Below are 252425 nucleotides of genomic sequence, written 5' to 3'. Positions count from 1 at the left end.
TGAGAACAGGAGGGGCTGTCCTCGGGGCTCGTGCGGCTGTTGTATATACAAATAGTCAAACCCCTAAGGAAATAGAATATATACAATCCTCTGAAATTTAAATTTTATGTTTTTAAAAAAAGTTTACAAAAAATTCCCCCCCTCCCCGTTTCTTCATTTTGGAGTCACAGGAGCCTCAAAATTGCTGAATGAGAGAATGAATATCCAGCGGACTCATATATATTGATTGGTTCGGACTAAAAGAGAACCCTTCAGATTTGGCCATGAAAAAGTTGCCAGAATTGCACCTACTTAAAAGTCTATTAAAGGAGTATTCCCATTTTAGACATTTATGGCATATCTGGGACCCGCACATATCTCCCGAGCGGGGGTCCCCAACTTTATGATAATCTGGTGAGTTGCAGATATAGCTGAGTTGGCTGTGCTCCGCTCTTTCCATAACTCCCATTCACTTCTATGGGAATTACGGGAATAGCGCAGAACAGCTCCACCTCTACACTGACCAGGCGGGATGAGGTCCGGGTATCCACGTTCAGGGGATAGGCGCGGGTCCCTGAGGTAATACCTGCAGCTGTCAGACATATATGGTGTATCCTGTGGATATGCCATAAATGTCTAAGATGTAAATAACCCTTTAAGTGCCAACCAAGTGAAGTGTGCCCTACCCCTTCCCCCACTCCTAGGAAACAGGATTTATTAGATTATCCTTCCAATGTCGTCTACACCAGATAAAACCTTTAATGTGTTGCAAGGCTTCCATATTATCTTGTGTTTAGGATTCGACCTCCCGAATAGTTCAAAGGTATTTTTAAAAACGTGGACAATATGTAGAGAAATGCGGAAGCAAAACCCAAATTGGTTGGCATGTAATGGGTAGGTAGTTACTTAAAGGAACACTCTGGTCTAAATTGATACACGGTGTTATGCCTAGTGCATGGCCGAAGAGGGTGGTACATAGCACAGGGATTCTCTCTTTGGTGGTCTTTACATCCCTGTGTCATGCTCCGCCTCCTCAGGCCCTGCACTAGACATAAGACGGTGTATGCTTCCCTGGAATGTTCCTTTAACACACATTAAGGCCCCAGGGAATCCGTAATTACGGATGAAATTGTAGACCCATTCATTTATATTGGCCACGGACACCGTTCCGTATATTTACGGATGTGTGTCCGGGCCGTAGAAATGATCCACAAAATATAGAACATGTCCTATTCCTGTCCGCAATCGCGGTACGTACTCGCTCATAGAAGTCTATGGACGCGAGCAAATTTGCGGACGGCTGTGAAGGCGCATCCATAGCCATCTGTAATTGCGGCAGCGTCGCTATGCCACGTCAGGGGATTCCCCAACAAAATGGCACCTGAGCGATCATGTGACCTTTTCAAGAGGTTGGGACATGTTGGTGACATCATTTGTAGAATTTTTTTTTGTGGATCCGTAAATGCAGATGCACTACGGACCGTATTTGTGGAGAGCATCCCAGAGATGCGGATGACTTGCGGATAACTACAGATCCAAATTTGCGGATAGTAAAAGACCTTACGGTTGTGTGCACGAGGCCTTAACAGGTTGTCCCATCAAGACAACCCCTTTTCATCTGCCCTATTAGGTGTGTATATAAGAAGCGGCCGGAGTGGGGTGCGGTATCAGTAGGGGTTTCCTCCAAAATGATTCCACGCCACCACAGGTGGCTGATAAATGAACTTTACCCTGGGCTGAAGAATCTCTCTACAGGAGGGCACAGCATACGAAAACTTTTCTGAACGGCCCGACAGCCACAAGGGTTAACGTTTATATACACAGTCCAGCTTTTAAGGCATTCCTTCTCCAGTCGGAGAGGCACAAAACGTAGGAGTTGCAAATGGTTCCCTTGGCAAAGGAGGCTTCCCTTTTATCCGTATCAACTTATTGTCACTGACACCTCCCTGTTTCAGGGGCACGGATTTGCAAATTGTCCGGTCTAGGCCTCTACCCAGGTCCTCTTTCTATTACCTCAGTCCAGGTTACTCCGTGCATCCAGTGGAGGCTTTGACCTACATCCCGCCATGCGACCTCCCGTCCATTCAACCCACCCAGGCCCGTCCTTACAACGCGGCTCCTTGTACACACCCGGCTCACTCAGGGGCATCCTCCCATATTGGACCTATGCCCCACACCTCTTGGTATAATGGTGGAGGTCTCAATGGTACATGGCTGGTCTGAAGAAGGGCATTCCTGGTGCCACCGTACAGAGAGAAGGCCATTTATTTTAACAGATTCTACATAATTCTTAATGATAACTTGCTGTCCGCTTCCCCCTGCAATATTGGCTGGTCCCAGAAGCCGGACCCCCATGATCATCTTATCATCAGGGGACCCATTTTTACAAAACGCAATTGGCCAATCCAGATAACCCTTTAAGTGCCAGTTGGCAGAGCCTGGCTACAAGAGTACAGTATGACTACGAAGTTAATGGTGACAGTATTATAAGGATTCGTTTTTAATCACATAGATGTCTGGGCGGACTGACAGGGTAAGGTTATTTGTAAATCAGATAGATAAGATCTAGGCACGTTGCTTTCTTTTTTTTCTGGCATATCCTTTTAAATGACATAAGATGACACCCTGGGGTGTAGCGTAAAGGCCCATTAATGTGAGCTAATAAATCGGGAAAGGCACGTGTGTGCATTATATGGACAGCCCTTTCATTTCAATAGGATCTGTGTAATGCTTCATTTCCCCTGTGGTGGCGCTGCAGGGGAATGAAATATTTACTGAAGGGTAGTCCCACAATCCCAGCAGCAGGATGCCCTGCAATCAGCGCTTATAGTCGTGGTGCCGCTTTAACAAAAAAGGGTGGTCCGCTTTCAACAGTCCTTTTTTGTTAGCGCCCCCTACACAATTCGCTACTATACAAAACTTTGTGTCTCATCTATTCTTCTCCTCCTCAAGGCTAGACGCTAACATGTGGCCCTTACTAAATAGAAGGTGGACTAAGCAAGGACTGTCCTGATTATGTCTCTCATACACTGTAACGAGCCATACATCTGTGTTAGTGGGACATGAATAGCTTCTGGATGTAAAAATAAAATGATTCTATTCACTGACAGCAAGCAGAAATCTTGAAAATGTTGAGGAAAACATACAAAAAGTATTACGACACCGATTAATCTTTAGCCACGTTACGATACCAACTTGAAATAGGTCGATTGACAAACTCAGCTCTGCTACATCTGTATATATGTCATAAAGAAACAGATAAATAAATAAATACAGATAATGAAAAGTTAATAGGATGCTCATAAAACTAGACCAGGGCACAGCATGTGACTTTTATTTGCTGCTGAATGAATTATATGAGATCCTATGGCAACAGGTTGAGCGCAACGTAGCCGAGACACAAGTGTGCCGCCTATGTGTTTGTCTATGGCATGGGGTGGTGGTGGAAGCTGCAGTCGTTTCACACGTGTGGACTGATCCTGAGCCATTGAGCCTGATGTTTTCTCACGCTTCTGAAGTGCTTATTCAGACTTATTACAAATCCTTCACCTGCCTGTGGCCTCGCCTGGGAAACGCCAAGTGAAACTGCTTACTCAGTGGGAGTGGGCCCAGGGCCTGCTCACTTCTACATATACAAGTTCGGGCAACTCGCCTGCAGTGCGTAAGAAATGGCTGAGACATAATGATCACCGTCCCTCCCAGGCGTGTGTCTGGAGTTCAGCGCCGGCTGATGAGATGTGATCCGGTACACACAGGGTAAAAAGTTATCACCTGTTGATGCAACGCCGGGCAGCGCAGACGATTGTACAGAATCCTCGACAACCTGGAATTGCGGTTGTATCCGTGACCTGCCATCGCACGTTGCGTAAATACTACAGATTTTCCGCGACGGATTTCGTTGCGGAAGATCCGCAGCATAATACAGTAGCGGCAGAGTGGATGAGATAGAACAAATCTCATCCGCGCGCTGCAGAAATGCTGAGCGGAAAAAAACGGACAGAAATTGACCTGCGGTGCGTTCTTTTAATCCGCAGCATGTCTATTGTATTTGCGTAAACGCTGCTTTTGCGTTGCGGGTTTTCCCCATTGAATCCAATGGGGAGGTAAAACCCGCAACAAATAGCAGATGTTGCGGTTTTTTTTTTTTTGCGGCACAATCGCAGCGAGTCTGCCGCAAAAATGCAACTCCCATAAAAAAAATCTTATATATACCCAGGACTCAGAGTTTCTTCCTCCCGGCCGACCTGCTGGTGTGATGTTTCATCCCATGTGACCGCTGCAGCCAATCAAAGGCTGCAGCCGTCACATGGAATGAAACGTCATCTCAGGTGTCCAGCCTGAAGAACGGCGGAGGGATGAGTCGCCATGGATACATAAGTATTACGTTTTCCGCAGCGGACATTCCGGTTGAAAATCCGCACCACAGTTTGGTGCGGTTTTTCGGACGGAATTCCCTGTGGCGCACAGGGCGGATACGCGGCGTGCTTTTACGCCGCATATCCACCCTGTGTGAACGAATCCTTCCTGTTCCAGCAAATACTAATTTCTCAAGTAATGCAATTAAAATTGTCAAAGTTGCAGCTGAGCTCTGCAGAAGTCACTGTGTGGTCGGGGTCTACAGCGCTGCAGAATATGTCGGCGCTATGTAATAAATCAATAATTAATAAATCAGTCTACGAGGGATGTATCAGGTCTACGGATGTCTGGGGCATCTACTGTTTAATGTTGCGTTGCATCACACTGGCCATAGTCACAGACTTCCGAAACAGCTGATCTATTGGTGTTGCAATGATCGATAACTGATAAATGACCCCCTAAAATTACGATCCGTCATGTTGGTTTTTTTTCCAGTTGCCCATAACCTACGTCAGCTCCCCTAAATGTATGTTTTTCATTCTTCCTTTTTTTAAAAAATATTTGTATTACCCATGAAATAACAATTCTGGAGTATCTTTTCTTGGAATTCTATGTTGTGCTGTTCCTCTGTTATTCCTCCTGGAAATGTATAAATAAATGAACAACTGGGTGTTACCCTTCCCCTTGTTATTAGGGCATGACCCTACACACTCAGATACTGTCCAACCAGTGCTGACGGTGCCAGATTTGCTTCTATTTCAGATTTGAGAAGCGGAATGGTAACACCCAGTTGTCAATTTATTTATACATTTCCAGGAGGAATAACAGGAGGACAACAGAACACAAAGTTCTAAGAAACGATGATTAGAAACTGTTATTTCATGGGAAATAGAAGCATTTACTAAAACAGAAATGTCAGGTGAGCTTGACTGCAGTGAAGGGGATATTAAATGGAGCAGTGGTCAAACAAGCGCGCTGCCGCTCTATTCAATGTTTATGGGAATGATTGAAACAGCTGAGTACAGTGTAAGTGCTGTTTTTGTGGGGCTACAGCGAGGAGGATCTGGGGATTCGGAAGCCCCATTCCCATGATCAGTGGGGGTCCTAGTGGTTGATGGGTTTTCTCAAAATCATAAATTATCACCTTTTTAATATTTTGGTGCGAGCAACGGCCAGTCAGACATGATAAATTATATTATCCTTAAGGAAACCCGGACGACCAATCAGTTGTAATTCTGTCACCTGGTTAAAATCTCATATCTAGGGCTGACTTAAAGTGATCGGCACCTTTTATTATCATCTTGTTTTTAGGTCCAAAATTCTGCGCTGGTTAATTTGAAATTTTTTGGATATATTCACTTTAAGGGTAACGTTTATACCATTGTTGCGTACATTGACCCTCTATCGCGGCACATGGAGTCCATACAGAGTCCATGTTACTTACCTGTAGGCCTTTTATGTGCCTTCATGGTACCCAAGTGCAAAACTTAGGGCAAAGCCCCACGTGGCGGAATTGCTCTGGAATTCCGCTGCGGACACTCTGCAGCGTTAATCCGCAGAGGACCCGTTTCTCCATTGCCTTCCATTGCTTTTTAGCAGTGTTCGTTAAGACGATGCGGAAAATTCCGCTGCGGAGCATAGGCTGCAGTACAGAATTTGGTGTCCGCAGCATACAATGGTTGTTGCGGACGTGTGGCGGACTGGTTGCGGACTCATTGCGGAAGTTCTCCATTGACTTCAATGGAGATTCTAAATTCTGCAATGAAGTCCGCAGCTGTCATGCACATGTTATGTGTGCTGCGGAGCGTATTGTTTTTTTCATATGACATTTCTTCATTCTGGCTGGACCTATGTATTTCTAGGTCTACAGCCAGACTGAGGAAGTCATTGGGGCTCCCATAATTACGATTGACTATGTGTGTGCACCCGTAATTACGGGAGCGTTGCTAGGTGACGTCAGTAAATAGTCACTGTCCAGGGTGCTGAAAGAGTTAAGCGATCGGCAGTAACTGTTTCTGCACCCTGGACAGTGAATTCCGATCACAAGATACATCAACCTGTAAAAAAAATTGAAGTTCATACTTACCGAGAACTCCCTGCTTCTGTCTCCAGTCCGGCTTCCCAGGATGACGTTTCAGTCTAAGTGACGGCTGCAGCCAATCACAGGCTGCAGCGGTCACATGGACTGCCGCGTCATCCAGGGAGGTCGGGCTGGATGCCGAAAGAGGGACGCGTCACCAAGACAACGGCCGGTAAGTATTAAATTCTTTTACTTTCACTAGGGAAAGTGCTGTCCCTTCTCTCTATCCTGCACTGATAGAGAGAAGGGAAGCACTTTCACCTCAATACGCAGCGGCTAGTCTGCATCAATTTACTGCACATTTTGGGCAGATCCGCCACAGAATCTGCAACGCAGATTCTGTGCGGCATTGATGCGGACAGTAGCGGAAGAAATACGCCACGTGGGGCCATGCCTTTATAGTGGAGGATTCCTCTGAGATACGGCATCCAATGACTTATTACATGGCACAACTTTTTTCTTATGTTATAACATGGCGCCTATTTAAAGGAATTGGTTACCTTGTAATATACGGTGGCGCTGAATCCTCCAGTAAGCCCTCTTTGCAGCAGCTCCACTCTCCATAAGGACCGGGGTTATCCTACGTTTTTGGGTAGAAAAAAAGATGCAACAACTGCAGTAAAACTGTGCACAAGACTAAAGGTCCTCAGACATTCCACATGGCAAATACCTCCTGTAAACACTCCTGGCATCAACCTCAGGCTTACTTTCACACCACAGTGACAGACTGCAAGATATAAAGCTCTTATGTCTTCTAATAAACAAGTAAGTGCCCCCGCCTATATTTTGATTTCCTTCAATCGGTGCATCATATGGACAATCCATGTGCAATCCAGTCACATACAGGACACACCGGGGCATTACTAAATAGAGGCCATTGTGTCTTTGTTGTCTCCCTCCCTCATTATCCAGGTTCTAGGATTGTGGGGTCATTGAATTTTCTTACAGTCGGGAGGTGACTGATTCATGGTAATAATAGCGCGTCGTAAAGTGTGAGCAGCTCCCAAACAAGACGAGACACGAGCGGAGACCAAACAATAGACGTGAAGCGAGTACATGGGAGAAAACTCTTGTTTGACACCTTGAAGGTGTCTTAAAGTGTCGCTGTGATTTGGAGATTATATTAGGGAATTGTGAGCAATTCAATAATCTATCATTATTATAGGAATCAGGGTTGGTGAAGGCCCCTGGGAAAAAGAAAAGATTTTTGGGGACTATCTCCCCAGTAACATAATCATATAATACATGACTAATTTAAAGGGGTTGTACAGGATTAGAAGAACATGACTATTTTCTTTCAGAAACAGCGCCACACTTGTCCATAGGTTGTGTCTGGTATTGCAGCTCAGTTCCATAGAAGTAAATAGGGCTGAGCTGCAATACCACATACCACCTGTGGATAGGTGCAGCGCTGTTTCTGAAAGAAAGCAGCCATGTTCTTCCAATCCTATAAAATTCCTGTATCTGAAGTGTTTGAGTGAACTGGGAGGTGCAGGCCCTTAAGTGGTGGAGACCGCCGGGTGATTGCCCCTTTTGCCCTCCCTCTTATTTGGCCTGGGATAAACAGCACTGAATAAATTCTTACCCGCATTAGACAGACCTCCATTATACAGATTAGAAAAAGGATCACATGATCTCAGGAGGTTTCTCCATAATTCCTGGTAGGCAGCTGTCCCAAAATGCACTGCGGTAATCCCTCGCTCTACCCATATATGATGCTGTCACTTTGACATTACTAATGCTGTCTTGGCGTTTAAGGGCTTGAAAGGAGTTGTATACAGTTCTAGAAGACATCGGAGAGTCAGACACCAGTTTTCAGGCACTTTAGATTCGCGACGCATGTATTTGGACCAGACCCGAAATTAATTTGCCCCCTGAATGCCCCCTGATCACCCGATGGTGGAAAAACCTGACTGCCCGCTACACAAGATGGGGTTAATGAGAAGGACATCCTGTTCCTGACGGTCCTCTGCGAACTCGGGGGGGCTCCTCAGTGTGTTCTGTTCTCCTTTATCCAAGCCCAGTATTTCTAATAATTGCCCTAAGCTAAAGTTTATGTAATGATGTAATATATAATGTTTAATGAGAAATATTTGTAGGGCAGTGGTCTCCAATCTGTGGATCTCCAGCTGTTGTCAAACTACAACTCCCTGTATCTATCTATCTATCTATCTATCTATCTATCTATCTATCTATCTATCTATCTATCTATCTATCTATCTATCTATCTATCTATCTATCATCTATCTATCTATCTATCTATCTATCTATCTATCTATCTATCTATCTATCTATCTATCTACCTATAACATCCTTATATATTTTATATAATCTCTAATTAATTTAAAGCCATTGTGATGCTTACAATGAATACCCCCCCCCCCCCCCCCCATGACTCTGGACAGGTCCGCTCTTTGTGGGGGCAGGTGTCACCTCCTGTCTGATGGTGGGAGACAACTACAGCCCCCAGCTATGAAATGGTTGTAGTTGCATTACATTGGGGCCCGCGGACGGGTGTGTGTATGTCATTACTGATACTGTAGTTATAATAGCCCCTTAATTATAGTAATGTGATGCTTCTTTGTTTCTATGAATCAGGCTCCTAAATCTGGTAATTGAATTCATCATTGTTAGGGTATGTTCACACGGCCTATTTACGGACGTAATTCGTGCGTTTTTGCCCCGAATTACGTCTGAAAATAGCGCCTCAATAGCGTTGACAAACATCTGCCCATTGAAAGCAATGGGCAGACGTTTGTCTGTTCACACGAGGCGTAATTTACGCGCTGCTGTCAAATGACGGCGCGTAAATAGACGCCCGCGTCAAAGAAGTGACCTGTCACTTCTTTGGCCGTAATTGGAGCCGCTATTCATTGACTCCAATGAATAGCAGCGCCAATTACGTCCGTAATGGATGCAGCGTTCAAGCGCCTGCACATGCCGTTACGGCTGAAATTACGGGGATGTTTTCAGGCTGAAACATCCCCGTTATTTCAGCCGTTACGGACGCTGTCGTGTGAACATACCCTTAGTGAAGAGATTGTACATAGTAGCAAGCAAAGTGGGCACAAAATGACTGCCTATCAGGGTTGCCATCCCAACTTTTTCTTTGATGAGATGATAGATGGATAGATAGATAGATAGATAGATAGATAGATAGATAGATAGATAGATAGATAGATAGATAGATAGATAGATAGATATGTGATAGATAGATAGATAGATAGATAGATAGATAGATAGATAGATAGATAGATAGATAGATAGATAGATAGATAGATAGATAGATAGATAGATAGATAGATAGATATGTGATAGATATGTGATAGATAGATATGTGATAGATAGATATGTGATAGATAGATAGATAGATAGATAGATAGATAGATAGATAGATAGATAGATAGATAGATAGATAGATAGATAGATAGATATGAGATAGATATGAGATAGATAGATAGATAGATGATAGTGTCTGCCTGTGGAATAAATGTGCTAATAATTGTCTCTTCTCTATACTGATGATGCAGAGTTGAATTTGTCACTTTGATGCACACGGCCATGCCCTTAATCACGGGCACGGCCGGACGTTGACAGCCGCGGGCCGCAGCACGCATTTTCGGGCCGTTATCCCATACAAAGAATGGGAGCACGGCCTGTAAAATACGAAAAATAGGACATGCTCCATAATTCCCAGCACGGACACCTATCCATAGCGATACGGATAGTTGTCCGCGGCCAATAGAACAGAATGGGTCCGTAATTACAGAGATTTTTTACGGTCGTGTGCATGTAAAAATCTGTAAACATTGAAGGGTGACAGTCATTAAAAAGTTGCCCCAAAAGTGACTTTAATGAAATGTCCCAGTTAGACTGGAAACCCCACCAGTCCTGAAAACTGATCTATGTCGACCGTCAATAGGAAGCGGCCATGCTTGAGTACCCCCCCCCCCCCTCTTATTGGAATGAGTGGGAGTTGCTGGTTTATGTGACTCCCATACATTACCCCAGTACAGCCGGTGCGGTTTTGCTTGGCCTCTTGGTCTTGTTGTAAACCTCTATCTCCGTTTAAAGAAGTGTCTCTCTTTCTGTTGCAAAACTACAACTCCCAGCATGTTAAGCTGACAACCAGAGGCTATTACTGTTTAATTAACAGTAATTCTCTGTGGTCTTTCCCAATTAAAGGAACATTCCAAAGCCAATACATTGTGTTATATGCCTAGTGCAGAGACTGAAGGGGTGGGGCATGACACAGGGTTTTTTTTATGTGGTATTCTTTGAATCCCTGTGTCATGCTCCGCCCCCTCAGGCTCTGCACTAGGCATATAACACAGTGTGTCAGTGGTGCTTAGAGTGTCTCTTTAAAAGTCAATGCTCCTATTTTTTCTAAGGGCAAAAACCACCAAAAAAAACTACTGTTGTGATTCTGAATAATTTTAAAGGGCATTTCCCTTTCATTAAATCAACCTTTTTTTTTAAATTGATGGTCGCCCTTTTAGGAGATAAGCCTTTTTTAAAATGATGGTCACCTGGTGGTCACCTGGTGGGTCCGAATTTAGAGACCCCCAGCAATCAGCGGTTATCAGTGCGGAATGTTGTAGCTAGACATTTTCCCTGCAGAGGCCTCTACAGGGGAAATGTATTATTACAGTCAAATGAATGGCTGACCACAAGGATGAGTTTGAAAGCGTTTGCCACCCATTGTGAGCAGTCTGCTGCGGCTCATAGAGGGGGGTCCTGATAGGGTGACCCCCTCTATGATGTCCATATGCCTTAATATGCAAATCATGACACAACCTCTTTAAAACAAAGAAATCTAGTTTTTCCTCTCCTCTCCATTCCTTTGTTATATCAATTCCAGGGAAAGCTGGGTGACAATATGTCTCTGTTTACAGCTCCTATTCAAAGAATCACCACCTGCTCCTAGAAACTAAGTAGATTTCCCCTTCAGGACCCCTGGAAAGCTGAGTGACAACATGAATAAATAAACACCAGATCACCATCTTATTCTTTTTTTTTTTTTTCATTTTAATTTTAAACAAAAATATATAAAAGTGTATCATAAAATAGTTTGTAAACAGAAAATGTGCAAATCATACATATATACAAAGCCTCGTTGCACGTTGCCCTACCAAGTTTTAACCCTTTAGCCACCAGAGAGCCTAGCAAAGCTTTGTCCTCCAGCAACTAAGTGGTTAAAATAAATAATGCAAATCGCATACTCGTTTTTAAACCCTTTGGGTTCACCAGGGTTCTTCTTGTGACCCCTATATATATTCAATCCCCTTCAAGGACTAAATGACCCCACAGTGTATTGCTTAGAATAATTTTCCATGCAAGAAGTGGTTGTGTAGTTAGGAACATATTAACAAAGGAAATGATGGGTGCGTAGTACATTGTAATGGAAGTATTGCATTTGAGTCATAAGTCCATACTTGGTCTGCACCAGATTTCAGCAGCTGAGCTTTAATGTGGTGGGACAAGTCCCTGCTTGGTCTTCACCAAGGTCTCCAGATGGAACTGGCAGGCTGAGGTGGGCTTGGGGCTTGTGGTCTTGGCACTGGCTGGTTGGGAGAAGAACAGAGCATCTCTGATCTCCTGGGGCTGAGCTGAAGGACAATTCTTGGGGTGCTGTTGACTTTAGCACAGGGGGATTTGGTACAGTCTTGACAACAAAGCTCTGGGTTCCTCTGCAGATGATCTAGAAGACGAGTGCAGGTCTCTCCGGCTATGGCATTGCTCTTACTGAGGAGACCACTGAGACGTTCTAGACAAGCTCTGTAGCCCTCTCTGTATTTTTCTGTAGAATCTACAAGAAAAAAAAAGAACACAAATTTGGTTACAACTCAACCCAAGAACCATGTCTATTGTTCAGCAGCTATGAATTTACAACACCCATATTGGGAATTCTGATTCCACAAAGACTAGGGAACCACCATAGGGTTTAATTATTATTATCTTTTTTATTATTATTATTATTTTTTTTTTTTTATCAATACCCAACAATCTATCAACTCCCCTGGTAAAGTGCCAAGATAGAACTGAGACAAAACTTGTAAGGATAGAACATGGACTTACTTTGTGTCTGCACAGGAGGGATGTCCTTGAGGAAACGAACTGTCATCTCCAGAATATCAGCTTTTTCTAGTTTGGAGTATCTGGAATTCTATGGGAGAAAGAAGAAAAGAAAAGGTTACAACCTAGAATTCAACATGTGGCTGATGTACAGGATTATGTATGAAATGTATCAATTATGTATCAAGTTTAAGAATTGCACTTACATCTTTTCCAATCAGGGGCAGGATGAGTGTCTTGAGCTGGTTGAGGCTCTCATTGATCCTTGCTCTCCTCCTTTTCTCCATCAGAGGTTTTAGAGTCTGCAGAATAAAGTGAATCATTTGGTTAATATCTAGTTACATCTCTCATCAGGAGACTCATCGTGAGAACAAGTCAGTACAGATACAATGAAGGATCCAGGCTCTCACCTTTCTCAGCTCACTGGATTCTTTGCTCTTCTTCTCAGGCTTAGACTGGTAGCTGGGAGCAGATTCAGAGATGATCATGCTGGGTGCCATGACTCCGTGACAGGCAGTGTTATCACGCTGTGCTGCTGGTAAGAGGTAGTGTCTGGACTGGGATGCTGCTGTGCTATTTATGGGAGCTCCTGGCTGAAACTCCACCCATTCTGGGGGACACGCCCACTTATTTTCCCTCCTCGATATGTAATTATTCCAAGAGCCATCTGTTCCAGACAGGTAACCGACTCCACACTTGTATGCAAACATAGAATAATAAAAATAATCATAACCCTAAACAGAAAAGATATCAATGTATTAAAATGGTTTAAGGAAACCAACCAGTAATGCAACATCCACAAAGCAAAATATCCATCACTTCTATCTATCTATCTATCTATCTATCTATCTATCTATCTATCTATCTATCTATCTATCTATCTATCTATCTATCTATCTATCTATCTATCTATCCCATATCTATCTATCTATCTATCTATCTATCTATCTATCTATCTATCTATCTATCTATCTATCTATCTATCTATCTATCTATCTATCTATCTATCTATCCCATATCTATCTATCTATCTATCTATCTATCTATCTATCTATCTATCTATCTATCTATCTATCTTATATAATATATCTTATCTCCTTATTTAGTCTTAGATTGTAACAGATGCTCAATGTATACACAATTAAATTCGGTTTTCCCCAACTATGATGAATAAAGAAAGGATCCAACGTGACAAAGGTGCACATCTTCAGTTTCCACAATTGCTATTATTATTATAATAGTCTTTGTTGCCTGCATTGTCCTAACACTGTATGTATAATGTAATAATAAGGAAAGTGCAATGTGTAATATACCATGTATTGCAACAAACACCCTGGAAAAGTTTCGAGGGAACAATTCGTATGCAAAACCCGACATCAAGGCTTAATTTGACTATAGTTAACATCTGCAAACACACGAGGCTTATGTGTATTGCAAGATGTGTAGAAAATCTAACACAAGCTATTGTGGTATACAAGTTATATATATACAAAGATGATAGATAGATAGATAGATAGATAGATAGATAGATAGATAGATAGATAGATAGATAGATAGATAGATAGATAGATAGATAGATGATAGATAGATAGATGCTAGATATTCTTATAATATTCTATACTCCGCTTTATCTATCATCTATCTATCTATCTATCTATCTATCTATCTATCTATCTATCTATCTATCTATCTATCTATCTATCTATCTATCTATCTATCTATCTATCTATCTATATCTATCATCTATAGTTATAAGAAGTATTTTAACTTGGGACATGTAATGTATATAATAAATTTGCAACCAAAAAACAGCTTGGAAAACATAAATCCCCTAGACAGGTAATTGCACATGGGACTTACACCCCCAAGCCAAGCTACTGTATTATGTGAGCATATGGGGGATACATTAAACAGCTCATGTGATTGGCTGAGGGACTGCTGTACACAGAATTGATGATTGCATCCTTAATGAGTTTCATACAAAGTATTCTCAGTATTTTATATTGTCTGCATTTATGTCCCCTAAAATCCAGGAGAGTGGGGGATGGGTTTGGGTTAATGTGACATATGAAGGCTTCAGCCCAACAGTAGGTTTAACAACAAGAGCAGATGTGACATCTATGTATGTACATGATTGTGGCATTCATAACCTGGATAGAGACCACCAACTGCACCTGGCTTAACTCTCCTCCACTAGTTCCTGTTGCTGTTCCCAGGCCTCTGATTGGCTGTTTGGGATGCTATGTTATCCCTGTCCTCATCAGGACCACCTCTATATCCTCACCCCACCCCCTCCCCTGTCTCTTGTTATGTTTGAATTTTCAGTTGGGATTTGACTATTGAAATAAATATTGGCTTGGGTTCCCCATCTGGGGGGTCAATGTTTAAACACCCCCCTTCCAATTTGGGTAACAAAGTAGCAAGCAGCTGGCAGGGTGTCATAGCTGGATTGGTGCTACTTACAAGGCAGCCTTTGTCCTTCATAAAAAGTATGAGATGTAGTGCAAAGTTTGGCTTGGTTTGGGATTATATACAACCCATAACAGCTAAACAGCATCCCAAGCTGTAATTATCCTGTATTCCCACAATCCACACAAGCAAATGACTACATACTCATTCTATGTCTCTATAAAATCAGGATGGGGTGATAAAATCTCCACTGTACTATAGGATTTGGGTTGAGGCATCGAGAATCACATCTGTATATGGATTATAAAGTATTAGGGTGGTAAACAGAATTATAATGTACTCATATTCAACATTTACTACTATATAGATGGTCAGAAATATTATATATAAGCAATACAAGAAGGGGAACAGAGCTGCAGCAGTAGAAAATGTGCTACAATAGTATTATAATATCCTAAACGAACTTTATAATGTCCTATAATGGTATTTTATGTTATATTGTCCTGTAGTAGCATTATAATATCCTACACGAATATTAAATTCGGCATTATAAAATACTACATGTTGTACAAGATCATTAATTATATGTTATATTTGAACACTAAAACGCAATATAGGTCATGCACTATCATTATACTATGTACTATAGAATTATATGTATTGATTACATCGTCCTATAACAACATTATAGCGTCTTCTAACTGTATTATATGTTATATTGTGGCATTACATGTTATATTGGCATTATGTGTTATGTTGGTACATTATATGTTACATTGGGACAGTATACCTCACTACAGGGCATGTATTATAGCATATACTGTAGTATTATATGTCTCTATTTGTTGCACAGTAGCATTATATGTTGTATTGGGACATTATACTTCGCTACAGGTCGTGTATTATAGCATATATTGCAGTATTATATGTTACTACATGTTGCACAGTAGTATAATATGCTATATTGGGGCAATATGTGCACAGTGTTACTATTTGTTGCACAATATAATTATATGTTATATTGTGGCATAATACCTCACTGCAGATCATGTATGATACGATGTACTATAGAATTGTATGTTGTTCTTATTTCTTGTTACATTGTTGCATTACATGTTGCTACTTGTAATCTGTGTTTATGGTTGATACATTAGTAGAAGTAGTCATATTTCCATGCTTAGCACAGAGGGGATATTCCCTTACCAAACAATATATAGTTTTATTACAAATCGTATTTTTTTAAATTTTATTATACTAAAATGAGTTTTCTTTACACAATACATGAGGTTTGTTGTATCTGGGTCACCTCAGCCTCTGGTCATATACATTGTATTCCAGATTACATTGGGAGACTGGGAAGCTGCACGCGTCTGACACACTTCAAATTCCCCGCCACCCCCTCCCGTCGGCCCACTGAGACCCCCTCCCTGCCCATCCTCCCGCTTACACGCTTCACAATCCAAACTTTTTTCCATAGCAGCTTTTTTGTTCTCTGTTTAAATAAACACATTTTGGCTTGGCTGCTCCATCTGTTGTAGACGAGACAAAGGAGATCTGTTGTATATATTTATGATTATTTTAAGGGGGGGGGGGTATAGATGGTCTGAGGGGGGAGGGGTGGATCAGATCAATTGGACAAGAGAATTTTCTATACCTTGCAAAGTCTATTCTCTACAATGTCCTAGTTGCCTGGAGGGCGAAGCTGAGTATTTCATGGGTGATGAGTGTTCTTAAGCTTTGTGCAGATATTTCCCTGTGAATTGCTCCTATTATTATTTATGTTTTAGTATTTTCTCTTCCAGGCTTTGAAAATCCAAGCATCACATATAGTAGGGACATCTCTTCTGGATGGTCCTCAGTCTGACCAGATGGAGAGAGCCAGGAACCTTCTAGCACCAGGTACTAATGCTATTTGTTGATTTATGTTATAACATAACTATGTTTTAGATGATGTATTATTGTATGGTGTGCACATTGTATTAATAGCTACATAAAATATCTACCTGGCTTGGGTACAAGAATGCAGCACTGGATGCGGGGTCTGGGTGCTCAGCCTAGTGTGTCGTGATAGAGAGGATGCAGCAAGTTGAGTGACTTAATTTCTATATATTATTATTATTATTATTATCATTATTATAAATATTATTATTTGCTCCTGTATTGTTGGATTTAAGATGATTTATTATAATATATACTATTGTTTGTATTGTCCTGCAGCGCTCTGACTGCACTGGATCTGCACGCGCTGCCAGTGAGGCACGAGCCACTCCAGCCTCAGCAGCACGCGTCGGGAATGAGAAGCTGCCACTAATTATCTGCACAGACGGAGCCTCCACCCTGCGTACACCCTGTACTCTCCTGCGTACACCCTGCATCATACGCTTCAGCTTCGACCATGTATCTTTATCTCCAGCCTTCATCATGTATTCTTCTCTGCAACCTCCACTATATATCTTCATCTCCAGCCTCTACTATGTATCCTCATCTCCAGCCTCCGCTATGTATTCTCTTCTTCAGCCTCTATTATGTATCTTAAACTCCAGCCTCCTCTCTGTATTCTCTTCTTCAGCCTCCACTATGCATCTGACTTCAATTACTGCCTCCACCATGCATCTTAGTCTGTTGTCTCTATCATGTATTCTTCTCCGCAACCTTCACTATGTATCTTCATCTCCAGCCTCCACTATGTATCTTCATCTCCAGCCTCTACTATGTATCTTCATCTCCAGCCTCTACTATGTATCTTCATCTTCAGCCTCTATTATGTATCTTAAACTCCAGCCTCCTCTCTGTACTCTCTTCTTCAGTCTCCACTATGTATCTGACTTCAACTACTGCCTCCACCATGCATCTTAGTCTATTGTCTCTATCACGTATTCTTCTCTACAACCTCCGCTATGTATCTTCATCTCCAGCCTCTACTATGTATCTTCATCTCCAGCCTCTACTATGTATCTTAAACTCCAGCCTCCGCTATGTATTCTCTTCTTCAGCCTCCACTATGTATCTGACTTCAACTACTGCCTCCACCATGCATCTTAGTCTATTGTCTCTATCATGTATTCTCCTCTACAACCTCCGCTGTGTATTTTTATCTCCAGCCTCTACTATGTATTTTTATCTCCAACCTCTACTATGTATCCTCATCTCCAACCTCTACTATGTATCCTCATCTCCAGCCTCTACTATGTATCCTCATCTCCAGCCTCTACTATGTATCCTCATCCCCAGCCTCTACTATGTATCCTCATCTCCAGCCTCTACTATGTATCCTCATCTCCAGCCTCTACTATGTATGTTCATCTCCAGCCTCCGCTATGTATTCTCTTCTCCAGGCTCCACTATGTATCTTCAACTACTGCCTCCACCACGCATCTTAGTATATTGTATCTATCATGTATTCTCCTCTGCAACCTCCGCTATCTTCATCTCCAGCCTCTACTATGTATTCTCTTCTTCAGCCTCCCCCATTCATCTGTCTCTATCATGTATTCTTCTCTGCAACCTCCACTATGTATCTTCATCTCCAGCCTCTACTATGTATCCTCATCTCCAACCTCTACGATGTATCTTCATCTCCAGCCTCTACTATGTATCTTCATCTCCAGCCTCTACTATGTATCTTCATCTCTAGCCTCTACTATGTATCTTCATCTCTAGCCTCTACTATGTATCTTCATCTCCAGCCTCTACTATGTATCTTCATCTCTAGCCTCTACTATGTATCTTCATCTCTAGCCTCTACTATGTATCTTCATCAACCAGCCTCTACTATGTATTCTCTTCTCCAGGCTCCACTATGTATCTCCAACTACTGCCTCCACCATGCATCTTAGTCTATTTTCTCTATCATGTATTCTCCTCTGCAACCTCCGCTATGTATCTTCAACACCAGCCTCTACTATGTATGCTTTTCTCCAGCCTCCACCATGCATCCTAGTCTCTTGTCTCTATCATGTATATTCCTCTGCAACTTCCACTATGTATCTTTATATCCAGCCTCTACCATGTATCTTCAGCTCCAGCCTCCACTATGTATACTTTTCTCTAGCCTCCACCATGCATCCTAGTCTCTTGCCTCTATCATGTAATTTACTCTGCAACTTTCCCTATGTATTTTCATCTCCAGACTCTACTATGTATCTTTATCTGCAGCCTCCACTATGTTTACTCTTGTCCAGCCACCAACATGCATCCAGTCTGTTGTATCTATCATGTATTCTCCTCTGCAACCTCCACTATGTATCTTTATCTTCAGCCTCTACTATGTATCTTCATCTCCAACTTTTAGTATGTATCTTCATCTCCAACCTCCACTATGTATCTTAATCTCCAACCTCCACTATGTATCTTCATCTCCAGCCTCCACTATGTATTTTCATATCCAGCCTCCACTGTTTTCTCTACTTCAGCCTTCACTATGTATCTTCATCTCCAGCCTCCACTACGTATACTCTTCTTCAGCCTCCATTATGTATTCTCATCTTCAGCATTCACTATGTATTTTCATCTCCAGTCTCCACCATGTATCCTAGTCTCTTGCCTCTATCATGTATTCTCCTCTTCAACCTCCACTTGTATCCTCATCTCCATCCTCCGTCCTCTTCACCAAATTCCACCTTGAGTCCTCCTTTGTTCTACCAAAATCTTGCCCTGTATCCTAGATTCCGCACCTTCCCTATATCCCACACTATCTTTTCTCTTCTCTATCCTGTATAATGCACCCTGGCTATAAACAGTAATGTCCCCAATGCGCTACTACAGCCTGTACTCTGCACTTTATCGTCTATCTTTTTTTTTTGTCTTTTTGAAAAAAAATCAGCACCTCCTGAAATGTCTCCCCTGCATCTATCCATCCTGTATTCTGCACACTGTCTATATCCTGCTCAGTGTCATCTCTCCCTTTCTTGTCTATATTCTGCACTCCCCTACATCTTGCACAATTTCCACTGTGTTCTGCATTATTCCATCTCCTCCTGTATTCTAGATAATCTCCTCTCCAGCCTACAGTATATCTTGTATTGTCTCCCTCCACCTTTCACCATGTAACCATCACTATCTTCTCTCCACCTCTCTACAATGTATCCTTCACTGTATCTTCTCCCCACTATATCCTGTTCTTTCTCTGCTGCCTATATCCTGGACTTTCTCCATTCTTCTCCATCCTATATAGTATTACTATACTACTCTTCTTTGACCTCTTCTCTGTACTTTCCCTACATTACTTTTTTCAGTCCCTGGTGCACTATATCCTCACATAATCTTTGTAACCCCCAATCTGTCTATAATCCTTCCTCATTTATGATACCCTAAATCTGCACTGCATGTTCTCCTCCTGTATACTCTCCTGTATACTCTTCAATCTGCACACTTTCTTTTTTGTAAACTGTATTATGGTTTCCTCATCTTTTATATGATTATTGTATATATCTCAACCTATATCAGTTTGCCTGCATGGTATAGATTGTGAACTCACCTCTCCTACACATAGACTAGATATGTTTTGTTCCATCTACTATTTACCTTGATGTGTTTAGTACTGTATGTGTATATATATATATATATATATATATATATATATATATATATATATATATATATATATATATATGTTCCTGACTAGCTCATCATATCAGGTTCTCATTGTTTCTCATGTATTCTTAGCCTGCAGCCCATGTTTTTTTTGTGCTCTTCAATATGGATTCTTGTGTTTCACCAGTTTTTTTTTCTTCTCCTGGTGTGTTCTCTTGCACCTCAATATTCTTCTCAATATGCTTCTCAGGCCTCCTATGGAACTGGTTCATCGACTTATTCTTCTCAAAGCACCTCAGGCAGTTACTAGAACCTCATACATTTCTCCACCTACCTGTCCTGTATTGTAGGTACTCCCCAATGTGACCTCATATAGTCTATCCTTTGTTCCTCAAATGTTCTTCTGGATTGGTATCTCATATATTCTTCTAAAACAGCACCTCAGCCATTCTCAACCATAATGTTGTCTTGTTTGCGGCTAAAATGTTCTTTCCAGACTTCACCTGGTGTCATGTTCTACTCAAATGTTTTAGGTTCTCCTCAATATGCTCCTCACACATTCAACTCATCCATGAATTCTTATGATCTAAGTTACTCTCAATCTGTATGCTAAATTCCTCTTCATCCTCACTGTCAACAAATGTATTTCACCTTGAACCTGATACAGTATATTCCTTCCAGTCACCTCATATATTGTTTTTGTTCTCCTTCACTTTTTTTTTCACATGAATCCATATTTATTATATATAACTTTTTACCTTGTTAACTTCTGTCGCTTCTGTCACTTTTCTTCTGCATGTGTTTGTCCTTCTGTTGTGAAATTGTTTCTTGTTTTTTTTTTAGATCCTATTACTACACCATAATGAGGTGCCACCTTGTTGTCTTTATATAATTGTCCTACACCCTCCTGTCATTCTTCCACCCTCCTCACACCTATTCTTAATTAATATCAATCCACACCTGACACCTCACACTGGCACACAACCCTGACATCCTTACCTGTATGGGCACATTCACACGTGGCAGAATTGCTGTGGACAGTCCGCAGTGGATTTCTGCAGCAGCCGTTTTTTACATTTGTTTCTATACATTTTTAGGAAAGTTAGTTCAGACGTTGCAGAAAATAACTGTGCAAAAATTAGGCTGCGGTGCAGAATTTCCCCTCCGCAGCATGCTCATGACGTTGCGGAGAAGCAGAATTTCACTGCGTATTTCAGCCTTTGCAATGCAAAAACTGAAATCTACAGCAAGTCCGCTGTGATTTCTGCAACGTCTGAATTACCTGTCAAATATGCAAATGTCTGTGCAGATTCGTTGCATAATTGCCCCAAATCTGCACCAACATTTGCAGCGGAAAAATTCCGCCACGTCTGCAAGTGCCCTATCTTGTCTTACTTCTTTACAAGCATTGAGATGTTTTCATAAATTAAATGAAAGCCTTAATTTACAACATGGAAGCTTTGATGATATATTCGAGGTTTCTGGTTGTCTATGGTTTAAATTCAATGTTTCAGATCCATCTTTGGCTAAACGTCTGCCATATGGTGGAGAGGTCCCCATACACATTAGATCATCAGCTGATCCCCCCAAATGTGTTTTAAGGATTTCAATGGGTTCATTCACAGAGGTAGGTTGTAGGTATTTTTGTTTATTTATTTTTCTAAATGTATCCAATGTTAGCATATATTCTCACTATGTACCCCAAAAATGTTATATCAGAGGCACCCCAAGCTGCATGAGAGCATTTGTTCTATTACTTCAGGCAAACCCACCACATGAGGTCAAGAATGTCTTTACTAAGGACATGGCCAGACGTAGCGGAATTGCTCTGGAATTCCGCTGCGGACACTCCGCAGCGGAAATCCGCAGCGGACCCGTTTCTCCATTGCCTTCCACAGCTTTGTGGTTGGGTTCGTTTGCACGTTGCGGACAATTCCGCTGCGGAGCATAGGCTGCGGTGCGGAATTTGGTGTCCGCAGCATACAATGGTTGTTGCGGAGGTGTGGCGGACTGTTTGTGGACTCATTGCGGAATTTCTCCATTGACTTCAATGGAGATTCTAAGTTCCGCAATGAAGTCTGCAGATGTAATGTAGATGTTATGTGTGCTGCGGAGCGTATTGGTTTTTTAACATGACATTTCTTCATTCTGGCTGGACCTATGTATTTCTAGGTCTACAGCCGGACTGAGGAAGTCAATGGGGCTCCCGTAATTACGGGTGACTACGTGTGTGCACCCATAATTACGGGAGCGTTGCTAGGCGACGTCAGTAAATAGTCACTGTCCAGGGTGCTGAATGAGTTAAGTGTTCGGCAGTAACTATTTCAGCACCCTGGACAGTGACTATCGATCACAATATACATCAACCTGTAAAAAAAAAAGAAGTTCCTACTTAGGCTGGGTTCACACGTGGCGGAATTTCACTAAAATTCCGCTGCGGACACTCCGCAGCGTTAATCCGCAGCGGAGCCGTTTGTCCATTGACTTACACTTTAATTTAGCAGTGTTCGTTTAGACGAGGCGTAAAATTCCGCTGCGGAGCATAGGCTGCGGAGCGGAATTTGGTGTCCGCAGCATGCTCTGTCTGTTGCGGAGCAGTGGCGGACTCATGGCGGAATTTCTCCATTGACTTCAATGGAGATTCTAATTTCCGCAATGAAGTCCGCAGCTGTCATGCACATGTCATGTGTGCTGCGGATGTGTCTTGCTTTTTTGACATGACATTTCTTCATTCTGGCTGGACCTATGTATTTCTAGGTCTACAGCTAGACTGAGGAAGTCAATGGGGCTCCCGTAATGACGGGAGCGTTGCTAGGAGACGTCAGTAAATAATCACTGTCCAGGGTGCTGAAAGAGTTAAGCGATCGGCAGTAACTGTTTCTGCACCCTGGACAGTGACTACCGATCACAATATACAGCAACCTGTAAAAAAATAGAAGTTCATACTTACCGAGAACTCCCTGCTTCTGTCTCCAGTCCGGCTTCCCAGGATGACGTTTCAGTCTAAGTGACGGCTGCAGCCAATCACAGGCCAATAACAGGCTGCAGCGGTCACATGGACTGCCGCGTCATCCAGGGAGGTCGGGCTGGATGCCGAAAGAGGGACGCGTCACCAAGACAACGGCCGGTAAGTATGAAATTTGTTTACTTTCACTAGGGAAAGTGCTGTCCCTTCTCTCTATCCTGCACTGATAGGGAGAAGGGAAGCACTTTTCCCGCAGTCCGCAGCAGCTAGTCCGCATCAATTTACTGCACATTTTGTGCAGATCCGCAGCAGAATCTGCAACGCAGATTCTGTGCGGCATTGATGCGGACAGTTGCGGAGGAAATCCGCCACGTGTGGTCATGCCCTTACCGAGAACTCCCTGCTTCTGTCTCCAGTCCGGTTTCCCAGGATGACGTTTCAGTCTAAGTGACGACTGCAGCCAATCACAGGCTGCAGCGGTCACATGGACTGCCGCGTCATCCAGGGAGGTCGGGCTGGATGCCGAAAGAGGGACGCGTCACCAAGACAACGGCCGGTTAGTATGAAATTTGTTTACTTTCACTAGGGAAAGTGCTGTCCCTTCTCTCTATCCTGCACTGATAGAGAGAAGGGAAGCACTTCACATAGGTCCAGCCAGAATGAAGAAATGTCAAGTTTAAAAACCAACACGCTCTGCAGCACACATAACATCTACATTACATCTGTGGACTTCATTGCGGAACTTAGAATCTCCATTGAAGTCAATGGAGAAATTCCGCAATGAGTCCGCAAACAGTCCGCCACACGTCCGCAACAACCATTGTATGCTGCGGACACCAAATTCCGCACCGCAGCCTATGCTCCGCAGTGGAATTGTCCGCAACGTGCAAACGAACCCAACCACAAAGCTGTGGAAGGCAATGGAGAAACGGGTCCGCTGCGGATTTCCACTGCGGAGTGTCCACAGCGGAATTACAGAGCAATTCCGCTACGTGTGGCCATGCCCTAAGGGTCTGCTCTTGACACTCAAAAATGTGTTTGTTTTTGCAGGTTACCCCCAAATAGTGGCATGGTAATCAATAAAAGCATCTTATGTTGATTCATACCATGCCAATCATTAGGAATGTAAACTTGTGTATTCATTTTATGCCATCTTAAAATATAATTAAAAGGCTCCTGAATCCCTTCAATCTTAGAAACCCTTGGGGTGTACCAGGCTAGGGGATGGGTTTCCTGTAATTACAGGTTCACACAGGTATCATTTGCATATCAGGTCAATTTATTGCATACTGTGGTTTAGAATATGGGTACAAAAGGAAAGTAACAAACCGATACACAATTTATAACATATACAATATGATCCACATCTCAACACAGCAGTCGGTCTGAACATTTGTTTAAAGTCCAAAAACAACTGTTCTGGGATGATCGAGAACTTCAGTGCTGGAAATTGTCATCTTGGTCAGAATAAGGACAGACTATTACTCGGTGCAGAGATTTGTGAGTGACCCTTTCAGACCTCTCCCCTCCCCCATGCCCTGTGAACCTCTATGTTTCCCCTTTACATCCAGGGCTGCTCACTCCAGCATGATTTCACCTACACTTTCTAGTGTCATTTAAGAAAAAAGTAAAACTCCAGCGATCCCCTCTCCCTCCAAACTTAAAACACGCAACGCAGCTGTGAGCCTATCTATCTGTCTGTCTGTCTGTCTATCTATCTATCTATCTATCTATCTATCTATCTATCTATCTATCTATCTATCTATCTATCTATCTATCTATCTATCTATCTATCTATCTATCTATCTATCTATCTATCTATCATCTATCATCTATATATCTCATGTCTATCTATCTTTGATTTTATGATTTTACATAGGACTGCAGGTGTACCTTTTTTATTATTATTATTATTATTATTATTATTATTATTATTATTATTATTATTACTACCTAATAGCTCGAAAACAAGCTCAGCTTTACTATCTATCTATCTATCTATCTATCTATCTATCTATCTATCTATCTATCTATCTATCTATCTATCTATCTATCTATCTATCTATCTATCTATCTCTCATATCTATCTATCTATCTATCTATCTATCTATCTATCTATCTATCTATCTATCTATCTATCTATCTATCTATCTATCTATCTATCTATCTATCTATCTATCTATCTATCTATCTATCTATCTATCTATCTCTTTCAATAACATACATTACACCCCATATTTCTGTATGACCCTTTCTGCCCCCTAAACTCTGGCACACTTGCATTTTGTCCACAGAACCCTTTGTGTTTCTAGAATGCACAATTGTGGAATGTAACTCCCATCAGACAAGCAGTTACTGCACAGCAGCTGTAGACTCAAATGCTCCATCAATATCATTTCATGGCTGTTTTAATTAAGATTTAAACTTTACTACATGAGGAGAGCTTAGGTAACGGCTGAATCCCCCGTGTAATCTCCAGTAATGAGGGTATTGTGTGCAGATAAGATTCCCACCCCTGGTCCTGGTCAATGGCATGATGAGACACGAGAGCCACACGCGTCAAGACAGAACAGATGGAGGGGAATAGGGTGCACAGTTCCAACCCCACCCCACAACACTCATGCCCCATCCCACAGCCCTCATGCCTGAGACCTCATAGCTCATCCTTCAACCATCATCACTGAGTCTAGATTGTTTTTTAGCTCGTGTCCTTCAAGACTGTTTACTGCTCATAGACGTCACATAAGGTAAGATATTATAAGTGATACTTTACTGTAAGTTTTGTGAAACATAATAATAATAATAATAATAATAATAATAATAATAATAATAATAATAATAATAGTAATATGATGATGATGATGATGATGATGATGAAGATGGTTGATGCCAAGATGCTGAGATGTAGTGAGAAGAGATCATTGAATGCATTGGGGCAAATTAAATTAGGCAAAAAAAGAACTATAGTGATCTTGTCACATAATGGGGGAGAACTTATTGGGGCTCAGATCTGATGAAAACTGATAGGATCTATATGCATTCACCTGAATGTGAAGCCTTCTGTGTATTCAAGTGTCACCTCTATGCTCATGTACAAAGGTTACCATTGAAGAGATGCACATTATTTGGGCTTTATCAAAACTCTTCAAGTTTCCTATTAATTGTAGTTTTCACATTTTGTTAGCCCCCACCAAGAGTAGTGTAAGGATTTCTAGGTGAAGCCCCTCAATCTTATATTTATTCTCCTTGATTTAAAGGCTATGTATACTTTTGCTGACATATTTATTCCTACTATGCATCTTAAAAACGTACAAATAATCTCCGTTACAAAATCTCCTACCTTTTTGTGTGTACAGCTCCCATGCAGACCTACGAGACTCAATACTATACTACAGACTACACGATTCCTGGGTGTAGTCTGTCTCTGCATAGTCATAGTAACTTCCACCAGTCCCCTTATTCTTTCGAACGACAAGAAGTAAGGGGCAGAAGGGAGTTTGAATGTTTGGTCAGACTACACAGTTTGTTTGTAGTCTGTTACCAAGGAGACATATAGATCTTCATAGCATCTGTGCACACAAAAGTGTTGGAGGTTTTTAATCAAAAATATTTGCAAAGTTGCTTCATTTTTTAAATCAATTACACTGGAGCAATAATAATAATAATAATAATAATAATAATAATTAATAATAAAAATGGTGGCCTCCTCAAACTGTATAACTGCTGTTACATGGAGAGAACTGTCATTTTCTTTCCCTAACTAACACAATTTCAGTATCCGAGTCAAATAAAGAAAATCACAGTGACCTCAGTGCTTCCCCCATGTCACACCATGGACAGGAATACCTAAATAAGATGTATAGTGTGAAGACTTCACCAAACAGCACCCCTTATCTCTGCTTCCTGGACCCTTTTAATGTGATAAGAGTGGAGTGGGATATTTGGGGGCATTTTCAGGTTTTGAGTAGGGTTAGTCTTCATGATCTGTTCTGATTCACTATAACATCTTGAAATTGATCTTTGTATAGACAATAGCTTCCTATAGGTAATATCAGGTAGGCACCAATCCGTTCAACTACTCCCTACTGTTACATTTGTCCAATCTCTTCTATTGATACTAGAACGACGTCTTATCCTCTCTACATATGCAGAAATCGAAGTAACTACTATCCCTACTACTACTACTACTACCACCATTTATCTATGTATTAACTGCAAACTTATATTTATATGTATTATTTATATCCCCCATAGTATCACTATTACGTTCAATATGGGTAAGTGTAAACGCTCAATAGACTTTTTTTGTATTAATTTTTCCCAGCTCTATTACACAGGTTTGCTTATTGTTACAGGTTGAATATCTTTCATTTTCCCAGGTAAGTGCTTGCCGTTATACAGCAATATAAATGGTCAAATATGCCCACTACTATAATCTCACTACAAGAAACTACTAGAAATGTGGTGCTTACATATAAACATAAACTACATAGATAACATATACACTATATTTAATAGAGGGAACATTGTAGTTAAGGCTAGGATCACACACAGTTTAGATGCAGTTTTTGGCTCAATTTTTTGAGCCAAAGTCAGAAGTGGATAGAAAAGGAAGGAAAGGTATAAAGACTGATGCATCTCCTTTCTTTTGTGTCCACTTTTGTGTTTGGCTTAAAAGACGGAGCACGAAACTGCCACAAAAACTGCATCAAAACTGTGCGTGTGTGATCCTGCCCTTAAGTGGAGAATATCTTTCCGTGTAAAAGGGCCCTGATTATGTTATAGAGGGATCCAAATCTAGTTCAGCAATATCCTCATCCTGATCATCATTATCATATTATATATTTTAGCATTCAGATATATAGCGAGCGTGCTGCAAGTGGTATAAGTCACGATCCATTTCCTGATCTTGTAAAGTAAAAACGAGTATATTACTTCTTATAAACTGCTATTATTCTTCATCTTCCTAGGTAAAATATTACGATTTCTTGTCATTTGGTTATAGAGGGATCCATAGCAAATCTAGTTCAGCAGCTGTTCTCATCATTACCTTTATATTTTACAAATCAAATATGTAGTGAGCGTGCTGAATAAAGTATCAAACCATACATTGACGGATTAAAGTCCATTGACGGATTTTGTCAAATAAAAGTGAGTCCTAACCAATATGTATTTATCCACATGGTATGCCAAGGCTTGGATATGGGTACATTTGATTACCTTCTATATATTGAGATAAAGATGGGGCACCAGTGTTTTAATATGGTTAGAGACGATACAATGGATGAGGATGTTTTTATCACCAGTTGCTGCATTTTCCCATCAAACATATCTTGTTTTTTTTTTTTTTTATTGTGGAGCGCTAAATATCACCAGCGTTATTATTAAATAGAAAATGTAATCCAGGTTCTTGATGTTATGTGATATTCTGTGGCTTCAGAGACGATTCCATATGCAGTGGCCATTTCATATATCATTATAAATTTACTATGCATGCATGTACCAAGACAACTGTATGGCTGATCCCCTATATAAAGCCTTGTAGGTAGAAAGCGAGTGGGAGACAGATACTGCTTTATGGTGTGGTGAGCATGTCCATATCAGATAGATAGATAGATAGATAGATAGATAGATAGATAGATAGATAGATAGATAGATAGATGGATGGATGGATGGATGGATGGATGGATGGATGGATGGATGGATGGATGGATGGATGGATGGATGGATAGATAGATAGATAGATAGATAGATAGATAGATAGATAGATAGATAGATAGATAGATAGATAGATAGATAGATATGAGACGTACACACAGTGCACGCGTCAGGCTGAGGCTCTGGTTACATTGATCCACCACTAATTGAATGGAGAGTGATCTGGATGAATGAGGATGAGGCATGAGGTTTGCACGCGTCTCCTACATCAACAGATGGTTCTGAAACGATCTTACTGCTCATTAGATGTCACTGAAATCTTGAGAGAGAAGAACAAGAGACAGGCAGAGATAAACAGAGACAAAGAGTCAGAGATAGAGAGACAGAAGCAAAGAGAGGGGGAATTAGACTCAGAAAAGAGTCGGAGACGAGAGAGAGAGAGAGAGAGAGAGAGAGAGATCGATGGAGACTGAGGGAGACAAAGTGAGAAAAGACAGAGAGAGGTAGACTGAAAGAGAAAGAGAGAGGGAGAAAGACAGACAGACAGACAGACAGACAGAGGCAGACAAAGAATGAGAGAATGCGATACAGACAAGGAGAGAAGACAAGACAAATACAAAAAGAAAATGAGAGAGACATACATAGCATTACTACATACAAGCTACAGGTGTAGCAGTGAGGACTATATATAGCAAGCATTTATAGCTGTGATGTGTACTAGATATATGTAAAGATCTATCACGAAATGGATTATGAACAATCTTCGATAGGACTTTGCAACTGGGTCCTCTGCAGCAGGCTAATAAGGAATGATAGGGAGTAATATGGAGCCATACATTATATTGCATCCCCGTATACCTATATAATGACAGTGTATTCAGTCTTTGTGGTCTGTAACGCAGTATAGAACAAGCTGCCCATTCTTACTATGTTCAGGGGGGTGAACAGATTTGAACATAGGGGGTAAATAATCACGTGACCCGGGCATTGAGGCAGATGGGTCATATAGCGTCCTTTTTCCAAGTAGTGACTCCACCTCTCTAAGTCCCGCCCACTTCCCTACTTATTCTGTAGACATTATTTCTGACAGCTTGGGGGTAATACTCATATCCCACCTGTTATCTCCATCATTTGTCTTATTGTAAGGAGAACAAGGTGACTGAACACCATCTGCCTGTAAAAGTATAAGAAATACATCTACTGGATAATGATGGAGGAAGAGTATAAGGGAGGCGGAGGGGGTACAATGGGGAAGGGGCTTGGCTACACTCAGGAATCGGGCTGAGATAATACTCAGTACCAGGTCAGGCTACAATCGATTATACATTGTGATCGCTGTTCACTGCTTTAGTGGTACTGAAAGATTGCGATTTCGGTATTTCTCATACATTCACTGCATAACTTCTGGCTGCAGAGTTACTGTCATGTATTAGGCTTTACTGTCAGTTTAGTAAATTATTCAGTGGTCTATGGGAAGAAATGTTTTGTTATCTATAGGTTACCTGCTGTGATGATGTATTGTATATGGGGTGTGCTCCGTCAGTGGTGTTCATACTATACCATTACCTCATTCATACACCCCTAATTTTTGCCGTATATTCCTCTTCATTGTGTTTTCTGTCTTGTGCCTACCACTTGCATAGTTCTCATCATCATGTCACCTTCTCTCCTCTGCTATGTCTCCTCGACCTTCTCCTCTCTATGTAGGTCCCAATTCCCATCATGTTCTTCTTTTTATTATTGCATTATCCCTTCCACCTTTTTCTTTTATTGTCCCCTCCACTATCTCATGTAAAGGTGACTTGTTGACCTTCTCTGTATTTTCTCTATCTTCTCCTCTCTATATAATCCCCATCATCGTCTCTTCTCTGTATTTTCTCTATCTTCTCCTCTCTATATAATCCCCATCATCGTCTCTTCTCTGTATTTTCTCTATCTTCTCCTCTCTATATAATCCCCATCATCGTCTCTTCTCTGTATTGTCCATATCTTCTCCTCTCTATATAATCCCCATCATCGTCTCTTCCCTGTATTGTCCATATCTTTTCCTCTCTATATAATCCCCATCATCGACTCTTCTCTGTATTGTCCCTATCTTCTCCTCTCTATATAATCCCCATCATCGTCTCTTCTCTGTATTGTCCATATCTTCTCCTCTCTATATAATCCCCATCATCGTCTCTTCTCTGTATTGTCCATATCTTCTCCTCTCTATATAATCCCCATCATCGACTCTTCTCTGTATTGTCCCTATCTTCTCCTCTCTATATAATCCCCATCATCGTCTCTTCTCTGTATTGTCCATATCTTATCCTCTCTATATAATCCCCATCATCGACTCTTCTCTGTATTGTCCCTATCTTCTCCTCTCTATATAATCCCCATCATCGTCTCTTCTCGTTATTGTCTCTATCTACTCCTATCTATATAATCCCCATCATCGTCTCTTCTCGTTATTGTCTCTATCTTCTCCTCTCTATATAATCCCGATCATCGTCTCTTCTCTGTATTGTCCCTATCTTCTCCTCTCTATATAATCCCCATCATCGTCTCTTCTCTGTATTGTCCATATCTTCTTCTCTCTATATAATCCCCATCATCGTCTCTTCTCTGTACTGTCTCTATCTACTCCTATCTATATAATCCCCATCATCGTCTCTTCTGTATTGTCCATATCTTCTCCTCTCTATATAATCCCCATCATCGACTCTTCTCTGTATTGTCCCTATCTTCTCCTCTCTATATAATCCCCATCATCGTCTCTTCTCTGTATTGTCTCTATCTACTCCTCTCTATATAATCCCCATTATCGACTCTTCTCTGTATTGTCCATATCTTCTTCTCTCTATATAATCCCCATCATCGTCTCTTCTCTGTACTGTCTCTATCTACTCCTATCTATATAATCCCCATCATCGACTCTTCTCTGTATTGTCCCTATCTTCTCCTCTCTATATAATCCCCATCATCGTCTCTTCTCTGTATTTTCTCTATCTTCTCCTCTCTATATAATCCCCATCATCGTCTCTTCTCTGTATTTTCTCTATCTTCTCCTCTCTATATAATCCCCATCATCGTCTCTTCTCTGTATTGTCCATATCTTCTCCTCTCTATATAATCCCCATCATCGTCTCTTCCCTGTATTGTCCATATCTTTTCCTCTCTATATAATCCCCATCATCGACTCTTCTCTGTATTGTCCCTATCTTCTCCTCTCTATATAATCCCCATCATCGTCTCTTCTCTGTATTGTCCATATCTTCTCCTCTCTATATAATCCCCATCATCGTCTCTTCTCTGTATTGTCCATATCTTCTCCTCTCTATATAATCCCCATCATCGACTCTTCTCTGTATTGTCCCTATCTTCTCCTCTCTATATAATCCCCATCATCGTCTCTTCTCTGTATTGTCCATATCTTATCCTCTCTATATAATCCCCATCATCGACTCTTCTCTGTATTGTCCCTATCTTCTCCTCTCTATATAATCCCCATCATCGTCTCTTCTCGTTATTGTCTCTATCTACTCCTATCTATATAATCCCCATCATCGTCTCTTCTCGTTATTGTCTCTATCTTCTCCTCTCTATATAATCCCGATCATCGTCTCTTCTCTGTATTGTCCCTATCTTCTCCTCTCTATATAATCCCCATCATCGTCTCTTCTCTGTATTGTCCATATCTTCTTCTCTCTATATAATCCCCATCATCGTCTCTTCTCTGTACTGTCTCTATCTACTCCTATCTATATAATCCCCATCATCGTCTCTTCTGTATTGTCCATATCTTCTCCTCTCTATATAATCCCCATCATCGACTCTTCTCTGTATTGTCCCTATCTTCTCCTCTCTATATAATCCCCATCATCGTCTCTTCTCTGTATTGTCTCTATCTACTCCTCTCTATATAATCCCCATTATCGACTCTTCTCTGTATTGTCCATATCTTCTTCTCTCTATATAATCCCCATCATCGTCTCTTCTCTGTACTGTCTCTATCTACTCCTATCTATATAATCCCCATCATCGACTCTTCTCTGTATTGTCCATATCTTCTTCTCTCTATATAATCCCCATCATCGTCTCTTCTCTGTACTGTCTCTATCTACTCCTATCTATATAATCCCCATCATCGTCTCTTCTCTGTATTGTCCCTATCTTCTCCTCTCTATATAATCCCCATCATCGTCTCTTCTCTGTATTGTCCATATCTTCTCCTCTCTATATAATCCCCATCATCGACTCTTCTCTGTATTGTCCCTATCTTCTCCTCTCTATATAATCCCCATCATCGTCTCTTCTCTGTATTGTCTCTATCTACTCCTATCTATATAATCCCCATCATCGTCTCTTCTCGTTATTGTCTCTATCTTCTCCTCTCTATATAATCCCGATCATCGTCTCTTCTCTGTATTGTCCATATCTTCTCCTCTCTATATAATCCCCATCATCGACTCTTCTCTGTATTGTCCCTATCTTCTCCTCTCTATATAATCCCCATCACCATCTCTTCTCGTTATTGTCTCTATCTTCTCCTCTCTATATAATCCCCATCATCATCTCTTCTCGTTATTGTCTCTATCTTCTCCTCTCTATATAATCCCCATCATCGTCTCTTCTCTGTATTGTCTATATCTTCTCCTCTCTCTATAATCCCCATCATCGTCTCTTCTCGTGAAATTGCCCTCAGACTCCCCATCATTTTCTCCTCTCTATAGCCTGTCCACCACTTGCATAGTGCTAATCACCTTCTCCTCCCACCTCCATACAGTACCAGCCAACCTCACCACCCTAAACAGTATTAACCAACCTCTTCTCTCTATATGGTACCAACCAACCTCTCCTTCCTGTACAGTACTAACGAACATTACCACCCTATACAGTCCTATCCTTACCTCCCTATACAACACCAACCAACCTCACCACCCTATACAGTATCAACCAACCAAACCTCCCTATACAGCACCAACCAAATTTCCCTTTACAGTACCAACCAATCTCATCTCCTATACAGTTGCGACCTCACCTCCCTATACTGCACCAACCAACCAACAAACCAACCAACCAACCAACCACTCCTCCCTATACAGTACCAACCAACCTCACCTCCCTATACAGTACCAATCAACCTCTCATTCCTATGCAGTACCAAGCAACCTCATCTGCTATATAGTCTCAACCTCACTTCCTTATACAGTACCAACCAACCTCACCTCCCTATACAATACCAATCAACCTCACCTTCCTTATACAGTAAAAAACAACCTCATCTCCTATACAGTCTCAACCTCACCTCCATGTATAGTCCCAATCAACTTCATCTCCCTATACAGCCCCAACCATCAATCTCCTCCTCCTTGGTAATATTTCTTTGATGTTTATTGTGTTATTATATAATTATAATAGTCATAATATTATTGTCTACCTACTTAGCTATGATTGACCCCCCCCCCCCTCACTTGCCTCCAATGTCTACACGCCCCTGTCAACTGTAGTCTCAGCAAGAAGCCCAGTGTAGCAGATCCTCCGAGGCTGAGGTGCTGGCTGACACTTTATATCGCTCCTGAATTGTTACATTGCATCCAAGACAAGTATGTTACATTATAAAGGAGGAGAGAAGTCAATACAAGGATCGAGGAGATGGTGAGTAATTCTGGAATCAGCTATGAATTATTATATTCATCATCGTTACAGGGAAAAGGAGATCAGACCTCTATATGGTGCATATTGTAAATGGTGATAACAGAGAATGTAACGCTGGAACTAACTTGTCTGAATAAATATTATATAACTGTGTATGAACATGGAACTACTGGAAAACAAAAGTGATGGATGGATAGATAGATAGATAGATAGATAGATAGTTAGATAGATAGATAGATAGATAGATGATAGATAGATAGATAGATAGATAGATAGATAGATAGATAGATAGATAGATAGATAGATAGATAGATAGATAGATAGATAGATAGATAGATAGATGAATATATTTTAGATAGATAGATAGATAGATAGATAGATAGATAGATAGATAGATAGATAGATAGATAGATAGATAGATAGATAGATAATATCCTGTACTTCATTGTTGTGTGAGGACATCGGGTGATTCCACGTACATAATAATGAGAAGTTTGAGGCTCGCGTTGTGCACGCGTCTTCTCTATAGACAGATGTCTCCAGTGACCTCTGTTCTGCTCCTTATTACATTCCCGCAGTCCATGTTATTATCACCAGTTCTCCGTGCAACACATAAATACAGCCCAAAACTCATCAGATCACAATGTTTTATCCAGTTAGGTTTAGTTTATCTGTTTTTAACCACAAGTACCAGTAATGTTATCATTATGTTATAATATATAACTGTTGTATCTATCTCATACCTATCTATCTATCTATCTATCTATCTATCTATCTATCTATCTATCTATCTATCTATCTATCTATCTATCTATCTATCTATCTATCTATCTATCTATCTATCTATCTATCTATCTATCTATCTATCTATCTATCTATCTATCTCCTATCTATCTATCTCCTATCTATCTATCTATCTCCTATCTATCTATCTATCTATCTATCTATCTATCTATCTATCTATCTATCTATCTATCTATCTATCTATCTATCTATCTATCTATCTATCTATCTATCTATCCCATATCTATCTATCTATCTATCTATCTATCTATCTATCTATCTATCTATCTATCTATCTATCTATCTATCTATCTATCTATCTATCTATCTATCTATCTATCTATCTATCTATCTATCTATCTATCTCCTATCTATCTATCTCCTATCTATCTATCTCCTATCTATCTATCTATCTATCTATCTATCTATCTATCTATCTATCTATCTATCTATCTATCTATCTATCTATCTATCTATCTATCTATCTATCTATCTATCTATCTATCTATCTATCTCATATCTATCTATCTATCTATCTATCTATCTATCTATCTATCTATCTATCTATCTATCTATCTATCTATCTATCTATCTATCTATCTATCTATCTATCTATCTATCTATTCTATCTATCTATTCTATCTATCTATCTATCTATCTATCTATCTATCTATCTATCTATCTATCTATCTATCTATCTATCTATCTATCTATCTATCTATCTATCTATCTATCTATCATCTATCTATCTTATTGCATACTGAGTTTATAATTCATGAATTTGTTTAATTTATCTAATTTTATATTCCAGGTTTTACATTTTCTTCTTTTTCTATATACCTTGTTGTATCTTTGTAATATATATTGTTTTCTTAGGACATCCTTTATTGCACAATGATATATTTCCCACCATTGCACAGATAGCTGTCAGTTTACCGCTTTTATTTTTTCCCAGACTGAATGCAAATTGAAAAATTCTGCACGCGCCCCCTCCCCCAAACTGACAATATCCAGTATTAATCCCCATGATCCCCCTTCACTTCATCCCCTGGGACCCCTCCTCCACCCCTGCCTCACTTCCCACCATCCTTACACATGAGTCTATTGCAAAAGCTCAGACTTGTTAAGTGCAGAGATGTTTCATGTTGTATTAACATTATAACGTTTTCTCTTTTGTTGTCCTATAAAAAGATCTTGGCGTCTGATCACCATCTGTGCACAGCCCACAGTGGACCCCATTGTATGAGGAGAGATGGAGAACATTTTCCCAGGGTGTCAGTGTCAGGGGAGGGGGTAAGAGAGTGCTGAATCCAAGGATCAGGGGCTGGCGGCATCTGTGGTGACATTTCCCTCACACTGTGTCGCCATAGACCACAAACCCTACAAGTGTGAATGAGGAACCTATAGACAACCTTAGGCCTTAGGGTATGTTCACACGACAGCGTCCGTAACGGCTGAAATTACGGGGATGTTTCCACCTGAAAACATCCCCGTAATTTCAGCCGTAACGGCATGTGCAGGCGCTTGAACGCCGCGTCCATTATGGACGTAATTGGCGCTGCTATTCATTGGAGTCAATGAGTAACGGCTCCAATTACGGCCAAAGAAGTGACAGGTCACTTCTTTGACGCGGGCGTCTATTTACGCGCCGTCATTTGACAGCGGTGCGTAAATATACGCCTCGTGTGAACAGACAAACGTCTGCCCATTGCTTTCAATGGGCAGATGTTTGTCAACGCTATTGAGGCGCTATTTTCGGACGTAATTCTGGGCAAAAACGCCCGAATTACGTCCGTAATTAGTGCGTGTGAACATACCCTTATTCACACAAGCGTATTTCACGTCTGTGTTATGCGCATTAAAACAACGGACGTCACACGGACCTATGTAATTCAATGGGGCCATTCAGATATTCAGTTTTTTTCATGCAGCGTGTATCCGCTGCGTGAAACTCACTGCATGTCCTATTCTTGTGTGTTTTTTTGCGCATCACGCACCCATAATAAATGCAGACGCGCACCGTACACGGATGCTACACAGAACTGCAATGCAGGAAAAACGCTGCATTTTTTACGCACGCAAAATGGACACGCTCGTGTGAATTAGGCCTATTACAATGTCTGGATCAAGTGTGGGCACAACGTGTGACTTCTGTGTTAATCCAGTCATGCAACTTTCTTTTCCCATAGCCGTAATGCAGTGGATTCCCACCTGTGGCTTCCAGTTGTCGCAAAACTACAACTCCCAACATTCTTATATTGGAAGTTGTAGTTTTGCGATAGCTGGAGAGCAACAAGTTGGAGACCACTACAATAATGCAGGTTCAATATTTTATAGATTACACCAGAAAACTGGAATTAATAACTTTCTCCCACTGTGCTGGACCATAGGTGGCAACATTGCCTGTCCATAGCCATAAATATACCCGCCAAAGGAAAATCCAGCATGGGTGACAGTGGGAGAAATTCTTACTATTACTATTACTTCATTTCTTATTTTGTAGATCAGCCTGTGGCAATGCTTTCTATGCAGGGCTGGTGGCAAGCGCATTTAGATTGGATCATACTCCAACTCCTGAGACTTGTAACCAACAGACAAAACACATTGCTCTGAACACAGAATAATATATTAAAGGAACAGTCCAAGATTACCTTTCTGTGCCATTCTGTGTCTGGTTTGCAGCTTATCCCCATTTAAGTAATTAAAGCTGGGCTGCAATATTAGACACAACCCATATATACAAGAGAGGCGCTGTTTCTGTAAAAAAAAGATGTGGACTCTCTGGATGTAAAAGAGAATAGTTCCATTTACTGACAGCATGCAGAGATCTTAAAAATGGTGAGGATGGTCATTAAAATCTAAATTACTTTAACAGTAGATACATCCCTGCTATGGAACTGCATATAAAGAAATTCCATAATATGTCGATATAAGTTAAATCACTCCCATTATAAGGAACGTGAGTGTATGTACAACGCTGCGGACTATGTTTGCACCATATAAATAACAATAAATGAAGAGTTATCAGGCTGAAGTAGCCAGTAACAGAGGATCATCGCCTTTTTAGTTCCTTAGCACTTGAAGCTCCCATAGGATTCCTTAATTCCCCATGCAAACAGTCTATGACCCTTCCAGTGGCCTCACATCCAAGAGACGTCCAGATACAAGCACAAGACTTGCACGCGCCAAGAAGACCAGCAGATGGGTCCAACTCCAAGCTCTTTGTCACCTGTTGTCTAATTTATCTCCTAATAATCCTTTTGTCTCCGTGTGTGTTAATGGGGGGGGGGGGGGGGGGCAGGGGCTTGAGTGTGTTTGACCGCCAATGCAATTGACATATTCACAGTTTGCTGGTGAAAATAATGGACTAACAATCCCTGACAGATTGTGTTATGCCAGCATTGAGCTGGGTGAACGCTGTGACTCAGTGTGTAGAAATCTGTCTGACGTTCTACAAAAATTTTTACATAAAAAAAAAAGACCAACACAGCCAATAAAAGTCAAAAGGTTTAATTCCTGTTTAATAATAATAATAATAACAACAACAACAATAACAACATCAACGTCAACGTATGTTGAACCAAGGGTTTTTCCTAATAATGAATAAAAAAGGCAAGAACAAAAATAGACAAAAACACTCAAACATGTTAATGGAGTTGCCACAGGGTTTCCTACTTTTTTGTGTATCAAAAAATGGGAAGTTGAATTAAAAGTTTTTGATGACAATAAAATAAAGCTACAACAACTAAAAAAAAATAATGGAAAAAGCCACAATAACTGAAAAATGTTGTGGAGTGGCCATGGGGTTTCCTAATTCCTGTGAAAAAAAGTGTGAAGTTGAACCAATGTTTTTTTATTATAATTAAAAAAGAAACAGAAACAAAAACAAGATACAGTTTAATTGAATAGTCAGAGGGGTTCCTAATTTTTGTATTGCAAAAAAATCATGACATTGAACCTAAGGTTTATGATTTTAATGAAAGAACAATGACAAACAAATAGACAAAGACACATAATTCTCTTGCATAGTGGCCCTATGCTGTCCATGTCTGCCTCTGACCCAAACGGTGCAATAAAGAGGCCAAGGGGCTTCCTGATTCCTGTGTAACAAAAAAAGTGTAAGGTTGAACAAAGGTTTTTCTTTTATTATAATAAAAAACAAAAAACAAATCAACAAAGAAAAAGAAACAAGAATAACAAAGACACCTAAACTGGAGTGGCCAAGATTTTTCCTTTCGTAATTCCTGTGTAACAAAGAAACGTGTAAAGGTGAGCCAAAGGTATTTGGTAATGAAAAAAGGAAGAAATTATACACAAGAACACCCAAAATGGTTTAATGGAGTGACCAAAAGACTTCCAGTGTAACAAAACAAAGTGTAACATTCAGCCAACAATAACAAAAAAGAAGAACAACAATAAACAAAATAGGAACAAAAAAAGGAAAGGATCTGTGATCTGTGTACTGACATTATTTAAAAAAAATAGTGAAGTTGAACCAAGGGTTTTTCATTTTAATTAAAAAAAAAAAACAAAAAAAAAAAACAAAACAAGAAAAATAGACAAAAGACCAATGGCCCACGGGTTTTCTATAAGTTTGATATAACAAAAAAAAAAATAGTGAAGTTAAAATCAAAGGTTTTTCATTTTAATGAAAAACAAATAAAAATTAGCAAAAACACATACTTTTCTTGCAAAGCGGCCCTATACTGTCCATGTCTACCCCTGACCCAAATGGTTCAGTGAAGTGGCCAAGGGGCTTCTCTAGTTCCTGTGTAACAAAAAAGTGTGAAGTCGTACCAGAGGTTTTTCATATAGATTTTATTTATTTTTAAAGAAATAGACAAAAACACCTAAATAATTTAATGGTGTAGCCAAGGGACTTCCTAATTTCAGTGTAGCAAAAAAATTAATAAAATTTAAAAGTGATATTGAACCAAAAGTAAGTTGAAAAAAACTCCCAAAAACTAATTTTGGAATGAGAGCATAATGGGATATTGACTTAGTACATTATAGTATTCTGCGCCCTCTATTTGTTGTAGATAAGATACATTGCAGAGCACATGAATGATGACTTCAGGGGTAACAATCTCATTTACATTTTATTTTTATTTACTCCATTGTTGCTACCCTTCCTGTTTATGAATGGGCTAATCCTGAGATTGGACAAAACTTCCAGTACTTAGAAGAAGGATATACCTTGATATACATGGGCACACCTGACACAGTCTCTGTACATGGATGTTTATATTGAATTGGATCGTATGAATAAAACCATGGTTGAACCTAATAATTGAAGAAAGCTCTGCAATAACCCTCAATGCAACCACCCTCACAGCAACAACCATCACTGCAATCACCCTCACTGCAATCACCCTCACTGCAATTCACGTCACTGCAATCACCCTCACTGGAAACAGCATCACTACAATCAGCATCACTGCAATCAGAATCACTACAATCAGCATCACTGCAATCACCCTCACTGCAACTACCATCACTGCAATCACCCTCACAGCAACTACCATCACTGCAATCACCATCACTGCAATCACCCTCACTGCAATCACCCTCACTGCAACTACCATCACTGCAATCACCCTCACTGCAACTACCATCACTGCAATCACCATCACTGCAATTACCCTCACTGCAATCACCCTCACTACAATCCCCATCACTGCAATCAGCATCACGGCAATCAGCATCACGGCAATCAGCATCACTGCAATAAGCCTCGCTGCAATCACCCTCACTGCAATCACCATCACTGCAATCACCCTCACTGCAATCAGCATCGCTGCAATCAGCATCACTGCAATCACCCTCTCTGCAACTATCATCCCTGCAATCACCCTCACTGCAATTACCATCACTGCAATCACCCTCACTATAATCAGTGCCACTGCAATAAGCATCGCCGCAAACACCCTCTCTGCAACTACCATCACTGCAATCACCCTCACTGAAATCACCCTCACTGCAATCAGCATCACTGCAATCACTCTCTCTGCAACTACCATCACTACAATCACCCTCACTGCAATCACCATCACTGCAATCACCCTCACTACAATCAGTGTCACTGTAATTACCCTCACTGCAATCAGCATCGCTGCAATCACCCTCTCTGCAACTACCATCTCCGCAATCACCCTCACTGCAACTACCATCACACCCTCACTGCAATCCGTGTCACTGCAATCACCCTCACTGCAATTAGCATCACTACAATCAGCATCACTGCAATCACCCTCACTGCAATCAGCATCACTACAATCAGCATCACTACAATCACCCTCACTGCAATCAGCGTCACTGCAATCAGTGTCACTGCAATATACACTACAATCAGCATCACTACAATTACCCTCATTGCAATCTGCGTCACTGCAATCACCCTCACTGCAATCACCCTCACTGCAATCTGCGTCACTGCAATCACTCTCTCTGCAATCAGCATCATTACAATCACCCTCACTGCATTCAGCGTCACTGCAATCACCCTCACTGCAATCAGCATCACTGCTATCACCCTCTCTGCAACTACCATCGCTGCAATCACCCTCACTGCAATCCACGTTACTACAATCAGCATGCCTGAAATCAGGGTCACTACAATCACTCTCACTGAAATCAGCGTCACTGCAATCAGCGTCACTGCAATCAGCGTCACTGCAATCACCCTCACTGCAATCACCCTCACTGCAATAACAATCACAGCAACCACCCTCACTGCAATCACCACCAATATAACAACCCTCACTGCAATTACCCTCACTGCAATAAACCTAACTGCAATCGCCCTCACTGCAATCAGTGTCACTGCAATAATAATCACTGCAACCACCCTCACGGCAACCACCCTCACTGCAACCACCCTCACTGCAATCACTCTCACTGCAACCACCATCACGGCAATTAGTGTCACTGCAATCACCCTCTCTGCAACTACCATCACTGCAATCACCATTACTGCAATCACCCTCACTGCAATCAGCATCACTGCAATCAGCATCACTGCAATCACCCTCTCTGCAACTACCATCACTGCAATCACCCTCTCTGCAACTACCATCACTGAAATCACCCTCACTGCAATCACCATCACTGCAATCACCCTCACTACAATCAGTGTCACAGCAATTACCCTCACTGCAATCAGCATCTCTGCAATCACCCTCTCTGCAACTACCATCTCTGCAATCACCCTCACTGCATTTACCATCACTGCAATCATCATCACTGCAATCACCCTCACTGCAATCACCCTCACAGCAATTAGCATCACTACAATCAGCATCACTGCAATCACCCTCACTGCAATCACCCTCACTGCAATCAGCATCAGTGCAATCACCCTCACTGCAATCAGCATCACTGCGATCAGTGTCACTGCAATCTACACTACAATCAGCATCACTACAATTACCCTCATTGCAATCTGCATCACTGCAATCACCCTCACTGCAATCTGCGTCACTGCAATCACTCTCACTGCAATCAGCATAATTACAATCACCCTCACTGCATTCAGCGTCACTGCAATCACCCTCACTGCAATCAGTATCACTGCTATCACCCTCTCTGCAACTACCATCGCGGCAATCACCCTCACTGCAATCCACGTCACTAAAATCAACATCACTGAAATCAGGGTCACTAGAATCACTCTCACTGCAATCAGCGTCACTGCAATCACCCTCACTGCAATCAGCATCACAGCAATCACCCTCACTGCAATCAGCGTCACTGCAATAACAATCACAGCAACCACCCTCACTGCAATCACCACCAATATAACCACCCTCACTGCAATCACCCTGGCAATCAGCGGTACTGCAATTACCCTCGCAGCAATTACCCTCACTGCAATCAGTGTCACTGCAATAATAATCACTGCAACCACCCTCACTGCAAACACCCTCACTGCAATCACCCTCACTGCAACCACCATCACTGCAACCAACCCCACTGCAATCACCATCAATACAATCACATTCTTATAACAGTAGATAAAATCTATGTGGCATCCACCATTAAATCCCCCTCTTTCTGGATCTGGACCACCTCTCCACCAATTTCCAGCCTAGATGTGGGGCCAGGGGCCATCTCACCAGGTTCGGGCCTCAGAGCTGGGACCTGCATCTATCATACATTTTTGGCATATCCTGTGGAAATGCCATAAATGTTTGAGATGGAAAACATTCTAGCTGCCTTCAGTCACCAGAAGAGGGAGCTAAGGAGCTTACTGCATACTGTATTATTATTGAGTACGATGTATAAACAGTATACAGTAGGCTCCAAAGCTCCCTATAACTGTTCCTTAATGCACTGCATTTTTACAACGCCATGCAAAGCAGTTGTGCCCGCAAGTTTCCTCATAACGGGAAGGGAGGCTGTGATTGACAGCAATGGCCCCATAGCAACAACTGAGATTGGAGGAAACGCTGCTATGGACCATTCAATTCCATAGATGCAGCGATCAATAGTGATTGCAGCACTGACAAAGAAAAGGGACTCCAATTTGTGACCTGTCAGCCCTGGGATTGCAAATCACCAAAAATGATTTTTAAAGTTTTATGGTAACAGACAAAAATTAGAAAATGGCCCCCTCAATATGGCGCAGCGTTTTGCCACCCGAGATAGAGAGACCTGGTGTTTGTTTCCACCCCCCTTTCAATGGCCCCTGGGCCAATTCCTCACACCCTTCCTTGCTAATAATGCAGTTCCTCTGGAGAGGGGAGCCTGACAGCTTCTCGCCACCCAGTAGCAAAGGGGATGGGACAACCAGAACTGGGCTCCCTCTCTCCAAGGGCCCCATAGCAGTCGTAGGGTCTGCTTCCAGTATGCACACCATTGGGTACACCCAAACATTAACATAGGTATTTCAATACATTTTAATAAAAAGTAAAACTAAAAGTTTAATAACGTTTTTTAAAAGCTACAAAAGTACAAAAAAAAATAAACCTGATCAATTATTATTATTATCTTTTTATATTTGGTATGCCAATATTTTATGTACTATACTAAATGTAACGTGTGATTTGGTTAAGGTCAGATGTATATGACGGGAGCTGTGATGTCTATGGGCAGATCAGCGCAGGGTGCAGGGACAGATGCCAGTGGTGGTGGTTTCAATGATGGCATCTGCTGTAATGAATGACATGAGGGTATTCACCAGAGATTAATGCGCCTTTGTGAGCTTCCGCCAATACAAAAGAGAAGCAATATGTTTTACATGTGCCGACAAGACTCTACAAGGCTAATAGAATTGATAAGACTCTTCAGCAGGACGGGGGAGGGGATTACAAGGGATTGAAGTCTTCCCATTGAGAAAAAAGTAGTGTCAATGAAAAATCTATTTTTCATAATTATTTCCATTTGTATCTAATATTTCAGATTTTTCAAGACTTTTCAGGCATAAAATTAATATTTAGGATTCTCCTTATTTAGGCTCATTGGCCTCCGCAACTACCTGATAATCTTATTTTTCTCGCTGCTGGTTTGGTGGTTTGTAGTTTATAATTATTTTACCCTTGCTGTCAAAAAAAGCAGCTTTACATGCACTGACTTCCTGCTGAGACTGTGATTGGTTTGCACTTTTACATACACCGCCTAATGTGAACAAGAAGAGCTGCAGTGTAAAGCATGGTGGGCAAAACAACAGTTTGAGCCTCTAAAAGGGTAGGGTGTGGATTTTTGACAATTTTAGTGAATGCAGTTACGTTAGAGTCACTGATCTTAGCTGTACCCTAGTGGGAAAAAAAAATAGGAAATGAATAGCAGGTAATCTTTACCCAAAGAAATGGTCGTTTTGTAACTATAGATTGATTTATTACCCAGTATTAATGTTTAATATCAATCTACTGAATTATCTTTGCATCTATGGGATGTTTATAGAGAATATTCTCCTAAAGCAGTGATCTCCAACTTGTGGCTCTCCAGCCGTTGAGAAACTACAACTCCCAGCATACGAGGGGGTTGTAGTTTTGCAACAGTTGGGGAGCCATAGGTTGGAGACCACTGCTCTAAATCCGTCCTTCTCTGTCAAGTTTTCAGCTATAGACCTGAATAAATCACAGAGCTGATCCTTGTAATGTCAGGAGGCTGCTAACAAGGACGCATCCACCGTTACGTGCCGTTTTGGGAAAGCGGAGTGATAACCAATATGGCCACCATTACAGCTCTTGGAAGGGATAGTCACCCAGATTTCCTAGAGTCCAGAATGGCAAATCTTCTTAGTCATAAGTGGGATATCTATCACCACACAACCAGGCAAATAAGCCATTCAGCGGTCTTGGAAAGCAGGGTGGCATATGGTAGCTGTGATGTGTGGTAGCCACCCAGCTTTCCCTAAACAGGCATAACTAATAAATGGCAGAACAGAAACCCCAATAGGATGATAGGACGGCTCAAGGATTTATATTTATTGGGGATTTTATTTTATTTTAGGGGTCAATGCTCCCCCGTCCACATCGCCGCTTCGAGTACATTCCTTAAGAAGCTGCAGCCAGCCGGATGCTCATACACAGCGGCGCTACATTCATGGGACCTCTGAATAAATCTCAGCGCTAATCCTTGTATTGTCAGGGGGCCGTTAATAAGGAGGCATTCACCGCTGATTATCTCCTCCATGTGGTGGCAGTTCACTATCCAGTCTCTGGGGTGTTGGACGCAGCAGATCCCATATGTCCCCATCAAGAACAACAAAAGCCTCGACTGCTGACCTCATAAGCTGATGAATGGCAATTCCCTGCTGCAAGAGCATGCGATGGAGACAAGTCTGAGTATGGAAATGTCTCCCAGGCGTCACGCACACCCCTGTATAGTGGCACACGGGTACCTCTTTCTCCATACTACAGAGCAGTAGGTACTTAGGGGTTGAAGTTGTGGCATGGTCACAGTAATCCTGCGTTAGACAGTGACTCTGGGGCAATGTTATGTCACCGTGGCGCCCTAGTTTTATTAATTTCAAGCAATAGCATTTATATCAAAATAAACTATATGTATATATAAGTATATGGACACCTCCTAATTATTTAGTGCATGTGTTTCAGCCACACACATTGCAACCAAGTGCATAAAATCAAGCACACAGCCATGTAATCTCCACAGACAAACATGGTAGTCGTACTGAAGTGCTAAATGACTTTATACGTGGCACTATCACCTTTGACACAAGTCAGTTTGGGAAATTTCTAATCTGCCAGATCTTTCTTGTCACCTAAAATTTCAATTATCTGCTAGATCTGCCCCATCACCTGTAAGTGTTATTATCTGCTAGATCTGCTCCAGTCACCTGTAAGTGTTATTATTATCTGCTAGATCTGCCCCAGTCACCTGTAAGTGTTATTATTATCTGCTAGATCTGCCCTGTCACCTGTAAGTGCTATTATTATCTGCTAGATCTGCCCCAGTCACCTGTAAGTGTTATTATTATCTGCTAGATCTGCTCCGTTCACCTGTAAGTGCGATTATTATCTGCTAGATCTGCCCCATCACCTGTAAGTGCTATTATTATCTGCTAGATCTGCCCCAGTCACCTCTAAGTGCTATTATTATCTGCTAGATCTGCCCAGTCACCTGTAATTCTTATTATGATCTGCTAGATCTGGCCCGGTCACCTGTAAGTGCTACTATTATCTGCTAGATCTGCCCCAGTCACCTGTAAGTGCTATTATGATCTGCTAGATCTGCCCTGGTCACCTGTAAGTGTTATTATTATCTGCTAGATCTGCCCGGTCACCTGTAAGTGTTATTATGATCTGCTAGATCTGCCCGGTCACCTGTAAGTGTTATTAATATCTGCTAGATCTGCCCTGGTCACCTGTAAGTGCTATTATTATCTGCTAGATCTGCCCCGGTCACCTGTAAGTGCTATTATGATCTGCTAGATCTGCCCTGGTCACCTGTACGTGCTATTGTTATCTGCTAGATCTGCCCTGGTCACCTGTAAGTGTTATTATGATCTGCTAGATCTGCCCCGGTCACCTGTAAGTGTTATTATGATCTACTAGATCTACCCTGGTCACCTGTAAGTGTTATTATCTGCTAGAGCTGCCCTGGTCACCTGTAAGTGTTATTATGATCTGCTAGCTCTGCCCTGGTCCCCTGTAAGTGTTATTATGATCTGCTAGATGTGCTCTGGTCACCTGTAAGTGTTATTATTATCTGCTAAATCTGCCCCGGTCAACTGTAAGTGTTGTTATTATTATCTGCTACATCTGCCCCGTCACCTGTAAGTGCTATTATTGTGAAGTGGAAGCGTCTAGGAGTAACATTAGCTCAGCCACAAACCAGTAGACGAGGCTAACTCACAGAGCAGGGCTGCCGAGTGTTGACGAGTATGGCAGGCTTCAACTACCCAAGTGGCAACTGCAGTGATGTAAAGCACGGCTCCCGTTAACTCTGGGGGTGTGTGTTCTCTGGAGTGCTGAATTATGACTCACTATCTGGCAGTCTGATGAAGAAATCTGGGTTTGGAGGATGCCAGGAGAACACTACCTACCAGAATGCATAGTGCCTATTCTAACATTTGGTGGTTTAGAAGGGGTAATGGTCTGGGGCTGTTTTTCAGGGTTTGGCCTTTTATTTCAAGTAAATGTTTATATTTATTCTATAGCATACAAAGACATGTTACATAATTGTAGCTTCCAACTTTGTAGGAACAGTTAGAGGTTTGGTCCTTTTTTTTCCAGCAGGACTTTGCCCCAGTGCACACAGTAAGTTCCATAAAGACATGGTTGGGAGTTTGCTGTGGAGAAACTCAAGTTATTGCACAGAGCCCTGACCTCATGAATTGAGGAATTAGAACGAAGTTTGCGAGCTACACCTTCTTCCCAACATCAGTGTTTGACCTCACAAATGCTCTTTTGATGGAATGGGCACAAATTCCCACAGACACTCCGAAATCTTGTGTTAAGCCTTCCCAAAAGAGTGGAGGCTGTTATAGCCGCAAAAGGGGTCCAATGTCATATTAATTCCCATGGTTTTGAAATGGGATGCCATCAAGCTCACATAGGAGTGATGATCAGGTTTCCAGATCATTTTGGCAAAAGTGTAAGTCATGAGCTCCCTCTAGTGGAAAAATTACTGTATAACAAGCAAGAGACACTAGTTACAGTTGCACTATGAATGACATGTACCACTAGTGTGTCCTGAGTTTTTTCCTTCAAATTCTCTGCCCTATCTATTCTCTCTGTGCACCTCATATATGTTTTGCACAATACATTGTACTGGGAATATAGGTTTAACCAGAGTAATGCATTGTAACCACTACGCAAGGGTCGTGATGTTAAGTGCTGCGGATAATGGGACAATCTGAAATAATGGTTGCTTGTATAGCACAATCCAGCTTGTAATAATGTCCAAGGTACAAACAACTCAGGTTATTGGATGACAGCCGGTTAAATGGTTAATTTTTCCATTGTCACCACCTAGTGGAAGAATAGATTATTACAAGGGCAATATTTTTTTTCCGTTTACTCCTTGCAATATGAAAAGTCCTGCAACTTTCTAATATAGTTTGTGTTCTACATTTCTCGTTGTGTAAAAGACCTCTGATAAATTTAAGAATACTCAAGCTGTGTGAGCAATACCTCATCAGGGCAGGTTTTTAGCCTCTGAATGTAAATGAGACTGTTTGCATTCACTGACAGCAAGCATAGGAATTGGAATAAAGAAAAGTGGCATTCTGCATTGCAAGATGATTAAGCTTTATGAATGGACAATTGGAAACACTCGCAAGAAAAAACCCTTTCCCACCATTTTTCGGATTTCACTTTAGTTTTTTCCGCCCCACTTTCCAAAAGCCATAACTTTTTTATTTTTCCATCAATGTGGACGTATGGGGGCTTGTTTTTTGCGGGACGAGTTGTAGATTTTCACGTTATACCATATAATGTAGTGGGAAACTGGAAAAAAACATATTTGCAGTGTGAATTAGGAAAAAAACAGCGATTCCTTAATCTTTTAGGGGAATTTGTTTTTACGGCGTTCATCGTGCGGCATGTTAACGTTATTCTGCGGGTCAATACGATTACAGTGAGACAAAATTTATATAGTTTTTTATGTTTTACTACTTTTATAAGGAAAAAACGATTATTAAAAATAAAATTTGAGCTTTGTCGCCATATTCTGAGAACTATAACTTTTTTTTATTTTTCCGTCGATTGAGTGGCATGAGGGCTTATTTGTTGCAGGGCGAGCTGTAGTTTCTATTGTTACCATTTTGGGGTACATGAGACTTTTTGATCACTTTTTATTAATTTTTTTGTGGGAGATGAAGTGACCAAAAAACAGCGATTCTGACGGTTTAAATTTTTTACGGCGTTCACCGTGCAGACTAAATAATGATCTATTGGAATAGTTCAGACTTTTATGGAAGCGTCGATACCACTTATGTTAAGTTTTTTCTTTTTTTACATTGTGCTTGAAGGAAAATGGGAAAAGAAATGTTTTTTGAAGTTTTCTTTAATTATTTATTTATTAAAAAAACATTATTTTACTTGTCCCCCTAGGGGACTTGAACCAGCAATCACTTGCACGATATACTGCAATACTAATGTATTGCAGTATATCGTGGTACTGACAGCCTCCTATGAAGCGCTGCCTGAGGCAGGGTTTCATAAGAGTACAAAGATGGCAGACCTGGGGGCCGTCACCAGGCCCCCAGGCTGCCATGCCAACCAACCACACCCCCCAATCACGTGGTGGGGGGGCCGTTGGAAGGTTACAGGGGTCTGCCCCCCTGTTTTTAGTCATTTAAATGCCCCGATCACATTTATATTTCTTGTAAGAAGTCGTCCACCTGTGTGGGTAGGACACGATTCTAACAGGTTTTCAGCCTCTCTCTGTAGCTGACAATGTTCTCATTCACTGACAGCAAGCAGACATCTTATAAATGGTGAATAATTGACGCGCAAAGTATTTTAGAAAGTTCCAGAAACTTTAATTCTACAATGATTAAGCTTTATTTATATAAAATCGGTAACACAGTAGTATATAAAGCTAGAACAATAAAGTAGGCGACCTCTACCATGTATCAAGATATTGTTATCCTATAGGTGATTTTGTCCCTTATTCGTCACCTCCTCCTGGTAGTATTGCGTGAACCTGACATATAAGCTCTTGGGATTTTCGCTGAGTTTTGTTGCTAAGAGATTAATCAACCAGTTTTGAAAAGATTGGTTATGCTTGACCTCTTAAAGGGGATAATCCGAGATACTGACAGAACGGCAAAAAACTTTGTTTGATTTTACTGTTAATCATTGCAATCAGTTACACAAAAAAAAAAATAATATATATTTTCTGGAAATCGCATAAATGACACAACACACAGACATCACATCATATGGATAACATGGCTGCTGCTGATTTATTTCCGCCATAGGTTGAATCTTTTTTGTTAAATGTCCCTTTAAATAGTCGAAATGCCAAGTGACTGCTCTCCGAGACGCCTGGTATGATGTATTGCTCTGACTGTGGATTGTAGCATGCAGAGAGTCCAACTAGAAACACTTATGTGATGGCCAACGAGTTAAACCTCATTCTGATCATCTGTGGATCGTTCACCATGGCGAGCACGATAGCCGCACTGATGACAGACTGCTGGCAGGTAAATATTGGTGGAAATAATGTTAATTGCTCCAATAGGTTTCTATGTGCTTTCTTTTAGTACATTAGGCGGCAATATATGAGCAGGTGTTGTTCCCTATAAAATTGCATAAACAGTACACAGCATATTACTTTACTATATTTAATGTATGTTCATTAACCAATACATTTAAGATCAAGTAAGTGCTGCAGTGTCACACCGTCACCCAAAGAAGACATATACAGGGTGTGTCGACCTTTGGAAAACATTTTACAGTTTACATCTAAACTGAATCTACATAAAATGTTGCACATACATTACATTACTTATCCTGTACTGATCCTGAGTTACATCCTGTATTATACTCCAGAGCTGCACTCCCTATTCTGCTGGTGGAGTCACTGTGTACATGCATTACATTACTTATCCTGTACTGATCCTGAGTTATATCCTGTATTATACTCCAGAGCAGCACTCACTATTCTGCTAATGGAGTCACTGTATACATACATTACAATAATTATCCTGTACTGATCCTAAGTTATATCCTGTATTATACTACAGAGCTGCACTCACTATTCTGCTGGTGGAGTCACTGTGTACATACATTACATTACATATCCTGTACTGATCCTGAGTTACAGCCTGTATTATACTCCAGAGCTGCACTCATTATTCTGCTGTTGGAGTCACTGTATACATACCTTACATTACTTATCCTGTACTGATCCTGAGTTACAGCCTGTATTATACTTCAGAGCTGGACTCAATATTCTGCTGGTGGAGTCACTGTGTACATATATTACATTACCTATCCTGTACTGATCCTGAATTACATCCTGTATTATACTCCAGAGCTCCACTTACTATTCTGCTGGTGGAGGCACTGTGTACATACATTACATTACCTATCCTGTACTGATCCTGAGTTACATCCTGTATTAGGGCATGACCACACATGGCGGAATTCCTCCGCAACTGTCCGCATCAATGCCGCACAGAATCTGCGTTGCAGATTCTGCAGCGGATCTGCACAAAATGTGCAGAAAATTGATGCGGACTGGCCGCTGCGGACTGCAGGAAAAGTGCTTCTCTTCTCCCTATTCAGTGCAGGATAGAGAGAAGGGACAGCACTTTCCCTAGTGAAAGTCAAAGAAATTCATACTTACCGCCCGTTGTCTTGGTGACGCGTCCCTCTTTCGGCATCCGGCCCGACCTCCCTGGATGACGCTCCAGTCCATGTGACCGCTGCAGCCTGTGCTTGGCCTGTGATTGGCTGCAGCCGTCACTTACACTGAAACGTCATCCTGGGAGGCCGGACTGGAGACAGACGCAGGGAGTTCTCGGTAAGTATGAACTTATATTTTTTTTTACAGATACATGTATATTGAGATCGGTAGTCACTGTCCAGGGTGCAGAAACAGTTACTGCCGATCGCTTAACTCTTTCAGCACCCTGGACAGTGACTATTTACAGACGTCTCCTAGCAACGCTCCCGTCATTACGGGAGCCCCATTGACTTCCTCAGTCTGGCTGTAGACCTAGAAATACATAGGTCCAGCCAGAATGAAGAAATGTCATGGTAGTAAAAACAATACGCTCCGCAGCACACATAAGATCTGCGGACTTCATTGCGGAATTTTGACTCTCCATTGAAGTCAATGGAGAAATTCCGCCATGAGTCCGCAACCAGTCCGCCACTGCTCCGCAACAGACAGAGCATGCTGCGGACACCAAATTCCGCTCCGCAGCCTATGCTCCGCAGCGGAATTGTACGCATCGTGTAAACGAACACTGCTAAATTAAAGTGAAAGTCAATGGAGAAACGGCTCCGCTGCGGATTAACGCTGCGGAGTGTCCGCAGCGGAATTTAAGTGAAATTCCGCTATGTGTGAACCCGCCCTTATACTCCAGAGCTGCACTCCATATTCTGCTGGTGGAGTAGCTGTGTACATACATTACATTACTTATCCTGTACTGATCCTGAGTTACATCCTGTATTATACTCCAGAGCTCCACTTACTATTCTGCTGGTAGAGTCACTGTGTACATACATTACATTACTTATCCTGTACTGATCCTGAGTTACAGCCTGTATTATACTCCAGAGCTGCAGTCACTATTCTGCTGGTAGAGTCACTGTGTATATACACATTACATTACTTATCCTGTACTGATCCTGAGTTACATCCTGTATTATACTCCAGAGCTGCACTCACTATTCTGCTGGTGGAGTAGCTGTGTACATACATTACATTACTTATCTTGTACTGATCCTGAGTTACAGCCTGTATTATACTTCAGAGCTGCACTCACTATTCTGCTGGTTGAGTCACTGTGTACATACATTACATTACTTATCCTGTACTGATTCTGAGTTACATCCTGTATTATACTCCAGAGCTGCATTCACAATTCTGCTGGTGGAGTCACTGTGTACATACATTACATTACTTATTCTGTACTGATCCTGAGTTACATCCTGTATTATACTCCAGAGCTGCACTCACTATTCTGCTGGTGGAGTCACTGTATACATACATTAAATTACTTATCCTATACTGATCCTGAGATACATCCTGTATTATACTCCAGATCTGCATTTACAATTTTGCAGCCTTCAAAGCTAAGATACCACCAAAAACACTTTTTTTTTTAACAACCTAAAAAAAACCTCTTTTAATTTGCTCTCAGATTAATAGCAAAGGATCTGTAATGTTAAGCACTCGCTGCAGAGGTCTCTGGAGAGAATGTGTCTGGGACCGCTTTGTAAAAATCTGGACTTGTGATGCTTTCAGTTCTTATTTAAACCCACATCCAGGTAAGCAGAACCTTTAATTATAAATTAGAACCTGCTGTACATATCAACTAATAGATTATTATTCAAACACATTCAGAGGCAATTGGTTTCTCTGGTTTGGCTGATATATAATGTAAAAGCTGTTATTACTATTTATCTTAATGTCTAAAAAAATCTACTTTGTAACTGTTTACATTGATCCTTATACATTTTTATTCCTTGGGACCGTTTTGTTTTAATGGTCTAAAATAGGATGCATTACAATAGAAAATAGGCACAACTGGACTGACCGGAAATGGTTTGTTCCTAATTTGCCTCAGGAAGGGATAACGCCCATGAGATGCTAAGAAGAGAGAGGAAAAGATATGGCTGCTAAAAGCAGATTTTTGCCTCAGAAAACGGTTGCTACTTTTCATGCTCATTAAGCTATACGAACAAATCATTACTAAATTAAAACAACTATAATATTGTCCCCTATGTACAAGAATATAACTACTATAATACTGCCCCTATATACAAAAATATAACTCCTATAATACTGCCCATATATACAAGAATATAACTATTATAATACTGCTCCTATATACAAGAATATAACTACTATAATACTGCTCCTATATACAAGAATATAACTACTATAATACTGCCCCTATATACAAGAATATAACTATTATAATACTGCTCCTATATACAAGAATATAACTACTATAATACTGCTCCTATATACAAGAATATAACTACTATAATACTGCCTCCTATATACAAGAATATAACTACTATAATACTGCCCCCTATATACAAGAATATAACTACTATAATACTGCTCCTATATACAAGAATATAACTACTATAATACTGCCCCCTATATACAAGAATATAACTACTATAATACTGCCCCTATATACAAGAATATAATTACTATAATACTGTCCCCTATATACAGGAATAAAACTACTATAATACTGCCCCCTATATACAAGAATATAACTACTATAATACTGCTCCTATATACAAGAATATAACTACTATAATACTGCTCCTATATACAAGAATATAACTACTATAATACAGCCCCCTATATACAAGAATATAACTACTATAATACTGCCCCCTATATACAAGAATATAACTACTATAATACTACTCCCTATATACAAGAATATAACTACTATAATACTGCCCCTATATACAAGAATATAACTACTATAATACTGCCCCCTATATACAAGAATATAACTACTATAATACTACTCCTATATACAAGAATATAACTACTATAATACTGCCCCCTATATACAAGAATATAACTACTATAATACTGCCTCCTATATACAAGAATATAACTACTATAATACTGCCCCCTATATACAAGAATATAACTACTATAATACTGCCCCCTATATACAAGAATATAACTACTATAATACTGCCTCTTATATACAAGAACATAACTACAATAATACTGCTCCTATATACCAGAATATAACTACTATAATACTACTCCCTATATACAAGAATATAACTACTATAATACTGCCCATATATACAATAATATAACTACTATAATACTGCCTCCTATATACAAGAATATAACTACTATAATACTGCCCCTATATACAATAATATAACTACTATAAGGGCATGACCACACGTGGCGGATTTCCTCCGCAACTGTCCGCATCAATGCCGCACAGAATCTGCGTTGCAGATTCTGCTGCGGATCTGCACAAAATGTGCAGTCAATTGATGCGGACTAGCTGCTGCGGACTGCGGTAAAAGTACTTCCCTTCTCCCTATCAGTGCAGGATAGAGAGAAGGGACAGCACTTTCCCTTGTGAAAGTCAAAGAAATTCATACTTACCGCCCGTTGTCTTGGTGACGCGTCCCTCCTTCGGCATCCAGCCCGACCTCCCTGGATGACGCGGCAGTCCATGTGACCGCTGCAGCCTGTTATTAGCCTGTGATTGGCTGCAGCCGTCACTTAGACTGAAACGTCATCCTGGGAGGCCGGACTGGAGACAGAAGCAGGGAGTTCTCGGTAAGTATGAACTTCTTTTTTTTTTTACAGATAGATGTATATTGGGATCGGTAGTCACTGTCCCGGGTGCAGAAACAGTTACTGCCAATCGCTTAACTCTTTCAGCACCCTGGACAGTGACTATTTACTGACGTCTCCTAGCAACGCTCCCGTCATTACGGGAGCCCCATTGACTTCCTCAGTCTGGCTGTAGACCTAGAAATACATAGGTCCAGCCAGAATGAAGAAATGTCAAGTTAAAAAAGCAAGACGGATCCGCACCACACATAACATGTGCATGACAGCTGCGGACTTCATTGCGGAAATTAGAATCTCCATTGAAGTCAATGGAGAAATTCCGCCATGAGTCCGCCACTGCTCCGCAACAGACAGAGCATGCTGCGGACACCAAATTCCGCTCCGCAGCCTATGCTCCGCAGCGGAATTTTACGCCTCGTCTAAACGAACACTGCTAAATTAAAGTGTAAGTCAATGGACAAACGGCTCCGCTGCGGATTAACGCTGCGGAGTGTCCGCAGCGGAATTTAAGTGAAATTCCGCCACGTGTGAACCCAGCCTAATACTGCCCCTATATACAAGAATATAACTACTATAATACTGCCTCCTATATACAAGAATATAACTACTATAATACTGCCCCTATATACAATAATATAACTACAATAATACTGCCCCCTATATACAAGAATATAACTACTATAATACTGCCCCTATATACAAGAATATAACTACTATATTACTGCCCCCTATATACAAAAATATAACTACTATAATACTGCTCCTATATACAAGAATATAACTACTATAATACTGCCCCTATATACAAGAATATAACTACTATAAGGGCAAAGCCCCACGTGGCGGAACTGCTCTGGAATTTCGCTGCGGACACTCCGCAGCGTTAATCCGCAGCGGACCCGTTTCTCCATTGCCTTCCACTTCTTTTTAGTAGGCTTCGTTTAGACGAGGCGGAAAATTCCGCTGCGGAGCATAGGCTGCGGTGCGGAATTTGGTGTCCGCAGCATACAATGGATGTTGCGGACCTGTGGCGGACTGGTTGCGGACTCATTGCGGAAGTTCTCCATTGACTTCAATGGAGATTCTAAATTCTGCAATGAAGTCCGCAGATGTCATGCACATGTTATGTGTGCTGCGGAGCGTATTGGTTTTTTAACATGACATTTCTTCATTCTGGCTGGACCTATGTGTATTTCTAGGTCTACAGCCAGACTGAGGAAGTCAATCGGGCTCCCGTAATTACGGGTGACTATGTGTGTGCACCCATAATTACGGGTGACTACGTGTGTGCACCCGTAATTACGGGAGCGTTGCTAGGCGACGTCAGTAAATAGTCACTGTCCTGGGTGCTTAAAGAGTTAAGCGATCGGCAGTAACTGTTTCAGCACCCTGGACAGTGACTACCGATCACAATATACAGCAACCTGTAAAAAAAATAGAAGTTCATACTTACCGAGAACTCCCTGCTTCTTCCTCCAGTCCAGCTTCCCAGGATGACGTTTCAGTCTAAGTGACGGCGGCAGCCAATCACAGGCCAATCACAGGCTGCAGCGGTCACATGGACTGCCGCGTCATCCAGGGAGGTCGGGCTGGATGCCGAAAGAGGGACGCGTCACCAAGACAACGGCCGGTAAGTATGAAATTCTTTTACTTTCACTAGGGAAAGTGCTGTCCCTTCTCTCTATCCTGCACTGATAGAGAGAAGGGAAGTACTTTCAGCGCAATACGCAGCAGCCAGTCCGCATCAATTTACTGCACATTTTGGGCAGATCCGCCACAGAATCTGCAACGCAGATTCTGGGCGGCATTGATGCGGACAGTTGCAGAAGAAAACCGCCACGTGGGGCCATGCCCTAATACTGCTCCTATGTCCAAGAATATAACTACTATAATACTGCCTCCTATATACAAGAATATAACTACTATAATACTGCCCCGTATGTACAAGAATAGAACTACTATAATACTGCCCCTATATACAAGAATATAACTACTATAATACTGCCCCCTATATACAAGAATATAACTTACTATAATACTGCACCCTATATACAAGAATATAACTACTATAATACTGCCCCCTATATACAAGAATATAACTACTATATACTGCTCCTATATACAAGAATATAACTACTATAATACTGCGCCCTATATACAAGAATATAACTACTATAATACTGCCACCTATGTACAAGAATATAACTACTATAATACTGCGCCCTATATACAAGAATATAACTACTATAATACTGCCTCCTATATACAAGAATATAACTACTATAATACTGCTCCTATATACAATAATATAACTACTATAATACTGCCCCCTATATACAAGAATATAACTACTATAATACTGCCCCCTATATACAAGAATATAACTTACTATAATACTGCACCCTATATACAAGAATATAACTACTATAATACTGCCTCCTATATACAAGAATATAACTACTATAATACTGCTCCTATATACAAGAATATAACTACTATAATACTGCCCCCTATATACAAGAATATAACCACTATAATACTGCTCCTATATACAAGAATATAACCACTATAATACTGCTCCTATATACAAGAATATAACTACTATAATACTGCCCGCTATATACAAGAATATAACTACTATAATACTGCCCCGTATGTACAAGAATATAACTACTATAATACTGCCCCTATATACAAGAATATAACTACTATAATACTGCTCCTATATACAAGAATATAACTACTATAATACTGCCCCCTATATACAAGAATATAACTTACTATAATACTGCCCCCTATATACAAGAATATAACCACTATATAACTTTCATATCTCGCTTCAGTTGCTCTTTACATCTATTTTCCTGGTTATTTGCACTCTATGTATAATTGTCTCGGTTCATTTTCAGCTACGATCGTCCTCACCAGAGCATTAATAATCATCTCCAGTATAATGAGCATTTTTGCCTTTTGCTTCCTGATTCTTGGATTCAAAAACTTTAGCTGTTGCCCTAATACATCCACCAAACTGCAGTGCCTGCGGCTCACCTCGGGCCTCTACTTTCTAGTCGGTATGTATTCCTTTGTAAAACATTGTTAGTCATTTACCACAGATGACGACAAAGTATAATGGATGGGTCAAATGCAGACTCCCGCATCCATGTACTGTGTAGCAGGTTTTTATGGACTACAACCACGGGAACAAAGGGTTAATAAAGTTTTATTACTAGACCCCATTCTCAGCAAAGAAACAGCTAAAGGTGTAGCTTGAAGCTTTGCGGCCCTGGGGCAAATATTTTCTTAAGCCCAGCACCTGACAGGTAACAGCTTTATATCTTGTGATTACATCATGCAGAACAGGATATATACAATATATACAATATAAGGATCAGGTATTTATTATATAGTGATGTAGCTATGTACAGCATTATTTATAGAGTTGATGCATCTTGATAACCCCTTTTTGAAATAAAGCCGAAGGGTTTCAGTACTCTGACCCTCAGCTAATCGCCAGGTTGGCTTAAATTCAAAAAGGGGTTGTCAAGATGCATCCACCCCATTAATATTGCTATACATAGCTACAACACTATATAATAAAAATCTTATCTTTGTAATGTAAATATGGATGCATCTCGAAAAGCCCTTTTTGAAATTATGCCGACCTGGCGATCAGCTATGGGTCAGACTACTAAAACCTTTGACAATCAGTTGTGGGTCAGACTACTGAAATCCCTGGTGATCACTTGTCGGTCAGACTACTGAAACCCCTGGTGATCACTTGTGGGTCAGACTACTGAAACCCCTTGTGATCACTTGTGGGTCAGACTACTGAAACCCCTGGTGATCAGCTGTGGGTCAGACTACTGAAACACCTGGTGATCACTTGTGGGTCAGACTACTGAAACCCCTGGTGATCACCTGTGGGTCAGACTACTGAAACTCCTGGTGATCACTTGTGGGTCAGACTACTGAAACCCCTGGTGATCAGCTTTGGGTCAGACTACTGAAACCCTTGGTGATCAGCTGTGGGTCAGACTACTGAAACACCTGGTGATCACTTGTGGGTCAGACTACTGAAACCCCTGGCGATCAGCTGTCATAGCCGGGGAAGGTGATGGCAGCCATACAAATTTTGTATTACGGATATACATGTATTCTGCCTAGCACAGATCTTTTTGTAATGCTCCATGTTCTGCACTGTGAGAAAGTAGAGTTTGGAGTAGTAGTCGTCTTTCCTCAGGTACCGGAATCGAGGACATGGGTGTAACTAGTAGCCATAACAGCTGCTTAGGGGGCCACACTCTGAGAGGCCCAGTGCCCTCTCATGTATTGTGCCTTTTTTTTTTTGCTGTCTTGCTCTGTTACGTGCGTTATCTTTAAAGCAGAATATCTGGCATAAAATATTCCTATCTTCCCTTAATTGCTGCTAAATCCAAAGTTTGCATTACTGGAGTACCAGGTGGGGGCTCTATTCTTGGCTTTTCTATGGGCAGAGGTGTAGCTATAGGAGTACAAAGATAGTAGGTGGACTTGGGGCCCTGGTGCCTAAGAGGGCCCTAAGGTCACAGAAGAAGATACTGGGGACCCTGTTACAGATTTTGCATTGGGCCCAGGAGCTTCAGGTTATGCATCTGACAATGGGGCCATTTCCTAGGGCTAAAAAGTGGTCAATGCCTAAGGCCTCATGCACACGACCGTAGCCGTGTGCACGGCCGTGATTTTCGGGTCGGCCGGCTGCGGACTGTCAGCGGACTGTCAGCCGCAGGCCGCCCGCAAATCGCGGGACATGCACATGGCCGCGGCCATTGTTTTCAATGAGCCCGGACCGCAGAACCGGGCCGTAATAAGACATGCCCGTTCTTTATGCGGTCCGGGCTCCCGGGCCGTGCACGGACCGCAAAAACTACGGTCGTGTGCACGGCCCCATAGAAAAGAATGGGGCCGCAATTCTCCCGTGCATTTTCGGGGGAATTGCGGCCGCAAAAACACAGTCGTGTGCATGAGGCCTAAGAATTAAAAGCCAACCTGGCCTGGGTTTTACCCCCAACAAAATCAATGTCCCTGATCTAGACTTGACCTGCCACCTTCGAAAATTCAGCGGTGTAACAACAGGGGGTGCAGGTGTCGTAATCACACCCTGGCTCTGCTCTCTTAGGGTGGCCCAAAGACCCTTCACCATCTAAGGCTTTGTTTACATCTGCGTCAGGGTTCCGTTCATGGGTTCTGTCGGAACTTTTCATCAGGGGAACACAAGAACGGAATCCAAAATAAAACAGATTCCGTTTGCATCACCATTGATTTCAAAGATGACGGGTCCAGTGCAAATGGTTTCCGTTTGTCACCGTTGTGTAAGGGTTCTGTCATTTTTACGTAATGAATAGCGCAAGCGACTACGGTATTAATTCCATCAAATGACGAAATCCTTACACAACGGTGACAAACGGAAACCATTTGCACCGGATCCGTCACCTTTGTCATCAATGGTGGTGCAAACGGAAACCTATTGTTTCAGTTTGGATTCCGTTCATTGTTTCCCCTGATGGAAAGTTCAGACGGAACCCATGAACGGAGTCCCGATGCGGATGTGAACGAAGCCTAAGCAATAACATGTGATGGTTGGGCAGGGTGGGGGGTCCTGGTATATATTTTGCATCAGCTTCAAAGCTCCACCACCTCAGACAATGATCCGACAATTTTTTTACCCCTTAAGTTTTGTTTTATTTTCATGAGACTATTGTACATCATACAAACAATTGGGACAATGGAATAATTAAGTTGTAATGGAAAACACCTACATCTTCCAGACAAGAATAACAGTCCTGGAATAATCTACACGCCATATGGCGGCTGAGGGTATAAATTCTCCAGTGTAGGAAGCCTACTGGACACCATTGTAATGCAAATCAGATGCTTTCAGACCCTTCTTTGTGGCAGAGCAGAGACATGACACGATGATGCCTGCCCATGAAAGATAAGGTCATATCCACCATTCTTCTACCAGGCTGTCAGCTGTCATAATAAAGCAGTCATCTTATCTAACCGCGTGTCCGTCTCCTATAGAAGAAGCTGCCAAGCCGGGATATATGAGTAAGAAGTCTCCATTCTCTTTCAGGAATGTCCTCCTCGGCTGCCATCATAAGATACTGCATCTATGTATATCATGTTCACCAGTACGAGGTATGGCACCGTCTTCAAATATATGGAATTTAGGCTTCTTTATATCGGAGAGAAAAAAAATTCTAATCTATGGACATCAATGCATGAAGAATTATCCCAAAAAATTAAAGAGCATTTTCCCCTAAAACCCACAAAAACCCAATAAATATTAATCCTTGCGTCATCCTCATCTGTCAGGTTGTTAAAAAGTTGATCCAGCCGTTTCTTAGTTATATCTTTTTCTGGGAGAGTTGGGTGGCAGTCACTATGGCTGACATTCATCCTAGCTCAGGGGTCCTCAGCCAGCTTTTCCAGATGAATTTTTCCTGCATTGCGAAGCGGAATTGCCACTTCTGGGAAAGCATGTTAACCATCCCTATAATATTTTCTAGGCCCAGCTATAACTTAAAACAATTGGATAGAATTTAATACTTTTACAGAAGAGCACAACATAACATAAGAAATTCAAATTTTTAAGATCGTTAGAAAAAATAGAGTCTGTTCTGCCACTAGCCTACGACTATTGCCTCCTTCATTGCAACCAATGCTCCTCCCGTGCTGCGCCTCCATGCCGGAATGCACTGCCATGGACCCAGGGTCATGATTAGAACTTTTGGGCCCACTGACAACATAAAATTTCACCCTCTATTTTCTGCAGTCAGAATAATAAAGACATTTTACCTGGCAGTTCAGACCAGGCGTTATACAGGGGACAGAAGAAGTCAAGCAAAACAAATTTTCCCCAGGATACATTGACGACACCACAAAATTTATTTATCTTTGGGGTTAATACTTCCAATTACTGGGGAGTTACTGAGGGTGTTTTTTTCCGGTTTGACGCTCATTCTTCCTGGTGGTTTAGGGTGGTTTACTGTATAATACATATTATCCCCCATGGTTTAGGGTGATGTAGGGGTTACATTTTATTTTTTCATTGGCCTCGTTCCACTTCCCTTACCTGTTCTGCACTGATCATAGAGTCTTATATCCAGGGGCGGACATACTATATGTGCACCTTATGCAGCTGTACATGGGCCCAGTAGGTGAGGGGCCCCACTGCCACCATAAAAGCAGCTTCTTACTATCTACTAGATTAGATGTAAGCTACTGAGATAATGACCTTGACTTATAGTTATTGGTGGATTTTTAATGTGACATAAGGTGGTGCACTACCAAGAGCTACTGGGGAGCAAGGGGTCCATATAGTCTTTTTGCATGGGGCCCCTCTGTAGTCTGCGTCCGCTCCTGCATTTAACAGCCGCAGTTTTTTCTGTGATCCGACTGAGCTCTTTATCAGTGCTGTGCCCAATGTGGTTTCACAAGGGCAGTCCCGCTCATCTTCGTTGACCCACAGCGCCCTAATGCAAGTCTGCTCCATTCCTCCCATATGGACGACCCATACCCATACCATGTTCCCTGAAATCCTACAGCCCATCATCCTATAGCTTTTCACTCAACTCTCTGATTCATTCCACCTTGCTCCACAACTTGAGGAACTGTACATGCTCCATCGGGGACACCAGCACTCAGTACTTTTTGAGTCCCCTCATCACCTGTAGATTGTCAGCTCTTATGGACAGGTCCTATATGCTTTGTATTCACTGCCATATGTCTATGTTCTCTTTCTATAGGTATCTCGGAAAATCCCAGGATTCCCTAGTTTTGAATATGGCTACTCTCTTTGGATGGCGGTGGGTGGCAATTTAGGGGCGATTACCACAGCTGTAATAACCTGCTATCTGGGTCTCCACAAAAAGAAAACAACAATAAAAGAGGGAAAAACTGAGAACCGACAATCCGAAGGTCCAGATGTACTGAAGACTTATGTTTAACATCAACTGCAGAGACAGCCCAAAAAAACCTCCATATTTAGTTTACGTTTCTCTCGGTCATTAGGATGTAATTTTTTATTTTTACACTGAGAAGTATAGAAAAAAATTGCTTGTTCTTATGTGGAAACCATCAACAAGCTGTTGTTGATGGATCTGATACTGCTCTGCTTAGTACTTAATGAATGGACTTTGCATCTGATTGGCCTACCTGTTGAACTATTGATTGTGTATCTAAAGTGGTTTTCCAGCTTGGACACCCTGCCTCTCTGATAGGTCCCCGACGATCTTGTGGGAAGATGATAGGACTCCCTGAAAGAAGTGGCCAACAAGTCTTGCTGAAGGATGAATAAAATATTATAAGGGCACCACTGAAATCAATTAGCTGCCTGCGAAAAACACACAGATGAGATGCGTCCTCCAGAGAGAGAACTGCTCTCTGCAGTAGTTCCCTACTCAGGGTCATAGTGAAGGGTTCCCATTATAGTGGTGCACCCCATTATATTATATCCATATGCTCTAATAAGGCTGAACTGCAATGTGTATTCACACAAGTCAGACTGAAAATAAAATAATACCAAGATCCACCAATAGCAGCTAGCCTGCTTGATGACAGTTTCCAGGTCAAACACATTTTTCTCTGCACTGCATATAATAGAAAACAGATAAACAGACAAAGAGTTTATTCACATTAATGTATTTAATGTTGTCAGTTTTATAGCTAAAGTATTAAATATTCCAAATAAATTAAAAAAGTGGAAAATAGAGAATCTTGAGAGTTTGCACTCACTGTTGGGAACCCTTCACTTCACTGTTGTTGACTGGCTTTCCTGTGGTTGAAATGTTTGTTACGTTTTTCAAAATCCCCCCCCGTTTTTTAAGTCTATGGTAGTTATGGCAAGTTAAGCTGTTCCCATAACTCCCTTGGACCTAAATTGAGGGGGCTACATACGTGTGGTAAACTCACTTAGTGGTTTGGGGTTAAAGAAAACCCTGTTCTTCAAATAGGAGTGGGTCCCAGAGGTAGGTCCCCCACCTATCATATCCTAAAGAGAAAACCCTTTGACAACCAGCATCCTGAAAAAAACAATAGGAACACTGGTCAGACCAGAGCCAACTTGACCAGTTTATGTACAGCTCTAAAAAGGTACGTCTACTTTGAACACTATTTTACAGTTTATATACAGTATATTCTACATAATAAGTTGTCACTTTGTAAATACATTACAATACTTATCTTGTACTGATTCTGAGTTACAGCCTGTATTATACTCCAGAGCTGCACTCACTATTCTGCTGGTGGAGTCGCTGTGTACATACATTACATTACTTATCCTGTACTGATCCTGAGTTAAGTCCTGTATTATACTCCAGAGCTGCATTCACTATTCAGCTGGAGGAGTCACTGTGTACATACATTACATTACTTATCCTGTACTGATCCTGAGTTACATCCTGTATTATACGCCAGAGCTGCACTCACTATTCTGCTGGTGGAGTCACTGTGTACATATATTACATTACCTATCCTGTACTGATCCTGAATTACATCCTGTATTATACTCCAGAGCTCCACTTACTATTCTGCTGGTGGAGTCACTGTGTACATACATTACATTACTTATCCTGTACTGATCCTGAGTTAAGTCCTGTATTATACTCCAGAGCTGCACTCACTATTCGGCTGGTGGAGTCACTGTGTACATACATTACATTACTTATCCTGTACTGATCCTGAGTTACAGCCTGTATTATACTCCAGAGCTGCATTCACAATTCTTCTATGTCTCATTGGAAACCGTCAACAAGCTTGTCTTCAAAAACATTCCTAACTGCTTGGCTGAGCTCCTGTAATGCAGAGAAACAATTTGTTTTTCCTACAACAGATTACTCTACAGTGCCTGTAAAAACAACACTTCCCAGAATGCAAATCACTAGAGTAAAAGCTGTATAGACCCTGAAACAGTAATGAATGCTGAGAGATTTCAGGTTTGAAGCCTGCAGAATAATGAAGGCAGTTCTGAAATATACTACAAGCGATAACTCAGGATCAGTACAAGATGAGTAATGTATGTACACAGTGACTCCACCAGCAGAATAGTGAGTGCAGCTCTTGCGTTTAATACAGGCTGTAACTCAGGATCAGTACAAGATAAGTAATGTAATGTATGTACACAGTGACTCCACCAGGAGAATAGTGAGTGCAGCTTTGGAGTATAATACAGGATGTAACTCGGGATCAGTACAGGATAAGTAATGTAATGTATGTACACAGTGACTCCACCAGCAGAATAGTGAGTGCAGCTCTGGAGTATAATACAGGATGTAACTCAGGATCAGTACAGAATAAGTAATGTAATGTATGTACACAGTGACTCCACCAGGAGAATAGTGAGTGCAGCTTTGGAGTATAATACAGGATGTAACTCGGGATCAGTACAGGATAAGTAATGTAATGTATGTACACAGTGACTCCACCAGCAGAATAGTGAGTGCAGCTCTGGAGTATAATACAGGATGTAACTCAGGATCAGTACAGGATAAGTAATGTAATGTATGTACACAGTGACTCCACCAGGAGAATAGTGAGTGCAGCTCTGGAGAATAGTACGGGATGTAACTCAGGATCAGTACAGGATAAGTAATGTAAGTACACAGTGACTCCACCAGGAGAATAGTGAGTGCAGCTCTGGAGTATAATACAGGATGTAACTCGGGATCAGTACAGGATAAGTAATGTAATGTATGTACACAGTGACTCCACCAGCAGAATAGTGAGTGCAGCTCTGGAGTATAATACAGGATGTAACTCAGGATCAGTACAGGATAAGTAATGTAATGTATGTACACAGTGACTCCACCAGGAGAATAGTGAGTGCAGCTCTGGAGTATAATACAGGATGTAACTCGGGATCAGTACAGGATAAGTAATGTAATGTATGTACACAGTGACTCCACCAGCAGAATAGTGAGTGCAGCTCTGGAGTATAATACAGGATGTAACTCAGGATCAGTACAGGATAAGTAATGTAATGTATGTACACAGTGACTCCACCAGGAGAATAGTGAGTGCAGCTTTGGAGTATAATACAGTCTGTAACTCAGGATCAGTACAGAATAAGTAATTAATGGATAAGAAATTTCACTAGGGTTCATTTTTTTATATTGTATATCACAATGAGGCCCAATCAGATTTAATTTTTAAATGTAAACCCAAAATTTGAGTGGTCCCAGGAGAGTGTCTTTTAATTATTTCCAAACTAAAGACATTTTTAGAAGGGCAGAGGGATTTGGCTCAAAAGAGGAGATGTGCTCAGGGTCCTTACATAAGCGGTGTTTGAGATTGGTCCCTGTTGTTCAGCATGATAGTTGTCAGATGGACAATCATTCGCCCCTATTATTAATTTATTTGTAATTATTTTATTCATTTATCTAGTGCCAGCAACACTGTACAGAGATTGTAATCACTCACATTAATACCTGCCACCATTGGGGGATCACAATCTAAATTCCAAATCTGTATGTTTTGGAGTGTGGGAGGAAACTTGAGAACCCGGAGGAAACCCACCGAACACAAGAACATACAAACTCCATGCAGATGCCGACCTGGGTTGGATTCGAACGCACGACCCCAGCGCTGAAAGACAAAAGTGTTAACCGCTGAGACCCCATAAAGTTATTATTTGCAATTTTGTAGAACTAAAACACTTGTGTGTGGGTTGTAGCAGCATTCCTGGTGCCATCTTTCCTTTTAGCTGTAAGTGAACAGCAGGTGGATGAAGAATGCTGAAGGATGAAGGGACGGATTACAATGGCTAAACTCATTTAGTCAGTCTGCTGCTGTGTAGACAGGGAAAGGAAGGAGGAGGAGGAGGAGGAGTTGTCACAGGAGAGGCAGCTGAGAGGCACCGAGGTCCAGCTCCAGCAGCAGAAGAAGAGGTCACAGTACAATCCCACCCTATACAGGTTCACTGGGGGGCCATGTGCCAAAAGCAGCAATCACCACCCAGCAACTTCCTCCTGAGAAGCCATCTCTGATCTCCTCAGCTCCATGTATATGAGAACTTGGGAAAGACTTCTTCAGGCTGTAACTCTCCATAGCTTGCTGCAAATGTGCAGCCTACAAGGTGGTGGATTTGGGGAAGACCCCGGCAGTCAATACTGAGGATACAATTCGGATTTCTTCAAGACAAAGACCATTGAAGAAGTAGATTTCCCTACTAGATCATCCCAGGTTGGTGTAGACCACCCAATGTGGCTCCTTCTCCTACCCCCTTGGATGGTGCCCATGGGTAAGTGATTCATAGCGGGGCACATGGCCTATCCTAAGTACTGATGGGATCCATAAGTGACCAGTTGAACACAATGACTCTGGAGAGGACCCTGCAAGCTGCTAGGCAGGGGGATCTGGAGACTTTGAGGATTCTCCATGCAGAAGGCAAGTTGCAGTCGGATTTCAAGGATCCCATGGGGGCTTCTATTGTTCACCATGCTGCTCGTGGAGGGAAAGTCGGATGTTTGCGCTATTTAGTGGATGAGGCGCAATTGGAAGGTAACTGTAGAGCAAGGAATGGCGCTACTCCAGCGCATGATGCAGCAGCTACAGGCAACTTGACCTGCCTTCAATGGTTGCTCACACAGGGTGGATGTGACTTTGAGGTAAGGTAATATTCCATCCAGCAGAACTGAACTTGTAACTTATTATTATGTGTTTATTATATTTGTTACATTATTATGTTTGTTACATTATTATTTATTTGTTATTGTTTATAAACTTCCCATCAGTTGAAGATTGTTTGTTTGTATAAATATTTACCAGTGGTCTGCAACCTGTGGCTCTTCAGCTGGTGTGGAACCACAACCCCCAGCATGCCCTGATAGCCCCAGGCTGCAGACCAATATAATACCTTAGGTCCTTTAAAGCATTCTTTTCTGTCAAGTTGTCAAAAACTATAGTCAGAGTTTTCTTGTAATATGTTTCTGTGAAAGAGACCCCTATTATATCTCCCACAGGGGTGATCAATCAGCTTTTCTAGGCTCCTGAACTGCAAAACTGCCTTCTAGTGCAGCAATAGGGGGGCATATTGCTGTACAACTATAGGGATTGATATTTAGAATTCTGCTATCTATCTATCTATCTATCTATCTATCTATCTATCTATCTATCTATCTATCTATCTATCTATCTATCGTGACACTTTGATATAATAGTCCATGTTCACTGTTTTCCTGGCCTGGATCTGTTTACTTTGTGGAACAATAGTTACAGAAAGTCTTGGCAGGCGCAGGGTTAAGCTCCTCAATAATACATTGGATTGTCTCATCGGCTGCCAGCAGTGTGAGCGTGACACACCTGGGGTAGGTAGAGGGAGAACTATATATAGACTGCGAGGGACAACTTTATCCTCTGTGCAGATTTAGCTCCAAGTCAGACGAGCCCTGACAGCTCCTCAGATCCCGGCTACCTGGAAGGACTGAGTAGATTTTGTTGGTGGTGGTAAATGTCCTGAAATAGTCCTTAGTAAGGGTGCATGTACTTTTGCAACTAAGGGTATGTTCACACGCACAAGTAAAAACGGCTAAAAATTACGGAGCTGTTTTAAGAGAAAAGAGCCTCTGATTTTTAGCTGTTTTTGAAGCTCAAAACAGTTTTTTGTTTTTTTTAGGTGTTTTTTTTCTAGACTTTTTGGAGCTGTTTTTCTATTGACACTATGAAAAACCGCTCCAAAAACGGTTTAAGAAGTGACATGCTCCTTATTTTTACGCAGTGTTTTTTTTAAACGCAGGACACAAATTTTAAATTGATTTTAAAATTCGCACCGCAGGTCAATTTACGTGCAGAAAAATACTGCGGCGTGTACATGATATTTCCTGGAACTTCATTCACTATGCTGGTACTATATTACGCTGTGGAAAACCGCACGTAATACGCATCTTGTGCATTGACCCTAAGGCTGAGTTCCCACAGTGCAGATTTTGCATGTGGTTTTTAAGCCAAAACTAGGAACGGAACCTGAACAGAAGAAATATATAAAGAAAGGCGGTATAGGTCTGCTCTCCTGGATCCGATTCTGGTTTTGGCTTAAAAACATACATGCAAATCTGCACTGTGGGAACCCAGCCTAAGAGCTTGAGAAAATTTTTTACACATTTTCAAGTACACAAGAAGTGCAGCATTAAACACGATGCAACCCTGATGTGTGAGTAGACCCTAATATTGGTGCTATTCAGAGGGGTTTTGGGCGCCCACAATCACCAGACTTAACTGCAAGCACGAAACCCTCTATAGCTACGCGACCTCTTGACTGTGTGTGTGTGTGTGTGTGTGTGTGTGTATATATATATCATGCTGTCCCATGCAAACTTATTTAAGGGTTCCCATGATTTGTTACGCCCCATATGTCACATTAATCAGCTGATCACCCGGGTCCCACACCAAGAACCCCCAGAAAACAGATGATTTTGCTGGGGGAAGATGCAGGGAAAATGTTGTATTAGGCCGGGTTCCCACGTAAATGCTGTGGAATTTCCGCAATGGAATTCTGTTCGGAAATTCCGCAGCATATACAGTAGCAGCAAAGTGGATGAGATTCAGAAAATATCATTCCCACACTGAAGGGAAAAAAACGCAGCGTAAACGGTAAAAAAGTCACCTGTGGTGCAGAATTTAATTCCGCAGCATGTCAATTTATGCTGCGTTTTTGTTTCGTGTTGCGGGTTTTCCCCATTGAATTAAATGGGGATGCAAAACCCGCAACAGAAAGCCAAGTGTTGGGACTATTGTGGCGTATTCGCAGCAATTACGCCGCAAAAATCTCAACTACGGAAAATAAAAAATAATCATACTTACCCAGAACGCCGTCCTCATTCCTGCAGTCCGGCCTCCTGGGATGATGTTGCACCCCATGTGACGGCTGCAGCGGTCACATGGGCTGCAGTTTCATCCGGGGAGGCTGGACTGCGATGGAAGGACACGTCACCATAACAACGACCTCCGTAAGTATGAGCATTTTTTTCTGCTGCAGAAATTCCGTCTGAAGAAAAGCAGCACGGAATGTACTGCGGACGGAATGTACTGCGGGTTCCAGGTCGGATACGCTGTGTGGTTTTTACACAGCGTATCCATCCCGTGGAAACCTGGCCTTAGGCCTTATTAACACGAACGTGTTAAACGACCGTGTGACGGCCGTTGAAGCAACACGGACCTATATAATTCAATGTGGCCGTTCACACGGCTGTTGTTTCAACGGACCGTGTAAAGTGTCCGTGAAAAAATAGGACATGTCCTATTTTTTTTCACACTTCACGCATCCCTCCATAGACTCTAGTCTATGGAGGATGCGTGATATCGCATCCCGCAGCGCCGAGCACGGATACACCTCAGACGTGAATCCGGCCTTATTCACACGAGCGTATTTCACGTCCGTGTTACGCGCGTTAAAATAACGGATGGCACATTTTTTCACGCAGCGTGTGTCTGTTGCGTGAAAGTCACTGCATGTCCTATTCTTCTGAATGAAGTCAATGGGTGCGTGAAAATCACGGACAACACACGGAGGTCATCCGTGTGCTGTCTGTGATTCACGCAACAGTTGCTAAAGAAATGATGAGAGAGAAAAACACCTCCTTCAGTTGTTTTTTTTTGCTGACGGAAAAAACGCGTGACGTATGCATACACGGATGCGTTGTTTACGTGCGCAAAACTGACACGCTCGTGTGAATAAGCCCTTTGGCCACTCACTAATTTCACTAATATTATCTTCTCACATCTATCTGTGACATATCCGAAGATTATTCTGCCTAGATTTCTCCTTGAACGTTTAATTTCGTGTCTGGCACTTGGTTACATGATAAACATTATTTGATATTTTGGCCAAAATACGCAAGCTCGCAACCCGCGTCAAGAGTCCTCATCGTCTTGCCAGTCCCTACCCTCATGTGACAAACAAATCACTGAAATAAGGCATACATAGAGGTCCGAGGGCAGGTTCACACACCAGTTCCCCGCAGAGTTAGGCCTCATGCGCACGAACGTATTTTTTTCCTCCCGTAAATACTGGCATAAATACGGGTCCTTGGTCACACATATTGCACCAGTATTTACGGACCGTGCCCGTAAATACTGGTCCGGTGTCACCCATATTTACTGGCACGTTTTCGCTGCAAAATAGTACTGCACTAATCGGCAGCCCCTTCTCTCTGTCAGTGCAGGATAGAGAGAAGGGACAGCCCTTTCCGTAGTAAAAGAAATTCATACTTACCCGGCCGTTGTCTTGGTGACGCGTCCCTCTTTCGGCATCCAGCCCGACCTCCCTGGATGACGCGGCAGTCCATGTGACCGCTGCAGAATATGATTGGCCTGTGATTGGCTGCAGTGGTCACATGGGCTGTAACGTCATCCCGGGAGGCCGGACTGGAGGAAGAAGCAGGGAGTTCTGGGTACGTATGAACTTCTATTTATTTGTACACGTTGATGTATCTTGTATCGGAAGTCACTGTCCAGGGTGCTGAAAGAGTTACTGCCTATCGTTTAACTCTTTCAGCACCCTGGACAGTGACTATTTACTGACGTCGCCTAGCAACGCTCCCGTAATTACGGGTGCACACACGTAGTCACCCATAATTACGGGAGCCCTATAGACTTCTATGGGCCTAGCCGTGCCGTAATTATGACCTGAAATAGGTTCTATATTTTTCAACGGCCGGGCACCTTCCCGTAAGCATACGGGGAGGTACCCGTGGCCAATAGAAGTCTATGGGCGTGATTACGGGCGTTTTTACGTTCGTGTGCATGGGGCCTAACACGCATTTGTCGATCAGTCCTGGACTGCACAAAGACATTATGTGAAATACAAGGATTTCCTATAATAAACATGTCAGGAGAGGTGAGAGATTCTCTATAAATCCAGTGACTCACAAGAAACGACTTCTCAGATTCCATCCTGTAGGTGGGGGCGCACACAACGCCAGAAGATTGTGCCACACAGCCCTTCCCCTCTTGTATATAGTGCCACACAGCGCCCCTCCCTTTTATATAGTGCCACACAGCGCCCCTCCCTTTTATATAGTGCCACACAGCGCCCCTCCCTTGTATATAGCGCCACACAGCGCCCTTCCCTTGTATATAGCGCCACACAGCGCCCCTCCCTTGGATATAGCGCCACACAGCCCCCTTCCTTTGGTATAGCGCCACACAGCCCCCCTCCCTTGGGTATAGCTCCACACAGCCCCCTTTGGGCCCCGGGTGGCCACCCGAACCGCCCTAATGATCATCGGCCACTGCATCCGTGTTACGGATGGAAACGCACATTGGAGATTATGAAGATACAGATGTATCCATATTTGGTCCGTATTGCATCTGTTTTTCAAAGGGGCTGTCTTATGTCATTCAGTTATCTCCGTAGAAGACAGCCCGTCAGTAGTACGGATCTGTAACCCTGATGCAATACTGAGGACATACTGATGTGATGTCATCCATGATATGTCCGCATTACGGATCCGTATTACTGATGTTTACCATTACGCTCGTGTGAAAGAGACCTTACTCCACAACAAGAACTTTTAAATCGTGTTTGCTCCAATTGCCTGATACATGCTTGAAAGCGACCTAAAGGCATTGTCCGGTTTCAGCAAATTAATGTTCATTATAATTATAAAAAAATAACATTAATTTGCTAAAACCAGACAACCCCTAAAATAACAAAATGATATGACAAAATTTATATGTATGAATAAAGATACTTTGTTGGTTATAAATTATAAGAGGATACATTGTGTCCAACTTAAACTTAAATGGACACTAAGGCTTCGTGCACACGACCGTGCCCGTAATTACAACTCGTAATTATGGGCACGGCCAACCGCGGACAGACGGTCGTGCTCCCATTATAAAGTATAGGAGCACGGTCAGTAAAATAAAAAAATTGGACATGTCCTATTTTTTTCGGCCGGTTTCGACGGCGCGGACACCCTCCCGTAGACATACGAGAAGGTGACGGTCGGCCATAGAAATGAATGGGCCCATAATTACGGGCGATTTTTATGGTCGTGTGCATGGGCTTCACTTTTCAAACAACTTATGCAGATCTAATAGTATATCTGATATAAAATAAATTTGTCATTTACTTCACTGCCTGTCCATAAAAGTCTATGGAGAGGGGAGGAGGGAGCAGAGAGAGTGTGACTGAGCAACACATGCTGCATGCAAGTCTATGGATGGGGAAGGGTGAGCAGAGGGACAAAGATGCAGGAGCAGAGAGAAACACAATGATGTGAGATTTCTGTTCCCGCAGTGCTGGATTCTCAGCTACACTGCTCTGTACTGCTGTATAATCTCCTCCATGTTCCTGCTTCTATATATAAAGTAGATACAGATAGGAGAGCAGGATTCTCCTCTTCTATCTGTGCTGTGTATAGAATACATGATAGCAGTTAGACAACACCCATTAGTTTTGACAAAAATGGGAATTAGAGATCGAGGCTGCAGAGGAGAAAACTGCAAAATAATGCTACACACAAGTCATATAATGGCCAAAAATAGTGTTATTCCTCATGTACACGCATGTGACAGGTAGCAGTTATACCCGGGCTCTGGTGCTTGAAGGGGCCTGTCTGCCACATAACAAAACACCAGTATAACACATGGTAGGTGGAGTACCTTGTTACATATTTTTGCATTGGGGCCAAGGGGGCTTCAGATTACGCCTCTGCTTATAACATATTTTATACACATGCTGTAAGTATCACCTGGGTATGTGGGTCCTTTGGTGAGTGAGTTATAATGGGCTGTCTATCCCACCAGAGCATGTTTACCCAGATACCCTTGGACGCCCAAGGCCCATTGGACCCTGGCATCTACCCAAGCTTGCCTGGTGGTGGCTCTGGCAATAAGAGTCCGATTGGGCAAAGCCGTTTTAAATAACTTTAAACAAACACTGGACACATCCTCATAGTTTGGCGACTATAAAATCATGAGAATTGCAGAATGAGAGGTATTGTAGTGAATATTAGGTCAGAAGACCCCTCTAGAGACGACACAATAACTGAAGAATCTGAAGCCGCCCTTGTGATTTATAGACGTCTAACAGCCAATAGGGATATCTATCATGACTAGTACTCACTCGGCGACCAGAAGGAAGGGTGGCGTGAGCGTCAAGAAGTTTGGAACATTCTTCAGTGCTTCCTAAGGCCTTATTCACACGAACGTATTTTACGTCTGTGATATGTGCGTGAAAATCACGCGTGTCGCACGGACCTATTTTAGGCAATGGGGACGTTCAGACTGTCCGTGATTTTCACTCAGCGTAAAACTCACGACATGCCCTATACTTGGCCGTTTTTTGCGCATCACGCACCCATTGAAGTCAATGGGTGCGTGAAAATTGTGCACGGCACACGGAAGCCCTTCCGTGTGCCACGAGTGAGTCGCGCTACAATTGTAAAATAAATGAATAAAACATAAAAACAGTGTCATAACAATGCCATATGCGTGAAAATCACGCAGCACATACTAATGACACATGGAACTGCTACGCGCGCAAAATGCATTGTTTTTTTTCGCACGCAATACGCACACGCTCCTGTAAATAAGGCCTTATACACACGACCGTTGTGTGCCGGCCGGCTCCAGTCAGTGATCCGTGGAAAGATAGGACATGTCCTATCTTTCCACCGATTGGAGAATCGGGTCAGTTTTCATGGTCCCGATTCATCCGCTAAGGCCTTATTTACACGAACGTGTTTCACGTCCGTGCCTAATGTAAGGCAATGGGGCCATTCAGACATTCCGTGTTTTTCACGCAACAATAGGTCAAGAAATGAAGGGGAAAATAAGACCACCTCCATTTCTTTTTCTAAACCTCAAAACCGCGTGTCGTTAGGATGGCATATGCGTGAAAATCACGCAGCCACGCACCAAACACTTATGACACACGGAACGGCAATGCGCAAAAAACGCCGAGTTTTTTGCGTGCGCAAAACGCACACGTTCGTGTGAATTTCGGCTAAAGTGAATGGCTCTGTGAAAACTATCAGGTGCCGCTCGGATGCCCTGAAAAACAGCCCGAGAGGTACCTGGTCGCGTGCAACTGCACGAAACCATGCACTTTTTTTTTATAGAAATAATTAAGATGTCTTACAAATTGCGCAATACAATAATAAATATAAGAAATAGGGCGCATTGTGACATCGTTGCATAATTTTCTTTTGTGGCATGTTAAGATAGATGTTTTTCCCTATACTGTGTGTCTCATCTCATTTAAGTTATGACCAGTGGTGCTCATATTTAGGCCAAGTTCATACTGTAGGCAGCCACTAGCGCATCCAAAAAATTCACAGCAAAATAATTGTTAATAAAGGGGTTGTACGGGAAAAAAAACCATACTTGCTGGAATGCAATACCAGAAACAACCCATGGACAGGTGTGGCGCTGTTTCTGTAAGAAAGCCATCTTTAAAAAAAAAAAAAGAAAAGCAGTTATAAAAGAAAGGGTCCTAGAGAGGCCTCTGTGGGAAACGGTAATACCAATATCACATGTAAATCTACAATTGCATGCGATTTTTCACCAATATTTGTTAAAAAAAACCCAAGAAAAAGCAGTATGACCGGAGCAAGACCACAGTGTGAATGTAACACTTAAAAATCCTAATCATTGTCATATAATATGTGTATCATCTAGACAAATACACGTGGCTTGTCAGGCCAACCTAGAGATAGAGATGTCTTTAATTTCACATTAGGCTTTTGGCTATTAATAACGTTCTCCGTGTTCCTCTAGGTCACTTTGCCTTCAGGTTTTTTTTCTCCAGCTTTTCTTGACATAGATCAGGGGTGTAGATACAGGGGGTGCAGAGTTAGTAGCTTCCCCCCTGGTGGCTGAGGGTGTAGAAAGGACCCTCTGCCATATTTGAAGACACCAGTATTATCAATGGCACATGGTTGGTGGGGGCCTGTTACAGAATTTGCATTGGGGCCCAGGAGCTTCATGTTACCCCGTGGCATAAACATAAGATTGGGCAATCACAACAGAATTAAAAAAAAAAAAAAGCGGGCATGGGTAATAAGACAGGAGCTACGGTCAGTAGCTGAGATGAGGCTACATCTAAGCTGTGGCATCTCTAGGACTTCATTATAGAAAAAGCTGTGTTCCCAGCCAGGTCCCATAGAAAATCCGGTTAATGCTACCACCCACATTGGCAGTGACAGAAGGGCCCGAGCTCTTGTTGGCCTCCTCATTCCAGTCCCTGGTGGCCGAGTGTGGCAACATTCGGGGGCTTCTCCTCCCTTGCTTGCTAATGTTGTGGGATCTCTAGAGAGGGAGAGTTCTGCAAATGAGGAAGGCGGGTGGGGGGGGGGGGGTCAACCTGAATTACTGCCCCCTCCCTCCACAAGACCAATGGAAGCTGCATAGGCCTATTTTTGTGGGTCTACGTGTAGATTCCCAACACGAACTGGGCTGCTCCACTACGGGATTGTTGCGTTGGCCGGCGTGATCCTGTAGCCTAGTACAGAGTTTCCCAACTTTTTCAGACTCGAGGCACCACTGAAAAAACGAAACTTCCTCAGGGCACCCCTACCAAAAATTGTTTAAAAAAAACACAGAAAACACCTAAAAACAAGCACTACACTCTTAGGGTATGTTCACACGCACTAATTACGGACGTAATTCGGGCGTTTTTGCCCCGAATTACGTCCGAAAATAGCGCCTCAATAGCGTTGACAAACACGCTGTCAAATGACGGCGCGTAAATAGACGCCCGCGTCAAAGAAGTGACCTGTCACTTCTTTGGCCGTAATTGGAGCCGTTATTCATTGACTCCAATGAATAGCAGCGCCAATTACGTCCGTAATGGGCGCGGCGTTCAAGCGCCTGCACATGCCGTTACGGCTGAAATTACGGGGATGTTTCCTCCTGAAAACATCCCCGTAATTTCAGCCGTTACGGACGCTGTTGTGTGAACATACCCTTAGGGTATGTTCACACTGCGTTTTTTGTAAGGCAAAAAAAAAATCTGCCTCAAAATCCCTTCAGGAATTTTGAAGCAGAGTTTGAATTGACAGCATTGTTTTGACTTTTTTTTTTTTTTTTTTTTAACCCGTTGAAGCGAATGCAAAAGACGCAGGAAAAAAAGCTCCAAACGAGCGCCTCCTATTAATTTAAATTGGAGGTCAGAGGGGGAAACCACTTGAACACTCACAGTAAAATGACAATCAGCCCCCCACTCACAGTAAAATGACAATCAGCCCCCCACTCACAGTAAAATGACAATCAGCCCCTCCACTCACAGTAAAATGACAATCAGCCCCCCACTCACAGTAAAATGACAATCAGCCCCCCACTCACAGTAAAATGACAATCAGCCCCCCACTCACAGTAAAATGACAATCAGCCCGCCACTCACAGTAAAGTGACCATCAGCCCGCCACTCACAGTAAAGTGACCATCAGCCCGCCACTCACAGTACAGTGACCATCAGCCCGCCACTCACAGTACAGTGACCATCAGCCCGCCACTCACAGTACAGTGACCATCAGCCCGCCACTCACAGTACAGTGACCATCAGCCCGCCACTCACAGTACAGTGACCATCAGCCCGCCACTCACAGTAAAATGACCATCAGCCCGCCACTCAGATTCCCCCTGGTAGGTAGTGCCACAGAAGCCCCCTGGTAGGTAGTGCCACAGAAGCCCCCTGGTAGGTAGTGACACAGAGGCCCACTTGTAGATAGTGCCACACAGCCTACAGCACCCTTGTAGATAGCACCCCCGTCCTTCCTGTAGATAACGCCACTGAAGCTCCCGGAAGAAGCAGAATCCCCCTGTGGCCGGGGATTCTGCTCCTGGAGTGCTCCGCCGGATGTTTCTGTCCATATATGGACAGTGACATAAAGTGCAACTCCTGAAGCGGAATCCCCATCCACAGCGTTGCCGATGCTGTGACTGGGGATTCCACTCCAGGGGAAGCCCCTGTCGTCTGTGTCCATTTATAGACCGTGACATCATTGGCTTCTCCTAGAGTGGAATCCCCAATCACAGAGTCGGCAATGCTGTGGCTGGGGATTCCGCTTCAGGAGTTGCCCCTTATGTCACTGTCCATATATGGACAGACATATCAAGAGCTCCGTCTAGGAGCGGCATCCCAAGCCACCGGGGGGATTCCGCTCCTTCAGGGAGCTACAGTGACACTAGTAGATAGCAGAGCAGGGAGATACCTCCGCCGGCCATCCTGGGGGCCCATCCCGACGGGCGGCACTGTCGCCGCTAGCACGGTGACGCCGCTATGGCTGCTACACCGGGAGCAACGCTAAGTGAAGAAGCTTCTGAAACAGGGGAAGGGAGCCAGCACAGCGCCCCCTTCCACCTGCTGGAGTGATGCGCCCTGTGCAATGGCACAGGTCGCACACCCCTAAGGCCGGCCCTGCCAGCAACCATAGATCTTTGTGCAAACTAAGTGCTTTACTTTTTAAAGGGAGAGTCAGGGGCGGACATACCGCATGTGCAGCCGGTGCAGCTGCACAAGGGCCCCGCGTGGGAAGGGGGCCCGTTCCTCTGCTGGCCGACTCAGTTCTCAGCTGCGCGATGCTGAGGACTGAGACAGAGGCCCGTGGACAGTAGCTGCGAGCCAGTGGCGTAACTACCACAGTAGCAGCAGTAGCAGCTGCTACGGGGCCCGGGGCATGGGGGGGCCCGTGTCGCCCTGACAGTCAGGCACATTACATTATATGCCACTGCCAGGCCTGGAGGCACGGGCCCCCTCATGCCTAGTAGTAGCATCACGAGTCACGAACATCACGAGTCACTAACATTACACTAGGCATCCGGGGGGGGGGCCCGGTGACAGCCACGGGGGGGGGGGGGGTGTCCGGGGGCACGGTGATATTCACTGCACACTGTGCACTCCACTGATAGTCCTCCCACACACAGTGGAAGAGGACATGGTAGGAGGAGCGCTCAGGCAGGGGAGAGGACAGGGGGCGGAGCTAAACGACCGACGCGAGACTTAGGGCGGAGGACAGTACAGTCAGGAGCCAAGGACTGCCGGAGTAAAGTCAGGACTGCCGGAGTACTAGCATCCCATAGGACGGGCGGAGGACGTGCAGACTGCAGAGGACAGGTACATGATGTACATCAAATAAAAAAGTTCATTTGAGAAGGGAAAAGTTTTTAGGTAGAAAAATCTGCCTCATAATTCCTTCCGGAATTTTGAGGCATATTTTGAACACTTCCCGCGTTTTTGTTGCGTTTTTTGGTGACGTTTTTCGGCCTTCGGGCCGTGGGCAGAAAAACGCAGCAAAAAATGCATTTTCTGCCTGCCATTGTTGTCAATGGGAAGTTGGAGACAGAAACGTCCGAAGAAAGGGCATTAGGCTATGTTTACACTGAGTATTTTGACGAGTTTTTTGATGCGGAAACCGCGTCGCAAAACTCGTCAAAAACTGACAGAAAATGCCTCCCATTGATTTCAATGGGAGGCGTCGGCGTCTTTTTCCCGCGAGCAGTAAAACTGCCTCGCGGGAAAAAGAAGTGACATGCCCTATCTTCGGGTGTTTACACCTCTGACCTCCCATTGACTTCAATGGGAGGCAGAGAAAGCGTATTTCGCGGTGTTTTATGCCCGCAGCGGTCAATGGCCGCGGGCCAAAAACGCCGCAAGAATCGGCGTGCAGGCAGAGGAAAATCTGCCTCAAACTTCCAAACGGAACTTTGAGGCAGATATTCCTCCTGCAAAATACTCTGTGTGAACATAGCCTAACGCTTCTTTTTCCCGCAGGCGTTTTTTATGGTTTTCAATAGGAGGCACTTTCTGACGTTTTTTGCCATGGTTTTCGCGTAAAAAAACTCAGTGTGAACTCCCCCTAACATAGTGGCGTAACTACCGCTATAGCAGCCGTAGCGGCTGCTACGGGGCCCGCGGCATGAGGGGGCCCGTGTCGCCCGCCGGCACGGGCCCCCACCATGGCCGGAGGCTCCGCTAGCTGCCGCTATGGCTGCTACAGCGCAACACCACTGAACACTACGGCAGAGCAGGGAGGTATCTCCCCGCTCTGCCATTAAACATAAGACATGTATCCCCTCTCCACAGGATCTCCACAGGACATGTATCCCCTCTCCACAGGATATACACAGGACAGGGGATACATGTGTGATCGCTGGCATTGATAGGGAGAACGGGGGACTGAAAGTCCCCTGAAGTTCTCCATCACAAACCTCGGACTTCCGGGGTCTGTGTCGGCAGCTCCGTAGAAATTAATGGAGCGCCGGTCGCGCTTGTGCGCATGCGTGACCAGCGCTCCTTTCATTTTTCTTGAGCTGCCGACACAGACGCCGGAAGTCAGAGGTTAGTCATGGAGAACTTCAGGGGACTTTCAGTCCCCCGTTCTCCCTATCGCTGCCAGCGATCACACATGTATCCCCTGTCCTGTGTATATCCTGAGGAGAGGGGATACATGTCTTTTGTCTTTTCACACTGTAGGTCGCATTTTTTGGGGGGGTTGGGGCTGTATGGCGTTCCCTACAGGGGGGGCTGTATAGCGTTCCCTACAGGGGGGCTGTATGGTGGTCCCTACAGGGGGGGCTGTATGGCGTTCCCTACAGGGGGGACTGTATGGCGTTCCCTACAGGGGGGCTGTATGGCGGTCCCTACAGGGGGGGGCTGTATGGAGTTCCCTACAGGGGCGGCTGTATGGCATTCCCTACAGACCCCCCTGTAGGGAACGCCATACAGACACCCTGTAGATAACGCCATACAGACCCCCCTGTAGGGAAAGCCATACAGACATCTACAGGGGGGACTGTATTGCGCTATCTACAGGGGGGACTGTATGGCGCTATCTACAGGGGGGACTGTATGGCGCTATCTACAGGGGGGACTGTATGGCGCTATCTACAGGGGGGACTGTATGGCGCTATCTACAGGGGGGACTGTATGGCGCTATCTACAGGGGGCTGTATGGCGTTATCTACAGGGGGGGCTGTATGGCGTTCCCTACAGGGGGGCTGTATGGCGGTCCCTACAGGGGGGGGGGCTGTATGGAGTTCCCTACAGGGGGGCTGTATGGCGTTCCCTACAGACCCCCCCTGTAGGGAACCCCATACAGACCCCCTGTAGATAACGCCATACAGACCCCCCTGTAGGGAAAGCTATACAGACCCCCCCCCCCTGTAGATAACACCGTACAGTCCCCCCTGTAGATAACGCCATACAGCCCCCCTGTAGATAACGTCATACAGCCCCCCTGTAGATAACGCCATACAGCCCCCCTGTAGATAACGCCATACAACCCCCCCTGTAGATAACGCCATACAGTCCCCCCTGTAGATAACGCCATACAGTCCCCCCTGTAGATAACGCCATACAGTCCCCCCTGTAGATAACGCCATACAGACCCCCCTGTAGATAACGCCATACAGTCCCCCCTGTAGATAACGCCATACAGTCCCCCCTGTAGATAACGCCATACAGTCCCCCCTGTAGATAACGCCATACAGTCCCCCCTGTAGATAACGCCATACAGTCCCCCCTGTAGATAACGCCATACAGTCCCCCCCTGTGGATAACATCATACAGCCCCCCTGTAGATAACGCCATACAGCCCTCCCCCTGTAGATAACGCCATACAGTCCCCCCTGTAGATAACGCCATACAGTCCCCCCTGTAGATAGCGCCATACAGCCTCCCCTGTAGATAGCGCCATACAGCCCCCCCTGTAGATAGCGCCATACAGTCCCCCCTGTAGATAACGCCATACAGCCCCCTTTGTAGATAGCGCCATACAGCCCCCTCTGTAGATATCCTCATTGGTGTGCTGCTGAGGACAGTAGTTCCACAGCAAATCGCTGTTGAGGGCATTGATTGGCTGCAGCGGTCATGTGCCATCGACCGCGCGTCACCACAGCAGCTTTGTAAACACAGAAAGGGATAGGGGCTGTGGAGGGGGAACGGAGGCGCCGGAGGAGGTGAGTATAGGTTTTTCATTTTCTTTGCCCACATTTAGGGACTTAGTTTAGATAAGAATTTAACCCGGAAAAAAATGTGTTACTTGTGTTCTAAACTGGTAATAAAATGTACAATATAAATCTTCCTTCATAATTTTTATTAGTAAGGTTTATTTTTATATGCATATATATGTTTAGGTAACTTTGTCGGTATTGGGGGGGGGGGGGGGCGGGGGGGCCCTGGCACATTATCTGCACAGGGGCCTTTTGCAGTCTGTGTCCGCCACTGGGGAGAGTAGGGTTCAATAAAGGTTAGTTGTAACCGGGCCTAGAAGAGATGGATGTGGTAACTCCTATACATGACCCCTACATGTACGCTGCCGGCTTGTTATAGTAACCCATCTGAATGGTAGTGATATTAACCCTGCGTTGCTGGCGTCATGTTACTGCACCTGGTCAGAGGCTGCTGTCATTCTAGCAGAGAGTGTGATGTACGTTACTGAGGTTAAAGATGTCTGTAATACCCAAATACCGGATGTGTCCCCTCACCATTCATTATATAACCCGACTTCTATTACTCCTCCATATGATGAACCTGCGACCTTGTGCTTCTGATCTCTTTCACAATTATTGCTCCAATATTTGGGTCATGTTGGGGGTTGTAGTGTTCTATGTAAAGAGTATAATAGAATTGTATTATGTCATGTCATGTTGGGGGTTGTAGTGTTCTATGTGTAGGGTATAATAGAATTGTATTACAGTCATGGCCAGTGGTCGGTCATGTTGGGGGTTGCAGTGTTCTATGTATAATAGAATTGTATTATGGATGTAGCCAAGTTTATCTAGACTAATAACGTGCTGCGGCGTGATATCGCACAACAAAAGCCATTAAAAAAAAAAGTCAAGTTTCAAGTTTTGTCACGGTGTACTTAATGCGTTAAAAGTCAAGATGAAGATGGCTACATCTGTATGTCATGTCCAGTGGTCGGGTCATGTTGGGGGTAGTAGTGTTCTATGTGTAGGGTATAATAGAACACTAAAACTCCCAACATGACCACTGGACATAACTATAGCACAATTCTATGTATGGAGTATAATAGAATTGTATTATGATCATATCCAGTGGTCAGGTCATGTTGGGGGTTGTAGTGTTCGGTGTATAGAGTATAATATAACTGTATGCAGTTCAGGAGTAAGAACCTCTGTGGCAGCCATATTGGTTTTCACACAGCTTATCCAGAAACAGAATTGTTAAACTTGACAGAAGAGAATACCTCAAGAATCTTCACTGACTGAACCATTATAAGTGTCGATCAGCAGGTATAAATAATAACATCATCACTGGAGCGAATATAAGTTTCTATTACTAAAGTGTGGGAAAGTCCAGTCACCAGCGATAGACAATTTAACCCTTCAGCCCCATGTTGAATAATAGGATGAGTATTGCCCTGTAGTGGAGCCGCGCGCTGGAGGAAGTGTACCGGATTGTGAGACACCACGCAATGAATGTAAATGAGCAGTTAATCGGCTTTCGCAATGTCGGATGGATGGTGAAATCATGTGATGTGCTTATAGCTTAAAAGCATTACAGGTAATTTGTGTAAAAAAAAACGATGGTGTGCGAGAGAGACAGAGGATTAGCCGGCAGGACAGCTCGGCGGAAAAAGATGCGGTGGCAAATTAAAAGGTTCTCCACCGCGTCGCTCTATAGGAAGATCTTTATGGGATGAAAAGTTTTATAACATTTATTTACTCAATGGACCTCATGTATGAAAACCTGCGCAACCAAGAACTGGTAGCATTGCCATAGCAACCAATCCGATCACTGCTTTCATTTTCACACCTGCTGGGAAAAAAATAAATGCTGAATTCTGATTGGTTGCTATGGGCAACAGCTACAGTTCTTGTTTGCTCTGGTATTCATACATGAAGCCCATTAGGAGGCTAACCAGGTGTAATATCGTGGGTGTCCATGATGTTCAGCAATGTCCAGCAAGCCGAAACACAAAATAAGGGGCTCAGTTTGTGAAAATTTGCACTAAAACGGGTGTCAGATAAATTTTTGTGGAGTTCCCAGGCAGAAATGGAGGAGAGCTGCATTTGCAGTTAGTGCAAGGGGGAGAGGTAGCTGTTTAGACTACAGCATCCATATCCTCTCACAATTTGATCACACTGCTCTCTTCACAAATCACAAAGAAGAGAGCGGCTGTCACATGAGAGCTGCTCTATTCTTCTTTTTTTTTCTTCCTGCACTGAGTTTAGGAACAGGGCAGCTATATTTGCTGTCTTCGTGATTGGGCTGTGTTATTTACACCAGTGCTATTCAGTACGTGAATACTAAGGGCTACACGCCACAGGGCCTTGGAGTACGCAACCATTAGGCACTCACTGTTAAGTCAGGCTGTCTCCGCACATCATGGTTTTATCGCAGATTATGACGTGCATCTCCACTTCCACCTTTTCCCATGCAATGCAAGATTATATATTTCCCACACCCATACATGTACAAATCTAAACTTTTTGCCGCAGCCACTAGGGGGCCGATCTGTATACAAATGTGTACAGCTCCTATTATCCTATATAAGAGCCACATACAGTGCCCCCTAGTGGTAGAAACAGACTAGTAGTAACAAACTAAGATTTCTATGTAGGGGGAACAGAGCAAGTATGCGCTGTACTAAAGAAACAAAGCTCCGTAGCTGTATGAAGTACATTAGGAAAATGCTTCAAATCAATTAAAGGGGTATCTTACTTATTATACTTTTCTTTTTAGAAACTGCTGCAAATGTCCCAAAAGAAAAAGAGGCCGTGCTCGCCTATTCCCCCCCCCCCCCCCCCGGCGATGCAGCGCTGATGCTCCGACAGTCTTCCCGATGTTGGTTTGCATGCGGCCATCACATGAATGCTGCAGCAAATCAGAGGCCTCAGTGATCATGTGTCATAGTCCTGACATTATGGCGCACACTACTGAGTGTTTATGCCAGGTATAAGGCACGTGACCACAGAAGCCTCTGATTGGCTGCAGTAGTCACATGATGGCTGCATGTAAACAAACACCGGGAGGACCGCCGGCGCGTCAGTGCTGGATCGCTCGGGTTTTAGGAATAGGTGAGTACTGATTGTTTTTTTGTTAAGGTCATTTGCAGCTGTTTCTAAAAAAATAAGCAAGAAGTCGGATAACCCCCTTTTTAAGCTTCAGTTTTTTTGGTAACGCATAAGTCTTTGTGAATACACGTATAAATATATACTGGACCTGGTGTGTATTCAATAATAATTATTATTTTTTTTTCTATCTTCCAGGACAAAGATAATTCTGGTGCCACTATTCTACACTTAGCAGCCAGGTTTGGACACCATGAAATAATTGGTTGGTTATTACGATTTGGAACTAATGATGCGATGGTAACGACAGACACCGGAGCACTCCCTGTACACTACGCAGCGGCCAAAGGAGATCTCCCTACATTGCAGCATCTCATAGAGTACTGTCCAAAGTAAGAGACTGATATCTGAATTTAAAGGGACTGTCTAAAATATTTTAGTTTCATTAATTAGTTTTCAGTCTATAGAAGACAACTAATGTGTTTGTACTTTAAAAAAAAAAAAAAAAATGTTGTAGCTATTTTATTTTTAAAAACTTCCCTGGGTACAGCCATATTGGAGACACACCCGTCGTGTGTGTGTGAGGTCAATTGAAAGACAAATGACATAGACTATTACACTCTTTAGAAATGGATAGAACACAGCCCCCAGAGGCCAGGGAGTTACAGGGGAGCTGTATACAGAGTCTAATCTGTATGTATAGTGCTACTATACTTTCTTATCTAAGCCTCCAGCAGTACAATAGATCTAGTATTAACTGGTAATGAGATGCCTCTGCTCATCCTGTCCCCATCTATACAGTAAAGCTTACCAGTGATCTGTAGAAAACAGAAGGTGTCCGCCTATTGTGACTGTTGTAGTGGCCAGTGTGAAAATTTATAATATATCAAGCTGATTTTTTTTCTTGTGTGAATAGCAAAAAAAAAAAAAAGCATTGATTTTTAGGAAAATAAGTTTATAATTTAAATAATGTCAGTCTCTGCTGATACGTCCCTTTATAATTGTCCTCCATACTATTATAAATTTGGATTTTCTACTGTTTTTTTTAATATATCTTCTCACACCAGGGATCGGGGTGGTGGAAAGTTAGGGTTGTTGACTGGGGATCGTTTTAAATGGTGGATCGAAGTTGATCCACCAGAGATCCAGAAGATCCTCAGGTAGGCCATGATACAGGAGCTTGGCCATAGTAGTGCCCAAGAGGTGCAACAGCGAATAGCCTCATGTGAACAGACATCTGATTTATTCATTTTTGGGTTATTTTACAAATAATCTATTATTTCTTATTATAGACATACATTGGCATATTTTTTTTATTTTGGGGGGGGGGGGGGGGGGATAAAACATGCAGGACATTGCCGGTCACTTGTCCGCTGCTCTTTTCTGGCCATTGAGTGGCGTATGTTTGTGTTTGCTTCTTGTTGACTATATTTGTGTTACCTTTTTGCATTTTCTGTTTTTCTTCTGCTTTTGCACTAGTCACCTGGCGTTTTAGTTTAGATGCCACATAAATTATTCATCTCGGGTAAGAGCTTTCTCTTCACAATGCTTCCTGCGGATGATGATAGTTTCTTTTACAAACTCTTGAAATTCCATCTTCAGCACAATTAAGGGCTCAATAGGCCGATGTATCAATTGATTTTATGTTGAAGTGCCTGTGAGGAGGATTGTGTGATCGAGGCACAAATTAACACTAATTATATCTGCGGATTTTTCCATGTCTTTGTTTTCTTGCTCCCCTCCAGTTTGGTTCGCTCGTTCTACATACCTTGGGTTGTCCATTAGGGATATTATTACCATTAAATACATTGGTTACTTAAAGAGAACAACTCCGATCTCATGTCACGTCTGTTATAGTAAATTCTTATATTCCCTATATAATAACAATTCCGGTGCAAGTTTTCTTAGAACTTTGTATTGTGCTTTCCCTCTGTTATTAGTCCTGGAAATACATTCTTAAATTTAAAAATTGAGCGTTACAATTTCCACAACGGAATTCTGAGTGGAAATTCCGCAGCATTTACAGTAGCAGCAAAGCGGATGAGCTTTTAACGTATCTCATGCCCACGATGCAGAAAAAAATCTGCAAATTGAAATTTTATTCTGCGGAATAGCTTTTTTTTTTTGTTACTTGTTTGGTGCATTTTTTTCCAGCAGTTTTGCCTGCGGGTTCTAGGTCAGATACATTGCGTACTTTTAGCTGCTCACTGACAGGGCTCTCCTCCTTTAAAGGGGTTGTCCTGTTTCGAAAAACCATCTTCATACACCCTATTGGGGTATTCTGGGGTTATTGAAGTAGGTCCCCTGTTCAGGATCGTCATCTCTTGGTCAGAATGATTAGTGGATACAAAGAGAGTCTCTCTCTCTCTCTGGAGAATCTGTCCTGTCCTATCCTGTCCTGTATTAGGGTATGTGCACACGTAAACTGTATTTGCGTCTGAAATTACGGAGCTGTTTTCAGGAGAAACCAGCTCCGTAATTTCATACGTAATTGCTCGTCCTCGCATTTTGCGAGGCGTCATTGACGTCCGTAATTTAGAGCTGTTCTTCATTGAATTCAATGAAAAACGGCTCAAATTACGTCCAAAGAAGTGTCCTGCACTTTTTTGACGAGGCCGTCATTTTACGCGTCGTCGTTTGACAGCTGACAGGTCGTCGGCACAGTACGTCGGCAAACCCATTCAAATGGATGGGCAGATGTTTGCCGACGTATTGGAGCCGTATTTTCAAGCGTAAATCGAGGCATAATACACCTCGTTTACGCCTGAAAATAGTTTGTGTGAACCCAGCCTGACACAGACAATCCATTGATATGAATGGAGACTGTGTAATGCTTCATTTCCCCTGTGGTGGTGCTGCAGAGAAATGTAACACTTACTGCCAGGTTTCCCCACCGTTTACAGGTGATTGCTGAAGGTCCCAGAAGTGGGACACTTTGTGATCAGCTTATTGTCAAGGAACCTTCTAACAAGTAGGGATTGTCAAAATCAGAGAACCCCTTCAAGCGCTGCCACATTCTTTTAATAGGGCTAAGGAAGAGCCTAACAGCAGGTGCTCTACCCAGTATTTATTATGGGAGCACTGTCACTGTCTTTATTATGGGAGCGCTGTGACTGTCTTTATTACGGGAGCGCTGTGACTGTCTTTATTATGGGAGCGCTGTGACTGTCTTTATTATGGGAGCGCTGTGACTGTCTTTATTATGGGAGCGCTGTGACTGTCTTTATTATGGGAGCGCTGTGACTGTCTTTATTATGGGAGCGCTGTGACTGTCTTTATTATGGGAGCGCTGTGACTGTCTTTATTATGGGAGCGCTGTGATTGTCTTTATTACGGGAGCGCTCTCCTTGGCAAAATGGCTTCAGAGGAAGGAATATATTATCGGCTTTTCGTGAGATAAAAAAATCACAAATTTCCACGCACACATTTTTGTGCTAAAATCTGAAAATATTCTCGCATGGGCGTGGTTAGAATAAGGGGGCGGGGCCAAATGACAGGCATATTTATTAAGTACACCAGAAAAATGTTGTCAATTATATTTCAAATCTATGGCTGCTCGTAGATTTAAATTTCAGGTGTTTAGGACGGTCCAAGATGTGCCAAAGGAATAAAGAGTTGTGCGCCCTTTAATAAATTTGGCGCATTTAACACCTATGTAGTTTAAATCGTATAAAATGCCAGTATTAATAAATTCCTTCCACGGTCTTTCTGTAATCGGAGCATTGTGGGGACACTCATAAAGGGGCCTATACGAAGAATCGGCTGTTACGTTGTGGAGGGAGGGGGATGGTCCGTATTTATTACAGTATGTTGGAGGGTGCGGAATTGATTAATCCTTATGTAGTTTTAGCTAATTGTCACGACTGTTGCTCTGAGCACATAATGGCCCTCCGGTTCCGTGCACATGGTCGTATATAGATCCAGTTAAGAGATCGGATCCCATCCTATAAGATCCGCAAAGCCTTTTTGAAAGCTTTTTTATTGAGAGAGGTTTTCCTTATCTCACAGGACCGGATCCAATCCCTTCCCTGGATCTTTTATATGAATGTCATAGATGGAGCCGTAATATGGTCATATATAGGGTTGCACGATGCATCGAAATATCGATACTATTTTGGTGCCTTACACCCTTAAACGGTTCAATACCGTTAATTCATGTATTTCGATACTATTCATATTGTAGCACATGAATGTAGTGAGAGCGGGGCTGCAGCTGTGTAATACACGTGTAATACAGCCATTGCCCCGATCCTGACAAGTGCGAGCGCGGTCAGCATGAGGTGATACGGCCGGCGCTGCACTAATGAGCGCCGGCACTGAAGACAGAACATGGTGGGCGCACTACAAAACATCCACATGTTCTGTTTTCAGTGCCTGTGCCGCCGCCCATTAGTGCAGCGCCTGCCGAATCCCCTCATGCTGAACGCGTGCGCACACTTGTCAGGAGTGCCGCAGCCCCGCTCTAATGGCAGAGATCAGAGAAACCTCTCGTCTCCACCGCTTTTCCCTTGAATGCTGTGATCAAAGCTGACCGCAGCATTAAGGGGAAGATGAGAAGGGGGGATGCGCTTTGGATTGCAAGGAATCCGTTAGGTGATCGAGAGACATACCATATATGGGCAGACAGCCCAGGGTCCATTGAAGGACCCCAGGGCTGTCTGACCATATTTCCTGTTGTTAGGTCATACTTGGGTATGTCCTAACAACTGCCCATGTACTATCCATGTATAGATATATGCCAATAAAAGTCTCAATACATAAAATATACACATTCGGTATCGGCGCGACCGTAATAACAAATTTATAGTGTCATTTATAATGTTTGTGCAGTTATAAAAAATTTAAAAAAAAAGCTTTCTTTCCCTTTTATTAATGTGAGGCATGAGGTATTATGAAATTTGAACCTCCATGTGCCTCACATTAAGGGCTTATTCAGATGAACGTGATATACGTCCGTGCAATGCGCGTTATTGTCACGCGCCTCCCACGGACCTCTGTTAGTCTATGGGGCCGTTCAGACAGTCGGTGAGTTTCATGCAGCGTGTGTCCGTGTGTCCGCTGCGTAAAACTCACGACATGTCCGTTATTTGTGCATTTCTCGCGCATCACGCACCCATTGAAGTCAATGGGTGCGTGAAAATCACGCGCAGCACACGGAAGCACTTCCGTGTGCAGCGCGTGATTCGCGCAACAGCAGTAAAAACTATGAATGAAAACAGAAAAGCACCACGTGCTACAAACATACAGAGTGTCATAATGATGGCGGCTGCGCGAAAATCATGCAGCCGTGCATCATACGCTGCTGACACACGGAGCTGTTATGTATCTTTTGCGCGGGCAAAACGCACACACTCATGTGAATCTGGCCTTATACTAATTAACCCCATCATGTACCTCACACATTAACCCAATGTTGTCCATTATGACTGAGGAACATGATGGGGTTAATTACTATTCATATGAGGCACGTGGAGGTTCAAAATTCATCTCACCTCGTGCCTCACATCAGAAAGTCCAAATTCTGGTATCGTAACAATCCTAGTCATATAAAGTAAAAAAATTAAATAGAATAAGTCACAATGGCTCCAAATTTAGAAATTGCCACCTTCTGACAACTAATGACCTATCCACCGGATAGGTCATCAGTATATCATCGGTGCGGGTCCGACACCCGGACCACGCACTGTTAAGCCGATCCGTTGGCCTGCGGGGACCGGGTGTTATGGCACATAATGCTATGTACGGAGCCGGAAGCAGTTAGCTCCGTGCATAGCATAGCGGCCGTGCTGTAGAACTGCAGGTCCGCTCCTATTCACTTGAATACTGCAGTACTGCAGCTCGGCCACTATTCTGTGGCCGGAGCTAAGTGCTTCCGGCATGTACGTCCGGTGCACCGGACCATCTGATCTGTGCAGTGTCCGGGTGTCGGACTCCCACAGATCATGTACTGATGACCTATCGTGTGTTAGAAGGTGGAAAACCCCTTTAAGGAAAAGTAATATAGAGTCATTTTATCCGTTTTTTTTTTTTGTTTTTTTTCGGGGTTCGTTTTTTATATTGCACATAAACAAATTTTCTGTAAAAAAATTTGCTGTAGTTGTCCGTAAAGCGTCTGGCATGTTCTCTCCGAGACGTCGATTATTACAAGCGAAAAGTTATCCACATTTTGTCTTCGTCTTGTCGCCATATGGCGGTAGGTGAATCGATGCTTTAAGTTCAGTCTGCCGGGTCTGCAGCGTTTTCTTGTTAATTCTTAATCAGCTTAGGTAGGGACAGTCAATGATAACAAGCGCTTGCTTTCCAGACTGTATTGTTTGTAGCCGTCATGGCAACGCCGAGGCTGATCTGTAGTAAATTAATAAGATGTAACCAATACATATACGTGGAGTTCCGACATCCCAGCTTCCTGTCCGTGTAGAAACAGATGACCCCATCAAAATCTTATTTCCCAAGCAAAGTAAACAATAATAATGCAGAAAATTTGCATTGACGTTTCACAATATGTTAGAAAATCGCTTGGCTAACAATTCCTTACAAGAGTGATCTGGGCAGAGAAGTGGCACCCCCCTAATACCCAGAACTTGGGGCACACGCCTCACCAAACTCGAGTTACATGACGCAGCTTTCCTGTCATTCAGACTTACCTTTTCTCCCTGTAGAAGTCAATGAAAATGTTCTGCAACAGTGTCAATTTCCATTGACGTCTAAGGGAGTTGTCACATGAAAGTGTCAGATCTCACAAGTTGTAGTAATGCAAGTTTAAAGAAAAAGAAATTAGCTCGCAGAGCAAAATCCGGCGCCATTTTCATGTGGACCAGAAGCTGCTGCCGGACAGTAAGATGACGACTTCCGGCCGCGGCTTCCGGCCATATGTTCAAGGAATAGGAGCGGAGGCAGCAGCGGCGGCAGGAGCAGGTAATTTATGTTTGTGTATGTGATGTGTGTATTATGTTCGTGTGATACTGTCTGCTGAGCACTGTATCTAATCCTCCTACACCGTGCAGTCGCTCAGAAAATGGCAGCACACCGTGTAGGAGGTTTGAAGATTCAAACCCCCTCCTTCTCCTGGCATTAGCCATAAGAAGGGAGGGGGGATTGTGTGAGGACACTAGAGAGAGTGTGTCCAACCCAAATTTGCAGCATAAATCAATGAGGTTGCTTTACCACATTAACCATGCTGCAATTTTGGGAACTGCTCCCTCTAGTGGCCAGCAGATGGAAATGTTATAAATTAGAATCTAATTTATAATATTTCCTGACTTGTGAAAAAATTAAAACAATGTTTAATCACTTAAATAATTGTTTAACTGAAAAAATAAAAAAAAGTTCTAGCGACACATTCCCTTTTAAACGTGTGTGCACAAGCCTCAGGACCTCAGCCTTCAGTCTCACATTTATATATCAAAAAAGAATAGGTAGCACTCCACAAAATTCCAAAAGTGAAATAAGTTTTATTCATCCAGAGGCGTAGCTAGGTTCTCCAGCACTAGGGGCAAAGTTTCAGTTTGGTGCCCCACCTCCCTCACACGTTTTTTTTAATGTAACTCGATCATAAAACCATTTGTACATTTTACATATATACATCACCAGAACCAAGCTCATTACATATATACATAACAAAGCTCAGTACATATATACAGCATCAGAACCAAAATCAGTACTTCTATACAACACCAGAACAAAGCTTAATACATAACTACAACACCAGAACCAAGCTCAGTACATATATACAGGACCATAATCAAGCTCAGTACATAAATACAGCATCAGAATCAAGCTCAGTACATAAATACAGCATCAGAATCAAGCTCGGTACATAAATACAGTACCAGAACCAAGCTCCGTACATAAATACAGTACCAGAACCAAGCTCCGTACATATATACAGTACCAGAACCAAGCTCAGTACGTATTACAGCACCAGAACAAAGCTCAGTACATATATACAGTGCCAGAACAAAGCTCATTACTTATATACAGTACCAGAACAATGCTCAGTACATAAATACAGCACCAGAACAAAGCCCAGTACATATATACATTACCGTTCAAAAGTTTAGGGTCACTTAGAAATGTCCTTATTTTTGAAAGAAAAGCACCGTTTTTTTCAATGAAGATAACATTAAATTAATCAGAAATACATTCTATACATTGTTAATGTGCTAAATGACTATTGTAGCTGCAAACGTCTGCTTTTTAATGCAATATCTGCATAGGTGTATAGAGGCCCATTTCCAGCAACCATCACTCCAGTGTTCTAATGGTACATTGTGTTTGCTAACTGTGTTAGAAGGCTAATGGATGATTAGAAAACACTTGAAAACCCTTGTGCAATTATGTTAGCACCACTGTAAACAGTTTTGCTGTTTAGAGGAGCTATAAAACTGACCTTCCTTTGAGCTAGTTGAGAATCTGGAGCATTACATTTGTGGGTTCGATTAAACTCTCAAAATGGCTAGAAAAAGAGAGCTTTCATGTGAAACTCGACAGTCTATTCTTGTTCTTAGAAATGAAGGCTATTCCATGCGAGAAATTGCCAAGAAACTGAAGATTTCCTACAACGGTGTGTACTACTCCCTTCAGAGGACAGCACACACAGGCTCTAACCAGAGTACAAAGAGAAGTGGGAGGCCTCGCTGCACAACTGAGCAACAAGACAAGTACATTAGAGTCTCTAGTTTGAGAAATAGATGCCTCACAGGTCCTCAAGTGGCAGCTTCATTAAATAGTACCCGCAAAATGCCAGTGTCAACGTCTACAGTGAAGAGGCGACTCCGGGATGCTGGCCTTCAGGACAGAGTGGCAAAGAAAAAGTCATATCTGAGACTGGCTCAGGGGCGGACATACCGCATGTGCAGCCGGTGCAGCTGCACAAGGGCCCCGCGTGGGAAGGGGGCCCGTTCCTCTGCTGGCCGACTCAGTTCTCAGCTGCGCGATGCTGAGGACTGAGACAGAGGCCCGTGGACCACTGGCGTAGCTATAGGGGTCGCAGCGGTCGCAATTGCGACCGGGCCCCGAAGCCAGGGGGGCCCACGGCCCCCCGCACCACATCAATAAAAAGTTACTATAGTAACTCGGGCCGCGGGCCCCTGTTACTATAGTAACATACTTTACTTACCTTCCTGGTTCCGGATCGCAGCGGAGGTCCTGACGTCAGGCGCTGTGCGCAGCGCATGACGTCACAGCGCTATGCCGCCGCGCACAGCATCGAGACTACAGAACTCCCGCCGCGGCCGAAGAGGAAGGTAAGATAGCCCTGACTGGCGGGGTCCGACTCCTGGGACCCGCCAATCAGCTGTTTTGAAGGGGCCGCAGCACTCGTACGAGAGCTGCTCCCCTTCATTCCTGTCACTTCATTCCGGTCACACTGTGAATCGGTTTCGGCGATTCACAGTGTGGGCGAGTAGTGAAATGAAGGGGAAGCAGCTCTCGTACGAGTGCTGCGGCCCCTTCAAAACAGCTGATTTGCGGGTCCCGGGCGACACATCAGCTATTGATGGCCTATCCTGAGGATAGGCCATCAATGTTTAGGGACTGCACAACCCCTAAGCCTACGATGTAGCAGGCTTAGGGGGCCCATGAGACAGGATCACAGATTGTGTGATGCTGTCTGCTGGGCCCTGTATCTAAGCCAATCACATGGTAGGCTTAGATACATGGCCCATGCGTGATCCTGTCTGCTGGGCCCTGTATCTAAGCCTACCACACTGTAGGTTTAGATACAGGGCCCCAGCACACAGTAATCTTATACTGTATAAGATTACTGTCTGCTGGACCCTGTATCTAAGCCTACCTTGTGGTAGGCTTAGATACAGGGTCCCACAGACAGTATCACACATGGGCCCTGTATCTAAGCCTTAGGGTATGTGCACAGACACTAATTACGTCCGTAAGTGACGGATGTATTTCGGCCGCAAGTACCGGACCGAACACACTGCAGGGAGCCGGGCTCCTAGCGTCGTACTTATGTACGACGCTAGGAGTCCCTGCCTCGCTGTGGGACAACTGTCCTGTACTGTAATCATGTTTTCAGTACCGGACAGTTGTCCGGCAGCGAGGCAGGGACTCCTAGCGTCGTACATAAGTATGATGCTAGGAGCCCGGCTCCCTGCAGTGTGTTCGGTCCGGTACTTGCGGCCGAAATACGTCCGTCAATTCCGGACGTAATTAGTGTGTGTGCACATACCCTAACACATGTGTTACTAATCATTTTTTGTGTGTTTTCTTACAGGTTCGGTCGTTGGACTACGGCGGATTCCAGGACTACTTCGATGACAGCTTTTTTTTTTATTAATAAAATGGTTAATGAGGGTTGTGTTTTTTTTTTTTATTTCAATAAAATATTTTTTCTATGTCTTTGTGGTTTTTTTTAAACTATATTACTACCGCCTTAGTAATGGCCGCCGGCTGATTGACAGCATCCATTGCTAAGGCAGGGCTTAGTGTTAGCCGGTGCAGAGGCTAACACTAACCCCCTTTATTACCCCGGTACCCACCGCCACCAGGGGTGCTGGGAAGAGCCGGGTACGATCCAGTACCTGACCATCTGTAGTGATGGTCGGCCACTGGGGTGGCCGCAGGCTGGTATTATCAGGAGGGGAAAGGCCAGATACAGTGGCCCTTCCTACCCTGGTGATGCTAGGCTGCTGCTGCTTTATTGTATCTGGCTGGTTATGAAAATGGGGGGGACGCCACGTCATTTAAAAAATAATTGGAAAGAACGATGTCGGGTCCCCCCCAATTTTCATAACCAGCCAGATACAACACAGCAGCAGCAGGCAGCATTACAAGGGTGGGAAGGGCCACTGTTTTTGGCCTTCCCCAGCCTAATACTACCAGCCTGCGGCCACCCCGGTGCCTGCCCGTCACTACAGCTGGTCGGGTACTGGTTTGTACCCGGCTCTTCCCAGTACCCCTGGTGGCGGTGGGTACCGGGGTAATAATGGGGGTTAGTGTAGACTCTGCACCGGCTAACATTAAGCCTCGCCTTAGTAATGGAGGTTGTCAATCAGCCAGCGGCCATTACTAAGGCGGTGATAATAAAGTTTAAAAAGATACAAGCACATAGAAATTTTTTTTATTGAAATAAAAACACAACCCTCATTAACCATTTTATTGAGAATAAAAAAAACGCCGTCATTGAAGTCCTCGTATCCGAAGTCCAACAACCGAACCTGTAAAAAAAACACAAACACACAAAAATAATCAGTAACACATAAAGAAGCAAAATTATTATTCTTACCTTTCCTGGGTCCAGCGCTGGAGCCGCAATGTCAGCGAGCTGGGCCCTGTATCTAATCCTATCATGTGTGATACAGTCTGCTGAGCTGTGTATCTAATCCAATCATGTATGATACTGTGCTGGGCCCTATATCTAATCCGATCATGTGTGATACTGTCTGCTGAGCCACTGTATCTAATCCTATCATGTGTGATACTGTCTGCTGAGCCACTGTATCTAATCCTATAATGTGTGGTACTGTCTGCTGAGCCACTGTATCTAATCCTATCATGTGTGATACTGTCTGCTGAGCCACTGTATCTAATCCTATCATGTGTGGTACTGTCTGCTGAGCCACTGTATCTAATCCTATCATGTGTGGTACTGTCTGCTGAGCCACTGTATCTAATCCTATCATGTGTGATACTGTCTGCTGGGCCACTGTATCTAATCCTATCATGTGTGATACTGTCTGCTGAGCTGTGTATCTAATCCTATCATGTGTGATACTGCCTTCTGAGCCACTGTATCTAATCCTATCATGTGTGATACTGTCTGCTCAGCCACTGTATCTAATCCTATCCATAGTTTATAGGGTCGTAGTGCTATAGATATGCTATGCTGTCTCCTATACACACACTTTTTTTTGGGGCGGACACATATGTATTGGGGCTATTTCCCGGACATTTTAAGCCCTGAGGGTATGTTCACACGGCAGCGTCTGTTACGGCTGAAATTACTGTGCTGTTTTCAGGAGAAAACAGCACCGTAATTTCAGCCGTAATGGCATGTGCAGGCGTCTTTTGCTGCGTCCACTACGGAAGTAATTGAAGCTGGTTTTCCATGGAGTCCATGGAAAACGGCTCCATTTACATCTGAAGAAGTGACAGGCAGTTTTTTACGCGCCGCCTTTCGACAGCGGCGCGTAAAAAAAAATGACCATCGGCACAGAACATCGTAAGACCCATTCAAATGAATGGGCAGATGTTTTCCGACGCTTTTGAGCCGCATTTTCGGATGTAATTCAATGCTAAAACGCCCAAATTACGTCCGTAAATAGTGTGTGTGTGAACCCAGCCTTAGTGACGCCCCGGCTGCTAGTGCTGCATTGTTGGGTCACTTAGGAGACCCAGCGATGCAGCTGAAAGCGGACCGTCGGCCATGAGAAGTTTGCGGGGTGGGGGGGGGGGGCCCTGGCACATTATCTGCACAGGGGCCTTTTGCAGTCTGTGTCCGCCACTGGACTGGCTAATAAAAGGAAAAGATTAATATGGGCAAAAGCACACAGACATTGGACAGAGGAAGATTGGAAAAAAGTGTTATGGACAGACGAATCGAAGTTTGAGGTGTTTGGATCACACAGAAGAACATTTGTGAGACGCAAAACAACTGAAAAGATGCTGGAAGAGTGCCTGATGCCATCTGTCAAGCATGGTGGAGGTAATGTGATGGTCTGGGGTTGCTTTGGTGCTGGAAAAGTGGGAGATTTGTACAAGGTTAAAGGGATTTTGAATAAGGAAGGCTATCACTCCATTTTGCAACGCCATGCCATACCCTGTGGACAGCGCTTGATTGGCGCCAATTTCATCCTACAACAGGACAATGACCCAAAGCACACCTCCAAATTATGCAAGAACTATTTAGGGAAGAAGCAGGCAGCTGGTATTCTATCTGTAATGGAGTGGCCAGCGCAGTCACCAGATCTCAACCCCATAGAGCTGTTGTGGGAGCAGCTTGACCGTATGGTACGCAAGAAGTGCCCATCAAGCCAATCCAACTTGTGGGAGGGGCTTCTGGAAGCATGGGGTGAAATTTCTCCCGATTACCTCAGCAAATTAACAGCTAGAATGCCAAAGGTCTGCAATGCTGTAATTGCTGCAAATGGGGCATTCCAAGACGAAAGCAAAGTTTGAAGGAGAAAATTATTATTTCAAATAAAAATCATTATTTCTAACCTTGTCAATGTCTTGACTATATTTTCTAGTCATTTTGCAAGTCATTTGATAAATATAAGTGTGAGTTTTCATGGAAAACACAAAATTGTCTGGGTGACCCCAAACTTTTGAACGGTAGTGTATATAACTCCAGAACAAATACAGCTCAATTTAGTGACCCGTATAGGTTTGTACTAAATTGTATACAGCTCCCTGCTTGCCCAAACTAAGGTAAGTATATGCTGGGAAATGCGGTTTCACAAATAAAAATCATACCACCCATCATCTCGCTGCAGATCATACAGTGACTACAGTGCTGATTAGAGGCAGAATAAACATTTACTTTAAGTGACTCACCGGTGATGTCTCAAATTCTAGTTCTTTTTCTCTTTTCTTCTCCATCCGGTCCAGACCTCTATAATGACTTCTCCCGGCCAAGCCCATTTCTGCAGTTTGCCGCTCAGATGTCTTCAGCTTCTCACCTTTCAAACATTTCTGCACCTATAAACGAAGATAAAGTTCTCATGATGCCAGACACTACGCCCAAATATAAATATAATAGCGTCATACACTGCACCTCTAATTATAATCGCACCATACACTGTCCCTGATTATAATAGCACCATACACTGTATCCCTGATTAGAATAGCGCCATACACTGTGTTCCGCACACACCATAGTGACCCCCCATAGAGCCCCTGTAGATAGTGTCCCACATATAGCCAGCCCTGTAGATAGTGACATATAGCCACCCCTGTAGTTAGTGCCCCACAAATAGCCCCCTCTGAAAATTGTGCCCCACATGTAGCCCTCCCTGTATATAGCGCTCCACATATGGCCCAGCCCTATATATAGCGCCTCACATATAGTTCCTCCTATAGTGCTCCATATATAGCCCACCCCTGCATATAGTGTCCAACATATAGCCCACCCCTTTAGATAGTGCCCTGCATATATCTCCTTCTATAAATATTGCTCCACTTATAGCCCACTCCTGTATATAGCCCCCACTGCAGATATAGCCCACCCTTGTAGACAGTGCCCTGCATATATCTCCCCCTATAAATAGTGCTCCACATATAGCCCACCCCTGTATATAGTGCCTTACATATAGCTCCCCCTATAGTGCTCCACATATAGCCCACCCCTGTATATAGCCCCTGCTGTAGATAGAGCCTCCCCCTGTAGATAATGTCACTCCCATTTTTATTAGGATAAAAAAACAAAAAGCCTTTACATACTCGCCTTATTCCCGTTCCCGCACCGTCCGGTGTCAATACAGACCTGTTCTCTTCTGAGAAGGTCTGCTGGGGTTGGACGACTCGAACGGTGTGGTGACATCATCACACTGCTTGCGTCGTTGAAAGGCGCTGATGTCAATCAGCGCCTTTCAATGAGGCAAGCAGCGCAAATAAGTAATCGCGCCGCTTGAGTCATTGAAAGGCGCTAAATGGCCGGGCACAGAACGTACCCGGCCATTCATCGGCTATAGTGCAGGAGGGGGTGGTGGCGGCTGGTTTCAGTGTTGCTGCCGTCCACTCAGAGAGGCAGCAGGCCTGGCGCTCCCCTTAATTGGGGGCCACATTGCCTGCCCCCCTAGCTATGCCCCTGTATTCACCCTTACGTGAATGCAATGTTTCAGCCCCCATGGGCCTTTCCCTTGCTTGAGAAAGGCCCATGGTGGCTGAAACGTTGCATTCACGTATGGGTGAATAAAACTTATTTCACTTTTGATATTTTGTGGAGTTTCAAGTGAAAAATTGCATTTTGTGTGAATGAAATGCAATTGTTCACTTGAAACTACTTGCTGTGGAGCGCTGCCTTCCTTTGTTTTTCTATATATGTGGAACTGGAGATCGGGGTCCAAAGGCTTGCACCCTATGAATTATAAGTAAGGCTATGAGCCTGTAAGTGCTGCTCTCATTGCATTTTCTAGATAGATAGATATGAGATAGATATAGATAGATAGATAGATATGAGAGACAGATAGACAGATAGATAGATATGAGGATAGATAGATAGATAGGTGATCAGAGGCGTAGCTAGGTTCTCCAGCACACGGGGCAAAGATTCAGTTTGGCGCCCCCCCCCCCAACCTCTCCTTCCCCCTCGCCATGTTTGTTTTCTCTACCAATCGACGTGTCATTTCTTTTTATGTAACGCGAACATAAAATTATTTGTACATTTCACAAGCAATATGGTTCTATACACAACACCAGAACCAAGCTCGATACATATATACAGCCCCAGAACAAATACAGCTGTGCAACCCCTGCCGTATAGGTATGTACAGCGTAAAACTACAGCTCCCAGCATGGCCCGAACAATGATAAGGATATGCTGGGAGTCGCTGTTTCACAAAAAATAAATCCTATCATAATCATCTCGCTGCAGATCATACAGTGACTACATTACTGATTAGAGGCAGAATGAACATTTACATAAAGTGACTCACCGGTGACGTCTCAGATTCTAGTTCTTTTTCTCCATCCGGTCCAGACCTCTATGATGACTTCTCCCGGTCACAGACCATTTCTGCAGTTTGCCGCTCACATGTCTTCAGCTTCTCACTTTTCCAACATTTCTGCACCTATAAATAAATATAAAGTTATCATTATACCACACACTACGCCCCTAAATATAATAGCGCCATACATTGCACCTCTAATTATAATAGCACCATACACCATGTCCCACACACACACACACACACTGTGCCCCCTGTAGATAGTGCCTGCCATAGAGCCCCCTGTAGATAGTGCCTGCCATAGAGCCCCCTGTAGATAGTGCCCCCATATAGACCACCCCTGTATATAGTGTCCCACAAATAACTCCCCCTATAGTGCTCTACAGATAGCCCACACCTGTATATAGCCCCCTTTAGATATAGCCCACCCCTGTATATAGAGCTCTACAGATAGCCCAACCATGTATGTAGCCCCCCTGTAGATATAGCCCACCTCTGTATATAGTGCTCCACATATAGTCCACCCCTGTATATAGTGTTTCACAGATAGCCCACCCTGTATATAGCCCCCCCTTGTACATATAGTCCACCCCTGTATATAATGCTCCACTAGATAGTCCACCCCTGTATATAGTGCTCCACAGATAGCCCACCCCTGTATATACTATACACAAGGGTGGGCTATCTGTGGAGCACTATATACAGGGGTGGACTATATGTACAAGGGGGCTATATACAGGGGTGGGCTTTCTGTGGAGCACTATAGGGGGAGCTATTTGTGGGATACTATATACAGGGGTGGGCTATACACAGGGCTGGGATATACACAGGGGGGCTATATACAGGGGTGGGCTATACCTACAGAGGGGGGCTATATACAGGGGTGGGCTATACACAGGGGGGCTATATCTACAGTGATGGGCTATACATAGGGGGGCTATATACAGGGGGAATATATCTACAGGGCTGGGCTATATACAGGGCAACTATATCTACAGGGGGGCTATAGACTGGGGTGGGCTATCTATGGAGCACCATATACAGGGGTGGGCTATATCTACAGGGGGCTATATACTATATAGCCCACCCCTGTATATGGTGCTCTATAGACAGCCCACTCCAGTATATAGCTCCCCTGTAGATATAGTCCCCCTGTATATAGCTCCCCTGTATATAGCTCCCCTGTAGATATAGCCCCCCTGTATATAGCCCAGCAGATATAGTCCCCCTGTATATAGCCCAGCCCTGTAGATAGACACCCCCCGTAGGTAGACCCCACCCCCCCCCCCCCCGCAGATACAGCCACACACTTCTATTACAATTTAAAAAAAAATAAAAAAAAAATTTCAAACTCACCTTATTCCCGCTCCCACGCCGTCCGGCAGCCATGGAGACCTGCTCTCTTCTGCGCAGGTCTCCAGGGGGTTGAACGCGGCGTCTATGAAAGGCGCTAATTGGCTGGGCAGAATGACTTTCCCTGCCAGTCAGTCAGCGCCTTTCATCGACGGAAGCGTCACTGGTACAAAAGGTACCAGTCGCTTAATTCGTGGAGAGGCGCTGAATGGCCGGGCACGGAACGTGCCCGGTCATTCATTGCTTCTAATTGTACCTGTGTCCTTGCGACACAGGTACAATTATAGTGCAGGAGGAGGGGGCGCTGGCGCCCCCCTCTGAACTGCGCCCGGGGCAAGTTCCCCGCCTGCCCCCCCCTAGCTACGCCCCTGTAGGTGATAGATAGATAGATAGATAGATAGATATGAGGATAGATAGATATGAGATAGATATGAGATAGATAGATAGATATGAGATAGATATGAGATAGATATGAGATAGATATGAGATAGATATGAGATAGATATGAGATAGATATGAGATAGATATGAGATAGATATGAGATAGATAGATAGATGATAGATAGATAGATAGATAGATAGATAGATAGATAGATAGATAGATAGATAGATAGATAGATAGATAGATAGATAGATATGAGATAGATAGATATGAGATAGATAGATATGAGATAGATATGAGATAGATAGATAGATAGATAGATAGATAGATAGATAGATAGATATGAGATAGATAGATATGAGATAGATAGATATGAGATAGATAGACAGACAGACAGACAGACAGACAGATAGATAGATAGATAGATAGATAGATAGATAGATAGACATAGATATTAGATGGAAAGATAGATAGATAGATAGATAGATAGATAGATAGATGATGATAGATAGATAGATAGACATAGATATTAGATGGAAAGATAGATAGATAGATAGATAGACATAGATATTAGATGGAAAGATAGATGTTAGTTAGTAATATAGATAGATATTAGATCGATATGAGATAGATAGTTTGACATATAGAGATACTGTACATAGAAAGAAATTAGATCGAATGCAGTGCCTCACGGAGGAACCATACGGTGGCACAGAGTGGCTACAGATTCGTAATACAGAACCATGGGGATTTCTGGTGCCACCACACGTGCCGGAATACTTGGCAGCTTTGCCTTGTACATGGCGCCCTCCTGACTCTGTGTATCGGTCCGCAGTCTTATGAGTCTCCTCATGAATTGCAGAAACAATTTCATTAATTTCTGGGGAGAACAAGGCCTCTACTTCTCACCATTGTAGCTGCACAATAGCGGTGGCTCGTCCTTCTATCCGACCATACAGGTGATATTTATAGGTTTGCCAATAGAATATGATATATATATATATATATATATTACCTCTATCGTCCGTATACATAACCTTACCAGAGCTGCCTGCTTACGCTGATATCCATGAACAGCTGGCAGTAAATCGGAGGCTCCTATTATCTGTGTGCGGGGGGAGCTGAAGATTGGGTTTATCTGGATTTCTCAGCCGGTGCCTTGTTATAGTAAATTAGACCTGTACATATAAATATAGTGTAAAGAGCAGGATGTGGCCCTATAATGAGATCTGGCACAATGCGGCTGTGTAGGGCAATGTCACGACACATAACGCTGTAAATGTACAGCACAGGGATGGCCCAGGCTCAGGAGCTGAACCTGCGTTATCATGAGCGGGTGTTAGCTGTGCCATATAAAATAATCATGATGTTCATCCCGCACAGTGGACGCAGTGGATGGAACGAAAATGGAATAAAAAATGATCAAAAACTTGTATGTACCCCAAAATGGTACCAATTACAACTACAAGTTGTCCCACAAAAACCAAGCCCTTATAGAGCCACGTCTATGGAAAAATATAAATCTTATGGGTCCTAGAATGAGGCAACGCAAAAAAAAAAAAAATACAACTTATCCTGCAAAAAACAAGCCCACTATGTGGACAGAGAAATAAAAAAAGTTATGGCTCTCGGATTGCAGAGATAAAAACTAAAAATAATTCTATAAACCCGTGAAAGCTTATATATATATATATATATATATATATAAAATCATTTTTTTTATTATTTTTTTATTAGTCAAAGTTTCCGTACCAACTTTGGGAAACTTGCCATATTGTTATCTTATTAGACAGGACACATGTTGCTATGGGGATATTTCACTTTATGTAGAATCCATTTCGAAATTCTAGAAGATATATGTTCTAATGTTTGTGTGCACGGTACGCCACTTACCTGCCAAGCCTGCCATGTAGAGATTTCTATACAGTACATCCTTCCCTGTTAGTCTTGTAATTCCCAGTCATTTAAAGGGAGATTGGTAAATGCCATGTGACTGAACTAATCCATTCAAACATGTGTATAATTGGTTTAGTACAGGCACTAATGCATTGTGACAGTGTAGTGTAATGCAGCACCATCTAGTGGAAAGTCTTAGAATTGCGCCATGGTACAAGAAAAGCAGATTGTATTAATACTTCTTGATAAGATGATTATACAGAAGAGTTAGGTCAAGTTTATTTTAAATAAGAATTACATTTTTTAATTTTATGAATTTTCCTTATGGTTGTACCTAAATAAATTCAGGACTCCTTTACCCAGCAGTATCTGTGGTCCGTTGGATCAATTTTCCTTTTGGCTAAAATAAAATAAAATACAGAAAGGAACACAAATACAGCCCTTATTTGAAAGGTGATGTTTAATGTAATTGGTAATGGCCAATTTCACCCTGTCTGGTTTCACCATTCCATAAACCGGTCGTAAGACGTTATCCAATTAGAAAAACTTCTGTTTATTAGGGCTTATCATAGAGCGGGGTCTTATACTCAGGACTCCCCTGTAGTAGCTAGAGTGGAGGACTCAGTATGACCATGGATTACATAGTCACCCATTCATTTGTATGGGGACTATGTAATACCACATTTCTCCTGCAGCGGCCACTGCAGTAGAAATATGTCACTGTCCACATCCTCCCCTGGTGGTAACAGATGATTCCCGGGGTTCCCAGCTGTGGTACACGCCTTAATCAGCCATACCTCCCAACATTTGAATTCTCATTTGCATTTTAAGCCCCACCCATTTCATCCGGGAACGCCCATAAAATTTCCAGAATCTCCCAATTTGGGGCACATTTGCCCCGAGTCATGTAACCTCTTAGTCCAAAGCCACAATTAACATCTTTGAATGTTTCTATATTGTATTTATTGTATCAATTCTAACTATTATGTTGTTTTCTAGCGCTATAAATTCCCAGACAAGGAATGGTGCCACACCCCTCTACTTAGCCTGTCAGGAAGGACATTTGGAGGTCATTCAATATTTGGTCAAAGACTGTGGGGCTGACCCTCACATAAGGGCCTTGGATGGAATGACCTCATTACACGCAGCTGCACAGATGGGTCACAGTACGGTTATTGTTTGGTTGGTAAGTGTAATGTGTTTCGATTTCTTATCAGCTGAAATGTGTCAGGTCCTATTTTTTTATCATTTGGTTCAGGTTTTACATCCCTGTGTCATACACCACCAGATCAGGCCCTACATAAGGCATTACATAGTGTGTGTTTTTCCCAGTTTGTTCCCTAAATTATAACGTTGTAACCATGACAAGGGGGCATCCGCTACGTCTAGAGGAAAGAAGGTTTCACCATAATCCGAGACGGGATTCTTTACTGTAAGAGCAGTGACACTATGGAAGTCTCTGCCACAAAATGTTGTGATGGTCGATTCAATGAACAAGTTCAAGACGGGCTTTGATGCTTTTCTTAAATATAATACAAGTTATAGGTACAAGATTCTGAAGATAGGACGTTGATCCAGGGATTTGATCTGATTGCCTTATTTAGAGTTGGGAAGGCGTTTTTCCCCTAATATGAGACAGTTGGCATCCACCTTGGGCTTCGTTCATATCTGCGTCAGGGTCCCCGTCTGACTTTCTGTCGGAGCTTCCCGTCCAAACGGGACCCTGACTGAAACAAACGGAAACCATAGGTCATTGGTTTTGACGGAATGAATAGCGCAGTCGACTACAGTATTCATTCCATCAAAATGACGGAAACCTTGCACAACTGAGACAAACGGAACATTTGCACCGGATCCGTCACCATTGAAATCAATGGTGATGCAAATGAAAACCTATGGTTTCAATTTGTTTCAGTCAGTGTTTCATTCTGACGGAAAGCTCAGACGGAACGCTAGGGATTAACCCTGACGCAGATAATCGGCTGATGCAGCGAGTGCCGATCAACGAGACATCATTGATCGGCGCTGGTTTGCTTCTTCACACGGAGCTATGGATGGGGACGAACGCTCGTTACTCCGATCACTCGTCCCCATCCGTTATTATCATATCGGCAGCGCATCTCTGTTTAAACACCAAGATGTGCTGCCGACAACGATATTTCACTTTTTTAAAACGATACGACCAGCAGATGATTGAGCGTTTGCTCGTTCATCTGCTGATCGCTGCCGTTTACACAGGGAAATTCTTGGCAACGAGTGTTATATGAACGCTGGGCTGCCCGATAATCGTCCAGTGTAAAACCCCCTTAACTCTTATTTACCTTGGTGTAGTTTGGCAAAGAACTGCTACATTTTTAGTGATTCCACCAGCAATTTCAGACTCTCCGATCAATATACAGTATCTTTTATTGGTAACCCCCATATAGTGCCCAGATAATACAATCATGCAGTGCCCAAAGAACATTAATGTAAGATGTCCAAATACTACCCACTCCAAAAAACGGAAAGGATACAGCTGCCTTTCCATTGGCTTGGGCACCAAGTATTCGATTGGTTGTGAAAGCTCCAAGTGCCTAGGCTTCCCCTTTAATAGTGACAGGTGACGTGCCCTGTGCGACCGGACAGATTGTGCAGCCCCACCGCCAAAAAGAACCCTCAACTGTTCAACTATGAATAGGTTAGTAGTCATATGGAGGTGGAAGTTATGCCTATGCCATTAGTGGCAGCCCAAGGACGGGTACCCTGAGCCATTGCCTTAAGTGGTGTCCATTTGGCCTTTAGTAGACCTAGAGGTGGTAAAGAGTTAGTCACAGTGAAAACTAGTGGTTTGTCCCTGTTCGAAGATGTTCTTTATCCATATTTTTCTTACAGATGAGTTGTACAGATATAAGTCTTTCTGAGCGCGATGCAGATGGAGCGACTGCCATGCACTTTGCTGCCAGTAGAGGTCATGCCAAGGTCTTAAGCTGGCTTCTTCTCCATGGAGGGGACATGAGCACTGATAACTTTGGAGGGTCACCTCTACACGATGCTGCAGAGAATGGGGAACTTGAGGTTTATTTATTTTTATTTCTCGTTGCTTAGTTCTTATTTCATAAACATATATTGAAAAAGTGTCACGTGCTGAAAAGATTTTATCAGTCACTAAGACGTTCTATGAATACATAATACCACAAGTCTGCAGGCGAGTGCACTGCTACAGTCCATAAAATCTAATACGCCATTTAATAGATAGATAATTTTCACTTATTCCATTTTAACTGCACATTCTTCACTTCCTGATCTCAAATATTGAGTTCTGAGTATAACAACTATAATACTGCCCCCTATATACAAGAATATAACTACTATAACACTGCCCCCTATATACAAGAATATAACTACTATAATACTGCCCCTATATACAAGAATATAACTACTATAACACTGCCCCCTATATACAAGAATATAACTACTATAATACTGCTCCTATATACAAGAATATAACTACTATAATACTGCCCCCTATATACAGGAATATAACTACTATAATACTGCTCCTATATACAAGTATATAACTACTGTAATACTGCACCTATATACAAGAATATAACTACTATAATACTGCCCCTATATACAAGAATATAACTACTATAATACTGCCCCTATATACAAGAATATAACTACTATAATAACTGCCCCCTATATACAAGAATATAACTACTATAATACTGCCCCTATATACAAGAATATAACTACTATAATACTGCCCCTATATACAAGAATATAACTACTATAATACTGCCCCCTATGTACCAGAATATAACTACTATAATACTGCCCCCTATATACAAGAATATAACTACTATAATACTGCTCCTATATACAAGAATATAACTACTATAATACTGCTCCTATATACAAGAATATAACTACTATAATACTGCCCCTATATACAAGAATATAACTACTATAATACTGCCCCTATATACAAGAATATAACTACTATAATACTGCTCCTATATACAAGAATATAACTACTATAATACTGCCCCTATATACAAGAATATAACTACTATAATACTGCCCCTATATACAAGAATATAACTACTATAATACTGCCCCTATATACAAGAATATAACTATAATACTGCCCCCTATATACAAGAATATAACTACTATAATACTGCCCCTATATACAAGAATATAACTACTATAATACTGCCCCCTATATACAAGAATATAACTACTATAATACTGCCCCCTATATACAAGAATATAACTATAATACTGCCCCCTATATACAAGAATATAACTACTATAATACTGCCCCCTATATACAAGAATATAACTACTATAATACTGACCCCTATATACAAGAATATAACTATTATAATACTGCCCCTATATACAAGAATATAACTACTATAATACTGCCCTCTATATACAAGAATATAACTACTATAATACTGCCTCTATATACAAGAATATAACTACTATAATACTGCTCCTGTATACAAGAATATAACTACTATAATACTGCCCCCTATGTACAAGAATATAACTACTATAACACTGCCCCTACAGTGAAGGAAATAAGTATTTGATCCCTTGCTGATTTTGTACGTTTGCCCACTGTCAAAGTCATGAACAGTCTAGAATTTTTAGGCTAGGTTAATTTTACCAGTGAGAGATAGATTATATAAAAAAAATAAAGTAAATCACATTGTCAAAATGATATATATTTATTTGCATTGTGCACAGAGAAATAAGTATTTGCTCCCCTACCAACCATTAAGAGTTCAGCCTCCTCCAGACCAGTTACACGCTCCAAATCAACTTGGCGCCTGCATTATAGACAGCTCTTACATGGTCACCTGTATAAAAGACTCCTGTCCACAGACTCAATTAATCAGTCTGACTCTAACCTCTACAACATGGGCAAGACCAAAGAGCTTTCTAAGGATGTCAGGGACAAGATCATAGACCTGCACATGTCTGGAATGGGCTACAAAACCATAAGTAAGACGCTGGGTGAGAAGGAGACAACTGTTGGTGCAATAGTAAGAAAATGGAAGACATACAAAATGACCGTCAATCGACATCGATCTGGGGCTCCATGCAAAATCTCACCTCGTGGGGTATCCTTGATCCAGAGGAAGGTGAGAGCTCAGGCGAAAACTACACGGGGGGAACTTGTTAATGATCTCAAGGCAGCTGGGACCACAGTCACCAAGAAAACCATTGGTAACACATTACGCCGTAATGGATTAAAATCCTGCAGTGCCCGCAAGGTCCCCCTGCTCAAGAAGGCACATGTACAGGCCCGTCTGAAGTTTGCAAATGAACATCTGGATGATTCTGGGAGTGATTGGGAGAAGGTGCTGTGGTCAGATGAGACTAAAATTGAGCTCTTTGGCATTAACTTAACTCGCCGTGTTTGGAGGAAGAGAAATGCTGCCTATGACCCAAAGAACACCGTCCCCACTGTCAAGCATGGAGGTGGAAACATTATGTTTTGGGGGTGTTTCTCTGCTAAGGGCACAGGACTACTTCACCGCATCAATGGGAGAATGGATGGAGCCAGGTACCGTCAAATCCTGAGTGACAACCTCCTTCCCTCCACCAGGACATTAAAAATGGATCGTGGCTGGGTCTTCCAGCACGACAATGACCCGAAACATACAGCCAAGACAACAAAGGAGTGGCTCAAAAAGAAGCACATTAAGGTCATGGAGTGGCCTAGCCAGTCTCCAGACCTTAATCCCATCGAAAACTTATGGAGGGAGCTGAAGATCCGAGTTGCCAAGCGACAGCCTCGAAATCTTAATGATTTACAGATGATCTGCAAAGAGGAGTGGGCCAAAATTCCATCTAACATGTGTGCAAACCTCATCATCAACTACAAAAACCGTCTGACTGCTGTGCTTGCCAACAAGGGTTTTGCCACCAAGTATTAAGTCTTGTTTGCCAAAGGGATCAAATACTTATTTCTCTGTGCACAATGCAAATAAATATATATAATTTTGACAATGTGATATGTGATTTTCTTTTTTTTTTTTTTTTTTTTTTATATAATCTATCTCTCACTGGTAAAATTAACCTAGCCTAAAAATTCTAGACTGTTCATGTCTTTGACAGTGGGCAAACTTACAAAATCAGCAAGGGATCAAATACTTATTTCCTTCACTGTATATACAAGAATATAACTACTATAATACCTCCCCCTATATACAAGAATATAACTACTATAATACTGCCCCCCATATACAAGAATATAACTACTATAATACTGCCCCTATATACAAGAATATAACTACTATAATACTGCCCCTATATACAAGAATATAACTACTATAATACTGCTCCTATATACAAGAATATAACTACTATAATACTGCCCCCTACATACAAGACTATAACTACTATAATACTGCCCCCTATATACAAGAATATAACTATTATAATACTGCCCCTATATACAAGAATATAACTACTATAATACTGCCCCCTTTGTACAAGAATATAACTACTATAATACTGCCCCTATATACAAGAATATAACTACTATAATACTGCCCCCCATATACAAGAATATAACTACTATAATACTGCCCCCCATATACAAGAATATAACTACTATAATACTGCCCCCTTTGTACAAGAATATAACTACTATAATACTGCTTCTATATACAAGAATATAACTACTATAATACTGCCCCCCATATACAAGAATATAACTACTATAATACTGCCCCTATATACAAGAATATAACTACTATAATACTGCCCCTATATACAAGAATATAACTACTATAATACTGCCCCTATATACAAGAATATAACTACTATAATACTGCTCCTATATACAAGAATATAACTACTATAATACTGCCCCCTACATACAAGACTATAACTACTATAATACTGCCCCCTATATACAAGAATATAACTATTATAATACTGCCCCTATATACAAGAATATAACTACTATAATACTGCCCCCTTTGTACAAGAATATAACTACTATAATACTGCCCCTATATACAAGAATATAACTACTATAATACTACCCCCCATATACAAGAATATAACTACTATAATACTGCTCCTCTATACAAGAATATAACTACTATAATACTGCCCACTATATACAAGAATATAACTACTATAATACTGCCTCCTATGTGCAAGAATATAACTACTATAATACTGCCCCCTATATACAAGAATATAACTACTATAATACTGCCCCCTATATACAAGAATATAACTATTATAATACTGCCCCTATGTACAAAAATCTAACTATTGAAAGGAGATAGACTAGGGCAGATGGAAGTCACCCATCTGATACATCACCACCACCCCACCTCCAAGTCTGGCAAATTAAAAAAGCTATGACATAGTGTATCAGGTAGGACTTCCCGTAAACGTGTCAGCGTTTTTTTTACATTTTTGTTTTGTTTTATTTTTACCTATGCTTTTATTATATCCCTGTCAGTAACTCATGCTTTCTTCATATCAGGCGGCACGATCTTAGTGACCAGTTCCCTTTTAAATTAAAATGTAGATATAAATAAATATCAAAAGATCCACAATCCATTGTTGAGTCTCGGCCTTAATATTTCTCCCCCTGGTGGCCAGGGCGGGAAGTGCTAATGTTGTGTATGAAATTCACTGATCGTAATAACCAGTAATTGATAATAACATATGTTTTGTTTCCGTTCTGAATTTCAGTGCTGCCAGATTCTCGTCGTAAATGGTGTTAAACTTGGGATCAGAGACCACGATGGGTACACGGCTGCCGACTTGGCGGAATATAATGGACACATGCATTGTGCTAAATATCTAAGGACGGTGGAAAACATGGTAAAGCTTTATACTGATTGTTCTCCAGTCCATTGTCAAATAGCTTGTACATATAGAGACTGGTACCTTGTTTAACCCCTTCTCAGCTGTAGCTTAGTCATTCATCCGCACAATAAGTAGTGGATTACAGATCCGGAACCTGTAGGTAGAATATCTCCGGTAAGAACCAGATCGGCCAGTATAGATGTGTATCCTCCGCAGAAGTATATCACATGTTATAAGTATTGAATAGAGGATCGGGCCCTACACCAAGGGCCAGGGGATTTTTCTAGCAGGGTGGTCCATAGGCATCGGCGTCTTGTACCTAATAGATATCCAGCCCTGATTATGTCGCTAATGTTTTTTTGTCAACGTTTTTGTTTTGAAGGGTTTTTGCTTATATAAATACGGTATATAGTAAAAATAATAATAAAAAAAAGTTATGCAACTTTCTATTATGCTTTTGTATTTCAAATCTTAACCAATTTTGAGATTTCTGCTTGTTGTCAGTGAATGGAAATATTATTGGTTACATCCAGTGGCTGCAAACCTGTATATATTTAATACTTCTCACATCTACAATGTATAGATCATCTTCTTTTTGGCTTACAGGGGGCTAACAGGCCAACATTGTTAATATCTTTATGTTGGTTTGTGGCTTCATTTTCTATTACCAGAAATATCCGATAAAAAAAAAAAAGTAAGAAATCCGTCGCAACCCCTTTAGGTCTCATGCCCACTTCTGTTTTTCAGGGTGCTCTCCGTTTTTGTCACTGATAGTACCCTGACCCATTCATTTCAATGGGCCCATGCACGCTTCCGTTATTTTGACGGATCCGTTGTTCCGTTCCGTCAAAAGTAGAGCATGTCCTACTTTTGTCAGTGATTCCGTGACCATGGGGTCCATAGAAGTCAATGGGTCCGTCAAAAAAACGGACGGTGCACGGAAAGCTTCTGTGTGCCATTCGTTTTTGACGGATCCGTTGCCCTAGCAACGGCAGGGTGTGCCAAAGTTCACAGACTGGGACACGTGACAAGTTCAAATGAAGTTCAATACCTTCCGTTTTTTTAACGGAAACACGGAAGCACAACGGTGGTTTTAAATTGAAACACAGAACGGACACAGAGTACACACGGATACCAAAACAGACACGCGGATCCGTGAAAAACTGCCGTAAAAGCGGTAATGGAAGTGTGCATGAGGCCTTAATCATCACAATATCTCTCTGGTTTGCTACAATGTATTAGTGCAGGTAAAATGTATCCGTTTGCTTTCCAGTCTGTTTAGCTCTTTAGAGGATTGCCCAGACTGGATACGTTGTACACAACCCTCAGCTGTGGGAAGTATTAGGCTCTGTTTACTCCGTTTTTTTTTCTTCAGATTTTGACCTGCCTGCACTTTCTTGCCACAGTTTCGGCTGCTTTTTTTGTGGCCCTTTTTCACCTGCGGCCATTGAGCGCCATGGGCAAAAAACGCCACAAAAAGTGCTTTATCTGCATCTCATTGATTTCAATGAAAGGTCAGAGGTGGAACCACGGCAAGAAAGAGCATGCCGATTTTTTTTATTATTTTTTTTTTTACCGCGAGTGACTAAAAGCTGCCACGGGAAAAAAACGCCTCCCTTTGAAATAATTTTCTGAAGTTTTTGGCACGGATTCTGACACTGTTTCTGCATCAAAATCAGCGTTAAAAAAAACTGTGTGAACTGGGACTTGGGTCTGTATGGGTTTTAAGCCACCTGGGTGTAAAGAAGAATATTCCCATTTACTGACAGCAAGCAGAGATCTTGAAGCAATATATGAGGTACTTTCTACACTATATTAGAAAGTTACAGAACTTAGATTTGTACAGTGGTTAAAGGGGATTTCCCATAATCATTATTTTTCACCTATCCACTGGATAGGAGATAAATATCTGATAGGTGGTGGTCTGACCACTGGGACCCCCAACCATTACGAGAACCAGCTTACAATGCCATTCCTGGAGCACTAGTATGTATGCTCGACCACCGCTCCATTAATCTCTTTGGCGCTATCTGCGGCATCCCCCTAGAAATGAATGAAGCGGCGGCTGATCACGTGCACTACCGCTCCTTTCCTATGGGAAGTTCAGGAATGGCAAGGTAAGCCCATTCTCGTGATCAGTGGGGATCCCAGTGGTCGGACCCCAATCGATCAGATGTTTATCACCTATCCTGTGGATAGGTGATAAATAATGGTTATGGGAAAACCTCGACTGCGCTATTGGTTCCGTCAAAAAAACAGAACCCTTTCACACTGGTGACAAACGGCAACCATTAGCAAAGTATCCGTCACCATTGAGATCAATGGTAATGCAAACGGAAGCTATGGTTTCCGTTTGCCTTTCCATTGAGGGGTTTCCCGACTGAACACACCCTAATACCATGTTCGCAATCACAGCAAAACCGCAGAAAATATCACATGCTAATTACCCCATTATTATTTTTAAAATGTGCCCCACCGCGGGGGGAGGGTTGTAAAAATTGTGGGTGATTTATCAGCCAATCCAACTTATTATGACTTCTCCGATGGGGCAGTGTAAAGGAGCAATTACTATTTGGAGGGATCTGCTTATATGGGAATTTCACTTTTATAAAATTTTCCGTTTAATCTGTAAAATAATCAGAAACTTTTTATGTCATGTTCTCCATCTATACGCAGGGCTGCTTTCAAAACTCTGATGGTTGCCCTTGGAAACAGTCAGCAGTTCAGCTCCACCCCCACTGTCGAACATGTGACCTAACAACTTAAGTGTAGACCAACATGTTAGCAAATCATACCATCAGAAATACTAAAGTTTTTTTATAAAAAAATATTTAAGCAATTTGTAGTGATTCTGGATCAGGGCGTAAATCATTCACAATTTAGCTTTAGACATGAATGGAGAAGAAAACATCATAGAACTTGTAACCGTGCAAAACAAGTAAAACCAAGTACCTGTATAATTACTCAACTGCTATTTTCCCAGAAACAGCGCCACTCTTGTCTATGGGCTGTTTCTGGTATTGCAGCTCCTACTTATTCATTTGAATGGGGCTGAGTTGCAATACCAGGCTCCACCTATAGATGAAAGCGGCGCTGTTTCTGGGAAAATAGCTGATTATTTTTTTTTTTTTAAATCTCTTAGGACATTTCTCAACGTAACCAATTATTATGAGTGGTGCCATAGGTATATGCATGGGACAGAAGCTGCTCAGACCTGTGAATACATCTGTTCTTAACATAATCAAGCTCGATCTGATTTCCGCAGCGATAGCTCCGTGGGTTATTCAGTTACTATCTCGCACAGGATCCTGCCAGGCATTGGGGAGAGGAAATTAATGATCTGTCCACTGTGTCTTGTGAATAGAATGGAAACTACTTTAGTCCCATGGCAGCAGGCCTGTCATGACTTTCCTGGTACCAGAGACTATTACGTTACATACACATATTACCTGCTGCTGTAAATAATCAGTTTGCACTGTTAAAATGAAGTTTCTCTGCAGCTTTGCAAGAGTAAGCGATTCAGGTAATAGAGGAAAGCAGCAGCCGGGGATCCAAATCCGCTAATCACTCTGTACTGAATACGACCAGTGTGTACCGCCCCTTAAAGGGGATGTCTAGAATTAAAAATAACATGGTTGTCTTCTTCCAAAAACAGCACCACGCCTATCCGCAGCTCAGCCCCATTTACTTTAAGGGTATGTGCACACACACTAATTACGTCCGTAATTGACGGACGTATTTCGGCCGCAAGTACCGGACCGAACACAGTGCAGGGAGCCGGGCTCCTAGCATCATACTTATGTACGATGCTAGGAGTCCCTGCCTCGCTGCAGGACAACTGTCCCGTACTGAAAACATGATTACAGTACGGGACAGTTGTCCTGCAGCGAGGCAGGGACTCCTAGCATCGTACATAAGTATGATGCTAGGAGCCCGGCTCCCTGCACTGTGTTCGGTCCGGTACTTGCGGCTGAAATATGTACGTCAATTACGGACGTAATTAGTGTGTGTGCACATACCCTAGTAAAGCAGTTCTGCAATACCATATACAACCAGTGGACAGGTGTGGCGCTGTTTCTAGAAGAAAGGAGACCTATTTTTCTAATCCTATACAACCCCTTAAATTCTGTGGATGGAAATTGTATAGAGGCCACCAGTGTGATGCTACATTAATCCCCCACAATCATAGAATACAGTGACCATAAAATAAATTGAGCTTCCTATTTTACTCTTTATTCCTTGTATTGAATATAGGCTTAAGGGGTATGAATACTTTTGCAACCATTTTTCTATCTTTATTGCATCTAGAATTAAAAAAATGAAGCAGCTTTGCAAATAGTTTTGATACAAAAAATCCTATCTGTGTGTTTCCATGGTAACAGACTACAAATAAACCCTGTGTAGTCTGATCCTTCAGTCATGGTTTGCTCTATTTTCTCACCTCCACTCTACTGTCTTTAGGTTAATAGTAAGAATGGTCAGAGGGAGACTGGCAGTGGGGGGAAAGGATAAGAATTTCAATGATGAGTATATTAGAAAGTTTTTATTTTTCTATATTTTACAGTTGTATTTTTATTAGTTTGAACTAATAATTTTAGTTCTACAAACGTATTCATTTCTAATACATCTTTATAACAGTCAGATCTCCATTTTTCTGATACACAGCTCCAAATCCCCTGCATAGACATAAATTAAAATAATGGGGGTCCTTAGGAAGGTACTGCATACTGTGTTACTTCATAAACAGGGGAGTTGGATCCAGCGCTGAGAGTGCAATTTCTGTTAAAACGGGAATCTGTCCCCAAGTTTTATTTTGTCTTGGTTAAAATCGTAGCAGAGAAGCTACGAGCAACAGTTAGTGACAGGTGGGTATCGTCCAAAGTACAGAGAAGAAGAAAGATAGGCGGTAGCCTACGCGTTTCAGACCTTCACTAGGTCCTTAGTCATGGCTTAAATAATGGGGGTCCTTAGGAAGGTACTGCATACTGTGTTACTATTGAATTCAATTACTAAACAGTATTCAGTAGGCTCCTAAGCTCCCCCTAGTGGCGGCTGCTGAATTTATCATTTAACTCTGTCTTTGCAGAAGATTTGGAGCTCTGTATCAGAAAAATGGAGATCTGACTGTTCTAAAGATGTATTAGAAATGAATAAGCACCGAATACTGGACCGCTATAAAGATATATTAAGCTAATAATGGGTACAGAATGTTAGACCTAAGGAGGACATGGTATTAAAAGGTGGACATTCCCTTTAAACAGAATCATTAATTATCATCTTTTTAGAGTAGCTGATCGATGGGGGTCATAAGGCTGCCAACCCCACCGATCACGAGAATGGGCTTACCTTGCCATTCCTAGGAGCCCCATAGGAATGGAGCGGTGGTGTGGATGCTCGACCATCGCTCCATTCATTTCTATGGGGCTGCTGAGATCTATCCTGTCTATCCTGTCTATCCTGTCTATCTGTCTATCTGTCTATCATTTCATACAACAGTATAACAAGAACATAAATGGACAAGTTTAAAATAAATTGCGACCTCATTCTCCAGTCGCTGTATTTTTCTAGGGCACCGGATCCTGTAAAACTATTGCAATTACTCCCTTCTGTCAGTGACCTGATTTGATTTTAATTTCTTGATCCTTAAAGGAAAAGTCTGGGCAAAACTGATACAATGTATTATACCTAGTGCAAGGCCTGAAGGGGCGGAGCATGACACATGAATCGAAAGAACACCAAAGTGACCAGCCCTGTGTCATTCTCCGTCCCCTCCGGCACTGCACAAGGCATCATACAGTGTATCAGTTTTGCCTGAAGTGTTCCTTTACAATTTACAAAATTGATACAGTGACTGGTGGATAAGGGGTTGTCCGAGACTTTAAGAAATGTAATGGGCTGCAGGATAATGTTATAAAAAAAAAAACAACAACAATACATACATGTTAAATCCCCTGCTGCTCAAGCACCGACGCTACGGTGGTTCTCAGACGGTTCTTGAAAATCCACGTCATCACTGCAAGAAAAAAAACAAAGACCAACCGGGACCACACGGTGAGTATTTTTTATTTTTATTTTTGTATAACACCTAGCAGCCTATTTAATTTCTTTAAGTCTCGGACAACCCTTTTATACCCGATATCGGACTCCACCCAGTCAGTAATGGGTGTTTTATAAACGCAATAGAGGAGTTGGGGTCGTCTGACATAATATTCCTTATATCCGCTCCTTTCGAGAGCCCCATATAACGGAGTCCTCGAAGAGCTTGTTTCATGAAGACAAACCCCTTGTCCATATGCCAATTTAGGGCATTTAGACATCATAGACCGGGATCCCCCACTTGGGAAACCTCTATGATCTAGAACAAGGAGCCATTCTGGTGTCCGTGAGCCATCCATTTATCATGTGGCTGGTTATTCATATGAATGAACCGCCATGTAATACTTTATTTCGTTGGGGGTCCTGGCTCCCAATAGAAGAGGGAATGTCAAACCCATTAAATGAGTCCTAACAGAAGAAACATATACGACTTTCAGTATACATTAAAAATGGGTAAGCCATTCTTTTTCTATCTTACTCCTATGCTGAGATCACTTAGAGGCCCAAAGCCTGAGGCTGCACTACTGAGACAGTTGCAGTGTTGCCATGGAGACCTTGTGTGGATTCCTATATATATATAATATACACACACACACCTACTCATTGGCGATGGGTTCACAGCATCTCTATGTTTCTGGGACCCCGACCCCGGAGGTGAGGATATGTGGTAAACCCATGGCCATGCTACGTATGGAGTCAAGTGCTGGATTATCAAATTACTTCCTACTAATCCCGCAAGGGAATATTTAGCATGACCTGCCTAGGTAGAGTCGTGTGTTAACCTTAGACCATACTATCCCCCCACCCCCATTTAGTAAAGACACATGACACCGAGGTTGGATGTGAAATGGCCACAGCAGCCGTTTATTAATTTCACAGTTTTATAAAAACAATTTAAATCCGAAACATTCGGATAACTAGTTAGGAATCCACCAGAGAATTCCTCCTAATAATTCACATGACCCAACATGGGTCAGAATCATAAATAACAATTAAACGTTAACATTAACCCGAGCAGAGGAAGTCCTTGAAGCCCCTTCAGATGTTCCTTTCAAGAACACACCGAATTAGCCATCTGCAAACCACCAATTACCTCCAGCCGTAAACCAGCTCGGAAGCACCGTTCACCTCTGCAGATGGCTCCAACCACTAGAAGTCCACTTCAAGGGGATAACACCCGATGAAGCCCTCAAGTGATATACCGACCACTAGAAGTCCACTTCAAAGGGATAACACCCGATGAAGCCTTCAAGTGATATACCTTCTACCAGAAGACCACTTCAAAGGGATAACACCCGATGAAGTCTTCAACCATGTACCTTTTTTGGGGGACGCATACCCCCGATGCGACCCCCCCACCATTTTGTACTGACTGGCCTCAAGGACTCCCCCCGCCACCGCGAAACAGGCCTTGACCACCTTAAGCCTGTGAGTTCCTCCACACCACCACCGCCCTTTCTATGCCTTCTGCTATCGCCAAACTCCAAAGATCAATGCCAACCTCGGTCAGATGAACCCCGTCACTTCTCCAGAAATTCCCCACTCCTGACTCCAAATCCCTATGCCTCACGCAAATGCCCCCGTTCTTTGCCACAAAACGAGACACCGCCCGGTTGACTTTTATGCGAGCCTTATTGACTCTCTCCACCGATCTAGCTAACCGCCAATGCTTTCTTGGGACTATGTCCGACCACACTACCACCAACTTGGGATAAGATACCCACAAACACAACATATCATGTTTGATATCCCGCACCAACTCACGAAAAGGGCGGACTCCTAAATCATTCCCACCCACGTGCAACACTAGCACCTCCGGAACCCTATCAAGCCGCACATATGTCTGGAATTCCGCCAACACCCTGTTCCAAGACATACCTCTAAAACCCAGCCAATGCACAACCGCATCCTGTCGCGGAATGCGCAACTGGCGACCATCCGGGCGGACGTCCGCCCTCAAAGCCACCCAGTGCACGTACGAATGACCCATCAACCACACCAGACAAGGAGGCGAATCTGAAACGGAAAACACAGTTAGGCACCACCATATAACATTTTCAAACATAAACAACAAAATTACAACATATGGGGGCGGACATAGGACTTTAACCTTTTAGACTCCCAACGACCAATACGCCTCACCCCCTCGTCGTCCAACCCCCAGCGCCCCGCTTCCGTTGCTGCGCCAATCCGGAAGGAATGAGATGAATATGAGCCTGCCGCAACCCCCACTGCCGTCAAACATTTTTTAAATACAGCTCCAAACTGAAACCTGGACAAAAACGACCCGTCCTCATGACGTAACAAAGGCAAATCTGGAGACCCCCTGTTTCTCGTAAAACCCCGCATGCACTCCACTGGACACATGACCGACCCCGGGAGAGCGAACAAAACTATCAGTTTACCCTTCCCTACTTGGTCAGTTTTAGATCTACGCAACCATACCTCCAGCCGATCTGCAAAAAGGCTCACCTCCCCAGATCTCAGCCCCCCTGCCTGTTTAGTACTTGGCGACACCAACTCACCTATTCTAAATGCTCCGAAGAACGCTAACGAAAAAGCCAACCGGAACAGATCCATTTCATCTGAAGAACGACATACCGATGCTAATGAACCCCCCAACGAGCCAAGCAAAGCAAACGACACCGGCCTTCTACTATCCGCCTCCACCCTACCTCTGCGCAACCCCTTCAAAGCCTGCGATACCAGAAATTCCTTCGATACATCCCGCAAGCCCCGCAACTTAAGCCCAAACGCCACAGCAGATATGAACCGGTTCACCTTCGCTACTGAAAACCCCGCCTCCCAGGCATCCCCTAACCAATACAAAAGTGCCACCAACCTGTCTCTATCCGTATTGACGTCACCCAACTCTCTTACCCACTCCTCCCACTGCCTCCAACAAGCAGCATAAGCACTCCACGTCGTGCGCGCCAAAGACCTTTGTAACAGCTGCTCTACGGGACCGATACCAGATCCCAAAGATGCTCCGGACAAGCCAAACCGAGACGTTCCGCTCCCGGGGCCAATTGCCGAAACCGGTCCCACTGCGAGCGAGAAAGAGCATCAGCAATACAATTCCGTACACCCGGGACATGCACCGCCACCACCCACGCGTTCAACGACAAACACACCAACACTAAATGTCGCAACAATTGAACTACCGGAGGAGAAGACGCCGTGATGTTGTTAATGGCAAGCACCACCCCCATGTTGTCGCAGTAAAAACGGACCTTCTTATCCCTGAGCCTGTCCCCCCAAATGGTAGCCGCCACCACGATGGGAAACAGCTCGAGCAGGGCCAGATTCCGCGTGAGTCCACTGGACACCCAGCTAGCCGGCCATTGACCTGCGCACCACGGACCTCCCCCGTAAGCTCCAAAGCCACCCGCCCCAGCCGCATCCGTGAAAATATTCAAATCACTCGTATCCTGCGCTGGGGCCATCCATAGCGAGCGACCATTGTACTGGCCCAAGAAGTCATCCCAAACCTGAAGATCAGCTCGGTGCTCCTCCTTGAGCCGCACAAAATGATGCGGCGCACGCACTCCCGCCGTTGCCGCCGCCAACCTTCTACCAAACACCCTTCCCATCGGCATAATCCGGCAAGCGAAATTCAACTTCCCCAGCAGCGACTGAAGCTCCCTCAGCGACATTTTCTTCCTTCTACAAGCCCGTCGAACCTCCAGCCTCAAAGCACCCAACTTATCCGCCGGGAGACGACACTCCATTGCCACCGAGTCTATTTCGATTCCCAAAAAACAAATCGTCGCTACCGGGCCCTCCGTTTTTTCCGGCGCCAAAGGAATCCCAAAATCCCTCGCCACCTTCTGTAGAGCATGAAGCAGATTACCGCAAACCGGCGAACCCCCCGGGCCAACGCACAAAAAATCATCCAAGTAATGGATCAACGAGTCGACCCCGGATGCCCCCCTCGTTACCCACTCCACGAAGCTACTAAACGCCTCGAAGTATGCACAAGAAAGGGAACACCCCATCGGAAGGCACCGATCCACGTAAAAAGCCCCATTCCAAAAACAACCCAACAGCCGTTGGCTTTCTGGATGAACCGGCAACAACCTGAACGCCGCCTCGATGTCAGTTTTTGCTAGCAGCGCCCCAGGGCCCGCAGCCCGCACTAACCCCACCGCCTTATCGAATGAGGTATAAACTACGGAACACAACTCGTGATCAATCCCGTCATTTACCGACGAACCTTTGGGATACGATAAATGTTGAATCAAACGAAACTTTCCGGGCTCGCGTTTAGGGACAATACCCAAAGGGGACACAACTAAATCTTTTACCGGCGACTCAACAAATGGCCCCGACATGCGACCCAACGAAACTTCTTTTAACAACTTTTCCGACACGACTTCCGCATGCAAGTAAGCCGATTTTAAATTCCTCCGCGTAACCGGAACCTCATAAGGAGGTGGAGGAATAACAAACCCAACACGAAACCCTTCATAAAGCAACTTAGCTGCCGCCCTATCCGGATACTCATTTAGATAAGGGGCCATCCTTTCCACCCTCACCGGCGACACCCCCTTGACCAGTCCCGTGCTGGTTCCCTGACCTCTTTTTTCGCAGGCATTTTGCCGCCCCGTGTGATGCACCATTACACTCGGAGCACACGTGCTTGAACTTGCACGTGGCCCCGAACTTGCACTGACCTTCATTAAATTGCCAGCAAAACCCCGCCTTTCCCCCGCCGCTTTGTCCACTCTGACTAGACTGGCCTCCCTGGCCACCGCTCCCGGGAAAGGGCTGCCTAACCGGAGCCGTAACCCGTAACCAGAGAGCAATATCCTTCTGGTCCCACCGAATCGCCGGCCGAACCGCCTTCCGCTGACGGAATTGCTCATCATATCGCAGCCACGCCTGACCCCCATACGCCCTATGAGCCTCCCCAATGGCATCAAAATAACAAAACAGCGCCGAACAATTTTCCGGCGCCTTTTCCCCTATCACACTAGCCAATATGGCGAACGCCTGCGACCAATTAACGAACGTCTGCGGGATCAGCCTATACCGCCGCCGTTCCTCCTCGTCCTTTTTACTCTCATCCCGCTTGCTCTTATCCAAATTAAATTTAGCCAGCGGCAAGAGAGAAAAAATTTCAACATATTCGTCTTTCCAGATCCGATCGCGCACCTCCTGCTTTAAATGCGCACCCAACGGACCCTCAAAACAAACATACACCTCCCCCCGAGCACGATCGTCCATACGCACTCGATCGCCGTCCTTCTGTGCCTCGGTCTGTACCGACACCGCGACCGCCTCTCTAACCGCCACCGCAGGACGCGCCTGTAACGATCCCACGTCCCTGGGGCCTTCCCAAACTATCGCAGGAGACACTTCCGTTACTACCGGCGCCGCGGCCCTATCCAGGCGCCCCACCAGCTCCCGTAAGCAACCCACTAAATCTGCCAAACCCGCTCCGTCGCGTCCGCCCGCGCCACTACCAGCCCCCGATGCAATGCTAGCAGCCCCCCCGCCGACACCCGACATAAAAATCGCTGGATAAGACAATGATGGAGTTATACACTCACCGGGCTGCACAGGCGCTGTGTTCCCGTCAGCCGGACCATCCTGACCTCGACGATACACGTCCAGTTCACCTTCCTCCAGTTCTTCTCTCGCCGACGACTGTCCCTCCCAACGACCTCTTCGGAACGGGGATGAGGACGCGCTGACCAATGGGCCGGCAACCTGCCGCCCGACCGCCGGGACCCAGACTTCCGACCGGACCTGTTGCCTCGACGTCGCTGCAGCTCTAGGCGTCCGTCTAGACGATCCTGACGAAGCCTGCCCCCTGGCCGGAACATCACCATGCGGGGCGGCCGTACCTTGTTCTCCACGTCTTCCATCTGATGGGGGAGGGGTGACAGGGAGCCCAGCCTGCGACTCCCTGCTTACCGCCGGACCCCGTCGCGGCCTGGGATTCCTGCCGGGACGCAGGGCCTGGGAAGGGGCGGTCCTCCCAGCTGCCTGGCCTGCAGCGTCCGGGATCGGGCTCCCTCTGCGACGCCGTGTCCGCGGGACTACCTCCGGACTGAGGCGCTCTGGAGGTCGGGACCGCCGAGAGGGACGGGTCGACCCAGCCTGCATCGCCGTCACCCCTGGCACCGCTCTCTGCCTGCCCAGCGCAGGAGCGGTTGTTGCCGACTCCCCCCCCGCCGCCATAGCCATGCTCGTAAGGGGGCCGGGGGAGGGGAGCCTGTCCCTTTCAACAGACCCCGAACGCCGTGCCCGACGTGGCGAAACGGCGTCCGGGATCCTCGTTATTGCAGCCACGGTCTCCTCTAGCCATCCGGGACCGTGGTGCACAGCAGCGGCCCGCAGCCGCTCTAACATAATGGCTTCTGCCATTTCTAAAAACCGGGCAACGGGGAGCTTGCTTATTGTATGTTACTCCTCCCGCTGCTTCCGGCTCAATGCCGAGAAACAGCGGGAAGCGCAGTAACAGCCCCCCCCGTCCCCCTTAACTCCTCCCCGTCCCTCCTTCAGCTCCTTCCAACCCAACTTTCCCTCACCTCATTAACCCTTTCCCTACCAGGACGGTCATGCCGGCTTCCCTTAACCCTGCGGCTGCGTCCAGCCTCTTCTGGATTTCTGGACCATCAGGTGCTGGAATAATGGAATTTTGCTGTATTTACTATTCCCTACTGCCTATTGTTACTTTGTATCTATTCTTTTAATAAAAACCGATTGGCGGCATGTTCCAGTCTGTCTGGCAGATGGTAATGCAATGTTCTAACCTTTAACAGCAAAAATAATTATTGCAAAGGGAACTCCCAGAAGACCTGAGACAGTTTCAGAGCTCCCATGGGGCAGCAGCGGGTTAGGCCGCGTGAGTCTTTATTCCTTCTTCCTTTCTGAAAGAATAAGACATTTGTCTTTCGGTTGTCGGAGGACAAGGAGCGTCCGGAAAACTTTCAGAGAGAACTTCCCCGCCTTGGACGCTGACATGGGGAATGTAAGAATCCTTTATTATAGTTATTCTAGGGGTATTGTGCCAGTGACTGCCAATATGGCGACTCACCTGAGGAGGAAGAGCTGGAACGAGGGGTAATTGGTGTCATTAGTATGTGAGAAGCGAGAGGAACAGCTAACAGATTGTAACGAGTGCCGGGGCAGAGGGATATACAGAGATAATTCTACAGTATCAGATATATTCTGTATCCTTGTACTGTACATTGTGATGGAATATCCGATTTATATTATAGCATCTGTTTCTGCACTACATGGAGAATTGTGTATACTTAGATAGATATTATCTCTCTCTCTCTCATATCTCTCTCTCTCTCTCTCTCTCTCTCATATCTCTCTCTCTCTCTCTCTCTCATATCTCTCTCTCTCTCTCTCTCTCTCTCTCATATCTCTCTCTCTCTCATATCTCTCTCTCTCTCTCGCTCATATCTCTCTCTCTCTCTCTCTCTCTCATATCTCTCTCCCTCTCTCTCTCTCATATCTCTCTCATATCTCTCTCATATCTCTCTCTCTCTCTCATATCTCCCTCTCTCATATCTCTCTCATATCTCTCTCTCTCTCATATCTCTCTCATATCTCGCTCTCTCTCATATCTCTCTCTCTCATATCTCTCTCTCTCTCTCTCTCATATCTATCCCTCTCTCTCATATCTATCTATCTCTCTCATATCTCTCTCTCTCTCTCGCTCTCATATCTCTCTCTCTCTCTCTCTCTCTCTCATATCTATCTCTCTCTTTCTCTCTATCTCTCTCTTTCATATCTCTCTCTTTCTCTCTATCTCTCTCATATCTCTCTCTCTCGCTCATATCTCTCTCATATCTCTCTCTCTGATATCTCTCTCATATCTCTCTCTCTCTCTCGCTCATATCTCTCTCATATCTCTCTCTCTCATATCTCTCTCATATCTCTCTCTCTCTCTCATATCTCTCTCTCATATCTCTCTCTCTCTCTCATATCTCCCTCTCTCATATCTCTCTCATATCTCTCTCTCTCTCATATCTCTCTCATATCTCGCTCTCTCTCATATCTCTCTCTCTCATATCTCTCTCTCTCTCTCTCTCATATCTATCCCTCTCTCTCATATCTATCTATCTCTCTCATATCTCTCTCTCTCTCTCGCTCTCATATCTCTCTCTCTCTCTCTCTCTCTCTCATATCTATCTCTCTCTTTCTCTCTATCTCTCTCTTTCATATCTCTCTTTCTCTCTATCTCTCTCATATCTCTCTCTCTCGCTCATATCTCTCTCATATCTCTCTCTCTGATATCTCTCTCATATCTCTCTCTCTCTCTCGCTCATATCTCTCTCATATCTCTCTCTCTCATATCTCTCTCATATCTCTCTCTCTCTCTCATATCTCTCTCTCATATCTCTCTCTCTCATCTCTCTCTTATCTATCCCTCTCTCTCATATCTATCTATCTATCTCTTTCATATCTCTCTCTCTCTCTCTCTCTCTCTCTCTCATATCTATCTCTCTCTCTCATATCTCTCTCTCTCTCTCGCTCTCATATCTCTCTCTCTCTCTCTCTCTCTCTCATATCTATCTCTCTCTTTCTCTCTATCTCTCTCTTTCATATCTCTCTCTTTCTCTCTATCTCTCTCATATCTCTCTCTCTCGCTCATATCTCTCTCATATCTCTCTCTCTGATATCTCTCTCATATCTCTCTCTCTCTCTCTCGCTCATATCTCTCTCATATCTCTCTCTCTCATATCTCTCTCATATCTCTCTCTCTCTCTCATATCTCTCTCTCATATCTCTCTCTCTCTCTCATATCTCCCTCTCTCATATCTCTCTCATATCTCTCTCTCTCTCATATCTCTCTCATATCTCGCTCTCTCTCATATCTCTCTCTCTCATATCTCTCTCTCTCTCTCTCTCATATCTATCCCTCTCTCTCATATCTATCTATCTCTCTCATATCTCTCTCTCTCTCTCGCTCTCATATCTCTCTCTCTCTCTCTCTCTCTCTCATATCTATCTCTCTCTTTCTCTCTATCTCTCTCTTTCATATCTCTCTTTCTCTCTATCTCTCTCATATCTCTCTCTCTCGCTCATATCTCTCTCATATCTCTCTCTCTGATATCTCTCTCATATCTCTCTCTCTCTCTCGCTCATATCTCTCTCATATCTCTCTCTCTCATATCTCTCTCATATCTCTCTCTCTCTCTCATATCTCTCTCTCATATCTCTCTCTCTCATCTCTCTCTTATCTATCCCTCTCTCTCATATCTATCTATCTATCTCTTTCATATCTCTCTCTCTCTCTCTCTCTCTCTCTCTCATATCTATCTCTCTCTCTCATATCTATCTCACTCTCTCTCTCATATCTCTCTCTCTCATATCTCTCTCTCTCATATCTATCTCTCTCTCTCTCTCTCTCTCTCTCTCTCATATCTATCTCTCTCTCTCTCTCTCTTTCATATCTCTCTCTTTCTCTCTATCTCTCTCTTTCATATCGCTCTCTATCCTTATTGTGAATAATATATGAGGCAGGTTGCAAAAACACATGTCCGATAATTTCACCTGTCTGTTTTTATCTCTAAGGTGACCGGACCTTCCGCTTAATGCTGTAAGTTTCTGAATAATTTAGACTAAAGGCACCCAGAGACCAGCATAATCTTTCTCTATTCATTATTCACTTATGTCACTGGGGTGGGGATGGGGGGGGGGGGATCTTCTCTTACTTGAACCTTGAGGTTCCATACAGTACAAGCAGCAGAGGTGCAAGGCTTTCTACGCAGGTTGGCCATAATAATTAATACTAGGCAGTAGGTAAATAATATTATCAATACACCATGATAATTAACTATATGGTGCAGTATTTGATGTAGGATATTGTACATTATTTGCTAATTTTTCACTGGTTAGTGAATGGAGTTTATGTATATAATCTTCATACAGTATGTTATGTACGTTACTGAAATTTCACTTAAAAGAGAACTACCATAAAATCTATATTACAGCCACTGTTCTGTCAGTGTTATCATAGGGACATAGGGCCTTATGGCAACAAACCAGAATAAAGCTTTTATTTTTCTAGCACAATAAAATAAATGGAGTGGTTTGCACTACTCTTTCCATTCTGTTCTATGGCAGTTACGCAGCCACCTCTCCGTTCATACTATACGCCGACTATCTCGGTGATATCCTGTGGATATGCCATAAATCTCTAGGATGGGAATTACCCCTTAAGCATTGCAGGGTGACTAGTGAAATCCAAATGCTGTCCCTCTAATGCACATACATGCCGGGTCCTCCAGAGCGATGCCCATTGTAGCCATTGTATTGTGCAGCCCATTGTTGAGGTCGGGAATAAGGGGCGCCACTCTAATAACTCAGAATGCTCTAATAGGATATTTGAAAATGTCCCTAAATGCCTTTAACTTGGTTCTGAAATTCTGGACTATGATGCTTTTTGGCTCGGCACGACCTTCAGACTTTTCTCGGACTGGATGGGGCTTCATGAACCAAAATAACTCTGCTTTGACCCATTTTTCCATTCATTTTGTAGAGTGTCGAACACCGTGTCTTGTCAAGGGATCCATCGGCAGACATGGAGCTGAAGCAGCCAGACTCAGGAATGTCCTCTCCAAATACCACAATGTCTACCCAACCGGCCCACTTTGACATTGGTTCACCATCTAGTACTCTGTCCAACTACGACTCCTGTAATTCCAGCCAATCTAGTGTGGGAGATAAGAAATTAAACCAACATACAGGTCCAAGTAAGTAGCGCCCCTTCCACTTCTGTACCAAAGTTTACCTGGTATCTGCACCCAATCAAAACGGCCATTTTTCCAGCAATACTAATGATACTACATAAAAATCTTATACCATGCCATGTTGTGTTTTTTTTTATATAGAGGTGAATTACCCAACAGAGTCCTCAGTTAGACTGGAGGATCACTAAGTGCCCTAAATCATTGGGGGGACCTGCTTCTTCCATTTTATTTGTTTTTTCTGTCTTTGACATCTTGTTGTATTCGTTTAGCTTACCATACACATTTGAATTCACCAGACTGATATAACCCAGGCATCTCCACTAAGGGCACTTTGGAGAATGTTATTTCAATAGGGGATGATAAGCAGCTGCCAGGCACATCTAGCACCGCTTATCTCCAGAGGACTGTCCCTATAGACATTAGATTATCTGGGCATCCTGTGGAAATTGGCCGGATGTATGTCTTTGACCAACTTTAGACCAGAACCGGAACTCAAGATCGCAATCCTGAGTAGCGTTACTTCAGATACCACCTGCCAATTTTTACGTTGGCCATAGACCTAATCAGTGATGGTTCATAGCGAGGACAAATGGAGAAATTGCCTTGGGGCCTCCACCTACTCTTATTAGAAATGGTCCTCAGACAGCAGAGAGAGCATATTCTCGGCTCGGCTACTTTCTGTAAGGGACAGGCTGCTGCCCACAACCACACCACCAATCCGTGATCTCCTATACCACTACGTATGGCATGAGACATAACCGCTAAAAATACTGGACCAACATGATGACATTAAGGGTATGTTCACATGGCCAAATTTCAGACGTATACGAGGCGTATTATGCCTCGTTTTACGTCTGAAAATAGGGCTCCAATACGTCGGCAAACATCTGCCCATTCATTTGAATGGGTTTGCCGACGTACTGTGCAGACGACCTGTTATTTACACATCGGCATTTGACAGCTGTCAAACGACGACTCGTAAAAATACAGCCTCGTCAAAAGAAGTGCAGGACACTTCTTTCAGACGTTTTTGGAGCTGTTTTCTCATACACTCCAATGCAAACAGCTCCAAAAATGGACGTAAAAAACGCCGCGAAAACGGCGCGAAAAACGCCGCGAAAATTGCGAGTTGGTAAAAAAAACGTCTGAAAAGCAGGGTCTGTTTTCTCTTGAAAACAGCTCTGGATTTTCAGACGTTTTGGTTGACTACGTGTGAACATACCCTAACAAGAATTACTAGAGATATATTTAAAAAAATAAAATAAAATAAAAATAAGAGTTGGGTTCCTCACCAGAAATTTTTTTGGCCTGGGACCTCCAATAATGTTGTTATAGCCCTGGACATAATATATGTTGGCACTTGTTTGGCCAACACCGATCTCCTTGGACTCCACGTTAATATGCCCATTCAGATCAGAAGAATTAGAAACAAGATTGTTCCCAATACCAGGTCAGTGAGTGATGCGAGAAGGCTGTGTAAAAAAAATGGGTGGTTAATAATATTGATACGTTCCGGGGAACTTAAAGGGGTTTTCCAGGTGCACAAAATAGGTTTAGACCAGTTAAAAAATGCAAAAATTAAAAACTTTCCCATATACTTAACTTAATGAAAATACACGGCTACCGCCACCCAGGGGTTAGACACATCACGTGATTGTTGTGGCCAATCACGAGCCACCATGGTGGCATGTTATCCATACGAACGGAACATGTTTACCCTATTACAACAATATGTAAAACTCAGGGGACCCGGTCAACGGCGTTTGGTGAATAATTGGAAAGGTAAATATATGGGGAAGTTTTATTACTTTTACATTTTGGGCTGTTTTAAACCTATTCTGTGCAACTAGAAAACCTGTTTTAAGAAGCCCATTTATCTCCAGGACAGATTATCTCTAATCTATAACTAAAAGATCTTGTAAATACCATTGGACGAACACAAAACTAACAAACATAAACTTCATTAGAAGGTAGAAATAAAAGGTTAATGTCCCTTTAAATAATATTCTATATGATAACACTAATAAAACATTATAATTTGCTTAATCTTGTAGAGACAAGTTCACTGCTCCCAGTACAACTTTGTTAAGAGACTTTTTTTTCTCAGAACAGCTTAGTCATTTTTAACCCCTTCCCGACATCCGCCGTATATATACGGCGCTGTTGGGAGGTGCTTCCTGCAAAGCGCCGTACATGTACGGCGCAGTGATGGTGCAGGCTCAGAAGCAGAGCCGGCACCATCACCGCGGGGTGACAGCTGTATTAGAGTAGCGATCGGGGCATCAGGCCCTCATGTCCCCTAGTGGGACAAGTAAAAAAAGTAAAAAAAAGTTAATAAAAATGTGGTAAAACAATAAAAACCCACAAGTTTCAAATAAAAATAAAGCTAAACTGACTTTTTTCCCATAGTAAGTCTTTTATTATGGGAAAAACCGTAAAAATAAAAAAAACTATACATAATTAGTATCGCCGCGTCCGTAACGACCCAAACGACAAAACTATTATGTAATTTATTCCGCACGGTGAACGCCGTAAAAAAAAAACCATGAAAAACAGCGCCAGAATCTTTGTTTTTAGGTCACATCTCCTTCCAAAAAATGCTATAAAAAGTGATCAAAAAGTCACATTTACTCCAAAATAGTACTAATAAAAATGACAATCCGTCCCGCAAAAAATAATCCCTGACAGCGCTTTGTGCACGCAAAAATAAAAAAGTTATGGGTCTTAGAATATGGCGACAGAAAACAAATGATTTTATAAAAAAAGTGATTTTATTGTGCAAAAGCTGCAATACATAAACAAAACTATATAAATTTGGTATCGCCGTAATCGTATCGACCCGCAGAATAAAGCTAACATGTAATTTAGGGCACACTGTGGATGCCGATAAAAAAAACAATAAAAAACTATTACAGAATTGCTTGTTTTTGGTAACTTCCTTTACCAAAAAATGAAATAAAAAGTGATCAAAAAGTCGTATGTGTTCTAAAATGGTACCAATAAAATCTACAGCCCGTCTCGCAAAAAACAAGCCCGCACACCGCTCAATCTACTGAAAAACAAAAAAGTTACGGCACTAGTAATGCGGTGATGAAAAACATCTCAATGCGCAGGCCGGAGGGGAACATTCCTTCAGTTTGAGGGCCCTAGTATTTAGGAACTAGGAAAGGGAAGGGACATAGCACATCCGCTGGAAGCGATGGCGCCCGTATTATACCAGCGCAAAACTTTCCCAGCAATATTTCCCAAACTACAAAGAAGAAAAAGTCCCCAAAAGGTGCAGAGTGTTACAAAAGGGGGATAAGAAAGAAAACCGTTTATCAGTGTGACCCCGGCCTGTGCATAACGGATCGCTTCACAGCGTAACACACATCTATGGATAATTGTATTATTTACCCCATTAGTATACCCTCTTATTATGCCCTGATGTACACCGCACAGATTACATATACCCTGATGTACTCCGCACAGATTACATATACCCCTGATATACTCCACACAGATTACACATACCCTGATGTACTCCGCCCAGCTTACATATACCCTGATGTACTCCGCCCAGCTTACATATACCCTGATGTACTCCGCCCAGCTTACATATACCCTGATGTACTCCGCCCAGCTTACATATACCCTGATGTTCTCCGCACAGATTACATATACCCTGATGTTCTCCGCACAGATTACATATACCCTGATATACTCCGCACAGCTTACATGTGCCCCCACATTATAAACGGAAATACCAGCAAAACCCCAAACAGAACTATTACCAAGCAAAATCCATGCTCAAAATGGCGGTCTTTCCCTTCTTAGCCCTACAGTGTGCCCAAACAGCAATTTATGGCCACAAGTAAGGCATTACCATACCCGGGAGAACCCGCTTAACAATTTATGGTGTAAGATTCTCTAGGGGCACAACATCTTGTGCGGTGAATGGGCAGATCAGTGGAGAAATTGCAATTTTCACTTTGCACAATCCACTGCGTATTCATTTCTGAAAAACACCTGTGGAGTCTAAATTCTCACTACATCCCTTGATAAATGCCTTTAGGGGTGTAGTTTCTAAAACGGGGTCACTTTTGTTTGGTACATCAGTGGTTTTGCAAATGCAACATGGCGTCCGCAAACCATTCCAGCAAAATCTACGCTCCAAAAGATAAATACCGCTCCTTTTCTTCTGAATGCTCCCATATATGTCAACAGCTGATTATAACCACATGGGGTGTTACCGTATTCGGGAGAAATTACTTTACAAATGTTGGGGGGCTTTTTCTTCTCTATTCCTTGTAAAAATGAAAAATGTGTATCTAAAACTACATCTTGTTGGAAAAAAAAATTATTTTTCATTTTCATGGCTTAATTCTAATTAATTCAGCAAAAAACCTTTGGGATAAAAAATTTCACTATACCCCTAGATGATTCCTCAGGGGGTGCAGTTTCCCAAATGGAGTCACTTTTGGGGTTTTTCCACTGTACTAGTACTACAGGGGCTCAGCAAATATGACATGACACCCAGAAACCATTCCAAAATCCAAATGGTGCTCCTTCCATTCTGAGCCCTACCGTGTGTCCAAACAGATGTTTATTACCACATGTGGGGTATTGTTTTACTCGGGAGAAATTTCTTTACAAATTTTATGGTGCTTTTTCTCCTTTAGTCCTTGTGGAAATGAAAAAAAATTAGCTAAACCTACTTTTTATTTGAAAAAATGTAGATTTTCATTTTCACAGCCTACTTGCAAAAATTTCTGCAAAAAACCTGTGGGGTCAAAATGCTCACTATACCCCTAGATAATTTCCTCAAGGGGTATAGTTTCCAAAATTGGGTCACTTGTTGGGGGTTTCCTCTGTTTTGTCACCTCAGGAGCTTTGCAAATGTGACATGGCCTCCACAAACCATTCCTGCTAAATTTGAGCTCCAAGAGCCAAATGGCGCTCTTTCCCTTCTAAGCCCTGCCGTGTGTCCAAACAACCGTTTATTACCACATGTGGGGTATTGTTTTACTCGGGAGAAATTGCTCTACAAATGTTGTGGTGCTTTTTCTACTTTAGTTCTCTTGGAAATGAAAAAAAATTAGCTAAACCTACATTTTATTTGAAAAAATGTAGATTTTCATTTTCATGACCTAGTTCCAAAAATTTTTGCAAAAAAACTGGCCGGTCAAAATGCTTGCTACACCCCTAGATAAATTCCTCGAGGGGTGTAGTTTCCCAAATGGGGTCACTTTTGGGGGGTTTCCACTGTTTTTTAGTTCCACTAGACCTGTTCAAAGCTGACATGGTGCCTAAAATATATTCTAATAAAAAGGAGGCCCAAAATCCACCAGGTGCTCCTTTGCTTCTGAGGCCGGTGCTTCAGTCCAGTAGCACACTAGGGCCATATGTGGGATATTTCCTAAAACTGCAAAACCTGGGCAATAAATATTGAGTGCATTTCTTGGGTAAAACATTCTGTGGTACAAAAAAAATGGATTCAAAATGAATTTCTGGAAAAAAATAATGAACTTTGTAAATTTCACCTCTACTTTGCCTTAATTCCTGCGCAATGTCTAAAGGGTTAAGAAACTCTCTAAATGCTGTTTTGAATACTTTGAGGGGTGCAGTTTTTAAAATGGGGTGACTTATTGGGGGTTTCTAATATCTAAGGACCTCAAAGCCACTTCACAACTGAACTGGCCACTGTAAAAATAGCATTTTTAAATTTTCTTGAAAATGTGAGAAATTGCTGCTAAAGTTCTAAGCCTTGTAACGTCCTAGAAAAATAAAATGATGATCAAAAAACGATGCCAATCTAAAGTAGACATATGGGGGATGTTAGTTAGCAACATTTTTGTGTGGTATTACTGCCTGTCTTACAAGCAGATACATTTAAATTGAGAAAAATGATAATTTTTGCAATTTTTCGCAAAATTTTGGTGTTTTCCACAATTAAATACTGAATGTATCGGGCAAATTTTGCCAGTAACATAAAGTCCAATGTGTCACGAGAAAACAATCTCAGAATCGCTTGGATAGGTAAAAGCATTCCGGAGTTATTACCACATAAAGTGAAACATGTCAGATTTGAAAAATGAGGCTCTGTCAGGAAGGTCAAAAGCGGCCAAAGAGGGAAGGGGTTAAAGAAACACTGCTACATTTCTTCTCCCATTTAAGGAAAGGTACAGGTCTTCACTTTTTGTTTTATTTTGTCAATGGGGCAATAGATGTTCCAAGACTGTACCTATGGCATAGATAAGGGGTCCTAGCACTGTGGAGTCCTGGGTGCACTTGTCATTCTTTAGTTTTAAAGCAATGTTCTGAAAAGTACAGCGATTTTCTACTACTATAATACTGCCTCCTATATACAAGAATATAACTACTATAATACTGCCCCTATATACAAGAATATAACTGCTATAATACTGCTCCTGTGTACAAGAATATAACTACTATAATACTGCTCCTGTGTACAAGAATATAACTACTATAATACTGCCCCTATGTACAAGAATATAACTACTATAATACTGCTCCTATATACAAGAATAAAACTAGTATAATACTGCTCCCTATATACAAGAATATAACTACTATAATACTGCCTCCTATATACAAGAATATAACTACTATAATACTGCCCCTATGTACAAGAATATAACTACTATAATACTACCCCCTATATACAAGAATATAATTACTATAATACTGCCCCCTATATACAAGAATATAATTACTATAATACTGCCCCCTATATACAAGAATATAACTACTATAATACTGCTCCTATATACAAGAATATAACTACTATAATACTACCCCCTATATACAAGAATATAACTACTATAATACTGCCTCCTATATACAAGAATATAACTACTATAATAATGCCCCCTATATACAAGAATATAACTACTATAATACTGCCCCCTATATACAAGAATATAACTACTATAATACTGCCCTATATACAAGAATATAACTACTATAATACTGCCCCTATATACAAGAATATAACTACTATAATACTGCCCCCTATATACAAGAATATAACTACTATAATACTGCCTCCAATATACAAGAATATAACTACTATAATACTGCCTCCTATATACAAGAATATAACTACTATAATACTGCCTCCTATATACAAGAATATAACGACTATAATACTGCCTCCTATATACAAGAATATAACTACTATAATACTGCCTCCTATATACAAGAATATAACTACTATAATATGGCTCCTATGTACAAGAATATACCTACTATAATACTGCCTCCTATATACAAGAATATACCTACTATAATACTGCCTCCTATATACAAGAATATAACTACTATAATACTGCTCCTATATACAAGAATATAACTACTATAATACTGCCTCCTATATACAAGAATATACCTACTATAATACTGCCTCCTATATACAAGAATATAACTACTATAATACTGCCCCCTATGTAGAAGAATATAACTACTATAATACTGCTCCTATATACAAGAATATAACTACTATAATACTGCCCCCTATATACAATAATATAGCTACTATAATACTGCCCCCTATGTAGAAGAATATAACTACTATAATACTTGTCTCTGTGTAGAGAATTTCTATTTCTGGCTGGGATTTGGCACCCTCTGCTCGAATTTCCTTTAGATCTTTTCCTTGAATCTCATTTGTACTCACTAAAAATACAATAAGACATTCTCTAAGAAGTGTTTATTGCCAGACTTTCAATCATGATCCACGTGTCTGTGCTGCACGATGCAGCGTTACGTTCAGGTTTTTTAGACCTTGTAGGAATATATTTATTCTGCTGATAGGACATGGTAGACTGTGCCAAGAAATCCAAGTCTGAATGCAGATGACTATTCTTCTAAACTGAACATTTAAGACCGCAGATATTTTTCTATGCACACTGGGTGAATGTTCAGGAATCTCTTTGTATAGGTCACATTGATAATAGAAGGAAAACCTATAATCCTCTGCTCTAGTAATGGCTGTTGCTCTCGACTATATGGTAGCATTATTTACACACCCAATACAGGGTGAGTATTTTCTGCCAGCATACATAGAGAAGATTGGTCCCCATAGGGTACAGTATTATAGTAGTTATATTCTTGTATATAGGAGCAGTATTATAGTAGTTATATTCTTGTATATAGGAGCAGTATTATAGCAGTTATATTCTTGTATATAAGGGCAGTATTATAGTAGTTATATTCTTGTATATAGGGGACAGTATTATAGTAGTTATGTTCTTGTATATAGAGGCAGTATTATAGTAGTTATATTCTTGTATATAGGAGCAGTATTATAGTAGTTATATTCTTGTACATAGGTGGCAGTATTATAGTAGTTATATTCTTGTATATAGGAGCAGTATTATAGTAGTTATATTCTTGTACATAGGGGGCAGTATTATAGTAGTTATATTCTTGTATATAGGGGGCAGTATTATAGTAGTTATATTCTTGTATAAAGGGGGCAGTATTATTGTAGTTATATTCGTGTGTGTGTGTATGCACTATATGGTAGCATTATTTACACACCCAATACAGGGTGAGTATTTTCTGGCAGCATACATAGAGAAGATTGGTCCCCATAGGGTACAGTATTATAGTAGTTATATTCTTGTATATAGGGGGCAGTATTATAGTAGTTATATTCTTGTATATAGGCAGTATTATAGTAGTTATATTCTTGTACATGGGAGCAGTATTATAGTAGTTATATTCTTGTATATAGGGGCAGTATTATAGTAGTTATATTCTTGTATATGGGAGCAGTATTATAGTAGTTATATTCTTGTATATAGGAGCAGTATTATAGTAGTTATATTCTTGTATATAGGAGCAGTATTATAGTAGTTATATTCTTGTATATAGGAGCAGTATTATAGTAGTTATATTCTTGTATATAGGAGCAGTATTATAGCAGTTATATTCTTGTATATAGGAGCAGTATTATAGTGGTTATATTCTTGTATATATGGGGCAGTATTATAGTAGAAATATTCTTGTATATAGGGGCAGTATTATAGTAGTTATATTCTTGTATATAGGGACAGTATTATAGTAGTTATGTTCTTGTATATAGGAGCAGTATTATAGTAGTTATATTGTATATAGGGGCAGTATTATAGTAGTTATATTCTCGTATATAGGGGACAGTATTATAGTAGTTATGTTCTTGTACATAGGGAGCAGTAGTATAGTAGTTATATTCTTGTATATAGGGGCAGTATTATAGTAGGTATATTCTTGTATATAGGGGGCAGTATTATATTAGTTATATTCTTGTACATAGGGGTAGTATTATAGTAGTTAAATTCTTGTATATAGGGGAAGTATTATAGTAGTTATATTCTTGTATATAGGAGCAGTATTATAGTAGTTATATTCTTGTATATAGGGGAAGTATTATAGTAGTTATATTCTTGTATATAGGAGCAGTATTATAGTAGTTATATTCTTGTATATAGGGGCAGTATTATAGTAGTTATATTCTTGTATATAGGGGGCAGTATTATAGTAATATTCTTGTATATAGGGGCAGTATTATAGTAGTTATATTATTATACATAGGGGACAGCATTATATGTTATATTGTTATAGATAAAAGGCAGTATTATATTCGTTTTATTTTTTCCATTCAGGCCAATATTATAATAGGTATTTACATGTCCACAGGGGGGTAGTATTGTATTCATCATATTCTTGTCCATAAGAGGGCAGTATTACATTAGTTATATTCTTTGGGAAGGGGCAGGTACAATCCAGAACATTGGCGTACACATCCATTTTATTTAATACTTTGTTCAAACATGACATATACGGATGAGAGAGGCAGAAGTCCCACATAAAATGCTGTAAATTGAATAACTTAAAACCAAAGTATGACAAGTGCACCTATCATGTTTTCTATTGAATGCCACTGGCCTTCCCATCCTTTATAGGAGGGATAGACGGCATGATTGGGAGGCCAGTTTCCTTTCGTATGTTTGCAAAGCACTTGTTGTAAGGGTCCACCATTTTTGGAAGAAAGCAGCCATGTTTTTCTAATTCTGGCTAACTCTTTTAATATTAGCTGGAGTCCCAATTTTCATGGTTGCTAAAGCACCCATTTCTTTGGTGCTTACCTCTTGACTCCTACGTCCCGAAAAAATCCATAGTTGTCCCTGAAAGTGTTCACCAGTATCAACCTCCACTGCATAATATAGAGCACTTTGTGTAATACTAGTGATGACATCACTGATTCTAGATTTTTTTAGTCTTTTCTGTTTCATCTCTTTTACATACAACTCTTAAAAACACCAATCTGCCCACACTACACCTCTGCTATCCCCTCGGGTTTCACTTGTATTATATGTAAAACACACCAACCTATTATTTCAACTGCTTTCCAGGATTACCATGTAATCTGTTTTTCCTTTTACCAAAGGTTTATAAAAGGAAATATATACGTAGCCATCAAGGCACGCGTATAATGTGTCACGAGTTTGAGTTCATAGGACTTTGTTCTTCTATACAAGTCTCACGTCATCTTTAGGTCACTTCATTCTTTCCTTCGTAACGTATTTTATTGCATGCACTCCCTTTAAGCAGCCACTGAGATACCCAAACACATTAGAAGAACATCAGACAAACCCGGCGGGACTGGCCGACCATAATGTGTATGGAGGGGTCCTGACTTTCCCCAGATGTTGAAGGAAATATAGGATCGGGCATGTTGGATTTCAACAATACTTTGTTCTTACGGGTGATAAGCCGTTGCTAAAGGTGTCTGGTAGTTATTCCCTTCTCCCCATTGAGTACTCGCACATTCATGTAGGGTCAGGAGGAACAGTTATTGGCCAAACCAGCCTTAGGACGACAGTTATCCAAGCTATATGGTCATCTTTAGACTTGTATACTAGAAAAAAAATATTAGTTTTTTTGTTCAGAAACTGTGCCACCTTTTGTCCCCAGGCTGGATCTGGTATTGCAGCTCAGCCCAATACAAGTGAATAGGACTGAGCTGCAATTCCAGACACAACCCATAGACTTTCCGACCATATTGAGAAGTCAAAAGTATTGGACTTGGATTGCCATAGAACGAGCAGTCTCAGATGATTAATATTTAAAGGACACTTTAAAAAAAAAAAAATGCATAAATAAATAAATAAATATGAATCACCGTAAGGCCCTGTGCACATCTGTGTTGGAGGCTCCGTTAGGGGCTTCCATCACAGATGTGGCAGAGATTACTGAAAGCTGACGGAACCCATTAAAGTCAATGGGATCTGTCAGCCGCCGGCGGTGTCCGTTGTGCAATGGAACTGTTGCTTCCGGTATTCTCTTGTTTTGCTCCTCTGACGGAGCGGAACACACTGACGCAGATGTGATCAGGGCCTAAGTCCATGGGATGTCCACTTCTGGCAATTTGATAGAGAAAAAAAAAATTATATTCTGCCATTTCTTAGATATATTTTTTCCAAGTGACAACCGTTATGGCTGCCATTACAACCCTGCAGGGGCTATCCCGTGTCTCGAATGGCAGCCCAGCCTAACAGGGGTCGGGGATAAGTCCTTGCAGAACTGGACAGATTTCCATTTCATCGTGTCTGGAATATCTGGGTCTGTAAGTCTGTAAGACAGAGAAATGGCTAAAACTCAGAAGTGGCTGAAAATAATTTTTGGAAATTAAATTCATTCCAAAGGCAGCAAGTTTCGATCAATCCATGATCAGCTGTGATAACCCTGCGCCTACACCCGGCATAATTCAGTGGTTTAACGCCTTGGGTATCTTCACATTTAAGTTTCCATATATTTTTTTCCCTTCAGGGCCACCGGAAACTGCCATCACAGATATGCAGACATACATGGACATGTTAAATCCTGAAGTCGATTCTAGTGGCAGTAAGAAAATTAATCCAACCATGAACCCTCCACCACCACCTCCAGCCTTCCCACCACCTCCACCACCTGCTCCTGATGCTTCGCTTCCGCCACCCCCATGCTATCCTGCGCCAAATCCTCCAGAGGGTCAACACACATCGGAGATCTATGTACAGGCAAAGAACAACCTACGACATGTCGAGAGTGAGGTTCTAAACGAAGAGGTAATATCTGTACTGCAATTGCAAGGGTTTTCTCATAAAAAAAAGCCAACGCCCATGGAATTATGCAGAAATCGACAACAAATTTTGGCCAAAATTTTGGGTTGAATTTCATTTGGTCGTGCATTTTGAAATGCACATTTTGGATATGTTCTGCTTTAATGAGAAAGGATTAAAGGGGTATTCCCAGATTATTCGTACCGATCCGCAGTATAGGTGATTCGTTTCTGATCACTGGGGGTCCAACCGCTTGGAATGCCCACGATCATTAGGTGCTCACGTTCTTCATTGCTGCTTGACCACAGTGAGGAGAACTTTGAATGGAGCGAGCATGTCTATGGGACTGACTGAGACAATCGACTACATCGCTTAGCTTTATTCATCAGTCCCATAGACCTTTAATGGAGCAGCGGGCACGTACTTGACCTTCCCTCCTTTCAAGTGCCTCCTCGGTGCAGTGAGGAGGAACAGAGGACTCGGGACCCCCTTCTAGTGATTAGTAGGGATCTTGGCAGTGGGGCTCCCATCGGTCAGACACTTAACACCTATCCTGTGGATAAGTGATAAATGTCTATTCTGAGAATACACATTTATGCCCTATCCTTCTTGTCCCCCACATCTGCCATCAGGGGGGATTCCTATACGCACTTAATAGTTGTCTGCTCCCACCAAAATCGTCGGGTTTGCGCGAATTTCAATGGGTTTGGTCAGCTTTACGTCTAAAATATTATGGCAACCTATTTCCGGTCTAATCCCATTAAAGAGGATGGGAGAAAGGCGCACACTTCCTACTTATGGTTAGGCCTTGAGAAATCGGCAGATGTGAAACTGCCATAGGCCGAACAATATGTGTCTCTTGTGTGAATACCAGCACAGAAGCAATACAATAAAGCATTGCTGCGTATATTAATGGGTGAGTGCCGTGGACTTCTCTCCTCTTTGTTTTGTATCAGTTATTGCTAGAAATCTCTTGGAACTAGAACCGATCACTAGATTTTAGGGCACTAAACCACCAGTGTGACGTTATACTGGTGGGGAATAGCGTCCTAAACCTACTCCTCTCAAAGCTAGCAAAGGGGTTTTGTGTTCAATAGAGCGCTTTTGTTCGGTTAACAGTGGTGGTTCGAGATCCCAGACTTCACCAAATTGATCTTCTCAGATGTACAGTATCTACGACAAATCAGATAATTTCAATTGGATGTCCGCTGGCCCTTTAAGGGAACCTGTCACTAGTTTAGGGCCCTAAACCACCAGCATGGTGTTACTCTGCTGGGGAGACCAGTTCCCTTTAAGGGTCTGCGGACACTTAAAGGGAAAAACTAGTTAAAATTATAATCTGATATGTCATAAATACATGTGGGAAGGTCAATTTGTTGAAGTCTGGGATCTCGAACCACCACTGATTTCCCGAATGAAAGAGCTCTATTGAACACGGAAACCCCTTTGCCACTGCTCCAAGAGTCATGGAATTCTTGCAGAACATCTTAAGCACATTGTCATTGATCTATGTCACGTTTCCAGTAACAGAAATCTCTGAGCAGTGACAAAGGGGTTTGAGCTTCATTGAGACCATTCACTCTGCAAATAGGGTGGTGGTCCAAGGTCATAGACTTCACCAATGGGATCTTCTCACATGTATTTGACAGATCGAAAGATTATTTTGACTGAATTTTCCCATCAAGCTGTACTGTCTAGTGTTAACTGAGAAAAAAACAAACATTATTATTATTATTTTTATCATTATATTTGCATTAAGTATTGAACTAGAATCCTCAGTATTACCATTATTATGTGCAGAGTGCAGCCATGGGGGCGGGTAGAGCAGGAAGTCTGTGAGGTTCCGTTTCAGCCAATAGTTACAGAGCAGGAAATGATGTCAGAGAAGGGGTGTCATTTTGGCAACTTGTCCTGGACAGCCCTGTAACATGCAGCCATTTTTTCCCCTCTGTGGTGTTAAGGACCTATAGTGTACAGAGCCTTAGGAACCAACATTTAAGGGACTAGAATTTAAAAAAACCTGGATTTAGTGGCTCCATTTGACTAATTATGAATATTTGCCCGGAGTCTTACTTTAATGAATGGCTGGCTATGTCATTCCGACAAGACAAAAAAAAATAATCTTGTAATCAATTACATCTGGCACTGTGTTCTGCAGTTTTTTTCTGTCTTTTTATTTATTTTTATTTCTCTTTAAGTCATTGGTCTTGCATAAGATAAAAGACAAAGGGGTTGTTCACTACTGAACAACTGATGACCTAACCACTGGAGATATCATCAATGTATCATAGGGGCAGGACCAACACCCGGACCCTGCACCGTTAAGCCGCTGCGGCTATCTCCGGGCAACGGATGTCATGGCCCATTATGCTATGTTCGGAGCCGGAAGCAGTTGGCTCTGTACATAGCATAGCGGCTGTGCTGTCGAACTGAAGCTCTGCTCAGATTCACTTGAATATTGCAGTATGGCAGGTCGCCGCTATTCAGTGGCCGGAGCCAACTTCTTCCAGCATGTACGTACACCTTTAATGATGTCTCAAGTAGATTTTATATGTACTTTTGGAGCCAGGTTTTTTTTACTGTCTAATGCCTCATCAACAAAAGCATATATTTGGGATCTGTGTTGTATGGATCCAGAATATGCTCCCATAATATTGGGGGGGGGGGGGGGGGTGGGACGGGACCATTCAATTAGTGTTTAAATTCCCTGCACCGCCACCACAGGGGAAAGAAAGTATTACACAGTAGAGATTAAAATCAGTGGGCTGTCAGTATAATTCTCTAACTTGTCGGGTATATTATATTATGTGTTCACATGGTATTAACACTAGTGTATGTAGGAGAGGGGCGTGTGATCAGACATTACAAGCTGGAGAAGGACTGGTTCAAGGAGATGATGGTATAGGAAGTCGGCAAGAGACATTTCTCCACGTAAGGAGGCGCCTTCTACATTGCTTATACACCCCACTGATCTACCATAGACACCGAAATTACAAAAAAAATAATAAAATAATATGGTAAGTGCCACCTTTATTACCATAACAGGTTAAACAGATATTTGGGAGCACGGACCAATCACAAAACCTCATCCTGCATTCCACCAACTGGGTGCCACCTGTGCCAAGCTGATCCCTGGGGCAGTCATTGGCTGGGCAGCCACTATCCATGCTATTCCTGGATATCCAATGAAGGCAAACTCCATGGACATTTTCTCTCCCATTGATGGGCATTGCTATGTAGTAAGAAACCATCGTGGGCCCGCTGATGAGTAAGAGTGGGAGGGGAACTCATCTAATGAACTGCTGACCCCCTCATCTACACTTGCCCCTGCCCCTTTTACACTACTGAACTAATCACTGCTACCCCTTACACAAAAAAACCCTTCTCATACCAACGCCGCCTGCCCCAGCTCCATCTTGCCCTCAACTTAACACACCACTACTGCTATACTTTGCGTACACTAAATTCCACACCTAGACCGCAGTTGGGGTTGCAGTGACCCCTTATGGCTCCTATCCTGCAGTTCCCTCATGTCCATCGCTCTATAATTAGATATTCCATTCTAAAATTTCCGTGTGTGCTGTCTATATTTTCTTGCCATGAATCGCCCATACAACTTGGAAAAATACTCCCCCCTGCTGGATATCACAGAAGCCAGCAGATTTTTCCTGGAGTAACACTTTTAATAACCCTTTAGACAGACAGGATAAGACGTGGAGATGACTCTCAGCTTAAAGTCCATTCATTCTAAACAAAAGCGCTCTATTGATTTCCCATGGTCGGATTGTATTATGTTCCGTGCTCCGTCATAAGCCATGATCAGCTGAGGGCAGGAAGGATCTTTTACAGCATAAGACCACAGGTAATGAAGATTTCTACCCATAATATACATACATGGAGGCAGTTCATATCTATATGTAAATTTTCCTCTAAAGGATACCCCTAATTTCTTTCTTTCATTGTCTCTAAATTTGGGACCATGATCTCTAACCTCGACTATCTTATTGTGGTAACTAATCTTGGCACATCATGGGTTCATGGCGCCAGTTGTTCTGTGCATTGGTTGTCCGATAATGCAGCGTGTATTTCATTATTGGGTGGTGTAACATGTTTCGGAGTCAGGCGGCTCCAGGGTGATGCCATTTTTAGGTAATAATTGTAGTGCTCTATTGTGTACTCATTGTATAACGTGTTATACATGTGTGACATTTAGAGTTGTCACCAGGCCGGTAAACCACTGGCCAAGCCGGTATTTACTCTGGGAGGCTGGAAAAAGTAAAATATTTTTACCGGTAATATTAAGTGTATATTTTTAGATATTAAGGATATCATTTTTACATATTAAGACAATGCGTGCACAGCCAGATTGCTTCCTTTTTGGTTTGAATACTGCAGAGTAAAGAGCGAAGAACGGAGGAGGATCATACTGACTAAGGGCTTATTCACATGAACATGGCGAAACTCGGACGTGAAAAAGGAACTTGAGTCTATGGAGGGATCTGTGAAAACGGAAGAAAATAGGACATGTTCTATTATTCAACAGACCCTTCACACGATCCGTTTAAATAACGGCCATGTGAACGACACCATTGAAATATAAGCGTCTGTGTGATGGTTGTTGTTTTAACGGCCGTCGCACGGACGTATTCAGCGTTCGTGTGAATAAGCCCTTAGTTGCAGTTATGGCTCCCAGACCTAAATGGCAAATCACACTCAGAGCTATTACATGACCCTAATACCAAACCCACTTGTTACCCATTTAAGGGTGTATACACGTTTTATGCGATTTGCAATATGCGATATGCAAAATCGCGGCAAGAAATGCAAGAACACTGGCACATGTAAATACATCCTAAAACTGGCCAGGTTTTTCTTATAGTTGGTTTTCAATTCAGGATGACCATTGCAGTTCTATGTATATAGCTTAAGGGCCCAAACGAGAAGATCCTACGGCTGGGAGGCCATGTTGGAAATGGTGATGTCATGCATCAGACCTTTTCCCTAGAACTTCTTTTGAATAAATGAGCACCCCTGGAGACTCCTGCATTCTGGTGGACCTTGACGAGCTGGTCACTTTATAGAAATGGATTGAGGAATAACACCCTCATCCCCTGATTCTGCTGGTTAGCCAGAAGAGAAGCCAAAGAGAGATTTCTGAATTAAGAGCACAACCCTTGGTCTACATAGCGGAGGATCACCCGTGCTGGCGTGTTCTTGGCTGGACCCCTCATCGGCTGAAACTTTTGCTCAAGACCGGCCCATCAATTAATTGCAATTTTCAGAATCTTTTTTTAAGTGACTGATGATCAGACTCTAATGTGAAAGGGACCATAAAAAAACAGCAGTAGACCCTCCATGGTAGAAGTTCTGCTCCACTGTCAGCCAATAGAGAACAGTCAATAGACCTGGTCTCACCTACTGCTGAAAACTAGGGTGCAGAATCTCATTACCGCTAGAAAGTCATGATGCAGAAGACACTCTAACATGAGCACCAGAAGACAGAGATGGGGAACACACACTGTTTTTGCACAGGGGTCCTCTGCTGTTTTTGTCCGCTCTTGATGTAGGTTGGTGCCAGGCCACCCTTCCAACTGGCCCCTATAGCATTGTCCTCGTCTACCTCTATGATATCAGGGGTGGATCAAGTTTTTTGTGCAGGGGTTTTAGAATGCGCCAGTTCTGCATGATAGCCATTAGCCCTAATTCACCGACTAACTTGCATGTTTGGCTGCGTGTTTAATGGCCTACTGAAGATGTGGACCCACTGGGTCACTAACAGATTTGACTCAGGGCTAAACCACGGAGTTGAGTCTAGGGGATTGTGCGATCTTTACCCTGGCAAGGGGGTATGGACTTTTCCACAGGGAATCCCCAGTTTTCTACCCCCAGAGTAATCTCCATTCGTAACAACTGGCACGAAGGTAGGCAGGAGCCACCAAGTTGCAGTACCACAGGAATCCTAGTCAGACAGGGCACGGGTCGAGGCAGGTAGAGTTCAGCTGTGAGGTGGTAGACAGGCAGAGGTCAGGGCGGGCAGCAGAGAAGAAGACGTGGTCAAGAGCACAAGCCGAGTCGTAATAAAAGAAAACTGAACCAACACACCTTTGCAGAAACAGGAACCAAAAGGAACTTATTGCTCAGGCACAGTGCAATTGGGAAAGGGTTATGAAGAAGCCGGGGTCCATTGGGCATAGGCTCAGTCAGGGGCGATAAGCGTGCACTGGCCCTTTAAGAGACCAGGAGCGGGCCAGAAAAGCGTGATGCCGGAGCAGAGAGGCGGTCTGAAAGAAGAGGTCAAACAGCAGATCATGATCTATATGTATACGGCTATGTTGTACAGCCTTGTGAGGCACTTTACACAGGGTCCAGTTGGCTGTAGAGCAGTGTTCGCTTTTTTTTTTTTTTTTACGTTCATAAATTCAACTTACAATTTACAATTACCCTTAAATGGAGCCCTAGGCCACTGCCCACTCTGCCTTCCCGGATCTAATAGTTAATAATGCAGAGAATTTTAACTAATTTCATGAAGCTGTAGGCGTAAACCCTTCTCATCGGCTGTCTACACACAATTCAGTGTTACCTGCATAGCACCTGCTTCAGGAGGATCCTAGGAAACCTATTTTAAAGGTATATAGAATATGGCTGTGTTGTAAGGGACGGTTTAAAATTCATCCCAGCCCTTTAATTATTTTACCCGTGTTTTGTCTCCGTCAAACAAAGCCTTTTTTGCCAGGATAAATGGTACCCAACGTGTCCTTTCATTTTAAAAGCTAGTGAGTAAACAGCCCAACAATGTAGACAATGGCCCCTTTATGTTTTCTTGGCAGCGGGAACTCAAAGAAACTCTGTGGGCTGAAAACATCATGGCTGGCTATATCATCTGTCTAATTGGGATAGCCCAAGGAATTGACTTTTTTTTTTTTTTTTTTAGTTCAAATTCTTTTGTAAATTCTAAAAGCAAATATTTGCAAAAATGTTCAAAATTTGTTAGATGACCGTATAGGAAATTCTCTAGTTTTATTAGATGAACCCATGTGTCTGCAGTAGGAAACATGAGCCCTGGAAGCTGCGATAAATTATTAAGTGCAGTCCCTTGCTCATTGTACATAGGAATAATGGAGGACGGGCCGGACTCTTGGATAGAATTATAGTTTTGTCTTCCAAGTGCTAATAGCAGTCTGGTCCTATCTGCAGAATATATCAGAACCTTGTTCTGCTCCAAGGCTACATTTGCCTTTTGATGCCCTATTGTTGTACATGTCTTGCCCGCAGCTCGGAGCTGACTGCACAACTCACCGTTGCATCGGTGGCTATAGATAACGCTGTCGAAAATAAATACACAAGTGTCTGGTGTCTCCGTAACGTGAAGCCATGGCTATTTAACCCCAGGGAGAGATGGCCGAAGATACATTTCCAGTTCAACAGTCAAATGAATAATATCACAGAGAAAAATTTAATTGATTTATTATGTATATTATGCTCTTTTACTTGAATACCACCAACCTATTCTATATCGCTGTACAAGTAATGAATTCCCATTAGTCCCTGGTTCTATATTGTGTACAGTCATTGCTAGGGGGGCTGGCGGCGCATGTGCCCTGGGTGCAAGGGGCAGGGGGTGCCAACATGCCAGTCTGCCCTGCCCAGGATATTTTGATTAAAGGCATAGTGCAGAAAATTTAATCTAGGAAAGCCTAGCTACTACTCTGCTCATTATTATCCCTACTACTCTCAGCATGCCATGCCAGCCTCCAGCTTTGGGAAAAGGGGTGGGGCTATGGTAAGTGACTGCTATGTCTGGATTGGAGACCAAGTAAGCGAAGCACCACCCCCTGTTTTGGTCCCTTTAAAGATGGAGGGGACCAGGGGGAGATGGAGTCCTATTTGCTCTGGAAGATTTCTACAACATCATTCTTTCTATGTTCTTTTTTTTTCTTATACATTTCTGGGTTTAGTGTCACTTTAAGTCGGATGATCAGGCTGAGAATTGGACCATGTATGAGGACTATGGGACTGATGTCATAATCATAAGTGATCAGTATTGCACAAGGAAATTTTCCAACGTGCTGAATCGCCTTGCACTTATTCAATCCTTTACTTTTATTATAGTGATGCTTTGGATCAGTCATAGCAAGGTTTTGCGTCACTAAATAGCAGAGTTTTATGTTGCCCCCTCTGGCACCTAGCACCCGGGACACATGCCCCATCAGACCTCATTTGTTAGAGGGGTGGGACATCCACCATTGACCTCAAGTAATGGTGACAAGTTTTACCATGTATGGCTTAAAGGGGAGCTGTCACCTCTCCTGACATGTCTATTTTAGTAAATACTTGTATTCCCCATGAAATTACAATTCTGGAATATATTTTCTCAGAACTTTGCATTGTGCCGTTCCTCTCTTATTGCTCTTAGAAATGTATTATTACACTGATAACTGTTGCAATTCTCCTTGTCAAAGGGGCGTGTCCCTACACACTATTGCTCAGTCAGCACTGATTGGATAGTGTCAGGTGGTGTAGGAACACACCCCCAACTGGTAACACCCAGTTGTCAATTTACTCATACATTTCTAGGAGGAATAACAGAAGAACGGCACAACATATTTCTAGGAAAAGATGCTCCAGAATTGTTATTTCATGGGGAATACAATTATTTACTAAAACAGACGTGTCAGGAGAGGTGACAGGTCTCTTAACATCGATGTTTTTCGAAAGAAAGAGGGGCCAAATGTGGTAGATGACTGGACCTCGATGTTATATACTATTTCGACCACTTCTTAGTGAAGGTTATTTGTAGGTCATCACAGATGCCCCAAAGGGAAATGAAATCTTTCCTTATTATTGTTTTTTTTTTTTTTAATGAACTTTATTATTATTATACAGTGGCCATAAAGAATATTTTCACCAGGTAAGGGAACACACCAGAGCAAAACGAATCCACTGTTATGGCAAGTGCAAAGCCTGAGGGGGTTAAAACAATTGAGACAGAGATGCAAACACCAAGAAGAAAATAAATGTGTCATGCTCCGCCTCCTCAGGCCCCGCTTTAGACATAACACAATGTATCAGTTTTGCCAGGAGTGTCCCTTTTCATTTTATCCTTTTCTGTCAAGTTGTTACAAATTCTGTCTGGTTATGTAGTCCTATATCTCGAGCTCCCATATTGCTGTATTTACCATTCAGGAATCTAGATGACAACCCCTATTGGAGCTGTGATGGCCGCCATTTTTGTTGTCACATTTGGAAAAAAGAACTGGGCGACTTGAATAATTCTACTTACTGGGGATTTTTTATTATTTTAGATGGAAATGCCCTTTAAGACTAAATAGCAGTTCTCCATCTCACATATGACTCAATAGACATGGAGGTTGGCGGTCATTAATGTTCATAAAGGAGATCTATTTTTAGCACTTTAACTTTTATCAAGACGTGAGTTCACTATCTCCTCGCAGTCAACGGGTGGAGACTGAACTTTCCTCAAAACATCTTTTGAATCTTTCTGAATTACTTCCAGGAGGGCGGGTAAATTGTAATGTTTTATGTACGGCAGCGGCCTGAAATAAGAAGGTCGTATCCTCAATTAGACCATATTTCACCTTCAGATATGTTCGGTTTATGAGCCCTGCTAGTTATAATGTGTAATATTTTACTGTCGGGATGCGTATGACTGTCATATTTTGTTTCCGGGGGTATGAACTCACTTCTTTTTACAAGGCGTTTTTTTACGCGGCTGTTTCATCGAGTGAAAAAACGCCCCATGGGAACGACACACTGTTTTCCCATTGAAATCAATGGGCAGATGTTTTGGAGACGTTCAGCCTCCGTATTTTTAGCCTTTTTTCGGGGCGTTTACGGTCCGAAAAACTGCTGAAAATAAGCAGTGTGAGCATAACCTAAATATTTCTGACGGTTCCCCACTCATGAGAAATATATGGGAGCCGGAATTCCTGGACTTCTTGTCAGTCATCTTGTTGAAAAATACTATAGTCGGGCGCTCTCTTGACCAAACTGTCTGATAACAGGGAACAATACATTATGTTCAACTGCATTACAAATAAATTAAAGGATATAACACCTTTTGAGCGCCATTCTTCAATATATATATATATATATATATATATATATATATGTGTGTATATGTAAGAAATAATCCACGTAAAATGTTGAGTCTCTTTGCATTACATATCTAGTCCTAATTTACAGCCTGTATAATACTTCAGAGCTGCATTCACAATTCTTCTGGTCATCATTGGAAACTGTCAACAAGCTTGTTCACAGGCACACCTTAGCTTAGTCCTTCTAAGGCTTCATTCACATCTGCGTCAGGACTTTTGGGTTCCGTCTGAGTTTTCCGTCAGGGGAACCAATGAACGGAATCCAAACTGAAAGAAAAGGAAATCATAGGTTTCCGTTTACATCACCTTTGGTTTCAATGTTGAGGGATCCAGTGCAAATGGTTTCGGTTTGTGTCAGTTGTGTAAGGGTTCCGTCGTTTTGACAGAATGAATAGCGCAGTTGACTACGGTATTGATTCCGTCAAAATGGCGGAACCCTTACACAACGATGACAACCGTAAACTATTTGCACCGCATCCATGACCATTGAAATCAATGGTGATGGAGACGGAAACCTGTGGTTTCAGTTTGGATTCCGTTCATGGGTTCCCCTGACGGAAAGCCCGAAGGAGCCCATGAACGGAGTCCCGACGCAGATGTGAACGAAGTCTAATGCCGTAGGATAGTTTGGGGTACTTTACAGCTTTTGTTGTAAAGATTACCATTCCGAGAATGGAAATAATCAATGCAAACTGGGCCAGTAAAGAATACTGGAGGATTTCAGCTCTGAAGCCTGCAGAATACTGAATGCAGCTCTGGAGGATAATACAGACTGTAACCCAGGATCAGTACAAGATATTTAAATTAATGTATTTACAAAGTGACATAAATTTTATGTCGCTTTATTTCTATATATAAATTTGTACATTTCGGCCGTAGCCTTTAGGGTTTAGCGTGCCTTCAACCTGCACAGCGCATTTCTCATATATAGTATTGCATTGTATTTAGGTTAGTCGTTGACCTTTATGCCGCTCTTACTTCTGTCTGTCCTGCACATTAGCATAGGTGGAGGTTCTGACTATGAGCCTTCTAACTAATATTGCGTCTTACTAGTTTTGCACCGATTTTGCATTTTTGACAACCCTTCCCCCCCCCTTAAAAATGGCCTGGAAACACTGACATAATGACACCATAAGACTCTAGAAAACCTTCCATGTACAAAGTATCTTATTCAAGGGAAGGATAGAGAAAGTGGGCGGCGTTCTCGTCTTGGGTGCGATGACGGTCTGTGCTGAATTACCGTCGTTGTTGTTCTGGTGTTTTACGTGTGTTACGTTCTTATTTTCATTGTTCCGGTCCTCGTAAGTTCAATGTATCATGTTTTAAAACTCATCCCTGGCATAGACACTTAATGGAGGGAGTCCTTGCTCAGATAATGATCCCCATTGCTTGCTGTTCATTAACTATTAAATACCGTTCCTTTCAGGAAGGAGCGATCGGGGAAAATGACACCATTATTGACATGATCAAAGAAGGCATGAAAAACTAATGGGCAAGCGAATGTGTTAATGAGTAGAGCCGGATACAAAACTTAGTGAAAGAGTCCTGAAGAATGAGCGTTGACAGCAAGCATCTACTTAAGACAAGCCGCAGCTATAGACGACCGTACAAAGCGCTGTTCATTGCTGTCATGGCAAACTACACCAGCAATTAGTAGAAAGAAAGATTAGTATTTGCATAATGAAAATTTCGGCCACTTTTTGTGCTTAAATTTCTCGCCATTATTAAGATCTCTGCTGGCTGTCAGTGAATAGCAACACACTCGTTTGCATTCAGAGACTGTACAGAACTAATATTTCTCATAACTAAGGGTTGGTTGCAATTGTATCCAGTCTAGAAAATCCTCTGTGAGCTAAATACACCTGTTGCACACATGGCCGGACTTTGAGATATACGGTCTGTGTGGTTGCACATGACCGGGCAAATCGTCTGTCCCTGCTGTAGGGGGTGCCAGCAATGGCCTGGCTTGTGCCCCGGTCTCGTGACCACCAGGATTCTTTTCAATATTTATTTGTATAGCAGTATTATTTAGACATTGTACAGCATTGTTACTAGATTACTTTATGTATGGAGCTGTTACTTGGTCGCTCTATGTTGGTATTATTTGAGCACTGTTTGGTGGTATTTATTTGTGTGGCACTGCCACTTAGGCACTGGATTGTATATTACTTTTGCAGTGCATGGTGATGGAGGCATTGTATAACATTGTTAGCTAGACAACTACATGGAAGTGTTGTTTGGCTAATCTTTGGTACTGTTATTTTGGGCGTCATCTTGGGCACTCTCGGGTAATTTATACACTGTTTGACAGTACACCATATAGGGAGGGGGTGGCACCAACAGAAGGTAATGTTCGGAGTCCCCATCCAATATAAGGCCAGTCATGGCAGTACAAATCTTTCTCCTATCCTGATACTTTGCTACAATGTATCAGTGCAGGTAAAAATGTATCAGTCTGGAGTCTAAACTATTTAGCTAATTGGATGGTCGAGACTGGATACAATTTGAGCAAGTTTAGGTTTGTTTGGGTTTTCAGCCTGTGGTTGTAAGCAAGGGGTTCCCTTTCAGTGACAGCAATGTGAGGTCTTACAAATTGTTTGGAATTGAATCACAAAGTATAATAGAAAGTTTCAGAATTTTTTTTTTGTTTTGTTCATATAAGCTTCAATTATGTGCAATTGAAATAAAAGCACCCCTAGAGACTGATGCATTGTTTAGTATAATGTCCAGTCAGCCATAATAAAAAGGGGTTCTGTACTTTTAAACATTGAGGGTACATTCATAGGTTACCCCATTGTGTGGTTTGGGGGTGTCCGGTTACTGTGTCCAGTCACATTCAGCCGTTTCTCAGACTCTGTTCCCATTGGTGTTTTTTTTTGCCATTCTATCAGGGTTTATGGTTTGTTTTTCTACGGCAAAATGAGTGTAGTCCACAGCCCTATTCTATTTTTTGTCTGAATGATTCTGAAATGAAAAAAAAAAAGGAAACTCTGCCAATAGTCTTCATTAAAAATTTCCTGTGATTTTGGGTCTACAGCTCCCATACAAGACCTATGCATCACCATGGTAACAGACAACAAACAAGCCCTGTGTAGTCTGATCCTGCAGTCATACTCCCTTCTATCCATCCTCTTCTACCTGGTAACATACATTTATTAGATAAGAAAGAGGTAGAATGCAGATTTTAGGCTATATGACTGCAGGGCCAGACTACACAGGGCTTGTTTGTTGTCTGTTACCATGGTTATGCATCGTTCTGTATAGGAGCTGTAAACACAAAACGATAGAACATTTTTTTTTTATCAAACATATGCACAGTTGATAATTTTCATTTGAGGTGCATTAGGACAAAAAAACAAAGTTGGTTGCAATGGTGGACATACCCTTTAAATCTGCTTTATTTTATTATGCCATTGTTCCTTTACGTCCCTCTTTTCCGATCATTCTCTCTATGCTCTGACAAGCCTTGTGCTGTGTGATGGCTTTTGTCTGCACAAAGTAAATTGCTATGTTAAAATAATAATGCTGACAGCTATTGACACACTATGGGCCGCTATAGAAATGCTGAATATAATAGGGGGATTGTGTTACAGGAGCCACGGCACAATAAAACTAGGATTCCTATTTTAAGGAAACTCATTGTGAAAGTGCAAACTGCTCCTATGTGTAAATGTGTTTCACAACCTCCGTCATTCTGGGGAGCGCTCCAGACATCTATTACATGGGACTGCCTGGTCATCTTTCGCCTATTATATAACATGGTGTCTAAATATTGTGGTGTCCCCTATACATGTATGATCTAATGGAGGTCATGTATCAATATTGTGATCTGCACAGCATATTTTTATATCCGTGACGAGGGCAAGAAACATAAAGCTCGATTTGACACCAATTGTCTGACATATTCGCAAAAATATTTGTTGCATATTTACGATGGCTGCCACTATGGCACATGCTATATTCAATATGTAGTCAAGGTTTGTCCAGTCTTATTCAAATAAAGCTTCATTATATAAATACTAGCCTTGAACTAGTCACACAGCTGAATGGTTGTTACAATGTATCGGTATATGTAACAGCAATCGGTCTAGAGTTCAGGACGTGAGGAGGATTTGTGCTGCTGCTGTGTTTGGTTTATAGGGGATTACACTACATTATGACAAACTGCAGCTATAAACAAGAAGTTGGACAAGGTCCGTCACTGACAGCAAGCAGAGATCTTAAAAATGGTGACGAATTGCAACATAAAGTCTATTAAAAAAGCTGCAGAACTGTTTGTTATACTACGGTTAAAGGATATGTACACTTTTGTAACGCCTTTTCTTTGTTCCAAAGAGGAGACTGCATATGGTCTTGATTTAGATTTTTTTTTTTTACTATTTTGAGTACGCAGCTCCTATGCAGGCCACGTATATTGTAAGAATCCATAATAACATCATTGAAGCCATTCCTGCATGCTTTTTGCATAACATTTGAGTGCGAGAACTATGACGAGCTTGTTGGCATCGCTTTAAGAAATAGATTAAGAAATAGATTGGCAATAGGACGAGTCTTACACAAAATTCTCCGAGATCCAGGACACCATGTGACCAGGGACTATGTTCAGTTTACACTCACCTTCCTGACTCTAATTATTCTACCAGGATCGTCTGCCAAATAAAGGATCTTATTCCATTTAATACAAGGAAGTAAAATTCCTGGAAATTTGCATATTTATAAATATCAAGGATTGAAAAACAGGCCTAACCCCCCCCCCCCCTCCTACCGTTTTGTGTCAACAGCTCCTATGCGTCTCCATGGTTGCAGACTACAAACAAACCCTATGTAGGCTGATCCTGCTGCCATGTGCCGCTTTTTTCCATCAGTCCCTTTTATGATAATCCACAGACAGAAGAAAATGAGTCAGATATAAAAGAGTAACACATGGCTGCAGGATCAGACCACACAGGGTTTGTTTGTAGTCTGTAACCATGGAGACACATTGATCTGCATAGGAGCTGCTGACTCAAAACGTTAGGAGATTTTTAGCCAGAATTAAGTTGCTTAAAGGGAACCTGTCACCAGCATTTCACCTATTGAACTTTACTTCTCCCTCACTAGCTACTGCTATAAAAAGTTAATTGCCGTTATCCCCTCTCCTAAACTCCTCCTCCGACTGTAAATAACGGTCTGCAAACGTTTTGCGCCTTTTATCGTAATAATCCGGTGTCCCTTTGTGCGCACACACCAGAAGAGGACATCAATGCACAAGCGCGGGATGTTGTGTGCTGGGGGAAGGCGAGGAGCTGTCAATCAAAAGTAAGAAGGTGAGGTAAACTCGGAAAGACTGGAGGAATGAAGATTTGACTCTTTTCAAAACGAAGATTTGACTCTTTTCAAATGAAGATCTGACTCTTTTCTGCTCATTAGCATACGGTGCGGGAACACTAAAAAGCTAAATACTAAAGCTACAGAGCTGACTAAGAAGATAATTATAGGTTATATAGAAATGATTTTTCACCCACTACCACCAGGTATAGTCGGTTTAATAGGTGAAATGCTGGTGACAGGTTCCCTTTAACTTTTAATTTTACATTTATTGGAGCAATAAAAGATTATTGCAAAAGTATTCATGCCATTTAAGTTTTGGGGCTTTTTTGCATACGAATGAGGGGGAGATCTTTTTTTTTTTTGTCTGGTTTTCTCCCCCCTGATATTCCTTGCTATGGAAATTTTCCTGGAATTCCACTTCCTGGTAAAAGTGAAATAAAATCCATTAATTATTTTACTAGGATTATCTGCCAAATAGAGTCCGGAAGGGGAATGTAAACTGAACATAGTCCCTCATCACATGGTTGTCTTTAATGATGTTATGATGGATTCTTCTAATACAGGTGATAAAAAATAGTCATAAAGTTCTATAGTTATATTGTGGACAAATCTGCATGTACTTAGATGTAGCAGAGCTGAATTTGTAATTTAACTGCTTTGATTGTGCATTTTTATAACTGACTGATAATAATGTAGGCTAGAAGGACCGATAATAACATGGTGAGACGTTGCATTGACCACTCTGCTCTGCTACATCTGTAGTTACAATATGCCTCTGCTTTTCTAACTTTCACGTTGACTGTATGAACTTTGCATCAGTTTTACATTATGAACCTTCTCCTTAGAACCGTCCTTGTGAAACTATTCCGTATCCTCCTTGATCTTTACTTCCCCAGAAACAAAGGCTTCATTTTCCTCGCACTGCATATTTCATTAATCGGATATTTCTTTCACTTTAACCCTTTGGCATCCATCCATAACACCAGCCAATTCCCTATGTGTTCAGATAAACTCTGCACAGTTATGGGACTGGAAAGCCACAGTTGATCTGATACACTCTGCGTCCTCATGCAACAAAGCTGGGCTTGTCGGATGTAGTTGAGCTGAGTTTGTCATTTGCCTAAACCCATATTACTATGCACGGGAAAACGACTCGATGGGTTATCACAGTGCACAAACCATGTGCCACCAAAGGCTTACGTGACGCATCCAGCTCTGCTACATCTGCATATAGTATATGAATACCTGTTCTGCAGTGTAGTTGCTGAGTCTTATTGCAGGTAGATGATTCAGTCCTGCTTTTGCATGGTAAAATCCCGCTCCCTCTGATTGGCTGGAATGCTAGAAGTGATGTCATGTCAGCGAGATCCGATAGGTTCAGGTTTGTGTAATTCATTAGAGAGTTAATGTAATTTGAGAGGTTGGATTGAGTGAAACAGGTGTGCTGTGCAGAGGTGTCATGTAACTCTTGTCACAGACGGACAGGTATTTTCGTGACTGCAAGCCAAACAAGACACAAAGGTAAGATATATATTTTTAATTATTTTATTATTCGGTTTTAATGTCGAGTTGTGTTGATATTAATCTCGTTGTGCAGGTTTCCAGGTAAAATATTAACATTAACTTATTCTATGAGATACGTCTATACGTTCTGTACAGCTGGTTTGGTAGAAAGGAGGGCTATGACATTTTTCACCGTTTTTTTGTTTGCTTTTTTTGTATTTTTTATAGTAGGTGCGCTTGCTATATTACTTGGATATTAGATTATATATCCTTGCGTTACATTGGACTTGAAGATTATATTGAGGCATTTCATTTAACCCTCAATTAGTTCTGACAAAATACAATGGTTAGATTATCTCTTGTAATTGTAGTCTTTTTTTCAGAAAATTTTACATGTAAAAAAAAATAGTTATAGAAGTAAAATACGACATAATACATCTTGACTGATAATTGAAATCTTTTACGTTTTTATTTTGCTTTATTTTTTTTTTATTTATTGTTTTTCCTAATTACTTAGTTATTTTATTTTACAGTTTAAAAAAAAAATAAAAAAAAAATTTACCCTTAGGCCAAGATCACACATGAACTTTTGATTCAGGTTTTGACAAATATAATGTGAGAATTTATGATATTTTATGATGTTTTTGATAAAATATATATATTTTTAGATTTTAGTAGTTGTATATTTGGTGCCTAATTATGTTTTCAATATAGATTAATCTCTGACTTTCATTGTACTTGTAAGATTTATAGTGTATACAATAGGGCTCTTAGTTTTTGGAAGTATGGCAATATTTTGAGATTACGGTTTAGTATAAAGGACATATCTATATTGTTTTCTAGAACCGCTGGGAACTTGGAGGGTGTTTATTATGCAATAAAATAATTACATTCTAAATACATATAATAATAATTTGAATTTCTGGATAAAGGGTTTCCCATAAATTGGAGAACTATACTTAAATGACTCCGTTTTAAATATGCCGAAAACCACACATTAATAAGTTTGTTTATTTTGCTGCTATCTTTAACTGTATTTCTGATGTATTCCTAAAAGATTTTCTATGAAAAATTCTATCCGTGTCATACATTTTTATTATAAAAGTCAATGGTGAAAAAAACAAAACACATGCTCTAACCAAACCGGAATAACTCAGCCTGTATAGTATCCGTGAAATTTACAAAAATCGAATTCACTCATATGCAACATCTGTTTTTCTGTATGCTGCCAGACTGTATTCAGGATGAAAGTCTGAACGAGGCCGAATATACCAAAATCACCATAATACATCTGTGGTTTACTTTTTTACTTTCTTGTAGTGTTTCTAGATTACAGTTCCCAGAAGGGTTTATCAACTTTAATTATAAATTATCCTTAAATGCTAGCTACTATTCTATAGATATTATATGACATGGGCTTCAGTGATTAGCCTTCAAATTGGAAGTAGTAAAGCTATGTGAGTCGGCTCTGATTGGATGACCCAATGATAATTGGGTGATGCGTGGCATCCCCAGAATGAGGGCTCCCAATGGTCTGAAGTGCTCATAACCGTTTTATCACGTTTCTCCACAGTGATGCAAGGGGCTTGTCAATAGTATTGAGGGTGGTCTGTCCTTGTATGACCAGACCTATCCATCTCATAGACCTTAGGCCTTATTCACACAAGCGCTGAATACGTCCGTGTGATGGCCAGCAAAACAATAGCCGTCACACGGATGCATGTTTTTCAGTGGGGCTATTGTTTCAATGGACCGTGTGTACAGTCCATTGAAAAATAGAACCTGTCCTATTCTCTTCCGTTTTCACGGATCCGTCCATAGGCTCAAGTCTATTGGGATCTGTGAAAATGAGACCCGCACAAGGGCACCACTGATGTGAAAACAAGTTTTTTATGTCCTAGTTTCCCCATGCTCGTGTGAATCTAGCCTTCTACTGAATCATATGTCCTCAAAACCACTTTCGTCTGGAAGACTCTATTCATGGGGTGGGCAGGTATTGATCCCTACACCAGTTTATCTTGGGAGATCCAATAACCATTGGACAAAAATAACCCAACCAACCTTGTTTTTTTCTCCTAGACCAATTGGCAGAATTTGATGCCATTCAAGGACTTGTAGACTGTCAACCAGCCCATACGAAATTAGCCAGATTAACTCTTTAGGGGTGTCCTCAGGGCTGGTCTTGCCCACAAGCTCTCTATTATAATTATAAACTTCAGTCTTGTATCGTTGTTTTCAATATTTTTTTTAATGGTTTTCTATGTTTGTGGGTAATTTGAAAAAGTTGCCCATTCCTCAAGAGGCTTCAGTTTGACCTTGAGATGCAATACCACATACAGCCTATGGACAAGGGTGGCACTGTGTCTGGAAGAAAGAAGCTTTGTTTTTCTAATCTTTTACAAGCGCTAAAGGTCGTTTTTTTTCAAGTTGCTAAAATGCAGCCGTTTCTTAGGGCTGTTTGGGGGAAAACTGTATGACAACCAATACGACAGTCATTACAATTCTTAACAGGGATTTTCTACTGGAACGCAAATCTCCCATTATGAACGAATACATCTGTGCCTCCATATTGCTACATAAGTAAGCAGATTTTTCATTTAGGAAAGCTGGACCGCTATGGAAGTTGTAATGGTGCTTCAAAAACAGATAGAAAAAATAAATAAATATATATATATATATATATATATATATATATATCCAATTCAGATATATCTGTAGACTTATTATAGATTTTAACAAGATGCGTCGAAGTTTTCTGACCTCACCACAACCAATACTGTCGTGATATTAGCTCAAAAAGTCCACGTCCACTGTACTCAGGTGAGTGGTTTACGTTAATCCACATCCTTTTTTTAAATTACGGTGTAGGCTTTGGGCACTAATCCCACAGATATCATCCCCACTGTCACACGCCATTAGCGCTTTTAGCATCCGTATTATTTTCTGAGTTAAGGCCCTATTACATTGGCCGGTGCAGCGAGCAGCGATCAAAGAGACAGCTTGTTGATCGGCACTCATTTGCTCCTGTCACAAGTAGCTATGGATGGGGACGAGCGGTTGTTACTTTGATCGCTCGTCCCCATACGTTATCATGTCGACAGCGCGTCTCCCTGTTTACACATGTGCTGCCGACAACGATAATATTTTACTTTTTTTAAATGATACGATCAGCAGATGAATGAGCGTCTGCTCGTTCATCTGCTGATCGCTGCCCGGTTTACACAGGGAAATTATCGGCAACGAGCGATCTATGAACGATCGTTTTCCTGATAATTGCCCAGTGTAAAACCCCCTTTACCCTACGCCTGCACTAACATATTATTGATTAATTAGTTATGCAATGTGGTGCGCAAATCTAACACGTTGATGAATTTAATGATAATCCTCTTTGTACAATAATCAGTAAAGAAAAGAATCCTGTTCTTCATGTCTAAGCATTGCCGATAAGCCAGCAAAATATGCAAAAAGTGGATTTTACATGATTGCCAGAAAGTCTCATTTACTTAACTCAACAAATACGTTCAGCTTGGTATTTACTTAGAGGAACCTAATTATTTGTAGTTCACACAACTTTCCGAGCTGTTAACTGTCTCAGCACTAAAACTGTAGGAGTTGGACCAGTGCTCAATACAATCTACATGACTACGGCCATCATCATAACATGACCCTTGGTCTCCAAAGAACATTTCCACCTCAAGAAATCTCTAGGACACACCATGGCCATTTGGACACCTCTCTAATTAGTAGGTTCAGCCATGTCAGCGTTACCCATTGCTAACCGGTACGTAAAATCCAACATAGAGCCATTCCAGCTCAATAGACAGACATTTGCGGTAGGGTGGATCATCTTGAAGCACTCTTCCAATGTGGCATTTCATGGGCATAGCTGAGGTCAGAGGTAGCAGTCACACCCAGGCAGTGGTGCACCCTTGCCATATAAGAAGATACTGGTATTCTAAATGGCCAATGGTAGATCGGGAGCCTGGTTACAGATCTTGCATTTTGGCCATGGAGCCACAAGTTATGACTCTGGCCGGTAGTGGGGGGTATGGGCCCTTGATGATCGGTGTCAATCGGGAAGGAGGGGAAAAAAACAACTTGCCTTGGATACAGGATAGCAAATTGAATCATTGCCGCAGGTGAAGGAAAGAATAGTTACGTCTCTGGCATTGTCATAGGATGAAGATTTTCCAGTGAGTTCTCCAAATTTCACCACACGACAAGTCACCAAAAGTGTATAGTGCATAAAAATCCATCTCTTCTCCGTTGTAACACTCCTAACCAAGTTCCTAACTGTCCCTGGAAGCAACGTCCGTACAAAAAACATTCGTACAGAGCTTCATGAATTGGGTTTTCATAAATCGAAGAGATCTTACGAGATGACCATGTACAATTCCAAGCAATGGATGGAGTGGTGTAATGCCACGCTACTGGACTATGGAGCACTGGTTACGGGTTCTCTGTAGGGATGAATCCGATTTTATCATTGGGATGTCTAATGGAAGATTACGAGTTTGGTAGGTTCAAGGAGAACACTAAGTGCTCTAATACATTGTGCCAACTGTACATTTTGGTGGAGGAAGAGTAATGAATGATATTCTAGTGATACATGCAGAAAGGGAGGTCCATCAACAAGTATTTGCCAAGCTTCGTATGGAAGAACTTATTTGGCCTCAACCCCATCGAACATCCTTAGGATGAATAGGAACCATGACTGGGAGCCAGAGGCGTAACTGGGCCTATTGCGAAATCTCTAACTATAATCAATCATTTATAATAGTCATCTCATATGGGACAGAGGGACCTTTTTGGCCCCTCTGCTCCTCCTCCTATTGTTACACCCCTGCTGGGTGACCGATCTTATGACTCAGTCAGTACTAAAACTCATTATTGACCTTTTGGCAGAATGGACATAAATCCCTTTAGCCATGTTCTTAAACCTAGTAGACATGCCCCACGTCCTGAACCCTAGAGAGAGCCTCAGAACAGTGGGGCTGTTGTAGCAGTAAAGCGAAGGCAAACTCCATATTCGCTTCCACGGTTTTGAAATGAGGTCTTCAACAAGTTCATACAGTATAGATAAAATTATTTAAAAAAAAACTACTAGAATGACCATGAAATTTTTTTTTTTTTTTTTACATATCTCAAAGGCTCCACCATAAGTAAGCATGAATAGGATTTCTGTTGCTACATAAGTAGGTATTTCGTCTCTCTTCTTTTGCTATTGTTCTGTAATAGAACAGTAGTCCGTTGAGTCAGTATTTTATCCTACTCGTCACTGATCTCATACAGTAAGATGATACTTCATTGTGCTTATATGAAGCCCTAGTTCTTTACTCGCCTGCACACAGAACTAGTCATATTTAGTGTCCATAGTCATCCATTAGAGGGTCGTATACAACTTCTTTGAGGGTCTATGGGGACTTAATATGGATGTGTCCAATTTTTGGTGGTGCCGCGCAGCCAAAATTCTGCCGATTATCTAGGGGAATGGGGCACCAGAAGTCCCTGTAAGAAAAATGGAGGCTTGGGCCATGATTTAAAATAAAAAGATTCTATTCACATTTGCGCTAATCTCTTTCTGTCAGGGGTTGGGTATTTTTGATGGCAAGAATAGCTCACAGTCTATAGTTTTGAATCGCGTTAGCCTTTCATAACTAATAAGTCGTTTTCCTTTCATCTCTAACTTAAAGGGGGTTTTACACTGGGCGATTATCGGGCAGACAAGGTTTCATATAACGATCGTTGCCGATAATTGCCCTGTGTAAACAGCAGATGAACGAGCAAACGCTTGATCATGTGTTGGTTGTATAGTTCTAAAAAAGTAAAACATTATCTTTGTCGGCAGCACATCTCCCGGTGTATACAAGGAGACGCGCTGCCGACATGATGATAATGTATGGGGACGAGCGATCGGAGTAACGACCGCTCGTCCCCATCCATAGCTCCGTGTGACAGGAGCAAACCAGCGCCGATCAACGATGTCTCATTGATCGCCGCTCGCTGCAACGGCCGATTATCGGTCGGTGTAAAAGGTCGGTGTAAAAGGGCCTTTAGTCCAATTCTCATCATATAAAGACATTATTTGTTTATAGTAACAGATGAAATACGTGACTTTCACTTATCCGTTCCTATGTTACAGGCAATCTTATCAGGAATTATTGATTTGACCAGAGAGATCTCTGGCACAAAGAAAATCATTTATGAATATTTATATGGAAGGAGAAAAAAAATCGATATTGGGTTCATAATCTGCTATTGCTTCTGGGTTCCATAGTGATGACCATGTAGAGTATAACTTTTTATTATGCTGAGGTCTGAAGATGGGAGTTATAATTGTCCATTTTGATGGGAAATATTTTATACTTTGAGGTGCAGAACCTATAAATTTAACTGATTCCAATGTCCCATCGCTTTGGAGTGGTCATGTTTTTCTTATGTTTCTATGATTTTCCTCAGTGACCACTGATTTCCTGTGGTTGCTGGTTTAAAAAAAAAAAACATACAGGCAACTTAAAACCTTCCCATTAAGTTGATCTTGGAGCATAAGGATGTGTATCACAGGTAAACTGGATGAGATATGGAAATCAAATCCAATGGTTGATACGCCAGATTATTTCTGATACCTTTTGGTGGTTTAGAGTTCTTGAATCTTGATGACACCCACTAGTGTCGTTTTACATTCCTAATTGGTTTATTATTGGGCATGAACTATATATCTGGAGATGTTACATAGTCTCACGTGTTGCCAGCTATGCAAACTTGTCAGCTGTGTCTTGTTTTTTATAGTTGACGTCACGTGAAGGCAGTCCAGAAGGGCTTCGAAGGGCTGACTCCTGCAGGAAGTCAAGAAACTTCAATAAAAAGCCCAGCACCGGGGACTACTATAAGTACCTAGGGCAGAACTCTTCAGAAGCACCACCAGACCATAGAAAGATGGCACACAGTGAGGAGGTATGTTGGTGAAGAGAAGGTGCCCATTCAAAGAATTTTTTATTATATACCATAAATTTTTTGGGATTGATGGAAAGCAGTAAAATAAGAAATCTGAACAGATATAGATGGAGATTGTCAAATCGGCTATAGCATCACAACCTTGATAGACCGGGATATTAGCACTTAACCTATGTTTTGTCATGTAAGAAATACCAATTTCAAAAATTTACTTGAAGACCTCTGCCCAGGTCTTCTGCTATACCCCTTCTTTGTGTAGGATTGTCAAGAGCTTCAGAATTCTGCTAATGACCTTATGTATCAAGGTCATTTGTACCAGTCAATGCAGAGCAATTTCAAGTACCTTTTAGATACCTTGAAGGACCAAGTTTAAGGTCCAAGCTATGTCTACATCAGTCTCTGAAAATTAGTTGAGGGCTTTTGCTTATTATATGGCTTGATGATCATGGTTTGTTTTGGGGCCATTCAAAAATTAACTTTCAATTTTGGTTTGGATGCCGTTAAAACCTATTTCTATGTCCTGACTGTCATTGTGATTGACCCTCTCTTTGTTGAAGGGTTCTCTTCTCTCAAACGAAAGTGTGCACAATGGTAACGCCTCTGATAAGAAACCCTTGGGGAATATACCACCACCTCCAATTCCTCCACCTCTTCCAGAACACCTATGTTATCCGCCACCTCCACCTCCACTGCCAACAGAGGCTTCTATCTCAAGATCCATGCAGCGACGCTCTTCCAACTCTACGGGAAGTAAGTTTTTGGATACAACGTTCAATTTTCGAGTCCTTTTGAAAGCATACAGTAGAAATTTCCATAGTTTCCAACTAATATATTGCGTGATTTTTCCTCTCTTCTGTAGTTTTTGTTTGTATAGACCTCAAGTACTTTGTTTCTATTGTCCATTCTAGTCGCCCATTGATTTTAATAACACTTGCACAAAAAAGTTTGGACATTAAATAGTAAAGAGATTTTAAAAAATAGTTTTTGCCGGAAAACCTGTTTATTATTCTGAATGTTCTACCCATCATGCCTCAGGTTAAAGTAGGGATTTTAAATTCTCTTCACCCCAGGAGGAGCTACTTCCTGTGCTCATTGTCGCCCCCTATTGAGTAATGTCATTTGTATGAGCTGCCAAGAGGAATGGGAAGGACCTGACTAACTATTATTACACCGACCCCCAAGTAGAGAATATGGAGAATTGATTGTGAGTTTCCTTTGAGCCACTTTTCCTTCTATCTGCCTGCAGAAATTATGAAAAATATTAAGGCAAAGGATACAAAAAACAAAAAGTTTGGTTAACTTTTTTTTAAAATCTGTTTTCCAAAAATTGGAAACATGGTCTGGAATTAGAAGTATTCATTTCCTGTACTAGCCCTGTCTAAGAGCCTCCATGAAAGAACCATTAGGATAGCCCATCAAAGTGTGATCGATGGTGAAGCAGCTAGGACCCCCAACAATCAGCAGCATGAAGGGGTTAATGTCTTTGTGGGGGTACCGTGGTGCCTTCACTGAAGTACCTGACACATCGCCATGCCTATCCGTGTGGCTGTTTCTGTATCTGCATTCCAGATTCTAGTAAATGGGGCTGATCTGTGGCTAAGCTGCAATTCCAGATACTGCCACATGGACTAGAGTGGCACTTTGCCAGGTAGGACCCTCACTGATCACACACTGATGGTCTGTTTTATGCTATTTTAAAGCCCCAAAAAACCCTTTTTAAATTGATTTTTCTTTACCTAACCAAATTAAAGAACTACTGTTGTGTAAGGGGAAAGTTGCGAGCTACTTGCGATGAGCGCAGTAATTTCAGCCATGTCAACTTTTTCCCCGAATGGGAAAAATTTAGGTCACGCCACTAACCTGTGATTTTTCTGCGATCATCCCGTGATCAAAGTCTCTGTGGCGTCCTAGCCTGAATGTCTATTCACTATTAAAAATTAATGTTTTTTAGCAAAAAAAAATGTACTTGGCTTTTTCTCGCACGAAAGCTACATATTAATTATGTTGGTTTTTCGAACATTTCCCGGAAGTTCTACCAGGGGCAGATGGGATAGTAAAAATCAATAAGTTTTCTTTTGTTCTATGTTATAGTTAATTTCCTTGTTAGGCCATAAAGGGCTTTTTTTTTTTTTTTTAATACTTTTTATTTATTGCGGTCCCGGGTGATGCTCTTTTATAAAGTGGGTTGACAAAAAAGGAATTTACAAGATCATTAGTTAATATAATAAATATAAATGGTTGCCCCTCCCCCATATCACATTTAAGGTCGTTACCCACTACCTGGACAGGTGTTTTGCTACAGGGTTATTCATATCTCTATGAGCAGACTTCAGTGCATCGCAGAGGTAGAGCTGTGGTGGTCCTTCCGAACATACAATAAACAGAAGAAGGAGTCTCTTTAGCAAATGGCAGTTCCAGAGTCTCCTTTCTTTCCAGAAACAGCGCCACTCTGGCTCATTGGCTGTATCTGATATTACAGCTCAGCCCCATTCGCTTTAATGGGGCTAAGCTGCAATACCAAACACAGCCTATAGACATGAATGGCGCTGTTTTATGGGGGGAAAAAAAAGTATCAGGCCCTTTTTCTCTTTTTTTCATACAACCCCTTTAACATTGATGGTGCTGCATACATTAAATGGTAGAGACCTTAAAGTAGTTGTCTCATAAAGACAACCCCTGTCTATATACCCTGTGAAGGAGGTCCGCATACCCTTTACCTCCCTCTATGCATTTTATGAGCTAGGGATAGGATCAATTTAGCAATAGCAGGTCCTGCTCTGGTGGACCAAGTCCAGGAATAGAACACATGTAATACTACATTTCTCCTGCAGGGGCCATTCAACTGATCGTTGGGGTGGTTGCCTATTAAGAAAGGGTTGTCTTTCAGCACGGGCTCATCGTTGCCCCCTGTTGAGTAATATACTATCTATGAGCTTCCCTTTCTCCCATCACTTGATGGACCCAAGTCTTTTTCGACAGTACTAACTCTATAGCTGCTAGCAGGAGTGGGGGAAGAGAAGCGGCAACATTTCTTGCTCAGACGTTCCCGGCAGATTATTATATACTGGATGAAAATTCTTTACATTGTTTATATTGTTTGGTTCATTTATCTCCGTTTGTTTTAACAATTTTTTCTATTTGGTTTTACTTATCACTTGGTGTTAGAAGTAATGGACGAGGGTGATACGGAATAAACAATTAAGTACATAGTTATTATTCTGGAGAGTGTTGGCGCACACAGTGCCAGGCCAGCAGCAACTATAAGGCCTTATTCAGACGAACGTGGGGAAACTCTGACGTGAAAAACAGCAGTAGTTCACACCCGCGTTGCCCCCGTGCGGGTCCCGTTTTCACGGATCCCTCCATAGACTTGAGTCTATGGAGGGATGCGTTAAAACGGAAGAAAATAGGACATGTTCTAATTTTCAACGGACCCTTCACACGATCCGATGAAACAGCTGTGTGAACGGCGCCATTGAAATACATGCGTCCGTGTGATGGCCGTTGTTTTAACGTTCAACGTTAGTCAGAATAAGGCCTTAAGTGCAGTCCAGTGTAAAAAAAAAAATAACAAAAATTTTCTTGTGACCCTTCTTCTAATTTAAGTAGCGGACAACATTTTGCCGTGATTCGTGCACCGCAACCCCCAAAACTTTAACTATAGCAAACCCTCATCTGTGAAAATATTAAATCTGTATGAGCTTTCAGCCTATGGAGGTAACCAAGATTTAACCATTCACTGACAGCAAGCAGAGATTTAACATTTTTTTAATTCCTACTATGGCATATGGACCTAGTGGCTCCAATTTGAATGGACGCATGTAATAACACATTTCCCAGTCAATACCAGCTGATCATTGGGGGTTTCAGCTGTTGGACCTGCGGCATTGAACTAATTGCCAGCGGATCCTCATTCAGAGAATTGGGACAGCCCCTCTACATTTTTAAAGGGATTGTTTTTTGTTAGCAGCTGACTGGAGAAATCTCACTGCTGGCCCCCACAATGAATTATTCTAGATGTTGAACATCGGTGTACGTGCTTATTATACAGGACGCCCATTGAACATATTGGACATGGATTTAATAGGGCATTTTAGAGGGTTCAATCTTAAACCACAAAGTCCTTTAATCTTATGATACAGTTGCAGTATAAAACTGGTTATTAATATTAAGTGAGGTTTGTCATATGGGCAGGGCTGTAGGAGCCGCTCATTTTAAAGAAAAGATGATTGTCGCCATTAAAACTGTGAAAGTGTAGCGATTGCTATAATATAACATGTTTGATTAGAATATAAAGGCACTTTACTCACCTTTTGGGTGTAGTCCTGGTTTAATTAAAGGGTCCGCTCTGTACAAACAATCTTGTAATATTAGAGAGCCATCTTCAGGCTGTAAGAAGGTACTGCACCCTAATAGTGAGGAGGGTCCAAGTCTTTATTATCATAATATAATTTTAAGGCACCGATTATAGGGTAATATACCTAACACACACATCGCGTCCAAGATGAGTCACCTACTAAGAGTCTGGGAAGAGCATGAAAGCTCAATGTCGATCAGTGGTCTTCAACCGATTCAAAACTATAACTCTGAGCATTCCCTGACAGTCTGTGACCTTTGGATTTCAGGAAATGTTGGGAGTTGTAGCTCAAAACCCACAGGTTAGAGATCACGGATGTAGATGGTCTCTTGGCAGAACTCAGATCCAAGTCCCAAGCAAAGTAAATCAGCCTTACCAACCACAATGCCACTGTCAGTACTTGTAAATTGTATGACTATAGGTACAGTCCACAGGACATGGATGTCTCTTTGGCGTAAGAACCACCTAACGTCTCTCCAGGTCCAGAATTCTTTGCTGATTAATTTCTTAATATATATTTAAATGGTTCATTTTTCTGATATTAAGTGTCAAATCCACTGCATATAAAATATACACTTCTGGCTGCCTTCAGCCACCACTAGGGGGAGCTTAGGAGCTTACTGTATACTGTAAATGCATTAAACTCCTAAGCTCCCCCTAGTGGTGGCTGCAGGCAGACAGCGGATTATGATTTATCTCTGTCTATGCAGGGGATTTGGAGCTCTGTATCAGAAATACTAGGCTGCAAATTCTATAAAGAAATTAATCACTGCAGAGTTTTGCACCTAAAATTGTTTTAAAAGGTGGATATTCACTTTATGCATTTTTCTTTCTTAATTCTTCAGACTTCGTCCCTCTAACTGTTATTTTTCACTCTTTTTCTTCTTTTCATTTCCTTACGCTGTTCCATGTGACTGGTCTTGCCCCCTCTTCTTTGTGCCCTCATTTGTTTCTTTTCAAATTGACTCACTCATGCTTCCCTTCATCTCTTCCGTCTGCGCTCATTACTGACTTGCATGCCAATCCTGTCCACTACGGTTCTCCCTGTGTGCGTCCATTGTGCCCTTCCTTTTAGAAGTGAAAGCTCTCAGGCAAAGAAAGAGTAAGTACTGGACTTTCTATCCCCTCTTTACTCATCTGCTCCATAGTATAATACATAGACGTAGATCTATAGATCACTAGCTGTGTGCTGATAGAGTAGCTTTTCTTAGATTGTGAAGGATATAGGGGTAAAGCTTCCCAGCCTCCGACGGCTTCAGGGAGGGTCTGCTGGTAAATCTACCAGACTTTTCTTTTCTGCCAATGATACAAAATCTGACCCTTGTTATCAGGGGCATACTGACCATTAGGGCAGTACGAAGGGCCCATGGCCCCTGCACTGGGGGGGTCCACACCCTTGGTTCTTCCTTATAGGACACATAATCTTGGAAGTGATAAGTTTTCTTCAAATGCATAACCCAAATCAAGTGTATCATTTCTGTTAGGCCACGTTCAGACGTGGCGGAATTGCTGTGGACAGTGCGCGGTGGAATTCTGCAGCAGCCGTTTTTTTCATTTCTTTCTATACATTTTTAGGAAACTTAGTTCAGACATTGCGGAAATTAGGCTACGGTGCAGAATTTCCCCTCCGCAGCAGCTCATTCCATTGCGGGGAAGAAGCGGAATGTCACTGAAATCTGTGGCAAGTCCGCTGTGATTTCTGCAACGTCTGAATTACCTGTCAAATATGCAAATGTTGGTGCGGATTTGTTGCGTAATTGCCCCGAATCTGCACTAACATTTGCAGTGAAAAAATTCTGCCACGTGTGAACATGGCCTAATAGTTGGTAAGAGGCCATGGCCTTTAATGCCCTGGCCCTGGGTGTAAGTTTTGAAGCAATTTCATTTTTTATTTTGCATTTCTAGAGTTACTGTTGGCTGTGAAAATCTGCCAAATATGCAGAGATTACTGTAAAAAATTGTAACATTATATCATTCATGTAACAAAATGAACTTTGTAATCATATGATCATATTACATTACATATCTTGTACTGATAGTTAAAGCTTGTAATATGCTCCAGAGCTGCATTTACAATTCTGTTAACGTCGGAACTGAAATCTCCTAACATTTCCTGCGTAATCTGTGTCTGCACAGAACTTGCTCTGATTATTTCTGTAAGTGTGGTGTTTACACCAGGTACTGTACTGTAATCTGAATATAGGGGCATTTGCCAAGCTGATGACAAATTTGCTGTCTGTTTTCTAGAAAAACTAGTAGATTCTGATCCTTAGTAAGAGGTTGTATTATACTCCTGAGCTGCATTCAGCAAAGGATAAATAATGTAATGTATGTACACAGTGACCCCACCAGCAGAATAGTGAGTGCAGCTCTGGAGTATAATACAGGATGTAACTCAGGATCAGTACAGGATAAGTAATGTAATGTATGTACACAGTGACTCCACCAGCAGAATAGTGAGTGCAGCTCTAGAGTATAATACAGGATGAAACTCAGGGTCAGTACAGGATAAGTAATGTATGTACACAGTGACTCCACCAGCAGAATAGTGAGTGCAGCTCAGTACAGGATAAGTAATGTAATGTATGTACACAGTGACTCCACCAGCAGAATAGTGAGTGCAGCTCTGGAGTATAATACAGGATGTAACTCAGGATCAGTACAGGATAAGTAATGTAATGTATGTACACAGTGACTCTACCAGCAGAATAGTGAGTGCAGCTCTGGAGTATAATACAGGATGTAACTCAGGATCAGTACAGGATAAGTAATGTAATGTATGTACACAGTGACTCTACCAGCAGAATAGTGAGTGCAGCTCGGGAGTATAATACAGGATGTATCTCAGGATTAGTACAGGATAAGTAATGTAATGTATGTACACAGTGACTCCACCAGGAGAATAGTGAGTGCAGCTCTGGAGTATAATACAGGATGTAACTCAGGATCAGTACAGGATAAGTAATGTAATGTATGTACACAGTGACTCCACCAGCAGAATACTGACTGCAGCTCTGGAGTATAATACAGGATGTAACTCAGGATCAGTACAGGATAAGTAATGTAATGTATGTGCACAGTGACTCCACCAGCAGAATAGTGAGTGCAGCTCTGGAGTATAATACAGGATGTAACTCAGGATCAGTACAGGATAAATAATGTAATGTATGTACACAGTGACTCCACCAGCAGAATAGTGAGTGCAGCTCTGGAGTATAATACAGGATGTAACTCAGGATCAGTACAGGATAAGTAATGTAATGTATGTACACAGTGACTCCACCAGCAGAATACTGACTGCAGCTCTGGAGTATAATACAGGATGTAACTCAGGATCAGTACAGGATAAGTAATGTAATGTATGTGCACAGTGACTCCACCAGCAGAATAGTGAGTGCAGCTCTGGAGTATAATACAGGATGTAACTCAGGATCAGTACAGGATAAATAATGTAATGTATGTACACAGTGACTCCACCAGCAGAATAGTGAGTGCAGCTCTGGAGTATAATACATGATGTATCTCAGGATCAGTACAGGATAAGTAATGTATGAAAAAATGTAGTCGCTTTGTAATGTTAAATAATTCCATGTATCTATGCATTGTAGAAAAAAAAAAATCCTGTTTCTGCCTGGAAACCATCAGCAAGCTGCTGTTATTAGATCTATTATTTTGAATGTGTTTTTTTTTTTTTAGTACTTTCACCATATTTCATGCACTGTTTTAAATACACAATGTGCCTAATTGACCAAAAGCAGCCATGCATATGTACACATATATCCAATGCAGTTATTAAGTATTTTATGTTAGTCATAGGCTATATGTGTTAAAGGGTTAATCAAGTAAATGTCTTATACAAACCTAAGATACGAATCTTGGTGCTTCACGGCATGAGTCGGCTTCCTAAGCATTGAGGAACGAGTCACCAGGTCACTTTTGTGTCTTAAAAATGAATAAACCTGAGCTGCAATACCAGACACAACCTGTGGACAGGTGTGGCACTGTTTGGAAGTAAGCAGCCATGTTTTTCTAATCCTGTACAACTTCTTTAATACATCTTCCCTATTATGTTGCAAACCTGTCAGTGTAGGCTTCATGCTGTATTATAGATAGGCAGTGTACGGATCTGTAATACGCCCCTATGGGACCATACCTCCTGATTGAGCATTGCTCCTAAGGGAGAATACATTGCACCATATTGCAGTACAGTGCGTTCCTATGGGTCCGTAATACAGATCCATAGGGTGTCCATGTGCCGCTGTATAGGGTCATGCACATTGCACTGGACCCTTCCATTAAATCCTTGCCTTATAGTGAATTGATCAACTGGATTTCCGTGAAGATCTCTCCAGCCTCCATGTAGCACCTGGCACCATGGTACCTGCACACGACTATATACAGTATGGTGTCCTCCTCCACCGTGCTGAAGATGAAATATTCAAATGTTCCATTATTATTATTAGTTATGGCAGTACAGCTTTTGTTATTCATTTTAAATATTGATTAGAGGCGGCACCCACCTGTCACACCGGATCAGAAATGGCCGGTGGTTATCTGCTGTGTATTATTACGGGTAGCCTGCGGGTGTATAACATGTGGGAACACCTCACCCGCAGCTTGCACGGACAATGAAAGTAACAAAAGCTGCAGAGATCAGTCCTCGTACGCCCACACCTGCTATATGTATCCCAGACAATGGATGTTACATGTTTAGTGCATCCCTGTCCTGACAACGAGGAGTTCTGATGTCCCGTGTAACGAAGTCAGGGCTGTGCGATACCATGCCAAAAGTTCATTGTGGGACAAGAATGTGACCTGAACCAAGCAGAGGGTCACAGGAGCTCCTGACCAGTGTTATGTTGTATAATATATCACGAAAAGTTCTGCAACTTTACAATAGACTTTATTATTCAATTCCTCACCGTTTTTAAGATCTGTTTGCTGTCAATGAATGGGAACATTCTTACTTACAAAGACCAGGACTTCTCATCCTTCTCCATAGGACCACCATCAGAAATATTTCAGCCCCATATGGGCAACTGGTTCGGGCAACTGAACTCCCTATTGTCAACCTCCATCTTGTACATTTGGTGGGCACCTGAGGAAGGCGAAATTAAGGGAGACAATAATCATGCTGTAACTTATACCCACACCGTTTATTTAGTGGGCCATGAGGGAGTGGGAACAGAACACTTTTTGGGAGCTGTGCATGTAAGCTTATGTGAAGAAATGGGCACCACATTGGGAACCACACTGCCTATTAAAGTGGTCCATTTAGTTTTATAAGTGAAGCTACATCACTCCCATGCTGTGACTAGTCGGTGGTGGCAGCACCAGAAAGCACTAATACCTGTACTGCCCTGATCGCACCCTTGCCCCCCAACAGACAAACATTAAGGGACCGCTTCACAAGATAGAAGGAAAACATTTCCTATGGAATTATTAGGGCATTTTTACCTTCTCCCTTCTTTGGGCACCTGTTCCTACTTTTGATTAAAAGGGGTGTACGGTTAGAGCGAAAGGGACATACGGTAAGAGCGGGTCCCCCAAACATGGTGTGGCACTTCTCTAACTATGGTATTTGTGGTGGTAATGCTATTTTGCTGGGTATTACTATGATTGTGTTCTTGATGGTCATGTCATATTATTGTGCACTTTTATTACTAGAAAATCGTACTAGTCCGTAATGCAGCATTGCTGAGAATACTGCCAGACAGCGGCATAACTTCTATAGAGGCAGGGTATGCAACTGCTATGGGGCCAGTGGTGGGAGGAGGCCCGGTATTGAACGGCTTTCCCTGCTTGCTTTGACAATGTCATAGTGGATACCTGCAGCTGCCATTAGGGGGAGCTCATTGCATACAGAGATATACAGCTTCCATTTATTTCTTTTTTGTAAATTCTTTCTTTATTAGAAATTATCAGAAATTTTAAGGAAAAGGTGGTCACAAAGGGGCAGGACATCTGTCTGCCAAGTCGAAAATAACATGTCAAAGTTTCACACTATGAAGACATAAATGCCGAAAACAATAAAATGTATGAAAACAATAATCTCAAAATTCCATACCACCCATCACCCATGGATCATAAAAATAAAAAGGGGTGTAGGAAGAGAGATGAAGGGGTAAAGAATTAGGGGAGAGTGGAAAGGAGGAGGGGAAGTGACCAGTAAATCCCATCATGGCTCCACCCCCATGTCAGAGTGGTAACATCCTGTACAGTCACTCAGGAGAGCCCTGTATTCCGCAGAATTTTGGAAATCTTTCCCATGATGTCAGGTCTTGTAAAATCGATCATGATTATCTGATAGAGAAGACGACAGGTTTTCCATGGTCATCAGGTCATTGACCTTCGATAACCAGAGTGAAATTGAAGATCTCTGCTGTTTCCACAGCAATGGTAACTTCCATTGAATTCGATGCTTGCTGTATACATTCATATGGAGTTAGCTCCTCCTAGTGGTGGCTGCAGGAATCCAGAATTATAATATTTATATGTCAGCAAACCATATAGATATATTGTGTAATTAATCAGCACAGATTTTTTTTTACCTAAAAATGTAATTGTGGACAATGCATTGCCAAAACACGTATATGATTAACAACATAACAATATCTTCCATAGGTACCAAGTCCTTCAACATGATGTCCCCAACAGGAGACAACTCTGAGCTGCTGGCCGAAATTAAAGCTGGAAGAAATCTGAAACCAACTCCACAGAGTAAAGGTTTAACCACCATCTTCTCAGGCAGCGGACAGCAAGGAACAAATGTGCGTGCGACAATAATTTCACATGTTTACTTGTATTATATTACTTGAGTGATTTGATAGAGGACCCATGATTGTGGTCACACACTGGGATACTATTAGGAGATTTAAACCAATGGTAGTATTAAATTATATGTTTACATTTTGAATACCATTTTACAGTTTATGTATAAATAAAATCTACACGTCACTTTGTATATACATTACATTATTTGTTTTACTGATCTGCAGTTACAGCCTGTATTATACTCCAGAGCTGCACTCACTATTCTGCTGGTGGAGTCACTGTGTACATACATTACATTACTTATTCTCTACCGATTCGTTACATCCTGTATTATATTCTAGAGCTGCATTCACAATACTACAGGTTTTGGAGCTGGCTCCACCTGCAGGATAATGAGTGCAGCTCTGGAGTATAATACAGGATGTAATTCAGGATCAGTACAGGATAAGTAGTGAAATGAATGTACACAGCGACTCCACCAGCAGAATAGTGAGTGCAGCTCTGGAGTATAATACAGGCAGTAACTCAGGATTAGTACAGGATATGTAATGTAATGTATGTACACAGTGACTCCACCAGCAGAATAGTGAGTGCAGCTCTGGAGTATAATACAGTATCAGTACAGGATAAGTAATGTAATATATGTACACAGTGACTCCACCAGCAGAATAGTGAGTGCATCTCTGGAGTATAATACAGGATGTAACTCAGGATCAGTACAGGATAAGTAATGTAATGTATGTACACAGTGACTCCACCAGCAGAATAGTGAGTGCAGCTCTGGAGTATAATACAGGATGTAACTCAGGATCAGTACAGGATAAGTAATGTAATGTATGTACACAGTGACTCCACCAGCAGAATAGTGAGTGCAGCTCTGGAGTATAATACAGGATGTAACTCAGGATCAGTACAGGATAAGTAATGTAATGTATGTACACACTGACTCCACCAGCAGAATAGTGAGTGCAGCTCTGGAGTATAATACAGGCAGTAACTCAGGATTAGTACAGGATATGTAATGTAATGTATGTACACAGTGACTCCACCAGCAGAATAGTGAGTGCAGCTCTGAGAAATCCCAACTAAGTCACTTATTGGAAAGGCTTGACTAGTTTCACCTAGTCAGGTCGCAATTTTCTATGCCACTCGGGAGAAGCAAGAGGGCCTTTTTGTCATTGGCTCCTTCACCATAGTGTCAGGAGTCACTTCGTAAGGAAAGTTTACGACAAAACTCATGAATAATGCCCCAATTCATACAGGCATGAAGGGATGGAAGAGGGGAGCAGCTCATAATGTCATTTCTTGAACTTTTGTGGATATTTCTCCTGTGTCAGGAATACTTTAAGAGGTGACTAATATCACATAAGGCAGATCTCCTGTGTATCTATCACTGGTTTCTAGGCAGTTACTTGTGGACAGTACTTGCTTTGTTATTTTCAATGTTCTAGAATCCAAGTTCATCATCTGCAGGATTATTGTGTGGTTGTATTACCCTGATAGGGATCTGACTTCTCTATTAAATAATATATTAAAAGCAAGTCCGTCATTGAGGTGAATTTCCATACAGCTGACATCTCCAGATAACCAGTTCTTTGTTACAATGCGAGCACAATAATTATATTCTTACCTGGCATCTACTTTGTTTTCTTCTGATAAGTCGTATCCATAATGGACACAAATGAGATGGTTCTTGGCAAAGGTTTGAGATTTAGAAGTGTGAGGCCATGTACATTGCAGACTTATAAAACACTGACTTACTGGGCAAATTCACTCAAATCCATGCCATCGAGCTTCTAGAAATCTCCATATCTGTCAGATGCCACATTTGCTTGACCCTGGTTAAGGCTACTAGTTACCTTTCGTTCTTGGGAAGTAGTCCCATCCATCAATGTTAATTCTTCTTAAAGATATTTGTATATTATGGATGTATCTGTCTCTGTCTGTCTATGTATCCATCTATCTGTCCATCCATCCCTCCATCCATCGGAGATAGATAATTTCCCTTGCCCATTTTGAAGACACTTGTGTTTATTGCTTATATTTATTGTTTGTTTTTTTCCTTTGTTCAGTCAGAGGTTCCTTCTCCGACTTCTCCTCCTCCATCTTCTCCTTCTATATTACCTGTGAACACAACAATTCTCCCCAGTAAGGGAGCCGGGAAATCTTCTGAGCCTCTGATGAATGGAAATTCTACTCCTCCAGCCGTGGCCCAGAACAACCAGCTTGATATTGAGTCCTTGATCCCTACACACGACGAGCAGGGACGACCTATTCCAGAATGGAAGCGACAGGTCATGGTGCGAAAACTGCAGCTGAAAATCCAGGAAGAGGAGGAGAGAAAGCGCACGGTAAGACCGCGCTCCGAATAGACTTTGAGGTGCTGTGACTCTGACTTTCGCCTTTGTTTGTTGTGACTCTTTTGACCCATCTCTGTGTGATTTTGCTTCTTCATTATATCTATAATCAATCCTATCCAATCTAGACATTCCTCTGTCAGCTAAACAAACTGGACTTGACATTAATACACTTTACCTGCACTGACACATTGTAGCAAACTATCAGGACAGGAGAGAGATTAATGCTGTATGCAGACAAATAGTCTATTAATATGAAAAACTTTTGTTCTGACTCAATCGGGTCTCCATTCTGGCTCATAGGGTGGGGGTCCCAAGCAAGGGACACCCATCTACGACATCTATATGCCCTATGGACAGGGGTGGTTTTCAGGAGGCAACCCTTTTAGTGCAGTTGCTTACACAATACGATGGCCTTTCATTGTTCCAAATCTATTGGGTCGTTATATAACAGAGTTTGTCGAGTGACGTCCCATGGAGGTGAATGCAAATCACAGCCGTGTAGACAAATAGAGTGAATTTGCCTGACATTACTCTGCAGAATTTCTATACATTGGACACAGCAGGTTTCTATCTTTATCATTGGGGTTTCCGGACGTGCCACGGACGGACACATGATTATTATACGAATTCTACTGATGTCCTACAAGTTCTATTCACACGGACATTGTAACATTTAGTTGCGGTGTTGAGTAAACACTTTTTTTTTTTTATATACAATGTTATAATAGACTTCTAGCCCCTTTATTCTAAACAAGTTGGGGATCCCAGAGGTTGGACCATCATCTTTTATAGTTTTATGACCTTTCTAATTGAAAAGTCAGTTTCTATTCAGAGCATATGGGCCCAGTAAATTTCCTGCTATACAAAGATACAAGCAGAGCTTCAACTTCACTTTAATGTCCGTTCCATTCCAATCAAATATGAACATTCAGGTCTAATACTGCCCCCTATCGATAAGAATATAAAGTAGTGTAGTAAAGATTTCATCTTAATTTAGTCAATGGGGAGCTTGAAAAGTGACAACCACGTTCCTAAGCCGTAAAGTTCCCTTCCTCCACTCTTCTTGACAGCTCATATAATTGACATTAGTCACCAGGGGGCGGTAGTGAGAAAGCACTCATGCAATATTGCATTCATAATTCTCTGTATAAGAATGAATCTTACTGGAACTAGATAGTTGAGATCAGATTTTCATGACCAAGTCTTTCTCAAGTTTCAGAGTTTTGCTGATATTTACATATTCGTACTTTCATGGTTTTTCTTTGAAATAGTAGGACTGACGTTTCATTGAATTCATGAATTGCTACATATATGATTTAAATAAGTATATAGTATTCCAGTTATGTAATGTAGGTGGAGGTATGAAGGGCCGATCATTGTAAACCGTGGATGTCACAAATGTCCATCAATTGGAACTTGTACCATTGTTATTCTGGAGTACAATCTCTACGTGGACGCTATAATTTCCATAGGTGGTCCCAAAACATACTGTTTGGTATAGTCTAGTTGGTGTGCTTGAGGTTAGGACATCAAATGGAAAGCTCCACACATAAGCTGGCCATACACATGAGAGAAAAATAGACCAACCCTGCCTACATCTATGGGATTGACCGATGACCTCATGTATGGGTGTCTTCTGGCTTTCCCCCGACATCTGGCATGGCGGGATCGTGCATGTTGGACATTGACATGCCCGATCCTTTATTCCCTAGGGAGATAAGCCGCTGTCAATGGTGTCTGGCAGAGGATTATTCTCCTCTCCTCAGTGAAATATGTTTGTGGTGGAGTCAGGGGAAAGAGTTGTCAGGCGAACATGTGGTGGGTAGGTGTGAAATGTCAACCCATCCACAGGATATACCATTAATGTCTGATAAGTAGGGGTCCTAGCTCTGGTAACCCCACCTATAGGTAGATCAAGGAGCGCATCTAGAAGAAAAATCAATGGAGAGGTGGCCAGGGTGGAGGGGTGGCTCTTTCCATTGAAGTCTATGGGCATTTGGGAAACAGCCATCCACCGGGGTTTGCAAAACATTGGTTGGAGGACTACCATTCCTATCACATTCCTAGACTTTTATGGTCTGTATGTAGATAAAAGTGGGAAAACCCTTTTTAAAGAGGTTCTATGTTGACGGTCATTCGTCATCACTAGTTCCAGTATGTAACTTGATGGCAAATACAATTTTACAAGGTTAAAGATGGCAATAAAAGGTTTGTTCCTTTGATGGACAATGTGTATATTCATATGAAAACAATGGTATTGACATAATGGCCGGTACACATTCATTGGAAAGTCCAGTTGAGTCTATTACTACTGATATATAATCCATGGTTTGGGTTAATGAAAAGCTCCGTAGACCTTCCCCCTGACCTTTTTTAGTTTCCTCATTTATTGATAAAAGTTCTTGAAGAACAAGTCTCTGAGTTCTTGTCCAAGAAGATATGCAAAAGGGCAGGGGTATAGCTATAGGGTGTGTAGAAGTAGCCCAATGCTGTGGTGTCTGAGGGGGCTCAGGACCCCCTCTGTGACATAAGAAGACACCAGTCTTATAAATGGCACATGGTAGGAGGGGTCCTATTACAGATTTTGCATTGGGGCCCAGGAGATTCAAGTTACGCCTCTGCGGAAGAGCTTATCCTATAACCGTATTTAAGAATGGGGGGGTTGCTAGGGGGAACTTTATAAAGAACTCTTTGGCAGTGATAATACAGAAATTAATATAAAAAAAAAAACCTCCTCTTTAATAATATTTTTGCATGGTGTTGGTGTGAAGTTTGTTTTCCTCTTCTCCTGATACATTTAAACGGCAGTATGTAGTATAGAGAAGTATGACGATTCAATCCTTCAATAACCGGCACAGCAATTTGCACGTAGAGTCCACCTGACCTAATGGCATATATGTAGATATTGATAGACCAGCCACAACGTAGAACCACTCTGTGTATACTCCATACTGCATGTTTAAATGTTTTACATGGACATTTAGTGGTGTAATGAGTGATCTGTCCTGTACCATCTTCATTGCTAGTCATCCTTCCGGTGATGAATATTATCTTATTGCTTATGAAAATACTTAAGAGCATGCTTGATTAACCGGATTGCAAACTGTATGTTCCGTCAATGATCTGTTCATTGCTCCTATTTGCTTGGATTTTTATCCAGTCTTTAATTGAGAACCCCATGCCTTGTTTAGCGCTATCCCGGTACGCCATTACACCACTAAAACATGTAGGTTTTGAAAAGATTGCAACGAACGGACTATTTGGCTTTGTATCCTGAGGGACATGTTCCCTCCTTTTTTATTTTTTTATTTTTGCACTAGTGTGAGGCCGGTAGTTATTACCACCCAGAAGGATGGAGATATTCTCATGCCCACAATGCAATTTTGGGACCCTTCGGGGAACTCATGACCGAAGATGACATCAATCGTATTGAGAAGCAGATTGAGAACCTTCAAGTGATGCATAAGGTCCAGAAGGTGGAAACTGAACTGGAGCAGCTAGAACAGGAACTACAACAACTCCTACCAGTATCGGCCGCCTTGTCACAAGAGCATTTCACTGTTAACCCAAAACAAATGCAAGGCAGAGCCGATGATCTACCAGCATGGTGTTCCAAAATCTCCACCCTCTTAAAAAGTATGGCCATCCTCCTGGCAACTCTTGGAGGTAAAGAAGTCGATCTTCAAGACCTGATGCCCAGGGTCACCACTGAACCTCCTCAAAATATAACAAAGGATGGTGGTGCAAACATTGGGAGATCTCAGTCTTTCAGTTCTACCAGAGAAGAAGTTGAGAAAGAAATTAAGCAGTTTGGTGTGTCTGTCAAAAACTTAAAGGCGAATTATGAACTCTACACACGACCCCAAAGTGATAATGATGCTTCCAAAAGAATCTATAAAAGGAAGCGATCCTTGCCAGTAGGGACGACCGCTTACGGTTACGGAAGGGAACCCATCTTGGAAGAAGACTACATAACCAGCAACGAGCAGTTCAATATCTTGAATGATGGAATGTCAAGACCTCACGAAGAGCCACCTATTATGCTATCACATGCCCAGCTAACCTATCATGATGATGTTGATCCAAGATACATAGACTCTAGTAACCAGAGCAACATGATGGATGCCTTAGGAGAACCGTTGTTTAGTGCAGACCACATGACTAGAAGTCTACCAGTACAAACAGAACTTAGCTGTGTACAAGACTACATAGACATGAGAAAGGAGAGGATTGTGTACCTTTTCCTTGAGCACTGGAAAAAATGGACATTTACGGAGTCCGATAAAAATAGCAATCCTAAAAAGAAGCCAACTGGTGGTTCCACTAGTACAGAGTTAGAGTTGGAGATTGAGAAGAGGAAAACAGACAATGAGGAGAATAACGCCAAAATGGCCAAAGGACAAAGTGACGATGACCGGCTTTTATACTTTATGAAGCAGAGACAAGTTGTTGGAAAGTTGCTTAGTCATTGGAGAAGTATAATTTGTCAGGTTCCCACAAGGCAAATTCGTCGTTTGAGTAGAGCAGACATGCTTTATTGGCCAGAACATTTTTTACCCCATGTGAATGGGTCACCTGTCGAATACTCAAGCCTAAGCTTGGACCTCTTCATGTTAGGTTACTTCCAATTACTAGAAATGACTATGTCGCGAGAAGAGAGAAAATTCCGTCACCTTCTATGCTATGAAATGTTTGACCGGTTGGGTAGTCATAGTTGGGAACTCATTCGTAAATTTCACAAGGTTGTCATGGAAGATATTGAATCTGGGAAGAGGGATTGGACTGATGGATTTGAGGACCTCAAGCAGCAGTTCTTTGGGGACAGTATAGTGGGAGATGTAGATGACATAAAAGTAACTGAGCAGTTAGAGGAGACTGTAAATCAAAATACATCGGGTGGTGAACCCAAGGTCATAATGGACACCAAACCCAAAGAGAGTGTAGTGACTTCTGATGAACTGACGCCACTTCCCAAAAGTAGGAAAGACTCTATTCAGCTGGTGTCGGAACTGGGGGAATTCACGAATGATGACATTTGTCGTTATATCGACCGCAGTTTTTCATTTTGGAAAGAGAAAGAAGCAGAGTTGTTTGACATATGAGGTCAACGCTATCACTTGTTCCAGTACGTAACAGGCTGATGGTAAATAACATTTTACCAGGATAAACATGGCAACAAAAGGCTGCTGCCTATAATGGATAATGCGTAAATCCATATGGAACAACTGAATTGACATAGCAGCAGGTGCACATTTGTTCGTTGTGGAAATGAGGGATCGGCCATTTCATGAGCATAATACGTAAATATATGTATATTTTTTCCAAAATGATTCATCCAATTAAATAAACAATTTTAAATAAATTTATTAATAAGAAATTTCAAACATAAATAAAATACCGCAAACTTAGGCAATGTGGGCAAATGTTAAAGACTATAATTTTCAAAAACAAAAAAATTACAAAATTTATTTAATTCTGGAAATTAGTCTGAAATTAGTATCCCACATATGCAATAATCAGATTATTTGGAAAAATTATTAAGGCCTTTTGTTAGCTCATCGGGTTTCCATTCAAGGAAAAGGTGTCGTTTTTTTTATTGATAATGGATCAATACGATGGATACTTTTTTTTTCTAAATTTATCTTGCTTTTTTAAGGTGTGAGTAAAAAAAATAAAAAATAAAATAAATAAAAAAATAATAATTAAAAAAAAAAAAATATATATATATATATATATATATATATAGTGTGCTCCACATGTTTCCATTCAAAGAAAATGTGGTATTAATCAATATTGGAATAATACAACAAATAGTTTTTTGGTTTTTTTCTAATTTTATTTTGGAATGAATATCTCAAGAGCTATTAGTTGGTTAAAGGGTTATTATCATAACGACAACCCATTTTTTTTTAACCTGCTGCGGCTGCTATAGTAGAAATACAACATTACATAGCGGCGATTTAAATAATGCGCCGTGTCTGCCAGAGCGGAAGCCGCTCATACAGAGTGGCTCTTCATTCCGGCACATGGAGGGGGGGACCTAAGCTGGGAACCCTACGTATGTTGTCAATTTTCCTATGGATAGGAGTTATCGTGAGACAACCTCTTTAAAATGTAGTTTTTCACTAAGTATAGTCTAAGGTAAATGAACCTAATGAGCTCTATTCTCCATGAAATAAGAATGCTAGAACATCTCTTCTTAGAACTCAACACTGTTCCGTTCCTCTGTTATTCCTCCTGGAAATGTATAAATAAATTGATGACTGGGTGTTACCATTCCCCTTGTCAAAGAGGCGTGTCCCCACACAGTCTCACTCTGACAGCACTGATTGGATAGTGACAGACTGTGTAGGGACACACCCCCACCAGTTGTTAATTTGTTTACACATTTCTAGGGGGAATAACAGAGGACCGATACAATGCAAAAAGGATGCTCCAGAATTGTTATATTATGGGAAATATAAGTATTTACTAAAACAGACATTTTAGGAGAGCTGACAGGACCTTTTTAATGTGAATGTCCACTGTGTCATTTTTACGTCAAACTCTGTGCTAATTAATTTCCTAATATATCTTTTTAGCAGTCAGAGCTTCGTTTTTCTGACACACTGCCCCAAATCCCCTACATAAACATGTGATTAAATTATAGCCTACAGTCACCAATAGGGTAGATGAAGACCTTAGTGCATACAGTGTATAGCTTGAACTTGATAATAAAACTGTATGCTGTAAGCTCATAAGCTCCCCCTAGTGGTGGTTTAGGCAGCTAAAAAAACTAAATTCATTGTACTATGTTGATTCCGAAAGCAAACCGAATTTACTGGGTTTTTAATGGGGTTCACATCTTTTCCAGTACTAGTAACTGCATAGATCGATCTTGCATGTGGTTTTAATTTTTTTTATTGGGCCACATGTATCAAAACTGTCTGAGATCGAGTGGACTAGTTGCCCATAAGGACCGCTAGTCCAAAATAAAATAGAAATTATGATTGGTTGATATGAACGACAGGATGAGTGATTTTCTATGGCAGTTCTGAGACATGAGGCTCATTATATTTAATGCTAATGTTTTTCCATTCGAGAGCCAACAAGTTGTAGACATGTTCTTGAGTGTTTTTGGTCTTAAATTTCTGTTGTATTCTTTGTAGTTTAATTTTAGCTAAGATATATTTGGATGTAGTTGTGCTTTCTCTTGAGCTTAATAAAGTTTTCCAGGAATGAAATCAATCTGGACATTGCTTATTTTTGTTTTAGAAATATCTATATATTGTAATACTATAACATTGGCAAATTTTTGTAATTTCAACAAGATAAAAGCAGATTGTGATCATGTTCCCTTGATACAATGGGCCTGCACAGAGAAATGAATAGAAATGGCCACTGCAACAAAAACGATATCTGCTTCCTGCAATCTGATTGGTTGTTATCGGCCGCATCTTCACTTTTTGTCTACTTTAGTTTGCATGCCCATGAGTACATATACATGCTACTGAAATAAGGAGGTCGAAGTCCTGGGCTGAATTGAGCAATAGGAGACCTGTAGATTAGCACATGTATGTTATATTGTTGATGGGTATAAATTTTCTAGCCACGGATTTCTGTGTATCCATGGTTACAGACTACAAACAAACCCTGTGTAGTCTGATTCTGCAGTCATGAGTTACTCTCGTATATCTGCCCCCTCTTCTAATTTCTGTAAATTAGCAAAAATTATAGGCAAAAGGAAGATAGTAATACATGACTGCAGGATGTAACTACACAGGGTTTTTTTGTAGTCTGTAACCATGGAGACACATCAGTTTGCATAAGAGCTGTATGCACAAAACTGTAGGAGATTTCTAATCAAGACTACTTACAATATATATATATATTTTTTTAGATGCATTAAAGCAATAAAAAAGTAGTTACAAAAGTGTACACTTCCTTTAAGAAAAGCTAAAAAAAAATAAAAAAAATATCAATATCTTGAAAGGGGGTTGTTTACCTTCAGTACTGTTGTGCCAAAATGTTCAAATGTAAGCTACCTGGTATCCCAAAGATCCCCAGGATACAACTCTGTATTTGTCTATGAAGTTCCAGAAATACCTGCATAGGATGTATCCTTGGGAGATCAAGTACTAAGGGAGTAACAGCTTTGTGTCCTATCTGCCAAGATCACTGCTTTCTGTATTGAAAGAGAACAATTGACCCCTTCTGATTATATGTTATTTCAGGCATTAGACTGCCCCATAGATCTTCGTTAGTAAGCAAGAATTTTTCATTTTGAGTATTGTTCCCAAAGATGCTGGGGATACCAGGTGGTCAAAATTATTCTTAATACCACCCTTATAACCAAAGTTTAAGCTCCTGTGTTCATGGATTCATAGACTCTATAACTGCACATTGTACATCTTGATAAGTTTTGTAGGTTGTAAAGGGTGGCAAGCGAATGTTACTCCAGAAGGACCAAAAATAGATGCAAAACATTGGGGTATCTTGACAATCACAATGCTGATTTATACACTGTGCAAAAATATGACATGGTCTCACAATTATGGTAATTTTTGCATCCATACTGAAAAAAATTATTTGTTGTAGTCTAGAATGAATTAAAAGCTCCCCTTCCCATCTCCAGGTCCTGTCCAAACCGCCTCTACTCTTGTCTTCTTTCTTCTCCTTTCTTTTCCTTTCCTCTCTTCTCTTTCCTCTTTTTTTTTTTCCCTTCCCTTTCCTCTCTTCTCACCTCTTTTTTTTCCTTTCCTCTATTCTCTCCTTTTTTCCTTTCCTCTCTTCTCTCCTCAATTCTTCTCATCTCTACAAAGTCTACTATCCTGTTCTCTCTTCTATACTCCTATTCTCCATTTTCTTATCTCTTGTCCTCTCTCCTCCTCTTCTTCTCCTCTCATCTCTTCTTCTCCTCTCATCTCTTCTTCTTCTCCTCTCGTCTCTTCTCCTCTCTCCTCCTCTCCTCTCTCCTCCTCTCTCGTCTCTTCTCCTCTCTCCTCCTCTCTCGTCTCTTCTCCTCCTCTCTCTTCTTCTCCTCTCGCCTCCTCTCCATTCTTGTCACTTCCCCACCTCTCTCCTGCTTTTCTTCTATCTTTTTTTCCTCTTCTCTTTTCTCCTCTTCTCTCCTCCTCTCTTCTCCTGTCTTTTCTCCCTCCTCATCTCTTCTCTCCTTTCTTGTATTTTGTTTTTCTCTCTTCTCCTCTCTTCCCTTTCCGGTTTTCATTACCTTCCTTTCCATTGTTACTCCACATCATTCTTTACTCCCCCTCCCATTTCTTTCCCCTTTAAGTTGCTTCATCTATGAGTTTATAGACAGAACAGTGGACAGGTTTGTCAGTACAGGATTATGTATGAGCAGTGATTGAGCTAGGACATCCTACTGCTAGGCGCTACTTACCTCATCCTTCAAAAATTGACCAACCGTAGAATTGCCAGATCACACATTTTAGCCAGATAAGATGTCACTGTACACACACAAGTAGAAGGTGCTGAATGTTGGGTCAATTGTTAGACATGTTTTCCAGGAAGAACCCTGCTGTAGACTACCTGGGTAAGTATTTTAATGATGTCCAGTGACATCCGGCAATTTCATTTTTCTACTGAATGCCCCAAGGACTTTACTACTTCTTTATAGGCTGTGTCTAACAAACAGAATATTAAATTAAAAAGAGAGAGAACAAATATTACATCCATTTCCTTCTATCCTCTGTTTTTTCTGGATCTCCTGCGGAGTGATCTATTATGATGGTGGTTGTCACCTTTGCAAAAAAGTGGAATAGGTGTCACTGTAGGATAATAGGTGTAGATCTCCAGAAAGTCTAACTAAAAACCAAAAAAAGCTGCATAGGTAAACCAGGGACGAGACACAACCAAAGTTGAATCATTATTCATTTGAGGTGGTTCCCCTTTAAGATCTCCTTTAGGATAATAAGTAAGTTAAACCTAAATTGTGGTATAATAATTTTAAAACAAGTCCCTATAGTTGTAATATGTGGATTTATGTATTTATGCAGGGTTTCCCATTTCTCGTACAGGAGCAGGAAGAAACCGCAAGATTATCTACCATGCCAGCATGGCGGCGAGAGATCCTGAGGAAGAAGATGGAGGATGAGAAGTAAGGCCGGCTAAATTACTTTCCATTGAAATTTTTTTATTAGATATTTTATAATTAATGTATCTTTTTCTTCTTCTTTTTTCTTTGCAAACTTTCATGTGACAGAGAGCAGAAAAGGTGAGTCTCTCGCTATACCCGAATCTCTAGATTACAGCCATTTCTGTGTATGGTGCTCATAGAGTATACGCTACTGTCCCACCACCTGATTGTATCGTATCTGATTGCAAATCTTCATGCAACCATGGTGGCCCAAGAACATCCAAATTTCTGGAAGGATCTTTAGGGCAAAATCTAAAGCTGTGTGACAACCCTTGTAATAAGGCCATATTGGCATATGACAGTGGGTGACGCGGTATGGGTGGTACTGTTGCAACGGTACGACACCCGAAACCTCTCCTGCAAAGCTCCTGTTCAAGAGAGGCTTCTGGCGTCATTACGATGACCTCCGCAACTGAACTGCCTGATCTGCCGGCTGCGCCTCCTGCCGCTTGCTTTAATCTTTTAGTGAGAAATTCAGCAGTATTTTTTAGGGTCTTTTCAATTACTTTAAGGGGAAATTCTCTTTAATTACTTGGAAAATGTTCTGTGGAGGTCCAGGTGGTAACCTAGAGGTCACCCCTTTCATTTTACTACAGAGGCTATAGTCTAGTTTATGGCGGTCCACAGCATGCTAATGAGCTGCCAACCGCAACCTTGTAGTATTTCACAAATTTTTGCTCTAGAGTATCTCTTCCTGGTGTAAAATGTGACCAGGAAGTTGAAACCATAGTCGGCCATTTTGAAGGCTAGAGACAGTTATCTTTGGTCACTCAGCCGCCCATCTATATACAAGTATACTCAGACATTTCCCTCTTCTCCCCTTCCTCCTACCGCTCTCCTTTCTGCATGTCGTCAATCTTGTTTGTTACTCCCATAGTCAGCCCCTTTGCCTACGTGGACTAGCACACAAGGGGAAGACCCTCCTACACTAAGGTAAGAACGCCCACATGTCAGTCCACAAGCAATCTTGGGGCTAACTATGGAAAACTCCACCTCCTTAGGGTCTCATTTCATTTGGAATGTAATGAGCAGCCAGCAAGAAGACATATAATTTTGAAGATAAAATTGGGAATATTCTTAGATGGTTTCTGGTTTGTAAGAATCATCACTTTCCTTCTTGTTTTCCAGAAAAGTGCAAGAGAAACTAAAGAAAGAAGAGGAAGAACGAGAAAGAGAGCAGTCGGAAAAGCTGAGAACACTGGGTTACGATGAAAGCAAGTTAGCGCCTTGGCAAAGGCAAATTATCCTAAAGAAAGGGGACATAGCAAAACATTAGGTGTAACAAATTTTCTGTCCTTCATCTTTCAATGTCATGTCAGAGATTTTATTGTCAGCCATTCGGTTTACAGTGGAAACTTTATCAGCAAGTCTACGGTGAAGTCACAGCACATCGGGAGGGGGGGGGGTGGATCGTAATCCTCTATGGACTGAAACAAATTGAATACAAAAATTCTGACTTTTTACCTATCTTCAACGTGGGGCTAATCTAAAATAAAGTAAGACTAGATACAACAGATTTTACATACATATATATTAGGGGCTTTAGCCTCTACGCAGTGAGTAAGGCCATTATGTAGGGTGAGAAACCATATAGTCTTTCAATTTGAAGGGATTTGTCTTATCTTTTTTAGGAACATACTTTTTTGTTGAATTAAAGGTGTTGCATTGCTCGGACCGCAACGATCAGCTGTAATCTTTGGTAATCCAGCAGAAAGTGTTTTCCTGCAGTGCCACCACAGGGGAAATAAGGCATTACATGGTGCCCATTAAACACTGTAGTCCATCAGGAAATGGTTCAGACAGGCTGGGTCCTCCAGTATGAGAGACACTCCTTGTAGCCACGTTCTGCTTGGCTAATAGAGGAGGGTCCTAAACAGGGTCCCCCCACTCTTTTAATTTAGAGTTCCCCAATAGGGTATTTAAAAATGGGCTTTAAAAACCAGAAAACCCCTTTAAAGGCTTGTCTCCTAAGGACAACCTCTGTCCATATGTCCTATTAGGGAATATGGGTGTCAGAGAAGGGTCCACGACTCAGGACCTTCTTTATGGTCAAGAACGTAGAGGAACTCTAAGTCTGTGCATTACATGGATGGACATTCATTGAGGCTTCTTCCCCTGTAATAACAGCTGATCGGTGTGGAGTTACAGAATCTGGATACACTGCAATCAGCTGCTCGTGCCAGGTTCTGTTTAGAAAGTAGTTGTCTTCATGAGACACCCCCTATAATAAATTGCTTTCTTCTTATTCAGCATAATAATTTTGGCGCGCAGCATGTGCCCCAGTTTTTTTGCCACAATTTAAGACCATAATTCTGCCACATTTTGCTTTGCAAGTGCAAGAGATTTACAAACATATAGGGTTGAACTGAACTTTGCACCGACATGGGAATGGCCACATGACAGCCCACGTTCAACCTCAGAGCTAGAAATGCACACTCCCCCTCTATGGCCGGGTTCACAAGTAGTGTAAATACTGCAGGTTTTTTGCCTCGTATTACAGTAGCAGCAGAGCGGATGAGATCTGAACAAATCTCATCCACACGCTGCGTAAAAAAGACCACAGATAAAGCGTTCATAAATTGACCTGCGGTGCGGTCTTTTAAACTGCAGCATGTCAATTTATGTTGCGGAATCGCTGCTTTTCTGTTACGGGTTTTCCCCATTGAATTCAATCGGGAGGTAAACATGCAACAAAAAGCAGATGTTGTGATTTTTCTGGCAGGAAGTCAGCGATTCTGCCGCAAAAAAAAAAGATTATACTTACCCAGAACTTTCTGCTCCTGCGTCCAACCCGGCCTCCAAGGATGATGTTTCATCCCATGCAACTGCTGCAGCCAATCACAGGCTGCAGTGGTCACATGGGATGAAACGTCATCCCAGCAGGATGTTCGTGGGACGGGACGCCATGGCTACGCGCAAGTATAAACCCTTTTTTTTTCTTAAAGTGCTGTTTTCTGCAGCGAACACTCCAGCCGAAAAACTGCACCACAATTTGGTTCGGTTTTTCAACCGGAAATCCCTGTGGCGTCCAGGGCGGATACACTGTGTGCTTTTACACCGCGTATACACCCTGCGTGAACATTGCCTTAAGAGGGTTTTACACGGGGCAATTATCAGGCAGACGAGCGTTCATATAACGCTTGTTGCCGATAATTGCCCTGTGTAAACAGGGGAACGATCAGAAGATGAACGAGCAAACGCTGGATCATCTGCTGATCGTATAGTTTTAAAAACGTGAAATATTATCGTTGTCGGCAGCACATCCTGGTGTGTAAACAGGGAGACGCGCTGCCAACATGATGATAATGTATGGGGACGAGCGATCAGAGTAATGACTGCTCGTCCCCATCCATAGCTCCGCGTGACAGGAGCAAACAAGCGCCGATCAACGAGCTGTCTCATTGATCGGCACTCGCTGCATCGGCCGATTATTGGCCGGTGTAATAGGGGCTTTAGAGTTTCCATTCATTTCAATGGAGGGTACATATTTCCCAGGAATAGTGGGAAAAGCCAATAAAGCTGCCACTAAAGCTCCCATAGTGATCTTCTCACCGCTTTCTAAGAGTCCTGAATGGCCAATCCATCCAGTTTCCAATAATTTACCCCCCCCCCCCTGCAAGAGTCTGGGAATGTTGGTAGATCTAAGTACTGGGGGAGGTATCAACTAGGCGGATTTGCCATTCATTCCCCTATAGGGCCACCCAGCTCTCTCAGGCTCCTGAGAGACAAATCCACCTATTGATACAGGATATAACTGCTGAGTGACATGACATCTATAGGGGCTGTCATGGCAGCCAAATTAGTTCTCACCCAGTTTTACCAGAAACTGATTATTTTTGGCCTTTAATTTAGCCATTTGTTGCGATATCCCGTATACCTTGTATTTCATGAACACCCCCTTTTGCTTTCATGTCCATCCCCCTCAAGTATCGCCAGGATTGTTTGTACAGGAGGGGAGACTTATATAACCCCTATACATTTAAAGACGGCCTCATTCCCTGGAGCTTTGGTTGAGGCTTATGAAAGGTTTTATTTTAGTTTTATTTTATTTCATAGTCCGCTAGATAAAATTGTCTGGGCACCTATCAAAAAAATTTGTTTTTTTGTCATTTTTCATTGTAATATTATTATTTTTTTTCCAGTTATTTTAAGGGGTTTTCCCATTTTATGTCAATGAAGTAAAGCAACTTTTTGATTTGCTATGTGTTTTAAATTCTTATATTTTTTTCTAAATCTCTGCTTTCAGTCAGTGAATTGAAAAAAACCACCCTGAAAACCTATATAGACCTAATCCTGCTCTTACAGGGGCATGACTTACGATCATGTGTGAATGTTTCAGAGATCTCTCTTGTAACAAGCCCTGCAGCTGTGTTAATTGGACTTGATCAGGACAGGTTTTTAGCTGGATGTTCCTCTTCATTGACAGCAAGCAGACCTCTTTCAAATAATGAGGAATTAAAATGCAAAGTTTATTAGAAATCTGCATCGTTTTCTCATTATGCAATGATAACGCTTTATTTATATAAAACAAAGAAGTCCCATTAACAGGGTTGTCCGAGGGTTAAAACTGCAGTTTACTTCCCTGAGCACGGGGAAAGGCTGCACCTTCATAATGCCCAGATTGTTCCACTTCATTTCTTGTGCAGAGATCTTGGGAATTGTGCTGTATTGACAGATCCATACAGTGTGGACCCCAAGACCCATACATCTCAACACAATATGGACCCCAAGATCCATATAGTAGGGAACCCATGATCTATACAGTGTAGAGACCAAAATTTATACAGGTCCATTCAGTGCCCCAAAGATTCATATAGTGTGGATCCCAAATTCCATACAGGTTAGACCACAAGATCAATATAGGTCCATACAGTGTGGACCCCAAGACCCATATACTGTGGGTTCCTTGATCTATGCAGTGTGGACCTCAGGATTCATATAACGTGGACACCGAAATCCATAGAATGTGGACCCAAGATCTATATGGTATGGACCCCAAGATTCAAACATTGTGGATCTATACATTTCCATACAGTATGGACCTTGAAAGTCATAGTCTGGACCCCAAGATCCATTCAATCTGGACCCCAAGATCCATACAGGTCAATACAGTGTGGACCCCAAGAACCATACAAGTCCATACAGTGTCAATTCAAGAACCATATAGTGTAGACCCTCAAGATACATACAGATCCGTCCGATGTCAACGCCAAGATCCAAATAGTGTAGACCCCCTAAGATCCATACAGTTCCATATAGTGTCAACCCCAAGAGCCATACAGTGTGGACCCCCAGATCCCTAGAGGTCCGTGCGGTGTCAAACCCAAGGATCCATACAGTGTAGACCCCCAAGATCCATACGAGTCCATACAGTGTGAACCCCCAAGATCCATACAGTGTAGACCCCCAAGATCCTTACAGTGTTAATGCCAAGACTGAAATGGAAAGGCATTACAAAGTTGCAGCGTTCCCCATGTGGATGTCATTTTGAGCTGCGGACAACACGTCGCCTGTGGATAAAACCCAGGAAGAATTTCCTCCATGAAGCATCATGTTTGTAGGGATTTTTACATATTGTATATACAGGATATATTACATGTTTACTGAATGTTAGATGTTAGAGGATGTCAGACGTGTTGGGTGTACAATATCTTTTTTTTTTTTTTTAAAGAAGAAATAACTATTTTAAGAGAATATATGGTAAATAATATATGAACATATTTGGATTATAAATTATATATATATTACACAGATGCCATACTCATTGCCGTTGCCATGTTAGCAATATGTTCTTCACATTGTCATGTTTTTCCTGCTTCCTCCTAGCAATGTCTGGCATATACATATATATACATATAAAATGAGAGCTCTATATTGTGTAAACTCTAAAGAAAATAAATCTATAGTATGTTTTCAAACATACAACGCATCATACGTGTGTTTGTTGTGGTCACATGGCTGTCGACAATGATGTCATCTTATTTTTGTTCTTTTGCAAATAAATTATTTATTAAACGATTGAATGGCAACGATTTTTTTATAATTACCATTCAGGTTAGATACAGAATGTATCTAACAGTAGACTGTATATTACTTATTACGGGACACCCCAGTTGAGATCCAGCCAGGCTTCGGTGGTTGTGTGAGGATGGGGCGGTCTATTCATCCCCAAAGCCCCATTCCTTATTTTAGAATAGGTGCTTAAAGGAGCACTCTGGCCAAAACTAAACTTTCCCATGTTCTCCATTATGTATTCCATGTGTCAGAAATAACAGGTGAGAGACTATCGCTATATATCAGACTGGAACGGTTGCTTAGCAGCAGTGTGAATCCGGCTCGGTGACTTTCTCTACTTGAGTCTATGGAGATCGATGTGTCACCCATCACAGGCTTCAGAAGTTCCTGTACCACTAGTATTACACTGGGGGGACAGAAACTTCTATCATCAGCCACCACTGATACTTAGACACGTTCCTGTCACACAGATATAATGTAGAAGAATATAGTGCAGCCTCCCTGTCTGTATACTTATGGTTTCTCAGCTTATTTAGGAGAATATAAATAGAATGATGATCACTGTGTCCCCCAGCATGCAGAAATGGTATGGTCTTTAGCTGGTCATGTGATGCTGTGCAGAAGCATCATAGAATTGATAGCAAAGCAGAGAGGAAGAGAAAGCTGAAGAAATCTAAGAAACAAGATGGAGGCTTTTTTTAAGCACAGATGAGGCAGCAGTTCAAAAAGTAAGTACAGTATACATAAAAGAATTGTAGAGAGTGGTATACAGTCAGGGGGGGGGTGCAGACATGGAAAGTTGTGTTTCCACTGGAGATCTTCTTTAATTATTGTACCAGAAATGCACTACTCATGGCGACATATTGTATAACACCCCACAAGTCTCTGCAATCTTGAATGCAGGTGGGGCAAAATGGGTAGAACAAATAGCCAGAGGGACAAGGGGGGCACATAAGTTGCTTGCCAACTGAGGGCCCATAAAAGGGATGATTTGATGGTGCTTCCCTCCCTTCTCACCATAAGTCGTTGATTTTCACTGAAAATAAATGTTTTCCATGGGAATGTATATTGGGACATCACTAGACCTTAACCCCTTCCCGACATTTGCCGTACATGTACGTCATGGAAAGCATTGACTTCCCGCAAAATGCCGTACATGTACGTCAAATGTTTGGCACCGGCTCAGAAACTGAGTCGGTGCCATCATCACCGGATCTCAGCTGTATCTTACAGCTGACATCCGACTGTAACGGCGGGGACCGAAATTACCTTCGATCCCCGCCATTAACCCCTGAAGTGCAGCGCTCAAACGCGATCGCTGCACTTAAGGTGTTTGCAGCTCATCGGAGCCCCAGCAATGAAATTGCCGGGGTTCCGGTGGCTGCAATGGCAACCGGAGGCCTAATACTGGCCTCCCGGTCTGCCTAGCACCGAAGCCGGTCAAGATCCGCCCGGCGGCGGAGCCTGATCGGCTTCCGTAGCTGCCGGCAAGATGGCGCCGGGTCAGGAGCTGATCCGGCATCATCAGCGGTGGATGTCAGCTGTACTGTACAGCTGACATCCACCTGTAACGGCAGGAACCGGAGCTAGCTCCGATCCCTGCCATTAACCCCTTCGATGCAGCAATCGAAAGCGATTGCTGCATCGTAGCGGTTACTAGCAGATCGCCAGCCCTGACAGGCAATCGGGACTGGCGACTGCTGTTATGGCAACAGGAGACACAATGGTCTCCTGCTCTGCCATTACGGAAGCCTATTAGGCCCCGCCGGGAGGCGAAGCCTAATCGGCTTGCTGTCAGTGAATGACTGACAGATCTAATACATTGCACTACATAGGTAGTGCAATGTATTAGAAAAAAAAATATCTGACCGTTGGCCCTTCAAGTCCCCTAGTGGGATTTATCAAGGACCTAAAATTAGGGAACCAGGAAAGGGAGGGCCCAAACATATCTGCTGGAAGCGACGATGCCCGTATTATACCAGGACAACACTTCCCAGCAAAATTCCTCAAACTACAAAGGTGCGGAGTGTGGACCAAAAGGGGGATAAGAAATTACACCATTTATCAGTGCGACACCGGCCTGTGCGGAAAGGATTGCTTCACAGCGTAACACACATCTATGGATTATTCATTTTTTTTCATACCACCTGACTATGCCCCTTGTATACTCCGCCCCGCTTACATGTACCCCCACATTATAAAACACCAGCAATACTCAAACAAATTTAGTACCAAGCAAAATCCGCTCTCCAAAAGCCAAATGGTGCTCCCTCGGCTCTGAACCCTACAGCGTGCCCAAACAGCAGTTTCCTTCAACATATATGGCATCGTCATACCCGGGAGAACCCTTTTAACAATTTTTGGGGTGTGTGTCTCCAGTGTCATAAGCTTGGCATGACATATTTGCCACTGAATGGCATATCTAGGGAAAAATATAAATTTTTAATTTGCACCATCCGCAGTGCATTCATTTATGGAAAAGACCTGTTGGGTGAAAATCCTCACTACACCTCTTAATAAATGCCTTGAGGGGTGCAGTTTCCATAATGGGGTCACTTCTCAGGGGTTTCTTTTTATTATTTCACATCTGAGCCTCTGCAGTTGTGAACCAATACTTTGTAAATCGCCAAATTAGGCCTCCACTCCGCATGGTACTCTTCACTCCTGAGCCCTGTCATATGTCCAGGCAAAAGATTAGGGCCACATGTAGGGTGTTTCTAAAACCGGGAAACACCGCATAATAATTAGAGGGCTGTCTTGTTATGGTGGCACAAGCCGGGCACCACATATTGGCATATCTATGGAAGAAAATCCCATTTTCACTCTGCAACATCGAGTGAACACTAATTTCTACAAAACACCTGCAGGGTTAAAATGCTTACTACACCCCTTGGTAAATGCATTGAGGGGTGTCGTTTCCAAAATGGGGTCACTTCTGGGGGGTTTCCACTGTTTTGGGCCCACAGGCGCCCAGAAACCAATCCAGCAACATCTGCACTCCAAATGGCGGTCCTTTCCTTCTGAGCCCTGCCGTTTGCCCAAACAGCAGTTTATGACCACATATGGGGTATTGCCGTACTCGGGAGAAATTGCTTTACAAATTTTGGGTTCTTTTTTTCCTTTATTTGTTGAGAAAATGAAAAAATTTGCGCTAAAGTAACGTCTTATTGAAGAAAAAGGACTGTTTTTATTTTCACTGCCTAATTCTAATAAATTCTATGAAACGTCTGTGGGGTCAAAATGCTTACTACACCCCTAGATGAATTCCTCAAGAGGTGTAGTTTCCTAAATGGAGTCCCTTTTTGGGCGTTTTCATTGTTTTGTCCCCTCAGGGGCTTTGCAAATGTGACATGGCCTCCGCAAACCATTCCTGCTAAATGTGATCTCAAAAAGCCAAATAGTGCTGTTTCCCTTCTAAGCCCTGCCGTGTGTCCAAACAGCCGTTTATTACCACATGTGGGGTATTGTTTTACTCGGGAGAAATTGCTTTACAAATTTTGTGGTGCTTTTTCTCCTTCAGTCCTTCTGGAAATGAGAAAAAATTAGCTAAACCTAGATTTTTTTTGAAAAAATGTAGATTATTATTTTCAGGGCCTACTTCCAATATTTTCTGCAAAAAAACTGTGGGGTCAAATCGCTCACTATACCCCTAGATAATTTCCTCAATGGGTGTAGTCTCCAAAATGGGGTCACTTGTGGGGGGTTTCCACTGTTTTGTCCCCTCAGGGGCTTCGTAAATGTGACATGGCCTCCGCAAACCATTCCTGCTAAATGTGGACTCCAAAAGCCAAATGGCGCTCTTTCCCTTCTAAGCCCTGCCGTGTGTCCAAACAACCGTTTATTACCACATGTGGGGGATTGTTTTACTCGGGAGAAATTGCTTTACAAATTTTACGGTGCTTTTTCTCCTTCAGTCCTTGTGGAAATGAGAATAAATTAGCTAAACCTACATTTTCTTTGAAAAAATTTAGATTATCATTTTCACAGCCTACTTCCAATAATTTATGCAAAAAACCTGTGGGGTCAAAACGCTCACTATACCCCTAGATAATTTCCTCAATGGGTGTAGTTTCCGAAATGGGGTCACTTGTGGGGGGTTTCCACTGTTTTGTCCCCTCAGGGGCTTTGTAAATGTGACATGGCCTCCGCAAACCATTCCTGCTAAATTTGAGCTCCAAAAGCCAAACGGCGCTCTTTCCCTTCTAAGCCCTGCCGTGTGTCCAAATATCAATTTATTACCACATGTGGGGTAGTGTTTTACTCGGGAGAAATTGCTTTACAAATTTTGCGATGCTTTTTCTCCTTTAGTCCTTGTGGAAATTAGAAAAAAAATCGCTAAACCTACATTTTCTTTGAAGAAATGTTGATTTTAATTTTCACGGCCTACTTCTAATAATTTCTGTAAAAAAGCTGTGCGGTCAAAATGCTCACTACACCCCTAGATAATTTCCTTGAGGTGTCTAGTTTCCCAGATGGGGTCACTTTTGGGGGATTTTCACTGTTTTGGCACCGCAAGAGCCCTTCAAACCTGACATGGTGCCTAAAATATATTCTAACAAAAATAAGGCCCCAAAATCCACTAGGTGCTCCTTTGCTTCTGAGGCCGGTGCTTCAGTCCAGTAGCACGCTACGACCACATGTGGGATATTTCCTAAAACTGCAGAAACTGGGCAACAAATATTGAGTTGCATTTCTCTGGTAAAACCTTCTGTGTTATAAAAAAAATTGTATTAAAAATTTATTTCTGCAAAAAAATATGAAATTTATAAATTTCACCTCTACTTTGCTTTAATTCCTGTGAAATGTGTAAAGGGTTAAGACATTTTCTAAATGCTGTTTTGAATACTTTGAGGGGTGAAGTTTTAAAATGGGGTGACTTTTTGGGGGTTTCTAATATATAAGGCCCTCAAAACCACTTCACAACTGAACTGGCCCCTGTAAAAATAGCCTTTTGAAATTTTCTTGAAAATGTGAGAAATTGCTGCTAAAGTTCTAAGCCTTGTGAGGTCATAGAAAAATAAAAGGATGTTCAAAAAACGATGCCAATCTAAAGTAGACATATGGGTGATGTTAATTAGCAACAATTTTGTGTGGTATTACTGCCTGTCTTACAAGCAGATACATTTAAATTGAGAAAAATGCTAATTTTTGCAATTTTTCACTATATTTTCGTGTTTTTCACAATTAAATACTGAATGTATCGACCAAATTTTACCACTATCTTAAAGTCCAATGTGTCACGAGAAAACAATCTCAGAATCGCCCGGATAGGTGAAAGCATTTCAACGTTATTACCACATAAAGTGAAACATGTCAGATTTGAAAAATGAGGCTCTGTCAGGAAGGTCAAAAGTGGCTAAAGAGGGAAGGGGTTAAAACCACTTGAGGCACTGATTGCCCAGGGGAGGGTGAGGATAGTTTGATTTGCTGGTGGCCATCACTAGCCTGAGGTTATGTGTCCTTGGTGCTGGGTTCTAACGACTACACTGATGTTTATAAATATCTACCTACTCCTTTCTCATGGACACAATTCTTGCCATATAATAAATATTCATTCAGTCCTTAACCCCTTAATGACCGGGCCATTTTGCACGTTAATGACCAAGGATTATTTTTTGTTTTTTCACGGTCGCATTCCAAGAGTCAGAATTTTTTTTTTATTCCGCCGACATAGCCGTATAAGGGCTTGTTTTTTGCGGGACGAGTTGTATTTTGTAATTGTACCATTTTTAGATGCTTATAACATATTGATTAACTTTTATTTACTTTATTTTAGGAGAGAATTGAAAATAAGCAGCTATTCCAGCATTGATTTTCACGTTATAAATTTACGCCGTTTACTATGCAGCGTAAATAACATGTTACCTTTATTCTATGGGTCGGCACGATTACGGGGATACCAAATATGTAGAGGTTTTATATGTTTTTCCTACGTTTGCACAATAAAAAGCCTTTTAGAAAAAAATTACTACTTTTTGCATCGCCGCATTCCAAGAGCCGTAACGTTTTTATTTTTCCGTCAATATGGCCGTATGTGGGCTTGATTTTTGCGGGCCAATGTGTAGTTTTCATTAGTACTATTTTGGGGTACATAGGAATTTTTATTTAATTTTTTATGGGGGGAATGGGAGAAAAGAGCGAATTTTCCCGTTGTTTTTTGTGTTTTTTTTGGACGCCGTTCATCCGGCGGTTTAATTAATGTGTTCATTTTATTGGTCAAGTTGTTACGATCGCGGGGATACCATATCTGTGTATGTGTGATTTGTTTTGACACTTTTACTAAATAAAACCACTTTTCGGGCAAAGAAAGTATTTTTATTTGATTTTCACTGTAATTTTTTTAATTTTTTTTTCACAAACTTTATTTAACATATTTTTTTTTAGTCCCACCAGGAGACTTCACTATGCGATGTGCCGATCGCATATATAATGCTTTGGTATACTTAGTATACCAAAGCATTATTGCCTGTCAGTGTAAAACTGACAGGCAACCTGTTAGGTCATGCCTCTGGCATCGCCTAACAGGCAGTTGCGGAAGACAGACCTGGGGGTCTTTGTTAGACCCCCCGGCTGTCATGGAAACCCGACGGCGACCCGCGATTTGTTTGCGGGGGCGCCGATGGGGTGACAGAGGGAGCTCCCTCCCTCTGTCAAACACATTAAATGCCGCTGTCACTATTGACAGCGGCATTTAATGGGTTAAACTGCCGGAATCGGAGTGCGCTTCGATTCCGGCAGTTGCAGCAGGAGCCAGGCTGTGTATAACAGCCGTGCTCCTGCTGCTGATCGCGTGGGTACAGTCTCAGTACCCGCGCCATCACAGGACGGATATATCCGTCCTTCGGCGTTAAGAGGTTAAAGGGGTTGTACAAGAATAGAAAACAAAAACAATTTTTTTTTTTCCTGAGAAACCGCGCCACTCTTGTTTATAGGCTGTGTCTGGTATTGCAGCTGTTATATTTAATTAAAGGCAGCTGAGCTGCAATACCAGACACAAAACTTCAGTTGCTATCTGGAATCCATCAAGAGGCAGCTGTTGGCTGATCTATTATTCTTATCATGTGTCTTTATTATGCACTTTGAGTGCATTATGTCCTCCCGCTGTGAATGGGCTGTTGGATTGGATGGGTCTATGACAACTTAATACTCTTCTGCAGCTGGCTCATTGACAAAATGCAATTATAAGGTGTGGTTTTCATCAAACTTCTTGGATGTTCATGTTAATCATCTGGCCTGTCTTGGATATTTAAAAACATAATTAGAATTAACATTCTAAGATCCGTCAACAGCAGTTTGCCTATGGCTTCCAATTACGTAAAAACGGCAAACAAAAAACTTGCTGATTATAGACCCAATATTTTCATATATTTCTTCAGGATCATTCATGACATCACGTATGACATTATATTTATTGGTGACCGTAACATGCATGATGTAATCACATAACATTGATAATATAATAACTATATAACATCATAGCTGTGCCTCTGGAATTACTACTTTTAGGAAACAAACCTTGTATGTAATCTGTCGAAAAACAATATTTACAAAAAAGTGAACTACAAAAGCAAAGTTTTTTTTATGTTTGTGATTTAGTCATAGTCTGGGACCCACACCTATCTCTAGAACGGGGCACCCTAAACCCCGTTCTTCCGATCTGTGATGCGGCTAATGCGTGGGATTTTCGACCATGAATAAGAAAACAGCGTAGCCCGCTGAGCTACGCTGGTTCCGTAACTCCCATAGTAGTGAATGGCAGTTACGTAAGCAGCGTAGCATGCGAACTACCAACGCAAGACCATGTGACCTTTTTTATGGTCGGAATTCACCTCATTCAGCCGCAACACAGAGCGGTAGAGCAGAGTTTAGGGGGCCACATTCTAGAGATAGGTGCGGGTCCCAGATGTGGGACCCGCATCTATCTGACATTTATGACATATAATGTGGAGATGTCATAAATGTCCCTGCTGGGAAAACCCCTTTAACCATTTATCGGATCATCAATAACTTCAAGAAGAGATTTTCAATTGCTGTGAATAAAGCTTCAGGGCGCCCAAGTAAGTCCAGCAAGTGCCAGGACCGTCTCCTAAAGAGGATTAAGCTACGGGATCGGTTCTACACCAGTGCAGAGCGTGCTCAGGAATGGCAGCAGGCAGGTGTTGATGCATCTGTACGCACAGTGAGGTGAAGGCTTATGGAGGCCAGCCTGGTGTTAAAAAGGGCAGCAAATAAGCCACTTCTCTCCAAGAAAAACATTGAGGACAGTTCTCTGCAGGAAGTACCGGGATTGGACTGCAGAGGACTGGGGTAAAGTTATTTTCTCTGATGAAGCCCCCTTCAGACTGTTTGGGACATTTGGAAGAATGTTTGTCCAGAGAAGAAAGGGAGGGCGCTACCATGAGTTCTGCGTCATGCCAACAATAAAGCATCCAAAAACATTCATGTGTGAGGTTGCTTTTTCATCCAAGGGAGTGGGCTCAAAACTTTGCCTAAGAACACTACCATGAATAAAGAATGGTATCTAAGCATCCTCCAAGAGCAACTTCTCCCAACCACCCAGGAGCAACTTCTCCAACCACACAGGAGCAACTTCTCCCAACCACTCAGGAGCAACTTCTCCCTACCACCCAAGAGCAACTTCTCCCAACCATCCAGGAGCAACTTCTCCCAACCATCCAGGAGCAACTACTCCCAACCACCCAGGAGCAACTTCTCCCAACCATCCAGGAGCAACTTCTCCCAACCACCCAGGAGCAACTTCTCCCAACCACCCAAGAGCAACTTCTCCCAACCATCCAGGAGCAACTTCTCCCAACCATCCAGGAGCAACTACTCCCAACCACCCAGGAGCAACTTCTCCCAACCACCCAGGAGCAACTTCTCCCAACCATCCAGGAGCTATTTGGTGATGAGCAATGCTATTTCCAGCATGATGGCTCGTCAAAAGAAGTGCAGGTCACTTCTTGGGACATTTTTGGAGTTGTTTTCTCATACACTCTATTGAAAACTTCTCCAAAAACAGCCGTAAAATACGCTGCGAAAGCGCAGCGAAAAACGCGAGTTGCTCAAATAACGTATGAAAATCAGGAGCTGTTTTCCCTTGAAAACAGCTCCGTATTTTCAGACGTTTTTGATTAAGCGTGTGAACATTCCCTTACAGAAGCGCTCCTGTGGAACATGATGTCTCCTTCTGCCATTCTTTAACAAGAAATATACATTTTAAAAACAGCCCGTCAGTCCTGCGAATATCTTTCTCAGCTGCCAGCGATAAAGCGTTTTACTAATAAGGTGCCAGTGGCATGTACTGTTGTGTCTGAACACATAAGCTGCAGGACGACGGCTCCACCACATCACATATTTCACCTCATAAAAAAAAGCGCAGTAATCTGAGTTTCAACAGAAGTCACTTTAACCACATCGTCTCATGAGAGCGCTGTGACTGGGGGGCTAAAGTGCTGAATTCAGGAACACTACCGTGTTAGCCCATGTACCTGGGATCGCTGCATGCAACTTGTGTGGTAGATGGCGGTCTCCTTACTTATACGAGTGAGCTGCTTGTGCTTAAAGGTGACAATGTTTTCCTGACTATTTTGGCAAGTGGCTGACGCTCAACAGGGCAATGCATTTCTCTTTTAAATGAACGCCTCACCTTGCAAACCCGCACCGGTAAAGGGCTTTCTAGGAGGAGATCCTGGGAATTGAACCTGCATGTTCCTGACTCATCTAATTCATCAGTGGAGAACTTTACAAGTGTACTACATCTGTGGCAGACTTTCATGAAGAGAAACTTTAGATCACATTGGGGCATGACCACGCAGTGGCTTGGGGCTTAAGTGCATAGGCCAGGTTTGCTTTGGATTTCGCCCATGTGCCTGGGTTCGAAGCTTGTGTGGTAGGTGATGTTCTCACTTATACGAGCTTGTGCTTAAGGGTATGTTCAAACGCTGAGCCAAAAACGTCTGAAAATACGGAGCTGTTTTCAAGGGAAAACAGCACCTGATTTTCAGACATTTTTTTGATCAACTCGCGTTTTACGCGCCGTTTTTGCGGTTTTTTTTCGCCCGTTTTTGGAGCTGTTTTCAATAGAGTCTATGAGAAAATGGCTCCAAAAACGTCCCTAGAAGTGTCCTGCACTTCTTTTGACGAGGCTGTAATTTTATGCGTCGTCTTTTGACAGCGACGCGTAAAATGACAGGTTGTCGGCACAGTACGTCGGCAAACCCATTGAAAACAATGGGCAGATGTTTGCCGACGTAGTGGAGCCGTTTTTTTCAGACGTAATTCGAGGCGTAAAACGCCTCCATTACGTCTGAAAAGAGGTTGTGTGAACCCAGCCTAAGGGTGACAACAACTTTGGCAAGCGGCTGACAATCAACAGGGCAATGCATTTCTATTTTAAAAGGATGCCTTGCCTTGTGCACCTGCACTGGTGAAAGGCTTTCAAGGAGGAGATCCCGGGGATATAACCCACACGTTCCTCAATCCTAATTTATTAGCAGAGAACTCAACCAGCACACTACTTCTGGTGTCGAGAGCCAGCTGCAAATTCTTCCAAAGATGACGTTGTTATTCCTGCTGGAAGTAATGATTACATTTGGTCTTATGGGAACAATAAGAAAGCTCAGAGATCAGCCTGAGCTGGTGGTGTGGTGATTATGCTGCACCCTAAACAATGAGTGTCTTCTGTGCAGGCCCTGGTTCGTATCCTGATGTGTGGCTTTGTCTAAAAGGAAGCTCTGCTTAGTGGTGTGGAGGCAGCGCAGTGAGATTGTTGCTGTGTAGGAAAGTTACTTATATGAAGTAAGTTACTTAAGCAGCGCTCTCATTTGAGACTGCTGCATTTATATAGTAGATTATTGCAGATTTCAGCAATATACTCATCACTCAAACAGGTATCAGAATCCATTAGTGGCACTTTGGGAAAGGGGGAGCAGCTCAAGGTCGCCAGGAGAACAACATTGGGATTAGAACCCACATTGTACAGAAGTGATTTCTGCGCTCAACTCAGATCACGCTAGCTGCCACAGCAGCTTTACAAAGACACCTTTTTCACCTCTTTTAAAAATGGGTAATCGACCTTCAATAAGAAAATCTTTAGATCACATTGTGGAAGGGCAGCAGCATTACAGTATGGTGGCTTGGGGCTTAAGTGCCTAGGCCTGGTTTGCTATGGAGTTAGCCCATGTCCCTAGGTTCAAAGCATCCTGTGTGTGTGGTAGATGGTGGTCTCCTTACTCATATGAGTTTGTTGCTTGTGCTTTAAGGTGACAACATTTTCCACCAATTTTGACAAGCGGCTGATGTTCAACAGCGCAATGCGATTCTCCTTTAAAAACTTTAAAAGGATGCCTCGCCTTGTGAACTTAAACTGGTGAAAGACTTTCAAAACTCAGACACAAGGAGGAGATCCTGGGGATAGAGCCCACATGTTCCTGACCCCTCTAATACATCAGCAGAGAACATTACCAGTGCACTACCTCTGCTGTCAAGAGATAGTCACAAACTCTTCCAAAGATGACATGTTTCTTATTCCTGCTGGAAGTAATGATTACATTTGGTCTCATCGGAGCCATAAAAAAGTCCTGGTGGTCTGGTGCTTAGGCTGCACCCTAAGCAATGAGTGTCTTCTGTGCAGCTCCTGGTTCAAATCCTGATGTGTGTCCTTGTCTAAAAGGAAGCTCTGCTGAGTGGTGTGGAGGCAGTGCAGTTAGATTGTTGCTGCATAAGAAAGTTATTTATGCAGCTGTCTCTTTTGAGACCGCTGTATTTATATAGCAGATTATTACAGATTTCAGCAATATACTCATTACTCAAACAGGGATCAGAATCCATTACTCCATAGATGGCACTTTGGGAAAGGGGGAGCAGCCCAAGGTTGCCAGGAGGACAACATGGGGGTTAGAACCCACATTGTATAGAAGTGATTCCTGTGCTCAACTTGGATCACACAAGCTGTGAGCTAGCTGCACAGCAGCTTTACAAGAATGCATTTTTCACATCTTTTAAAAACGGGTCATCGGACCTTCAACAAGAAAAACTTTAGATCACAGCATGGTGGCTTGGGGCTTAAGTGCCTAGGCCTGCTTTGCTATGGAGTTAGCCTATTTCCCTAGGTTCAAAGCATACTGAATCCTGCTTGTGTGGTAGATGGCAGTCTCCTCACTTATACAAGTTTGTTGCTTGTGCTTGGTGATGTTTTTCCAACAATTTTGGCAATCAGCTGACGCTCAACAGGGCAATGCGTTTCTCCTTTAAAAGGATGCCTCGCCTTCTGAACCTGCACTGGTGAAAGACTTTCAAATCTGAGACACAATAATAGTAGATTATTAGAGATTTCAGCAATATACTCATTACTCAAGCAGGTATCAGAATCCATGGGTGGCACTTTGGGAAAGGGGGAGCAGCCCAAGGTCACCAGGAGGGTTAGAACCCATGTTGTATAGAAGTGACTCATATACTCAACTCAGACCATGCAGGCTGTGAGCTAGCTGCACAGCAGCTTTACAAGGACACATTTTTCACATCTTTTAAAAACGGGTAATCGGAACTTCAACAAGATAAACCTTGGATGACATTGGGACATGACAGCACAGTGGGGGTTAACTGCTTTTAAGGCTGGCGATAGAACTCACATGGTCCTCACACCTCTAATTTATTAGCAGGGATCTTTACCAGTGCGCTACCTCTGCTTTCAACTGTTGGCAACAAATTCTTCCAAAGATGACATGTTCTTATTCCTGCTGGAAGTGACGTTTACATTTGGGCTTATGGGGACAATAAGAAAGCTAAGATGCCAATGTGAGCTGGTGGTGTGGTGAGTAAGTGGTGTCTTCTGTGCAGACCCTGGTCTCAAATCCTGATGTGTGTCCTTCTCTAAAAGGGAGCTCTGCTGGGTGGTGTTTATAGTGGTGTGGAGGCTGCGCAGTGAGATTGTTGCTGCATAAGAAAGTTACTTATGCAGCAATCAGACCACCAGCTCAGAGATCAGCTTGAGCTGGTGGTCTGGTGCTTAAGCAGTGTCTTCTGTGTGGACCCTGGTTCAAATCCTGAAGTGTGGTCTTGTCTGAGAGGATACCTCGCTGGGTGGAGGTGGTGTAGTGAGGAGGTTGCTGCATAAGAAAGTTACTTATGCGGCTGAACCAGTTCTCTTTTACAGAACATTATTGCAGATTTCAGCAATATACTTATCACTCAATCAAGGATCACAATCCGTCACCCCGTAGGTATTGCTCTATGGAGAAGGGGGAAAGCTGAATGTCAAGCACATAAACTGTGAGCTCGCTGCTCCACCGGAACGCATTTTCACCTCATAAAAAAGAGCGGTAATCTGACATTCAACATCAATCACTTTGGACCGAATCGACCGATGTGCGCTGTGTGCCGTGACTGGGGGGCTCAGGGCCAGGGCCGGTTTTAGAAAGAGTGTTTGACTGCTGGGGCTTGTGTGCCAGGGCTGCTTTTTTGTCTCAGTCCGGCCCTGGTCATAAACTACACATGATGGAGGTGGACATTTGGTAGACAGAACAACAGGGTATCAATAACTAGCACCTTTTATACATTATGAAGTGTTTCGGCAATATTAAAGAGGTTGTCCCAACTGAATAACCCCTGTCCTTATGCCCTATTAGGATGTTGTGGACATCACAAAGGTGGTCCTCTGCTGAAGCCCCCTACCCTCTAGTCAGGGTAGAGAGGCTTCCACTACCAAGGCTTCTGGTCCACAAGAAAATGGCGCCGGATGTCGCTCGGCCGAAGACCTTCCATTTGTACTGTGTGGGAGCGGCGCATGCGCCGTTCCCACACAGACGGCGTACAGCATAGGGAATGGAACGGCTCCCGTTCGCATTCTCTATGGGGCTGTATGTGCCGTATTCCATGTCTGTATGTGTCTTTAAATCGACACATACAGGGATGAAAAAAAAAATGTCAGCCCCCATAGAGAAGAAAAAGTTTGAAAAAAAAAAATGTAAAACACAAACACACAAATAAACTTTTTTAAATAAAACACAAAAAGCAAATTTATCTTAAAATTATTTTTTTCGCGACACCCTTCCTTTAAAGGGTAACTAAACGTTCGACAAACTTCTGACTTGTCATAGTCTGAGCACTGAGACCCCCACCAATCACTAAAATGAAGCAGCAGCAGTGCTTGTGTGAGCGCTTAGCCGCTTCGTTTCTTTCCGGAAATCAATGAAGCGGTGTACGGGCACAATAGAAAGTTTATGAGCCAGTAGACCACTACATCGGCTTTACGGAAAACACAGAGCGCTTCTGCCACTTCATTTTAGCGATTCATGGTGGTCTCAGTGCTCGGACCCCCACCAATCCAAACTTCTGACATGTCCCTATGGCATGTCAGAAGTTTCTCGAACGTTTAGTTACACTTTTAATGTTAAAGGGGTCGCAGTAAAAGAAATGTAACAAAAAGTGTTTGTTTCTTTTTCCAGAAGCTTAGCAAGTAAAAGGGAAGATTTTAATAATCCAAAACATTTTTGGATAGTTGTCTATGTCTTGAACACACATTAATCATATGTAAAAACTAGAGAAAAAAACTTACCCAGCCAATCAGATGTCAGCTTACATTTAACATTGTTTTAAAAAAAACAGCTGGAATTTGGTCGGCTGCCATGGCTAACTGTCCCTTGCTCATGATCTATCTCTACTATGTACAAGATATTTAAAACAAATACAGATAAATAAAAAGATACATTGTAATTCTAGTTTCCGCTTTATGAAAGATACTCTTATAACCCAAAAATTATTTCAGATTTCAATTTACGACATTAAAGAAAGGATTGGTATTCTATATCTATGTTCTTGTTACAGGCATGGTTCCTTTGTAGGGGCGGCCATTGTGGGGTTCAATTTATGACAATGTGACATAAATTGTAATACATATAAGCATGTGATAGTGATAAAGTGGGTAGCTGTATGGATGATGGGTAGGGGCAATGTGAGACCGGGGTTCCTTGGGCCCATTTGAGGAGATGGTTTTGAGGGTCCACCCTTCATCTATACAGAACAGTTGTCATATGTGATCATCCACAGATAGAAAATACAAATTCTAGAAGGGGCAAATAGGGTAATTATCCGAGGCCTCCACCATCTATAGTTCCACACCAACAGGTCTGAGTGTTGAATGGGTCAAGTGGGAATCCAGATTCAGGACCGCAGGCTGGTAGCACTGCATTCGGGTGTTATTTGGGCATTATATTGCAGTATTACTAGCCTACTTGTTCAATTCTTGTTTTACCTTCTTTCAAACTACAAAATTTTGCCCATGGGTCTCCACCCCGTAAATTGCCTATACTGTTGTTTTTGTTTCTTTTAGCCTTCGACTGCCTGGGTATGCTGGAAGTTGTAGCCATACAGAATCCATAATATCTGAAGACACACTATTATTTCTTGATCCTCCGTACGTCATATTTCAGGTTGTCACTGTTGTCATGTCTACCTTTTGGCTAGCCTTAGTTCAATTAAAAAATATTTTCCCTCAATTTTTTTTAAATTAATTTAGAAATTACTTTACTATATCTACTGGAAAGAATCCACTGATATCTGGTGCCCTATAGTCCTCGATCAAAGGTCATTTTTGCCCCAATTTTATGACTGCTGGCTGGTCTTACTGCCAATGTTATTTTTTGATCCTGCATTGGACATTTTGGGGAGGAAATGACAAGACATCCACATTGTCTACGGTTTAGTATCCTGACATATACAGCAGAGCTGTGGTTTGTAGCTTGGGCCCCAAATAGAAGTCAGAGACACTTTTTGGGTTTTCCATAGGGTTGGGAAATAGGAAGGGTTCTAAAATACTGGAATACTGGCGGGCGAATGGCACATTGACCTTTGAGGTGCCAACTGTAGACACACACCAATGTGTCCATTTGTATAATTTTTTCTACAATTATGAATATCGAACACATTTTTGAAAAAATTTGTCCAACCGAGTACTGACATTCCTTATTCAAGTATCTAATGTCCAATCTCTATGGTGGTAAAGATGGTGGAAGGATTGGCAATGTTGATGTAGTGCTTCGTTCCATGTGTTCCTGTCGGAGCTGTGTGGCACTTCTTGAGAGTTATGAGTAATGTTCTATCTTTGCTTTAAGTTCTTCTGCGCACCCTGACAGGTTCATCCTCTCCAAGGTCTGGTACACGGCATCTACAGAAGCCATTTTTAGCTGGCACCATCTCCTAAGCATCTCATATTGCTGGTCTCGTATGTTGGAGATCTCCACTTCCACTATCTCAATCACTTTATCGGGGAGTTCCAGGGTCCTCATAAACTCTTTCCATCGCCGGATCGGAACGCAGTCGATGATGTCATATAATGTGCAGCTTTTCTGGAGAACTGAAGGAACATGACCTGCTGAGGAGATTACTGTCAGTGTTTACCTACACTGTGCAGTCACTATTTATACCGCTGAATATTTTATGAAGTCATTGAATCAGATTCTATTGTAGCAACGAGGAAAGTGGACAATACCGAGAAATATCAGACTCAATATTTCATGAGGTGCAGAGTCGTTGGTTTTGTTAGTAAAAGGCGGCACTTTGTAATCTGACTACAGCGGCGGTGACTGATATAAGAACATATATAGAAATGTCTTCCCTTAATTATCTCCATAAAACTTTTATCTCTGCCTTTATAAAGGTTCTATGATTAATAAGGTAATATCTATCTATCTATCTATCTATCTATCTATCTATCTATCTAATATCTATCTATCTAATATCTATCTATCTAATATCTATCTATCTATCTATCTATCTATCTATCTATCTATCTATCTATCTATCTATCTATCTATCTATCTATCTCATATCTATCTATCTATCTCATATCTATCTATCTATCTCATATCTATCTATCTATCTCATATCTATCTATCTATCTATCTATCTATCTATCTATCTATCTATCTATCTATCTATCTATCTATCTATCTATCTATCTATCTATCTATCTATTCATCCATCCATCCATCCATCCATCCATCTATCCATCCATCCATCCATCCATCCATCTATCCATCCATCTATCCAGTGGCGTAACTACCACTACCGCAGCTGCTACAGGGCCCGAGTCATGAGGGGGCCCGTGTCGCCCGCCGGCACGGGCCCCCACCAAGGCCGGAGGCTCCGCTAGCAGCCGCTATGGCTGCTACAGCGCGACGCCACTGAACACTACGGCAGAGCAGGGAGGTATCTCCCCGCTCTGCCAGTAAACAAAAGACATGTATCCCCTCTCCACAGGATCTCCACAGGACAGGGGATACATGTGTGATCGCTGGCATTGATAGGGAGAACGGGGGACTGAAAGTCCCCTGAAGTTCTCCATCACAAACCTCTGACTTCCGGGGTCTGCGTCGGCAGCTCCGTAGAAATGAATGGAGCGCCGGTCGTGCTTGTGCGCATGCGTGACCAGCGCTCCTTTCAATTTTATTGAGCTGCGCAGACGCCGGAAGTCAGAGGTTAGTCATGGAGAACTTCAGGGGACTTTTGGTCCCCCGTTCTCCCTATCGCTGCCAGCGATCACACGTGTATCCCCTATCCTGTGGATAGGGGATACATGTCTTTTAGTAGGACACACTGTAGGTCAGACTTTTTTGGGAGGGGGGACGCTGTATGCCGTTCCCTACAGGGGGGGGCTGTATGGCGTTCTCTACAGGGGGGCTGTATGGCGTTAGCGCCATGCAGCCCCCCTGTAGAGAACGGCATACAGCTCCCCCTGTAGAGAACGCCATACAGCCCCCCCTGTAGAGAACGCCATACAGCCCCCCCCTGTAGAGAACGCCATGCAGCCCCCCCTGTAGATAACGCCATACAGCCCCCCTGTAGAGAACGCCATACAGCCCCCTGTAGATAACGCCATACAGACCCCCCTGTAGAGAACGCCATACAGCCCCCCTGTAGAGAACGCCATACAGCCCCCCCTGTAGAGAACGCCATACAGCCCCCCTGTAGAGAACGCCATACAGCCCCCCCTGTAGAGAACGCCATACAGCCCCCCTGTAGAGAACGCCATACAGCCCCCCCTGTAGAGTACGCCATGCAGCCCCCCCTGTAGATAACGCCATACAGCCCCCCCTGTAGAGAACACCATACAGCCCCCCCTCTGTAGATAGCGCCATACAGCCCCCTGTAGATAACGCCATACAGCCCCCCCTGTAGAGAACGCCATACAGCCCCCCCTGTAGAGAACGCCATACAGCCCCCCCTGTAGAGAACGCCATGCAGCCCCCCCTGTAGAGAACGCCATACAGCCCCCCCTGTAGAGAACGCCATACAGCCCCCCCTGTAGAGAACGCCATACAGCCCCCCCTGTAGAGAACGCCATACAGCCCCCCCTGTAGAGAACGCCATACAGCCCCCCGCTGTAGAGAACGCCATACAGCCCTCCCCCTGTAGAGAACGCCATACAGCCCCCTTTGTAGATATCTACAGGGGGGGGGCTGTAAAAAAGGCACTATCTACAAGGGCGGGGGTTTTGTGACACCCAGGGGAGGGGGGGCCCCAGTCAAAAGTTTGCTATGGGGTCTCATAACTATCTATCTCAGATCTATACATCTATCTATCTCATATCTATCTATCTATCTCATATCTATCTATCTATCTATCTATCTATCTATCTATCTATCTCATATCTATCTATCTATCTATCATCTATCTATCTATCTATCTATCTATCTATCTATCTATCTATCTATCTATCTATCTATCTATCTATCTCATATCTATCTATCATCTATCTATCTATCTATCTATCTATCTATCTATCTATCTATCTATCTATCTATCTAATATCTATCTATCTATCTATCTATCTATCTATCTATCTATCTATCTATCTATCTATCTATCTATCTATCTATCTATCTATCTATCTATCTCATATCTATCTATCTATCTATCTATCTATCTATCTATCTATCTATCTATCTATCTATCTATCTATCTATCTATCTATCTATCTATCTATCTCATATCTATCTATCTATCTATCTATCTCATATCTATCTATCTATCTATCTATCTATCTATCTCATATCTATCTATCTATCTATCTATCTATCTATCTATCTATCTATCTATCTATCTATCTCATATCTATCTCATATCTATCTATCTATCTATCTATCTATCTATCTATCTATCTATCTATCTATCTATCTATCTATCTATCTATCTATCTATCGTCCTAAAGCCACCATGTGAGATATACATTTAACATTTGCCATTTCCCCTACTAGTGGATAGAATAATTTTTATTCATTTTCCATCTAGATAATTTCTAGACTTTTACCTGGGGTAGTATCTGGAGATAAAATTCTTGTCTTTTGGTTTATATCTGTTAAACCTGGCACATCCGCTTCTCCATGCTAAATGAGAAAAAATAATGGAAAATGAGGAGTTTTCATCACGGAACATGAAATAATCGCTGCGGGTCATTGTTAAACTTTATTAGGATGTGTTCACATTTCGTTCCGTCATACGATGGATGTGAACATAGCCTAAAGGGGATATCAACCTCCAGATGTTTACTTTGCTTTTCTATCATCAGTATGCATTTTATCAAGAAATAGTGGCCAGATAGAAGTCATAGTCCAGACTCCAGGTTCAGACTACACAGGGTGTGTTTGTAGTCTGTAACCACGGAGACGCATCGGTCTGCATTAAAGCTGTAGACACAAAACAGAAAGATATTTTTAATCAAGACTTTATGTAAAGTTGTTTTATTTTTTTATTCTAGTTGCATTGGAGCAATAAAACAAAATTGATTGCAAAGTTGGAGCTCCACCTTTTGATTAACATTGGTTATATAGTCCGTTATTGATAAAGTGAAATCTAACATCTCTGTAATATATCTTCATTACCTCCATGAAATTTTTTACCTATGGTTATTATTATTATTATTATTATTATTATTATTATTATTATGAAATCACCTGTTACTAAATGGAAACCATCAACAAGCTGGTTGGCTATTGCTGACAGATCTTGTTATTTTTTATTATATTTCTCTTTGGTACTTTGCCTGTATAATGCTCTCCCATAGTGAGTCTGCTGGGGGTCTGATTTACTTATTAACGCCTGCAGCCCTGTTCATTAACACATTAATAACCAATGCAGGTATCTTAAGGTCATGTGTTAATGAGCATCAGATCTTCATGTGTTAATGAGCCAAGCTGCCTTGCCTATTCAAACTATCCATAATAATATTACAAATTAAATCATAGTAAGAGCTGATGGCAGCTAGCCTGCTTGTTGATGGTTTCCATCAACGACAAAAAGCTTTCAATGTTGCAGAGGGAAAATACCCCCAACTAATAAGCAACAACTGTAATATAAATGTATGGAAAAGATACATTTTACATTTGCGGAAGACATAAGGCAATGTTAATTACAGGTGGAGCGTCCCTTTAACTGTCACTTTCCCCAGCCGGCCTGACATAAGAGGGATGATTCATTCCCCCTATTGTCCTCTCTGTTTTGGGAACTGGTGTTGGATACAACTGTTTGTACCATTGTCATCTCCGCACAGACAGTAAACTTTGCATAAGAGCTCGATGTTTCTGTCTGACTCGCACACAAAACAAACTTCATGAAGAATTCATTGCGCACATATTTAATGCATACAGCGCTGAATGTTTTATCACGTCCTTCGTTGCTAGACGACCTGAAGAAACAGAGATGTAAACACATCTCCTATACGCCAATGAGACCGAAACGTAGCGTATAAAAATATAATACATCACCCCAAACAGTGGGAGAGATCCATGAAGAAGGCGATCACTGTCATAACCCGCTTATTTTTTATTTATTTTTATTTCTGCCTTTCAGCCGCCGTAAATGTTTTCTTTTTTCATTGACGGGGATGTGTGAGGCCTTGTGTAAATGACTGTAGAGTTTTATGTCGTTTATTTTTGCGGCGTGAATAAAGAAAAAAATCTATTTGGGGTTTGTTTGTTTTTTGTTTATTTTGTATAACGTTCATGTTTCACCCTAACTAACCTGATAAGTAAATTATTCTACGGTTGTGTAAATACCTAATAGGTTTAGGTTTTATGTAATGTATGGACAATAAAATATAATTTTTTACTAAATAATTACTTTTTTGTAGACATTTCATTTTTGTCTTTTGGTTAATTTGTGTTTCTTTATCCCCATGTAGGGATTATTTTTTTAACAACTTTATTTTATACTTATAATGTATTCACATGTTTCTGTATGACACAGGGTGGGCCCTAACAGCAGGAATACAGAACAGACCGCTCTGGGGTTCTTTTTAGGTCCTGACTGCAGAGGGTTCCCCCAGTCTCCGATCACATCACATGGTTTCCAGTGATGCGATCGAAGAGGGGAGTCCCCTTTGATAACGCCACGATCACTGACCGCAGCAATCAAAGAGTTAAACAGTTGGGATTGGGGGATCCTCTGATCCCAGCCATATTCAGGAGGCTTTTCTAAGAACAGGAGTTGTTGTTACTATCTATCTATCTATCTATCTATCTATCTATCTATCTATCTATCTATCATAATCTATCTATCTATCATAATCTATCTATCTATCTATCTATCTATCTATCTATCTATCTATCTATCTATCTATCTATCTATCTATCTATCTATCTATCTATCTATCTATCTATCTATCTATCTATCACATATCTATCACATATCTATCTATCTATCTATCTATCTATCTATCTATCTATCTATCTATCTATCTATCTATCTATCTATCTATCTATCTATCTATCTATCTGTCTGTCTGTCTGTCTGTCTGTCTGTCTGTCTATCTCTCTCATATCTATCTATCTATCATCCAAAGCAGTACAGTGGAAAAATATATATGTAAAAGTAACAAACTCTAAGGTGCATGCCTAGCCAGAGTCCTAGTCAATATGTCCAAAGAAGAGGCAGAACTCTGGTGTGCAGCCCCCCTTTTGGACACCTCTATCTATCTAGCTATCTTTCGTGTAAACAAGAACATTTCTATTCACTAATAGAAAGCAGAGATCTTGCTTAAAGGGTGTATGATTAAGAATTTTCTTGTATGTGTAAAACACTGTTCTTTATTTTTAGTATAAACGTAAACACTTTTATAACCTCATCTACCGTCATATAACAGAGAGTGTGATCTTACCGCTGTGAAGACGTGTTCTCCTGAAAATCATGAAAAGAAAATATTATTCCATATTCTACTATGAGTGGGATCGTAAAGCAAGAACGTATAGAAAAGAGATACTAATATCCAAAATCTCACAAACTTATCCATGTTTGTATTTTTCAGTGAGTGCTCATACCAAAAATTTTAATTAAAGGTTCCCTGCCTTCCTGACTGGCGGACGCATATAAATATATAGTGCCGCTTATCTCCCAGAACAGCAAAGGATTGAAAATTCAAAGTATCAGATTCTTTTCTGCCAGCAGGAGGGCCATTGAGCAGGCAGCAAAGATAATGACATGTTTAAGATCTCATGTCTATGGCCGGCTTTAACGCCAGCAGCTTCTGTGGGGTCCAGCAATGGTTGTCAGACCCTCAGTTTGACTGTAATAACTGGACGCTGATTATATGGATTTTTTTCTTTACCATCATGAGTTTATAGTTAATAAACTATTCTGTTGTAGATTCAATACCTATAATGGACACGAGGGGGGCATTACCACATACAGGATCATTATCAATAATAATATATAATCTACCCGTCACAGGCTTATTACCCATGTTGTGTTTCTTCTTTCTCTTGTGCTTGTGAATAAGAAAACCTCCACATGGTAGGAGCAGCAGCAGGAAAGCCCCGGTCAATATGTATGGCACGGATATCGCTAAATAAATAATAATAATGAATGTCATTAATAATACTAATAATTATTATACTAGTCATTTTTTATTCTCTTAAAGTCCAAGGGACATAAAAACGTGTGACGTGTCACAGAAAAAGTGCACAAAGGTGCGATCTACCCCAACCCCTCTCCGAGAGGAGACCACCGACATTCCCTAACACCCACACAGCCAGAACTTGCAATGCTCAGGGTGCCCCCCCACCCTCATTCAAAGTATTTTTTTTAGGTCTATTATTCTGCTGATTAATTTCTAATATGTCTTAATAACGGTCGTAGCTTTGCTCTCTGATATAGAGCTCCCAGTCCCCTGCAAAGTCATAAAGTTAGAAGAAAAAAAAATTCTGGCTGCCTGCAACCACCACCAGGGGTAGCTAAATGAGCATAATGTATACAGTTTTATTATTGAGTTCAATGTATAAATAGTACACTGTAAGCTCCTAAGCTCCCTCTAGTGGTGGCTGCAGAAAAAGCTAAATGTTTTTTAATATTGACAAAGGAAATATGATATGTGGGTGCAGCACTGTTTCCTATCTATTTGACTTACTTGGTATAACAACTAATTCACACACAGGTGAGCAGCTGGCATTAGTATTTTCACATTGTTTGCCTAATCTGGGGAGAAAAAAATTATTGTGTAACCAAAGTATAAAGTATGGAGGCAACATTCTAACAACAAAGGAAAAGAGAATACACTGGTCTTTATGTGCAAACCAGCAACGTGACACAGAGGAACCAGTACAGGGTGGAGAAGGTCTGAAAGCTGCTTGATTCAATAAGGAGGACTAGTATTGTCTCTGGACATGTTTAGGGCATCTTATCTTAGAACTGTTTTGTTCTGTTCCTCTGTTGTTCCTCCTTGAACCCTCACCAATCACACATTGATGACATATTCTGGGGTTGTCCAAGATTAGCAAAATGTGGCAGCTTTTTTCTAAAAACAGTGACACACCTGTCTCCAGGTTTTGTGTGGTATTGCAGCTAAGCCCCATTCACTCCAATGGAGTCAAGCTAAAAAAAAAACACAGACACATCCCATGGATAGGAGTCGTGCTATTTCTCTTAAGAAAGCAGCCATGATTTTTTAAATTCTGGACAATCCCTTTAAGGAGGGAATTTTTAAAGAAAGACTCAATTTTACATGTGACTCAATGATGTTTATCACTTACTGGTGGCAGGACTGACATTTATTCTGTTCTTCGTGGAATCCGGGCAGGCAGGGACCGCATTGAGTATCGTTTGTTTTGGAGCCTAATTGGAAATATATATGAGTGATGTACACATATAGAAATATAAGGAATAAGATGAGCATGTAATACTGTTCTCTGTCCACTAGATGGCAGAAGAGTGACACTGAATATACTCACCCTCAATGACCCCATAAGATCACATCCTACCGACTCTGCACAATTGTTGTGCACATAAGACATTTCTTTATCTCTACCTCCCCAACTTCTATTACTGGACAGATATAGCATAGCCAGACATTGTACAATTTTGTGCATTTTTTTAAAATCTAATTTGATCTATAGACTATAGTAACCCCCCTTCCCCATTACATTTTACGGAGTACATTTGATTCTGTGCCTGTCACTTGGATTCCTGTCCTCAATAACATAATCACGAGTGATCACTACCTCCCGCAAGATCAACATTAATTTCCTGAAATACTCTGTGCCCTGCTCCTTCCACTAATTCTTACCCCTGTCAAGGATCAGATCACTACTTCCCACAAGATCATCACAGTCATCTCCTGAAATAATCTGTGCTGCTGGGGAGCCCTGCTTTTTTTTGCCAATGTCTACCCTGTAACCTGCTTGCCTCCATCCCCCGTCTTCAGATTATGACACTGTCTATGAATAGATCTCAGGATCAGTACATTCATACTTGCCAACAGTCCAACTTTTGGGAACACGTCCTCAAAAGAAGATTTTAAAGGAGTCCGTTTTATAAAAAAAAATAAAAAAATCGTATTTCTTAGAAGGTTTTATCTACAATAAACTAATCGCAGGATATCACGCAGTCCGTGGCACCAGCAATAAGCTATAATCCGAAGGGGGAATCTGCCAGCAAGCGTTAAATTTCCCTGCAGCGCCACCACAGGGAAAATGAATTATTACACCATTTTCATTCAAAAACACCGAAAAAGGCCATACTTACAAATGGACACAGCCAGGTCTGGAACGCTGATGAAGGCGAGTGAGCAGGTGCTTTAAATAATAATAGCCACTCCCACTAGTCTTGAGGGGAGTGGTGTGTGGTGCATGGGATGTGTAGTAAGAAATAATAAATGAATAGTGTATGTGCAAGTGTAATAATGTGAGTGAAATATAGGGGGCAGTAATGAGTGAAGTGCCTAAAAAATAAATGAATAATGGGATGCAAGTGTGTGAAACATGGAGGAATAGTGTGTAAGTCATGAGGCGCAACGTGACTAGCCAGGTAGAAGCCTATTTGTGACGCCTTGATAATTCATAGAGCGGGCTACCCTGCTTGCTAGGCCAAACAACAACACACCATGCTCTCCCAGCATCAAAGACCTGGCTGTGTCCAAAAGAAGCGAATATAAGTAATAATGAAAAATACCTGGGGTATTAGTGATCATTTTGGCCAAAAGGACGCAAGCTCGCAATCCACGACAAGGATCCCCAGACTTGCGAGTCCCTAACTGGAGCGAAAAGCTCCTGATGTACATTTATTATTTCTTACTACACATCCCATGCACCACATACCACTCCCCTCAAGACTAGTGGGAGTGGCTATTATTATTTAAAGCACCTGCTCACTCGCCTTCATCAGCGTTCCAGACCTGGCTGTGTCCATTTGTAAGTATGGCCTTTTTCGGTGTTTTTGAATAAATGTCCTTGTTTTTATCTGTTTTGTCTGTACATCAGGAGCTTTTCGCTCCAGTTAGGGACTCGCAAGTCTGGGGATCCTTGTCGTGGATTGCGAGCTTGCGTCCTTTTGGCCAAAATGATCACTAATACCCCAGGTATTTTTCATTATTACTTATATTCGCTTCTTTTGGACACAGCCAGGTCTTTGATGCTGGGAGAGCATGGTGTGTTGTTGTTTGGCCTAGCAAGCAGGGTAGCCCGCTCTATGAATTATCAAGGCGTCACAAATAGGCTTCTACCTGGCTAGTCACGTTGCGCCTCATGACTTACACACTATTCCTCCATGTTTCACACACTTGCATCCCATTATTCATTTATTTTTTAGGCACTTCACTCATTACTGCCCCCTATATTTCACTCACATTATTACACTTGCACATACACTATTCATTTATTATTTCTTACTACACATCCCATGCACCACATACCACTCCCCTCAAGACTAGTGGGAGTGGCTATTATTATTTAAAGCACCTGCTCACTCGCCTTCATCAGCGTTCCAGACCTGGCTGTGTCCATTTGTAAGTATGGCCTTTTTCGGTGTTTTTGAATAAATGTCCTTGTTTTTATCTGTTTTGACCATTTTCATTCAAATCAATGGGCTGTCCATGTAACCCACGGACGTACTGGGTCCTCCAGAGTGAGAGACGCTCTTTGTAGAAGGTCTCTACTTATAGATGAGGATTCTAAACATGGCACCTTCGTCTATTAACTCAAAAGTCTCTAAAGGAAAATGGGCGTCTAAAATACACAACCCCTTTAAGTGATGTGAGATGATAACTGGAAGATTTTGACTTACATTTCTGGGTTGTGCTTCGATTGTGGCACTTTGTACACACTTGGCAGTCCCCTCTATGCCGATAATAATTTTCTTTACACACACATACGGCATCCGTTGTTGCAGAGCATTTCACCTCTTCAATATCCGTGTCTGCCAAAGAAAGCTCCTGATAAGCTGGAATCACTAATACAGACACATATCTTACTTGGCAGCATGAAGTATGGCAACCAATTAAAGTGTAACGAAACTTTTTAAAAACTTTTGACATGTTATAATGACATGTCAGAAGTTTTGATCGGTGGGGGTCCAAGCACTGAGACCCCCACTGATCGATAAAACAAAACGGAAGAAGCAGCGCTGTGCCGTTTTGTTTCTGAACGTCTTCCTTCGGAAAGCCGAGCATGCGGTGTATGGACTCCTAGACTTTCTGCTGAGCCCATACACCGCTCTGAGGAAAGCCGATCAGAAATGCAGCAGCACGGCGCTCATCCGAACGCTTCTTCCGCTTCATTTTAGCGATCAGTGGGGCTCTCAGTGCTCGGACCCCCACCGATCAAAACTTCATGTCACTATGATATGTCAAAAGTTTTTTAAAAGTTTAGTTACACTTTAACAGAACTTTGGCTACTACACATTATGATTAGATATTTCTAGAGTAGTTATCCAGCTGTTTAAAAACAACAACCCCCAGCATGCTGGGAGATGTAGTTTCCCAACAGCTGGAGAGCCACAAGTTGAAGATCTCATTCTAGAACATACAAACCGAGGACTGGTCATTCCAATCACTTATCTCAGCACAAACCTTATGGCATATTGTTAGAATATAGTTGACCCTAGTGAAACTTTGCTGCTCCTCTTGACTTTCTCTGGAGGTTGCATGGTAGTCAATGGGCAACCATGTGGCCCCCAGCAAAAAACAAGAGGAGCAGACGGGACAAAGATGCACGGTGGTTTTCTAGGGTGATATATCATCAATATTGCTACTGATAAAACCTCATTTTTAGAGGTTGTGTCAAGATACACATTTATCACCTGTCCATAGGGTAGGCGATAAATGTCTGATCCCTGCAGGTCCCACCACTGAGACCCCACTGATCACTAGAATGGGGGTCCCAAGCCCCCCTTACGTCCTCACTGCACGAGAGCAGAATGGAGCGGAAAGCAACAATGCGGGGAGCTGCCTCATTCAAAGTCTATGGTACTGACGGAGACAGCCAAGGACATTGAATTGAGTTGCAGGGCGCATGCTCGACCACCACTCAGTTCAAGCTCCTCCTAAATGCAGGGGTGAGGAGGAACAGGAATTCAGCACCCCCGTTCTAGTAATCGTGGGGTCCCATCGATGGTCAGACATTTATCACCTGTGCTGCAGATAGGTGATGAATTTCAATCTTGGCACAGCCCCTTTAAGAAGAGATTTCTTTAAACTAAAGTTTTGCCTTCATTTACCCGCATATTATTTCACTATGAACAATTCCCTAATAAGGGCATGACCACACGTGGCGGATTTCCTCCGCAACTGTCCGCATCAATGCCGCACAGAATCTGCTTTGCAGATTCTGCTGCGGATCTGCACAAAATGTGCAGTAAATTGATGCGGACTGGCTGCTGCGGACTGCGGGAAAAGTGCTTCCCTTCTCCCTATCAGTGCAGGATAGAGAGAAGGGACAGCACTTTCCCTAGTGAAAGTAAACGAATTTCATACTTACCGGCCGTTGTCTTGGTGACGCGTCCCTCTTTCGGCATCCAGCCCGACCTCCCTGGATGACGCGGCAGTCCATGTGACCGCTGCAGCCTGTTATTGGCCTGTGATTGGCTGCAGCCGTCACTTAGACTGAAACGTCATCCTGGGAAGCCGGACTGGAGACAGAAGCAGGGAGTTCTCGGTAAGTATGAACTTATATTTTTTTACAGGTTGCTGTATATTGTGATCGGTAGTCACTGTCCCGGGTGCAGAAACAGTTACTGCCGATCGCTTAACTCTTTCAGCACCCTGGACAGTGACTATTTACTGACGTCTCCTAGCAACGCTCCCGTCATTACGGGAGCCCCATTGACTTCCTCAGTCTGGCTGTAGACCTAGAAATACATAGGTCCAGCCAGAATGAAGAAATGTCAAGTTAAAAAAGCAAGACGGATCCGCAGCACACATAACATGTGCATGACAGCTGCGGACTTCATTGCGGAAATTAGAATCTCCATTGAAGTCAATGGAGAAATTCCGCCATGAGTCCGCCACTGCTCCGCAACAGACAGAGCATGCTGCGGACACTAAATTCCGCTCCGCAGCCTATGCTCCGCAGCGGAATTTTACGCCTCGTCTAAACGAACACTGCTAAATTAAAGTGTAAGTCAATGGACAAACGGCTCCGCTGCGGATTAACGCTGCGGAGTGTCCGCAGCGGAATTTTAGTGAAATTCCGCCACGTGTGAACCCAGCCTAAAACTTTACTACCTGAAGAAAAAGCAGGAGGAATTATAGTAAGAGAGGAGGCCAGCGGCAGGGAAAGCCCCGGTCAATATGTATGGCACGGATATCGCTAAATAAATAATAATAATGAATGTCATAATTATTTCCCTATATGCAGTAGTATAGCAGTCTCAGTATAGAGCTCTATACAATACGTGTATATATATATATATATATATATATATATCCTGTACAGAGTTCTGACAATGTGAACTTTACCTGAATGACAACCGGTACAACGTTTGCATTTAAATAAGTAGTTACTGTATGCAAGGAAAGTTCCTTCTTCACAGGGTTTGCATATAGGATTGTGATTAGGAGCCGCACACGATTTTTCCACATGTTCTCCTAAAAGACAGAAGATAGAGCAACATTTACAAGACTCTCTGAGGGAAAGCTGACATATTAGACGGGCTTATAATGCTTCATGTCGACCCTGCAGGGGAAATAACCCAATTGTTATGTTCCTACTCCTTCCATACTGCTCCTATGTACATGAATATAACTACTATAATACTGCCCCCTATGTACAAGAATATAACTACTATAATACTGCCTCCTATATACAAGAATATAACTACTATAATACTGCCCCCTATATACAAGAATATAACTACTATAATACTGCCCCCTATGTACAAGAATATAACTACTATAATACTGCCCCCTATATACAAGAATATAACTACTATAATACATCCCCCTATGTACAAGAATACAACTACTATAATACTGCTCCTATATACGAGAATATAACTACTATAATACTGCCCCCTATATACAAGAATATAACTACTATAATACTGCCCCCTATATACAAGAATATAACTACTATAATACTGCTCCCTATATACAAGAATATAACTACTATAATACTGCTCCTATATACAAGAATACAACTACTATAATACTGCCTCCTATATACAAGAATATAACTACTATAATACTACCCCTATATACAAGAATATAATTACTATAATACTGCACCCTATATACAAGAATATAATTACTATAATACTGCCCCTATATACAAGAATATAATTACTATAATACTACCCCTATATACAAGAATATAATTACTATAATACTGCCTCCTATATACAAGAATATAATTACTATAATACTGCCCCTATATACAAGAATATAATTACTATAATACTACCCCTATATACAAGAATATAATTACTATAATACTGCCCCTATATACAAGAATATAACTACTATAAAACTGCCCCCTATGTACAAGAATATAACTACTATAATACTGCCCCCTATATACAAGAATATAACTACTATAATACTACCCCTATATACAAGAATATAATTACTATAATACTGCCCCCTATATACAAGAATATAACTACTATAATACTGCCTCCTATATACAAGAATATAACTACTATAATACTGACCCTATATACAAGAATATAACTACTATAATACTGACCCCTATATACAAGAATATAACTACTATAATACTGCCCCCTATATACAAGAATATAACTACTATAATACTGACCCTATATACAAGAATATAACTACTATAATACTGACCCTATATACAAGAATATAACTACTATAATACTGACCCCTATATACAAGAATATAACTACTATAATACTGACCCCTATATACAAGAATATAACTACTATAATACTGACCCTATATACAAGAATATAACTACTATAATACTGACCCCTATATACAAGAATATAACTACTATAATACTGCCCCCTATATACAAGAATATAACTACTATAATACTGACCCTATATACAAGAATATAACTACAAAAATAATGCTCCTATATACAAGAATATAACTACTATAATACTGCTCCCTATATACAAGAATATAACTACTATAATACTGCCCCCTATATACAAGAATATAACTACTATAATACTGACCCTATATACAAGAATATAACTACTATAATACTGCCTCCTATATACAGGAATATAACTACTATAATACTGCTCCTATATACAAGAATATAACTACTATAATACTGCTCCTATATACAAGAATATAACTAATATAATACTGCCCCCTATATACAAGAATATAACTACTATAATACTGCCCCCTATATACAAGACTATAACTACTATAATACTGACCCCTATATACAAGAATATAACTACTATAATACTACCCCTATATAAAAGAATATAACTACTATAATACTGCTCCTATATACAAGAATATAACTACTATAATACTGTCCCCTATATACAAGAATATAACTACTATAATACTGCCCCCTATATACAAGAATATAACTACTATAATACTGACCCCTATATACAAGAATATAACTACTATAATACTGCCCCTATATACAAGAATATAACTACTATAATACTGCTCCCTATGTACAAGAATATAACTACTATAATACTGCCCCCTATATACAAGAATATAACTACTATAATACTGCCTCGTATGTACAAGAATATAACTACTATAATACTGCTCCTATATACAAGAATATAACTACTATAATACTGCCCCCTATATACAATAATATAACTACTATAATACTACCCACTATATACAAGAATATAACTACTATAATACTGCTCCTATATACAAGAATATAACTACTATAATACTGCTTCTATATACAAGAATATAACTACTATAATACTGCCCCCCATATACAAGAATATAACTACTATAATACTGCCTCCTATATACAAGAATAGAACTACTATAATACTGCCCTCTATATACAAGAATATAACTACTATAATACTGCCCCCTATATACAAGAATATAACTACTATAATACTGCCCCTATATACAAGAATATAACTACTATAATACTGCTCCTATATACAAGAATATAACTACTATAATACTGCCCCCTATATACAATAATATAACTACTATAATACTGCTCCTATGTACAAGAATATAACTACTATAATACTGCCCACTATATACAAGAATATAACTACTATATAACAGTTCTGAGCTCACCTCTGGGGCACTTGATGCAGCAGTGCCTGACCTTTTCATCATAGTACATTTCCTCATCACAGTTCGACCGCTTGTAGCGTCTGAGGTTCTCGAATTGTTGTTTTATTTTATCATTACTGGAGTTTAGTCTTTCGTTTCTCTTCTCTAGAGTATTTGTGTTGTTATGTGGAATAGATTTCGTTAAATAAACCTAAGTAAAAAAAAATAAAGAAATTAAAAATTTGGGTTTACATCTGGGCGGTAATGATTTTATTCTTCTTCAAAAAGATTGTCCAACTTTCACGCTGTCTGAAATGCTGACATAAAAAAAACACCACTAGGGGAAACTAACGATAGATAGATAGATAGATAGATAGATAGATAGATAGATAGATAGATAGATAGATAGATAGATAGATAGATAGATAGATAGATAGATAGATAGATAGATAGATAGATAGATAGATAGATAGATAGATAAATAGATGTCACTGTATGCAGTGGGTTTCTCCTTTGGTGACTGCAGATGTGTTATTACAAGCAGGGGAAGTCGTCCCTCACCCACCACAGGCCTCTTACAGTCTCGTGCCCAGCTTCCCTGGGAGGGTAACCACTGTTCTTTACACAATTGTGCAATTAATATCTACAGAAGACACAAACCCACAACTCAGTTGTGTAGGAGTGCAAGCTAAAGCAGAGAAGCTGCGGAGAACCTACAATCATCAGCCCATCGTCTCACTGCTGACTGTTTTTTGACAGCCTGTGCCCTCTGGTCCATAGACAAATAATATATAATATTATAATAATACAACGTAGGTCTATAGTTTGGTGATTTCTAACAAGGGTGCACCATCCATGAGACAATGTGTGCACTCAGTACTTCATGATGAAACCAATTCTGAGACAACCACCAACAATTGCAGTGAAAAATGTTCTTCTAGATTGGGGGTCCTCTCAGTGATGATGGCCAATATACAGTTCATAGGACATATGGGGTTTGAAAAACCATTTCTGGTCTAGATATGGGGTGGTGTTCTGGAATAGGTCTCTTTTTGGAGAGGTTCCACTGTATTTAAATCTCTGTTCCCATTAGATTGAACCCTACAAAGCTCTTACATAATGGGAACAGAGCCAATATTGCTTTCTGAGATGAAGATTGAACACTTTAAGGTCTTCTTGAAGAACAATATCTAGAATCCAGTTATTGCTTTAACAAACCCAATGTCCCTCTTTGTTTTATGACCTAAAAGTTTCACCTACTTTACTTCTAGTGCCAATAATTTAGTCCACCACATACTGATGTCATCTGCAGATAGTTTCCCTCTATTATTTATTTACTACACCCCCTACATTATGAAGTCTTCTTCTCAGAGATGAGCCAGTTGTGAGTTTTGCATAAAGAGTTCAGGGAAGTAGATCTACAGGAAAAGCTGAGTAAAGCACAAGTATGAAAGTAGAACAGACAATCGGAAAACCACATCTTACAAAGCACACAAAGCAGCTTCTGGTAAAAGCCTCTACAAAATCACAGAGGCCGAGCTCCTGCGGGCGATTATATAATAACATGGAGCAAAGCCTAATGGGAAATTTTAAGGCAAATGTTCACCTTTAAACAATTTACATGTAGAATTAATCTGCATAAAATGTTGAATAACTGTGTACATACATTACGTTACTTATCCTGTACTGATCCTGAGTTACATCCTGTATTATACTCCAGAGCTGCACTCACTATTCTGCTGGAGGAGTCACTGTGTACATACATTACATTACTTATCCTGTACTAATCCTGAGTTACATCCTGTGTTATACTCCAGAGCTGCACTCACTATTCTGCTGGTGGAGTCACTGTGTACATACATTACTTATCCTGTACTAATCCTGAGTTACATCCTGTATTATTCTCCAGAGCTGCACTCATTATTCTGCTGGTGGAGTCACTATGTACATACATTACATTACTTATTCTGGACTGATCCTGAGTTACATCCTGTATTATTCTCCAGAGCAGCACTCACTATTCTGCTGGTGGAGTCATTGTGTACATACATTACATTATTTATCCTGGACTGATCCTGAGTTACATCCTGTATTATACTCCAGAGCTGCACTCACTATTCTGCTCGTGGAGTCACTGTGTACATACATTACATTACTTATCCTGTACTGATCCTGAGTTACATCCTGTATTATACTCCAGAGCTGCACTCACTATTCTGCTGGTGGAGTCACTGTGTACATACATTACATTACTTATCCTGTACTGATCCTGAGTTACATCCTGTATTATACTCCAGCGCTGCACTCACTATTCTGCTGGTGGAGTCACTGGGTACATACATTACATTACTTATCCTGTACTGATCCTGAGTTACAGCCTGTATTATACTCCAGAGCTGCACTCATTATTCTGCTGGTGGAGTCACTGTGTACATACATTACATTACTTATCTTGTACTGATCCTGCGTTACAACCTGTATTATACTCCAGAGCTGCTCTCACTATTCTGCTGGTGGAGTCACTGTGTACATACATTACTTATCCTGTACTGATCCTGAGTTACATCCTGTATTATACTCCAGAGCTGCACTCACTATTCTGCTGGTGGAGTCACTGTGTACATACATTACATTACTTATCCTGCACTGATCCTGAGTTACATCCTATATTATACTCCAGCGCTGCCCTCACTATTCTGCTGGTGGAGTCACTGTGTACATACATTACATTACTTATCCTGTACTAATCCTAATACTGTTGTGGGAACGGGTATAGGTAAGTAATTATGTTATTATTTTTCTATTAGGTACACATGGGGGCATGCTTATGGTAGCTGCTGAGGGGGCATTATACTGTATGTGGCAGCTATGGGGGCATTATACTGTATGGGGCAGCTGTGGGGGCATTATATTGTATGTGGCAGCTATGGGTGGCAATATACTGTTGGCAGCTATGAGGGCATTATACTGTGGGGGCAGCTATGGGGGGCATTATACTGTGGGGGCAGGTATGGGGGCATTATACTGTGTGGGGGGCAGCTATGGGGGGCATTATACTGTGTGGTGGCATTATACTGTGGGGGCAGCTATGGAGGGCATTATACTGTAGGGGCATTCATGGGGTCTGTTGGGCAAGGCAGCTGGGCATAGGCATGTGCAGGGGTCTGGTGGTGTTGGGGAGGGGTTGGGGGATTCAATTTGAATTCTTACATCAGGGCCCATGAGCCTTTAGCTGCGCCCCTGCACACCGCGTAGTGAATTATGTAGATACCATAGTTTGTGCGTTTCTCAACAAAATTCAGTGCCCCTGTGTGCACCCTATAGCCCCTGTACTGTCTGTAGGCAAGTCATATATAGACTACATAGACCAAGGCATAACTTGAAGTTTCTGGTCCCCAATGCAAAATCTGTAACCCGCACCTACCATGTGCCATTTATAATACTGACATATCTTTTTATGTGGCAGATCGGCCTTTGTGACGCCTCAGGCACCAGGGACCGGGAGCGACTACTACCGGCGCAGACAGAGGTCCCGGAATAGAGAGATCTAACAGCATCAGAGATATAGAATCAACCAGCGTTCACACCTACAAATAAAGACACACTGATTGACTTTCTATTCTTCAGACATAGTAGGATTGCCGATCGCAACCAAAAAGGCAAAGCACTCGGGTGAGAGCTTCTGCCCGTTTGTTTTAGCGATCAGTTTGGGCCTCGGCACCCGGACTACCACCTATCAAAACTTTTGGCATGTCACTATCAAAAGTTTGCTGAATTGCCAGCAACTTTTTAAGTATTTGTAAATCATTGACCCCCAACAGGGTAAAATTCTGTGTATCATTCTCCTTTCTACAGGAAAGTGCCAACCACAGTGATATCCCCAGGAAATGAGATACTGAGAAGATTGTCTGCTACTTATAAATGTCATAGCGGCTGATGATACAGATAATGTTATCGGAATCTTATGCCGCTGAAAAATCCACTTCTGCTGCAAGACATGTAGCAAGACAAAGCAAAGATTGAAGGTGATAAATAATATTTCAAATTATGAAATTATAAACTCAGGCGTTACCCTCCACAGATAGCGCCAAACGTGTCCACAGGTTGTGTATGGTATTGCAGCTAAATCCCATTCACTTCCATGGAGCTGAGCTGCAATACCAGACCCAACCCACAGACAGGTGTGGTGCTCTTTCTAAAAGAAAGCCACCATGTGTTTATCTAATCCTAAACAACCCCTTTAAAGTGAAACTCCAACTTTATCATCGGCTATATAGTCAGCAAATCTTTAGACTGTATCTTGATTATCTTATTGGCTGTTTCCAATGATTTTTCAGTTCACTTTTACATCAGGGGGAAAAAAAGCTTTTAATGACGCTTGGAAATAGTCAGCAAGCTGCTGTTGGTGGATCTAATAATCTTAATATGGATCTATATTTTGTCCTAAGAGCACTTAATAGTGCCCTGGCTGTTCACATGAGCTACAATAAAACTAGAATCAACAGAAAATAGCAAAAGCAGGTTATGAACATATATATATATATATATATATATATATATATATGTATATATATATTATAAATGCAAATTTTAAACATTTGCTGTATATCCAATGTTACTTAATGGTGGAGCTTCACATCATTACGTCTATGACATCACCAACACAGTATCGATGTCTAAGGGGGACAAACTGGACATATCCTAGCCTGTTATTAACCTTCTAAGGGCCAACGTCACTACATCAACCTTTTAGGATGACATCATCACGCCTATGAATCCTCATAGGCGGCAACATGACAGGGAAGTGTCACATTCACGCCTAGGACCTCGCTGCACCAAATTGGTCCTAGCCTGTTATTGAAGAGCCAATGATGGTGTACCAATACTTTAAAATAATGCTAAGATGACTGGAAAAAAGCTTTCCTAGCGGTCGATGAACTGAGGTACTGTAGGTTGGTGAAGATCAGATACAGTTAAAACACATTTAGTATAATTTAAGAGAGCAAGGACAGTCACCAGGTCTGAAGGGGAGGGTTAGACTGGGGGACCACTGTGGTTCTGTCACCCGAAGACTAACATTACCCTAAAACCAACGCTGTTCGATGTTTTTTCGAGCCCTGGCCCCATAGCTTTTAGTTCCGAGATTTCCATAAGTCGTCACAGCTCCATTATAATTGTTATTATTTACCATTGTGTATATAGGGCCTCATACCAGCATCTCCTGCCCCTCCAGCACCGCCATAGCTACACCCCTAGGTCCATGACCTGGAAATTAGTACCTGGAAACTCGATGAATTCTTTAAAAGAATTTTCCTGTGATCACCATCCGTGGTGAACTAATAACTGTCCACACCTGAAAGCAGTTTAGTTTAGAACTGTATTCCTTCAGCCTAAGAAGGTCACATGCCATTATTTTAGTAGGAAATAGTCCATCTTATACGCAGAATTCATCACATTCAATTTCTACCATTTTTAAAAGTTCAGACCGGTTTGTTACTTTCCAAAATAAAGGTTGTTTTTGGTTCTCAGATGACGTTGTAATGGTTTTGCGTGTGTAAAGTAGAAGAAATGATTCAAAGTAGAGGAAGGAGCACGCACTTTATATCACTAGTGATGTGGTTTGTGACCTTATCATATATTAGCCAAGAACCGGTATGTAAAGTACATATCACTGTCACAGTCCATTACATATGTTGTAGGTCTTGTGGTTTGGTCTGACAGTGAGTTGGGCACACTAAAAAGAGAGGGTCCCATGTGAAAATCAAAATTGGGCTACACCAACAATTCAGCACCCAACTCCCCCTTCACCCATTTGGCACCCCTAAGCTAAAAGACAATGCATATGACCTATGCCCCTCCCCAAGTTCACCATCATTGTAGAAGTTGAGAAGACCTTGGGGCTTAGAATCCCTCTTAAATACCAAATTTAGAGCTAGGGGGTTATAAACATTTTGGTGATGGGCTTTTCAACTTTTTCTCTGGGCCTGGGGTAACTGCCCATTATGGTAGGCTTGTATACTTGATATTATAAGTATTATCTTTTATATGTGTATATATATATATATATATATATATATATATATATCTGCTGAGAAACCTCTGAATATTCTCTTCCTTATGGTTCATCAATGTCTATCATGAAAAGCATTTACATTTTTGTGCCCACTCAAAATCCCCCCTGAAGTGCCCATCAGTAAGCTGGAATTTAGCCTGCCAGCAGGGCCAGCCTTATATTGGATGGTGCGCTGTGTCTTTCCTTCTGCTCGTACCCCCCATATGGTATGTAATAGCAATTAGCATACAGTGCCTTATTACAAGCTCCATACAGTATGGTGTCTAAATAACAGTGCCATATGGTGGCCATACAGTTGCCATCATACACTGCAAAAATAATTTTATGTACAGTGCCTAAGTCGTAGTGCCACACGAGTAAATTCCACCATACAGTGACCAAATAACAGCTCCAGACATAAAGTAATCTAATAACAATGCTATACAATATCTAGGTAATACTGCTATACAATTCATATTAGGATTGGGGGGTGGTTGCGAGCCTAGGGTGCCAGAACGTCTGTGCCTGCCGCATGTACCCCAACCATATGTAGTCTTTTGTGCCATTCAGCAAAGCAAAAAGGGATCGTTGAGATCTATTTCCTGCAGACTCGACACCTCGGAATCAAAAAGTTGTTTCTAAGTAGTCAGGGTGGAGCTCACTTGTTTTGGCTCCCTGATAACCCATTGTCCAGGACTGAATGGATGTCCCTGTATGTCACCTTCTGTGTGACCAGAGCCGCCAATCAATCTTAGAACTGGAAAAACTTTCAAATCCCCGGTGACTTTTTGTAAAGGGAATGCAATGAAGAAGCTCTTCAACCAGTCTGGGATCCAATTTTTTGGCGATAAACTCATTGTCAAAAGTGAAAGAAATATCCGAATAATGCATTGTCATAAAATTTTGCTTTCGAGCTAAAAATAACTGATGTATACGAAATATTGTGAGTCAGTTATGCCCACAAACCGAAATGTGTGGTGTAAAGGGTTACATACGCCTACAGTCGTCTCAAAGCATTGATGAACATGGGTTTCTCCAAGTTCCAGTGGTGAAAAACTGCTGAGGGCTCGGGAAGTTATAGGTCAAGTTTGCCCATCAACAAATAAAACATTTCATAGAAGATAACATTGGAGGAGGTCCATGAGCTGAGACCCTACCAACTTCCAATACAAGGGCACCTCTGTGTTCTATAGAATGGCCTTACCCCTTTGGTGCTGTACATAGGTTTCCACAATCTCGTATGGTAAACATTACTTTTGAGATGTGACCACTACTTTGGGGCTTCCTTTACTCAGATTTACCAGGACAGACAACTCGATAGGGATCCATTGATTTCCATGGCACTTTTTAAGGGAGTATTCCAGTTATGACAAGTTATTACCTATCCACTAGATAGATGACAACTGTTAGATCAGTGGGAGTCCAACCTTGGGCAGCTGTGCTCGGCAATTTCCGTCAGTATCATAGCGCTTGAATGGAGCGGCATGGTGCATGCTTGGCCTCTGCTCCATTCAACTCCACCCGGCAATAATTCTTGCGGACAAGGCAATCGGCGGGCATCACATTGACCGGTCCCCAACCGATCTAACAGATATTACCTATCCAGTAGATTGGTGATAACATGTCATAACCACAATATCCCTTTAGGAGTTCTGTGTTGAAAAATGCAATGGAAATGTCTAACAATAGCAGAATAGATTTTCCTCTGCTATAGAGCATCCATACCCCGAAATGTTTCGGTTTGTGATGGTCTGGAAATCTGACTGCTAAACATATATAATCCTGAAATTTTTACAGCAATCTTGAATGTCCACCTTTAAAAAACATGGAGTTGTTAGGTCCAACATTCTGCATTGATTCATTTTTTAATATGCCTTTACGGTGATCAGAGCTTCATTTTCCTGATACAGAGCTCCAAATCCCCTGTATAGACAGTTACATGTTAAAAAATTCTGGCTGCCTGCGGTCACCACTAGGGGGAGCTTACTGCATACGGTTTTATTATTGAGTTCAATGTAGAAGCTGTAGACAGAAAGCTAATAAGCTCCCCCCTAGTGATGACTGCAGGCAATGTGAATTGTTTGATTTAACTCTGACTACACAGGGGATTTGGAGCTCTGTATCAGAAAAATGGAGCTGTAACTGCTATAAAGATATATTAAGAATTGAATCAGGGACCTGTTCTTGGTGTTCAAGGCTGGACATAAGATCCAAACACAAAATAATAATTCTAGATTGTGAAAACCAAGCACAAAAAAACGTATAAAACTTTACAGAGACTAAAAATGATCTTCGGCGAGGTCATAATCCTGCAATCTGATTGGACATTGACAGATATGTCTGCAGAAAACATCACTTTTCTTATTTATTTATTTATTTATTTTTTAACTGCAAACTTCAGGGGAAAATCGAAATGTTTATGTCCAGTCATAACACACAGAAAGTTTTAATGTTGAGGTTTCAGTGTTGCGTGAAATAAACCACAACTGGGTTAAAGTAAATGCCAAAAGATCTCACAAAACCGAATATTTATGTCATCGTGTCAAGAGGAGCCCAAATGGTTGTTTCTAGTTCTGCTTTATGTCGAGTGGAGATGTATTTGTTATATAATGAAGAGCTGCAGTAAAAAAGGTTAAATCTAGCTCTCCTTTTCAGACATTTATGGCATATCCATAGGACCCTCGTCCATCAGGAGTAGGTGGTCCCCTAACCCACAGGTGCTAGTGCGGCTGTTTCCATAATTCCCATTGGATACCTCCCAACATTTGAACCCCCTTTTGCGGGATAGTTTTCAGCTCTGCCCCAAACCATCCGGGAACACCTATAGAACCCCCAGAAATTCCCACTTTTGTGCATATTTGCGTAAATCCCGATCCTTTTAGGTCCTTTGGATGGTTAGGAATTATGCTATTGACTTTGTGGGCACCTCCAAATTTTGTCCCCCCAATATGTCGCCACCGCTCTCTGCTTTGGAGCCCCTCCCTATACATTGGGATCATAGAGGCGGGATAATACATCTAAAGAGGAAAGCTCCACTTTAACCCCTTGACACACCAGGACAACACTGTACGTCATGCTGCGGGTGTTGAAGCTCATCATGCTGCAGGTGTCAGGTGTGTAGAACTTCTGACACCTCGCACTAACGGTCAGCAACATGAGATAACTTTCATTTTACCACTTAGATGCCATGGCCAATAGTGACCGCAGCATCTAAGCCGTTAGAAAGACAGACCATCTGCCTTCTTTCTGCTCCTACTCAATTAGGGGGACTAATAAAAAAAATGCTAAAAATAGTTACAATTTTAGTAGTGTACAAACAATTTTAAAAAAATAAAAGTTACAAAAAAATTTCCCTTTTTTTCCTCTAAAGTAATGTAAAAAAAAAAATTGGTATTGGAGTAACTGTAAAAGTCCGAAGTTTTACAATATATTACAATAATATTACTTAACTCGCACAGTGATCGCCATAAAAAAAACATCATTTAAAGAGCCAGAATCGATGTTTTACCTAAAAAAAAAAATAATAAAAAATTATCAAAAAGTCGGGTATACCAAGAAAATGGTATAAGTAAAAACTACAGCTCATCCCGCAACAAAATAAGCCTTCATACCACTCAATCAAATGAAAAGTTATGGCTCTCAGAATAGGGTGAAACAAAACAATACATTTTTTGAACAAATATTTTTTTCTTTGTAAAAGTAGTAAAACAACCTATATAAGTTTGGTATCGCCATAATCGTATTGACCAGCAGAATAAAGTGAAGTTGTCATTTTTACCGCATTGTGAGATCCGTAAAAACAAACAAATAAAAATGGAGGAATCAGAGTTTTTTCTAATTCCACCCCACAAAAAAAAAATTCAGTTTCCCATTACATTAGATGGTTCTTTAAAAAGTGCCAAGAGAAACTACAACTCCTCCAGCAAATAAGCCTTCACATCACTTTGACAAAAAAATGAAAAAAAAAGTTACGGCTCTTGGAAGACGGGAAGAGAAAAATTAAAACAAAAACTATAAATGTCTATGACTTCGAGGGGTTAATTATTGCACTGTAAAATTAATTTAATCCAGCAACAATGGGACTTAATAGGTGCCAAGATTGACAGATATATAGATGTGGAAAAAAGGAGGAGAAAGAAGGGGAGGGTCTGTGTATATTTGTATACACAGGTGGGATGTAATGTCCACGGCCGAGGACCAACCCCTCGACAGCCACGGCCATTGACTAGTGAGTGCTGGCCGGCATCTCCTTCCTAGAAGACGCCAGCATTCACTTATGCTCCGCTCTGCTGTGCCCCATAGGGTGTTCGCACCCGGCCTTAACCCCTTAAGGACACAGCCTGTTTTGGCCTTAAGGACACCGCAAATTTTTTCAAATCTGACATGTGTTTCTTTATGTGGTAATAACTTCGGAATGCTTTTATGTATCCAAGCGATTCTGAGAATGTTTTCTCGTGACACAATGTACTTTATGTTAGTGGTAAAATTTGATCGATATATTCAGTGTTTATTTGTGAAAAACATCAAAATTCTGAGAAAATGTCAAAAATTAGCAATTTTCTAAATTTTTATGTATTTGCTTGTAAGACAGGTAGTAATACCACACAAAATAGTTACTAGTTAACATCTCCCGTATGCCTACTTTATGTTTGCATTGTTTTTTAAAAGTCCTTTTATTTTTCTAGGACGTTACAAGGCTTAGAACTTTAGCAGCAATTTCTCACATTTTCTTGAAAATTTCAAAAGGCTATTTTTTCAGAGACCAGTTCAGTTCTGAAGTGGCTTTGAGGTCCTTATATATTAGAAAGTCCCCATAAATCACCCCATTTTAAAAACTGCACCCCTCAAAGTATTCAAAACAGCATTCAGAAAGTTTCCTAACCCCTTAGGCATTTCACAGGAATTAAAGCAAAGTAGAGTTGAAATTAATTTTTTTCTTTAACATAGAAAGATTTGCCAGGGAAACTCAACTCAATATTTATTGACAGGTTCTGCAGTTTTTAGAAATATCCCACATGTGGCCCTAGTGTGGTAATGGACTGAGACACAGACCTCAGAAGCAAAAGAGCACCTAGTGGATTTTGGGGCCTCCTTTTTTTTTAGAATATATTCAAGGCACCATGTCAGGTTTGAAGAGGTCTTGGGGTGCCAAAACATTGGAAACCCCCCAAAAGTGACCCCATTTTGGAAACTACACCCCTCAAGGAATATTTCTAGGGGTATAGTTAGCATTTTGACCCCACCATTTGGTTTTTTTAATGCTAAACTTATTGGAATTAGTCTGTAAAAATGAAAATCTACTTTTTTCTGAAAAAAATTAGATTAATTTTTACAAGGTATAAATGAGAAAAATCACCCCAACATTTTTAAAGCATCTTCTCCCGATTACGGCAATACCCCATACGTGATAATAAACTGCTGTTTGAATCCACGGCAGGGCTAACAATGGAAGGAGCGACATTTGGATTTTGGAGAGCAGATTTTGCTGGAATGGTTTTCAGTGCCATGTCGTGTTTGCAACGCCCAGGAGGGACCAAAACATTGGAAACCTCCCAAAGAGTGACCCCATTTTGGAAACTACACCCCTCAAGGAATATTTCTAGCATTTTGACCCCATACATTTTTTTGCAGAATTTATTGGAATTAGGCAGTGAATTCTAAAATCTAATTTAAAAAAAAAAAAAAAAAAAATAGTTTTAGCTCATATTTTTTCATTTTCACAATAGATAAAGGAGAAAAAGCACCCCAACATCTGTAAAGCAAACTCTTCTGATCACAGCAATACCCCATATCTGGTAATAAACTGCTGTTTGGACACACCGCAGGGCTCAGAATGGCAGGAGTGCTACTTGGCATACAGATTTTACTTGATTGTTTTTTGGGTGCCATGTCGCATTTGCAGAACCCCTGAGGTACCAGTACAGTAGAAAGCCCTGAGAAACTCCATTTTGGAAACTATACCCCTCAGGGCATTCATCTAGGGGTGTAGTGAGCATTTGATCCCACAGGTGTTTCATAAATTTTATTAGAATTAGGCAGTAAAAGTAAAAATTTTATTTTTTTAAAAATATTTCGTTTTGCTCTTAATTTTTTATTTTCACAAGGGGTAATAGGAGAAAAAACAACACACAGTTTGTTACCCAATTTCCCCCGAGTACGGCAATACCCCATGTGTGGCCCTAAACTGCTGTTTGGCACATGGCAGAGCTTAAAATGTAAGGAGCGCCATTTGGCTTTTAGGGCGCAGATTTTGCTGGACTGGTGTACGGGCGTCATATCGCATTTGCAGAGCTCCCTGAGGTACCAGAGTAGAGTGTAAAACCCTGAGAAGTGACCCCATTTTGTAAACTACACCCCTCAAGGCCTTTATCACTCGCGAGGACATATGACAGGGCTTAGGAGTGAAAGAGCAAATGCGCACGTGAGGAATATTTGGGTGATTTTCGCAGCATTGGCCGACAATAGCAGGGCTCTGGCGTCAAATAGTAAAACAAACCCCCAAGTAGTGAACCCCATTTTGGAAACTGCACCCCTCAAGGCATTTGTTAAGGGGTGTAGTGAGCATTTTGACCCCACGGGTTTGTTTTCTTGTATTAGAAACGAACGCTCGGTGGATGGTGCAAAGTGAAAATTGCAATTTTCCACTGCTATGCCATTTTAGTTCACAATATGTTGTGCCCAGTTCGTGCCACTAAAGATAAATACCTCAAACTGTTAAGCGGGTTCTCCCGGGTATGGCGATGCCACATATGTGGATGTAAACTGCTGTTTGGGCACAGTGTAGGGCTCAGAAGGGAGGGAGCGGCATTTGGCTTTTCGAGCACAGATTTTGCTTGGTAGTTGTTCTGTTTGGGGTTTTGCTGGTATTTCAGTTTATAATGTGGGGGCACATGTAATCTGTGCGGAGCACATCAGGGTATATGTAATCTGTGCGGAGTACATGAGGGTATAATAAGAGGGTATAATAATGGGGTAAATAAATAATAATTAATAGATGTGTCCGGTGTCGCACTGATAAATGGCACCCGATCTTGACCGCTTTTAGAACGCACTGCACATTTTGCGTCGCCATATTCTGAGAGCCAGAACTTTTTAATTTTTTTTCCACCGGAACTGTGTGAGGGCTTCTTTGTTGCGGAACAATCTGTAGTTTTCATTGGTACTGTTTTGGGGTACATGCGATTTTTTTTAGCACTTCTTATTTCATTTTTTGGCAAAGAAGGTGACCAAAAACCAGCAATTCTGACAATGTTTATTATTTATTTTTTACGGCGTTCACCGTGTGCTATCGCTGACAATTCTCCTTTATTCCGCGGGTCGATACGATTATGGCGATACCATATGTATATAGTTTTTTTATGCTTTGCAGCGTCTGCACAATAAAATCACTTTTGTTTCAAATTAATTTTTTGTGTCGCCATATTCTGAGAGCCATAACTTTTTTTTTTTTCCGTCATAAGAGCTGTGGGAGGGCTTGTTTTTTGCGGGACAGGTGGTAGATTTTAACGGTATAACTTTGGGGTACATGCAACTTTTAGATCACTTTATTTATTCTGTTTTGCAAGGAGTGGTGACCAAAAAACAGCGATTCTGGAATTGTTTTTTTAATTTATTTTTTCACTCTGTTCACCGTGCGGGTAAAATAGCATGATATCTTTATAGTTCAGGCCGTTACGGATGCAGTGATACCAAATATGTCTACTTTTTTAATGTTTTCCCTTTTTTCCTCGAATAAAAGTCTTATTATGGGAAAAAGGCGGTTATTGTTTTTTTTAACTTGAAATTTTTATTTTTTAACATCTTTATTAACTTTTTTTTTTACTTTGTTTTTGTCCCACTATGGGACTTGAAGGCATGAAGCCCTGATCGTTATTCTAATACACTAATAGGCTTCCATACTAGGAGGCCATTGTTAGGCCTCCAGTTGCCATAGCAACAATCGGCATCCCCATGGGTCCCAATGGTTTTCATTAGCAACCATCGGGTGAGATCTAACCACCTAGATGCAATGATCGCTTTTGATCGCTGCATCTAAGGGGTTAACCGGCCGGATCAGAGGCTAGCTCCGGTCCGGGCCATTACACCGTGGTGTCGGCTGTAATATATAGCCGACACCCGGCCGTGATGGCGCTGGCTCGGCCTCTGAGCCCGCTCCATCCCCATCACATACAGTTACATGGGGATGCGCTAACACACCAGCTCCCATCACGTAACTGTACGTGATTTTGCGGGAAGGGGTTAAAGGGCCAGCGCGCACATGTAAAACATTACCAATCAGCCCATGATCACCCTGGACTATAAAAAAAAGTCTCTGCCCTTTCACTCGGTGCCTGAACGTTGTTGTGTATTTCCACGTTAGTCTTAGCAAATGGTCCCTTAGTGTTATCCTGTTCCCATGCCCTGCCACCTGTCACGCCTGCTGTCTTAGACCACGTCTGGTGTCGTCTGCCACACCTGATATCATCCATCCAGCGTCGCGTCATCTGCCTTCAAGTTCATCTGTGCCTAAGCCTCTGCTGCTGTCTGGACTATCAAAAGTATTCTTGTACTAGGACTGTTTGGCCAGCTGCAACTCCGCTACGGCGGTGCAGCCTAGTGGGTCCTCATACCCACGGATTGTGACATGGGTGACTGGGTGACCAAAGATAGTTTTCATCCAAAATGGCTGACTATGGTTGCAACTTCGTACCCTGCTTCAAGACATGTTACTGGATCAGCCATGTACAGAATCTGTAGCGAGCAACTGAAAGATAATTTGTTTATTGGTGGACGTGATGCTTATGTCTGGGCGAACAGGGCATATTTCTAACAGGCATCATAATTGTAAGTTGATTGATTCATGCCAGTTAAGATAAATATAATGCAGAAGGCACTTATACTGTGCAGAGTGAAGCTGGCTATACACATTGATAGGTGTCAGCTAAACGCTCGATTGACCGACAGCTTTTTCACCCGACTAAACCGTAAACACTTTCACTCGGCTGAGACCCAACGTGCGTGTTTACTTCAATGGGGAGAGAGCAATAAGACTCCACTGGCAGCGGCTTATCTACCGTGGGAACAAAGGATCGGGCATGTCAAAATGCAACATGCCACATCCTTCTTTTCCACAAAATCTGTCATCAGGGGATGGTCAGGAGGCCCCCACAAGCTTTAGCTAGTTGACCCAACCTGTCAAAAACATGGCTTCGGCCAACGTTTATCTAATATGTATAGCCAACTTTCTAAAACAGGGCATGGATGTATTTGGCTGGAGATATTGTTCATGGAGTTTCATTCTGTGTGTGTGTGTGGGGGGGGGGCATTTTTTTTCAGTACATACTAAATATTTTGTGGTCTATTACTTTTGACAAATGTGCCCTGATTTGTCTCGTTGCCGCAGTGCTCCTTTCTATACTCCACAGGAAATGGTAATATGTATTCTGACCATTCGGCATAATGTAGTTAGAACGATCTAGGTCATCACATTAGACCAGTGGTTTCCAACCTGCAGCTCTCCAGCTATGCAAAATGTAGTTTTTTCAACAGCCGGAGAGCCACAGGATGGAGACCAATGCTTTAGGTAAAATCATAATTTTCTTGCTTTCCTGCCCCATTTTATATTCCACATCCTAAGTCGTATTACACGGACGCATGTATTTCAATGGAACCGTTCACATGGCCGTTGTTTCAACAGACTGTGTGAAGTGTCCATTGAAAATTAGAACATGTCCTATTTTCTTCCGTTTTCACGGATCCCTCGATAGACTCGAGTCTATGGGTATCTGTGAAAATGGGACTCGCATGGGTGCAACTCGGACGTGAAAAATGGCAGTTTTTCACGTCTGAGATTGCACTAGTTCGTGTGAATCTGGCCTAGATGGCCAAGGCAGAATGACGTGTTGGTGCCCTTGCCGTCTGGTGTAGGTTCACAGCAAAACACCCTCATCCTAGGACAGGAGGTTCTCCTGTTTTTTTTTGAGCCCCACTAATCTATAAGGAAGAGAAGGGAGGTTTAGCCCCAGGTTAGCCTCACCTGCCTTGTATCCTAATTGGGAGAGAACAAAGACGTATTGATCATAGATTCAGACCTTACAACTCCTGTGGGCCCCTTTGGAGAACCTGAGGTTGAATGCATCCCATATAATGATTGGTGGGAACCAGGCTAAAGTTCCCCTCTTGGTCGGTCCTAAAATGTTACCAAATCTAGATGTAGACCAAGAACATATAAAGGATGGGGGCAAACAAGCACCAAGTCCTCATGTCTCAGGTGGTTAGGGGTGTGGTGGTGTCAACCAGCATCAGAAGGGAGCCCCGTTCCTCTATATACACCCTATGAAGTCCTGCACTGGTTGACGACTCTCATGGGAAAGCCAACCAACCTCATGCATCTATATCTCTTGTTGGATTACATTTCTACACCAAGGCTTAGGGCTGTTACACACGACAATGTGTGCTACCCGAGTCCCGTCCGTGATCCGTGGAAAGATAGGATAGTTCTATCTTTCCACGGATCGGAGTTGGTTCTGTTTTCACTGACCAGATTCACCCACTGAAGTGAATGGGTCCATGAAAACTATCGGGTGCCACTCGGATGCCATGAAAAACGTCCCTATTGGCACTCGGTCGTGGGCAAGAGCCTTTACCCATGTCTGTACTAATGTTATAGAAGAGTGAAGTGTCTGAAGAACGAATAAAGTAATGACTTACCCAACCCAGCAGCAAAACGCACAAAAAATTCTTCATTTTTTTAAAAATAAATGACCCAAGGTATCAAAGCTACAGAGTCCCGGTAGATAAATCTTGATGCATCGACAACATCCCAGGCAGAAATGATTATAGTGGCATATAAAAGTTCATAGTCAATGTAAATGATACCATGTCTGTACTTCGCTCGCTGCCGTCTGGAGGCCACGCCTCCTCATTTCATGTCATTCTGGAGCCCACACATAGGGGAAATGCGTTGAGACCACATGAAAAGAGCATTTCTGAAAACTTGCTTCATGTTACAAGAGAGATCATTTGTAAAAAAAAAAAAAAAAGTGAAAACATTTACGTGAAGTCACTCAATAATGGGGAAGGAAAGAGTGATGTCATCACTAGGCACACACCATACGACATTAACAACACTGCTAACTGAAGGTATTATATAAAAAGGGGAAAACAGTTTCAAATGAGTCACAAGCACTGATAAAAACGGTTCATAGAATGATCAGATATTCAATAACATGAAATAAATCGCTCCTACTCAATGCTTTAGACCCGGTGGAAGAGGGTAAAAGTGTTTTTGGAGGACCCTACAATTTCTATGCTCAATCTGTGACTTTTCACTTACCTTCAGCCTCTTCTCACATGATGACACTCCCAGCCTTGGACACGGGGCTTACACAGAAATCATAGGACCCCAGAATGGACCCACCTAACACTAAGAGCTCCGACAAATGTGCTTCTTTTAAAAAAAAAAAAATTATGTTAATGTCAACTGTAATTTTTATAAAATATCTTTATAAGAATCAGAACTCTGTTTTTCTGATACAAATCTCCAAATCCCCTGCTTTATAGAGTTAAATAATAAAAGTTTGGCTTCCTGAAGCCACCACTAGGGGGAGCTTACTGCGTGTGGATTTATACAACTTCTATTGAACTCATGGAGTGAGTACCACCTAGTGGTGGCTGCAGGCAAACACTATGGCAACGTGTCAAGGAGGAAGAGTAGCAGTTCAGTATTGGGCCCCTCTCACCACAGGGCCCTTAACCCCTTAACGCTCCAGGACATACTATTATGTCATGGTAAGTGCATAGTTCGCGCTCCATGACATAATAGTATGTCATGGAGTAAACACGGCGCCGTTCGTGCGGGGCGCGTTCATGAGCTGTGATAGCTGCTGTTTCCGACAGCAGACTATCACTGCTCAATGTGTGGGGACCGATCGCGGAGCTCCCCCGCCGATTAACCCCTCAGAAGCCGCGTTCAATAGCGATCGCGGCTTCTTAGGGGTTAATCCGCCATCGCCGGCCTGCTACACGATAGCGGCCGGCGATGGTGACTATGGCAACCGGACACCAAACAATGGCGTCCGGCTATGCCATAGACGGAAGCCTAGTGGGTCCTGACAACGTCAGGACCCACTATGCTTGCTGTCCGTGAGTAGCTGACAGTTCTAATACACTGCACTACGCATGTATGATTTTGTTATTTATCCCGCACGGTGAATGCTGTAAAAAAAAATAATAATAAACCGTACCACAATCACAATTCTTTGGTCACTTCACCTCCCAAAAAATTGAATAAAAAGAGATCAAAAAGTCGCATGTACCTAAAAATGGTACTGATCGAAACTACAGTTCGTTACGCAAAAAATAAGTCCTCGCACGGCTCTATTGATTGAAAAATAAAAACGTTCTGGCTCTTAGAATAAGGTAACACAAAAAGTGAGTGATTGTTTACAAAACGTATTTTATTGTGCAAACGCCATAAGACATAAAAAAAACTATAAACATCTGGTATCGCCGTAATCGTATCGCCCCGCAGAATAAAGTGAATATATCATTTATAGCGCACGGTGAACGCTGTAAAAAAAATAGAATAAAAAAACAATAGTAGAATTGCTGTTTTTTAGTCACCGCGCCACCTAAAAATAGAATAAAAACTGATCAAAAAGCAGCATGCACCCCAAGTTAACTAAAATGGATTCCTCAACGGGTCTAGTTTCCAAATTGCGGTCACTTTTGGGGGGTTTCCAATGTTTTGGCACCACAAGACCTCTTCAAACCGGACATGGTGCCTAATAAAAAAGAGGCCTCAAAATCCACTAGGTGCTCCTTTGCTTCGGAGGCCGGTGCTTCAGTCCATTACCGCACGAGGGCCACATGTGGGATATTTCTCAAAACTGCAGAATCTGGGCAATACGTATTAAGTTGCGTTTCTCTGGTAAAACCTTTTGTGTTATAAAAAAAATGGTATAAAGAGGATTTTCTGACAAAAAAAAAAAAGGAAATTTCACCTCTACTTTGCTCTAAATTCCTGTGAAACACCTAAAGGGTTCATAAACTTTCTAAATGCTGTTGTGAATACTTTGAGGGGTCTAGTTTCTAAAATGGGGTGTTTGATAGGGGTTTCTAATATATGGGCCACTCAAAGCAACTTCAGAACTGAACTGGAACCTAAAAAAATAAATAAATGAGGCAATACTTCGCTTCTTACATTACACTGATAATAAGCCGTGCCCACCCCGAGATGGCCCCAGTTTTGACCGTTTGTATAAACGGAGACCCCTATTAGACCGTTTCAGTGCCCGGTTTTCCCAAGCATACACCCCCGAGAAGTGTATTTCTATTGATGAGCCCCTGGTACATTTTAAAGGGAGGGTTCAATTCCGCCAGTACCTGCCGGGTAAGAGGGCAAGGTATGGCGTGAAGATGTATAAGCTGTGCGAGTGTGCATCAGGGTATACCTACAGATTTAGGATATATGAAGGAAAGGCCACCCCTAAACCAGACTGCATCCTGGACTACAATAGGTACATGGGAGAGGTGGACTTGTCAAATCAAGTCCTGAAGCCCTACAGCGCCATGCGGTGTGGTATAAGAAGCTGGGCGGGCACATCATACAGATGGCTTTGTACAATGCGTACGTGCTACGTCGATGTGCAGGCCAGACGGGAACTTTCCTGGAATTTCAAGATCTAATCTTTAGGGACCAGGAAGGGGGGGCACCCAGTACTTCTGGAAGCGAGGCCACACGCATCGTACCAGGGCAACACTTTCCAGGAGAAGTTCCCCAAACCGGTGGAAAGGGAAAGAGTCAAAAGAGGTGCAGAGTCTGCTATAAGAGGGGGATAAGGAAGAACACAATATACCAATGTGACACGTGTCCCGAAAAACCAGGGCTCTGTATAAAAGATTGTTTTAAAATGTATCATACATCCCTTGATTTTTAATTTACCCTGATGCACTCCGCACAGCTTACCCCCCTCATCTTTCCCTTCTGAGCCCTGCCGTATGCCCAGGCAGCTGATAACAGCCACATGTAGGGTATTGCCGTACCCAGGAGAACCCACATTACAATTTAAGGGGTGTATATCTCCGGTGGCGAATGCTGGGCACACTATATTGGACACTGAAATGGCATATATATATATAAAATTGCAAATCTCACTCTGCACCATCTGCTGCGCATTATCTTTTACACAATACCTATGGGGTCAAAATGCTCACTACACCTCTAGATGAATGTCTTAAGGGGTGTAGTTTTTAAAATGGGGTCACTTCTCGGGGGTTTCAACTCTACTGGTACCTCAGGGGCTTCTGCATACATGACTTAGCACCAGAAAAGCTCCAGTAGGCCAAATGGTGGTCCTTTCCTTCTGAGCCCTCCCATGGGCCCAAACGGCAGTTTATCACCACAAATGGGGTATTGCCGTACTAAGGACAAATTGGGCAACAAAATGGGGTATGTTGTTCCTTGTGAAAATAAGAAATTTTGATCAAAAATGACATCTTATTGGAAAAAATATCATTTTTTTCATTTCACAGCCCAATTCAAATAGGTGCTGTGAAAAAAACTGTGTGGTCAAAATGATAACAAAAACCATAAATGAATTCCTTAAGGGGTGTAGTTTCCAAAATGGGGTCACTTCTGGTGGGTTTCCATTGCTTTGATACCTCTGTGGCTCTGCAAATGCGACATGGCACCCGAAAACCAATCCAGCAAAATCTGGACTCCAACAAACACATAGCGCTCCTTTCCTTCTGAGCCCTCCCATGGGCCCAAACGGCAGTTTATCACCACAAATGGGGTATTGCCGCACTCAGGACAAATTGGGAAACAAAATGGGGTATGTTGTTCCCTGTGAAAATAAGAAATTTTGATAAAAAATGACATCTTATTGGAAAAAATATCATTTTTTTCATTTCACAGCCCAATTCAAATAGGTGCTGTGAAAAAACTGTGCGGTCAAAATGATAACAAAAACCATAAATGAATTCCTTGAGGGGTGTAGTTTCCAAAATGGGGTCACTTCTGGTGGGTTTCCATTGCTTTGATACCTCTGGGGCTCTGCAAATGCGACATGGCACCCGAAAACCAATCCAGCAAAATCTGGACTTCAACAAACACATAGCGCTCCTTTCCTTCTGAGCCCTCCAATGGGCCCAAACGGCAGTTTATCACAACAAATGGGGTATTGCCGCACTAAGGACAAATTGGGCAACAAAATGGGGTATGTTGTTCCCTGTGAAAATAAGAAATTTTGATCAAAAATGACATCTTATTGGAAAAAAATATAATTTTTTTCATTTCACAGCCCAATTCAAATAGGTGCTGTGAAAAAACTGTGCGGTCAAAATGATAACAAAAACCATAAATGAATTCCTTGAGGGGTGTAATTTCCAAAATGGGGTCACTTCTGGTGGGTTTCCATTGTTTTGATACCTCAACACCTCTTCAAACCTGGCATGCTGCCTAAAATATATTCTAATAAAAAAGAGGCCTCAAAATGCACTAGGTGCTTCTTTGCTTCTAGGGCTTGTGTTTTAGTCCACGAGCGCACTAGAGACACATGTGGGACATTTCTAAAAACTGCAGAATCTGGACAATACATATTTAGTAGTATTTCTCTGGTAAAACCTTCTCTGTTACAGAAAAAAATTTAATAAAATTGAAATTCAGCAGAAAAAATGAAATTTGCAAATTTCATTTCCACATTGCTTTAATTCCGGTTAAAAAACTTTCTATATGCTGTTTTGAATACTTTGAGGGGTCTAGTTTTTAAAATGGGGTGTTTTATGGGGGTTTCTAATACATAGGCCCCTCAAATCCACTTCAGAACTGAACTGGTACCTTCAAAAAAAGGCTTTTGAAATTTTCTTAAGAATATATGAGAAATTGCTGTTTATGTTCTAAGCCTTGTAACGTCCAAGAAAAATAAAATAATGTTCAAAAAACGATGCCAATCTAAAGTAGACATATGGGAAATGTGAACTAGTAACTATTTTGGGCGGTATAAGCGTCTGTTTTTCAAGCAGATGCATTTAAATTCTGAAAAATGCTATTTTTTGTACATTTTCTCTAAATTTTGCAATTTTTCACAAATAAAGACTGAATATATCGACCAAATTTTACCACGAACATGAAGCCCAATGTGTCACGAGAAAACAATCTCAGAATCGCTTGGATAGGTTTAAGCATTCCGACGTTATTACCACATAAAGTGAAATATGTCAGATTTGAAAAATGGGCTCTGAGCCTTAAGGCCCAAACTAGGCTGCGTCCTTAAGGGGTTAACAGGTTGCACGTCTGCCTCTATAGAAGGTACTGCCCAATGCGGACTCAGACAAAGGGCACTAGACCCTGTTGTCTTCCCTAGGGTCCTATTCAATAATTATCCTGGTGTAGGAGTACTAACTCAGTATCGTTAGTGGTAGCCACAGTGCCCCCATAACAGTAACATTCTGAATATTTAAATAACAGTGACCTCGAGAGCCCCCATAAGAGATTAACTGTGCCCTGTGTTTAATGCTCACGCTACTGCCAGCAATGAGGGCTGCCTATGTTATGCCCTTTCGGAACGGCATTAGGTAGGGGGGCAGCACTTTGACGTCCATTCCTGACGGAGATTCCAGGAGAATAGATCAGTATCAGAAATATAAATGATCAGATTATTTATGCTGCAGGCCACGTTTTATACTATTTTCTATTCCTCACACGACCGTATTTTCATCTATCTGTAAATTTATGTCCGTAAATACTGATGGGTAGTCATCCGTAATTCATCCGTATATACGGAAGGGTATCCGTAAATTCGGTCCGTATTGCCTCCGTATTTGATCCGTATATACGGATCCGTAAAAAAGAGGGAGGCTGCAAATGATGTCACCAACATGTTGTATGGCAACGATTCCGTAAAAATACTGAAAAAAGTGTCCGTGGCCAATAGAAATGAATGGGTCCGTAATTACAGATGAAATATACGGTCGTGTGAATGGGGCCTTACATATATTATTTCCTGAAATGAAGACACACGTCTACCACGACATTTCAAAACAATTTAATTACATTTACAATTTTATTTCCAAATTATTAGGAAAAACTCAGTTTACTTATATACCGTAATTTTTTTTTTTTTTTTTTTTACAAAAATGATACCACTTTAAGAAGTAATATATATTTAATAAATAAAAATTACCCTGCCGGGTTATGTTGTGTAAAAACGTATGAATGCACATTACAATGCTCTATTATGTTACATTTATAATAAAACCGTATCCACTACATGGCGACCATTTTTAAAATTCGTTCCAAACGTTCGAAAATTTCAAATTTCTTAAAGGGGTCGTCTGAAAGTCCGCTCTTTTTTTTTCTCTGTAAAAACAGCGTCTCTCTTGTCTATGGCTTGTGTCTGGTTTTGCAGCTCAGCTCCATGGATGTGAATGGGACTGAGCTGCAATACCAGGCACAGCCTATGGACAAGGATGGCGCTGTTTTGGGAAAAAAGCAGACTCCTTTTTTCTAATCTCTGACTCATTAGTCCGAATTTGTAGGTTACATTCTTAGTGTAGTTCAGCTGTCAAAATGGCGGCCTCTACGGCGCAAAAGGCGACTGGTGCACGTTAGGAAATGAGATTATTTATGAAAATATGTCAGTAAAAGCTATTAATGACATGAACGCAAGTTATTATGACACGCTAGACTAATATGGTGATAGAATATGTACAGGTTACGGGTTTCTACATAGTACGGGATACTATAACTACAAATTATTTTACAAATAAAGTGCCCTTCAAAAGTTTAAATAATGTAACAACGAAAAAAGAAAAATTGAACAAATATTTTCAAGGAGAAATAACTTAAACATTGGCAAGCACCATGTCTGGGAAGAATAATACTGTCACTGTACATCTTTTCCACTGCCGTACAAAATCTATCAAAAAATACATTTCCCCCTCCTTATGGGGGGTTCACTTACTTAAACGCTAGCAACGCATCCTTTAAACTGAGTGACAGGATGAAGTCATATTGGTTCTAGTGGCTGTATGTCAGCGACACCAGCAATCTGAAAAGTCATAAGACATTCGTATCTACATATGAATTGGACTTTTAGGCGTCCAACTTTGGTCACATACGGAAGCTTTCAAGGGAACCCGTTTCTCAGTGTATATACAGGCGAGGAACCTCTGTATAATGCACACGCTATAACAACATAGATATATAGACTCCTGTAAATTATATCTATATAAAAACAGAGTTCTGAGTTCAACCATTATAACTGGTGATGTCATCGCTCCATTGTTCATCATACTGGTGGATTGTAAAGAATAACATACCCGAAACTGTAAAATTTACATCCCTGTGACTTTAATTAAAGGGGATGTCCACCTTTGGTTGGATTGTGGATTCTCTTCCCTGGAACTCATTATAGGGCGTCTCAATGCTGGAATCCCCACCCTCCAAGAGAAATTTGTAGCATAAAAAAAACTCTGCTATGAGATAATACAATGTGTTATGGCTAGTGCAGGGCCTGAGGGGGCGGAGCATGACAAAGAAAGTTATTCTTCGACGTTCTTTGAATCCCTGTGTCAAGCACCGCCTACTCAGACCCTGTTATAGGTATCACAAAGTTTACCAGTTTTACCCAGAGTGTTCCTTTAACTTTCAAAACTGGACAAACCCTTTAAGTAGTCACAAGATTCAATGGCAGGTCAAGACTAGAAAGAACCACAGATGATCTCTATACACCTATACAAGTCCAGGTGACTTGTAATAGCCTTATAATTTACAGTCGGTTAATATTATCCCTTTAGTCACTATGTCGACATGCAGCTTAATAAACATTTTCCGGACATTGATTTACGCTGTGCTAATAGACATATAAAGCTGATGTTTCCTAGTGGCAGGGGTCAGTATGTAAAACATTAAAGCAATATTGGTAAGAGAGTCTGGTGTATGCATAAT

At 41.9% G+C, this 252425-nt stretch overlaps 6 protein-coding genes across 8 annotated transcripts in view; 3 read left to right on the top strand and 3 right to left on the bottom strand.

Moving 5' to 3' along the window:
- Positions 1-11499: 11499 nt before the first annotated feature.
- Positions 11500-13017, bottom strand: HES2 (hes family bHLH transcription factor 2). The gene is made up of 4 exons (XM_075840741.1): positions 12901-13017; positions 12697-12792; positions 12494-12581; positions 11500-12224 (listed from the first exon to the last, which is right to left on the bottom strand). Exons 1-4 carry the CDS (start codon positions 12988-12990, stop codon positions 11914-11916), a joined length of 585 nt encoding a protein of 194 aa, XP_075696856.1. The 5' UTR covers positions 12991-13017; the 3' UTR covers positions 11500-11913.
- Positions 13018-34606: 21589 nt separating this feature from the next.
- Positions 34607-64533, top strand: LOC142662533 (claudin-16-like). Its single transcript, XM_075840740.1, has 6 exons — positions 34607-34697; positions 50907-51096; positions 53770-53896; positions 58841-59002; positions 62044-62108; positions 63719-64533. The coding sequence occupies exons 2-6, from the start codon at positions 51007-51009 to the stop codon at positions 63917-63919; spliced, it is 645 nt and encodes a 214-aa protein (XP_075696855.1). The 5' UTR covers positions 34607-34697; positions 50907-51006; the 3' UTR covers positions 63920-64533.
- A 3324-nt stretch (positions 64534-67857) lies between these two features.
- LOC142661837 (espin-like) lies at positions 67858-195471 on the top strand. Its single transcript, XM_075839450.1, has 14 exons — positions 67858-68575; positions 86151-86344; positions 106205-106391; positions 108077-108259; positions 112928-113059; positions 129651-129864; positions 141679-141956; positions 165668-165832; positions 166390-166582; positions 176814-176959; positions 179036-179314; positions 189343-189422; positions 189528-189539; positions 190590-195471. The coding sequence occupies exons 1-14, from the start codon at positions 68252-68254 to the stop codon at positions 190735-190737; spliced, it is 2535 nt and encodes an 844-aa protein (XP_075695565.1). The 5' UTR covers positions 67858-68251; the 3' UTR covers positions 190738-195471.
- LOC142662276 (espin-like protein) lies at positions 182667-184425 on the top strand. Its single transcript, XM_075840409.1, has one exon. It carries the CDS (start codon positions 182728-182730, stop codon positions 184423-184425), a length of 1698 nt encoding a protein of 565 aa, XP_075696524.1. The 5' UTR covers positions 182667-182727.
- Positions 195472-211430: 15959 nt separating the features above from the next.
- On the bottom strand, positions 211431-232684 carry TNFRSF25 (TNF receptor superfamily member 25). The gene is made up of 10 exons (XM_075840612.1): positions 232655-232684; positions 227464-227653; positions 224695-224823; positions 222024-222155; positions 219497-219578; positions 218875-218942; positions 218208-218312; positions 217630-217649; positions 214786-214861; positions 211431-211845 (listed from the first exon to the last, which is right to left on the bottom strand). The coding sequence occupies exons 1-10, from the start codon at positions 232682-232684 to the stop codon at positions 211559-211561; spliced, it is 1119 nt and encodes a 372-aa protein (XP_075696727.1). The 3' UTR covers positions 211431-211558.
- A 17884-nt stretch (positions 232685-250568) lies between these two features.
- PLEKHG5 (pleckstrin homology and RhoGEF domain containing G5) overlaps positions 250569-252425 on the bottom strand; it is a 186344-nt gene continuing 184487 nt past the window's right edge. For all 3 annotated transcript variants that reach the window (XM_075839446.1, XM_075839447.1, XM_075839448.1), the window contains one exon: positions 250569-252425. This exon is cut by the window's right edge and continues 392 nt beyond it. The gene's annotated coding sequence lies outside the window, so the exon portion shown is untranslated.

The sequence above is a fragment of the Rhinoderma darwinii genome, chromosome 10 (assembly GCF_050947455.1).
Source record: "Rhinoderma darwinii isolate aRhiDar2 chromosome 10, aRhiDar2.hap1, whole genome shotgun sequence".
In the NCBI taxonomy this organism is placed as follows: domain Eukaryota; kingdom Metazoa; phylum Chordata; class Amphibia; order Anura; family Rhinodermatidae; genus Rhinoderma; species Rhinoderma darwinii.
This window is presented reverse-complemented; position numbering and strand designations above follow the sequence as displayed.

Bases quoted from the DNA above. Each gene is read 5' to 3' on its own strand.
- LOC142661837 (XM_075839450.1), top strand. From the start codon at position 68,252: ATGGGATCCATAAGTGACCAGTTGAACACAATGACTCTGGAGAGGACC. The intron at 108,260-112,927 runs GTTTATTTATTT...TCTGAATTTCAG, and splicing joins CAGAGAATGGGGAACTTGAG to TGCTGCCAGATTCTCGTCGT. The intron at 179,315-189,342 runs GTAAGACCGCGC...TTTCTCGTACAG, and splicing joins AGGAGGAGAGAAAGCGCACG to GAGCAGGAAGAAACCGCAAG.
- TNFRSF25 (XM_075840612.1), bottom strand. From the start codon at position 232,684: ATGGCGGTGCTGGAGGGGCAGGAGATGCTG. The intron at 218,313-218,874 runs GTAAGTCAAATA...TTATTTATTTAG, and splicing joins TGAATTAGTTGTTATACCAA to CGATATCCGTGCCATACATA. The intron at 217,650-218,207 runs GTAATAAGCCTG...CATGATTTTCAG, and splicing joins AAAGAAGAAACACAACATGG to GAGAACACGTCTTCACAGCG.
- LOC142662533 (XM_075840740.1), top strand. From the start codon at position 51,007: ATGGCCAACGAGTTAAACCTCATTCTGATCATCTGTGGATCGTTCACC. The intron at 51,097-53,769 runs GTAAATATTGGT...ATTTGCTCTCAG, and splicing joins TGATGACAGACTGCTGGCAG to ATTAATAGCAAAGGATCTGT. The intron at 59,003-62,043 runs GTATGTATTCCT...ATTCTCTTTCAG, and splicing joins GGGCCTCTACTTTCTAGTCG to GAATGTCCTCCTCGGCTGCC.
- HES2 (XM_075840741.1), bottom strand. From the start codon at position 12,990: ATGGCACCCAGCATGATCATCTCTGAATCTGCTCCCAGCTACCAGTCT. The intron at 12,793-12,900 runs GTGAGAGCCTGG...TTTATTCTGCAG, and splicing joins AATCCAGTGAGCTGAGAAAG to ACTCTAAAACCTCTGATGGA. The intron at 12,582-12,696 runs GTAAGTGCAATT...TTTCTCCCATAG, and splicing joins TGCCCCTGATTGGAAAAGAT to AATTCCAGATACTCCAAACT.
- LOC142662276 (XM_075840409.1), top strand. From the start codon at position 182,728: ATGACCGAAGATGACATCAATCGTATTGAGAAGCAGATTGAGAACCTT.